Genomic DNA, 288,358 nt, shown 5'->3' on the forward strand with positions numbered 1-288,358 from the left:
GAGCCGAAGGCAGACACTTAACCGACTGAGCCACCCAGGCACCCCTAATTTTATGTATTTTATATTGAGAATAAAAATATGTATTAAAGCTTTTCATGAATTTTCTAGAAAACTCCAAATATTCAACTTGATTTTTCCATAGGGTCTGGAATTCTTCAATAGGAATTCTCTTAACTTAAAGGTTTTTGGGAACCCAGAATCTATGATTTGACTAATATTGCTGTATGTATTTAGTGCTGTTGAAGAATTAATATCATAAGCTTGAAAAAAAGTGTTTAAAATGAAAAAACAGAATTCGTATTTGGGAAGAGAGGATGTAGGTAAACAACTGCCCCTTCCCCCATTTTTCCATGTCAGGTTTTCTCACCTGCAGTACTATTGACATTTTGGCTGGGATCATTCTTTGCTGTTGGGGACTGTCCTATGCATCGTAGGATGTTTGACATCATGTCTGGCCAACAGCATCCCCCAGTTGTGATCATCAAAAATGTCTCCAGACTTTGCTGAATGGTCTCTGAGAGGCATCATCAGCCCCAGTTGAGAACCCCTGCTCTACATGAATACACTGCTTATAAAATGGCAGGCTCATGTATTTGTAAACCTGTCAAAACTGCCAGCCCTGGGGTGCCTGGGTGGCTCAGTCGTTGTGTCTGCCTTCAGCTTAGGTCATGATCCCAGGGTCCTGGGATCGAGCCCCACATCGGGCTCCCTGCTCAGCAGGGAGACTGCTTCTCCCTCTCCCACTCCCCCTGCTTGGGTTCCTGCTCTTGCTATCTCTCTCTCTGTCAAATAAATAAATAAAATCTATAAAAACAAAATGAAACAAAAAAACTGCCAGCCATGTGGATCAGACCCTGAGGGGGTGGCGTGCAAAAAAGCAAAGTCCTGAGACGAGTTCTACCTTTATTTTTTTTATTTTTATTATTTTTTAAAGATTTTATTTATTTATTTGACAGAGAGAGACATAGCGAGAGAGGGAACACAAGCAGGGGGAGTGGGAAAGGGAGAAGCAGGCTTCCCGCGGAGCAGGGAGCCCGATGCGGGGCTCGATCCCAGGACCCTGGGATCATGACCTGAGCCGAAGGCAGACGCTTAACGACTGAGCCACCCAGGTGCCCCTGGGTTCTACCTTTAATCTCAAGGAATATGAAGGAGATCCAAGGATGCAATCTGGAGCAGTTCTTACCAAAATCCCTTTCCTCTTCTCTAATACCCAACCATTCCATTCCTCACCTTTTTTCTACCGAATAGTGAACTCTCCCATCCGCCCATCCTCTCCCTCCATCTCCCTGTCCTACACGATGCCTCTGAACACATCCACGCTCCCTGCTCTCCATGGCCTCTTGCAAGAGGAGTTTGCTTTTTATTCTTTCTCCTTGTGATCTACCCGTGTGGCTTATACCATTTCTATTCCACCTTTCATCCCCCTGATTCTGCAGTGAAAGTCCCAAAGATCTGGTCTGGACCCTCCAAGCTCTTCTCCACAGTTGGGTGTGGGTGGATGGGAGGAACTGAGCAGCTAAGCAGCACCAAATTTAGCAACGGGAGGAGGCCGGGAAAAGCTGGCAACACTCATATGTGTGAAGGGTTGCAGATTTTTTTCACCCTCCTCACAAATGTGCAAAGAAGATGCAGCATTTTCATTTCTCTAAAATAGTTCTTGTCTTCCTTGTGAGCCTCCAACCACTGAAGAGAGAGAAAAATATTCTGGCACACAATTTAAATAGACATTTTAGGTAAATGGTCCTTCTCTTGAGGTAAAAACATGCTTAGTCTCTTAGGTATCTGCATCCTTCTTTTTTGTCTTTTCAAGATGGTGTCTGGATTTTTGGTGGAGCTGTGGCTAAAAGACCCTGCAGGGACAGAGAAAAGATAGGATCCTCAGGTCCATGAAGAATCTTCTACATCTTTGCTGATTTCTGCTGTGGGTGGGTGGTCTGGACACTCCCTGGGTTGTATCCAACCCATCCCTGGAAGTTCTGTGAGCACCACTGAGGTTGTAACTACAGTCCCTCCGGTCTGGTCTCTCCTGCCTTGGAAGGCCTGCTTGTGCTCCCTGATGACTCAGCCTCTGCTCTGGCTGCTGCTGCAGACCCCACAGCCTCCATCTGGCTCCTGCCTAGGGTGTCCACCCCCAGTCTTACTGCTGATTCACCTTTTCCTTGGCCTCTCTGTGGAGGCCCATTGGCTCTCAACTCAGCGACTTTCCAGGCCTGTTCGCTGGAGCAGATGGAAACTCGTTGGTCCAATTTCTTCCATACTGGTCCTGGAGACAGCCCAGGAAATTCTATTCTACTTCTCTACCAGCCGGATCATGCTATGCTGTTGAGTTAAAACTTGAGGTAGCCACTCCCAGGGTGGTGCCAGCCGACCTGCGAAGCCAGGCCCTCCCAGAGTTCCAAAGATGAAGTCTTCAGAAACCCTCCACCTTTCCTCCACCTACTTCACAAACCTTGCTTTGGGTGGAATCCAGAGAAGGGAGATTAGGCTCACCTCTGAGGCCTCCGCTACCTCTGTCTCCCTTTTTTTCCTAGATAGTCCACTAGAACTGATAGGGTGGGCGTTCCTCTTTCTCTTCCTGTTTACTCCAGGACTTCCCTATGTAAAACTCTACGATCAAATTGGCTTTTGATACGTTAACAAGAGAGAGAAAAGAATCTAGAACATCTTTTCTCTTTACAAAGTCTAGCTTTTAAGATCATGAAAATTTCAAAAATCTTATTTGGAAGCTGATACTTAACTTTCCCTTTCTTTTCCTTTCCATTCCTCCTGGAACAATCCTAAGCCTCCCTGAGGCAACTGGAAACCTCGGGAAGTATGGGGGCCGAGGGAGGTCTGCATAAGGAAATATAAGAGAAAGCGGCATATTTGGATACTTCAAAAATCTATTATCACCATTATATACATTGATAATTCTTCCTACCACGTCATGTTCTGATGTGGTCGTTCCACTGAGGCCTGCAAGGCTGAGACCGCAGCCCTGTGGGTAGACGGCATCTGTCCAGTGAATGGCCGGAAGAAGACGTAGGTCCTCAGACAGGAAACCAGAATTCTGAGGGCAAATCTTAACAGAGAGGAGAAAGGGCTCTTTGCTATCCTCGGTGTCTCTTGGCCTGAACTCACAGAGCCCTCAGGCCTCGGACAGTCCTCCCATTTTCTCTCAAATGGAGTCAGGCCAGGCCTTGCAAAGGGAGACTTCTTTGTAGGGTTGTGTTTCTCTGACTCTACAAGTCAAAAGATCCATGTAATAGAATGTTTTTAATGTGAGGACCAATGTAGGGTTATCGACTTTTTATTTTGCCAAGCAAAATGTTAGAAACAAGCCACTATTTATATCATCAATGTTTTGGTTTTTTTTTAAAAAAGGACTTTTAACACCTAAAAAGTTGGTGATTTTGTTTTAAGGAAGGCATCGTTTATTGACAAGAGAGAAAGCCACTTCAGTGGCCAGGAATGGCATGAGGGAAAGGCATGGAACAGAGGCAGGAAAGAGAGATAGGCAATGTCTATTCCAGGGGTGGTGGTTATACTTCTTTGCCCACTGGATTTGCACGGGGGCCAGTGGGGAGTGGGACTGAAAGGAATTTAGAGCACGTCATGGAGATCCTTGAGTAACAGGGTGAGAAACTAGAATGTCAGCTTTGAGAGAGTTAGAGTTTCTGGCTGCTTTATGAGAAGGGAACTGCCATGAAGAAAAACCATATTTGGGAAATTGAAGTTATAGGTTATGTGCAGTCTCTGATGAAATTACTGCACTTTGAGGGAGAGGGGCTAGAGGAAGGAAAGGGATTTTGGAGAGAAAGGATGGAGGCCATCCATACTTTTGCTTCACTGTAACATTTCATGGGAGCTGAATGGGGCACTTTTTCTCTGTTTGTTGGTTATTGCGTCTGTTGGTTACCATGGCAGGGGTGATTTTTAAGAGAGTCACAGATACTCCCAATAACGTAATAGATATGCACAGGGTAGGTTTTAACATTTTAGACAATTCCTGTCTTATTCTGTACAGAGCTTAGTTCCTATTGACGCACTCTTTCTGTCTTAATTCACCTTGTCCTAATGTCTGTATCTTTATATGGTTTGTATGTTTCCTTTGGTTCACTTACTATAGTAAGTAATTATTTCATTAATGTCAGCATTTCAGTAATGTTTGTTTCCTCCGCTAGACCGTAAGGTCCAAAAGAAAAGGGTCCTTCACTATTATATCTCCAGTACCAAGCCTGGGGCCCGATCTATGATAGGTACTCAGTAAATATTTACTGACGGAGTAAATGAGTGAATGCGTAAATGAATTTACCTCTAGGAAGAATGATTAGAATCATCCTCATCAAGTACACTTTGCTAAGTGTCTCTTTGTGTGGGCTCCTGGGTTATGTTTTGTGACAGAGTGAGGTTCTCGAAGGCCACAATCAAACACAGCCGAATACTGGATCCCGTGATCACTGCTCCAGGAAGTGGTCTCGGTGGTTGGGGCAGCCTTTCTCCCCAGCTCGCGTTCCTGAGGCAGGGTGCTAGCGCAGTGCCACCTGTTGGGTAAAACACAACATCTGGCTTTTTACCCAATGACATAGCTCTTTACAAGTAAACGTATGGTAGTCCTATCTAACTTTTGCTGATCCAGGATCTTTTCCGGCATTTTACAATGTTTTGCATTTTTAAATTTGGCTGCATTTCCGAGGCCAAACTTACTGTTTTCTTACCTTTTCTCTCTTAAATAGTAGCTGTGTTTAATGCCATTGTCTACACTTCAGATAAAGGAATCTTCTGTAATAAACTGTAGTCAGGGAATGGAACAATTAATAAAATTACCTTGTGTGCTACGCATGAGTCACTCGCAGACACAAATATTTGTGATAGAAAGTACATTCGACAGTGATGGTGTGGCAACACTTTCATTGATAGATTATTGGACAGAAACTTCAACAACATGCAGTTCCTCAGTCATTATTGTAAACATCTGTTATTATGCTGGAAAAGAATGAACATAATGGTTAACAGAATCTTGGCCAAAGATGTTACTAATTATGCTTCATAGGGACACATATTTTTAAACACTATATGTCAAATGTGTATGCACACCTTGGCCTATTTGTTCATTTTAGGAGAAAAGCTTATTGACTCGAATGATGTTGAGTACCCGTGGTCTCTTCTCAGTGGGTTATTATGCCAGTATTAAAGTGGAATTGTTGGCTTGTGTAGCTCTACTCGTGGACAGATTCCCAAACTCTTTTTTAAAGTTCTGTGTTTTGGTATTTGATATTTTGTCTTTTCTTTCCTTTTCTGTCTCCTGGTTCCATAACAGAAATGGAACCTCTATATGATCCTTTTATTTGGAGAGATGGGAAAGGGAGCATGTTTTCTTCTTGTGTCTATATATGATGTACTGATATTTCTACTTTGTATGTGTGTGTGTGTGGCCTTGTTTGTAGTATTTTCATCACATAGAAATTGTCAATATTTATGGATCCATCCTCAATCTTATCCTTTGTGATAATTGTTGTCATCATTTTTGGGCTGAAAATATCTTTTCTGTTTAAAGATCAGATACAGATGCACTTAGTTTTTATTTTGTTTGTCTAATTTTATTTTTTCCATTGTACTCTTTAATTCATTTGAAATTTACTTTAGCATATTGTTGGAACCAAACTTCACATTTCCCCCAGATAGGCAATAATCTCAACACCATTTGTTTTATAGACCATTTACTGTTCATTGGTTTGTGTTCCTTCTTTTGTTGTAAACTACATAATCTTATATGTAATTACCAATTTTATGACTTTCATTTCTGTTCCCTTTTTTATTTAAAAAATTTTTTTCTTTGAGAGAGAGAGAGAGCGCATGCGCACAAACAGTCGGGAGGGGCAGAGAGAGAGGGAGAGAGAATCTTAAGCAGGCTCCACATTCAGGGCAGAGCCCAATGCAGGGCTTGTTTTCACCATCCTGAGACCATGACCTGAGCGGAAACCAAGAGTGGGATGCTCAACCCACTGAGCCATCCAGGCACCCCACATTTCTGTTCCCTTAAGCAGCCTGTCAATTACTGTGCCAATACCACATATATTTGATCACAATAACTATTTAATAACTTAATATCTAAGTCTTCCTCATTACTATTCCCTTTGAAACTTTTCTTACCTATTCCTGTTTGTTTTTTCTTCCAGATGAACTGTTAGAATCATCTAGCCATTTCTCAAAATACAATGAATAGAATTTTGATTTACCTCCTTACATCTTTTTTTTTTTAAAGATTTTATTTATTTATTTGACAGAGAGAGACACAGCGAGAGAGGGAACACAAGCAGGGGGAGTGGGAGAGGGAGAAGCAGGCTCCCCACTGAGCAGGGAGCCCGATGCGGGGCTCGATCCCAGGACCCTGGGATCATGACCTGAGCCGAAGGCAGCTGCTTAACTACTGAGCCACCCAGGCTCCCCTACCTCCTTACATCTTATTCAAGTCAGTATTTATTAAGAATTGATATAGAGGAGGTAATCAACGTTGACCAAATAATAATGGCAGTAACATTTATAAGTCTCTATTTCCTTATATTGCAAAGCTTTTAAATGTTCTAAAGGGTATCTCCTATAATATTGTTCATCAAGAAGTTTCAAAATACTTGAAAACAAGACAATTAAGGCAGATACTAGAGAAGGGAAAAAAATCTCTTCACTGTAAACCAGGATTGTTTACCAACAGGTTGGCTGATTATAAATAGGATTCAGTATCTCTTTAATTCAAATCAGAAAATTGAAAGTTACATAAGAGATTAAGGTAAAAATTGGGGAAAGGAACACACGGGCTTAGACAGTCGCATACTCTAAAAGGAGACTCAGAATATTAACGGTGCTGAGTTAGCATCTCAGTGGAGGGCATCCTGGGTCCTGGGTTCATCTTCTCATTTGAGATTGCAGCTCTGCAACTGGTTTGGATAAACTACCTTTGCAGGAAGATAGAGAAAAAAGTTGGGGCATGATAAAGTAAATCATTCCCACCAACAGTTCATACTATTAGACACTAGAGTTAAATATAAGTGGTTATATGGGGCACCTGGGTGGCTCAGTTAGTTAAGTGTCTGCCTTCAGCTCAGGTCATGATCTCGGGATCCTGGGATCAAGTCCTGCATCGGGCTCCCTGCTCAGCAAGGAGTCTGCTTCTCCCTCTCCCTCTGTGCTTGCCCTCTCTCTCTCAAATAAATAAATAAAATCTTAAAGAAAATATAAGTTGTATAATCATTATAATCTGCTTGTTATTTATTCTATTGGATAATTAAGAGATTTTAATTAGAAACTAAGATAATATAATTAAGTTTGTAAACAGAATTTGAATGTTAAGTAAATTTAATTTACTACATCAATAAGTTTTATTTAATGTATTATTACTTTTTGGTGGATTTAGCAAGATTTTTTTCTAGCAAATATTTTTTATTTTTTAACTAATTTTTTATTTTTAACTAATTCTAATTAGTTAACATAGAGTGTTATATTAGTTTCAGGTGAACAATATAGTGATTCAACACTTCCATACCTCATTCGTTGATCACAAGTGCACTGTCTAATCCCTATCACCTGTTTCACTCCTCCCCCACCCGCCTCTCTCTGGTAACTATCAGTTTGTTCTCCATAATTAAGAGTCTGTTTCTTGATTTTTCTTTTTTCTCCCTTTGCTCATTTGTTTTGTTTCTTAAATTCCACGTGAATGAAGTCATATGGTATTCATCTTTCTCGGACTTATTTCGCTTAGCATAATACTCTCTAGCTCCACCCATGTCATCGCAAATGGCAAGATTTCATTCTTTTTATGGCTGAATAATATTCCACTGTATATACCTACAACATCATCTTTATCCAGTCATTAATTGATGGACACTTGGAATGCTTCCATATCTTGGCTATTGTCAACCATGCTGCTATAAACAGGGGTGCTTGCATCCCTTTGAATTAGTGTTTTTGTATTTTTTGGGTGAATACCCAATAGTGCAATTGCATAAGGTAGTTCTATTTCTAACTTTTTAAGGAACCTCCCTTCTGTTGTCCAGAGTGGCTGTACCAGTTTGCATTCCCACCAACAGTTCATGAGAGTTCCTTTTTCTCCACAACCTCACCAACACCCGTCGTTTCTTGTGTTGTTGATGTTAGCCATTCTGATAGGTGTGAGGTGGTACCTCATTGTAGTTTTGATTTGCATTTCCCTGATGGTAAGTGATGATGAACGTCTCTTCATGTATTTGTTGGCCATCTGTATGTCTTCTTCGGAGAAATATCTGTTCATGTCTTCTGCCCATTTTTTAATTGGATTATTTGTTTGGGGGTTATTGAGTTGTGTAAGTTCTCTGTATTTTTTGGATACTAATCCTTTGTCTGATATGTCATTTGCAAATATCTTTTCCCATTCTGTAGGTTGCCTTTTAGTTTTGATGATTGTTTGGATTTAGCAAGATTTTGGTTGTTGAATTTTTCAAAAAGATTTATTTATTTATTTGAGAGAGAGAGAAGGAGTGTGCAGAGGGGAGGGGAAGAGGGAGAGGGAGACAGAGAATCTTAAGCAGACGACGAGCTAGGCACAGAGCCTGATGTGGGGCTCCATCTCACAATCCTGAGATCAAGACCTGAGCCAAAACCAAGAGTCAGATTCTTAACCGACTGAGCCACCCAGGCGCCCCTTGTTTGTTAATTTATAACAGTTATATGGGATAACTGAAATGTCTGAGAGCATCTGACATGAAATTTGTAAATGTTTTAAATGTTTATGGGTATTTAGTTAGGTCAATTTATATAAATAGTTACTTGACAGAGGAACATAATCTTTTAAATTTATGTTAATGAACATTAGTTCAAAGATGGGAGAAAATTATTATTTTTATACTTTTGAACATATATATTTATGAATAAAACAACTGTGTTTATAGGTGACTTTATGCTTACATTTTTCTAACTTAAATGAACTGAATATTGATTTAGACACCTGTTAACATGTGTATTTCTTTCCGTGCTCCAAAATCTAGTTTGGACGTTAATATTCAATTGGTAGTGAGATACCCAACTCATCCAGGTTTTCTGGGGACTACGTTGGTTTCAAAACTGGGAAACTTGGCAAACTGGGGCAGTAAGTCACCGTTATTGGCAGACAATCCTCTGACCTTTGCAACAGCCCTGTGGTAACCTGGTGTGAAATCCGTGTGCAAGGTGATTATTCCCATTAACAGAGGCAGCAGCTGGGCTCAGAGAAGTTAACATGGCTTGGCCAAGGCCATAGTGTGGTTTCTAATTTCTTCACCTTTCTCACGTCCTTTTTCTACTTAATGTGATTGGTTGATTTATTTCTGAGGTCTTTCCTCCCTCCGAAGTAGAGAACTTGGTTTCTTCTTTCTAGAATAAATGAGTTTTATTTTCACCTGAAGGAGCTACAGTCTAGGATTAACTTCAGCAGTAATCCCTACAAATTCCTTTGTAGAGACATTCAGGGAGGTTGCCTTAGCCTTTGCAAGACGGGTAGAAATAAAGGTGACAAAGATTTTCAGGGTATGGGTTACTGTGCATTTTAAAAATAATTTTGCTGATTATTTAAAAATATATTACTACTTCTAATTAACTTCTTTATAACAGTTTTATTGAGATACAATTTGTACACCATACAATTCACTCACTTAATGTGTGTCATTCAATGCTTTTTAGTATCACAGTTCTACAACCACCATCACCATCAATTTTATAACATTTTCCTTACTCCAAAAGGAAACCCCATACCTCTTAGGAGTCACTCTCCATTTCCCCCCAAGCAGCCCTAACCAATCGTTAATTTACTTTCTATCATTAAAGATTTGCCTACTCTGGACCCTTTATATAAATGGCATCATGCATTATGTAATCTGTGTCTGGCTTCTTTCACCTGGCATGTTTTCAAGGTTCATCCATGTTGTAGCATGCATCATTACTTCATTCGTATGGCTGAATAATATTCTGCAGTGTGGTTACACCACATTTTATTTATCCTTTCATCAGTTGATGGTCATTTGGGTTGTTTATACTTTTTGGCCATTATGAATTATGCAGCCATGAACACTGGTGTACAAGTCTGTGTGCAAGCATATACTTTCATTTCTCTTGAGTATATACCTAAGAGTGGAATTGCTGGGTCCTATAGTAATTGTATGTTTAATATTTTTTTAAAAGATTTTTTATTTTTTATTTGACAGAGAGAGAGGACAAGCAGGGGGAGCGGCAGGCAGAGGGAGAGAGAGAAGCAGGCTCCCTGCAGGGAGCTGGATGTGGGGCTCGATCCCAGGACCCTGGGATCATGACCTGAGCTGAAGGCAGACGCTTAACTGTCTGAGCCACCCAGGCGTCCCTCTATGTTTAATATTTTGAGGAACTGCCCGATTTTTTCCAAAAAAGTTGCACCATTTTACATTCCCACCAGCGGTGCATATTTCTGCACTGCTGAAATTGACTCCAATTTCTCTACATGCTCCCTAACCTTGTTATTATCTGTTTTTTGGATTATAGCGATTCTAGTGGATGTGAAGCAGTATCTCATTGTGGTTTTGATTTGCATTTCCCTGATGACTAGTGGTGTTGAGCATGTTTTCATGGGCTTGTCAGCCATTTGTATCTTTTCTTTGGAAAAATGTCCGCATAGATCATTTGCCCATTTAAAAATTGGATTATATGTCTTTTTATTATTGAGTTGTAATTGCACTTTATATATTCTAGATATGTCGTATATCAGATGTATGATTTTTAAATATTTTGCACCATTCTGAGGGTTTTCATCTTCTTGGTAATGTCCTTTGAAGCACAGAAGTTTTTAATTTTGATGATGTCCAATCTATTTTTTGTTGTTGCTTTTGCTTTTGGTGTCATATTTAAGATATATTTCACTTAAAGTTATCATGGTATGAAAATATTATTCATTATGTGATAAAATGAATATGTTATTTGCATATATATTTATATATTATGTATTTTATATTATAAAAATATTTTATGATTTTATAGTTCATAAGACATATTTTATATAATACATATATTTTGTATATGTACACAATAATTGAAATATCTTGTTTATATGTACATACTTAGTGACTAGAAATCCAGAAACAAGGCATGACCTTAGACTCAAATGCCACTGAAGAAGAGAGACATTTTCTTTTCACTTAACTAGATTACTATTTATTTATTTTTTTTAAAGATTTTATTTATTTATTTGAGAGAGAGAGAATGAGAGAGAGGGGGGAGGGTCAGAGGGAGAAACAGACTCCCTGCCGAGCAGGGAGCCCGATGTAGGACTCGATCCAGGGACTCCAGGATCATGACCTGAGCCGAAGGCAGTCGCTTAACCAACTGAGCCACCCAGGCGCCCCTAGATTACTATTTATTATAAAAGGGTATAGTTAAGGAACAGCCAAATGGAAGAGATACTTAGCGCAAGGTTCAGAAAAAAGGGCATGAAGCTTGCATGTCCTCGTTGGGCACGCACCACTCTCCCTGCACGGCTATGTTTGCCAACCTGGAAGCCCTCCAAGTTCTGTGCTTTTGGGTGTTTGTTTGTTTGTTAAAGAGGCAATTTCTATCTGGGCCAACTGCTTTAAAAGTCGGAGGAGGAGGGATGGGATTCAAGGGATGGAGTTTATCCATGTGAATGGCAACACTGTTGTAACAAGAACATTCAATTTGGGAAACCTTTTGTGAGCATCTGTGATATGAAAATAATTTTCACCTGGAAGAGGGTTAAGCCCAGAAAGCACCATGAAGAAGTTTTCTGAAATTAAGGGGGGGGGGAGGGGGAGAAATTCATAGCTTTACTCACAATTACCATAAAACAGATTTGGTGAATTCTTTAAAATCACAATCAGTAGAAATTTGTTTTTCTTAGTACTGGACACTAGATGTCTCAGTTACATTGGGTCTGCAATGAGAAAAGAGGAATTTATAAAAAAGATTGGCACAGAAATGTGAGCTATGTAATCTTGTATATGATGGAGCTTTTTATTGGGGACATTGGAATTTAATTTCAATTCAACTTTCTTTGAAACCAGGCTACAGATAGCTATTACCTTTGAGATTCTTAACTAAGAACTCATTAAAATATCGGTAATGTCCTGTAATTTCCTGGATGAGGAAATTAAAAGAAAGATATTTAGAGATTTGTTAAGAGACTTAGACGAAAGTGGAATGAGAATTCAGGGAAGAACCAGAAATTACCAGCTCCCTACATCGTCCTTAAGAAAGCAGTTATTTCTACTGAGTAATTTACAAGAAGATTTTTGTTAATAGGAAAAAAGAAAGTGTTCTAGATGAGCCAGATACATTTAACGGAAATATAATATGGAGAGAGAAGCACTGGATTAGGAGACCAAAGATATGATTTTTTAAGAGTGAAATCACCGGATTTTAGGTTCCAAGATGCCATTTAAATTCCTTCCATCGGGGCCTTGTTTTCCTCTAGCCTCTAGGGGGAGTTCAACACTCTTTTCCTGGAGGAAGAACTCAAGAACCAATGGAATTCTCAGGGCCAATATACAACAATTGTTTTTTGTAATGACGAGTAAAATAACCGTATATCCATTAAACTATAAAAATGTGGGGCGCCTGGGTGGCTCAGTCGGTTAAGCGGCTGCCTTCAGCTCAGTTCATGATCCCAGGGTCCTGGGAGGGAACCCGGCATTGGGCTCCCTGCTCTGCCGGGAGTCTGCTTCTCCCTCTCCCTCTGCCTCCCTGCCGCTCCCCCTGCTTGTGCTCTCTCCCTCTATCTCTCTCTCTGTGTCAAATAAATAAATAAGATCTTTATAAAAAACCACTATGAAAATGTTTGTCTATGTGTCCCTGAAATGATCTTGAGTGCCTCTAGTAGAACACATATCATGTTCTCGGGGAAAGTACTGCAGGCAAACGTGGACAGAAGGAGAAAGGATGAGGGAGACAGCAGAACACCAAAGAAGGTAGAAAAGAGGCCAAGAGAGCCCATGACAGTGATAATGATCCAGCATACACCAGTGGGTCCCATGGGTTCCTCCCAAACCTGGGAGGGAGGGAAAAGAGTGGTACTGTGTGGACTCAGGGTGATCCCTGGGGGTGAATTAATCACAACAGGTACAACTCACTCTCTGGACCTCTGGCCCTGCCACTTCCCTCCTACTCATGCACACACACCAATCCTGATCTCACACACACACACACACACACACACACACACACACACACACACACAGTACGTCCCAGGGTAGCCTTGGTCCTACCCGCATAACTGCAGAGAAAGGGTGGGAATAAAAGGCTAATTGTTAGTACATGAGCCTCTTAGGTGACATTTTTGGTACTTCCTGGGAAATCACCCCTTGCCCTCAACCTCTGGCCCTCCCAGGGTCATTGCCCACCCCCACATGCCTCCCTCACAGGGCCATTTATCCAGGCTCATGTGGGTGTGCTCTTGAGGTGGAGCTGGCAAGGGAAGTTGAAGGGTACTCAGTTCTGGTCCCAGACTGCTGAGTTTTACTAAGAAAAAACAAGTGATGTCTGTTCTGCTAGGCCACACAATGAGCTGCTTTCTCTGAGAGTCGTGACCTTTACCCAGGAAGAGGCCGACACACTTATCAAGTCTCTACATTTGCTGGAGAGAATCTGTGGTAAACAGAGCAAGAAGGCCTTCATTGTCACCAACGGCCTCTAGAAGCCACTAGGGCTTTTTATGCAGAGCCCTTGGTTGCCTGGTCAATGGCTATCATCCAATTTTACTGTGGAAGTAGATTATTTAAAGTTAAAAAATAATTTATTTCCTTGAATTTGGATTGGCCTGGATGATCGCCAATGACGGCCAATGGGGCCATGCTATAGAGAACTCGCTGGTTGCTCACTCATAATTCATGTCTTCTCCTTCCATGATCAAAGAGCCCTGATTCTGGACAGTTAATTGGTGACCATGACTCAATCCCAGAGGATAACTGTTACTGCAACCATGCCTTTCCTGCTTGCCAGGGATTGGTCTGACTACCTGTGGATTTGGGCTGCTGAAAAGTAGGGAGAAAGTGCTACCCTGCTGCCCTTTCTTCTTGCTTTTGGACGTGTGAGGGCCTGGTGCTCTGGCCATCTTCTGTGAGCGTGGGTATTATAAACAGTTGACAGATGTGAATAAAGGCACAGGTCCTTGTTGATACAACTGAGCTTTGGAACTGCCTACTTTGGGACATCTTGTTAAGTTGCCTTAACAAGATGGATTGCTGTCCAAAGCATCTTAACTGATACACATGCTTTTTCCCCAGCCGATCTAACACTATCAGGCATAAAACAAACCCTTCGGCAAACAATTTATAAATGCTCTGGTTTCCTTACGGCTTAAAGCAAGATGCTGACTCCAGAGGATTTCCAAGCAGTCTGATTGCGCGGTTACACTGCAGTGAAACTGGAGATTGATTTGAACAATATGCATCAGGCTGGGTGGCCAGGGAATCCTCTTTCCTGTCAAGACAACAGCCTGATTACCTGAGAACCAGCTTTCTTCTTTGTTTAGTTCTTTTTGTCTCCCTGAAGGATTTGGAATTGAGATCCATCCACTTGTCCATCCATCCAGTAAATATCTACTAACCCTTCGTCATGTGCTCACTTACCGCTGTGGTGGGGATGGCTTCCGATTCGCCTGAGCCAGGCGCCGTGCTCACCATGATGACTGCGGCCGTGCTGTGGGCCGTGGGCTCTTTGGTCAACAGCCTCCTGCTCCCAAAGCTGGGCGCTTCTGGAGGTAGTGTCAGAGGCAGTCCTGGGAAACAGCCTAACAAAGATTTATCTGGGGCCAACCATGCAGAGCCACGGCATCAGGTGTGTGGAAAAAGACATGCCGCAACAGGGATAGAGGCGCTATTCCATGACAACATCCAGAACGGGGTCATTGGCTTGGAAGAAATCTCTGAGAATTGCTGCCTCACTAACAGTCACCTAACAGATGAGGACACAGACACAAAGAGAACAGATCACTTGTTTTCCATATGCTAAATCCATCAAGGTGTACACTTAAGATTTGTGCACTGTACTGTGGGTATGTTTAACTTCAGTTAAAAAAAAAAGATCCAAAAAGGAACAAAAGCAGAAATGACCCTGGATAATTCTTTCTAAAGTTTATTTATTTAAGTAATCTCTGCACCGAAAGTGGGGCTCAAACTCATGACCCAGAGCAGCAACCTCTTCGGACCGAGCCAGTCAGCACCCACACCCGCCCCGCCCCTAGATATTTTTACCACCACTTAAAGAAAGGAATAAAGGCAGAACTTTGAATAAAAGGAAAACCAGTGATACTTTACACATTTAAATTAGTAATTATGGGAACGATTCAATTAGTTTCTCATCTCTCTCCTACCAGAAGCTCTTCTAAATCTAGAGTTGAAGTTTTAACTTCAGTGTCAATGAGATCTTCTGAAAGTGTGTTGCTTTCTGTAGGTGATACACGATAGGAATGCTGGTATCTCTGTGTTGATCTTAGAGTTCAGATTCATGCCTTGAAGTTGTTGGCTCCCACTCTGGGGTCAGGAATGGTCACAAAGATTCAGAATGGTCTGGATGTTTGTAAAGGACAAGCTTCAGAGGACTTTCTAAAACATTTGTTATTTTAATTCAATTAATTAACATAATGTATTACTGGTTTCAGAGGTACAGGCCTGTGATTCATCAGTCTTATATAACACCCAATGCTCATTACATCACATGCCCTCCTTAATGTCCATCACCCAGTTACCCCATCCCCTCGCCCCTCTCCCCCCCAGCAACCCTCAGTTTGTTTCTTAGGATTAAGAGTCTCTTATGGTTTGCCTCCGTCTCTGGTTTCGTCTTGTTGTTTTTTTCCTCTCTTCCCCTATGGTCCTGTTTTGTTTCTTAAATTCCACCTATCAGTGAGATCATATGATAATTGTCTTTCTCTGATTGACTTATTTCGCTTAGCATAATACCCTCTAGTTCCATCCATGTCACTGCAAATGGCAAGATTTCTTTCTCTCTCTCTTTTTTTGATGGCTTCATAGTATTTTGGGGGGACTTTTTGAGCTGGAACAGCTTGCCTTGGCCAATTGGGTTTATCTCAACCTCAGTAGAAGGTCAAACTCAATACAAAGAATCCCAGAAGTATCAGATGTCAGCAGTGGCTCAGAGAACACTTACCTCATCTCTCCCACCCCAGGATGCACAGAAGCGCAGTTCCAATGAGCACAGGGGGAATTTGTTGGCTCCCGGAAAACCCAGGAGTAAAATTAACTTCAGGTATGGCTGGATTTGGGGCTCAAACAGTGCCATCAGCACTCAATTTCCCTCCACCTACCTCAAGGTTCTTCCACTGTATCAGTTATCAACTCAGGAGCTCCAAGATGGCTCCACAAAGCTCAGGTCTTCCCTCCTGCTAACAAGAAGGCAGTAGAGGGATGCCTCCGTGGCTCAGTCAGTTGAGTGTCTGCCTTTGGCCTGGGCCCTGGGATGGAGCTCTAGGTCAGGCTCCCTGCTTGGCAGAGAGTCCTCTTCTCTCTTCTTCTCCCTCTGCCCCTCCCCACCGCTCATTCTCTCTCTCTCTCAAATAAATAAATAAAATCTTTTTTTTTTTTTTTTTTAAGATTTTATTTATTTATTTGACAGAGAGACACACAGCGAGAGAGGGAACACAAGCAGGGGGAAGGTCAGAGGGAGAAGCAGGCTTCCCGCTGAGCAGGGAGCCCGATGCGGGGCTCGATCCCAGGACCCTGGGACCATGACCTGAGCCGAAGGCAGACGCTTAACGACTGAGCCACCCAGGGGCCCCAAAAATAAATAAAATCTTAAAAGAAAAAAAAAAAGGCAGCACTTCCACACTATCTTTTCAGCCCCAAGTCGAGCGGGCAGAACAAACCTCTCTTAGAGCATGCCCAGGAATCTTAAGTCTCATTGGCTCTGAGTGGGTCCCATGCACATTGCTGAGCCAATCACGGTGACTGCGGAAATGCAACTGATTGGCTTAGGCCTAGGTCACATGCTTCTTCCTCAGCGCTCTTCCCAGACCCGCGGGCAGCTTCCTTACCTTCGCGTGGGGTTCCCAGCTGCCACCGTGCCCCTGTACCTCCTTCCGGTTTTCCAGGACCGTCGCGTATCTGCTGCCCAGTGCTGTGAGGTGCAATCCCCTGGCTGCCTGGGTGGAGAACGGGCTACGCATCCCAGTGGCCTGAGAAGGTGGTATTCTCACTTGGCCTCTGAGTTTGGCAGCATCTTCGTATATGAGGTGGGCGCTGTCATATGGCAATTCGATGGTTTTTAGGTGCCCTACTACTCTCTCTCCCATCCCACAGATGCAGTTTCTTCCCCTCCACCCTTAGTGGACAGATGCGCCCTCGTAGCATCTCTTGCCACTGCAGAACGCTGGCAAGTCGGTCCGAGGTATGCAGCTGTGGTCCACGGCAAGCTCTGGGCCCATAGGTGGCTCCTAAATGCCTCTCGTTCTTTGCGGGCAGTCCACAGGCACCTTCTCCCCCCCCCCCCCCCCCACTGGCTTGCACTACTCCATGCCAGACCACAGCACCTGTCCCTACATTATAGGCGACTTTCCACGTGTGGTGGGGGTCACCTCCCAGTAATCCAGGCAAGAAGCAGATATAACTAGTTTATGGAATGGGCTACACCTGGTCAGGTACAATCCAGGGTTGAAGCAGCACCTGATGTTCTGTGTCTCAGATTATTGCCTGTCTTATCCCGAGAATTCCCTTAATGTCAAACTAAAGACTCACAGGTTGGGGATGTGAAAGGGTAGGTACTACTGAGAAAAACTGTTGCTAGCATGCACACATGCACACACTTTGTTACTGCAACACTGACGGTTATTTCCTTCAATAGGCTAAGCAGGGAGCAAGTTAATGGACGGGAGCAAGAAGCGGGGCGGGCACAACCTTATTGGGACAGCCTTCCTGCCTCGGCGGCTGCTAAATCCTAAGCTGGAGCGTCAGTGACCTCTGCTGGCAAGACTTTCCCTCCGGTCTGCACAAAGGTGGGAGTCCCTCCGTGGTGGGGGTGCGAGTCTGGTTCAGTGTTCTTGAGAGAGAAGCCGGGAGATTGATGCTTATCGAGCAGAGGGAAGACTGGGTTTTCATGCTAAAACTTCTACTAGGGGGTTGGAGGTTACAGCAGGCGGCAGTGTAGGCAGAGATCTTACCCTCGCCTCCAGCCGCGTGCTCTCAAAGGCTGACAGCTTGTTTACATTACTCGCCTTCCACATATAAACAGGTTTTCTTTTTTTTAACACATATTTTTTCAAAAAGAATGCATTCAAAAACAAGTTTTGCATAAACAAGTTTATAATGTTTCTGAAGAACATGTTTGCAAATTGGCAGGGTGAGGGGAAAACACTGTCAAAGCAAGTTTACTTTTTATTTTTATTTTTTTTTTTTTTAAAGATTTTATTTATTTATTTGACAGAGAGAGACAGTGAGAGAGGGAACACAAGCAGGGGGAGTGGGAGAGGGAGAAGCAGGCTTCCCGCAGAGCAGGGAGCCCGATGCGGGGCTCGATCCCAGGACCCTGGGATCATGACCTGAGCCGAAGGCAGACGCTTAACGACTGAGCCACCCAGGCGCCCCGCAAGTTTACTTTTTAATGTGTAGTGTGTGTGTGTGTGTGTGTGTGTGTGTGGAGGGGGGTGAGACATCCTTTACAAATACCTACCCAAATCACACCCTTTACACTGCTACATGCCATGTCACCCACAAATCCATGTGAAATGTTGGTGTGGGACAAGGCCTAAGTCCTCCTCAAAGCCAGGCAGACCTTTTTACAACTGCCCAGGTACATCTGTCATGGGAGATTTGGGACAGCAAGGTTGGAAGCCATCATAACAGGTCTCGAGGCTCCTGCTGGTGCAGTTACTGATGAAGCAGCTCTAGTCCCTGCAGGACCACATGGTGGGCACTTGACCTCTCCCAGCCCGCCCTGCCTCCTCTGAATGCCGGCTTTGCCCCCAGGGTGAAGCTTCTGCAGCCATCTCCTAACAGGGCTGGGTCCCTTTAATCAGAGCTAATTAAATCCAGACTAAACTGACCAAGGGAACCAATGTCTTCAATGGGGGGTGGGGGGTGGGGGGAAGGCAGGAATCAGATATCCTTTTCCAGAAATTGGCAATTAGCACCCAGGGATGGCAGGCAGTCAGCATCTGAGGGCCACTGCCCATGAGGTCCTGTTGGGCGGGCCAGCATCGTGCATGGCAGCCAGGGAGAGGCAGAGAAGGCTGGGAGCACAGAGAGAACGAATAAAGGAGCAAGAAGGAGCATGAAGGGGACCTAGAGATGAGGTGAGGGGCTTCCTGGTTCCAACTGTCATCCACCCATTTTAGGTTCTTGTTTCCTTCCCACATCCCATTTTTGTCTAAGCGACAAGAGACCCTGAAGACAGAAGCACTTCTGCTTAGTTTGCATTTAATACAGAGCACAATGATTCTCGTGACTTTTGGTTGAGAAAGCTCAGAATTTGAATTATGTTAGTCCAGACTACCAGGAACCTCAGAACGGAGCCCTGACATCCAGCTTTGCTTAAGGCCAACTGTTCTCTCCATGGCAGTCGAGAAGGTCCTGGCTCAGTTTCCTTGTTCTTGCGCTGAGATGTAGAAATACAGTAGACTAGCACCAGGTCCCATGTTTCCCACCCACCAGCCACCCCCAACCTGATCCGTCAGGTCTGAAGGTGGGGCTGAAGAAAGAGGGAGTGAGAGGAGATTTCTAAAAGAAATTCAAGTGCTTTCACCATCAAAATAGAAAAGGACTCAGCAGGAAAACCCAGAGCTGTCCATCACACTTAGCAGGACAGATGGGGGTTGGTGGGGAAGCCTGGGACAGACCATCACTTATTCTCAAAGTGGACTCTATGAACGCTTCCGAGGGGGGAAGCTGGAAGCTCCCCAGGAGGTTCTTCAGAGAAATGAGAGTAGAGGGAGTTTCTGTGAAATAATTAAAGCTTTTTAGTAGGACTCTGGAGATTGGGCCCCATGGTTGTCCCCTCCATTCTCTCAGCCCAGACTTGCACAGCCTGGCCAGCTTCCTGTGTGGCCTAGATGTTTCCTCACTTCTCAGGCAGAGGCGGTAGAAAGCTGACAATCCCATTAGTTGTTTCAAACTAAAACTAGCCACTTAGTTCTACTTCTATTGTGGCTGCTGATGCCCCTTCCCGTCCTGGAGAACCTCTTCCCCATTAGGGTGACCAGTCATCCCGGTTTCCCCAAGACTGACCTGGTTTAAGCACTGAAAGTCCCACATCTTGGGAAAACCCTCCTTCCCAGATGCACTGTGATGGTTTGTGACCCTGGAATGGAGAATCACTACTCTCAGAAGATGACTCATGTTTGGGACCGCAGTGCTGATGCTGGAAGTGTAGCTAAATAAGAGGAGGAGCTTGCTGTCCGAGAGCAGACGTGGGATTGGAAAAGGGTGTTGCCAGAGAGCTGTGGGGGCACTGAGGCAAAGGCAAGCTGACGTCTGAGGGTCTGTGTCACAAAACACCTCCGGGAAGAAGCTTTAGAAGAGGCTTTGGAACTGCGCATTGAGACCTGCTCATGACTGTGGATAGGGGTGGAGTTGGGGGCGGGGGGGAAGGGATGGACATTTCAATACTGCCAGGAACTGGAACTCAGACATAGTGTGATGAAAAGCCAGACACTCTAGGGAGTGGTGCTAGCCCCCCAAACTTTTACAGGGTTGAAGGCAAGTGTTCAGATGGAGGCCTATGCAGTTGACCCTTGAACAATGCAGGGATCGGGGTGCTGATTGCCCTGCAGGGTCAAAAATCTGTGTATAACTTTTGACTCCCCAGAAACTTAGCCCCTAATAGCCTACAGTTGACCAGAAGCCTGACTGACAACAGAAACAGTCAGTTAACACATATGGTGTGTACGTATTATATACTGTATTCTTATAATAAAGTAAATGAGAAAAATGTTAAAACCGTAAGAAAGAGAAAATATGTTCACAGTACTGTACTGTATTTATTTTAAAAAATCTGCATATAAGTGGATCCACACAGTTCAAACTTGTGCTGTTCAAGGGTCAACAGTAGTAGATCATATGTCTAAACATTTAAAAGTTAGAAATCAGGTGAATAGCTCTTAAATTGAATATGCTCTCTTCTCTTTCTTTGGTAAACACACCTTCATAACCATCCGGGAAGCCCGGTTTGGATTTAGAATTCCCAGGCTCAGGTGTTCCAGACTGGAGGGAGAAGCACAAGAAGAGCTGGGCCCAGGTCCTCCCCCTGTGCTTTCTTACTCTCCACCCTGCTCCCTCCCCTATGCTGGGGGCCTCAGGCTCAGCACACACGGATCCCAGACTCCGTCCCCATCGCCTGCAAACACCTGCCCCTTGCCCATCCCTGGGACCAAGGGGAGTGACACTGGCAGGGAAGAGGCCTGAGCAGACCCTGCAAGTGGGTAGAGAATTCTCTGGGTGGTCCTGAGTATTCAGAGTGGCACAGACTCTGGGTGGGCACCTTACTGTTGGCCCTGCAGACTCTGACCCCTGGGGCCGGAGGGGGGGATCCTCTGTAGGAGGGCCAGGGTGGGGCCTTCTTGCTTAGGTGTGGGGATGCTACTGGATGGTGAGGAGTTCCCAGTGGCTGGAATGTTGCCACAGTCAACATGAGCAATAGCGGAGGAGGCGGGTTCCCATCATGATGACGAAAATAGCGGCCCTGAATTTCTCTTTAGGAAGAGAAATGTCAGAAATGATGGGGTCTGACCTGGGAAATGGCCTGCTGCTCTTTCCACTAACCACATTTACCCACATAGTGAGCATGTTCCAGTCAATGGGTGGGACCTGGCCTTTTAGCCCAGTAAAACCAAGAAGCTAGAAATTAACAGTGCCTAAGCTTACAGTGTCTCTGGTCGTCAGATTTTGGGAGAGAAAAGGGCCACTCGGAGGTGAGTCAGCTTCTCTGTGGCAATACCCCATTGCTTCTGTAAAGTGAGTAAACTTTTTGAATTAGAGATGTCATTTCCTTTAGATGTCCTTCCTAATGGAAGATGTTCTTCCATTAGCGGGGCCATGACGTGTCAAAGTAAGCGATGACCCGGACTTTCAGGGCTATGACATGATGCAAGGGGCACAGAAGGATCCTGAAGACCCTGTCTGAGGCCAGTCTACACCTCAGATTCTAACTCCCTGGTCCCAGTCAGAGGCTCCCCCCCATATTTGACCGTTTGGAGCAGCTGACTAGAAGTTTCAGATTTTGATTACTTATAAGGAAAAAAACCAATACAACCCTTGCCTTGCCCTCCCTGCCACCCCCCCCCCCCAACGCTTACATTTCTATTCTTTCCTGATTGGGTAAAGGCAAGCAAAAGTATAAAGTCTTCCATTTGTCTCAGGCCACACAAGACCCTATTTTCACCCCCAACATAAAAAAAGCCTTGTTTAGATAGTTATTGAAATTTGACTCAATATTTACCCTCCCCATTTATTTTCATTTAAAATATTTTTATTGACTTGTTTTTAAAGATTTTATTTATTTATTTGAGAGAGAGAGAGAGAGAAACAGCATGAGAGGGGAGAGGGTCAGAGGGAGAAGCGGGCCCCCCCTGAGCCAGGAGCCCGATGCAGGACTAGATCCCAGGACTCCAGGATCATGACCTGAGCCAAAGGCAGTCACTTAACCGAGTGAGCCACCCAGGCGTCCTTCCATTTAAAATATTTTTAGAATTTCTTCCTCTCTCCCAGCTCCTTCACAGCTCGCTCCAGGAACGCTCTGGTTCTACCACGAATAATGCTGTGCTCCTAACCACCATGGCTTTGCAATGAGAGGGTGTGCTGTGCGACTGGGCTTCAGTCCCTTCTGCCTCTCTCAGCAGACTCTGGAACTCAGCTGCCTGGGACGAACTCTGCTTCTCCACATCCCAGCTGTCTGACCTTGGGTAAGTCATCTAGCTCCTCTGTGCCTGGGGTTTCTCATTGGGGATTATCTCTTGTAGAATAGCTTGTCCCTAAAGATGGCCACTATCTATCCCTTCCCTCCCCGGATGTGCCAGCTGCCCACCCCCCCCACCCCCCCATTGAGAAGTGTAGTCCATTCCTCCACCCCTGACTCTAAGCTGGGCTGAGGCTGCCTGGATGCCCCGTGTGGTCAAGGCTTTAGATGACGCCACCGGCTACCAACTGTCTACACCGGCATGAGAGGCACGCTCAGCTGATCCCAGTCAGACCCCAAAACCATGTGAGATAATAATACTGGTACCGGGCTGTTTTGAGCCGCCAAGTTTTGTGGCACTGCACAGCACAAGATAACCACATTAAATGTTGATGGGGTTGGTCATATCAATGTCTATCTCACGGCACTGATAGGAGGATTAAATGAGGTAATATTCATTGGATGCTTAGAACAGTGCCTGGTAATACAGGCACCCCTTGGAGATACCGTGGGTTTGGTTCCAGACCACCACAATAGAATGAATAACACAATAAAACAAGGCAAATGAGTTCTTTGGTTTTTCAGTACATGTAAAAGTATGTTTACACTAGACTGGAGTCTACAAAGTGTGCAATAGCATTATGTCTAAAAAACCAATGTACATACCTTCCTTAAAAAATACCTCATTGCCAAAAACATGCTAACCCTCATCTGAGCTTTCAGTGAGTTATAATCACTGATTACAGATTACTATAACAAATATAATAATGAGGAAGTTTAAAATATTGCAAGAATTACCAAAACGTGCCACAGAGATACCAATAGATTTGCTCAATGCAGGGTTGCCACAAACCTTCAATTTGTAAAAAAAAGAAAAAAATGCAGTATCTGCAAAGCACAATAAAGTGAAGCACAATAACGTGAGGTCTACCTATGCTAACTGCCACATAAGAACACACCGTCCAAAACAATGACCCAGGGCATTCTGAGGGTATTCGAGTCTCAAGCTAATAAACACACTCATTTTGAGGAAAGCCCAACAGTTGTCCTTGTCCCAGTACCCCATCTTCCAGAATATCCCTTAGTCAATGTGGAGTCAGCGGGTGGTGGTAAAAAGCGTGTCCTGAAAACTGACCGGTGTTGGTCCAGTCTCTGAGCCCCTTGGCTTCTCCATGCTCTGTGTCCACAGCTTTTATTTTTTTTATTTTTTATTTTATTTTTTTTTTATTTTTTATTTTTTTTATATTTGACAGAGAGAGACACAGCGAGAGAGGGAACACAAGCAGGGGGAGTGGGAGAGGGAGAAGCAGGCTTCCCGCGGAGCAAGGAGCCCGATGCGGGGCTCGATCCCAGGACCCTGGGATCATGACCTGAGCCGAAGGCAGACGCTTAACGACTGAGCCACCCAGGTGCCCCTGTGTCCACAGCTTTTAGATGAAGAAGACAGTAATCACGGCCACCACAACACGACGATGGTGAGAGACAAATAGGAAAGTAGTTGTGGAAGAGCTTTGAAGGCCTCCTCCATTTGTGTGTGTCTATCAGACACTGAAGTCCATATTTCCTTAAATTAAACCCAGGCTTTATAGTCCTTGGCTACAACCAAGTCTCTTGCTGATACCCTCAACTCCCTTGCCTCCTCGTCCTTTGTTCTACCCCATATGGTGGAATCCTGGTCTCCAAACCTTAGGTTCCACTTACTACCTTTCTCTTTCTTCTGTCCTTTTATAGCTAAGCAGCTGCTGCTTCTCCTCCTCCTCCTCCTTCTTCTTTTTAAATTTATTTGAGAGACAGAGAGAGCTCAAGCAGGGGAAGGGGCAGACCAGGAGGGAGAGGGAGAAGCAGGCCTCCCACTGAGCAAGGAGCCAGATGCAGGATTCAATCCCAGGACCCTGAGTGCAAGTCAGATGCTTAACTGACTGAGCCACCCAGGCGCCCCCTTCATAGCTAAGCTTCTTGAAACCAGAACCCTCGCTCACTGTCTCCCCCTCCACTCCTGCCTCTGACGCCCAGCTTCCACCAGCACCACCACACTGAAACTACTCCAAGATCCCCCAGGTGAGCCACCAGAGCAGGCTCATACTAGCTCTTGTGAGCCGACTGATGTCTCTCTTCCCAACTCCACGTTCAGTGACATCATGCTGGTAGCATAAAATCATCCGTGGCGGGAGTCTTTACACGACAGACATTGGCAAGCACTAGGAATCCGGCTTTCCCTCTCTCCAAGGTGATGGTCGTTAACCGTTTACCAGCACATCACTGCCGGTGACCTTCTAGTTGCTGGGTGCAAAAGGGCACTTTCCAGATTTTCTTTAGTCGGCTTTATCTTCACTTGACACCATTGATCATTCTCTCCTTTCTGAGAGGTTCTCCTTCTCTGGCCCCTAGCTGCCACGCCCCCAATTTTCCTCCTATTTCTCCATCTCTTCTCCATGCCAGCCGCTTACAGGCTTTTATTTAATTCATCTTTCCGATATCTGTGTTCTCCGGGATTCTGTCTTCTTTTGCTATACAAGCTTGATAGGAGACATCTTACATTCCCATAGTTTCAACAAATCTGAAACCAAAAGGTTATCCTTGGCCCCTCCCTAGCCTTCACTTCCCCATATCTATCCAACGTCAAGTGCTGCTGATTTTATCTCCTAACTAGCTCTCATTCTCTCCCCTCTTCTCTCATCTTCCCTGCCAATACATACTCCACTCCACTGTCCTCTCCAGTCTGGACCACTGCAGTAGCTTCCTACCTGCTCGATTTCTGGCCACTACTGTCCTCCACGTCGTTCTCTACATTTCAGCCCCAGTGACTTTTCACAGGTACAGAACTGATTAAAATACTTCTTCTGGTCTCAACAATTCAACAGCTCTCTGTTGCTCTTAGTAGAAGATCCCAATCCTTAGCAGGACCTGGGGACCCTGCAGGGTCTGGCTTCCGGCCTCCAGTCTCATCTCAGACCCATCCCATCCCTCTTGCACTCTGGCCACCACTGGCTTCCAGTGCACTGTGTTCCCTCTAGAAGCAGACTTTTGTACATGCTGTTCCCTCTACCTGGAAATTCACTCTTTCAATTCTTATTCCTCGTTCCGATCTCACTCAAAAGGTACTTCCTCAAGGAACTTCCTGACTAGCACCTCCTCTTTGTAGCACTTATGCAGATGTGTTTTGTGTGCCCCACTAGATCATAAGCTCCAGGGACAATCTGTTTTGCCTGCTCTTGTATTCCCAGCATCTAGCTCAAATAGGTTTTGAAGGAATGAAACATGCCTTTCAGCTTCATACCTGAAGTCAGTCCCCTCTTGCAAACTGCTGGTGACTCCATCCTTCCATTGCTCAGGCCCAAGACGTGGAGTCCTCTTTGATGCCTCTGTTTTTCTCACCTCCTGGGACCTAAACCACCCGCAAATCCCATCAGATCTACCTTCAAAGTATATCCAATATGTCAGCCAGACAGCATGTGCCTCCTGATGGAAGAACATAACTTAGGAAGCTGTCTTGCTAAATTCCCAGGCCATGAGAAACTCTTCAGGACAAACAACATAATGTCTTCAGAAATATATTGCAAGGGGGGAAACAAAGAGAGTCTCTTCACTGACCTGCAGTCTCCGCACTGCACTGCAGTGCGAGTCATCCTTTAAACACATTAGATCATGTCCTGTCTGTTGAAGCCCTCCCATGGCCTCTCATGTTGCTTCTAGGACCTAGCTCTGAACTTCCCTCCTAGCACTCAGCTGCTCCTCTGCTCCCCCATCATCTGTCAGTGTCAGAAGTACAAATTCTCTGGCAAGGCCCATGAGGCCCTGGTGATGTGGCCTCTATGTGCGTCTCCTGGCTCACCACCCAAACCCCAGGTTTGCATAGCAATCTGCCCTCACCCATGCTCCTTTGTTTTAGCCACTCCTACCTGGGCCTGCCCGCACTAGGAAGCTCCCAGGCTCCCTCAGCCCTAGCTCGGAGCCATCTCTCTCATAACCCAACACAATCCAATCTGCTTCCGAGCTCCCAGGAGCTCAGGGTTTTGTTTTGTCATCATGCCTTGCCTCATCAGTCTCCTTCCCCAGATCCAGCTCCTTGAAGGCTCAGGCTACCTCTTCTATCTCTATAGCCCTGGGCACAACACCCAAGACTCAAAATTAAACATATTTTGAATGAGTGAATGAAAATTCTACATAAATTAGCATTGTTACATCTTTTAAGTCTCTGTATACCAAAGTTTCCTGTAACAGGAATAACATCCTTACCCCTACCTATAATTACACAGAAGTCATAGCTTTTAAAATTGTTGGGGAAAAAAGTGCTCTTGACTTCTCAGCAAAACATTCTTTTTTTTTAAAAAAAGATTTTATTTGAGAGAGAGAGAGTGTGAGCATGAGCAGGGGGCGAGGCAGAGGCAGAGGGGGAAGGAGACTCCCCACTGAGCAGGGAGACCCTGATGACATGGGGCTCCATCCCAGGACCCTGAGATCATGACCTGAGCTGAAGTCAGATGCTTAACCAACTGAGCCACCCAGGCGCCCCTCAGCAAGATTCTAAATAAACAGAATTGAGGTCTTGGATGTCAAAAATGAAATAATAATTTAAAAAAATCTTTAAAAGTGTAATCATACTTCTGTTATAACCAGTTCTTCCATTAGTTGTCTAAATTTGGAGAGTTTCATTTTAAAAATTGCACACCAAGCCAACTTGCCTGTCCACTGAGCACCTTACTTGAAGAGTCAGCATCAAGGGGTGAATACTGGGGAGGGAGAGTGGGGACAAGGGGGGCTCCTCTCTCCAGGAGGGAGATCAATAGCCCACCAGGATTTGGGGAAGAGGAAGGTGAAGAGTTCTCACATATGGAGGAAACTGCCTCTGCAAAGAGCACCTGATGGAGACAGAGGGCGTGGAACCAAATCAGTTGATGGGAGCCAATGAGAAAAGAGGAAGGTGAGCAACAGGAATAAGAAGACCCAAAGTAATTCATACAATATGTACAAATAGGACTGCCTTGCATGATTTGTTTTGATGATTTTAATCCAGTTACTTTCTCAACTGTTACAAATTTTTTCAATATTGAATCTGTTGTTTTGCTCGATCAAGGACGTTAGTTTCAACAGCCAGCAGTTCTCAAAGTTTTGGTCTGGATCTGGTTTGGATTACCCTTCCAATACAAAATTGGTGCTACCGGCCAGCCACGAGGAGGACTGGAAGTCTGAGTTATTTTCCCTGTGTTGGTGTGGATTGTGCGGCGTGAGCCACTGGCACTCCCTTCCACGTGACCTACTGCATGCATCTGAAGGTCACAAGTCAAGGTTAGGGGTATGGTCTGTGATGATGGAACACAGTTTTTTCTTTGGGTGAGAAATTGCTAGCTTAGAACAGCATTAAATGATAATTTTACTCCATATTCTTGGGAAAAAGTGCACAGGTTTTTAAAAAATGGTTTTATAGGGCAATATCCCAACATCGAGGAGAAAGCCAAACGCCCCAAGGGTTGAGGCGTGAGGACAAAAAGCAGGGGTGTGCCAGGGAGAGCTGAGGCCAGTACAACCTCCTGAAAGTTGGCACGGGGGGCAGCCACCGTCCTAGAGCTGCCTGCCCTCCTTGCGCCCCTTTTCCTACTCTCCGCTCAGTTTCCAGGAAGCAGTTTCCTCTAAGGTGCTGAGAAGAAACGAAGACATGTGCTCTGAAGTCACGAAGCCCTGGGTTGGAATCCTGGCTCTGTCTGGCTGTGGGATCTTCTCAAAGTCGCTATAAAATGTGGATAGTGAGGTTGACTTCCCAGGCTTGTCGGGAAAGACCCGAATGAAACGGCCCAGGGGAAGAACAGTGCCAAACACCTGGTACCAAGTGGAATCTGTCTCCTGGGGCAGAGACACTTCCAGGGCTCTCGGATTCCTCACGCCAAGGTCAGGCCTATCCAAAGCACCGATTGATAAGAAGACTTCCAGCTCTCTTATTCTGCCTTTTTTTTTTTTTTTAAATGTATATTCCGTTTGGGTCCTAAGCATGTAAGTAGGTATCATGGAATGCAAACAAGTAAGGAAACAAATATATTAAGTGAATGATATGTGAAACAAGGCTGTGACTCACAAAGAGGAAACTGCTGCTTGGCTGCACAAAAGAATTAACATTAAAACATTTAAGAGACTTAACATAGGAATAAGCTATTTTAATCAAGCAAAACCAAATTTGTATTCATTATTTCTAAAAATAAAATTAGACTTTTCCAACCCTTAACATCTGCATTTAATAATATCTTCTAACCAAAATACAGATGCTAAAACGGCAAATTACAATATATCTTGTACAGCATACAGTATGTTCACTGTTTACACCTACTTTAATTCTAGTTGGTCGTTATGTACTCAATGCATACTTAAACATCACTCATGATAAAGTTTTCACAATTAACAAAAAAAATGTGACAAGGCTGTCTTAAAACGGCTCTGCTATAAATTGTATAGAATATACAGAATTACAAAGTCAAGTATTTTTTTATCAAAATATACACCCCTCCCTGAAACTAACACAAGCTATCAACATTTTAAACGAATAATACAATTATAGAAAATATTTGCAAAATTATTTTTTCATGTATAAATATTCTGCCATATTTACTTTGGTCTAGAATTATCAGCATACAAGTCCACTTAAAAAATTTCCACATGTAAGGGCTGGGAGACATCACTACATGTAATAATTTTATATTTAGAGTTACCCCAAATCAAAATGACTGAAATACACAGTAATTCTCTTTGATTAATAATCCTAATTGAGATAAATTAGTAGATCACAGAATTGCCTATTCATTATTCTAATTATCAATTCAGAAATGATTTTCATAAGCCCTTTGTGACTATCTCTTTGAACAAAACCCAAATGAATAATGCAGGTATACATATATACAATGTATTAAAATAAGGTTGAATTTGCTTGCATTTTCCCATTCTCCTCTATTACATAATACTGTATGTAAGTGAAAATAGATGAACAAAAGATAAATGCAGATGCAGTACTGGGGTTACTTAACAGCAAAATACTACTATATAAAAAGGTCAGCTCTGATCATGTCCTTCTCTGGGTGTTTAAACGTTTTCTTGCCCACCCAAATCCACATTAAGTCTTCTTCGTGGAGATATCACAATACTTGGAGAGAGGAACTGGAGTCCTTTGAACTACTTCTTCATAATGGTGACCTTGCAACCTTGGATAACCTTGGGCTTCCATCTATCAAATCCCATGAACATGAATGGCTGTAGGTCACCCTTAAACCAGGTTCCAGATTCTGTTCACACTGCTGATCAAAGGGTAGGAATGTTTTCTCTCTCCCTCCTATCCTGGCAGTTTAAATGTAAGAATGATGAGTTCCAGCTTCCCAGAACCTAGTCCACATGATGGACTATCCCTACAGGGCAACTGGACTTTGATGGCAATGCTGATGGTGTGGGTCAGCATAAAAGAACATGAAAAAACTTAAGTGGGTTTTTAGCAAGGGAGCTAGATGTCTGCAAACATGAAGACAAGGCATCTGGCTTTGGGGATAGGTTTCTGAGTCATGTACGTTAAGTGATGGAATCTTACCACTCCACATTCTATCTCCCCACCCCACCCCCAAAAAGCAAAGCTTCTGTTTGAGGCAAGGAAGGTCATTGCCTCCTCTTGCCCACTCAAGTCATTAATGGGTGAGGTGGGAGGTGTGTTTCTGATGTCCTTTTGTTTCATACTAGTGCACACTTGTGGGCTGCATAATCTCCAAGAAGGCTAACGATTATAGGGATTAGGCTTTCTGTCACTTTCAAGTGCCTGGGAATTCACCACCATACGCATTCTTTGCACTAAATCTCCTGGACACTCCTTCAGTGGAATGGGAGGGGTCAGGTTTTCCGTAAACCCTTGGGACTGATTAAGTCTGTCTGAAATAGACCCCCATATCCATGGCCTTGTGATGGATGGAAGACTGCAGGGAGTTGCAGAAGAATTTGACCCTTCTTTATTTTCTGAGGTGAGGCCACTGCAAAGTAATATACAGCACAGGTAATCACAGAAAAGTTCTGGGAGGGCTCTCCCCCACAGATAAGGCATGACCTATGTTTTCTGTGACTGGAGTAGACCAGTTCTAGTAATAGCTCAGCCATAACTTCAAGGGAACGGCATTCCATTTAAAAGCATACAATATGCTCTTAAATCAGATTCAAGATGCTTTCTACCGATTTTTCCATCAGTCCTCATTATTTGCAGATCTATTGCTCATCATTATAATTCTCTACAGGGGACATGGACAGTTAAAAGTCATAGTGATTTATATATGTATTTTACAAGGTTTGTGTTGCAGAAAAGTAGTTCTAGATAATGAATGTCCTACTTAGGTTACTCAATTTCACACATATTTTCAGCTATAATATTAAATATTTCATATATACCCACTAATTTAAACAATTTTTAATAGCACAGAAGCCAGATGGGAAAAATGACTGTCATAGCTCATTTACCTTCTAACATATTTATGAAGATGATGTTTTCATGATATCTGACCCTCGTTTTCTCCAGTGGACTAAAGACAGCTCAGCAGCCAGTTCCTATCAGCACTTACTAGAAAGTTTTAAATTAGGCTAACATTAGACTCCCCCCTCCCCCCCGCCACTGGCAGAAATACCACAGCTAAGAACTTCATAAACTTCCACAAGATACTTGGGATACTGGAGGATTCGGCTATTTTGTAATGAAGTTAATGCTAAAACCCAAAGTAGGTATTAGGATCCTTTTTTCTGGAATTTTCACAAATGAGATTTTCTTTTTTTACATTTCACTCCTTCATGACTGTTGTGTGAACAAAACTTAAAAAAAACAAAACAGAAGAAAACAGAAGAAAACAGCTAACTAAAAAAACAAAAACAAAAAAAACCCCAAAACAACAAACCCACCAACTTATATTTTTGAAGACTTTTCTAAGTATCGCCACTCAAAGGACATTTTCAACAACGGTTTGTACGTTATCCTTTTGGTCACTGTCTTCTGAGTCATTGACATGTGGGTTCTCCAGGGGGTTTGGGTTCTCCTGGCACATGTCACCTTCTACTTTCTCCCGCTGACTTGGACTTTTGAATAAGTGTTTCTTCTGGTGCATTCCAAGGGCAGCAGCTGTTTTGCAAATTTTGGGGCACTGGAAGCAGGCATAGCCCTTCCCGTCATGCTCCCAAATGTGCCTCTGCTCGTGATTCCTTTTTGTGGAAAGGTACAAAAAGCTCTGAAAGCAGAACTGACAGTGGTAACGCTTTTCGCCCGTGTGGATCCTTTCGTGGATCTTGAGGGTCTCGTTCAGCGTGAATGCCTTGTTGCAGTACTGACAGATGAACTCCTTCACGCCCAGGTGGATGCGTTCGTGTTTCTGCAAGTTTCCCTGCACCGAAAAGCACCGCCCACAGGTCTTGCACTGGTATGGCTTCTCTCCAGTGTGACACCTCATGTGCATCTTGAGGGTGGACGGGCTCTGGAACTGCTTGGCACAGAACTCGCAGGCGTACGGCCTCGCAGTGAGATGCCGGTGGGGCCTCCCTTGATTCCCTGCCCCCGAGGCTTTGTCTCCATCACAGAGTTCACACTGCAGCTTGGGCATCTCCTTATTTTCTTCTTCCTCGAAGGCCTTCTCCTGGGGAGCCTTCCCCACGGCACAGTCCAGTTCTGCTGGGTATCTGCACTTACTGCTTGGGCTCCTGTTTTCATGCTCTTTCTTCCAGTTGGCCTTCCTCATTTTTCTCAGCTGTCTGGATTTCTTTTTGGGTTTGTAGTTGTAGTAAGGACGCCAGGGCTTGTCGGTGGAATCCTGGTCACTGGCGTCGTCAAACATTTCGTTCATTTCCACACACTCGGACTGGCAGAGCCCGAGGGGGCTGGCTCTGTTGGTTTCCGGGTCACTCTCCTGGGGCAAAGCCTCCTCCTCCATCTGGTACTTGGGTCTTCTTCCTCTTTTATAGAACAGCTTAGATCCTAGGATGTGCCTTTTCACGATGGCTTCGTTTCCGATCTTCACCGTTATCTGGCACAGGGGCGCAACGTTGCTGTTTGTAGAGGTTCCAGGCAGAGCGGGCTTTGCAATGTAGGTTTCGATTTTACTGGTTTCTTTAACATTTGCGGTTTTGCTCAGCGACCCTCCAGGATCAGCCACGTACTTGGACTCGTCTGCTACCTCTGCCTTGTTACACAGCACGGTTTTCTTCTTCTCCTTGATGCTCTTGGGCCTGCTGACCACTCTGCTCACTTTATCGGGCTCAAGTCTGCTGTCGTCTTTCAGGGCCTGACTGACAGCTGGGTCTGAAGGGGCTCGGTGGTTGCTGCTGGCCACGGCGGCCACGGCCGTGCTGTGCATTATTACCGATGAGAACTGGCTACTGTGCACAATGACCGAGGGTGCTGAGCCACCGTAGCTGATCACCGAGGCTGCGTGCTCACTGCCGTTACTCAGAGATGAAACAGGTACATCCCCTCCCGGCAGGTCGGAGCTGCCGGCGTTCTCCGTGGAAGAAACAGACACCTCGGCGGAATAAAAGTGATTGTCGAGGTCCACTTTCAACGTTTCCTCTCCCCATTTGGTCCCCTCTGCGTTCTGTACGTTGGCAGAAGTGGGTACCTCCTGACGTGCAGACGTTTCCAAGGGGATGGCGGGACTGTTGGTCAAGGTGTTGACGCGGTCCTGGAAATTCAGTGTTGGTAACTCAGAGCTGTGTGGATTCTGAATAACATAGGGGCCAGCTGCAGACTCATTCACCTGACTGTTCTCTCGGGCATTTTCATAGGAAGAATTTCGGTAGCTTTTATAAGGAGCCCTCTTGCATTTCATAGGCAGTAGCCTGTAAAGTTTATATGGATAGACGCTAGGCTTCAGGCCTCCATTGGCTGTTTTTTTACTGATGGAAAGTCTATGATCTATGGCATGGAAAGACTTCTGATGGTTCTTGAGAATATAGTAGGTCATGAAAGTTTCAAGGCAGAAAATGCACTGATAGCGCCTTTCTCCTGTGTGCCAAATTTCATGTCTTGTCCTGTACTCGGCCAGTGCAAATACTTTGTTGCAGTAATGGCAAGGATAGGTTCTTCTCCACGAGTGAACATTTGCATGCCTTCGGAGGCTGGACAAAGTCACATAACTCCGTTTGCATACAACACAACTGTAGAGCATCTGCCCGTTCACAAATTTAACCATGTGGTCCGTTTCTGGCAAGGTGCTTCCGGTACTGGAAAAGTCACCGATCCTGTTTTCAGACAACAGAGGTTCTGGACCCGTGAATGAGCTACCATTCTGTCCAATGGTAGGATAGTTTTCTAAAAAGCGCTGGTTTCCTCCAGGAACAGGCATGTGGCTGGACCGCATACAAATCTGCTCGTGCCGGTCCAGCCTGTTCAGAGTGCTGAACTGCTTGTTGCAGTACTTGCACACCAACGGCTCCTGGGTCGGCTTGTGAAGCTGCATGTGGGCACTGAGCAGGGCGCTACTGTCAAAGGATTTGGAACAACAGCTACAGTTGTAAACGAGAGGCGGGACCTCTGCCGCCGGTGGCCCAGGGACGTCCGAGGATTTATTTGCATCTTCCTTGGAAAAACGGACATCTCCTTCGTTGTTGGGAGATTTTGAACGAGGCAGGACTGCAGCCGGCTGTGGGCTTCTTTCTTGATGGACCTCTAAGCTGGTTACCGGAGGGGGTGGTATATTGTCTGTAGCTGAGTCAGAATCCGGGGGTAGGGACACTGTCTTTGGCTTTCGGCATGTTTTCGGTTTTGCTGCAAGAGCGTCACAATTTTCTTTACCTGTCTTACCAGGGGAGCTGCTGTCATGTTCACGGGCAGGCTGATTTCTGTAGGCCTCGGCCACGGAAGAAACGGCATACGAGTGCTCCGCTAGGGTGCGGACGGGCTCCGCCTCGTGACACACGTCGGCCCTCTCCAGGCAGAGGCTAGCGGTTCTCATGGAGTCAGAGACCTTTTTGAAACTTGCCCTCAAGTCCAGTGGAGAAAACATGTTATTACTATTTTCTGTCTCAATGATGGAAAATGCATTGGTGATCCTTGGCCCATTGGTGATAGCAGGCTCTTCGTGCCTTTTTTCATTTTTTTCTTCTTTAACCACTCCCTTTTCGGTAATGCAGAATACATAGGGACCAGGGGAATTTGAGAAGTTGCGATCAGTAAGATCTTCCAAGAAGGATATTCCCAGCTTTTTTCCTGCAGCTGCAAGATCGGTGACTGTTTCCTGTCTCTTGACGACAACTGTGGAGCTGTAGATATAATTAAGGATTTCTGTAAACACTTCAGCTTTGAGATCATCCAGTTCCAGGACATGGCTGGAAATACAGATCGTATGGCTCCAAAAGATATTTTTGAAATAAAGGCTTGAAGCAGCTAGGACATTGCTGTGTGCTTTAAATTTGGTGTCTTCCACAATAATTGTGACATCACACAAAATGCCCCGAATGCGCTGCTCATTTAAGATGGAGAGCACTGTGTCACTGTGCAAGTCGTCCTTGAGGTCCCTGGAAAGGGACATGACTGTCATCTGAAACAAGAGGAGACAGATGATCAGAGACCCTCCCACAAGTAGTTTCTTTCTTTTTAAGTAAGCTCTACGCCCAATGTGGGGCTCAAACTCACGACCCCTCAAGAGCTGCATGCCCTACCGACTGAGCCAGCCAGGCACCCCAACAAGTAGTTTCTTTATTTCTAGACAATTTTCAACACTTTTGAAACACTTTTTTTTTTTTTTTTTTTGGTATGAAAATACAGGTTTTTATCTCATTCTGCTGTTACTTGCAAGACTTGGAGTCAACATTAGAAGCTAAATCTTGATCTCGCCCCAGCCTGTTTCTCATACCATCGCTAATAGTTGTTATAGTTGGAAATCCTCCCAGAACTCTTTCTCCAAAGCTGTAGCTATATATACACGTCCAAATTTGGGAGGAGGAGGGTTTCTCCCCACAAATGTTTAGGGTCTCTTCGTCACTCAAGACTGCTGCACTGAATTCCTAGAGCTGAGTAATGCTATGGTCCTGCTACAACCTCCTATTTTCACAGATAATCCTGATGATCTGATCCAAACATCATTTATGAAGCAGGAAGATGATTTTTTTTTAAGTTTTCCCTAAGTAAGCAGTACCTGTATATAAAGGTATTGCCTGCTCAGAGAAGAAGAACTGGAGAAGCCGTTCCTAATTTGTGGCTCTGAAAGGTCCCTGGATGGGAAGCCTCAGTCTGCATGACCAAGTCTGACCACCAGGGGTGCTCTGCCTCTCTGCGCTACTGGCCCTTACTCATTCTTTCTCTGATTTCCCTTTCAGGATAGCCAAGGTAGATTAAAGGTTTTCAAAAACAACTCTCTGAGGTACTGAAGGCACACAAAAAAGAAGCAACACACAAAACCAGGAAAGTACGCCTCTGAGTCTAGTGCTATCTCACTGTGGTTTTGATTTGCAGACATCTCTACAAGATCTTGATTTCAATTCCTTCGAATATATACCCAGAAGTGGGGTTGCTGGATCATACAGTAGTTCTATGGAGGAATCTCCATACTGTTTTCCATAGTGGGAATTTACATTTCCACCAACAGTGCACAAGGGCTCCCTTTTCTCCAACCCTTCATCAACACTTGTCATCTCTTACCTTTTTGATTTTAGCCATTCTAACAGGTGTGAGGTGGTATCTCGTTGTGGTTCTGATTTGCATTTCCCTGATGATGAGTGATGTTGAGCATCTTTTCATGTGTCTGTTGACCACCTGTATGTCTTCTTTGGAAAAATGTCTATTCAGGTCCTCTGCCCATTTGTTAATTGGATTATTTGTGGTTTTGGGGTGCTGAATTGTATAAATTCTTATATATTTTGGATATCAACCCCTTATTAGATATATCCTTTGCAAATATCTTCTCCCGTTTGGTAGGTTACCTTTTTGTTTTGCTGATGGTTTCCTTTGCTGTGTGAAAGCCTTTTATTTTGGTGAGTCCCAACAGTTGATTTTTGCTTTTGTTTCCCTTGCCTGAGACATATCTAGAAAAATGTTTCTATGGCTGATGGCAAAGAAATTACTGCTTGTGCTCTCTTCTAGGATTTTTATGGTGTCAGGTCTCACATTTAGGTCTTTAATCCATTTTGAGTTTATTTTTGTGTGTGGTGTAAAAAAGTGGTCCAGCTTCATTCTTTCACATGTAGCCAACCAGTTTTGCCAGCATCAGTAATTCCACTACCGGGTATTTACCCAAAGAAAATGAAAACACTAATTTGGAAAGATATATGCACCCCTATGTTTATGGCAGCATTATTTACAATAGCCAAGATATGGAAGCAGTCCACGTGTCCACTGATAGATGAATGGATAAAGTAGATGTGATACACATACACACTGAAACACACACACAGGAATATTACTCAGCCATAAAAAAGAATGTTGCCATTGACCGAAAGGGTATGATGCTAAGTGCAATAAGTCAGAGAAAACAAATGCCATATGATTTTTACTCACATGTGGAATTTAAGGAATAAAACAAGTGAACAAAGGAAAAAAAAAGAGAGACAAAAAAACCAGACTCTTAAGTACAGAGAGCAAACTGATGGTTACCAGGGGGAGGTGGGTGGGAGGAGGGGTGAACTAGATAAAGGGGATCAAGCATACATTTATCGTGATGAGCACTGAGCAATGTACAGAACTGCTGAATCAGGGCGCCTGGGTGGCTCAGTCGTTAAGCGTCTGCCTTCGGCTCAGGTCATGGTCCCAGGGTCCTGGGATCGAGCCCCGCATCGGGCTCCCTGCTGGGCGGGAAGCCTGCTTCCCCCTCTCCCACTCCCCCTGCTTGTGTTCCCTCTCTCGCTGTGTCTCTCTGTCAAATAAATAAATAAAATCTTTAAAAAAAAAAAAAAAGAACTGTTGAATCATTATATACCTGAAACTAATATAACACTATGTTAATTATATTTCAATAAAAAAATACTGAGTCTAGTCACAGGTTCCTAAATTAGCACAATTTAAAGGCACAGTGGCTCTTGTTCTGGTTCAAGGACCTTATCTCTGTTCTTCCCAGAGCCTAATTCTTGTTATTCTTTCTATATATTTTATACCATAAGCCTGGGATGGCCAGAACCTACCAATTAATATTTTAATGAGGGATAGAATATTATATAAAAAAATACATGGTCTGTAGGGATCTAAGACACAAAAATTAAAACTTAACCTTACTGCGTGCACTGCGTGCGATGTATTTTGTCCTCTTCCATTGTCTCTCATTTAAAAAATGTTAACAGCAACTCACTAAACTAATGTCACTGTACACTAACAGATCAGTCCTGTAGTTAAAACCAAAAACCTCCCTCTGGTCTAAAGGCCATACTGACTAGCTATTCATCCAGCCTCTCTCTCTCTTTAGATGTCCAGAAAGCAGCAGAGCTTGAAGATACTTCTTTAGCTCCCAGTGGCAAGGTCTTCCTAGCCCTGGAGTCCCACCTTTAACCCATGGCATTCATTCAGTTGTGGAGAGACCAGATGGCCACTTACGAATTTCTTTTTACCCTTTTCTAAAGCTATTATAAGTTGTGCCCATTACGTTATTTAGTGTCCTTTATACTTTAGGATCCATTTGATTAATTCTTTGATCTCTTCTAGCCATAGGAAAACTACATTACTACTAACAAATTCTTCTATTCCCAAGACAAGGAAGCTTAGAACTAACTCTCATCATCGCCTGTTGTAGCCATAGTTAGCCTGGGTTTCTGGTGCGACTATGGTTTCATTTCCTTTATTTAACCTTAGTTCTTCTACTCTGTTTACCCTTCCTTTAAATTGTAATTGTTCTTGAATCTTTCCTAGAAGTGTGAGGGATTAAGTCTATGAATAAAAATGGAATTAAATGAACTGGAATCTACGGCTTCCTCTATGCCCCTGAAGGAGACGGGGCCACCCTGAGCAGACAGCGGGACTCCATCCTTCACTGGTTATAGATCAATGACATATTTGGCTGATGCTTCTTTTGCCTCCCTTGGGGTCTCTGCCCTGGGCCCCTGTAGAATCTACTTTCTCTCCTGACTCATTTATTCTCATCCTGTTTGGCTTTTCTGAAGCCCATACATTATTCCAATTCTTTACCCAGGCTGACTGGGTAGTCTCAGATCTGGCAAAACATGTACTATGGTTTTAAACTGTGGTTTCCATCTTGGCTTAGTTCCATGCTGACACCTATTTTGTCCTTCCACCTCAAAACTACTGCTTCTTCCGAAACACCCCAGTTCACAGCACTCTGAAACTCCCACAAGGCCCCACCTCCACATGGGGCATGCGGTATTTCCCATCAAGCTAATACTCCGAGGTGTTTGATGATAGGCCCCACCCACTTCTGTAGGATGGCATGATTCTTCACTTAGATTGCTCAGGTAGGATGGTTAGTAAAAGGCTAACTGTTAAAATCTAAGAATATCTTAATCATACAGTTAGAATAACACATATAATAGGAAGTATCATTATATATGTCATTAACACATCCTCCTAACTTTGGAATATCCAAGTATGACACTGTTCAAAAGGGGGACTATCTACCATCGTGTGGCAGGAATCCTTTTAAAATCATAGTGACTGTGCAGCACTTCGATTTGCCTTCTTGGCACATACATAAAAACTTCATTCTTGTGTCAATTTTACCCAGCACATACGTTAATACCTAACATGGTCAGAACAGGGCTCAGGGCTGGAGATACTGAAGCATGTGAGGCAAGTCTCTGTCCTCAAGGAGCTCAGAGTCTAGGAGAAGAAAGACAACTGTCAACTAATAATTGGAATCCACGATGGTAGGCCTTATACTAAAGGTATGTACAAAGTGTTAAAGGATGAAATGCCAACTTATTATTTATAGGGGCCCTGGAAAGCTTGACATCAATCAACTGGGGGGACACCTGGGTGGCTCAGTCGTTAAGCATCTGCCTTCGGCTCAGGTCATGATCCCGGGGTCCTGGGATCGAGCCTCGCATTGGGCTCCCTGCTCAGCAGGAAGCCTGCTTCTCCCTCTCCCTCTCCCCCCACCCCGTTCATGTTCCCTCTCTCGCTATCTCTCTGTCAAATAAATAAATAAATAAAATCTTTAAAAAAAAAAAAGTAAAACTGGGATGTGGGAAAGGCATTCTAAGCAGAAGGAACACCGTGGGCAAAACAAACACAAAATGTTTTTTTTAAGCAGGCTCCACACCCAGTGTGGAGCCCAACACAGGGCTTAAACTCATGACCCTGAGATCAAGACCCGAGCTGAGATCAGGAGTCAGACACTTAAGCAACTGAGCCACTCAGGCGCCCCAAGTAGTTTTTATTAACCAGCTAGAACCAGGCCCGGGGCGGCTGACAATAAAACCCCATTGCCATAAAAGAAATAAAAATTCTGCCTTCAAAGTTTTGTGGTGTAGCAAGGGAAGTAAGATGTGTTTATGAAACGCTGCATAACAAAGACATGTGCAGGATCATGCAGGCAGGCAGGCAGGCAGGCTGGTCAGGAGAACACAGTGGGAGTTCTGGGGAGCAGCTGGGGAGTGGGAGCGAGGGAAGGCACAGGGAGTAGCTCAGCAAAGCTCTTTAGGAGGAAGCGCCGTTTACTGGATCTTGAGGGCAGAATTTAGCTCTGCAGATATAAACAAAGGGAGGAAAGAGAATTTCACTCACAAAGAGGCACAGAGTTTCATGCCCTCAAGAAGTTTAGAATCCAAGAGTCAATGTAAGAGTGTAAAACAACAAGCCCCAATCTGCACAAGCAGGCTAGAAAAGCAGTGAAAGTTGCTGAAGGTGCACCTTAACGTCTCTCAGACTCCAGCACCCACCTTTCGAGCTTACCAGTGCCTGCCACGTGGACTGCCTCCCGGCTGTAGTCACCTGATCACTTCAGAAGCTGCTATAACTATAAGCCACATCCTACATGTCCAAAGGGCAACAGAGAAATGAGTCTGAAGTCTGTAGACCAGAGGACCACAGGCAAATCTGGTTCCCGCAGGTTTTGTCTGGCCAACCTGGTCTTTGGAACCACGTTTCTGAAAAACTGGGCTGATGTCGAAAACAGTAAGATTTAACATAAAAATCAATATATCTTTTCTTGAACAATAAGAAGAGTGGGCAACAGTGGTTGCTGCCTGCCTGGCAAGAAGGACTGGGCGCCTAGTAGCTGTGCCCCCTCATCACGGTCACCTACAGTCACACGCTGCTGGCCCAGGCACTTACCACCAAGTGGCTTCTGTCACATGACCAGCCTGGCCCCTTCAGCTGGCTTCCTTTGTTGCGACTGATAAGAACATTACGTGAAATAACATTAGACCCACAGATCTTATCAGACATACTTAACTTTAAAGATATCTCCAAAATTAAAGTTAAGACTTATTAATAAATGAGCTTTTGTGTGTTGGCAGTCATCCTCAGCAAAAATAGTAGTCTTGACTTAAAAAAGTTAAAGTGACCTCCTCTACTCTATTTCTTTATAGAGAATAACTTAGTACTGAAGCTTTAGGAGTTCCTGCCAATGGAAAGCCCACGGAAGACCTCAGAAAAGTAAATATAAGACGGGAAGATGAGATTTAATTTATGTGTAACTTTCTAAAATGTTTTCTAAAAAGCAAGTTTCATGCAATAAATTCACTATTCTCAGTAATATTACCAAGATGGAATAGATAAACATGAAAAAGGCTAATAAAAATGTCACAGATGCAAAAATTTTGGTGGGCCTACATTTCGTTTAAAATAATTTGTAATTAGATAACGGTGATCATCTGACTTATGTTACTATTTTCCTGAGTTTGTATTTAAGCTATAAATAGCCTTTAACATATACCTTCTAAATACATAAATATACATATGCATGTATTCATATGTATGTACAAATAAAGGTGTGACTTTATTATAAATATATGAGCGTATGCTATATAAAAATGTTTACATAGTCATACACTTATTTATAAATATATATACATATATATATAAAAATATAGGGTGAACACATAATTCAGCATCTAAAACAGGACACTTGAGAGAGAAAACAGATGCAACTAATAACTATGCCAGAGAAACAGGTATATATTGGTTCAGTACCTGGGGAAATAGGATGAATGGTCATCCTCTATTTATTTATATATATACACATATACATAAATATATATACACACATATATAATTTTTTTTAAATTTTTATTTATTTATTTGACAGACAGAGAGACAGCGAGAGGGAACACAAGCAGGGGGAGTGGGAGAGGGAGAAGCAGGCTTCCCGCTGAGCAGGGAGCCCAACATGGGGCTCGATCCCAGGACCCTGGGATCACGACGTGAGCCGAAGGCAGACGCTTAATGACTGAGCCACCCAGGTGCCCCTATATATACAAATCTGTATATATACATATACATATACAAAATATAAACCTCTATATAAATATAAAATTCCATATTATAGTTATAAGTACATATGTGTATATTTACGTAAAATGTACTTAAAAGTATATAAAATGCTTTTAAGAATTTTATAACTATATGATAAACATACTTTATAATTACACTTTATAAATGCCATTGGGAAATTCTAGTTAATTCATATACTTAGGATCTTCTGCTGCTTTTGTCTCCTGCCATACCCCAACCTTCCCTAATAAATACACATATATTTAATGCAAAGGTGGGCACTTAAATAAAATACTTCTGATGATTAAATTACCTCTTCTTCAGCTTTTAGAATGAATTAGCTTTAAAAAAAATAAAATAGGGGTGCTTGGGTGGCGCAGTCGGTTAAGCGTCCAACTCTTGGTTCTGGCTCAGGTCCTGATCTCAGGGTTGTGAGATGAGCCCTGAGTCGGGCTCTGCGCTCAGTGAGGAGTCTGTTTGGGTTTCTCTCCCTCTTCGTCTGTCCCTCCACCCTGCGCTCTCTCTCTCTCTAAAATAAATAAATCTTTAAAAAATAAGTCTATGCTCATGGTAAAATATTCCAACAGTACAGAAGTGTATAAAGGTACAAAGCAGAAACCCCCTTCTCCATCCTAGCCTCCCTTCCCCCACACCAATGCGCCCATTAGCACGCACAGCTCGCATACTCCCTAGCCACGGATACCTTTTTCCTAACTTCGGAAGATTTATAAATGACATCTGTATAAAAGCTCTAGGAGAAAAATTATTTCCTCTTGAGTTTCTCCTACCCTAGATTCTATCTCCTCTGCTTGGCAATTCCTTAAACTTACTCATCTCAGGTGACTGCCCATCTGGGCAGTGTCCGTCCTCTAGAATTTCTAGATTTTGGCTCCTACCTTTATTATAATATGTGTTATAATATTATGCAGTGTTATGCATTTGTTCATGTTTATATCCTTCCCTACTTGCTCCTTGAGTGCAGGGTCAATCTAACTCATCTTTGTTCTCCTGATACGTATAGGGTATAGCACACTGTTGATGATGTTGACAGTGAGCGAGAGGAACTGCCTCTTCAGACCCTGAGCAGCAAATGGCTTAAATTACACATTGTGCTTAGAAAAGTTCCTGATTTAAAGCTTTAAAAATGAGAACCAGATGAACCCAAATTCTACTTTACAGAGAGCAAAATTAACTCTCTTATTAGAAAAATAAAAATTCCTGTCCATTTTTTCCCTAGTTTCCTTCTAATCTGGCAGTTCTCAAAGTGTTTCATGGACCTTGAGTCTCCCAAGACCCTTTCGTCAGGCTCGTGAGGGCAAAACTATTTTCATAGTAACACAAAGATGTCATTTGCCTTTCTTCCCCCACCATGTTAACATGTGCATGAACAGTACAAAAGCAATGATGGGTAAAAGAGCTGATGCTGTAGCAAACATCAAGCCAGTAACACCCAGATGAAAAAGTGAAAATTATTAATTTTATTAAATCTTTTGACTATTGAATATACACCTTTTCACCATTCTGTGTGATAAAATGGGAGGCAGACACAAAACACTTGCAGTGCATACTGAAAAAACCATGACTGCCTTAAGGAAAAGCGCTTGGGTGGTTCTTTGTGCTGTGAGTTGAATTAGCCAACTTTTTTTTCATGGAACACCGTTTTTACATGAAAAAACGACTGATAAATTATGGTTATTCAGATGTGGATATCTGGGCAAACATTTACTTTAAAATGAACTAAGTGTGCCTGTCATTTCTTTTTTTTTTTTTTAAGATTTATTTTAGAGAGAGAGAAAGAGAGAGAGTGGAGGGAAGGACAGAGGGAGAGGGAGAGAGAGAATCTCAAGCAGACTCCCTAATGAGCGCGATCCCATGACCCTGAGATCATGACCTGAGCTGAAATCAAGAGTCTGGATGCTTAACCGACTGAGCCACCCAGGTGCCCCTCAAGGAAGTAGCCATTTTATTGCCAGTAATAATATTTGTCTTTCAGGAAAATTACAATATTGGAAAACTTGGTATTTAACATAAACTTTGGTATCCACCACCATGAGCTCTATGCTTCTCAATACATAATGATTTTTCTAATGAGGTTAGTGGTAATGTTAATGAATGTGATTTTTGGATAGCATGCAATGAGTCTGGAAGACAGGCACAGTTCAGTGAACTAATATTTTCCAAATAACCAATGCATACTGTTACCAAAAAACCATGCACGGGCTAAAAGGTGAAAGAGACATCAGTAGATTTAAATGTGACAAAGTATGGAAAGTTCATTGTTATGGTTTCAAGTTCCATATTGCGACTAATCTTTAAAAAACCACCTACCTGTCAAGTTTTGGTGTATTATCAAAGAATATCCACAATTAACTGAAAAAGCTATTAGAAAACTTCTCCCCTTTCCAGCTACCTATTTGTATGAGGTGAGGTTTTCTTTACATACTTCAACTATAACAACATACTTGCCACTGAATTCAGAAGCTGAAATGAAAATCCAGCTGTCTTTCTATCAAGCTAAATGTTATATATTTGCCACTTTTCCCATTATATTTTTTGCCTTAGAAAACAGTTATTTTTAAAAATATGTTATTTTATCATGCAACTGGGTTTATTGTGGTCATTTTTCATGAGTTGTTTTTTAAGTTCTCCTTTTAAATTCTGAATATGGCAAATATTGATAGATCTATAACTCTGATAATCAGCAAAAGCTCTTTGGGTCCTCAACGATTTATAAGAGTGTAAGGGGGTCCTGGGAACAACAAGTCTGAGAAATGCTGTTCTAACCTATAAGAAAATGTTCAAAATGATTGTTAAAGATATAATTTAAAAATTATTTTACTCAAAATAAATCAGATATAGGCTTAAAAGAACTAGGGACACAGTGGATGAAAACGTGGTAAAATACAAAGCAGAAATCCCCGGGAGGAGAGGCCAAGGGATGGAGAAACACAGACACGCCCACCGTCACACAGATACACGTTCTCTAGCTGTCTTTAACTGCCCAAGCTTGAAGTGGTTACTAACCGTCCCTGCAGTCTGAGCATGGCTGAAAAGCCAGGGGGACCAACAGTCCCTCCACACTCTCCGTACTGTGGTGAAAACTGTTCCTTGATTTGCAGGACCTCCGCCTCTCTTCTGTTTGAACAATCTAGCACTGCTTGCATTCCCGCCTTCCAAATCTCAAAGGTTAGCTTGGTCACAGTATTCTGTGTGCCCATATGATTCTATCCTTTCATCTATCAAATTAGCTCCCTCCCCATTAGATCCTGGAGACCGCTTTTAGGCACTGGTCTACTCGTTCTCCAACTAAACTTGGAAAAAGGGGAACAATTCTTACCAATGATCTGAGCAACTAACTCCCTGTATTTCCAGCTTAATTAAATCTTCCCTCCCAATCAGTCAAGACAACTTTACTGAAATACACAGAAGTCAAAAAACTTAAAGTGAGAGTTTCCATATAAACTTTAACTCTCACAGTGCAAAAAAAAAAAATCTTGGAAAACCTCTTTAAGTTATTAATCAACAACATACCTATCATGTAGAACTTTATAGGGCTTGCTAATAAAACTTGGTGTACTTTTATTAGTAAATCTTTAAGAGTCGATGGAGAGCGAAGTAACGCTACCTTGAGTAAGGCCACTCTCGTGGGCCAGACTGAGGCTCATTTTTCTAAATCTTCTGATCAGAGGCAGAGGCCAAGCGCCCTCTTGCAGCACACTGGCTACTCAATTCCTAACGTACATAACAACAAAACTGAATCAACAGAGCAACTTTCGCTTCTCTCTACTGCACGTCTTCCTCTATAAAAAGAAACTTAGAAATAAAACCCAACTAAAAAAAGAACACACTATATTAGGATACTGACCTGGAATCCTGCAAAAGTCAAACGCACAGTCCATTTCGGGGCAGTGTGGGGCCCATATCGAGTGGAAGCTGCGAGTCCCCGCAGAAAGTGTGCTGACAAAGGACCCCGCTTCAGGGATCCCGCTCCCCCAGCCCGCACACATCTTTGCAGCACACTTTCTCGTAGTCACGTTGGGGGACTACGTCAGACCTCCTCATATGACAAGGTGTCAGAAATACACGCATCGGATCTCAAACACAGATTACAAAACAGAAGCCCTTTAGAGAATATGGCTGTGTCTAGGAAAAGGAAAATCCTCGATTCTCTTCTAAATGCAGTCCGAAAGGGGTAGAGAAGAGCTGCATTTATCAGACTCTAATGCAATTAAACTATCAGATTCAAGAAGGCATTGTAAGGCAAGGAAAGTTTGCTTTTTCAACTGGAATTAAAGCCGTTCAAAAGGCCGACATCAGAAAGCTGCTAGGGTGTATTTGACAGAGGGAGGTTGGCTTGAACAACCTTACCTGAATGTATTACTTTGAAAAGGTAAACATTTGGTCTCTAGACTTGTAGTTGCGTGCATATTGATTGTAAGAACAAGTATTATCAGATTCATGAGTGATGCAATGGGCTCGGTTAAATATTTCAGGCTGCTTGTTTGGAAAGATGAAAGGGGGAAAAGGTCCTTGGCTTCTCTTTTTCTTTTTCAAACACAACAGTATTTCAGGGTAGCCCATGTCCCTTGGGTTCATCTCAGGATTGAGCTTGCCCACATACCTACTTAAGAAACCCGGCCAACAGGCTTCAAGTGTTTCTCTCTGAAGCCCTCCAGGGCTGTGTTTGTTTCTCATCTCAGCCAAGCTCCATTGACACTCAGAGTCCCTGATGTGGAAGGCATTTTTTAATCTGAATGCTGGGGGGACTGAGTTACCAAAATGATCAGGGACAGGGTTCCTGTCCTCGGAAACGTCTCAGTTTGGGGTGAGCTTATCATCAAGAGCTGCTTTCAAAAACCAAATACCGTTTTCTTGTGAACCTAAAGGGCAGACTGATTTAATGGCCCTGTTCCTCTCAGTGGACTGCTTCCTCCTGGAAAGGGCAGAGGGAAGAACTGTCAGATATTCTGGCTACTGAACAAGAATGACCCTCCAGCACGTCACAAGGATGGGTCATCCTGAAACAGACCGAACACCAACTGCTGCTTGGGCATTATACTATCTAAACCCACCTCCCCATGGCACCTTCCCTCTCTAGCCCCTGATCCCTGTGCACCCCAGCTTTCTGGGGACTGCCGCACGACAAGGAATCACAGTTTACACTGGTTCTTTCTGGATGAGCCAGAAACTGGGCAGGGAGGAGTGAGTGCCACAACACACACAATGCAACACACACAATGCAAATGTGCCAAAATGCTTGGCACACAGTGGGGTTCAGTGAGTGCGGGCTGGAACCAGCTGGAGGACTGACCGTGTCCTGCTCAGCTGGTGGCTTTGGAGAGAACTGCATATGTAGTCCATGCTTCATGCGGTACATGGGACGATCTTTTAAAAAACACAAATGAGATCAAGCCAAGCCCTGCTTAAAACCCTTCAGTGGTTTTCCCCTGAAGTCAGCACAAAATCCAGACCCTTCACTGTGGCCTGTGAGGCCCGGTGTGGTCCACGGGTCCTGTCCACTCTCTCTCGACTTGCCTGCTGCCTTCCATCCCACTCTCTGTGCTCACCACATAGGCCTCCTTTTGCTTACTCCACCTGCCAAGTCTCTTCCGGCCCTGGGGTCTTTAAACATATTGAACCCAGAACTGCCCGTGGCTGGCTCACTCTCATGCTTCGGGCCCGCTCAGACATCATCCTGGAGGGACCACCCTCTGTCTATCTTTGATCCTGCTTTCACTCGCCCTCACCATGCCTGGTTTTCCTTCGTACACCTATCGCAACCTGCCATTATCACGTGTGTCGGCCTACCTGTTCACTGTCCACTCTGCCCAATAGGAGGTAAGCTCCAGGAGGGAAAGGACCTCGTCCACCCTGTTCACTGCTACGTCTACAGGACGCAGCACACGGTGGGCACTCGGGAAATAGACTAGTGAAGTGGCTGTGCACAAAATACACAAATGAGGCTCACCCTGATTAAAAAAGAGCAACCTGCCCCTCTCCCCCACGTTCCCTGTGCCCTGTACCCTGCTCTGCTCTTTTCTTTTCCACGGTACCCACAGCATTCCAATATACTACACAATTTACTCCTTTATTGCTTACGGTCCATCCGCCTACTAGAACTGAAGTCTCACAAGGGCAGTCATCTTTGATATTCTTCCCTGACGTATCTAAGGCACCCAGAACAGTGCCTGACGCATAGTAGGTCCTCAATATTCATTTACTAAATACACAATCCATCCTGTAAATAGATACATGTTTCTAAAGCAATGTTAGATATGGGTAGGCACCATACATATTGCCATTACAATTTGCATCTATCTGTTTGAATTTCCCCAATCAATTTAGAATAAAATTGCTTTTATCTGATGCATTTCTGGATTTCCGGTTGTGAAGCACTTCACATATTAACTCTTTTAATCCCCTTCACCATCCTGTGCGGCAGGCACGTAAAATGGGGATATTACTATATACTCACAGGGTTAAGGGAATGAACAGAGTCTGTGCTGGGTATACGGAAGCTGATATTATTGGGTCCACAATATCGAGTGGAAACTGCGCCCAGACAAGTAAGTGCTTGCTTGCAGGAGAGCTGTAATTGCTGAAGGCGGTGCAGCGCTCAGTCCCCCACACTCTGCTGCCTCACGGGCATGTACACACACAGCAGGAGTGAAGACAGAGCAGGTGACCTGATCTAGCCGCACAAAACTGCCCTGCACGGAGTGCAAACAGCAGGAACAGACCCAGGCTGAGATTCAAGAGCTAGAGCCACTGGGGGCAGCCAGCCTGGGTCACATGCCAAGAAGGAACTGAGAGATGCTGCCTGGCATGAAGCAGAATGTGTCAGAATGGTCCCCAGGAAGGGCCACTGAGGATGGGAGTTAAGGCAAGCAGACCCCTTGCCCCGGGCAGCTGTCCCCAGGGCAACCCGAGCATTGCTAGAGACTGAGCTCGGGCACCCTCTAGGTGCCACCTGAACACACTCCACAGTCAGCCACAGTGTCTGTCCCCTGGCCCAGAACTGGCTAAACACCCGACACCAAGCCTTTACAGCCACGTTGCCAACTTAAAATTTTAGTATTAAAAAAAAGTTGATTTTTAAAAGTCTATTACCAATTCGATTCAGTCCAAGCACTCAGAAGACAAAGACCAAGGATTTGCACAGCGAGGATCTGTTAATCTCAAGTGTATGTATCAGGAAAAAGAGTTTTCATTCCCCTCCCCTCCCCACCAGTATTTAGATTTACCCTCTCATCATTGGACTGGGGATGATGCAGTCTTCAGGGGTCAGGAAACTCGCTGGAGCCCTGTCCGTCGGGGTACAGCATGACAGCAATGAGTACGAAGCCCCGGGGGAGCACTACAGAAAGAGAATCTCCAGGGGAGGGCCAACTTTGGGTGTGAGCTCTCTCCATGACAGATGGCAGAGTCTCCCCACAAACACAGAATGGAGACATGGCCAGTGACGCTCGTTAAAACCCTAAATCCAAATTCCAGTATCTTCACCAAGGCTTATAAAGTCCTCTGTGACTTAACCCCATTTCCTGCCACTCTAACCTGCATCAGCCTTCTTTCTGTTCCTTGAATATGCCTAGGATCTTCCTATCTCTGGGCCTCTGTACATGTTGCTCCTGCATCCTAGAATGCCCTTCTAGCCCAGGAGGCAGCCACCTCCATCCAACAATCCTCCCCCCCTCAATTAGGTTCATCTGTCATATATTCTCAGCATACTTTTCTTTCATAGTACTCAATACAATTGTAATTACGTATTGACAAATGGGAGCCTTTACCACAAGAGTATAAATTCTATAAGGGCTAAGACTGTTCACCAGTATCCCTAGCTCCCAGCACTCTACTTGGCACACAACAGGTGCTAATAAACCTTTATCAAATGAATGCAAAAACAAAAAGCACCCAAACACGAAGCCTTCTAAAGCCCACCAGGCACTGTTACCAAGCTTTCTGGATCCAGCATTAGGTCAATGCAAACTGTCCTATTTGTCACCTATGGTAAAAGAGGGGAATGCCTTTGTTGAACATAAAGAAGTCAAGAAGCTGTTCTGCCATGGTATAAGGAAACACGCACGCACGCACACACACACACACACACACACACACACAACCAAATCAACACTGCCAGCCTAAAGCTGAGCTAACTAGGACAAGTGAGGGCCATCTACTGCCCACAAAGTTGTCACTGCTCAAACAAGTTAAAACATTGAAACACAGCTTCAAAACACTGAAAAATGGCTTACTATTACTGCTTTGGCTCAAAGGAAAGAAAAGAGCAATACTTTAAGCTCTACTGATATGCTTTGCTCTGTTTAAGACAATAGGCCCAGGGGTGCCTGGGTGGCTCAGTCAGTTAAGCGGCTGCCTTCGGCTCAGGTCATGATCCCAGGGATCGAGCCCTGCATCAGGCTCCCTGCTCAGCAGGGAGCCTGCTTCTCCCTCTCCCACTCCCCCTACTTGTGTTCCCTCTCTCGCTGTCTTTCTGTCAAATAAATAAATAAAATCTTAAAAAAAGACAACAGGCCCAAAATGGAGTCACTTATGCTAAGCCCCATGTCACCAAACTGAAACTTAATTTAGTTTGGCTCTTCCAGAAATTGAATCTTAAACCAGTCAATCAGGAATCAACTGATCAGCATTAAGTAAGTAATCTGCCCGATGATGCCCTGCTGTCCCATATAAGGAAAGTAACCTTGCAATAACCAATCTGCCTTTTTGCCCAGTATAACTTCCTTATTCTGCTCTGGTCTGCCTATAAAATCTCTTGCCTTGCATAGCTCTTTGGTGCTCCTTTTTATCTGCTACATTGGATGCTGCCCAATTCACAAATCACTGAATAAAGTCAATAAAATCTTTAAAATGTACTCAGATGAATTTTGTTCTTAAATATTTTAAACTCCAGGGATTTGGCCTTTGTCCCTTGAGTGCTTGGACTAAATTGGAAACAAACTTTTAAAATAACTTTTTAAAAAAATACTAAAACTTCAAAGTAATAAACATATGGGTGTAGTAGAAAAAAAATTGTGCGCACGCACTGGCCCATGACTTCTAACTACGCTACGAAGAAACAAATCACTGTTGTCTCCTGCTTGTGTCGGAGCCCCCCCCCCCGCCCCCGCCGCGCCCCATGGGCAGCCTTCCTGAGGGCTACTTTAGTGTGACACCGACATCCTACCACAAATGCATCAATGTCCCCAACAAGACTTGCTCATCAGACAGGAGGAGACTCACGTTATATGCCAGCCACATCCATGTGCCCAGTACTGTTCTACACACTCCGTATACACCATTCCGATTAAGCTCACAGCAACCTGATTTTGCAAATGAGAAAACCGAGATGTGGAGAGGCTATGTAATTTGACTGGGGTCATTTAACTAGTAGGCAGCACAGCTGGGATTCAGACCCAGGCAGTATGACTCAAACACCAGACTCTCCATTTCAGGTTGAGGAGCGCCAAGAAGAACTCAGCTTTTCCACCTCTTTCTTGGTATCAAAGGCTCATATGCTCCCCACCCCAGCCTACTTACCAGTGTGGGAACGCTTGGCAAATTGTCAGCTGGACCTGAGCAGAGCTGCCATTAGCAGGGGGACAGGTTATGCCCTGTGATGTGCTGTGATCACAGGAAGGGGAGACTGAGAGCCAGTTCATGCTCTGCTTGGCCAGGCGGGTGCACTGGTGAGGGCTGCATCCTCCCGCCAGATGGAGGGGGCCATTTCTTTAAAATGCACAAAGATGCCATATGGGCCACCAGGTGGCCCTGTGGTGAATACTTTAGGGAAATTCAGAATTCTCCATAACATTCTACTTTTGTTTTCCCAAGAAAAATGTAAACTTCAAAATAATATATGGTGCTCATAAATATTAATATTATTATTTTAAAGATTTTATTTTTAAGTCATGTCTACTACATCCAACATGGGGCTCAAACTTACAACCCCAAGATCAAGAGTTGCATAATCTACTGAATGAGCCAGCTAGGTGCCCCAATATTACTAGTTTTTGATCCATTTCTATTTCAAGGTAATACTTATCAAATGCCTACCACTCTCCAGTTACTGAGTGCAACACAGGGGCTACCATAAGACGTGGGGACTGAAAGGGCAAGCGAGTGGAGAGATTAAATAAAGCTCCTGAAGCAGGAGAACTGAGAGACCCCCAAAGCACTGTATTAGTCCATTCATGAAACAGAGCTCTACTAAAGGATCATTCAGGATAAGGCAGGCCACGTCCAGTCTGGGATAGTGGCTGAGAGCCTGAACTTTGGTGTCAGGTGGACCTGGCTTTGTCACGTTCTGGCTGTGACCTTGGGCATGTTTAAGCTCTTTGCACCTCAGCCTCTTCATCTGCAAAATGGAGCTAAAAATAGAATCTACCAGGCTTAACATGAGGATTAAATGATAATACCTATAAGGTGCTTGGCGTAGTATCTGGCACAAAGCTTACTAAAATTATTATTAATATTACTATCACCAATTAATAATTAGTTGTAAATGTCGGTAGGAACAAATATTGCCTTGGCCCCAGGCCCCAAATATAGGAAATGTGAAATTCCTCAATGGCAGGGACAAATGTTCTAGTTCACTGTGTGCCCAGAGGTCCCCCCACCCCTCTCAGTGCTTATTACCCCAGAGGGGCTCAGCAGTTATCATTCTTCCCTATGCAGATGGCAGTTACATCTGAGCCTTAGCTCCTATGTGGGCATTTAGTTCCAAGTATCGCCTAAATTCTTTTTTTTTTTAGTTGCATTGTTTGTTAGTAGTCTTCTTAGCAGGTGGAAAAAAGGAAAAAATTCAAATAAAAATCATTCAACTTGGGGCGCCTGGGTGGCTCAGTCGGTGAGTGTCTGCCTTCAGCTCAGGTCATGGTCCTGGGGTCCTGGGATCAAGTCCCGAATCGGGCTCCCTGCTCAGCAGGGACCCCGCTTCTCCTTCTCCCCACCCCCCACCCCCACGCTCGCGCTCGCTCTCAAATAAATAAAATCTTTAAAAAAAAAATCATTCAACTTAGGTGTTTGTTAGCAATTCTGGTAAAAGGCTTGGTAGGAAGGAGACCAAAATAATGTTTAAGACATACACTAAATCATCTATAAATTTCCATGATGTGTACTTGTCCTCTTAAGTCAGATCACTCAAATTATGCTATATAAGGCAAAGCTAAGGTACTGTCAGTTTATTGGGTTACATGTTTTAGATAGCAAATTATTTTACCTTCATAAAAAAGCCTCTACTAGGGTGCCTGGGTGGCTCAGTCGGTTAAGGGTCCGACTCTTGATTTAGGCTCACGTCATGATCTCAGGGTCATGAGATAGAGCCTCGCATCAGCTGGGCGTGCAGCCTGCTTAAGATTCTCTCTCTCCTTCTCCCTCTGTCCCACTCCCCCTTCTCTAAAATAAATAAATAAGTGAACAGTAAACAAAAAAAAGCCTCCGCTGTGCTCTGCTTCTTCACCTCTCCTGTAGACAGACTCCAGGCAGACCACGTTTGCTCCTTTCCCTGCATATCACGGGACTTTTAGAGGGCAACATCTTGGGACCTCCTCCTTCTTACTTTAAACTAGGAATCTAGTACCATGTCAGTTTGGTTATGGTTTATTTTAAAGAACACTTTGTTTTTTTTATTTTAGAATTTTTTTAGTTTATGTCTCAGTTTAATGGATTCATTAGATTGTGGTTTGTTCAGAAAAAAAAAAAGTAAAAATTTGGGTTAATTTGGGGTTTAAGATATTTATGTACTTTTTTGGGATTCCAGTTCAAGTTTCCACTGAAGTCCTTGAGGAAAATTTTTGACAACTGTCCGATGTGGTCAATAGTTCTAAGCCCTCCTTCTCTTGTACCATTGGGCTGTCCTTTTTCTGTCTGCACAGTTTTATCTTTAGACTCAGAGGGTAAAGCAGGGCCTCTGCTTACACACTCCTGGGTTTAAATTCCAGTTCTGCCACTTATTAGCTGTATGAACTTGGACGAGTTAATTAACACCTCCAGACCTGTTTTTTTTTTTTTTAAAGATTTATTTATCTAGCTGAGAGAGAGACTCCTCAAGCAGACCCCGCCAACTGAGCATGGAGCCCGACACAGAGCTCGATGGACCCCAAGATCATGACCTGAGCCAAAATCAAGAGTTGGACGCTTAACTGACTGTGCCACCCAGGCGCCCCCAAACCTGGATATAATAGTGCAACTTAGTTCTTAATAGGATTAGATGAGACAAATAGATAAAATGTAGTATCTCATTCTATTGCTCTTTTCACCCTAATTTTCCATGAAAATTCCAGAAAACAATACCTACAACTCTTTTCTTTAGCCCATCTCATTTTGATAACAGCAACCAAGTTACTGCTTGTCGGTTGAGAGGTTGTTGGAATCAGGGGCCATTTTGTACGTAGGGGTTTCTCTGAAGCTGAATGGAAAGACGGGTGGCCTGGAGAGTCTCAGGCTTCACGGGCTTCCAGGGAGCGTGAGCAAGACTAGTTCTGACAGGCTGGGCAGCTGGGAGTCAGGCTGACCCCAAAAGAAAAGAAGTTAACTAAAAAATACTCATGGAAGGTAAGTGCAAAAACAAATATTTAGCAAAATAAGGGACTGTGGGTAATATAGTAAGAGCTCCTACATTAAGGTCTTGGGAGAATATGTTGACCTAAGGACAGTAATGCAATTGAAAGAACATTTACTTTAAAAGAATAAGTACATGCATCGTGATGTTAATATTATGATACATAAAGCCAAATACAAAGTTAGTGACTGTTGTTTTGGGGGGAGGGGGGTCCTACAAGCCCACTAAAGATACCCTACCGCCCGCACACAACCCTACTGCGAAGAATAAGCAGAGAAGAGGTCAGTGGCTTCTTTGGGTTCACACGTTGCTCCTTCCACTCTGGGTAAAGGCGCTGAGCAAGACTGCCCTCGGACCGTCATCTGAGCCTAGATTAGATTATTACTCAGTTTCTTCACACACAGAAATGGCAAAAACGTCCAAGTGGCCAGCCTCATCAGTGTTTGTAGACAGAGTTAGGGAAGGCAAAGCATTTTACAACCTGAGTGCTCTGTTCTCTTCACAGCTTCATTCTGGTCCATCCTCACCTCACTGGGAAGGGGGCCTTGAAGCACAATAAAGAAGTCATGCCCTGAGTGGCAATCAGTAGCAGCAGGGAGGAGAGGACGCAGGCAGAGGGTATTCCACCCCAGAAGAGCTGGGGCTGGATGCAGGATACAGGGGAAGGGAGGCCGTGGAGGAAGGAGCTTGGGGCTCCCTCCCAAGCAGGCCTCTGCACGGATGCCCTTCCTAGTGAACACAGCTCCTGGGAAGGTCTGGCTACTGTGTCACTGAGCCTGCCCATGCTGCTCTTCCAGGTGTCATGGGCTTAACAACAGGGTTACGGTCATAAAAGCAAATTCCCTAAGGCAGTTCCTAGCTCCGAGATTAGGCAGTCCCTCTTAAAAAGAGCTTTGCCTTGGCCGCAGCTTTTTCAGGGTTGTTTTGAGGTTCTTTTATTTATTTATTTATTTTTTCAAGATATTTTTAAAAAGATTTTATTTATTTATTTGACAGAGAGAGACAGGGAGAGAGGGAACACAAGCAGAGGGAGTGGGAGAGGGAGAAGCAGGCCTCCCACAGAGCAGGGAGCCCGATGCGGGGCTCGATCCCAGGACCCTGGGACCATGACCCGAGCTGAAGGCAGACGCTTAACAACTGAGCCACCCAGGCGCCCCTTGAGGTTCTTTTATACATTTGATGACCACAGCCCATCCCCAGTCCAGAGAGCTGTGTCCACAAGATGGTGCTGAGTCCACACCGAGAAATGCTCGTGTCCTGGGTGGTTGGTAATCCAGTCCCCCAAATCTTTCTCAAAATGGGCAGATGAGTAGGCCTTGCTCCAAAATAAACAGACATCGAGTGTTCTAGGTAACAAAAAGCAGAGAGAGTCTGCTTCTTAGTGGACGCTGCACTCCAACTCATTCTGAATTCGCCCCAAATGGCTTGCGGAGAGTCCTCCGATCAGGGCTGGGGAGGGCTCCACCCAGTGCAGGCATTTCCTCCTCAGGGGAGCAGGCCTCACCGGCAGCAAAGAAGGGGCCCTCAGCTGTGACCTCTGCCTCACAGCAGCCCTTTGGAGCTTTACTCCGCGTGGCCCCCTCCCTGGGCTAAACATCTCAAGCCGCTTCTGCTATTTCACGGCAAAGAGGGTTTTATAGACAAAAGGAGCTTTAGTTTTGGTCCAAGGCTCTCGTTTTGGATGTGAGAAAACGGAGGCATGGAGAAGTCCAATGACTGGCCTAAGAGCTCATGGTTTGACCAAAACTGGTTTCTAAACTTCTGGTTCCACAGGCTTCACTATACCATGCTCAAAAGGCAGAGGCTGGGACCTGCTTACTAACAGCATGACCACAGAAAGGACTTGACCTCCCTGAGCCTCAGTCTCCTCATCTATAAAATGGAGTGAGTACTACACACCTCACAGGGTGTGGGAGGATTAAATGAGAGTGACTGAGCACTCGGCAAGTGCAAATAGTAAGCAAATAATAAGTGCTCGATAACTGATTTTATTTAGGAGATACAGGTGTTTCTGTTTTTGGCACGGAGTTCTCCTTTCTTCCCTTGTTTTCTTCTTCCTCCTTGGCTTCCAAACTTCCAAGCCTGAATTTTTTTAACTGAAGCTCAAAAATTCACTCATTTATTCTGACTAAATTTAATCACGTTCATTTTGTTCATCATCCCCAGTGTGCTGGGATATTTTTAGAACGTCAATTCTGTCTTATAATAGATCTACCGATTTTTTTTACATGTCACACAGATCTGCGCTCCGGAAACTTACAGGTTAAGTTCAAGATGGCGACGTCTGTGACAAAAAGGCCGGACTGTTTTCTGTGCCCACCTCCAGAGAGTGGCAGAATGTGGTTATTCTTCTCACACACACACCCCCACCCGCACAGATCATATTTCAAGATCAGGACTTGGAAAGTATTTTTCAATCTATCAGAATAAAAAAGATAAAGCCTTGGTTTCATTTTTGAGGAGGAAGGAGGCTGAATCTACACGATGAGGAAGTGACCCTGTGAAGAACAGCTCTGGCTGTCTTAATGCAGTAATATGTTCAGAATCATGACACCGAGACCTCAGGGTAAGCGAGCTCTTGCGCGGAGATCCAGAAAACTTCTGAGCTGCAGAAAAGAAAACTTCTACTTGAAAGAACAAGATGTCAGGCTCCGTGGAGTTGAACTGTGGTCCCCGGGCTGGCCTTTGGTTACAGGTGAACCAATGCAAAACCCTGACCAGTTATATTCTCTCGGCTCTCTTCTTTCAGTAAGCACAACAAGACTCTAATTTTCTAACCACTTCTCTCCATTCCCACATCCCCTCTAACTAGCTCGTGCCATTTGTTTTTTTGAGGCTGAGCATCTTCGTACTCTGCTCCACTGGGAAATCAGACAACCTGCAAGTGTTTCAGGGCCCATATTCACTGACCCAGCAGAACACCACCCTTCCGCATCCTGACACTTCCCAAAGGCCAACCTTCTGAACCCAAACACAGAACAAGGACAAGGACACACAGCCTTACTCCTGTTTAGTCCAGACCACTTACAAATCACTTTCAAACCTACCATTTCATTTTCTTTCTCAGAACACCCCTGTTGGCTGTAAGATACTATTTCCATTTCAAAGATGAAGACATTGAGGCTCAGAAAAATTACGCCAAAATCATACTACCACATAACCTGTAATCATGTAATTGGCAAGGTTGGGTTTTCAACCCTGGTCTTGTGACTCTGGGTCACAAACTCCTTCTAGCATACTTAAAAGAAAGACTGTATTTATGTGATTCCAAACGTTAGCAAATATAAACCACCATCTCATCTTTTGAGTGACATGTTTAGTGGCTGTGTTTGTTTGTTTGTTTTTTTAAAGATTTTATTTATTTATTTGACAGAGAGAGAGACAGTGAAAGAGGGAACACAAGCAGGGGGAGTGGGAGAGGGAGAAGCAGGCTTCCCGCTGAGCAAGGAGCCCGATGTGGGGCTCGATCCCAGGACCCTGAGATCATGACCTGAGCTGAAGGCAGCCGCTTAACAACTGAGCCACCCAGGCGCCCCGGCTGTGTTTGTTTTATGCCAAATTCAGTGCCAAATATGAATATGCCACTCAAAAGACTACTTATCAAGAGCTATTTTGACCAAAAGAACCAGTTTCTCCTGACCAGCCTGTACATCATTAACACTGCTGGCCAGGTGATCACCCATGCATTCCACTGTGTTCTCTGCCATCTTGCATTACCCGATTACGAAGCATTTTGTTTGATTCATTCTGTAAAATGGGAATGAAGTCTGAGATGATTATTGGGTCAGTTAAATGAAGCAATGACTATGGAGACTGTGGCTAGTTAAGTATTCAACTAGTGGCCCTACATACAACCACCACGACTATTACAACTTAATTACATTCATTACAACCAAGTAGAGTTCTGTTTTCTTAACAAGTGTCTAATGAGAGTATAAGGTAGCATGGGCCCAATAATTCAGAGAAGCAGAAACACTATTTCATCCCCTTGGCCTTGTTTAATCCTTCATTTCTTCCCTCACTGAGCAATCTCCTGGAGCCGACAGTCTAATGGAAGAGACAGACATGCAGACAAACAGCTCCTCTGTGATGATCAAAGTGCTCTAGCAAGTGTGTCCAGGACTCTGGAGGATGCAGCCTTAAACTGAGTTTGGGAAAGGAGAGTCAGGGAGAGAGAAGTGGAACCAAGTCTTGAAAGACAGGAAGCATTTCTTTGGAATCCGAGAGAGAAAACAGTCTATTCCAGGCAGAGGTCTAAACAAAGGCAAGGTGGTGTGAGATTGAATGACACCTTGAGGGAATGGCAAAGCGGGGGGGATGGGTGCTGCACAGGCTGTGGGGAGGGCCTCATGGAGAGAGAGAGATTAGCAGGGATCTAGTTGTCAAGAGTTTTGAATGTTACCAAGACTTTGGATTTTATCCTCTAGTCCAGAAGTTCTCAACCTTAAACTGCATACTGAAATCATCAATGGGAATTGGATAAAGAACCAACATTAGGCTCCAACCGGAGATTCTGATTTGTTTGGTCTTGGGTGAATACTGGGTATGGCAATTCAAAAAAAAAGATTTCCGGATGATTCTGAGGAGCCTGGACACCGGTGAGTCATTTAAAAGATTTTAAGCGGGAATCATTTGGCAAGTTTGCAGACAGATCATTCTGGGAACCATTTGGTGAGAAGGATGTCTGGAGGGAGTCTAGAAAGAAGGCAAGGAGAAGGTAGGGAATAACACGGGAGAAAGATTGGAAAGCTATTTGGGTGGAAGAATCAACTCACTGGAAATCAGAGGAGAGAGAGAGAGGGAAGAATGAAGGCTGACACCCCAGTTCCAGTACCTTGATGTGCCACTGGCAGGTAGGGAACCGGATCAAAGAGCTGGTTTATGAGGAGGATAATGAAGTCTGTGCTCCCCGAGGAGCCTGTGGGAAATGCAGGTGGTGCCCTCAATCAACAGGCATCCAAAATAGAAAGGAAACTGGGCTGAAGATTCAGATGTGCACTGCACTGACACACCGGGGGTGGTCGAGAACACGAGCAGGGAAATGGTCCAAGGAAGGCAGAGTGGACGAACAGAAGGAGCTGCGGGAATACCACTACCGAGGGGTAACAGATTATCAGAATCACCTGGCGGCCCTTATTAAAAACTTTAGTTTTGGGGCACCTGGGTGGCTCAGATGGTTAAGCATCTGCCTTCAACTCAGGTCATGATCCCAGGGTCCTGGGATCGAGCCCCGAATCGGGCTCTCTGCTCCACGGGGAGCCTGCTTCTCCCTCTCCCCCTTCCCCACCTGCTTGTGCTCTCTCACTCTCTGTCAAATAAATAAATAAAATCTTAAAATGAAACAACAACAACAGAAAACAACTTTAATTTCTGGATGCCACCCCACACCGACAGAATCAGAATGGTCAGGGGTCAAGCCCCAGAAATCGATTTTTAACAAGTTCCCAGGCATTTCTGAATCAAGACTAGGACTGGGCACTGTTATCAGCTTCCTAATAATGCTGTAACAAGTTAGCACAAACGTGGTGACTTAACAACAACAGAAATTTTTTTTTTTTTTTTAAAGATTTTATTTATTTGACAGAGCGAGATACACAGCGAGAGAGAGAACACAAGCAGGGGAAGTGGGAGAGGGAGAAGCAGGCCTCCTGCAGAGCAGGAAGCCCGATGCGGGGCTCGATCCCAGGACCCTGGGATCACGACCTGAGCCGAAGGCAGACGCTTAACGACTGAGCCACCCAGGCGCCACCTAACAACAACAGAAATTTATTCTCTCACATTTCTGGAGGCTGGAAGTTTGCAATCAAGGTGTCGCTGAAGACTCTGGAGGACAATCTTTCCTTGCTTTTTCCAGCTTCTGGTGGTTCCAGGCAGTCTTTGGTTTGTGGTTTTGTCACTCTAATCTCTGCCTACGTCTTCACATGGCCTTCTCCTCCTTCTGTGCTGCTCCTCTGTGTGTTTCTTAGAAGGCCACTTGTCTTTGGATTTAGGGCCCACCCCACAATCTAGGATGAGCTCATCTCAAGATCCTTAACTAACTTACATCTGCAAAGATTCCAAATAAGGTCATATTCACAGCCATAGGGATATGAACGTATCTTTTGGGGGCCACCATTCAACCTACCACAGACACCATGGCAACAACTCCTCTGGATAAATGGGAGAGGGAGCTGAGATCCAGAGTTCACAGCTAAGTTCCCTGACGGTGGCAGGAAGAGGAGGAAGAAAAGAGGAAGAGAGAGAGCTGTTGCGGGACTAAGATCTATAGCTGCACCTCCAAGTCTTATGCTGCCCAAGGGACCCCAGGCTACTCAGTGTGCAGGACACAGGGCCATCTGAAAGCACCATGCAGACTGGAAAAAATCACCCCAATCATAAATTAACAAAATGCTAGACCACGTTACACCCTCAAAACACAGGTGAAAGCTTTGAAAGGCTGAAAAGGCTTTCCATTAATTCACTTTCTAAACTAATTTGATAGGAAGTTAGGATTTCGTCTCTAAGATACTGTGGCCATTTTGTTCTCACCACCCTAGTAGCTTCCAGTCCAGACACGTCACTGAAGCGGCATTGGTTGTTGGGATTGGTTATTTCTATCTTTCAGAATATTTCCTTAGGAGCAGGCAAAACTCTCAGTCACCACCATTAAAGAAGGTTCAGTTATGCCTCCCTTCTCACGCCTACCAGAGTCCCCCAGTCCTTGCTGAGAGCCCATCACTCCCCATTGTCACACTGCTACGCGTTCCAGCACGGCAGTCCTACGTTATAAAGATGTGTGTTGCCTCTCTGACACACGAAGGTTTTCTGGCCTCTTACCACAGGAATCTCCCTTCTTGGCAACATGGTTTGCATGGCCAGAAGGGCCGTGGGGGGTGGGGAGGGTGGAAAGGAACCAGGTGCTATGTTCAGGTTAAAGTCACAGCCAGGGAACACTAGCCTTCAGAATCAGATTCCTAGTGTGGTCAAAACCACCCCATCATATATTCCAACGGTAGAATGTAAAAGGCACATCTCCCAGCCCCTACCCGCTAAGACTGTCCCAAAGTATCTCCTAGCTAGCAAACCCATAGGGACTGGTCTCTCTGCAAGTCTCTCCCTGTGCTTCACCACGCCATCTAGAGCAGTGTTCCCCACGCATTAATGTGCACGAGTCAGCTGGGCATCTCGTGAAGTGCACTTTCTGATGCAGTGGGCCACTTACATGTGGTCCATCTTCGTTTACATCAGGTGGAGACAGCTGAGGTACACAGCTGAGTTGAAGGTTTAAGAAAACCAAGTCCCCTTACCGGCTGGTGAAATGATAATTGTTATGACGGTGAGGATGATGAGGCCAATGACAATAAGAGCTAATATTTACTGGGCACTTTCTACATGCGAGGCCCTGTGCTAAAGCGCTTTATAGACATTATGACTCAGCTCCAAGAGAGCTAAGGAAAACAGGAGTGGTGAAAAGAGACTGAGAAAAAAGGCAAGGCATTATAAATTCCAGGACATGCAAAAGGTCAATCAAGTGTCAACAGAGACAGAGGCCAATTCTCACACTGTCCCCGTCTGGGAATAATTAGGAAGTGGCTAACTGCTTGGTATTTCAGAAAGCATCTTTGGGCCGAGCCAGTCAACACCAGAGACTAGGTATATGGCAAAACACCTGCTGTCTTCACTGTCACCCCATGGCCCAGTGCCAGCCAGGTTAGCCTCTGCAGTCTTGGCTCCGTTCCACTGCCTTGGGAGTAACATGCCTGAACAGGGAGCGGCTTCCTTTGGTGGGTTCTTCCTGTTCTATCCTGAGATGGGCACATGGTGCACTGAGCAGCTTAATCAAGGCTGCTGTGTCTGATGCCTCCCCAGATGTCCTCCAGATGTCCTTGGACATACATGCTGTGTTTTGCTGCTGATTCTACTGACAAATCGCTTGGCCTGTATGACACGGACACAGTTTATCTCCAAAGTGGCTCCCTTATTTGCTGTGACATGGAGAAGGTTCAATGGCCATGACTTTTCCTTGGGATGGGTCTTGGAGAACTTCAAGCCCAGTGCTCTGCAGGAAAAGACTGGGCAGGCTGCCACCGAGGAAATGCAGACTGGTGGGCTGAGTCAGATGGTGTGGCTCTCTAACTGGCATGCGGGTAGTCCAGAGGCTGGATTCAGCCTGCAGAGAGGTTTCATCTGGCTACAGTATTTCAAAAAAAATGTCATGCCACCATTTTGTCACCATTTTGCCATTCCATCTTCTTATACCCAGCCCACATTGAATGTTCATATTCTCTTCCTGCCCCTGTATGTATCTTTAGACCCTAATCTACAATAACGTAAGTATAAACCACTTCTAAGTTTTTTTCTGCCTACAAGGTTCCAGTCTCTGTACAGGGATTCACTGTCCTCCTAAAATTTATGTGGTGAGGTATTAGTATTCAAGCTTCCGAAACTACTGAAGTACTCCATCTTAAAGAAAGACAGGTGGTGAGAAGCCATGACACGGAATATATTTGGGTCACAGAATATTTCTTCAGGATTCCTCCAGTTTGTTCACGCCCATGTGGAAAATTTCTTAATATATGAATGCCAGGGGGCAGAGTGGCAGAGAACAAACTCTTCACTTTGCTCCAAAAGTCACTTTAACCCTAAGGTCAGCTTGAGCTCCACAAAATCAGATTTATACTCTTGGAGGCACCCAGCTTTCCTTTTCAAAAGAGGTTCCGTACTCATCGTTAGCAGATGATGTAGTGCGGGCAGCAATAATTGTTGAGAATGCACAGGCCTTTACCAGTGGCTCCTTACTGGGTCGGAGTATTCTGGACCACACCACGCTTCAGCACTGCGTCACACAAACAACAATTCGAAAAACTAGACCACAGCAATGCAGCCAGGACAACCTAGCAGTCTGGGCTTCACACAAAGGGATCAACACAATAAAGCATATCCCCCAAGAGCACAACTGTCTCCAGGGAATCTTTGCAAACTACTCAGTAGAACAATGGTGGTCAACCCGAGGAAGCAGATTCTGCTCTAGAGACCCTGGTGTGGGGGTGGGGATGCAGAGCTGATCGTTTTGGCCTGCGGCGCTGGTCCAGGGCCTCCAGGAGAAAAGCTGCTGATGCTCTTGCCCCGTTCTGCCCCCACTTCCTCCCCACTGTCCGTAAACAGCCCAGGGTTCGCAGTGTTTTCCCCGCACCCGGTAAGGTGCCCAGGCACAGAGAGCACGTTCACGGACCTGAGCTCTCATGTATTCGAGTCCACGGACGTACTTTCCTGGCACACACGTTTCCTCCTCCCGTGTTTTCCATCATTTCTCTTCCCCCTCCCATTTTTCCAGTTTGAAGGCCCCGCTGGCAACATTGCACTCTCTGGAGCGAGGCCAGGCATGGCAGCACAGCTCCCCGAGGCGGCACGGCATTGTGAAACGGTCACCTCCTCCCGGGGTCCAGGCCACAGGTGACTGGCAGAGCTGTCAGGCAAGGCCATCGGTAGGCCGGACGCACAGCGAGAGGCACAGGAGCTTCCGCGCTGTGGAAATGCTGCAAAAACTCTGGCTGGTCACACAAATGGACACGCGGCGGTTTAGACAAAAGAAATCGCCTGGGGAAAACTGATGGGTGGAAAAGGCAGGAGGAGGGAAGACTATGAAAGGAACGGAGTCCCGGGGAGCTTCTGCCAATTTCACTCCAAAAGACACTGCGTTGAAGCTGAAGGAAGGTTTCTGGCAGGAGTCAGGTATCCGAATAGTTCCCCTGCTCACCTGGTGGACCGAAAGTATCTTGGGGGGTGGGGTGGGGGGGACAGGGAGCAATCACAGCAATAGATAAGCTGTCTCCACCAAAAAAAATAGTGAAATCCCCCAAACAAACCCAAAGCCACTGCAGATAGAAACCCACAATAGGCTGTTTAAAACTTATGCTTTTAAATATACTGATCTAAAAAAAATCTGAAGAACAGGCTGTTCTGCAGAACAGCTCGAGTCTCTGCTTGTGCTTTCATTTTAGAAAACAAATGCTCAGAGACTCCACAGGGGGAGGAGCTTCTCACAGGGATTCAAACTCACAGAAAATGGCCACCGGGTTTAGAAGCCTGAACACAACAAACAGGACACTCCAGGGACCTTCTGGGAATACACAGCACTTACCTTTCATGACAGTAACTGTCTAGAGGCAGATACAACCTTTTATTCTGACCAGTAACATGAATCAAGGCCTCCAAAGGATTTGTTTGCTGAACGTCACAATGACTAATCACCCGACTTTTTTTATCCTCCCTAAGCAAGGGAACCTCATGGGGCGAAGAAATAGATCATTTTTAATGTAAGGTAGCGTCGAGGATTGGAGGGAAGACTCCCATCTAAACTTCATTAAAAAAAAAAAAAAAAGTCCTCAAAAAGTATTTCCTAAAATAGAGACGCACAAATCACCTTATCAGAAACTTGTAACAATAAATAGAAAAGAAAGTCTTAAAATAGATGATTCAAAAGTGGCAAAAAGCTCTTGAGTGATTTCCTGAAAATGTCAAAACCAAAACCAAATATGAAGAATGTTAAATATACAACAAAACAGGGTACAAGACTCACTCTGCAGTGCACATTCATTTAGGAAAACATGTGTTTCCCAGGTAATCGACAGTGCTTCTGTGCACAAAGTCAACTTAAGAGTGTGCAGTGGCTAAAGAAAGTTCAGATTTGCTAGACCTCGACAGGACAAATTTTAAAGGTCGGATTCTTTTTTTAACCCTATTGAGCACAGCACTCAGTGTAGGCCAGTTCTCTAACATCTGAGTAAAATCCTCTTCGGGGCTTCATGTCTCTGACACTCACGGCTTTTTCCATCTATCCTCGTGTCTTCTGCTTCCTCAAGGGGGTCCTCCCGTGAAAGCAAAGGCGGAACTCCCGTTAGTCCAAGGGGAGGGCGGAACACACCGCAAAAGGTATGGTTCCGCAGCAGGCACCAGGAGGCAGGCATGACTTTGGCTCCTGGGAGACTGTCAGCTGCTTCCACCCACCAGCACAGAGACAGCGCCGCGCCCTTGAGGAGCCTTTCTCTCTGAGCTCGTGTCAGGGCCTTCAAGACCAGAATAAGCCGGTATAAGCAGGGAGGGACCAGAATGCTGAGTAGATGGGTTTTGTTTTTTAAAAGATTTTTATTTATTTATTTATTTATTTAGAGCACGAGCAGGGGGAGGGGCAGAGGGAGAGAGAGCATCCCAAGCACATTCCCCACCCAGGGCTCGATCCCACGACCCCGAGACCATGACCTGAGCCGAAATCAAGAGTCGGATGCCCCAACCAACTGAGCCACCCAGGCACCCCGCTGAGCAGATTTTTTAAAAAGGAAATCCTCTCTTTGGTCTAGAAGCGAATCAACCTTCTAACAGAGCTAATCAGAAATCTCTGTGCCTACATGAACATGAACACAAGTTTGGGGAGACTGCGATTCCAAATGTGGTGGGTCTCTCTTGCCTGGCGAGATAATAAATTCAGCTTTGTTTTTACTGAATTGGTGGTCTTATTATCTAATTGTAATCAACTCTACAAATAATCAGAAGTTGTTCTAACACATGAACAGGAATAACACAAACAAAATGGGGCCTAGAAACAATATCCAACTCACAAAGCAGGAAGGAAGTGACAGCTCATATCTACCTCACCTTGCACAAAGCCTGCCTTCACGGACTGCTGAAATAACCCCAGGATGTTCCTCCAGGATTTAAACGGCCACTGGATTTCTCATGAAAATGCAGCATGGGATGAACACATGGCATAAAAGTGGCCAGCAGAACACACGCAGACCAGTGCGAGTTGGGTCTTCCTCTTCATATTCTTCAGAAAATATTTGATTCCTCTCAAAACTAAATTATTTTATAGCTCAGCAATTTGCATTTAAATTAGAGAGAAAAAAGTGCTTTAAAAAATAGGAAACCGCCTTCTGCCTCTCCCAGTTTAAAAAGACATTTTATTGACTGCTTAATTTTTTTAATATATTTTTTAAGATTTTATTTATTTATTTGACAGAGAGAGAGAGAGCGCACAAGCAGGGGGAGTGGCAGAGGGTGAAGGAGAAGCAGGCTCCCTGCTGGGCAGAGAGCCTGATGTGGGGCTCGATCCCAGAACCCTGGGGTCATGACCTGAGCCGAAGGTTGATGCTTAACAGTCTGAGCCACCCAGGTGCCCCTCTTGACTACTTTAATTGACAAGAATCCAAGTGGTGAACAGGATGGAAGTTTTGCATCATGGTGCCCAACTGCGAACTAGAAGCCCAACTGGCATTATGGTCCCCTCTCTCCAACAGAACAGCTTCAGCCCCTCTTTAAGCTCTGCCTGCTGACTGCCATCTTTTGTTCTCCTGATCACCTGCCTTAAGACAGGGCCCACCTGCTTCTGCAGACAGGGTACTGGACTGGGCACTGGACACCGGGTTCTCTTCCCAGTTTGCTACTACCTGTGTGATCTTGAGTAAATCCTTCTGATGTCTCCTTATCTAGAATGTGAGGAGGTTGGACTAGTTTATTCCTAAGGTTCTTTCTAGCCACAAAATTTGAAAACCATGATTCCCTCCCTCCCATTTTATCATTTTTTGATTGATTCCCAGCCAGTCTCCGTCTTTTGGTAAGAATCCTAATTTTCTCCAAAACAAACCATCTCCCACCCTTAAATTCACACACTTTCCTCAAAAGTATATAAGGTAAAAGCAGAACCCAAAGCCTGGCTGGTACTAGTCTATCTATGAGAAGAGTCGGAGGGAACTCTGAAATCAGGACCCCTGGCAGACCTCAAACGTAGAGTTAACTCTCACCCCACCTTTCCACCTGCTTGTCCCAGCACCTCTGCTTCTCTGCTGGAGAGGGAACAGAATTACTGCATCTCAAGAGCTAGAAGAAACCTTGGTCATCACTGAGCCAAACCTTCTTTGGTTACAGATGAGGAAACCAAGCCAGCAAAGTTACAGGACTCTCCTTCCCAAGGTCGCACAGTGGGTCACTGGGACAAGTCCCAGGCCTCCTGGCTGGTCTGGTCTCTCACACCATGGTGTGTTTTATCTCCCCCAACCTCCCTCTGCAGGGCTCTGGGCTCTTTCCCTCTCCCCCACCGTAGCCTTCCTGAGGGCCTTAGAGGGTCATCAACAAACACTTGCTGAGCACCTCTGGGCAATCCCCCAAGGAACTATTCTAAACTTTCAACTGGCACAGTGATTCTGGGAACACTGAGCCCTCCATAGGGACAGTAAGAGCCATAACAAGACACAAATCCATGGGTCTCATCAGTGTAGAAATCCACTGGTGTCTTCACTTTAAAAGGAAAGCCTGAAGTAGCACATGGACAATAGATAAGGACAGCTGGGGGAGATGAGGAGGCCCCACAAGTTGAGGGTCCTGATCTGGTACCTGGCACATAGCTAATATTTGTTGAATAATTTCAAGTTAGCTTCACCTGCTTCTTGTCAAAAATTCTGAGGTTACAGTAATATCAGGGACAAGGGTCTCTGAGTCTCTAAGCTAAAATCAGGAACAGTGATCTATTTCATATTCTCTCTCTGTAGCTGGGCAAACAACATGGGGTATGGAGAGAAGAGGCTGGACTTTGGAGTCAGACCCCAGGGTGTGAAAATCTCATCAGCTGCATTACTGAGCCTCTTCGCCTCAATTTCCACCACACCAGGTTATTCTGACATTCTCGTAAGATGGCTGAAATAATGCACATAAGGTATAGAACTCACTTCATGAAAATTGCTCCGTCTTCTCCCCTTGGGCTCTATGGGAACAGACAGAAATTCGTATTTCTAGGAAGGCTCCAGGCTACTGGCATCCTCCAAAAGAAGCAAACCATCAACAGAATGCCAACAACATTATAAAAGGACTCGGTCTAATTTTAAAAAATTTATTCCTGTTATCTGATTTTTAAATTATGTGCAGGGAGTATAAAGCACAATTCAGTAAGAACAAGTCAAATATGTTTTATATTTTCCTTACATAGCTTAAATATCAAGAATATACATATGTCTCAATCCTTTCTTGTGAATAAGCAAGGAAGAGAGCTAGCACTAGGAGGAAAAATAGGATCAATTATTTTCTCATCTATAATATGAGGTTGGGACAGATGAGCAATGTGAACTGGCCTAAAAATTCTACGACTCCAAGATGCAGACAGGCACAGAAATGTAATCACGTAGCAGAGATGTTTACCAACCAGAGGACACTGAGTCATATAGAAAAATGTGTCAAAATATATTTTAATGGCATCACTGGGCAATGCTGCCGCCATTAAATATATTATTTGTCACAACAATTAAAGTTACATTGCTTTTGCAAACTCGGCACAGGGACAGGGTGTCACCATTTATCCTACAGGAAGAGAAGCTGATTTGGGGGCTGCACGTCACCCAGTACTGCTGTGGATGTGCTGCAGCCGGAGACGGTGAGGGGTGAGAATCCTGGCATGCCTTGACTATCTGGGGCTGGGCTGTTTTTATCTTATTACAGATAAAATCCACAAACGTTAATGATACAAATATAAAACACTGGGGCATAGACCTATGTCTGATAGAAACTGGATTTGCAGGGACACCTGGGTGGCTTCATCGGTTAAGTGTCTGCCTTCAGCTCAGGTCGTGATCCCAGGGTTCTGGGATCGAGTCCCGCATCCGGCTCCTTGCTCAGCGGGGAGCCTGCTTCTCCCTCTGCCTACAGCTCCCCCACTTGTGTGTGCTTTCTTGCTCGCTCTCTCACAAATAAATAAAATCTTTAAAAAAAAAAAAAGAAGAAACTGGATTTGCAATCAGCATATCGAGGCTCAGGTCTTCCCCATCCTCTGCTTCCCAGAAACTGGCACTTGTTAATCCTCATCTTGCACTGCCTGTTTAAAATGAAGATTCCCAGGCCCTCCCCCAAATCCACATCCTCAGAATCTCTGGATTGTGGGCCTGGGAACCCATGTTTTAATATATTCCCCAGGTGGATTCTTATCCGTATTAGTTGCCAATCAGTTGAATTATCACGGGATAGATTAGCTACAGCGGGAGGAGTGCTCTTTCCATGATAAAATCAACACATTAAAATAAGTCATAAAGATAAGGCATATTACACAGAAATTTACATACCTATACAAGGTTGTAAGGGGAAGGGAATCAACATTTATTAACTTCCTACTATGGTACAGATCCTGACCAAATTACACATTTCTCAATCTTCAAAATAATCTTATTTGAGTTATAGATGGAAAAAGTTACACTTACAGAGAGAGTAACGTTTCTGAAGTCACAAGCCTGGAAAATGGCCCGGTGAGGTTGTGAAACTAGATTTATCTGACCCCAGTCTTCTCATTCCATTGTATTAAGCTCATATGCCCATGAAAACACACACACACATATACACACACTCTTTCTCTCTCACACATACATACATCATACATTAGCCATTTAGTAAAAGGCAAAGGAATTAAATTACTTTTAGCAAACCTCTTGCATCAACAGAAATGTAGTTCTTAAAGAACTTATCCTATCAACAGATATTCTCTGGTCTGTCTGCTCACAACAGAATAAAGTGTACAAATGACTACTATCGAAACCGCATTTAAGAGCTGTATTTTTAGTAATCAGAAGTGTTTTGGGGGGCGTCTGGGTGGCTCAGTCATTAAGTGTCTGCCTTCGGCTCAGGTCATGATCCCAGGGTCCTGGGATCGAGCCCCGCATTGGGCTTCCTGCTCTGCAGGGAGTCTGCTTCTCCCTCTCCCACTCTCCCTGCTTGTGTTCGCTGTCAAATAAATAAATAAAATCTTAAAAAAAAAAAAAAAAGTGTTTTGAGGGGCTAGCTAGGATCAAATTTAACAGTGATTCTTGATTTGTGCAAACTACAAATTCTTGGAAATGAACCCATTTAATATTCATTCTGCAAGTCATATTACCTCAAAAATAAAAGTGCCAACAAACATGATCTAGCCCTTGTTGATCCAATGGCATCCTGAGCTCAGCACCCACCCCCCCGACCCCCCGCCATCGTCTGGCACTTCCGGCTCCCTCCACTGGGAAACCCCTTCTGCTGGCTGGCTGCTGGAGTCCTGTTCTCTTGCAGTTCTTCCTTTCTCCCTTGCCAGACTTCTCTCTGGGTCCTCCCTAGGTCCTTCATTCTTTTCTCATAAGGCTCCATCCTCACCCTTTGCCTCCCTATATTCTCTCTCTAGAAAATCTTTTCTCCCACCTCTTGACTTTTTCTTATATGTAATGACTCCCAAGCTAGCTCTAGCTTTCCTCTGCGGCACAAAGCCCCCAGGGGGCTGTCACCACCTCCAACTCAGCACCTCTTAAATGCAGCTCCTTACCCACCTTTGAAGTTTCCCTCACAGGCAGCACTCTGGGCAAAACCTCAGTGGCAGCTTTAGTTACTCCTTCTTCACTGAGATGTCAGATGGTGTTCTTTCCTTTGCATCTGTTCCTTTCCCATTTCACGTCTTCCCCTCCCACACTCCCCCCTTTCCCTGATGGACTGTGGGAGCCTTCTAACTGGTCTCCCTGTCTCTGGTTTCTGCCCTGCCTTTCCTCCCTATCGCTCTCCCCATGAGCTAGTCACAACAGCTTGCCCCTGATGCATAGCTGTGACACTCCCCTGTTCAAATATACTCAATAGACTCCTATTGGTTTAATACATTCATATTTCCCAGCTGGACATACAAGACCATTATTGTTTGCCACTGAACGTTCTCACTTTTATTTCCCACTTGATGCCTGTATAGGCCAGTTCTAACTCAGTTGGACTCACTACCTTTCCCTGAATATGGTCCATGCTCTCTTGTTCTCCTGCTATTCTTCCCATCTCAAATGCCTTCTCCTCATCTCTCTCTTTTAAAAGATTTATCTTTTTAAAAGATATTTTATTTATTTGAGACAGAGCGCGAGTGCGTGCATGAGCAGGGATGGGGGGTTGGAGAGGAGGGGCAGAGGAAGAGGGAGAAGCAGACTCCCTGCTCACCAGGGAGCCAGATGCAGGGCTCGATCCCAGGACCCTGAGATCATGACCTGAGCAGAAGGCAGATGCTTAATCAACTGAGCCACCCAGGAGCCCCTATTTATTTACTTTAAAGGCAGGGGGCAGAGGGAGAGGGAGAGAGAGAATCTCAAGCACACTCCCTGCTGAGCACAGAGCCCTATATGGGGCTTGATCTCATGACCCTGAGATCATGACCTGAGGAAAAATCAAGAGTTGGATGCTTAACTGATTGAGCCACCCAAGTGCCCCTTCTCCACATCTCTTTTATGGAAACTCTACATCCTTCAAGGACTTGCTTAAATGCCTTTTCTCAAGAAAGAGTCCCTTGACTCCTAGAGGTAAAAGAGACCTCTTCCTTTTCGAATTACCAAACTATCTTTTTAGGCATTTACCACATGGTGTTCTGCATATGCTATTTCCTCATCTACATAACAGGGTCTGAGAGGGAAGGACCCAGATCTTTTTGCTACTGAATCCTCTGTTTTCTCTAGCACAGTGACGTACTCATGTAGGCACTCAATAAATATTTGTTGTATAACATTTATAGAACTCCTAGAAGTTTACAAAGCACATTCACATTCAACATCTCATTTGTTCTATTTGGAGTTAAGTTTATTACAAGCAGCATTCAAGACTTACAAACTGATTTCTGTTGCTTAATGCAATTATTGGAGCTCTCTAACTTTGTACTCTGTAAATTAAAGTATCTCTTAAATTGCTTTACCTTTGAACACTTCTAGTCCTGGGTAGCCTACAAAGCTAGAAGAGGAGAGCATTTCAAGTTAAAGAAAGCCCCCTTGCCAAACTGCTTTCCTCTGTGTCTATTGGTTAAGTGTACAGACAAAAGACCTCTATAAGCAGGTGACAGTAATGGCAAAATCAAAATTTAAAAGAGAAGAAATTCCTTTCTTTTTTGGGGGGAAGGAGGGCTGAGGGAGAGAGAGAATCAAGCAGGCTCCACACCCAGTATGGAGCCCAACGGGGGGCTTGATCTCACAACCCTGAGATCAGGACCTAAGTGAAAATTAAGAGTTGGATGCTTAACCGACTGAGCCACCCAGGCGCCCCGAGAAGAAATTCCTTTCTTAAGATTTCAAGATTTTTAAAGATCTATATATCCTTTATGGGTCAATCTCGAACTTCCTTGGAGCTGATATTCTAGTATGTTAACAACAGCAAATCTCTAACAGTTGGACAAATAATTCCTTGCTAAGAGATCGAACACGATTAATACCATGATTGTAAAAATACGGTATGCTTGGTCTTGAATACCCAAGTGCCTTGTAGGAGTTTAATATACATTTGTTGAGTGAAGAAATCAATGAATTAATTCAGAGAAGACCTTACTATTGTTTATAAGTTGAAAGTATCAGTTTTAGTAATCAGATGGAAGTATAGGTTAAATTTGAAAAAAATGAAAAAACTGCATCAAAAGGCAAGAACTGTGACATGTCAGCTACTCAGGTCTCTTCCTGTTAACAGATCCCACGCTGACTGCTGGAGAGGCAGGTGAAGGAGGGGTGAACGTCAGGCACTGCCCAACTGACTGCCTCTTCGGAGTTTAGGCTGCAGACTCCTCAAGGGCCAGCACTTTGCCTTGAACTTTGTGGTCCTAGCATTGTGCTTTGCATACGGAATGTGCACCACACATATAGTATGAGATATAAAGCCCTCCATGACCTGCATTTTCACACTTTATTCCTTCACATCTGTTCTTCTTTACCTTGTAGGGGTATTGTGAGGAGTTAAAAAAAAACAAAAACAAAAAAACCCCCAGCATTTTGCTGGGCTGTCAGTTCTTGTCTACATAAACTGCAAGCATCCTGGGGGTGAGCTCTTCACATGTATACTCTCAGGGCCTAGCATGGTGCTCTCCCTCTGGCAGCCCCTGAGCTGGCTATATGACTGAGCAATGGAGATCCGAGTGTCATCCTGCCTTGGCCCCAGCCCACTGGGTTACCCCGAAGAGCCATTTAAACTCTCTGGGCCTCAATGATGTCTGTGGTCCCTTCCAGTCTGGACAAGCTAGAGATCTATGAAGAGATTTAAAGAAGGTCCCACGACAGTCACTGGCAGAACTGGAATGAGAGGCCAGCTGTCCTGAAGCCCTGTTTCACTTAGTCCCCCCTTCATCACAGGGGCCTCCTGTCTCCTTAATAACAGTTTACTTAAATGTCATTGTCACTCTGTAATCCCCCAATCTGGTGGATCGCTGGCACAAATCATATGACCCTTGGGAGTCCTTCAGTCCCTCAGAAAAACCCTTTTTTATTTCATACAGACTAAGGAGAAACACAAATTCAGTTACCTCAGTTAGAACACACCAGCACTAACAGTTAGTTTCTTGTGCTTTGGAAGGAATCACTCGGAAATTCTTGGTTCTGAGTCCTCCATCTCCTCCACATCAAGACCTAAAAAAGAAAGAAAGAAGGGAAGAAATAGCACAGTGTCCCATGACTGGCTGCCAGGATTTGATGTTTCAGCAACAATAGTAATTACAATTACCATGTGTCTTGAACACCTACTCTAAGTCAAGCACTGAGCAAAATACTGACATATGTGACCTCATATAGTCTTCATAATACCCCTCCCTCCGATGTAGGAGACATTCCCCACTTTATAGCTACAGAAAAAGAGGCTCTGAAAGGTCACGGAATCTATTCAAGGTCACACAGGTAGTTTATGTAAGATCTGAGACTTAAACCCAGGTTCAGTTGACTCCAAAGCTTGGGTTATTAACCTGTAAACAAGTGTTTTAAAAACTTTGTGGCAATGACCTACCGTTTTTAAAAAATTACATTATATAAACCCCAAAGTCTCAAAACAACATATAATTACATTATATAAACCCCAAAGTCTCAAAACAACAACAATGCACTCTGATATTTTCTATTCTCTTCTTTTCTATATTGGATTACGTATTTTATATCTTTTTAAAAAATTCCCGTAGTAACCCACTAAACTGATTCCACAATCTTCTAATGGGTCCCTACTCTTGTTGGAAAAACACTACACTTACATACAGTACCTCACCAGAAGTTTCTCTGAAACCACGGACTAAATTCTCCTATGCTTTTTAGCCATGCGAACCTAACGGAAGTAGCTGAGCTTCGTAATTGGGAGAAAAGTCTTTTAACCTTTAAAATATGTATAAGGCACCATAACATATATCATCTATAATGGATCCTTAAAAGGAATATTCAATTAGGGCCACAGTCCAGAATGGAATTAGTCACTTACCTACAGCAGAGCAGGACTTAATAAGTGGAATCGCGGACACACTAAAATCTCGGGTGATTTATTATACACCCTGCAAAGCAGCAGCTTACAGCGGGCGGTTGTGTTGTACCAACAGAACAGACCTAACTACTTGCAGAAGTAAGAGGCTGAGATTGCAAACCCCTGGGGGCAGGGCCCTGCCTTTGCACGTCCCATTCAATTCCAGGGGCTTGGTGTTGAACCAAGAAAATCATCAGGTTCCCACTGGGTCGGGACTGGGGTCCCAGTCGCAGGCCGGAGCCAGGGGAGTTGTGACTGTCAGCGCAGTTCCTGAGCCTGCTGGACCTGAGCCCTAAGGTCCCCAGCCCTTGGGTGCGCATTTCTCCCCCCGCCCCCCGCCCTCTTGCACAGTCGCGCAGTTGGGCCACGAGATGCGGCGCCACCTGCCCGGGTCAGCAGTTGGCCCCCTTCTCCCCCCTGAGGCGCAGGCCCCCGGCTCCTGGCACCTGCGGCCGCTGGGTCCCTGCAGCAGCTCGGCTTTCCAGCGTTCGCGGAGCTCACAGCCCTGCGCCAGCCTTTGCCAGCCAGGTTTCGGGGCTCCTTCCTGGGAAGAGGAGGGGTCAGGCTGGTCGCGCCCGGGGCCCCGCGCCCGCAGGCCGCACCTCGCCCACCCAGCCCCGCACACAGACCCTGCGAATGGCACTTACAGGGCTCGACTGCTCCAGCGCCAGCGCGTTCCCCCGGGGGTCCATGGCTCTTCCGGACCCGCGAGTCCGGCCGCTGCGCCACACAGCACCGCCCAGAAAATGGACGCCGGCGGCTCGGCTCTGCCGGCCCGGCCCGCCCCCGGCGCGGGGTAGAGGACGCGGCGGGTCTGGGAAGAGGTCGGCCCGACCCTCAGCCCGCGGGCCCGGGCGCCCGGGGAACCGCCGCGCGAAGGACGAGGCCTCGGGAGGGCGGCGGCGGGACCGGGGGCGGGGGACGCACGACGGCCGCGCGAGGCCCAGACCGTACCTGGTGCGACGGCGGGGTGGGGGCTGGGGTAGGGACCTACGACGGCCCCGCGGGGGCCCCAGACTCCACCAGAGGGGCAGGGGCCTGCGCCTCCTTCCCGAGGGAGAACACGGCTAGGAACCTGGCCCAAGGACAACCCAGTTTGGGGGGCCAGCGGCCACTGTCACCATCAGAACAAGGCCTGGGGCGGCAGAAGGGCCCCTGGGTTCCAGATCCAGATCTCAAGAGGGCATCCAAGCCCTGCACATTTCAGAGGGGCAGGATTCGGAGACAGTCAAGTGCAGTTTTAATGTAATCAAATTCTCAGGAATAGTGTGTCACCTGTGCTTTCCCATGGCTGTCAGGGGAGGCCTAGATCGATTTTCCCAACGTGGTATAAAAAAGCATTTCACGCAAAAGACCCAGTCCTCTTCCTCAAATAAAGGGCGCTGACTGCCCGCTAGGATCTTTCTTCCAAGATTCAGGGACTGCTCATTGAAAAAGTATTCACTTACTCCACAAGCTTGCCTTGTGGAGCTATCAGCCTCCTGCACTAACGTGCAGGTTTTGTTTGCTTGTTTTTTTCGTTTTGTTTTTTTTTAAACAAAACCACCCATGTTCCCTGCATTTTGGTAGTATGAGTCTGATGTAAAATTTTCTTGAGCAAAGATTTACTCCCAGGTTACAACTTAAAAGGATAAAAAGCCTGTTATCCTGCTTTTAGTTTGGAATACAATGTTTCCAATTCTGCATCTCCGTTCCCGACCATATTTTAAGAACCCTATCATCTTGAAACTAAAGTAGATTACAATATTAAATACACAGCTAGCAAAACATTTTAAATAATCAAGGAAAAATATATTGACTTAAAGTCAAATTAAAGAATTATGTAATTTAAAAATAAAGGCAGGGTTTTAAAGGCTGGCAGTTTGGGCAGCATGCACACACATGTACACTAGCAGTTCCCAACCTTCTCGAAGCCAAGCACCCTCTAGTCTTTCTCAGTAGGCCACATGTTTAGAAAGCTCTATTCCACTAAATTGTGTTTATTAACTGATGATTCATCTTCCCACTTAAAAAACAACCCTGCAATGTTTTTGTGTAAATAACCGCCAATCAGAGCTTCTACAAAACCTGAGCCAATTCATTGTCAATCGTAGATTCCAACCTAAAGAAACTTGTGGTCTGATTGCAAGTTTATGTGTTTTCATTGAGGCTTTTGGAAACTGTGAAAACCATTTGGAGACCTCCAAGAAAACTGAGGCACACAAATTAGGAACCACGGGTTGGAAAGTGCCAGTATGAGGCATGACTCTCTGTGCTTCCCTAAGATTGGAAGGCGGGAAGTGGTCAAGCAAGGGAGTTTGGCGTTTGGATTCTGCCTGGCTGGGTTTAAAGCCCAGCTTTGTCACTTACAGAGTCACTTGCTGTGTAATTTTAGGCAAGTTACTTAACCTCCCTGAGCCTCAGCTTCCTCATCCATAAAATGAGGCTTATTTTAATATTACACTTACCTTGTAGGGCTTCTTAATAACTTAATGGGATAATACACGCGAAGTATCTACAAAAGTGCCTGGCCCATGGTAAGCGTTCTATAAGTGTAAACTGTTGTGGCTGCTAGTGGAAGGCAATTTATTCAGAGCTCTAAGGTCCTACCATCCAAGCAGTAAGAATCATAGCTATGAACGTAAAGCAACCTTTATACCCTAGAAATTTTCCATGCGTAAGCTGCCAGGGTCACATGGTGAGTGACATAAAGGGATTTAAACACGGGTCTGTCTCCACAGTCCACTTTCTGTGCTGCTAACATGTTCCAGGTGGTACCTTGATCAGACGCTGTCAACAGCTTGTTAAGGGTGAAATCGGCTCTGGCTTCCCTAAGAGGCTTAGCAAGTGAATGGCTCCTTACATCCACTTGGGAATTCACAAACAGTGGCATTTCTTTCCCATTAGAGCCAAATGTTTCTCCAGAAGCGTGTAGATTTCCCCAAATTGTTATTAATAACTGAAATATCATGGCAACAGTTTTAAACACCACAGATGAAAACTTACATAATCAGCCTGTCCTTCAAAATTTTCCACCCTTCCTCATAACCAGTCTCAGATTCTCTCTTAATCATGCTTCTGAGTATGGGAAACTATCTGGAAATTTCCAGGAACATCCCAATGTGTCATAATTTTATGCTTTTATGTAAAGATTTATTCTTTCCAAAACATTGTTTTTCTATATTTTTATACTTTTCAGTTCAATACATTTGCAAATCGGAAAAAAAAAAAATGCTACAACTTTCGAGATCCTTTCTTCTGAAATATCTTCCAGTTCTTCCACATCTCCACAGTGTGGCTCCTGGTCCTTTCCTAGTGGCCTTTCCCAAGAGGTTTTCCTCGTTTTCTACCCTCATTTCCTTTAATCCCCACTTGATTTCTGCTAGGCTACAGCTACATGCTTGCACTTTCTGATTTAGGACTGTTGGTCAATGTAACATTTCCTGTCAGCCCCCCCTTTTTAAGGTTTCAATATTATCATAATGTATAAAAAGACTAAAGTCTGTCTCTTTTTAAAACCCATTTCCTTCCTTAGTTTCCCACCATGGGTTAGGAATCCAGATCTTGTTCGGTCTCCCATGTTTGCAGCACTCTTGTTAATTTGTTGCTTTACTTCTCTCTATCCCTCATCCTAGGGACTCACCAAATTTGTATCCCTTGGCCTCCCTTTATGTGGCTGCTTATCTCTTTCCCTTCTAGCATTTAAGAAAGTCTGTCTGAATTGTAGTCGTCTCTACTCTCCACCACATTCCTGAAAAGTCCTCTTGTGACGGTGCATTGAGAGGTCTACCAAAGCCCCTGAAGAGGCAGGGTTTCCAACAGGGGCTCTAAGGCTCCTGGGAGCCAGGCAGGAAGTAGTGTGAACTGGGGTCTGCAGGATAATTCGTGTCCCACATAAGTGAGGAACAGGCGTGGTCACTACCCAGCCCCAGAGCAACCCGTGCCGGGTCAGGGTGGGGGGTGGGGGGCAGATCTACAGAATTTTCAAATGAAGCCAAAATCGGCATTTTTATGTAAAGTCTATGAAATGTTGACTACTTACACAAACGAAACAAAGGCATCTGAATCTGATCAAGTCTCTAGCTGTAACTACTGATTTACAGGAAATTTCTGAGACAGAAGAACATGTAAAACAGTACCAAGGAGTATAATCAATCAGACTTCAGATTGTAGGAAACTCTACAGGTCAAACAGTTTCTTCAACAAATTTTTTATAGCAACAGCAAGGATGAAAGAAAGAGGGAAGGAAGCCAATAAATTAAATGACATTTAAGGGAATATCAATTGTACTGTAAGGACCTTATTCGGAATCGTGCTTTGAACAAGTAAATTGGTTTTTATTTAAATGACATAATTGGACAGATTAGGCCAAATTAGGAGAAATGCTGACTATGATATTTGATGTTATTAAAGAATTATTATTTGTTGGTAATGATAATGATACTGTGGTTATTCTTCTTAGAAAATCACATTTTTTAAAGATTTTATTTATTTATTTGACAGAGAGAGACACAGCGAGAGAGGAAACACAAGCAGGGGGAGTGGGAGAGGGAGAAGCAGGCTTCCCGCTGAGCAGGGAGCCCCACGCGGGGCTCCATCCCAGGACCCTGGGGTCATGACCTGAGCTGAAGGCAGACGCTTAACGACTGAGCCACCCAGGTGCCCGAAAATCACATTTTTTAAATGTATTTTTTTAGTAACTCACATTTTAAAAACGTTTTCTTTAGAAATATTTCAAACTTATAGAAGAATTTCAAGAATAGTACCAAAAAACGCCTACATATATTCTACTCATATCTACCTACCTACCTACCTACTTATTTTTTCCTGAACTATTTGCAAGTTGCAGACATCATTCTCTTTTACCCCTAAATACTTCAGCATTTATTTGCTAAGTAAAAGGGCTTTCTCTTCATATCCTTGTCTTTTAGAGAATCACACTAAAATACTTAGAGATAAAATGATATGATATCTGGGATTTACTTCAAAATAATACAGGAGAGGATTTACATAAACAAGGTTGGCCGGCCATTGAGAATTAGAGAAGTTGGGTGATGGCTACATGGGGGTTCATTAAACTAGCCTTTCCATATTTTGTACAGGTTCAAGATTTTCATAATAAAGTTTTAAAAGATTATGTAATGAAAGGCTTTAAAATGATATGCTATTAAGTGAATAAGAGGAAGATACAAAATTGTCTACAAAATATCTCAAGGGGCGCCTGGGTGGCTCAGTCGTTAAGCGTCTTGCCTTCAGCTCAGCTCATGATCCCAGGGTCCTGGGATCCAGCCCCACATTGGGCTCCATGCTCAGTGGGGAACCTGCTTCTCCTTCTCTCTCTGCCCCTCCCCCCTGCTTGTGTTCACTCTTTCTCTCTCTCTCTCTCTGTCAAGTAAATAAATACAATCTTTAAAAAAAAATACATTATCTCAAGTATTTAAAAAATCACCATGATAGATAAAAGATTGAAAGAATACATGCCCAAATAGTAACATTCCAAATTATTTCACAGTAGCTATATCTTACTTTTATAATTAGAGTTATAAGTATAATGAAAAGAATTAGAATAATTAGAAGCACTTAGAAAATTAGAAATATTTCAAACTTATAGAAGTTTTGAAATTGGGACTGGTGCCATGATCTGTCTGCAACAGATTCAATTAAAATTATCGTTAACAAGTAAAACACATATGTGGTCTGGACTGACCAATGGGCCCCGGTTTACTGATTTTGGCCTAGAAAATGGGTCCACAGACTATGGCCTGTGGATCAAATTTGGCCCACCACCTATTTTTGTATAGCCTGCAAGCTGAGAATGGTTCTTACAATTTTAAATGATCAGAAAAAAAAAAAAAAAAATTGAAAGGAGAGTAATATTTCATGATGTGAAAATTACATGAAACTCAACTTTCAGTGTCCACAAATAAGTTTGTATTAGGACATAGCCACCATCATTCATTTCTGTATCTATGATAGTGCAGTGCATACATTATTGTTATACTGAATATTACATATTAAATTTTAAATTTTGTCAATAAAAAGCTTATGGAAATTTGTTTTCTCAGTTATTATATAAATATCTATATAGTATCCCCAATTGTGCCTCAATCCACAAAACCTAAAATATTTACTATCTGACTCTTTACAGAAAAAGTATGCAAACTCCTGGTGGAGGACCGGGCGTCCCCTGTGACCTAAAAGCAGCTTATTGTAGAAACTGCACTGGACTAGGATGGCCTCTTAATGCTCCTAGTGACCTGGAGAAGTTATAACTTCTTTGTGCCACAGTTCCCTTAATGACAAAATAAAGTATGTCTAAGGTCCACATGGCAAATGAAGTCTGTGATTCACATTTCTGTGAGAGCTCAACAAGCAGTACAGGGGTGATGACAACACTAAGGGCTGGCGTGGTCCTCCTGAAGATCAAGGAATTCTTTTTTTTTTTAAAGATTTTATTTATTTATTTGTGAGAGAGAGAGAACACAAGCAGGGGGAGCGGCAGGCAGAGGCAGAGGGAGAAGCAGACTCCCCACTGAGCAGGGAGCCCGATGCAGGACTCGATCCCAGGACCCTGGGATCATGACCTGAGTCGAAGGCAGACACTTAACCGACTGAGTCCCCCAGGTGCCCAATCAAGGAATTCAATGAGAATAACCTTTGGCACTCTGAGCGGAGTCTGGATAGGCTGGTGAAGAGCAAGGAAGAGGCCTCGGGAGCTCCAAAAGCAGAGTAGCATGCCTGCTGTGGACAACATGACTTTGGGAGAGAATTCCTTAAATCTGCAGCTTAAATCAGGTATTTTTGGGCTTATTTCTAGTCTTTGCTGTGTAGAAGACCACAGCACATGTAAAAAGTCTGCTCATTTAATTGAAAGTTTAATGCAGATCTAGCAGAGCGATGGGTGGGGGGATGAGGGGCTCTCTGGCATCCTCAGATATAGAATAGGAGCCTTGGGATGGGGACTTCATAAGATTCTGGGATAAATTACCCTCAAAGATGTCAATCTGTAGGCTCTTTGTAACAGCCAACATGGGACAATTAAGCAGCAAGACCAACATCACCACCGAAGCCAGACAGAACATCATGGCACCAGTCCCTATGCAGCAGGCCTGCAGTCTGCATTTTAGGGGCTTTCCCAAGACTTCTTTTCCTAGTTGCACCCCCTCCCCACCCTTTCTCCCTTGTACCCTGTACCCCCTTCCCTTCAGGGTATGCACAGCAGCATCTCCTTTTGTTCACCAGCGGCCTCCTGACTGCTCCCTTTGTTTCCTCTTATTTTCTGTGCCCCCCCCCCGCCCCCCACCTCCACAGCCCTCTCCGTCTGCAGTCACCTCCGTCTCCCCATTTCGCCTCCTAGATGACCAACCCTTCTCTTCCACATCATTTCCTCAATAGCCTGCAGTTTCTAGAAAATCCTTCAGTGATGTAGCCCCTCTCTTTCCCTACTAAAGGTTCCCCTCTTCCCTTCCACAGCTCAAGAAACGAGGGAGGGGGGAGAATTACAAGGGCACTGCCCTCCTGGGATTTAACCACATTCTCAGCTGGTGGCTTTTGTTTTCTCGGCTCACTGGCTTGTAAGGCCCTCAGGGCAGGCACTCCGCGTCACGCTCAGCGCTGGGGAAGATGGGCAGGACTGCTGGGCCTTAATTAGAGCAAGGCCTCAGACAGGGTAGAAGATTTTAGCAGGCAAAATGAAAAAGGAATTTCAAAATGTCCATTTGGCAGCAATGACCACAGGGGAAGGAAGAGGTTTATTGTATTATATAAAGAAAATCACGAAAGCTCTCACAGCTTTTCACGAACACAGAAATAATATTTACACTGGCTTTTTAAAAACAAAACAGAACCGGAAAACAAACTCCCTCTGCAGGCCAAATGTAGTGAGTGTAGACCCAAGTGCTAGTCTTGAACCCTGAGCAGGGATAGCTGCAGAAGCAAGGAAAGAATTAAGGGAAAAGATGCAAAATGAGTTACCAGATCAAAAGAACAATTTTCTGGTCAACGAGACTTTGAGGCCACAGCAGAGCCACACTGGGATCACCTAACAGAGACATGAGCTTTGGCAACTAGTCTTTGATATACCCGCTACCCACCAAGCCTTCTGCAGGACAGCCAGCAGGGAGACCCCCACTGTCAGCCAGGGAAGGTAAAAAGGCAGAAGCATCTTGCCTGCATCACAAATTCAAATTTTTATATTCAAGGGCTTCTCAACTTAACATCTGCTCATGAATGCAAAAGGGTGTCAGCCGTTAGTGAAGTCACCTGGCAAATGTAGGCAGACCAGCTTGGAGTAGGACAGCCAGACATACGGTGGCTTATTAGGAGCCAAGACATCTTGGGAAGGTGATGAGGATGAGACATGGAGTCCCAGGAAGAACCACCCTTGCCATCAAGTGAAATGGCCCCAAACTGAAGGCTGGCCTCCAAGGGAACAGTATAAAAGGCCCCTAAGAGAACAGCATGCCATTCATTTCTGTCTGGAACAGAGAGGACACACAACTGTGCCTGTCCATACAATGTCTAGCCTTGTGTAGGAACCTGGATGGAAGTTTCATGGGGTGTTTCATGTCATATTCCATTTCGCCTGGGTTGGAGTGCTACCTGCTATCTACTCAACAAGCAATGGTCAAAGAAGTGAACTGAATTATTGACGCCCACTCCTCCACTGGTGGGCAAGACTGCTACAAAGGGCGAGAACATGCTTCATGCAGGGGAATGGTTCATAAGTCAGTCAAAACCAAAGTGTGAGGAGTCAGCCAGGCCACCTCTAACTTGTGATAAGCAAAACCCACTAAATTACGAATTTTATTTATTTATTTATTTATTTATTTATTTATTTATTTATTTATTTATGAGAGAGCACAAGATGGGGGAGAGGGAGAAACAGACTCCCCACTGAGCAGGGAGCCCGATGTGGGACTCGATCCCGGGACCCTGGGATCATGACCTGAGCCGAAGGCAGACGCTTAACCGACTGAGCCACCCAGGTGCCCCTAAATTATGAATTGGTTTTAGAAGATGCTTCTGACACATTCTGAAGCCTTCATAGGGTCTTATCGTTTCTTTCTTTTTTTAAAAAAAGATTTATTTATTTATCTGAGAGAGAGTGAGTGAGTGAGTGAACGGGGAAAGGTAGAGGGACAGAGAGTCTTAAGCAGACTACGCACTGAGGGGCCCGTCTCAGGACCCTGAGATCACGACCTGAGCGGAATCTAAGTTGGACATTTAACCGACTACACCACCCAGGCGCCTCAAGGGTCTTATAGTCTCTAACTTATATAGCAAACCTATCATATCCCTTTGTTCTCAGAGCTTTATCAGCAGACTAACCTAAAAAGCATAAAAGCGATCTGGTTCTTAAAAAGAATTTCTTTGGTATTATTTGCTCCAATAGAGAAATACCACTCCAAGTAGTAAGGTCTTTAGAAAGCCACTGTCAGGCAAAGAGATCTGTAAAACTGAAGAGTTTTAGGTGTTAGAGGACACAGACAATTCATTGGCAAGGTGGGACAGACCCTTCCACCATTTGCTTTTGAAAAAAAATAAAGGAAATGGTCATGTCAATGTGTTGTCATGAATTTACTTTCTGGAGTTCTTACGAAAAAGAACTCTCTGAGAATCCTTTCTTCTGTGGATTTCTGGGGTTAGCGCTAAATCTATGCCAGCATTTCATCAGCACCACTGCACCTTCTTAGGTGGTTTCAGGGTGGGACTGGGTCAAAGGCAGTAACATCACTGGCACTGCGTCCTGGCAATTTGACCAAAACCAGCCATGGGCCTGGCCCACCCTTCTCACTGCAGGGGAAACTGACCTAGGAAAGGCTTAACCTGCCAAGTCATCAGACCTGGCTCTGTTAGAGTGGCAGCTACACAAAGAAAGGTGTTTGCAGTCTGAGCACGCGCACTCCTCTGCCTCATGATGATCCCCTCAGAACTCCACCTGGCTGGGTCCATCTTACCATGCAGGTCTCTGCTTTTAAATGCTACCTCCTCAGGAAGGCCAATCATTCTACAGTGGCTTTCCTCCTCCCAACATATCGTTCTTGCCTTTTAAATTTTTATTTTAATTTTCTTCTTTGCACTTGTCTCCCTTAATTGTTTACACATTTATTTTTGAGTTCCCCCATCCCCGCCACTCCGCTACACTAGAGACAGGTCTCTAAGAAGCAGGCCCTGATCTCTCTTGCTCATTACTCTATTTCCAGCCTTTGGAATATGCCTGGCATATAGTAGGTGCGCAATAAATGTGTCAAATATTTAATTACCAACAAAGCTGTTAAGAACAGCATTTCCCCTGGAAGGGAGCTGTTAGAATGAACCACATGGTTCCAGGAACTCAAAGGCTTAGCAGGATTTGGTATTAAAGATAAAGGAGCTAGATCTTTTTTTTTTTAATTTTATTTTATTATGTTATGTTAATCACCATACGTTACATCATTAGTTTTTGATGTAGTGTTCCATGATTCATTGTTTGCATATAACACCCAGTGAGGAGCTAGATCTTTTTATTGATCCTTCTTCCCCTACCAACCAGCTCTAAAACAGGGTCTGGCTGCCAGTCTCTCTATGGGGGATCCACGGAAATGAATGAAGTAGATCAATGTAACTCTAGTGGCAAGAGATGCTATATTGGTATTCTTACTGAGTTAAGGCTCAGAAAAACATTTCCTATTCTCCAAAGAAAAAGAGTTGAGAATTGTAGACTATAAATCATTCAGGTAGGAAACCAGAGATTTGCTCATTTTGTTTTGGTGAGAACAAAGCAGTTGTTTGCACATTCTTTCTGTCGCACCTGCTCTGGCCTGCCCAGTATAAGCACCTTAGCCAAAAAGTGTAAATGGGTTAAGCACAGCCTTTTAAACAATGAGAAGGGGTAGGTGCCATCTCTGCGATCATCAGGAAGTGTTTTTGGCTAGACTAGGACATCCAATAATAATTGCAAATGGGTACGTTTAGAAAAGCCTTGTGCCTTGTAAATATTTCTGTGAAATATGAAGGCAAAGCATTAAGGCGAAACACAGCAAAGTAATAAATAATAATTATTCTTCCATTCTGTGGTCTATTTATTAGAATGACAACGGTACAATATACTTCCCAACGGTCTAATTTGGCTTTCAACCTCCTTGAATTGTGTTTAAAATTCTTTTAGGCAAGACCAAGAGCACCATAAATGAATAATGCCACAAAAAAAAAAATCATTAGGTATGAAAATCTACGAGATGACGCAACCATGCTTGAGTTAACAATAAAAGGATCAACATTTTATAAAGAAGAAATACACTGTTGAATCTATCGGGCGTTCATTTTTGTGGTAAAACAATCGCATTGCATCCATCTAATCTTGTGATTAAGATTCAAATAGGTTCAAAATGATTGATTTGTACCGGCCTATCAAAACAGAAGACATTGTAGTTGTAATCTTTCTGAATAGCAATAGTGTCTTAATCACAAATGCCTGGCTCATTATTTGCTCAAGAGTGAATGACAATTAGCTTGATCCTCCTGCAACTGTTAATGCTACTGTTACTGAAATAAACAGGCAAGACTGAATCAGGTTTCCGACATTCCCCTTCAGTTTACGATCTTCTGACTGATGTTACATTCAAAATGTACTTAGTCATTTTTAGTCACAAACAAGAAGGAAAATGGCCCCCCGAACAGCCCAAAAAAAAAAAAAAAAGAAGAAAAGAAAAGGTGTTGCAGGAGGGATATTTCATGGCAAGCCCAAAGAACGAAATCACTATGGGATGAATCATGTTCTAATATCATTGAGCCAGAGAAAGACTCCAAGCAAAATATTCAAGTTGGCCTCAAAACAACACAACAACAACAGCAGCAACAAACCTTTAGCCCATAAGAGGTTTGACTTTACACACGGTACTTTGGAACATTAGACCAACTGCTAGAATAAAGCAGCTATTTACACAGATGGTTCTGAGTCTCGATGTTCTTCACATCGGAGCAAACCTCATAGAGGTTTCAGGTTTGCCAGTATCTTCCTCCGAGCACATCTACAAAGACGTTCCCACAAAGGCTCCATGTGCACTTCTCATTGGGGGGGTGGGCTTGGGTTTGGGTCCTTCTCTACCGAGAGCTCTGAGGTTACCAATGGAGGGATCAGGAAAAACAAGAGCACAAGCATTTTCTGATTCTCAGAATTTCTGAGATGCCTTTTGTTTCAGGGGCGCTGGTGAACCAGTGATAATGAAACTACACCTCTGTACACAAACCTTGACCAGCATTCTGGGGCATGTTACAAAGAAAACCTTAATTTTGAAAGTACTGAGCACAAAGGAGGAAGAAAAAAGCTCTCCCTGTGCAAGCTTTCTCTATAAGTGTAGAAATATGGCTTAATTTTTAAGGCTTGAAGACCGCATTTAAAAACGTCTAAAACCAGTCCAGACTCTATATGAGAGGAAAAAGAACTGTACAATTTTCATTAACCATTTGTTTCTTTTTTTAAGACAATCTTTTGCATATCTGTTATTGCATTTTTAAACAAGATTCGGTTACCAAGGAAACAGGTTCTGGCCCAGTGTTAATTTGAAACTAAAATATATTTCGGAAGTTAAGCTCAAAGGAAAGAGCCCATGAAATTATTTTGAAAAGTGCCAGAATTTGGTACTTACAGAACCACAGCTGTATGATCTGCAATGAACCATTCTAGGGACTCTTTTTCATTCAGTGAAGCTCTTTTTCTTCTAACAGGGCCATCTACATTTAATACTCCCCCCTTCAAAAATTGTAACTCCTCATCTCTCCGGATAATAGATATACAAATAGCATATTTATTCTTCTATATTATCTAAAATTGATTTTGGAAGCATGTAAGTTTTTATTTCAATCTTTCATATAACACGTTTAAAGACCGCTTCTTAAAATTTAAATATTTTAAATGTTTCTTATTAAGCTTGTTTGCGCTCTTTGAAATTATCTCAAGAAACCCATTTATTTTTAGTTTCAAGCTAAAATGGAGCTGAATCAACAGACTTTTCAAAAAATTCTTTTGTTGTCTAATGGCGCCACACCTATCATATATATGATTTTTTAAAAAGGAATCATCTCACTATTATAGCAGAATCATTTTGTGAGTTTATCAAAGCTATATATTTATATAGTATCTGAATAGGAAAGCCTATCCAATTTAATGCCCTCCCTCCAAAAAATTACAGCTGTCTTATTTAATGTTTGTTCCAAAAGTCATATTTTAATCCATCTAAAATTCTTGCTGCATGGCTCAAAAAAATCTATAAAACATGCAAATTTCGACCTACCTGTATGTATCACTTAATGCAGTGCTAGCATGACAAGACACTCAGCCATTTTTATGTAAAGCGATGGAGACCAACTGATTTCTCCGTCTTCTTGCTCACAAGTTTTAGATGCAATTGTCACACACACACAAAATCATACGCAGAACAGCTTGAATGTACTGTGATCACGAGAACTGAATTTATCAACAGGAAAACAGGATTGAAAAAAAGAAGTTTCTCATCCAAGGTTTCTCTGAGGCTGCAACCAAGGAGGTGGTGTGTTGAATTTTTTTTCCCTTCCTCCTCTGAGAGTTCAAAGCCCGGAGCTGACCACTGCAAAGGCCACTGTCACATTTGCTGAAAATCAAACCACTGATACCAGCACTGAAAATACAAATTTGAGAACCAAGTTGTTTGCACACCATGGAGTGCATAAGAGTTAAAAATAGATTCCACCTTGCCTCCTACCTGCATAATAAATATGTAAGTTTCAAGTGTTTAATTTGATATTCACATTAATTAACAATACAACATACATTATTTAAAAGACAGCAAATGCAAGAAGAAAGGAGAGACACCATCTGGTAGCAGAGTTTTGTTGTTGTTTTTGTTTTTAGGGTTTTTTTTTTTTTTTTTGGCTTTGTTAAAAAAAAAAAAAAAGGTAAAATCCTATTTTGAACGTGATGAAAAGCAAACATCCAGAGGCAAATGAATCGGAACTGAAAGGTGATGTTGAAATATCTAAGGCTGTAATGAGGCAAAAACAAGTCTTCGCTACCAGATGATATGGCATACCGAGCATTTACATACTCACATCTGAAATACTAGGCAACGTGTAATGAATTCTATACACAGCATGCACACACAGCAAAAGCACGGCTAATCCTGCCTGCCATCTTAGGCTCGCAGAAGCAAGATACGCACTGCATGCAGCACACGAGCACTGGGGAAGGAGGAGGCAAGGGACAGCTCACCTTAAATGCAGTATCTGATTAATGTTGTAAGTGACATTGCATATCAGCCTCAGAGTCTTGGTTCAACTGGGTAGGAGGGAACAAAGAAAAATGTCATCAACTGGTGATGCAAGATGAGCCCAATCACTAAACACTGTTTAGCAAACTCCAAATTCTGCAACCAGACAGTAGAAGGCATTTCATACACTTAAGCAGAGCTGCTGCACAATGAATGTGTCCTTTTGCTTCTGAGAATCAAACAATCCTTTTGCTAATGAAGAAAATAAGCTGGAATGAATACGGTCATATCTTCTTGAAGAAAGCTTTCAATACAGTATGTATCTGGTTTGGGATGCATTTTGTAGACGATTAATTTCATAGAATTGCTAACAACAACAACAAAAAAACAAAAAACAGTTAGCTATTGTAAAGTAAAAAATAGTATTATATAGGGTATAGCTTTTCTAGATTATTTTTCAGATCCTAAATGATGCCGGCAGGCTTGTAGAAGAATGCATGATCGGGCTGTCTGTATCCGTGCTATCACCTCTAACCACAAGCCGTGTAAATGTATCCTGCTAAATGTATCTGCAGTACAGAATGGCAGATACCTTCTCAGTTGCAATTGTATTAAAATGTGAATGAATTTGCTTAAACTTAGAAGCAAATAAAATCAGTACAGAAAAATAAATTTATGCTGAATTCCTTTGGATGTATAGCTGACCATCGTGAACGATAAAAGCTATCCTTAGGATACTGACCTAAATAATGTTAAGACTTGCAGCAGCATACTTACCGCGCTTGCTCAGAACATAGAACATGCAAAATGATTTTTCTCCTCCCTCCCTCTCCAAAAGCTATATTGTAAAGTAACAAGGCATTAACAGGAATATCAAAAGGCTGTATGTATATACATAGTACATACTGTAAGAGAAGAAATGGTGTTGTGCTGAAATGCAATGTTTCTTTGTTTTACTTTGAGGCTTATCTTAGCTATGCTTGCACGATGACATTGACATCATGGAGGTCAGGGCTGACACTGGGGTGCCATCCGTTTTATGAGTGAAATGTTTTCCGAAAATTAAATCTCATCTACTCAAACACCAAATTTCATGTCTTCTTCAATACCACCTCCCTACCCCCGCTGCTTAAGATTGATGAGATCTAGTTTGGCTCTGTGTAATAAATTGGAATTGCCTTCTGTAGAGAGTCCAATACATAATTGTAGGAATTAATTTTTTTAAACAAAAAACCTTCAAGAATTCTTATGCATCCCCTTTCAATCCTTCCTATCAATACACACACACACACAATTGAAGCTCAAATTGCAATGAAATGTTTAACATGTGGAACAAAAAATGTGGAAAGAGCTGCTTATTCAGGATTTTGAAGAAATGCCTAATAAGCAAATACTGTTTTGCTACAAAACCAGTGTCACCATGTCCCCGAAGAGAGGAAAACAGCATAGCTTGCTAGAAAAATTTCCTCCAGAAACTGCCGGCAGGTAAAAAACAGAAAAGCATTTCATTTACCATGCTGTATAAAACAAGAAGTCTTTTATTTTTAAGGAAATAGAGCAGATTCTTTTCCACTTTCTTCAGCTACAAAGAAACCATACCCACCCCCACCCTTAGATCCTGGATGTAAGCCAACATTTTTATAAAATGCTATGAGCCTGATTTTGAATATATATTTACATTTTTCTTCTTATCTCTCCAAAGTCTTTAATTGCCTTGTTGTATCACTGAATATACGAATGTTAATTAATTTTAACACGTGCAAAAATGAATTAATATTTTCTGGGGTTGCTAGTTTCCCAGCGCCTCCATCTTCCATAAGGACTGGCTAAAAATAGTCAGGTTAGCAAAAATATTCAATTTCCCCAGAATTTTTTTAAAGGAGAAAATGTATTCGAACATCTTAACTTAGGTACTAGGTTTCACAACCAGATCTTTTGTTTCTAGCTTTCATTCTATCTCCTTCCCCAAAATCCAAGTGATTTTCAGCTCAATGTGTGGAAAGCACAGCCCACCTCTATCCCATATACTTAGTCTCTGGGTTGGGTTGTCCAGATGGTCAGTCATACCTGAACCACACCGAATCCTCTTCTCTCTTTGGAGCACATCTCTCCCCCACAACTACTTCAGAAATAAACGTGGCTCTAACGGGAACAGTAGCTCCTGGTCTAACACCAATGGTGGAACCATCTTCCCCACCCCCACAACATTGCTCTACGAGCTCTGGTTAGCACTGACAGCGACAGAAAATTAGAATGGAGTGTCCTTAGGCTAATTCCTCCTTTTTACCATGGGGGTCAAAAATTAGAGAGACTATCAGGCTGAGTTACAAGGTACCAATTTAATACACGGCCATCTATAGAGAAGGGTCCTTAGGGTGGGGTCAGAGGAGGTTGAAGTGAACACCCAGGCATTTGAGGCTATTAGTGTCTGTTCAGATATTCCCCACTAACAACATCTGACAATCATGTGAAGATACTCACAAATTATTATCATGTAGGCTAAATATACACGATGTGGAATCAACACTGACCACATAGAACTAAGTCGCTGCCTCCTCTGCCTGGGATAATAAATGACAGTGACAAGGACAGTAATCCATATCAGATACTCATGAGATGAGTGAATAGTGTTATGTCCTCACAGGGACAGGGTGGTGAATGTGGTCAGGTCCCCTACTGATATTCTTAAACCTGGTGCCAAGGCAAGCGGTTTCCAAACCTCACAGTGGGTTCTCTGTCCACCCTCTGTCAAAATGAGCCTAAAAGCCATGTATTGGTTTATTTTGTGATGTTCTAAAAATGCTCAATGAGCAAACTTGGCCCGTTTACCAAACCTGCTTGTGTTAAATTTAAACGGCAGTTGAAAGCATTCAGATAGATGACTTGTTTAGGCAGACATTCTCGACTAGTAAATCCTGTTTTGCCCTTAAAAAAAACAAAACAAAAACAAAAAACCATGCTCATGCCTGAATTACTTAGGCTTTGTCATGATTACAAGTGGCAAGGGTATGCATTCGCTTATGATTTTTAAAAATTGCATGCTACTCATCAACCTCCTCAGGGCATATACACAAACATTAATTTAAAAGACAAATCCCTTTTTCATGATAAAAATTGTAACCTGTTTCTGCCACTTTGAGGAGTCAAGTATAAGGAACCCTAAATAATCTGACAGGAGCAGGCTAGAGAAGGACAGAGGCAGCAATGAGGGGTATGTCTTTCACTTTGATTAACACTCTTCCTTGCTCACAGTCTTGTTGCTCTGCAGTCTGAGCTCATTTTATTTTCAGTCCTGTGGGTTAAAGTTAAATTGCATGGCTTATACAAGGTACATAATTCAAGTATGAACAAAGCTTGACTCTGTATGTTTAAAAAAAGAGTAAAGTCAGGGCACTGAGTCCCAGAGGAATCGTTGGTTTATAAACATTTGGACTGGTTTGCACATTTCTTTACTCCATTCACTGCATTAAAAATTACAGCTGGTTTCCATTTACACCTAATATGGACATTCAACAGTTGTGGGTAAATTTGTTGTCAGGTTAGGCCATTCTAATCTAAATTTTTACAAATGAAATGTTCGGCAAATATAACATTTTTGTTTAAATTCTTAGAATTGAGATGTTTGGAAAATTCTACGTGGTTATTACATCTGTCTATAATGAATGTATTTAGCCCTGGAAATGACGTGGTGACTTAATTTATCAATGACTGAAAATGGCTTTGGATGATATTTTAACTTAAATTTTTTGGAAAGTCCAATGCTATTTTGAACATCTACATCTTGCCTAGAGAGCTAGGCAGGAACTTCTGCTTTCTACCTTGGTCAGAGCTAAGGCTATAATAGTAACCATTTATTGAGACCCTACTACATACTCAATATTTTGGCTATGTTATATTATTTAATTCTAACCCAATAATCCTTCAAGGTGAGCATTAGTTATCGTCAACTTTGGGTGAGGAACTAATTGGTATTTCTCATCACATAGTATATAGCAGAGTTAGGATTCAAACCTAAGTCTGACCAATGCCAAAGTCTAGATCTTTCCACCAATCCTCAGAGGATAAAACCTCCTCCATCCACATTCTGCCCTGATGTAGGAATCTTCTTCTTGTGCAGAAGCCCTGGTAGAAGGGATTCCCCACTCCCCAAGTTAGCTAGGACTAACTTGGTTCACATGAACCAGCCTTAACCTCCCAGGCCCTCGGCATTGTGGGTACCTAGGATGCCACCAACTGGAGACAGGCTGGACCAGCAGGTGGAAAAGATAAAAGAGGAGGAATCCATTAGACCACGTTGAAAAGTTAAGAGTAGAAAGTAGATTAATAACTTGGATCAGAGATTTGTTGTAATTTGGAAATGTTTTATGAGGCGAAAGAAGTGGAAAAGCTTACATTTCCATCTGAGCAAAATGGAAAAGCTTACATTCCACCAGGTGTCTTTTCCTGTTACAGGTGAGGAAGCTGAGGCTGAGAGGGATCTGGTCATTTGCCCAAGATCACACATTTAATAAGTGAGTTTGCCCATTTGCTGTATTAAAATGTATATCTTGTTCCCTTTTATACCTAACATACTCAGAATTTGTGAGTAAATTTTATCAGGTTGTTAGACTATTCTAATCTAAATTATCAGTTAAAGAAAAATCAGTGTAACAATCAAGACTGACCTGGTTTCCATTCACAAATAACATTTTTGTCCTGAACACATAAACTAAGTTGGTATTATGAGTTCCTTCCCCAACATATATTAAAAACCAACTTTTTAAAAGCCTAACTTCTGAGTAAGACATTTTTCCTCACCCGTGGTTAATTTTTCAAATGTACCATTTTAGTGATTAACTCTTTCTGTTAGCATCTTACATTTTGCCCCCAAGATCCCTTCCAGCTCTGAACAGTTTGTGATTCTAAAAAATCCAGCCTAGCTTGCTTTTTAGGTCGGTTAGGCCAAGAGCTGGACTCCAAGTCTCCTGCCTCCTGGTTATGTGGCCAGCTGACTATCTTGCTCATTGGCAGTAATTTTATATGCCAACCAGATGGCTCTCAAACAGGGCTTTCTAATCAGCTCCACTCTGCCTGGGAATACGAGAGGAGGATTATGTTCCTCGGTGCTCAGGAGGCAGTAGAGTGAATGGTTGATGGATGGACAGGACTGAGGAATCTGAACTCCGGGAAGCCTCTAATTCTTAGACACGAGCTGTCTCACTCCTATCCATTAGCATCTGTGTAAGAAAGGGAAAGGACTATATATTTGATGGCAAGGACGAGGCAGCAAACCTTGGGGACCACACTGAGGTTACCCTCCAGGAAAGAGCTGGAGGGAGAAGGGAAATGTGCACCATGTGGTTTTCAACAGAGAAAAGATGGTAAGTGACTTAGGGCTGCCAGGGAGACTCTGGTGGACCACGTCTGCTCCACTGTAACCCAACTCAGACTCTCCTGTGAGAATATCCTCAACAGGTCTCACCACCATTTCGATATCACTACTTCGACTTTAGCAACAGAATCGTTCCTGCTTTTATTTCTCAGTGCATTTGTAATATGGCACTAATAAAGCCCTCGTGAGCACATGGAGATCAAGAGCATTCCTGCATCCCTAGTCACACATTCATTTGTGGCCACAACTGCTTGCCGCTTCCCAAGTGGAGAGCAAGTAGAACAAGGTTTTACTAGATCCTGCATTTGCAAAACACATATTCAGCAAGATGGTGGAGTTTCTTCTTTCTAGAGAGATTGGCAAGTAGGGTGAAGGGGTGGGGTGGGGATGTAAATCAAAGTGGAGGAGAAAGAACTCTTACAGATTGGTAAAAGCTACCCTATGTGAGAGAACATAATCCTCTCCTGATAGTCTTTCATCCTGGGCAACAAATACTCCAAGACTCAACCTGGGAACAAAGTCATTGGCTTTCTCTTCTCTCAGATAAATGACACAGCTCTAGAGAGGCCATAACAGCGCACCTCATCTCACCAGAGCAGCTTAACAAACCTCAGTGAATCTTCACTTCCTTTGGACTGAAGATAAAAGCAGAATAAGTTTTTGTTGTATTGTATTATCTACCTTTATTCATGTCTCTGGCTTGCTTCCTGCAAGATCTGTGTATCTCCCCCAGAACCTAGAGCATCATCTGGTGCCATGGAGAGGGCTCATGTGGGTCTGCTCTTCACTGACCAACACCAAACTGGGAGTCCATTCTCTGCTCTCCCCACTACCAGTGGAATCTTTAGCTTTGTCTCATGAAGCCACTTCCTAAAATAGGAGAACTTGCTCCATGAACTAAGGAGTGGAACTGGGGACTGAAAATACCTATGGAAGTCTTTCAAGTACTTAATCATTTGTTTACCAAGGGCGGCCACAAGTTCTCTGGCAAGTGGATCACAGGCTTTATTTAAATCTGTCCCTCCTACAACAGGGAAAGGGGAGCCAGAAATACGAGTGGTCTGACAGCAACACCACTGCCTCCAGAATGGGCCTCAACATTGCCTTGGCCCTTGGTGTCAGCATACGTTTCATAGAACTATAGGATGGGGAGGCACTTTGTAGGATGCCATCTCAACCCTTTCTTGAAGGTGAAGAAAATCAGGTTCAAAGACAGTATTATATCTGAAGACGTCAAGCAACCAGGATAAAAGCCCTATTAATTTCTAGTATTCTGCTCTTCGTAATGCAATAGACTGGCTCAATTAATAAAAAAAATTCCAAGCTTTCATGTAAGTAGGTATTTAATAAATGGTTATAGAATAAGCGAATTAATGAATAGATTCCAGTAACAGGGCTCATAACTTGCTTCTCAATTCCTCTCAGAAGAAAATGTTATAGTATACTTGTTTAAATTTTTTAAGCTCAAGTAAGTATAATTTTAAGCAAAATAGTAAATATTGGCCAAAATATCACCCGAGACCAAGTGTCAGTTGAGAAGTATCAGAGAAGGAGGCTTGATTGCTATTTAAGTCAATTAGATTAAGTTTAGCTAGCTGAAGTCGCTAGCTTTATCCTATTTGGTTTGCAAAAAGAAATCTCATGAGTTAGCATGAACAGCTAAAAATAAGTTGCAGGTTTCATTTTCCATTGTTCAGTATGGTTTTGAAACCAAAAGGTGCAAAGCTAGGAGATTCATCAACGCCTACTGAAAATCAACAATTCAAACTGTCACCTTTCTAGCACACTGTCCTGATCTATAGTCCCCCCACCAGGCCCAAGAACGGTGCACTTATGTCCTTTCTCACTGCGGGCCCTTGAGACGAATCCCTGCAATACCACATGGCAGGAAATTGGGGGCTGAGGCCAGTCCTGAGGGACAGTGGTTTATGTGTGAGTGTCTTGTCATATCTGGACAGGATGCCACGTAATCGGCCCCATACGCTCAGCTTCCCTCTTCGGTGATGCTGGGGACCCCTGCGTAAAGCAAGGGAGTAAATAATGCTAGAATTTCATGAAGACGGGGCCCTCAAGGTAGTGAGCACAGCGAGGACCCCTTGACGTAGCACATGGCCTTGTGCAATTCCATACTGCAAACCCAGGCGGCTCACCATAAGTTTAATTTCAAAACTGTCCTTTCCAATGACCAAATTGGCAAAAAGGTGTTCGACAGAGGCGTAAATGCTTCAGAGGGAAGGCAGCAGTCTCCCGCTGTAGTATTCAGCTGTGGTACAAGGCTCGGGAGAGCAGTGCGGCTGTAAGCAAGCCCTCAGCTGAATGAGATTGAAAGGGGGCAAGGAAGGGTTAATCTCCTTCCATTAGAGGAGGGGCCATTTGGCGAAGGTGAAGAGAATAATCTGTATGAAGAGCAGAGAAGACAAAGAGCCATTCCAGAAAAGGAATCACTGTGCAGGGGCGAGAAGGATGATTTGTCCTAGATTTTCACCGTGAGACCATTTCTTAGATCTCTGAGTCTTTACCTTGCTTTGAAGTTACAAGTCTCAGGGAGGGGAAAGGGGGCATATTCACACTCAGTGCTGGAATACTTGAGCTTTGATTCCATCTGAGATGGGCTGTCTCTGAAAAGCAGAGGTCGAGGTCGTAGAAGCCTACTCATAAATTAGAAAGTGGCAAAATAAACAATAGGAGTTCCTCATAAAAGAGAGGCCAGCCGCTGAATCCCCCTTTCTTGAGGTAGAGAACACCCCCCTCTTTTTTTAAACTTGAAGTTTTTAGAAGTTGCTTTTAATGACATTTTTGGAAATAGTTTAGGAGTCACAAAAAGTTGCAAAAATAGGACAGTAACTATATAACTTCATCCAGCTTCCCCCAATGAGAGTATCTTACACCAGTGCAGCACCTTGTCTAAAGCAAGAAACTGACATTGGTGCAATATTATTAACTCAGGTGTGGCCCTTATTTGGGTTTCACCAGTTTTTACCTGCTGTGTGTGTGTGTGTGTGTGTGTGTGTGTGTGTGGTTCTATGAAATCTTATCACATGTATAGACTGGAGTAGCCATCATCACAACCAAGATAGAGAACTATTCCATCACCACAAAGAAATCCAATGCTAACCCTCTTAGAGTCACACCTCCCTCCAGCACTAACCTCTGGTACTGATCTATTCTCAATCACTATAATTTTGTCTCTTTGAGAATATTATAAATGGAATCATACAGTATGTAAGCCTTTGAGATTGGCTTTCTTTCACCCAGCATAATACCTTTAGATCCATTCAAGGTATATGTAAAGAGTGTGTGGCTTTCTATTGCTGAATAGAATTTCATGGTATGGATGTACCACGGTTTTGTTATCCATTCTCCCCTTGAGAGATGTCTCGCTGGTTTCCTGGTTTAAGCTATTAGAAATAAAACTGCTATGAATATTGATATATGGCCTTTTGTGTGAGCCTAAGTTTTCATTTCTCTTGTGTAAACACCCAAGAGTAGGTCTGTATGGTAAATGTATGTTTAACTTCATATGAAACTGTCAAACTCTTTTCCAGAGTGGCTGCACCATTTATGTTCCCACCAGCAGTGCATAAGCAATCCAATTGTTCCATATCTTTGCCAGCATATGGGAACATCAGTATTTGTCATTTGAGCCATTCTGATAGATGTGTAGGGATTCCTTTTGCTGGTCCAGTCAAGATGGCAGTCAAGTAGGGGGGCGCGGCTTCAGAGCTTGGGTGGGGTGGCTTCAGATGTCTCTCACTGTTCCAGCTTTCCTAATACTTGTCTACACAGCAGTTTGAGCTGTCTGGCATTTCAATGGTGGAAAATGGGGCTCTTCATACTAGGTGAGTTTTTAGGTTTGTCCAGTTGCTCCTGACTGCAATAGTGGGACATCACTATCTGGGGACGCTGGGCTTCTTTGAGGCAGTACCTCTTGGCCCGACAGGCAGACTTGGTACCAGTGTCACTCTCTCAGGAGGTGATATGAAAGCCATGATAAGACTGCAATGGAGCAGAGACAGAATTTGCCTGGGCCAGGGTTGTTCAGCAGCTTTGGACAGAGACTGTGTGAATGCTTTTTATTCCTAAAGTTATTCCTTGCTCATTAGCAAGGTGTGTGGGGAGTACACATGGAGTCAGCATAGAGGGGGAAGAATGGGATCACCAGTGGCACTTGTCAGATCACAGGCCCCACTGACCACTTTCTGCCCTTGGACTCCCTACTCTGTTTATCATCTAGGATTCACCAGCAGCATGTGGACACCTTGTCTGGGTGTCACAGAACTCCAACATTTACCTCCTGGGGGTTAGATCTGGAGGCACTGCTGTCACCACCACATTGACCCTCTTGGCCTAGGGATCCAGGTCTTGTCAGTAATTAGAACTCTATTTAAGTATCAGGAGGTGCCTCAGCCAAGGAAATTGTAAAGGATCCCAGGGAGATGGGCTTTGCATAGAGTCAACATCATAGCAATGACTTGAACTGCCCCAGCCATGTCTGGGAAGCCACCCTCCATCTGTTATACCCCTGATTGAAGGGACGTTGTGGACCTTCCCAGAATCCATACTCATCCTGACCCTGGCTCTATGAGTTTGGACCAGAAGGCCAAAAATCAGGAGAGCAGTGATCCTATGTGGGGACAGCCAAGAGATAATGAAGACTCTGCACAGAAGCAGTGAAGCTTGAGGATCATAGGCAAATTTCCTGGCACCTAAGCATGTATAATGGGTGCAGCAGACGTGTTCCTTCAGGTTCTGACTCTTGCCCTTCACCTGGTGCAGTCACAGGAGAAAGATGTGGGCTTGGGCAGGGAGGAACCTAAATGGTGACTTATAGAACCTGAACAAGAACTAGGGATCATCAGGAGCTGAGAAGTTTGTGAAGGTTGAACTTGAAAGCAAATGATATGAGAGAGGCCCTCTAGAAGCTGGGATGATAGAATGAGGAAGGGCAGCCATATGCCATCCGGTGACCAATAGGTATAGTCTGATTGGCTTGAGCAGAGTAATGCAGACAAGATGGAAGGTTATACTTCCTCTTAGGTTATACTTAAAAGAAAATTATATTTGGTTGCTGTTTGTTTACTATGTTCTCTGTTATAACAGAATTTTCCCAATTTCCCAATTTCAGGGGCCTCTTCTCTGATCCATTGCCTCTCCTTCAGCCAGGTGCTCCTACTTACCTGCTGTCAGAAGGCAGCCCAGTGCACAGCACCTCTCAGATTTAAAGAGGCAGGTGCAGCTAGGGGCAGGTACCTCCCCAGACTATGAAGTTATGTAGAATCCATCCTAGCGGCTGAATCATTCAGCTCCCCGCTAGCTCTGATTTTGTCTTTTTTTCAGCTCATGCCTAAATCTGATCACAATATGAGTCTCTGCTCTCTTGCCTTCTGACTCAGGACCTCACCTCCTACTCTGCTCTTGCGCATGGACCTGCCTGGCTGCCCCATGTCCTCCTCAGTCCAGCTTCAGTGTTACCACCTCAGGGCTTAGGGCACACAGTGATCTGGCTTCATTAGGTGACCAAGGTGGACACGTGGGCCCCTCCTGGGGTCTGGGCTGCCCACACGTGTCCTGAGATATGGCCCTGCTTATGAGAAGGCAGATAAAAGTTTCCTGGCTGAGGCAGAGTCTCACCTGAGGAGTCTGTCTTCTCGTTGGTGCCTTGTCTCTGCTACTGAAAGGTTGGGTGGATCTGGGTCCTCTGTCTACTGAAGTTCTAGTTTTACTTCTGCCACTAAATCTCTGGGTAACCACATGGAAGTAAATGAACCATTCTGGGTCTCAGTTATCTCATATTTACAGTAAGGTTTCCTGATTCCTTAGCTGACAATCTTTCAACTATACCATACCACGATTAAGGAAAAATCTAAAATTCAGAGACCAAAAAAGAGCCTTTAAGTTAAATTCTAGTTTAGATATACTATCTCAGGGTTCCCTGTTTGCTGAAATGAATGTTTATTGAATTGAATGCAGCATATCAACAGTTCTCAGGCTTTAATGTGCATAAGGATTAGGAGGGTGTATTAAAAAGCATATTCTTAGGCTCCCTCCTCAGAGCTTCTGATGCCACTGGGGCCTAGGAGCATGCGTTTTAACATGAGAAACTGAAGGGGATTTAGGTTTTGAAGTAGACACTGGTGTCTTTCTGGAGGCTAATTTACCAATGTGCATTAGGAACTTTAAAAACAGGTCATTTGACCTACTGATTCAAGTCTAGAAATCTTCCCTAAGATGTCCACAAAGATTTATCTATAAGAATGTTTACAGATTGGTAACAGCAGAGCACTGCAATCAAAATGCCCATCAAAAAAAGAAAAAAAAAAAAGATTGGATAAATTAAGACATATCAGTGCAATGGAAACACAACACAATCTAATTTTCAGGGGTGCCTGGGTGGCTCAGTGGGTTAAGTGTCTGCCTTCGGCTCAGGTCATGATCCCAGGGTCCTGGGATCGAGCCCGCATCAGGCTCCCTGCTCAGCGGGAAGCCTGCTTCTCCCTCTCCCACTTCCTCTGCTTGTGTTCCCTCTCTCGCTGTCTCTCTCTCTGTCAAATAAATAAATAAATAAAATCTTTAAAAAAACAAAAACAAAATCAAATTTTCATAGGCCATTTAGTGACTTGGAAAAATGTTTACAACATCATTGTAAGTGGGATGAGAAAAAGCATATAAAATACCATGTCAAATAATTTGTGTGTATATATATATATATATATATATATGAAAAATTGGAAAGAAATGCATCAAAATGTTAATAGAGAATTGTCACTTGGTTGTTGGATTATTGGAGACTGTTGTTTTCTCCTTGATATTTTTCTGTATTTTCCAGATTTTGTACAGTAGCTAGTTATGACTCTTTACATTTGAAAAACAATGATAAATATTTTAAAAGAAACAAAAAGGAATTTGCCTCACGTAGAGTGAAAATGGAGGGAAGAGAGGTGTCTTAGGAGGCCAGGCCAGCTGTGGCCTGGCTGCTCTAGTATGATTCAGACTCACCCTGGTGTCTGGGGTGAATTTCAAGCTATATTCTCTTTTGTGAAATACCTTGGTATAGTTGATGCCAAGGAATTTGGGTCAATGAGAAAGTCCTTTCACTAGATACTACTTTCCCACTACATTCAAAGATAACAGAGTACAGGATCTGGGACACGGAGGGGAGCTCACAGTTTAAATGATGCCTTCTTTACTGCTCTTGGGTCATTGACTCTGTGTATAATCCCCCGCCCCATAACACCAAGCAGACAGCTGCACTCAGTATTAGAGTTTTTTGGACAGGCGATGGACTCCACTCTCATCTGGGAGACACTGCCCGAGCACAGTGCTTCTGTGGAGTGGTTTCAAAGCCTCCTTTGGCCAATGCACTGGGAGCCCCCTAGAATGCCAGGAAACACTGTTTTTGCTTTTGGTTTTTTTGTTTTGTTTTGTTTTGTTTTGTTCTGGCAGAGAGATGGCTCAAATTCATCCTCTCTCACAGATTTCAGTGACACCCCCCCCACCCCCAGGTCAAACCTCTCTCAGAATAAGATTAGAAGCCTCTCAGTTAGACCTCTGGCCTATAGTCAAACCTTTCCAAATGACCTTGAAAATTTTACACCACATGCTGTGGCTAGTTAGGGAGTGGTACTAAGGATCTCAGGTGAAAGTCAATTTAGAAAGACAAAAAATAATTGGGGCACCCGGGGTGGCTCAGTAGGTTAAGCGGCTGCCTTCAGCTCAGGTCATGATCCCAGGGTCTTGGGATCGAGCCCCAAGTTAGGTTCCCCGGAGTCAGGCTCCCTGCTTGGCAGGGCACCTGCTTCTCCCTCTCTCCTGCTGTGCTCTCCCCCACTTGTGTTCTCTCTCTCTCTCAAATAAATAAATAAAATCTTTAAAAAAAAAGAGACAAAAAATCTAAAATGATGAGACTTACAATATTAATACCACTATCAAAAGCTAAAACACCGATGCTGACCCTAATTATAATTATTTTCATCAACACCTTGACTTGCCAAACATTGTCCTAAGTTGCCTAAACCATTTCACATTTATTACTTTATTTATCCTGACAGAATCTTAGTTTTACATCCTTTAAAAATACCATTTTGGAGGCAGGAGGAAGCTCTGATGAAAAGCAGAGGCTTCTTGAGTTAAAACAAAACTGTGAAGTCTTCAAGTGTGGTGTTTTCCAACTTCGTTCTTGACAAGAAATCGGGGGATTTCAGCACGAGAAATTACAAAGCCCTATTACCATGAATTCTTCGCTTTGGTGAATATGACGTGGCCTTATTGCAAAACCCTCTAAAGGGAGTGCAAGAACATTCATAAATGCTGACCCAGAGTAAGAAGGGGGCTTGTACTTCTGTGCTGTGAAAACAATAAAACCCCTGGGATTAAAAATAAGCAATGGGTCTAGGCATTGCCTATGTCAGCCTACTGTGCTCAGTTCACGTCTGCACATCACACAACCATAGGCCCAGGCTAAATTCTTTAGGTGACCTAAGCTCCAAAAAAACTATGGTGCCCCACATTTTAACTATACCCCTCACATGGAATTAAAATTTTTTTAAATAATAAAATATAAGACTAAAGTTAAGGAAGCTCAAGAAAAGTCAAATTGTTCCCATGATGTCTACTTTGACACTTGATTGAAAATGTTGAAGATCAAAATATTTACAAAGTGTATACTTGTTACCCCTGCCTTATTGGTGCGTCTGGGAGGTCACCCAGCATGCTGTACCAAGGCTGTGGAGGAATCTTGCTGACAGTATTGAAATTCTGATTTGGCGATTCCACAACGTAGCTAGACATCAGAAATCAGGAGGTTGACCCCAGCCTACTGCCTCCACACACATACTCGTATGTCAATTCCTACATGCTTAGTGCTTCGAGGAGTCATTATCACATGGCAGTTTAAATTAACAAACTGTGACTACCAAGTCTCCCAAGTGAATGGACCCCGACACCTTTCCTCCTCGACTGTGGCCTTTGGCTTTGCCCTTCCTGGCAGACGCTGTTAGACTGGGACTTTGGGCAACAGATCGTCCCCACTTGGCTCTAGCTTTTGAAAACTAGCACTTGTTGTCAACTTACTCCTTTGGCTGCACCATCCTAAGCAGGCTCTGCATTCCCCCCCGTTCAACTTGGTCCTCTCTTTAGCTTCCTCTATGAGCTCTCGGTTCTCTAGACACTTCCAGGACCAACCAAGGCACAGCCAATGAACTGTTCGAGATTAAAGCATTTTTGCAATCAATCAACTTATTCTATTCCACTGCTCCTTAGACCACTCCTGATGTGAGGGCCCTGGGCAGAGGCAAGGCAGCAGTAATAGGAGACTAGGCCAGGCACCAGGCTCCATGAGAGTCCGAGAGGCTGTGTCAAATTGGCCAGTAGCTGGTCTTTCCACACAATGGACAATGTGTGTTCTCCAGGGTGTGGGTGCCAGAAATGTCAAGTCCAGGGGCAAAATTCAGTTAGAAACCAGAGCGTCTAGCCAGATATTGACAACAAGACTAGAGAACTAGCTCAAAGACTGTAGTCCATTTTTAGTATACGTGCTGCTGAAGCAAGCACATGTAGTCCATTTTTGTTGGAGGTCTTTATGATGCTTTAGGGGCATCATAAGGCACCCACCATATGGTTTCTGATATTTACCAGCAGGGGAATTCTGCACTAAGACCAACAATGGCGAAAAGGCTATATAAAATATAAAATTGGTTCAGAGTTCTCCAAACAGGGATTATGGCCTTACCACTCATTATTTCAGTGTATGTTTTGAAACTTTTCCTGAAAAGAAAAACCTAGAATTATGTATCAAATCCTTAGGGTTGCACTAATCTCTCCAGCCTGAGCCTTTTTAATCTACTTTTAAATGTTTCTCTAATAACTTGGTTTGAAGATCCCATCTTAGTTAGGGATTTCACCCCCGTTCCAACACACACAAGATTAAAAAGTGGGCAAGATCTGGAGTAGATCAGGCAGGGTAGCTTCCGAAAGCTCCCAGGAGCAGACAAAACCATGAGCTAAAGAAACCATGAGCTTTCCAATAGGCTCAGGGCTCAAAGTTGGCGGGGGGACAGAATTCTGTTGGACAATTCCCATTAGCTTAACTAGACCTAACACCAGGAAACAAAGCCAAAATGGTCCTAGACCAAGAGGACCCTAGAGGGGAAAATAAGGGGAAGAATGTTCTTCCTCGTGTACTGGTCACTGGCAGCATGGTAGTGCTCATATAAGGGTTAGAAAGAACAGAAGCATCTTGAAAAATCTCACCCTCTGCTCCTTGCCGATATGGCCAGATGTTACTTAAGAGAGTGGGTCAGAGAATACTAAATACCCCAGGGAATACTAACTTTTTGCTTCTCCCACGGATTCATTCCGCCCTCTTATCCTTGAGCATCTCTAAGTTCTTTATTATGCTGTGCCAGAGAGGACTACCTCATACCCAGAAACTCTCCAGAGCCATCACTGGGAAGTGGCTGCCTCCCCAGGGACTACATTTCCCAGACCCCTTTGCAGTTAGACATGGTAATGTGACTGAGTTTTAGTCAAGCGACTGTGAATAGAAGTGTTGTACATCCCTTCCAGGCATGGCCTGCGAAAACCTTCCATGTGCACTTTTTCACACTCTTTTTCTCTTCCACTGGGGAGTGGAGACAGTCCAGGTGACCTTGAAAACCACATGCTGCAGGTGGAGACTCTGTCAATCTGTAGCTCTGAATGAATGTGGGAGAGTTGCCCCACTACACCCTGTTACATGAGCAAGAAATACACTTCTATTGTGTTTGAGCCATTATACATTTTTCAGTCCATTACAGCAATTAGCTTATCCTAACTCTTACACATCCTTTTGGATACAGCTGTTTTTCTTGTGTGCGGAAGTTCCCATGCCTTCTCCCCTCCTTAAATTTTACTATAAACCAAGAGAATAGAATTAGTAAACTCAAATTTAAGCAGCCATTAGGGGCAAATGACACTCACCAAATTAGTGGTCACAGCATTCAGATCTTAAATCCAGAAGAGCAGAAACTTAGCAGAGTCTCACTTCAAGACAACCTGGTATATTAAAATAGAACAAAAAATAAATGTAAGATGTACAAAGCAAATACATTAGAATTACAAAACAAATATATGGTTACTTTCTAAAGGGTGTTGTCAGATCACGATGGAATTTGCCACTGTTTTCCAGCAAATGACAAACTTCCCTATTGCTTTTAAAATAAGATTTATTTTTTTAATACATCCCCCTCCAATCATTATAAAATAGAATTTATAAAGAACAATTCTACTCTGCTAAGTAAGCTATACAAAGACTAGGTGCTGACTCAGGGGATGACATTGGAGGCTAGGAACACTGGGTATGAGTTCTCTGCCGATGGACTCTGCAGTTCTTATGTACACATTTAAACTTTTCTCTCAGGAACTTAACTTTCTTGGTTAGGAACTTTCAGAGCTTGTAAAATTCTAGGCTATGCAAAGACTTAAGTTTTTTAGGTGATGTTAAAACAGACATCAGAGATACATTATATCCGTCTTTGTGTTTAATATCATTCCAGATGCAATGGCACGAGTAGGAATTAAAATAAGCTCTCTATAAACACGGTGGTGAAACAATGGAGGTGCGCGCACCAGAACAATCAGAGGCAACCAGAAACACGCTCTGTAAAGGGCGGCAGGTTGTGAATGTTTTCTTACCAGAGCTGCCATCTTTTACCAGGTTAAGTGCAAAAATGCTATTTGATGGCATAGGACACGTATTTGCCTAGAACAGGGTTTCTTTTTGTGTCTGATTACTCAGTTTAAGATCCAGGAAGCAAACAGTTCAGAACTCTGAACAAACATTCTGGCAGTCCAAACAGAGCACTAGGGCGGGAGGAGGAAGAGGAGACAAAACAAGAGGGTTGACCGGGGAAGGCATGACTTGGGCCATTTTCCCCAGGGTTTCAGCCTATACATATGTGTATACACACACACACACACACACACACACACACACATAGATTTTTTTTTTTTGAGAGGAAATGCACTCTTTTCTGGTCCTGCGAGAAGAGAGAGATCAGATAAAATCCCTTTGGTGCTGTCTTTGGAAGGTCCCCCAAATGCATCCCCACTCCCGCCCGCTCGGCTGGGGCCTGCCAAGCCACAGGTGTCAGGAAACAAGATGGCGCCCCACAGTGTAGGGCGCTGAGTGAGGGGGGCCAGGGGTGGGCCTTCACTTACTCGGAGACGCTGGCTCCTCTGAAACCCAGACGCTGCCAACTCCCTGGGCTCAGGAGTTATAACCGCTTTCTTGCTCTGGGTTCTTCACTTCTTGTTGAGATCAGCTCCACATATTTTTCTGATGATGTCATCCATTCTGACTTCCTACATTTTCAAAGTTGATCTACAAGCAAAACCTTCTATGAGGCTTAAAAAAAAAATGAAGAAGAAAAGAAAGGTGTGCTGTGAGGAGATGGAGAGGAGGAGGAGAGAGGCAGTTGCCTCCTTATTTTGAGATTTGCTGCAGCTGCGAGTGCCACTCCCCAGCCAGTTTCCTGGCTGCAGGGGGAGGCCAGTGGCCGGGCGTGGGTGACGTCAGGGCCAGGCCTGAGTCATCGCCAGCGGCCTGGCTGCCCTGCCACTCGGAAGGGGACAAAAGGAACCTTTGATGTCCAGAGGCCCTCCTCTCAGCACACTCGCCTGTACGGAGCAGCAAGCCAGGAGAACATTCCTGCTGTCTCCCCACCCCCAGCCGCCCTTCCTACTTCCGGAACAGTCCCAGGCAGATTCAGCTAGGCCTCCCCAAGGGACGTCACCCTCCTGCATGGCAGAGGCCTGGCCACTCTCTGTCAAAGGGAGAAGCAGAAGAGGGTGTTTCTCTGGGGATTTCTCACCTCTCCCTCTGGCATCCCCCTTTTTCCTTGTGGTGCTGCCTTAACCAGGGAGTAGAGGTGGTATTAAAAGTCATGTGGAAAGGTGGAAGGTGCTCTCGTCACATTCCCGGGTCAGTGCCCAGCGGTCAGTGCCTTTGTGCGATGGCCCTGGGCCTCAGCTCCTTGCTCTCTGGGTGCCCGTGTGAGCCTGCACCACCTGGATTTAAGAGGGCACTCTTCTTTAAGAGGGGTATTTATATCCCCATGCTGGCATGGGACTCAGTAAATGCGTGATGAATGAATGTATTTCGATATGTTTAGATGATAATTCTAAAATAAAATAGTAGAAAACATATACTGAATACTTGCAGTGAATGTTTGAGCCTCTGTGCTAAGTGCTTTGTAAAGATTATTTCATTTATCGTTATTATCATGACAAAGCTATGAGGTTAGGTACTATTATTATTCCCAATTCTATAGATGAGAAAATGTATGCTCAGAGAGATGAAGACACTTCTCTAAAGTCTCACCCCTGGTTAATGGCAGAGCCTGGATCGTTTGATCTCAAATCCTGTGTTCTGAACCACCATGGTGAGTGGCTGAGGTGAATGTGTGAATAATGACCAAGGGCAGCCTGGTTCAGGTGAGCAGAGATACGGGTAATGATGGGGCTTGAAACCAATTGCGCAAGGAAGGAATGGAGCAATTAGGAATGATCTGCCTAGAGTAGGGGGCCTCATGTCCTCCTCATGGGTCAACACAAGGTCTGAGTCTTGGTGGGACACCCAGAGTGGTCAGGAGGGCATGTTCATTGTCAGGTCCAAGTGGGGATGAGAAGCTGGGATGGGAAGACAAAGCCAGGGGGGTCTGGTGGTGTGTGGTGGATGCAGGGTGTGAGAGAACAGTGGACAGAGTACCTCAGAGGGGGCGAGGCCCAGACTTGTCTTTGTTGCCCCCTAGACTCATGGGCATACATGGAGGGGGGGTGGTCAGTGCAGCTAAAGGCCCAAGTCTGGGACAGGCAAGAAGACTACAGAGAAGAAAGACTAGATAGCTCTCAAAGACTCCAAGAGCTAACTCCAAGAAGGAGTTAGAACAATGGTGTATTTCAAGTACGAGGAGGACCTGGAGGTGACAGGAACAGCGCCTGGACCTGCCCACGGCAGTCACTGCCCTGAGCACTGCCCTATCAGGCATCAGCAGCCTTTCCGGGACAGAGTGAGAGTCTTGTCAGTGGCTGTGTTCAAGCTAAGATGAGGAGGGCTGGCAAGAGCAGAACATCTGCTTCTGGGGGTATCTGGGCCCGGGATAGAGATGACCTTGGAGGTATCTTCTCCTTCTGGGGTTTATGATTTCGTGGTTTGTACTTTTCCATGATTCTCCTAGAATAAATGTCTCATTCTGAGAGGAAGACAAACGCCAGGAATTTCCAGTCCCTTTGCGGAAGTAGGGAGGGAGTCGTCGCTGGCCTCCTCAATAATGCCACTCCACAGCTTTCCTTCCACTGTGGTCATGAGACCCCTCTCCTGGGCTCAGGAGATCAATGCCTCTGATAGCTAGGGACATGGTGTAGTTACCTTGTTCCTGGGAGCTCTGCCAGTTGCCACTCTGAGGAATTACACTTGTGCGGTGGGGGTCTGACTCCCCAGGCAGGTGGAATTAGCAAAGGTGAATTTCAGAAGAGAGAGAGCCACATGCTTTTAATTAAGGGAGCAGCAACAACTGATCAGGGTCACTGTCAACGTCCACACACAGCCTGACCTTGAGCTGAGGAAAGTGCTCTAAGTTCCAGGCATTTTTGGCAGAAGGCTTGTTTATTCTTTCCTTGTCTCTCTGCAGAAAATGCCTCTGGGCACCTCCCCACTCTGTGTCCCAAAGGCTTGGTGGCCTTGCTTGCTTCACGTACACAGGTAGTTATTTCTCTAATAAGATGAAGACAGGCTGATTATTTTTTCAGTCTACATTATGGGGCCAGAATAAGGTGAAGAGGAAAGGAAAGAAGGAGAAATGATGAGTAAGCTTAAGAGAGATGCAGAGCCTTGTACTGTGTGTTCTGAGGTTGCTTCTAATAGGATAAAATCAGAATTGGGCTAAACAATCTACGGGGGGACACAGAAAAGTAAATACAGTGACACCCCCTAAACTTTACCCCATCTGGAGAATCCTTTGTTACAACAAATGCAGTTATATACTCGTAATTAAAAAATAAATTAATTAAACCTTTATGGGTTCAAGGAATTCCTTGGAAGACTGGTCTATACTTGCTGCCTCCAATTTCTCTCATCTCATTCACTTTTTAGAAACAATTTATTAACGGGGCACCTGGGTGGCTCAGTCAGTTAAGCGTCTGCCTTCGGCTCAGGTCGTGATCCCAGGGTCCTGGGATTGAGTCCTGCTTCAGGATCCCTGCTCAGCGGGAAGCCTGCTTCTCCCTCTCCCTCTGCTCCTCTCCCTGCTTGTGCTCTCTCTCTCTCTCTCTGTCAAATGAATAAATAAAATCTTAAAAAAAAAGAAAGAAACACAATTTATTAAGGTATCATTTACATACCATAAGTTTAACGCACTTAAAGTGTACAAGTCAATGGATTTTAGTATATTTACAGAATTGTGTGACCTGTAACCCAATTTTATTTTATTTTTTTAAAGATTGATTGATTGATTGATTTTAAGATTTTATTTATTTATTTGACAGAGAGAGACACAGCAAGAGAGGGAACACAAGCAGGGAGAGTGGGAGAGGAGAAGCAGGCTTCCTGCGGAGCAGGGAGCCCAATGCGGGGCTCAATCCCAGGACCCTGGGATCATGACCTGAGCCGAAGGCAGACGCTTAATGACTGAGCCACCCAGGCGCCCCTGTAGTCCAATTTTAGAAGCTTTCTATCACCCCAAAAAGAAACTATGTGCCCATTCGTAGTCACTCCTCACTTGTGCACCGCCCCTCCCCCCAGTGCTAGGCAAACATTACTCTTCTGGCCATTTCATATAAATGGGATCACATGATACATGGCCTTCGTGTCTGACTTCTTTCACTTAGCGCAATATTTTCAAAGTTTATCCATGTTGTAGAATCAATCCGTACTTCATTCTTTTTAAGTTTATTTATTTTATTATTTTTAATTTTTTTTTAGTAAGCTCTATGTCCAGCATGAGGCTTGAGCCCACAATCCTGAGATCAAGAGTCACATGCTCTACCAACTGAGCCAGCCAGATGCCCCTGTACTTCATTCCTTTTTATGCCCAAATAATATTCCATTGTGTGGTTGTACCACATTTTGTTTATCCATACATCAGTTGATGAACATTTGAGCTGTCTCCATTTTTGACTGTTTAAGTTATGTTGCCATGAACATTCAAGTACATGTTTTTGTGTGGACATATGTTTTCGTGTCTCTTGGGTAGCTACCAAGGAGTGGAACTGCTGGAACATTTTAATGTATGTGCTGCCGAAGCAAGCACTCTATGTTTACCATTTTGAGGAGCTGTCAAACTATTTTCCAAAGTGCACCATTTTACATTCCCACCAGCGACGTGTGAGAGTTCTGATTTCTCCACATCCTTACAACACTCTTCTTGTCTATCTTTTTGATTCTAGCCATCCAAGTGGGTGCGATGTGGTATCTTGTTTTGCTTTTGATTTTCATCCCCCCTAGTGACTAATGATGTTGAGCATCTTTTCATGAGTTACTGGTCATTTGTATATCTTCTTTGGAGAACTCTTTGTTCAAATCCTTTGTCCATTTTTAAATTGGATTATTTGTCTTTTTATTGTTGAGTATAGATCTGCATACAAATCCCTTATCAGATATATGTTTTACAAATATTATTGCCTTGTCTGTGGGTTGTCATTTCATTTTCTTTATGATATTCTTTGAAGGAGAAAGGTTTTTAATGTTGATGAAGTCCAAGTTATCAATCTTCTCTTACCTCACTGTGCTTTTGGTATCATATCTGAGAAACTATTGTCTAACCCAAGGACATGAAGATTTATACCTGAGTTTTCTTCTAATAGATTTATAGTTCCAGTTCTTACATTTAAGTCTATGATCCACTTTAATTTTTTTTTTATAAGATTTTTATTTATTTATTTGAGAGAGAGAGAGAGAACAGAGGGAGAGTAGGAGGGAGAAGCAGACTCCTGCTGAGCAGGAAGCCCGATGCGGGGCTCAAGCCCAGGGCCCTGAGATCACGACCCGAGCCGAAGGCAGCCTCTCAACAGACTGAGCCACCCAGGTGCCCCCACTTTAATTTTTATGGTGTAAGGTAGGGATCCACAGTCACTCTTTGATGTGGATACCCAGGATCATTTGTTGAAAAGACTATTCTCACAAGGACTCTGAATATCTAAAACTATTCTAAAATAAAAAGCTTACTTTTAAAAATAGTCCATTATTTCCCCCATTGAATTGTCTTGGCCCCTTTGTCAAAAATCAACTGACTATAAATATTAGTTTATTTCTGGACTTTTAGTTCTATTCCATGGATCTAGATGGCTGTTCTTATGCCAGCACCACACTGTTGTGATTACTACAGCTTTAACCTCATGCTTTTTCAAGATTGTTTTGGCCATTCTGGATCCCTTGCATTCTTTTTTTTTTTTTTTTTAAAGATTTTATTTATTTGAGGGGCGCCTGGTTGGCTCAGTTGGTTAGGCATCTGCCTTTGGCTCAGGTCATGATCTCAGGGTCCTGGGATCGAGCCCTGCATTGGGCTCCCTGCTCAGCAGGGAGTCTGCTTCTCCCCCTCCCTCTGCCCCTTCCCCCATCTCCCTCTGCCCCTTCCCCACTGCCCTCTTCACCCCACTCATGCTCTCTCTCTCTCTCCCTCAAATAAATAAATAAACTCTTTAAAAAAATTAAGATTTTATTTATTTGAGAGAGAGAGAGAGAGTGAGAGAGAGAGAGCACGAGCCAGGGGGCAGAGGCAGAGGGAGAAGCAGGTTCCCCACCGAGCAGGGAGTCCGACTTGGGGTTTGATCCCAGGACCCTGGGATCATGACCTGAGCCACCTAAGCACCCCTGGATCCCTTGCATTTCTATTTGATTTCTAGGGTTATCTTCTCAATTATGCAAAAAATTCCAGCTTGGATTTTGACAGAGATTGTATTCTACCTCTAGACCAGTTTGGGGAGTATCCCCATTTTAACAATATTAAATCTTCTGATCCATGAACCTGGGAAGCCTTTCCATATATTTACATCTTTAATTTCTTTCAACAATGTTTTATCACTTTTGGTATATAAGTCTTACATTCCTTTTGTTAAATCTTATCCTAAATATTTTATTCTTAATTGATATTACTTATATTGGAAATAATCTTTACTCATGGACTTGTTAAGAGCTTATACTTTGGAGGCTGAAAGACCTAAGTTTCAGTCCTGGCTCCGCTATTTATTAGCTGTATGACTTTAAGATTACTTAGCCTGTATCAGCCTCTTTTTTTTTTTTTTTTAATTTGAAAAAAAGTTAGTAATACCACTGGCTGGGTTTGTTATGCAGATTAAATAAGATAATGCTTATGTAACCCTATTGAGACCATGACCTGTATGGGCCAGTCTCAGGGTGATGTTACAATCTAAGAAACCCAGTCCAGTCACCAAAAAGTAATTTCAAATTAACTCATATTCAATACTTGCATTTCTCAAGCACCATATAGAGCTCCTGGCAATCCTTCTTTTCTTTTCTTTTCTTTTCTTTATTTACTTTTGATGTAGTGTTCCATGATTCATTGTTTGCGTATAACACCCAGTGCTCCATTCAATACGTGCCCTCTTTAATACCCATCATCAGGCTAACCCATCCCCCCACCTCCCCTCCCCTCTAGAACCCTCAGTTTGTTTCTCAGAGTCCATAGTCTCTCATGGTTCGTCTCCCCCTCCGATTCCCCCCCTTCATTTTTCCCTTCCTACTATCTTCTTCTTTTTTTTTTTTTTTTTAACATATAATGTATTATTTGTTTCAGAGGTACAGGTCTGTGATTCATCAGTCTTACACAATTCACAGCGTTCACCATAGCACATACCCTCCCCAATGTCTATCACCCAGCCACCCCATCCCTCCCACCCCCCACCACTCCAGCAACCCTCAGTTTGTTTCCTGAGATTAAGAATTCCTCATATCAGTGAGATCATATGATACATGTCTTTCTCTGATTGACTTATTTCGCTTGGCATAATACCCTCCAGTTCCATCCACGTCGTTGCAAATGGCAAGACTTCGTGTTTTTTTTATGGCTGCATAATATTCCATTGTATATATATATACCACATCTTCTTTATCCATTCATCTGTTGAAGAACATCTTGGCTCTTTCCATAGTTTGGCTATTGTGGACATTGCTGCTATAAACACTGGGGTGCATGTACCCCTTCGGATCACTACATTTGTATCTTTGGGGTAAATACCCAGTAGGGTAGCTCTATTTTCAACTTTTTGAGGAACCTCCATACTGTTTTCCAGAGTGGCTGCAACAGCTTGCATTCCCACCAACAGTGTAGGAGGGTTCCCCTTTCTCTGCATCCTCGCCAACATCTGTTGTTTCCTGACTCTTAATTTTAGCCATTGTGACTGGTGTGAGGTGGTATCTCATTGAGGTTTTGATTTGGATTTCCCTGATGCCAAGCGATGTTGAGCACTTTTTCATGTGTCTGTTGGCCATTTGGATGTCTTCTTTGGAAAAATGTCTGTTCATGTCTTCCTGGCAATCCTTCTTAACATCCTTTTTCCTGACCTATCCAAACCCCTTATCCCCCATAGATTTCTCCTCCCCTTCTTTCTCCCAAGCTCCCCAGAAAGCTTTTTCTCCCATCCTAACCAATCTGATTCTTCTACTTCTGTCCCGTTCTTCTGATAGGTGAGGGGAAGAAACTGGACAGGCAAAGCCAGAATTCTTTTTAGTGTACAGGAAGAAAAGAAAACCAGGGAGTTGTCAAACTTCATTTATACCACCACTCACATAAAATGCTTAGTACAATGTCTGATATATAATAAGGGCTCAATAAACACTAGGATTTTATTTTTAATTGTTTTTAAGGATTTTATTTATTTATTTGAGAGAGAGAGTGAACGAGCGAGAGAGAACACAAGTTGGGGGGAGGAGCAGAGGGAGAGGGAGAAGCAGACTCCTCACTGAACAGGGAGCCTGACACGGGCCTCAATCCTAGGACCCCAGGATCAGGACCAGAGCCAAAGGTAGACGCTTACCACCTGAGCCACCCAGGAGCCCCTGGGTTTTTATTTTTGTTATGGTGGTGGCTACATTATGCCCATGTATACTTTATGTTAATGGAGTAAGGTTTAGATCATGACCTCTGAGAATCCAGCTGGGAGGCTACTGCTCAGTGGTCCATCCTCACTCATTTAGATGAATTTGGGATTACTGCTTTTCTTTCTTCTTCCTGAATCATTCCTCAAAGAATCAGCCCTGAGAAAACTGTAAAAAATTTATCATTGAGGCTCCCTGCATAATGTTTGGAGGTCATATCTCCTGTTTCCTCAGCCCAGCACTAGGACTCTATCCTCCCATACAAACCTCTAGAACAGTGTTTTTAAAACTGCAGGTCAGTACCCACCATTATTGGGTCAGAAGTAGCATTAGTTTCAAGTGACAAAATAAAACAGAACAGAAAAATTCAAGTACAAGACTTCTGTTTCAGTTTTATGTGTGTGAGCTGGGTCTCTCTGTGAAACATACTGTGGTTCAGAGTTTAAAAAAAAGTTTAAAAAATAGTGTTGGAGTAGATCTTTCACTTTCATTAAGGTGTTTAAGCAACTCATAAGAGCATAAAGTAACACCCCTCCAAGTGGTCTCTCCATTTTGATGGGGATCAAAACCTTAAGATGAACTTCCACCTATAATGAAGGATTTGGGGGCATTGAGGCCTTTTTCTATAATTGATAACACTTGGTGGAGGATTATTTCTGTTACCTCCATGGAGCTACCTCTGCCCCATTCCCCCATGCACTGCCCCCCATGCTACCTCTTAGTCATCACCTCCTCTCGCTCTTCTAATACTTGCAAATCCACACCCTTAACTTGTACAGGGTTTTCTCTTTTTCAAAACTCTTTCTCATATGCCATCTCCTTTGATTCTCACAGCTATCCCATGAAGTTGACAGGTCAGATCCAAACCTTTGCTTGACCATTTAACTCCACGTGTGACCTTAACCTCTCAGCTTCTCTCCTCAGCTGCTATATGTAACCAGAAAGATTAAGAGACTTGGCCAACAACACACAGCCTGGAAGTGGCAGGACCAGGAAGAGAACTAAATCTTTCCCCTCCTAGCCTGGTTGTCCCATGGGCTCTCCTCGTGGAGATACATAACTTCTTTTTAGTAATATTATTCACCTGACTGCCTTATGAAGAATGTTTGAAAAGCAAAGAACACACTGCTCTCTTCCACCATATCTAAAAACACTGATTTTTATGGCACAAAGCACAAGATAAACAGCTCTACGTGCCTCGTGGATAAGGGCTATCACTCTCAACATCAAAGACTATTAAAGACTGGGCCCTCTGAATCAGAGACAACAAAGTCCACTAGGAGAGGAAAACAAAGTTCCCCAAGTGCTCTGTTTTGGCCTTAGTGTTGGACAGTGTCCCCTCTAGTGGCTCTGGAGGAAAACAGCTTCTGGAAAACATTGGTAGATTCAAAGTTGATGAAATCAGACAATGTTAGAGCTTCAACGGAGCTTAGGGAACATTTGGTTCAAGGCGTGTCCCATCGCTAATGAGAAATTGAGAGCTAGGGCAGTGGTTCTCAACCAGGGGTGATTCTGCCCCCAGGCAACCTTTGACAACTGTGGACATTTCTGGCTATCATTTGACTGGGGGTGGGGGATGCTACTATCATCAGTAGGTAAAAACCACGGATGCTGCTAAACATCCTACAATACACAGGACAATCCCTCACAATTGAGGACAAGGCCTCAAATGGACAGACCAGCTGGAGGGCTGTTACTGTTATGCTCTTATGAATTATTTAAACACCTTAATTATGCAGCCCCAAATGTCAATAGTGCTAAGGTGGATTGGAGAAATGGTGCGTGATCTACCCAAGAACTTGCAGCTTTCCTCCTCCCCCCCCAGCTTTATTGAGATGTAACTGACATACAACCAAGGACTTGCAGCTTATTCATAGCTTTTGATGGCTCGGGCTATGTGATCTCTTTCTTTTCATTTCTTTTGGAATGCTTTTATTAGAATTGTGAAAAAGTCAAAAGTAATACATACTCATAATTAAAAGCAATATAATAAAAGACTTAAAAGACTTTCCATCACTCCTTCCCATAATCAATGTTAACAGCCTTGGTAGTTTATTAGGTAGGACTGTATTAAAATCCAAATTTGGATCATTTTTGACTTATCATTTCCTATGGTTAGTTACACTTAAGATGTTCATCCACTTCTCCACGCACACACTAAGACAAGCAACAATCAACAGAGGTTTCTTTTGACTTTGCTTATTATACAAAAGTTGGACTAACACATATTACTTTATAACTCGCTTTTTTATTTAATAAATTGTGAATATCTCTTCAGATCCAATAAAGAATCTCCTATATGTTTATAAAAGATTGGAACGATCAGTACTGTGGGCTCCAAGGAGCTAATATGGCCTTTGAAGGACATTAAATGACACTGAATCATGTAGTATGTGTCTTTAATGTCTATCTGACACTTGATATCTCACTCTTTTGTAGAGAGCTGGGCTCAAGATTAGAATCTTTGGTAGGCCATGCTATCCAACTAGGAATGAATGACATCCTTTTGTTGTCCTTGTATTTATTCTTACAGATACTTTCTAGGCATAGCAAATAATACTGGTTTTCTGTTGACTGTGGTGCTACGAAACTTCATTTTAGAACAAATATACATGTACTAATTGATTTTATGTGTCAACTTGACTAGATCATGGGGTACCTGGATTTTTGGCTAAACATTATTTCTGGGTGTATCTGTGAGAATGTTTCTGGATGAGACTAGCATTTGAATCTGTAGACTGAGTAAAGCAGATGGCCCTCCCCAGTGTGGGTGAGCCTCATACAATCTGTTGAGGGCTTAGATAGAACAAAAAGGTGGAGGCAGGGGTCATTTGGCTTCACTCTGCCTGACTGATGAGCTGGGTCACTAGCATTCTCCTGCCCTGAGACTGAGACTTACACCGTGGTCTCTCCTGGTTCTCAGGACTACACCACAGGCTCTCCTGGGTCTACAGCTTGCAGATGACAGAGCAGGTGACTGCACAGCCTCCACAGTCATGTACGCCAATTCCTCATAATAAATATTCTCTCTCTCTGTATATATCCTATTAATTTATGTATATATATGTATCCTATTAATGTATATATAATGTAAATATGTATCCTAGTAATTCTGTTTTCTTGTAGAACCCTGGAGCCAACTCAAATAAAAATGTTTAATGGTATAAGATTGGTAGAAGTTTGGGTAAGAGTGATCTAACTCCTTCTTGGTACAGCCAATCATATGTTGTTCAATCATTCCCTTTCATTCCCTTCTGATGGACAAAGTTTTTTCCAGATGTGTGTTTGTTCTGTCATTAGAGCATGTTCTAATAAATACCCTTATTCTTATCCTTTCATACTTTTATTTCTATGAAATAAATTGTCCAAGGTGAAATTATCATTTCAATTTTTATTTTAAATTTTAATACATATTTTCAAATCTTTTTCAAAAAAACTGAAGCAAGTCATATTCCAACCATTGATATCTGAGATTAAACATTCTCCCACATCTTTGTCATCAGTGGATATTTTCACTTTTTTTTTTATTTTTTACATTTTACTAATCTGATGGGTAAAAATTATTATTTCACTTTTGCTTTTTTTTTGGAAGAGCAGTATATTATATGTCATATCATTTATTTTTTGCTTAGTTTTTATTTAAATTCCAGTAAGTTAACATACAGTGTAATATTGGTTTCAGGTGTACAATTTAGTGATTCAACACATATACAACACCCAGGGCTCAACACATCACTTTTGCTTTAATTTGCATTTCCCTGACTTTAAGAATAGTGGTTAAGAGCATAAATGAATGAATTGTATGGTGTGTGAATTATATCCCAATAAAACTGTTATTAAGTATTTAATTATAAGTAGTAACATATTTTAAATAATCAGCAAAATGATTTTAAAAATGCACAGTAAACCCATGCTCTGAACATCTTCATAACCTTTATTTCTACCCATCTTGCAAAGGCTAAGGCAACCTCCCTGAATGTCTCTACAAAGGAATTTGTAGGAATTACTGCTGAAGTTAATCCTAGACTGTGGCTCCTGCAGGTGAAAATAAAACTCATTTATTCTAGAAAGAAGAAACCAAGTTCTCTACTTCAGAGGGAGGAAAGACCTCAGAAATAAATCAACCAATCACATTAAGTAGAAAAAGGACGTGAGAAAGGTGAAGAAATTAGAAACCACACTATGGCCTTGGTCAAGCCATGTTAACTTCTCTGAGCCCAGCTGCTGCCTCTGTTAATGGGAATGATCACTCTGCACACGGATTTCACACCAGGTTACCACAGGGCTGTTGCAAAGGTCAGAGGATTGTCTGCCAATAACGGTGACTTACTGCCCCAGTTTGCCAAGTTTCCCAGTTTTGAAACCAACGTAGTCCCCAGAAAACCTAGATGAGTTGGGTATCTCACTACCAATTGAATATTAACGTCCAAACTAGATTTTGGAGCATGGAAAGAAATACACATGTTAACATGTATCTGAATCAATATTCAGTTCATTTAAGTTTAAGTTAGAAAAATGTAAGCTTAAAGTCACCTATAGACACAGTTTTTCTATTCATAAATACATATGTTCAAAAGTATAAAAATAAGAATTATTTTCTCTCATCCTTGAACTAATGTTCCATTAACTTATAAATTTAAAAGATTATATTCCTCTAACAATTAACTATCTATATAAATAGAACTAAGTAAGTACCCTTAAACATTTAAAACAACACTTACAAAATTTAATGTCAAATCCTCTCAGGCATTTCAGTTACCTCATAAAACAGTTATAAATTTAATAAACAAAATCTTGCTAAATCCAAAAAACCAACAAAATAAAAGGCAAAGGGCAAATATCCAAAATATATAAAGTACTTATACAACTCAACACCCCAAAAACAAATAATTCAATTTAAAAATGGGTAGAAGACCTGAACAGACATTTCTCTAAAGACATACAGATGGCCAAAAGACACATGAAAAGATATTCATCATCACTTAACCATCAAGGAAATGCAAATCAAAACTACAATGAGATATTGTATTGAGATTCACACCTGTCAGAATGGCTAAAATCAACAACACAAAAAACAAGTGTTGGCAGGGATATGGAGGAAAAGGAACCTCGAGCACTGTTGGTGGGAATGCAAACTGGTGCATTCAGTATGGAGTCTCCTCCAAAAGTTAAAGATAGAACTACCTATGAACCAGCAATGGCACTACTGGATATTTACTGAAAGTATACAAAAACACTAATTCAATGGGATATATGCACCCCTATGTTTATAGTAGCATTATTTACAATAGCGAAGACATGGAAGCATTCCAAGTGCCCATCAATTGATGACTGGATAAAGATGATGTGGTAGATATATACAATGGAATATTATTCAGCATACAAAAGAATGAAATCTTGCCATTTGCAACAACATGGATGGAGCTAGAGAGTATAATGCCAAGCGAAATAAGTCTGCCAGAGAAAGACAAACACCATATGATTTCACTCAAATGTGGAATTTAAGAAACAAAATAAATAAGCAAAGGGGAAAAGAGAGGGAGAGAGAGAGAGAGACAAACCAAAAAGCACTCTTACTTATAGAAAACAAAGTGATGGTTACCAGAAGATAGGGAGGTAGGGGGTGGGTGAAATAGGTGATGGGGATTAAGGAGCACCCTTGTTGTGATGAGCACTGGGTGATGTATGGAATTGTTGAATCACTATATTGTACACCTGAAACTAATATTACTTTAACTGGAATTAAAATAAAAACTTTAATTTTTTTTTTAAAAATAACACAGACACACACACAAAGATACTATGTCCCTATTATTTAGGATTTATGGTTCAGTGTTTTCTTACTTGCAGCCAAAATCTTGCTTATTGAGCATTCATATGACCCCGTAACAGCTACTTACAGTTATGGTCTCCTAATAGCTCTCCCAGCCTCCTTCCACCACCCTGTATCCAGAACATTCTTCCTAAAGAGCCACTTTGATTAGAGAATTCTGTCACTCAAGCCATTAGTGGTAACATTACACCAAACTAAAGAAGCTAGTCACAAAAGACCACATATTACATGACTCCATTTATATGAAATGTCCAGAACAGGGAAATCTATAAGAACAAGAAAAGAGATTAGTGGCTTTAGGCTTGGGACAAAGATGGGTGAGGGGGTGACAGATAAAGGTTTCTTCTTGAAGAGCCCAGATGTCCACTGACAGATGAATAGGTAAAGAAGATGTGGTATATATATACATGGAATATTACCCAGCCATCAAAAAAAAAAAAAAAAAAAAAAAAAGAAATCTTACCATTTGCAATGACATGGATGGAACTAGAGGGGATTATACGAAGCGAAATAAGTCAGTCAGAGAAAGACAAATACCATATGATTTCATTCATATGTGGAATTTAAGAAACAAAACAGATGAATATAGGGGAAGGGAGGGAAAAAATAAAATAAGACAAAAGCGGAGGGGAATACAAACCATAAGAGACTCTTAACTATAGGAAGCAAACTGAGGATTGCTAGAGGGGAGGTGGGGGGGTATGGGGTAACTGGATGATGGGCATTAAGGAGGGCATGTGATGTAATGAGCACTGGGTGTTATATGCAACTGATGAATCACTAAACTCTACCTCTGAAACTAATAATACACTATATGTTAATTAACTGAATTTAAATAAAATTTTAAAAAAAGGTTTCTTTTCGAGGTGATGATCATGTTCTAAAATTGACTGTAGTGATGGTTGCACCTATCTGTGAAATTACTAAAAACCATTGAATTGTGCACTTTAAATAGGTGAATTGTGTGGTATATGAATTATACCTCAATAAAGTTGCTAAAAGAATACAGCCTTCAGGGGCGCCTGGGTGGTTCAGTTGGTTAAGCTCCCACCTCTTGGTTTTGGCTCAGATCATGATCTCATGGGTCATGAGATGGAGCCCTACATAGGGCTCCCAGCCCAGGAGGGAGTCTGCTTGAAAGATTCTCTCCCTCTGCCCCTCCCCCAGGCATTTGTGCACAAGTCCCCCTGCCCCTTCCCAAATAAATAAATAAATCTTTAAAAAAAATATAGCCTTCAGTGGTGATTCCATTACCTAGAAAATAAAGCACAGAGCACCTGGGTGGCTTAGTCAGTTAAGCATCTGACTTTGGCCCAGGTCATGAACTCAGGGTCCTGGGATCAAGCCCTACATAGGCTCCCTGCTTGGTGGGGATTCTGCTTGTCTCTCTCTCTCTGCCCTCTGCCCCCTCCCCCTGTCAAGCTCTCTCTCGCAAATAAATAAATAAAATCTAAAAAAGAAGAAGAAAAGAAAGCAAAAATTCATTACCTTGGCATTCAAGACTTTCTATCCTCCAGCCTCAAACTACCATCTAATTTAACCCCTGGCTACTTCTCTATATAGGAGCCAATCAGACAGCTCATGAGTGGTTCCAGAAACACAACCTGTGCTTCCCTGTTTCTCTACCCTTGCTCCTGTGTTCCCTTGGCCTAGAATGACTTCTTCTACCATCTTGGTCTCTCAAAATTTAACCTGCCTTCAAGGCCCAATTCAAATGTTCTCCCCAGTCTTCCCAAGCAGAAACATATCTTGCTCCTCTGAATTCATAGAATTCAATATATCTCCTGTGGTATTTGCCTTGTCCTCTTTTACAGGCTTGTGTTCACACCACCTCATTGGCTATATTAGCTGCAGTTTCCAAATCAAAAGTTGGATGGTAACTATGTGTCAGTAAGCAAGAATTTTGCAAATATGGACCACTTTAGAAATTACGGATTATATGGTTGCCATAACAGTTTTCCCACTAAAATGGATGGTCTTTTCCTCCTTCACAGAGTTTTTATCACTGTCTCTCAGGTGGATCAAAGAACTTAGCCTCCCTCTCTCTCCCGGATGCACAGAAAATACAGTTAGGCGGTTTTAATGAATGGTCTTATCCCTGCATTATATGCAAAATAAGTAAAAGCTAGACTGATGATATATAAACATTTTTAAAGGCTATAAAAGTACCAGAAGAAAATACAAGAGAATATTTTTATAATCTTGTGATAGAGCAGACTTTCCTCAATACCAAAACGCCATTGAGAAAATCAATAATGAAATTCCCTACATAAAAATCCAAGCCTTTCGTATGGCAAAAGATACCATAAACAAAGTTAAAGGACAAATAACAGACTTTGAGAAAATATTTTTAAGAGATGTAATAATTAAAGGATGAGTATCAGCACTAACTGAACAAACAATACATTAGAAAACGGCCAAAGCATATGAACAAGTGATATGTAGAGAAAAGGCTGAAACGACAGCACATGAAAGATGTTCAACATCACTAGCATCAGGGAAATGTAGAATAATATACAACGAGGGTCATTTGCCTCTCAGATGGGCAAACATGGAAAAGATTGAGACAATCCATAATTGTCAATTGAAAAGATCAAACATGAATAGCAGTGTTGCACACATACCATAATGTACATGATTTTGAAAGAGCAATTTGGTAGGCTCTAATTATTTTCTGCAACAAACAGGTATTACATTCATAATTCTCAAGTGAACTTGTAAAAATCCATTCTTGATGAGTAATGACGGAAATCTCAAATTCTTGCTTTCCCAGTTTCCCCATTCTAGGAGGCTTATACAGAACACACTTTTAAAGATAATTTTTGGGTTGACTTCAGTACTAAATAAGGAAGCCTGGCAGTGCTGACCATCTTTAAAAACCCTACTTTCTTTAAATTCCCCATATTTGCCTGCACTGATATTAGCCCTGTTACCTGGCTACTTAACATGGTGCATGACCGACTGGCTGACTCTGGGTGGAGTGGTGGGGGGCTACTTTGTCCTGATTTCCCCTCCCTGGCTTCCCTTGATCAACACTCAGTTGTATACATGCTTTTTGCTTTCCTGCTGTTTGGTTAAGCTTTAATAAAAGGTTGGGTCTTGGTATAAAGTTTTATCAATCTTTATAGTCATCCAAATACCCAGACTTCTCCGGAGCCTGGCATATTCCCTCATCTCACTGTCCTTCCTAAACAGGGCCATAACAGTCCTATGATGCCTTTGTATGAGTTAGGAAAATGTGTCCCCTCAGGTGCAGCTCCACGCCAGGCTGCATGGCTCTATGAGGGGAGCGCACGCAGGTGTCCTTTGGGCCCGCCAGTCTCCTGGGCCACTGTACTAGCCATCTTGCTCCTCACACCAGTCCTCGTCCAATTGCTGCACAGGAAATCTTTACAAACTGCCATTTCCTCATTTCAAATGGTCAGAGGACACGAGGCACCTGCTACAGTTAATGCTGCAGACACCCGGCTCAGGTTTCTTTCTCTGGCTTCTCCTCCTAAGCTGCCCTTTGAGATTTCATCAGGTGTCCAAATCTCCTTTGTTAATGCTTTTAGCCACCCCCCTCCCCACTACCACACACACCCTACAGGCTCCCTGTTCACCCAGGAAACAGAGAATGATGGAGAAGTTAATTGCTGTCTTATCCTTTTTACTGCTGTGGCCTTATCAGCAAAAAAGAATGATAAGGTGATTTTCTTCTTGGCCTTGAGTTTTAAGTTCTGAGCTTCCCTTCCTCAGAGGAAAAGAAACAGCCCTTTGTGTTTCACAGTCTAAAACAGAGACGTTTCTAGGCCCCAGGATAAAGCCTTTTCACTCAGATCTTTGTTTGGAAGCCAGACTTAAGAATTATTCAGGATCAAAGGAGGGAAGTGTGGCCCAGCTCCACTCAGGGTGGCTCCCCAGGAAGGCGAAGTGTGTGCACGCATGTGTGGGTGTGTCTGTGTAGGGGTGGTGAGTACAGGTTTCCAGGGTGGCAGGGGTCTGTGTCCCACCACCCCTGCAGGAACTCAGATGGGAGGCTACTTGAAAGCCTATGGAGGTTGGGCACTACCCACTCCTGCTTTGAGAGCCTGGGTGGGGGCCTCCATGGGTAACTTGTAGCCATTGGAGAAAGACACAGCACCAAGAAGCCTCTCCATGGTCTTCCAGGCATCCTCCCAGACTAGCACACGGGGTAGCAGAAGGAACAGTGGAAACCAAGGCACCGACCATGGTCTACAAATCAGGATACCCCCACTTCCCTGGGCCTATGAAAGCCTGGGGGACAGAAACAGAGATCCAGTGATTATGATATGGGACTCTTCCCCAACTGTAGAGAGTGAGGAACTTCAAGCCAAGTTTAATTTGATTTTAGAGAAATATAGAAATGTGGCATTCCTTGCAGCTGAGTATTATGCAGCAATTCTTACTATTGCCAACATTTTCTTCTATACTGTAATCTATGGAATTCCCCCTTGGTAAGAGAAGGGCTCCTGCATTTTGAGCAGAGTTTCCTTAACTCTTTCCTTTCACCATAATCTTTACCTATTAGAAATTCTCTCTTGTCTAAACAAAATGTATAGTTTAATTCATAACATTCATTTATTAATTTAGTGGAAACATGAGTTCTTAGGATCTTCTCAAGTGCTCTACTCCCCACTTAAAAAAAGATAGAAACAGGATCTTCAAGGAGAATCATGAAAATGAGGCCTGGAATTGGGGCCCACCAGCCTAGACCTGGATCTTGATTACTCTAAAATTCTGGTGCCCAAGAGGAATCCATGGAACAACTGGGTGAACAGCAAGGAGACAAATGGATTTAGTTCCTCTGACTCAGAGTTTTAAAGTAACACCCGCTGTGCAAAAAGGCAATGTGTGTTTGGCACTCTGGAAATACAGAGAAGTAAGAGATATAGGTCCTTCCAAGAGGATGGCACCAGCTCACTGGAGAGATAAGACTATGGGCCATGAAATATACAATGAGCTGGGTAGATAGGACATGCGGAGCCCAGAGAGACAGAAGGACTGATGAGTCAGGGAAGTCTCCCTGGAGGAGGGACACTGGGAGGACACCTTGCCCATCCAATTCCCTGATTTTAGCTGTCTGGAAGAGGAAGGTGGAAGGGAAGGAGAAGAAGGTTCCAGAGCCTTGACAAAGGGACAGAGGTAGGAATGGTCAATGCCTGGTTGTGAGGTCAGTGAAGTATGCTGGGGGTATTGGGGAATACATGGAGCTATAGCTGGGGAGTGGGACCAGCTTGTGGATGGTTTTCAGTGCTGGGGAGAAGAGTTCAGACATGAGGCAGCTGGGTTTCCAGCCCAGAAATTACACGATGAGAACAGGGCTTACAGAGGATGAGCAGGCAGCTCCCATGGGAGATACCAAGAATTAGAGACTCTTTGGGTTAGTAATGATTTCTTTGTAATAATGCTTATAGTATTAAAAAAAAGTTGACTTTGAGATGCAAGCATTGTGTGTTGTGCATAATGCTTCCGAAGGGTTTACACTTTGATACAACTTAATCTGCACTATTAGTAAGGGAGTGAAGGGATTATTGACTTATGAAATCAACAATCAGGAGGGTCTCAGTTGAAGAAATTTGGGATCTAGCATAAGACTAGATGCTCAAGTGTTGACTTCATAAGGTGGTTATGAGAAACTGCAGAAGTTGGCTGAGGACCATGTTCTGCAAGAGCACACTTGCAGGAGGAATGACTGGAGTATCCCTAGAGACAAATGCTGGAGTGCAGGATAGCTGGCAGGAAACTGTCCCAGATGATGGTGAGTCACATGACACCTGGGAGCAACCTCACTGCACTCACTGCCTGATTTTGTCATATTCATTCATTCCTTCACTTATTCACTCAAATTCTTTCATTCATTCAGGTATTTATATCTGCTACGGCACTATGGATGGTGCAGACTTCAACAATGCATGACATGATCTCTATAATCCATTGGGAGAGAAAAACATGCACATGAATGATGGCAGTTCAGAGCTGTTGTTCTCTCCCTCCCCCCACCTTTTTTCCTCTCCAACATCCCCTCCCTCTGGAAAACTAAAGTATCTGTTGTATTGGTAGCTGACTGGCTCTCAATTTTCCTCCATGAGTTTCAATGTTAACTTTTGCTTTTTGTTTAATAGCAAGAGTGAAGACATTCATCAAGAAGTTTCTAGAATTCTTTAATTTCCCCTTCTTGCTAAGGGGTGTGAATTGGAGGAAGTCTCTTTGATTTGTCTGAGCTGAGGTAACGGATACAAATGGAACAGGCTGGAGAAAAGGAGTCACCCTTAGGGGAAAGGAACAGGCTTCCTGAAAGGAGGGAGGATTAGAGTTGGGTTGAGAGGTGAGAGATTGCTTTAGAGAAAATGAGAAGGGGAGGGAGGCTGGAGGAACAGAGATAGTGAAGACAGAGATTGGTAGGGACAGAAGAGAGAGAGGGTCTGTCTGAGCCTCCATGTGCGCAGAGGGATATGGGAGAAAGGGACTGTTGCCCATCTGGAGGAAGTTTTGCTGTGTGTTATGCAGTGAAACGCCTTGACCATGGCCTGCACTAGGCTACTTTTCAAGGCTTTTGGGTGGGGTGGAGATATTAGTAGTGCAAACTGGAGGTAGGACTGAAGGCAGCTTACTCTTATTTGGGGGTGTTCCTGCTACCTTCAATTTTGCAGTCAGGTTTCCTCAGACTTCTCTGTCTTTGCATATTTGATAGCTAAGTTCATTGGCCTGTGAGCCTATAATGGCTATAGATAGGATTTTTATGGCTGCTGCATGGCCTTACAATCTTCTCTAATCTCCCTCACGCACGTATACTATCGATTCCACCATTTTCTTGGCTGCTCCTTTGGCCCCGTCTAGCTAGCCCTCCCTTGATGGAATGCTTCTTCCATTCTTGCCTTCTTCCACATCTCTCTTTAAACTTAAACTCTTCCATTGACCGTCTCCTCATCTATATATCTTCACTTTAAATATATTCTGAATTGTAGGATTCTATGAAATTTTGATTCTGAGAGTTCAAATTATCACCTGGTTCATTCATAGTCTATACACACCTTAAGGACAGAAATATATATATATTTGTATCCCCCCAAAAGAGGCACGGTGCTGGGATTATATTTCCTCAAGATAACCACACAGCTCTCTCCCTCATTTCATTCAGGTCTTGCATAGAATAGCAACACTCCTGCTCACTCCCTAGCTCCCTTTCCTGCTTTATTTTTCTTTATCACCTGATGTATTATATATTTATTTATTAAATTGCTGAATATCTGTCTGCTCTCCTAGAATGTAAGCTCTATGAAAGCAAGGACCTTGCCTGCATTTCCAGGCCTGAAACTGTGCCTTGCATAAATACTCGTTTGGTAAATGGATTCCAGATAGATATCAGGTACTCAGGCAATGTGGAGCTGAATTACAGAATCAGAAGTGCATATCTAAATATAACCTCATAAAACAAGGGTTGGGCGCCTGGGTGGCTCAGTTGGTTAAGCGACTGCCTTTGGCTCAGGTCATGATCCTGGAGTCCCAGGATCGAGTCCCACATCGGGCTCCCTGCTCGGCGGGGAGTCTGCTTCTCCCTCTGACCCTCCCCCCTCTCATGTGCTCTCTCTCTCTCTCTCATTCTCTCTGTCTCAAATAAATAAATAAAATCTTTAAAAAAAAAAATAAATAAAATAAAACAAGGGTTTAACTTTGTTTGGATTCAAATTTTGAGCAACCGGAGGTTCAAAAAGTATCTTTATTTTCTCTTCCATGGGAATTTAAAAAAAAAAAAACCTCAAAAAACATAAGCTTAACTCATATAAGTAATAAATCATTAGATGGAGAAGATTATATTTAATATTTTCAATTTATAATATTGAATCTAAGAGAAGCAAAAAGGAAAAAATTGATAATATACATTTTGATATACTAAGGAGAAGTAATATAATTTTTTTGTAAGGCAATTTTTGTTATGTGATGCTGGACTTGGGCTACATATTTAAATTGGCATTTGAAAGGAATGTATGTCATATGCCTTTTTAAAAATATTGTGAATTGTATATTAGAAGAATTCATGAAACATGTAAGCAAAGGCTTTCCACTTATAAAGTATAAAGCAAGCAACTGGTTAATTGACTCCTAAGTCAAATAATGGTAAGGCTACCTCTCCAGGAGCCCTCAGTATCCCCTCTCTGAGTCCTAAGCACAGCTTCCCCCACTTGGAGGTAACACAACCCTGACTTGTATGATCATCTTTCACCTGCTTTTAAAAATAATTTTGCAACCCATGTTTATAATTTTTAAAGCTTTGTCAAAATAATCATGCACATTTTTAAGAAAAAATAAATAAAAGTGATGGTTTCCTGTCTTCCCCAGTACCACTCTGCAGAAGCAACCATTCTCATCTTTCATGACATTTCTTCTGGTAGGTATCTTCAAATCTTTGAACAATATGCTCATATTGTGATTGCATGATGTATTCATCTTTTAAAAAAGATTTATGTGTGTGTGTATATATATATATATATATAGAGAGAGAGAGAGAGAGAGAGAGAAAGAGAGAGAGCATGTGAGTGAGGGGAGGGGCAGAGGGAAGGAATCTTAAGCAGACTTCCCGCTGAGCGGGGAGTCCAACACCGGGCTTGACCTCAGGACCCTGGGATCATGACCTGAGCTGAAGTCAATAGTCAGATGCTCAACCAACTGAGCCACCCAGGCACTCCATGATGTATCCATTCTAAGAGGGTGGGAGAAGAGGAGAGAAATGAGTTTACCAACAGAACAAAAATTTGAATTAATATCTGACTTGTCATTAGCAACACTGGAGGCTAAAAAGCATTGCAGTAATTTTTCAACATTCCAAGAAAAAAATGATGTTTAATGTAAAAATCTACTGCTAGTCAAGGTATCAATTAAATGTGAAAATTAAAGACAAGGACAAAGAAAATTTATCACCCACACATCCTTTTTAAAAAAGTTACCTGAGGATGTACCTCAGTAAACTAAGGGAGTAAGGCCATAAAAGAAGGAAATGTGGGGTCCAGGCAGCAATCTAAGCCAGTGAAGAGACTGAGTGATTCCTGTGCAAGAGCTGTGGAGGTCTCAGGGATCTCAGGGACAAAGAAGGGGATATGATAGAATCCCTGATTAGATAAGGAGATTAGACAGACTTGAGGATAAAATAATGGCAAAGATTCTCAGAAAGGCAAATACAAACTTGAGGGGGAAAAAACCAAAAAGCTATACAAGAAAAGAAATGCAATCAGAGTGATTAACAGCCCTTACAGCAAACAATATTTTCATGGACACAATAATGTAAACCCTGTTGCTCATTTTCAACGTCTTAGCCTAAGACTATTGAGAGAGCATGAAAGACTTAGTTTGGTCAAAGAACAGATTAAAAATGTCATAGAGAACCTTTTCTGTGTCCTCAATGTATAAATTTAATGATTATATGTCTAGGAGACTCATGTCCTTCATCTCTGGGAAATGTCTTAGAGCTCCCATTATCTATTTTTTCTTTTGGTAACTTAAATTAATCAGATGTGAGATATCTAGATTAGCCCTCTGTGATTATTTCTTTTTCTCTTATGATTTCTCTCTCTTTGTCCTTTCTCTGGGATATATCTTTGAATTTATACTGCAATGCTTCTATTGAATTTTTTATTTTTTACAGATGTATTTTTTTTAAAAGATTTAAAAAATTTATTTATTTGAGAGAGAGAGGGAGAGAGCACAAGCATGAGGGGGAGAGGGGAGGGGTAGTGGGACAGGAGAAGCAGACTCCCCGCTGAGCAGGGAGCTCGAGGACGACTATGACGCAGGCCAATCCCAGGACCCCGGGATCATGACCTGAGCCAAAGGCAGATACTTAATTGACTGAGCCACCCAAGTGCCCCTTACAAATGTATTTTTAATTTCCAGAGGCTATTCATACTTCTCTGATCATTCCTCTTTCATTGCATCCTGTTCTCTTATGATGCAGTATCTTCTCAAATACCTCTGAGAATACTAATTGGGGGTTTCTTTCTTCCCTTCTGTTTCCTATTTTTATTCTTCCCTCTGGTCATTTTTTTTTTTTTTTTTAAGATTTTACTTATCTATTTGACAGAGAGAGAGCACAAGCAGGGGGAGCAGCAGAGGGAGAGGGAGAAGCAGGCTCCCCACCGAGCAGAGAGCCTAATGTGGGGCTTGACCCCAGGACCCTGGGATCACGACCTGAGCCAAGGCTGCCGCTCAACTGACTGAACATCCAGGCGCTCCTCTGGTCATTCTTGTGTTTATTTGTATCTATCTTTCATGTTGTGACCTTTCTTCAAATATCTGAATCCTCAGTTGTCTTTACTTCAGAATGAGGCAATAAGATATTTCTCGATACTTTTTGTTTTTTTCACCTAGATGGGGCCTATTAATCGAGTCTTCACTTGTGGTGATCTAGCTTTGCCAGCTACTTGCTGTGTGATCTTAGGCAAGTTATCTCACCACTCTGTGCTTCAGTTTCTTCCTAGAGTTGTTGTGTGCATTAAATAAATTAACATATGATATAGTCATTATAGTGTTATATAACTATTTGTTACTTGTATAACTTTTACTATGATTACTTGGCAGAAACCCAGCTATTTGGCTAGGGAACTCCTAAATACCAACATGTCAGGGAACTTATCTGTGGGGCCATTACATTTTGTAGAGAAGAGAATATCGTTGTTGTTTTTTATTAGGAGTGGGGGGCAATGCAGGGGGGGGAGAAACTATCTGGCTAGAGGGGTGAGAGGCCAACTGCTCCTTCATATTATTTTATCCATCACCACAATTTCAGCCCATCACTCACTCATTTGAGTTGCTTAGTGCCCCAAGTTCTTCTCTGCAAAAGATTTCCTTCTTGGTTCTATCCTTCTCCAACCTCCCACCCATGCAGTATGCGTTTAGCTTCCTCTGTTCTCTTTCTTTTTTTCTTATTTATTTATTTGAGATAGCGAGCGAGAGAGAGGGAGAGAGCACACATGAGCGGGGGAGAGGGGCAGAGGCAGAGGGAGAAGCATGCTCTCCGCTGAGCAGGGAGCCCATGTTGGACTCTATCCCAGGACCCTGGGATCATGACCCGAGCCGAAGGCAGACACTTAACTGACTGAGCCACCCAGGCGCCCCACTCTGTTCTCTTTCTTCTGCCACCACTCTTCCATCCACTGTTTACACTCCAGAAAAATCTTTGAAATCTGTTATCTGCTGAGAGTCCCTCTGCCATTACTGGGTATTTATCACTTTTTAAATACCTTTATTTTCATTTTGGTGGGATCTTGGTGACCATAAAATCAAGCGTGCCTAATCTGCCATCTTTAAATCAGACATTCATAAATTCTCTTGACAGATACAGTGCCAGGTTCCATGTTTAAATCCTGGCTCTTTTATGCACTTTTCTTGCACTTGTAGGGTCATTTAAGTTTCGGTGAGATGAGGAAGGAAGGGAAGAAAGGAAGTGGTAGCGTAGCCAAAGTGACTTGATTTAGTTGAGTCCCTTAGAAGATAGTCTTCTAATGCATTCCTCTCCTGGAATGATCCAGTTGATCTGAATTTGCAGTCAGCAGGAGAGAGGGTTTTAGGCAAAGTTTCAGGAAAGATATATGAGTAATAATAAAAATAAATCACTTAAAGAGTGAGATATAAATTGCTTCTAAGTTCCAAAGTTATTATGAGCATTTCTTTTACTGTAACTACTACCAGATCATTCCTTCATGATGCTATTGCTGGAAATCAGTATGTATATTAGCTTAAGAAGATTTGGGGCTATTTCTGCAAAATGCAGTAGTAATTCTATTATGAATAACATAATAATGGCATATGATTCACTATTTTCATTACATTTATGTAGATATTGAGTAAACTTAGGCCACCGCTTTGAAGCTCAAGTTGGTGGAATTCACAATCATTTGTGAAATCTAAGCATCTTAAAATTCTACTTTTAAGCAATAATAACTTCAATAGGTTATGAACTACCCTTCAAACAAATAATTAAAGAAATAATAGATTGGTAACCACAACCCTAATTAAGGAATTTACTAATAGCTAATCCATGTTAAAGGAAAATGTGTTTTAACCATGACATATGTTATTAGTTAGGGTCTAACCAGAACAACAGAAACCACTATACAGATTTATAACAGAGGAAGCTTAATGCAGAGAACTCGTTATACAGGTTAATGGATGACCCTGAGAAGTTTAAGTTAGTGACGGTGGGAAGTCCCTCACAACCCTGAGCTGGAGGGATAATCAGAGGGTTGGTATTACCAGAGCCCAGGGGTTGGGATCACCAACAGCAGCTGGAACCACAGCAGGCCCTTCTGGCAGGGGCTGGAGCCTTGCTACAGCTACTGTCAGAGATACCATCCAAAGGCAGGAGGCTTAGGGAAAAACACCCTGGTCTTTCCCTTCTTTCCGCCCCAGTGCTTCTCATTGGCTGAGCCCAGCTGGAACCCAAGTGACCAGGCAGTCTGGGAAACCTGCCTACAATGGGGTCAGTTCCCTGAGGCATGGAGCAGAGCAGATGAAGGTGAGGCATGGGTCTGAAAGCAAACAGATGCATGACCTATACAACATATACATAGTATTATAGACCATATAGACATTCCTTAGTTTAAATATATGACAAGTACTAGTGTACACTATATGTATGTATAACTCTGTAGTTACATCTGTGCTCAGATTAAATTGGAACCATAGTCTTGGCCAGTTGAGCTAGGAATATCTTAATGGGATTAAAATCAGGTTCCAATGAGCCACAAACAATTACAGACATAGCTATCAATTAAATGAGGCTTCTTGGGGCACCTGGCTCGCTCAGTTAGTAGAGCATGTGATTCTTGATCTTGGGGTTGTGAGTTCGAGCCCCATCTTGGGTGGCGAGATTTCTTAAAAAAAAAAAAAAGAAAGAGTAAATGATGCTTTTTATTTTTTAAATTTGGAAACATATCAACCACCCACCTTTGGACATGCAAACCATTTCCCTCCTTTCATTTTACATCTAATACTAACGCTAGGACCATATAGTCTGAGATGCACTGCAGTTCCCACGATGGCACGAATGATGTGCGACCTGCCCATGCAGAACTCACAGGATGTGTGGGGTTTTTTTTAAACCAAGGACACACCTACGTTTAAGATTCTTTGGTAAATTTCACGAGACTATCAAAGAATAATATTCTGAAACGTAGGCTTCACAAATAGTGAAGAGCAGTTCTTTGATTCTTTCTTCATAAAAGCTAGTCGTGGAAGGGCTGCGCTGGCTGTTTTCCCACACCAATTTCCTCCTGGCAGATGGCAGAATACAACATTCACAGGAGACAGTGCCTTCTTTGAGAGACTCAAATCCACAGGGTACGTGGAGAAGGCGGCTTGGGTCTTGGTCTCCTTCCGATGTGAGCATTAAGCTATAAAGAAAACTCGGAGGCTTTGAGAGATGCCTTGGGCCTGTACGGATGCCTGGCTCCATGGACTGGGCTGGGCTGAGCCCGGCTGGGCACTGACTCACTTGCCATTTACCCTGAGTGTCAGTGTCTCTCCCTAACCCTCCTCTGCTCCCTCCGCCAGAATGTAAGCCAAGAGGAAATGAAAACATTAAGAAGCTACAGACTGTGCTGCCTTTTCCATTCTTACCTTTTGTGGCCACAGAAGAATGGCTTGGACGAACAAAAGGGAACTGCACAATGAGTTCTAAATAATTATAATAAAAATGGGTAGAAGGGAGAAGCGGAGAAAAAGCAGAATAAAGGGGGAGGAGCGAATGAAGGCCCTTCCCCAGTCAATGGAAGCATTTATTCAATGCTGATCCCCTCACCCCCACGGTAGCCTCAAGGTTATTCACAAAGTCTCCTGGTAACTGGTTATCAGCCCTGGCTAATTACTGGGGGCATTAAAAGAGTTGGATCCCCAGGCCAGCTAAATCAGATTCTCTGGGGTGAGACCCAGGTGTAAGGATTTTTAAGATCTCTGTGATTCCAGTGTGCAGCCAGGATGGAGAACCTCAGAGGTGTGCCCCACCTCAGGCATAACATGGCCGAAGGTGAACAGCGGGAGTTTTGGAGGTGACTGCAGTCACCATTTAGAGCCGTGGCTCCCAGCTGGGGGCTGTTCAGGGACTCTCCTCACTGAGCAGCTCAGTAATCCAGAAGCTGCCGCTCCCAGCCCCCCCTGAGGACTGACATTGCCTTCTGCTCACATGCTCTGAGCAGGAGTTCCCAGTGGGGGTGACCTTGTCTCCTGGGTGGCCTTTGGGAACTCCATGGGGGTGTTTTCAGATGCCACACTGATGAATAGGTTAGGGCCTGGGCGGAAAGGGAGCTGTCAGAATGGGTGAGGGAGGCATGGGGAAGGAAACTAACATTGGAAGCCTCCTGTGTGGGAGGCACTCTGATGGGCCCTTGTGAGAGATGCGAGCCTCCTCCCCCCACTGCCTTCCTACTTCTCCACCCCCAACACATGCACGTGCACACACTCACCCACGCACTATAGCCTTTTGCAGCTTTTCTGAGTTTAGGGAGAAGAAATGTGCCAATGCAAGGAAGCTAAGAGATGGAACCCAGGGATGACATGGGAGAATACTCTCCTTGCCTAATAAGGCCTGGATAATGAGCTCACACAAAATAGGGTCAAAGTTGAGTTAACAGAAGCACTATGAATCTTGAATGCGGACAGATGGGGTTGGGAAAAGAAAAACCTATCCTCACAGAGCGAGGTCTGCTTGCCTTTAGATATTTTAGGACAGAAAGTGCGACAGCCTGAGCAGAACCCCACCATTTAACACTCATATCCCTGTGCCCCGTGTGGGGCAGAGTTCACCTTTCCCAGCACAACGAGCCCAATACCAGCTGTCCAGGCCCATGAGTTCATCTGCAAGCGCTGTGGCCATTCCACACCTTGTCCCGAGGACTGACCCTGGTCAACCCTGACCATCCCTTCCAAAGCCTTTTTTTTTCTTAAATGTTGTATCATCCCAGGAACACTGCATCTTTTTTTCCCACAGAAACTACCAGAACTTCTTCCCAGGCCAGACCTCTATCCAGAATGGGTGCCTCATCTTTTCAACCCACCTGAACACAGTCTTACCCAGCTTCCTTCTTTTGCCCACCCCCCAGCCTCACCTCCTACAATCTGGATATTGTGCCCACTTCTCACAGCTATTTTTCCAGGGGTCACCAGGGCTCTCCTAACTGCCTATTCCGGCGGCCTCTTTTCAGGTTTTTGTTTGTTTGGTGAATAAGTGTTAGATTTTCTGAAGTTTTCAAGCAGACAGAGAAGTAGGATTATATAATGAATACATACACCCATTTCTTTGATTTAGCCATTATCAACATTTTGCCATAACTGTTTCCTTTTGTTTAATTATTATATAATAAATTACAGATATTCTGACATTTCACCCTAAAATGATTCAGTATGCATTTCTAAAACATAAGAACATTTTCCCACATGCCCATAGGATCCTATCACACCTAATAAAATAAAGAATAGTTCTGTAATATGCATTTTCCACATTCCAATTTCCTCACCTGTTCTAGAAATGTCTTAACAGCTAGTGCGTTCAGACCAAGTTGCAATCATGAACGTCCACTGTGTATGGCAGTTGTGTCTTGGTTTTCACCAGTGACCTACCTCACTGTAGCATTTGCTTCCACTAAGCAGTTCCTTCTTGGAGGTCCTCCTTGGGTTTTAATAACGTCAACTCTCTCTTCATTGCCTACTCTTGACCGTCTGTTTTTATCACAGACCCCTCCTTTGCCACTTTTCTTTTCAGTATTGGTGCTTCACAGAACTCTGTCCTTGGCTGTCCATTCTCACCTTAAACTTACTTCCCAGGCAATTCTTCTGAACCATGTTCCACTGTATGGCTACACCACATTTTGTTTATTCATTTACCAATTTATGGACATTTGGGTTGTTTCTATTTTTTGGCTATTATGAATAATGCTGCTGTGAATAGCATTTGTATATGATCATTTGTATTTGTATACAAGTTTTTGTGTGGACAAATGTTTTAATTTCTCTTGGGAATATACCTGGGTGTGAGATTACTGGGTCATATGGTAATCTTATGTTTAACAGTTTGAGAAGCTGCCAAATGTTTTCCAAAGTGCCTTTACTGTTTTACAATCCTGCTAGCAACATACACGGGTTCCAATTTCTCTACATCCTTGTCAACACTTGTTATTGTCTGTCTTTTTTTAAAGATTTTATTTATTTATTTATTTATTTATTTGAGAGCGAGCGAGCAAGAGAGAGAGAGAGCACGAGTGGTGGGGAGGGGTAAAGGGAGAGGGAGAAGCAGACTCCCCGCTGAGCAGAGAGCCCGAAGCGGGGCTCCATCCTATGGCTCGATCCCAGGACCCTGAGATCATGAGCTGAAGGCAGACGCTCAACCCACTGAGCAACCCAGACACCCCTATTGTCTGTCTTTTTGATTATAGTCATCCTAGAAGATGTGAAGTGATAGCTCATTGTGGCTTCAATTTGCATTTCCCTAATGATTAGCAATTTGAGCATCTTTTAATGGGCTTATCAGCCACTTGTACTTTTTTTTTTTTTTTTTTGAGAAATGTCTATTGAGATTTTTTGGCAATTTTTAAATTGGGTTATTTGTGTTTTTATTATTGAGTTGTAGGAGTTTTTATATATTCTAGAAACAAGTCCCTTAGCAGAGATATGATTTGCAAACATTCTACGGGTTGTCCTAGGATGCTTTTTATAAAAATCTCATAGGAGTGGAGTATGCATGTATGTATGTATGTGTGTGTGTGTTTCTTGAGGTTTAGGACAGTACTTAGTCTCCAGCACAGTACGGATTCAATAAATACTTATTGAATTCAGTTGAATTCTTCATAGGTTTTTCTGGCAAAGTCTTTGACCATCTGTTTTACTCTCCACTCAACTTCAACTTTCTTTCTTAGAGTGTAAGAAAACGCAAATAAAAATGAAGAATATGCACAATTTGGACTGGATATATGCATTTTTAAAAAAATCTAAAATGTAGGTGGTTTTTAAACAACAGATTTTAACAAATCACTTAATCTCTCTGTTTCCTCAGCTGCAAATTGGATGATTACATGATCATCGTGATGCTTGCTTCTACTCTAACATTGAATATGTTTAATAATAATAAGCCAAGACCATTCCTGGTGGCATGCTGGGCTCAGAGCAAGTCACTTGGAATAATCACCGTGTCTATCTTGCTCTCTGCTTTATTACAAGCACAGAGCACTGTGATCTACACATAGCAGGTAATAAATTGAGTGAATAATCCCCAGTAAGCCCATACCTCTCCAAATACATTGGTGACTCTAGCCTGGACTCTTTTCCTGATGGATCCCTTTGCTGATTCAATACTTCCATCTGCAGGGCTAACAGGTATCACAATTGTAATGTGTCAGAAATAGAACTTGTGATTCTCCACACCTCCTTAACTTGCTCTCTGACTCTCCACCCAACAGGCTTTTTTTTTTGTCTTTTAAGTAGGCTACACGCCCAGCATGAAGTGCGGGGCTTGAACTCAAGACCCTGAGATCAAGACCTGAGTTGAGATTAAGAGTTGGATGCTTAACAGACTGACCCAGGCGCCCCACTGGGCTTTCTAATTTCAGTAAATGGCAACAAAGAGATGCTCAGGCAAAACTATTAGTAGTCATTCTTAACTGCTCATCTTCTTCCTTAAAAGTTATTCAAGGGGCACCTGGGTGGCTCAGATGGTTAAGCGTCTGCGTTCGGCTCAGGTCATGATCCCAGGGTCCTGAGATCTGGGATTGAGCCCGGCATTGAGCCCCAAATCAGGCTCCCTGCTCAGCAGGGAGCCTGCTTTTTCCTCTCCCTCTGCTGCTCCCCCTGTTTGTGCTCTCTCGCTCTGTCAAATAAATAAATAAATAAAATCTTTTTTTTAATAAAAGTTATTCAATTTGTTAAAAAGCCTTATCAGTTCTACCTTCAAAACATATTCCAAATCCAATAGCTTTTTACCCTCTCCACAGCTTACCACTCTGACCCGAACCACTATCTTCTCTCCCCTGGATTCCTACAGCAGCCTCCTAATTGATGTCCCTGAATCTACTCTACCCAGCCTACACTGTTTTCTTCACACAAGGGGGCCAGGATGATTCTCTAAAAACTGAAGCCAGATCATACCACTCTCCTGTTCAAAACTCTCCAAAGAATCTCCAACCATACTCAGAATCAATCCGAAGTCCGACCAATGGCCTAGAAAGCTCAGGCGATCAGGGCTTGGCTTCCTCTCTGATCTTACCTTCTCTTTCTCTCTCTGTCTTGCTAACTCCAGTCTGACCTTATGTTCCTTGAACATGGCTAGCATGCTCTACCTCAGGGCCTTCGCACGTACTGCTCTTTGCCTGTAGCACTGGTTCACCTGAGGTTTCAGCATGGCTTACTCTATTGCTTCATTCAGGTCTCTGCTTGAATGTCACCACCTCAGAGAGGCCTTACCCAACCGTCTTTCTAAAGAAGCCCCCTTTGAACGTACTGTCCCTTTATTCTGCTTTATGTTCATTCATGGTGTTTAACAGTTCCTAAATTATAGTCTGTATTTGTTTACTTCTTCTTTCCCCCACTAGAATGCAAGCTTTATGAGGGCAGACAGCTCATCTTTATTGCTTTGTTCACTGCTGCATCCCTAGTGCTGGGTACCATTTCCAGTGCATTATAAACATTCAATAGATACTGTGGAATGAATAAATAAGCTGATGATATCATAATTTGTCATCGGAGAGTAAGCCCTGGGTTTGTGCTTTGGCTTTGCCGCTTTACTAACCGAAGAGCCTTGGGCCAATCATCGAATCTCTTTAGGTCTCGGTTTCCTCATTTATAAAAACGAGCTATTAATACTCACTGTGAAGGAGGCTTAGAGATAAGGGATGAAAGTGCCTGATATCAGGTGCTCCCTTCATAGACCTGTAATTACCCATAAAAACAAACATCCTTCTTCATGCATGACTTGGGGAGACATGGAGGGACAAAGGAGATCATCAAACCTGCTCTCCTAGAACCTGAGCTTATCGATGGAAAATGGCACACTAGAGGCTGAGGAAAGGAAATGAATCCATTTCAGTGCAGAAGACTCAGAGAGCTGGATTTATACACCAGCCAGAATAGCTGGGCTTAGGGATATGGCTTCCAAACTTAAGTCAAGGCACTGCTTTGTTCTTTGGACAGCAGCAGGGCTGCAGGCGATGATTCAAAATGACCTCAGCTTTTGTCTAATCTGGTCCTGTGACCAGACCGCAGGCAACGCCTCATTCAGGGTAGCAATTTCCCTTGTGGGTCTCTGCTAAGAGGCCCTTCCACATTGTAAAATGCCGTGTAGCCGCTGCAAAGGACGAGGCACTGCTCCTTGTTCTGACATGCAAAGGTCTTTAACACATATTGCCGAGTGCAAATCTCCAGTTGCAGATGAAATATCCCGCACCAACACGCGCCCAGCAACACTCCACTATACGTGTATACAGGTTTCTACAGAAGGACGTAAACATATAGAAAGGGGTCTGGAAGGATGGAAACCCTATCGGTTGTGTTCATTTCTTCCGGGAGGTGCGGCGCTGACTGAAACTGGAAGTGGGCATCAAAGCAGACCAGCTTTATCTAGAATCTATTTTTACAAAGAGAATGTATTACTTCTGTTATTGAAAATTATTTTTTAAAGCTGCCCAGGCAAGATGATGCTAAAACACCCATTTAAGTAAAATGAAGCAGTTTACTTTGCCCTAACTAGCAGTTCTCCAAGGGGGCAGTCACTCCCAGCGGGTGCTTGGTGGCATTTTTTTTGGTTGTCAAAAGACTTCAGCGCTATTGGCATTTAGTTCCCCAGGAACGAGGGATTTAACTGCCCGCGTGTGTGAGAGAGCTCCAGGGCACAACGTAGTATCCCAACCCAGATACCAACAGGGGTCCTAGTGAGAAACACTACCCAAAAGCTGGGGTTCACTGTACTTATGAATTCATCTGTGACCCCCCATTAAGAATTTTCTGTCTTTGGGGGCACCTGGGTGGCTCAGTCAATTAAGCGGCTGCCTTCGGCTCAGGTCATGATTCCAGGAGCCTGGGTTTGAGCCCTTCATCGGGCTCCCTGCTTAGTGGGGAGCCTGCTTCTCCCTCTCCCTCTCCCTCTGCTCATGCTCACTCATTCTCTCTCTCTCAAATAAAGAAATAAAATCTTTAAAAAAAAAAAAAGAGTTTTGTCTTTTGATTTGAGCTACTGAAATGCCCAGCCCATGTTCCATCTGATATATAAGACAGTAAATTTTATAATCAATGGTCAAGAGAAGTAAGTTGAAAAGCATGCCAGTTGCTGGGTCTGGGAAGCACAAGTGGCTTGGATTTTATGCCTCTCACCTAGAATATTTCTGAGAATAACGCTTGTCCAGGCACCAGCCACCTTGTACTTTGTACTAAGGCTTTAAGACAAATGTCTCATTGGCCAGCAGTCAGGCAAGGGCTGAGAGCCCTTAAGGGCAAGTTGGGAAGGCCCCATGATTCCCACACAGGACAGTCTGCCTTTGGGAAGCAGCTTCCAGCCTACAGAACAGTAATGGACAGTGATGATAGGCCAAACAGAAAGAAAGTGTTATCGTTTGCCCCATCAATTCCACACTCTTGAACACTATCGTGGTGCATGCATTCAGCAAATATTTATGGAGCGATCGTTATGTGTCAAGCACTGTGCTTGGTGCTGGGGTGTACAGAGAATGAGACTGGTACATTTACATTCTAGTGTGGGAGGACATAATAAAGAAACAGATCCACATCCATCAGATCATTTTAAATAGTGATTAACTGTTGGGATGGAACATGAGTAATGTGGTCAATAGTGACTAGGAGTGGGGTCAACATACGACGGAGCTCAGCAGAGGCCTGTCTCAGGTGGCAGGCTGGGCCTGGGGGAGGAGGATGGTGATGGTCCTGGGGGCCACCATGGAAGGCTTACGCCTGTGCAGCTGTTCCTGTCTCTTCCAGCCCAGCCAGGGCAACGTGCCCTTGGGGACAGCAGATGTGGTCCATGTCTGTGGGTTGTCAGTGCTCCCAAGCAGGTAAAATTATCACGAGTAACATTCATGCTGTTCTGATTTTGTTTTCCAGCTGTCTTCACCCAAGATTTCATCCGCATCTGAGGAATTTGATTTCATGTGTTTCAGAGGTGTAGGAGTATACGGGCGGATAACTGGCATGTGCTTTCAAAGATATTGTTACTTAAAAACACTTGCATGGCACTCACTTTGTGTCAGGCACTGCTCTAAACACTTTGCAAATGTTAAGTCATTTTGTCCTTACAAGAAACCTACACACCAAGTGCTAAGGAGTATTACTATCCTCTGTTCATTCACAAAGACGCGGGACTGTTCCTCTAATCACAGCCCTTCCCCATGATGTGCAGTGTCTTACCCGCTAGAAACATCAGCATCGGGTGGGGATGAGCCAGCAGCAGCCACAGGGTCAGAAATGCAGATTCTTGACCTGCCCACCAGCTACTGAATCAGAATCTGTTCTCTCCAGGTGATTCTTATGGAGGGCCAAGTTCAAAACCCCTGATCCAGTCCAGTTTTTCATTTTTAGGGAGATGATCTGAAGGATGAGCCTTCCCGATTAGCTGATCCTTCAAAATCAGGTAAGTGTTTTGTTTTTATGCACCCTTTTCCCTCCTTAGTTAAGGTTCATTTCTCAGGTAGGGGAACCAAGCATAGGAGGGTTAGAATCAACCAGTAAACAACATGAAAGCAGGACACAGTATGTGCAAAGGGCTGGGTTGGCGGTGCTGGGAATTGGGGAAGGTATAGTGGAGAAGCTGTAAACTACAAGACATTGTCCCTGCCTGGAAGAGTGCCTTATCCCCATGAGGAGAAAAGATACATAAATGTCAAATGGGCAGACAGACAGAGGTGATGTATTTTTACAGTGACATCTTATCCCACAAACAACTAAAGAGTCATCAATTCAACTATACATCTCTGAAAGTAAAGAAAGCAAGAGAGAGGGAGGGAGGGAAAGGGAGGAAGGGAGAGGAAGAGAGAGAGAGAGAGAGAAGGAAAGAAGGAAGGAAGGAAGGAAGGAAGGTAGGCATGAAAGGAGGGAGGAAAGAAGGGGAGGGGAATAAAGGAGCAGGACAGGGAGAAGATTTAATGTTATGGGGTATTCCCCCCATATTCCTCTGATGAGATGTCTCAGAGGGAGCCTGCATTTCCCTGGGGGTCCTCAGCTACCATGGGCTTCTCTAGCTGAGAATGGATCTAATATTTAAAGATTTTTCATAAAGCATAGCCCCTGAATGCCAGCCAACCACATCGCCCGCTTGTCAGCCAAAACACATGGTCCGCTCTGGCACTAGAGGAAAAACTGGCTGTGTAAGGCTTACTGAGAGACGTATGTGTCCCATACTTTATTGGGTGATTTAAAGGATTTTCAAGAGACATTTTGATTAAATATGTTTTCATTTTCATGCTGACTTCAAACACTACCCTTTACTTAAGATGTAACTGGACTGTGTGTGAAGGCCTCATATTTTCTGATTTTCTCTGTTGCCAAAACTGAGAAAGAAACTGGCTAACCAGACCCCATCCTAGGCTGCAAAGTCCACACTAAGGGGAGGAGATGAGGTTGCTGCCTCCAGAGGAAGCAAGAGCATTATGATCGCTGATGGCATCTGTCAGTGAGAATACCTGCCTGCATCATCACCAGGCTTGAACAGTAGACACGTGCGCTCACACCCAGGCAAAGTACAGTGCCGGGTGTTTCTGTGTCCATGAGAGGGTGCTAGGCATGGTGTCACTGAGACCCCAGTTACTCTTTCCCCACCCACACTTTTCTTGTCCTGGAAAGCCAAGGCTCCCATACTTGGCCTCCTGCAGCCAGCCTCTAACTGTTGGTGCTGCTTGGCCCCGTTGTGACCTCTCCACCGATTAGGCAGGGAGTGGACCCCTCAGCATGGGCTGGACCCAGTCAACTCCAGGGTCTCCCTCTTCTAAACATGATCCAAGGGGTGGCCAGTCTGTGGCTAGATGGTAGCAGTCGCTGGCACCAGAAGGACCTGTAGATTTGGGGCTGGTTGCCATCTCGAGCACACAGGGACAGGCAAGAGAAAAAGGGACGAGGTAGCCTGAAGTGAACAACCAACCAGGTGAGCAATCTTCCCCTTCAGGTTTCCTGTGCCTGGCCACACCTGACACACTGTCCTAGGGGTCCTCTGCCTATGCCTTTATGCCACCCCACCCCCCTTTTATTGAGCTGATCGGCCTTGGTTCTGTCTTTTGCATACAAACAAAGCTTTACTGGCCTGTGCTTTATACTGTCCTCTTGGGGCTCTGAAGGCCTGCCCAGAGCAGACAGGTCTTCTAACCGCTTAGACACCTCACTGGAGAGCTTCAATCACTTGTGACGTTTTGTGACCCCAAAATGAAAACTTCCAGAATTTAGATGGTCTTGGCAAGTTCATTTGTCTAATTAAATCCCTTTCTGTAGGACAGACATTTTTTTCTTGGTACTATGTAAAATGCCCATTCTTTGGGCCAAATTCCCCCTTTTCTGATGGTTTCCTCAGTGCTACTGGCGCTCCTTTCAATGGTGAGCATGAATTTCCCCTACTGTTTACCGCGGCAGGCATGGACATAACAGTGAGCCCAATGGCTTTCCAACTTTTTAGCACTGAATTTTTTTCTTTTTCAAATTAATGTTATTCGAAGCAATAGAGAAGAGTTATATCCCCAGCCGCCTCTGGGTTTCTTCTCCTGCACCCTTCCTCCGACTCTTAGCTGCAGGCTCCTGTAGAACCCAAGGGCTCTGGGAACAAACATTCGGTGCACTGCTCAGGGTGGCAGATTGTTTCATCCTTATCTTGGGCAAACATCGAGGAGCACCCATTACATAGTATAGACATACTAGGGCCCGTCCCAAGCTCTGGAAATGCTCCAGAAATACAGTGGCGTGAAAGACACATCCCCAACATAAAGGAGAAACCGGGCAGATAAGATGCTAACAGCCATCAAACAGAGCGTGTGCCAAGTACAAGGGTGTCACCAATACAGTTAGGACTATGGGCTCAGAGATTGGAGAAGTGGCCAGGGCTAGAACAGCGGGGGGGGGGGGGGGGCGGCGGGGGGGGACCACAGAGCAGCAGGAGGGGCTTCAGCAGGATTTTAACAGATTACATAAGAAGAGAAAGTAATATCTGAGGGGAGGGGGTGGTGGCAGGGTACATCCAGACTAGAGGAGAAGCACAAACAAGGGTGGAAGTGTCTGTGATAGGAAATGGTTAGCTGATGAATTCAGTTGGATGACAGGGCATTCAGAATGGGAAGATGGGAAGGGGCCAGAATTTGAATAACAGGCTAGGAAAATTCAACTCATTTTGGAGACCATCAAGAGCTCTGAGTGATTCAATTTAGAATTTAAAAAAACATTAGGAAAAAGAAAAACAAGATAAGAGCAGAAATCAGACGTCAAGCTGCTCAGAGGTGGTGTCTGACATGGGTTTGCAGGAAAGACAAAGGGTCAGCAAAGGGAAACGGAGATGACACATTTCCCTACCACTGACCACCCCCCAAAAGGGTCAGAAGTCTTTGAGACTGGGGAAGGCAAGCTGCATTATCTTCCACTTATTCATCAGGCATCAAGAAGCACTTGACTCATTTGAAGTCATCCAGCTGAGAACTCTGGGGGTCCTGACTCACAGGCCTTCCCAGAAGAATCCTCTCCAGCAAGAACACATGATCATGAGACACTTGCTCAGTGGCTGGTGAGAGCGATCTGCAATTAGCTCAGGGCTTCTCAGGCCTTTCTCCTGCCTGAATCCAAGGAAGGGAAAAACCCCAAGTCACTCCCAGCCTCAGCTTACCACACCATATTTACCAAAGGAATGTGGAGAAGCATGGCCTGAGAGCGAAACCTCTCCAAAATCATTACAGGGCAACACACACGCACACACACACACGCATAGGCACAGGCACACACGGTCACTCTTGGAGAAGATGTGAACATCAAAGAAGGTGTGAACACAGTCACTCTTGGGGAAGGTGGGTAAAGGTGAGGGCTGCACTTGGTCTGCCCTGAAGGAAGGCCCAATGCTACAGACTTCCATGGGGAAGGCGGTATAAAGACAGTCCTTCACCAGACATTGACTGATGGTGACACATCTGGGCTATCCAGGTGTCTCTGTCTGCTACATAATAAAGAATCCAGAGACACGGGAAGGGCATGTTATGGGAGGGACATAGGGCATAAAGAATCTGAGTGTCCTGCACACAGGCCCTGGACAAGGCAGTGTGTGGCCACCCTCTCATCCTGGTCCTCCAGTACCAGAGGCTGTGTTCTGTCCAACAGTTCCATGGGGTGGATGAGAATGACATCATCAGAAAAGGGGACAGAGAGAAAGGAGGACAGCCACATTCCCTGTGAGGGGAGGAAGGCTTTCCGGGAGGTTGTGCTGAATCCCCGGGGGGTATGTTCCTGAGGCCCTGGGGGCTGAGCCGAGGGGGCACCTGTGGTGGCCTTAGAGTCAGGAGAGCGTGTCAGCCACAGTTCAGCCAGTGACTCGCCACTGATGGCAAGGCCAGGCCTCCCTGAGGTCACCCACTGCCGCCAACGCTGGACACGTCCACCTCCCGGCGCATCCCCACACATGTGGAGGGGACTCAAACTAACTTCCCAGTGACTGTCCCTTTTCCATGCTAAACAGGCCATCTCCCCTTTATTGATTGTCTAATCCAACTAGTTTTCTAAAATTTATAAATAGAATAACGTGTATCTGGTTTTTAAAAAATTCAAACAGTAGGAAAGGCTGTCCAGTAAAAAGAAAAGCAGCAGAGGTTTAAGTATAATTTTCTAGTACTTGACCCGTCAGTGTAAAGCAGCTTCATGTGGCTTCTATTTCTGTAGGCAAGGAAATTAGCCCACTTTGTGTGTCCTTCCACTTCCGTTCCCCTCTGTCCCATCCCTAGTACCTGGCCCCCTTCCTGTCACTGTTACATGGCACCAAGGTTCATAACGTTTATGTTTTGTTCCAGAAACAGAATTGTTTGTGCTTCATCTAGGGCTTGGTTCTTAAAATTAAAAACAAACAACCAGCATTTATCATATTCTAGTTGTGTGATTACTGTTCTCTCCGGAGGCAAGTGGAGACCCAAAGAGAAGAACACGCGGACATGTCCCTAAACTCGTGCTGCTCAAAGTGAAATGAAATGAACTAAGGTGGGAGGAGGACTTGGAGAAGGGAAGGAGTGAGGTATTAAAGTTATTACTCTTCAGCATGTTGAAGGAATTTCTCTGACTCCTATTGTTGGGTTGGCATGAAGGAGGGGAGGGACAAAATCAGGGGCCTTCATTCATGTATTCATCTGTAGTTTTTGAGTACCAATTATGTGTTAGATACTATGCTAAGCACTTAAGCTGCATATAAAAGCATTTCCCGCCTTCAAAGAGCTCCAAGGGAGAGGCAGGAAAATCAAAGACAGACAGCCTAAAAGCTCCAAGGCAGGGTTTTTGAAATTCTGTTTTGTTCACTGCTGTAGTTTTAGTATTTAGTCAAGCCAATTACTGAATGAATGACTGGGTGCAATGCCTGAGTTCTGCACATGGAGGCAGTGTGGGTTGGGGAAGGGGATAGGGACCGGGAGGGGCACCTATAGGAATGCGGAATGAGAGGAAGGAGCCCTGGAGGAACGCGTCGTGCTTGAAGGCTCAGAGGACTTTCCCAAAGAGATCTTGGGTTGAATAGTTAAGTAGGGGGAGGACGTGGGAAGAAACCAGGGAGAGGGGATCCCCAGTAGTACGGCAGAAGCAGGAGGTGAGTTTGGGAAGTGGCAGATGAGGTGAAATGACAGGAGGAGGCAATCTATGAGACTTGTGTGCTGGGCTGACTGCCTGGCCTTTATTCCAGGGTGCTAGGGAATCTGGGAGGCCTGTCAGCAGGGCAGTAGCATGGTCAGCTCTGTGCTTTAGAGACATCCCTGTGTGGGCAGGGGCAGGGGCAGATGCGGCTGCAAATGGGAGGTCAGCCAGGGGACAGGCTGTCTCTGGGATGAAGCATGCTGAGAAGCTGGACTGAGGCTCTAAGGGTGGAGAAAAGGACTCAGCTCTGAGAAACATTTAGGAGCTAGAATCTGGTCAATTTGGTAATTGAGGGGCTTTGTGGGAGAGCTCACACAGGGTGAGCTCCTGATTCGAATGGCTGATGGGGTGGTGGCATCATTCACAAAAAGAAGGATTAAAAGAAGATCAATGGACTCAGCAAGTTTCCAGGGGCGCTACATACCGCTGCGTGTTGTGTGTGTGGGACATCTAACTGGGGATGTCCTTAGACAGGTGGATCTAATTATACATCAGAGAATTATTGGCAAGTAAGTGGTATATAAAGCCAAGGATAGAGAAATGTAAGATAATAGGTACATGAGAGTATATGAGAAACACCACCTTTAAGGATGGACAGACCCAGAGAAGTCCATGAAGGAGACTGGGAGGAGCTGAATCCAGGGAGAGGGTATCAGTCTTCCAGTGTAGGGGTGTGTGAATGAATGAATGAGTGAATGAATGTCTATATTAAATTATTTATCCCTGCCTTTCCTTCTGGCTTTCCTCCTTGAAGTAACTTCAAACACTAGACTGTACTGTAAGAATCTGTCCCCATAAATCTTAGGGCAAGAACCACCAGAAGCACAACTAACTCTGGATGTGGTTAGAAAGTTTCCCTAGGATTTTCAGGAAATACTGGAAGTCACAAAGAGTCTCAGTAGTTTTCCAAAGAGTGGTTTCTCTGGAAGTTAGCTTTTTTTTTTTTTTTAATTTAAATTCAATTAGCCAACATATAGTTCATTAGTTTCAGATGTAGAATTCAGTAATTCATCAGTTGCATATAACACTTTTTTTTAATATAGACTTTTCATTTTAGTTTTAGGTTTGGAGGAAAGTTGAGAAGATAGTAGAGAGAATTCTCATATACCCAACCCTCAGCTTTCCCCTACTGGTAATGCCTTACTTTAGTGTGATTTGCTTGCCTTAACTAGTGAATCAATACTGATACACCAATTTTTTTTTTAAGATTTTGTTTATTTATTTGACAGAGAGAGAGAGAGAGAGAGCACAAGCAGGGGAGTGGCAGGCAGAGGCAGAGGGAGAAGCAGACTCCCCGCAGAGCAGGGGGGGCCCGATGTGGGACTCGATCCCAGGACCCTGGGATCATGACCTGAGCCGAAGGCAGTCGCTTAACCAACTGAGCCACCCAGGCGCCCGTGATACACCATTTTTAACTGAAATCCATACTCAGATTTCCTTGGTTTTTAAGTAATGTCCCTTTGTTGTTGCTGTTCTAGGAAAGCATCCAGGATTAGCACATTACACTTAGTTGTCATGTCTCCTTAGGCTCTCCTGGGCTGTGATAGCTTCTTACACTTTCCTTGTTTTTGAGGACTTTGATAGTTTTGAGGAATATTGGTCAATTATTTATAGAATTTCCTTCAATTTCGGTTTGTCTGATGTTTTTCTCACGATTAAACTGGGGTTATGTGTTTTGGGGAGGAAGACAAGAGAGGTAAAGTACCATTTTCATCACATCATATCAAGGTACATACTCGACGTAAGCTATCACTGTTGACGCTGACTTGTTCCCCTGGTCAAGGTTGTGTTTGTCAGGTTCCGCCTCTGTAAAGTTATCCTTGCCTCCCTAACAAACTGTACTCTTTGAAAAGAAGTCAATATGTACATCCTACACTTAAGGGGTGGAAAATTATGCTCCCCTTCCTTGAAAGGAGCAGGCAGTTAACTTTTTAAATTCTTATCCTGCCTTTTCATTTGAAGATTTCTCTCCAGCTTCCTTTTCTGCCTTTCAGATGCTCTCTCTTTTTTTTTTAAGATTTTATTTGCTTACTTGAGAGAGAGAGAGAGCGCACAAGCGGGGTGAAGGGCAGAGGGAGAAGCAGACTCCCCGCCGAACAGGGAGCCCAATGCGGGACTCGATCCTGGGACTCTGGGATCATGACCTAAGCTGAAGGCAGATGCTTAACCCCTGGACTGAGCCACCCAGGTGCCCTCAGATACTCTTTTAAGAACCCACAGACGTGTCAAACTATGGAGCCTGACTTTAAGTGGACCTTTTATGGGACTGAATATTTCTAAATGTATCTAAACACATGCAATCTCAAAATACCATGTGGCCAGATTTTTTATTTTTATTTTTTTAAGATTTATTTATTTACTTTGGGGGGGTAGGGAGGAGCAGAGGGTGAGGGAGAGAGAGAATCTCAAGCAGTCTCCCCACTGGATGCGGAACTCAGAGAGGCGTGACTCGGGGCTCCAACCCACAACCCTGAGATCATAACCTGAGCCAAATCCAGAGTCAGACACTCAACCAACTGAGCCACCCAGGCGCCCCCAAATGAACAGATTTTAAAATGCAAGTAGTGACTCCTCTCCAGGTAGGCACTGGTTTACTACTGCCTCAGGCATGATGATTCCCTTTGAAGCAAGCCCAGAATGATGTCTTATAAAGGGCCCATCCCTTGTCCACTCTGCTGGTGTTATGTAGGAGGCTGCCCTAACTTAAAAGTCAGGAATGAGTGAAAACCCCTCAACAAAAGGGAAGAATTGGAAAGGAAGTACTTGAGAAGACTGATGATGTTCATTGTATTGTACAGATAAATAATGTCCTACTTTGTTACAATAACAGCATCTCTTCTATAAACCAACAATATCATGGTAAAGACACACAACATGATCAGAGATTGCATCCCTACAAAAAAGGCAAAGAATTTCACACCAAGGAAAGATTATTATTTAAAGACATAATGAAACTCCACCAAGAATAATATAACATGAGTTAGGAAACACAGCACATGTATCTCAGCATAATAAATTTTTATAACTTAATTAAAAGTTATTGAACTCTGGTAAGATAAGACCCAACCCCGCTGCTTTGATTTTCTCCAGTGGCTGTGTCCTGCTGCCCCCTTGGGGCCTCACCACAGGGTAAGGAAGAGCAAGGAAGTGACACAAACTGTTTTTCTCACACTCCTTTTTCCCTCCTTATTGCCTGGACTTTGAAGTCCAATGTCATGTAAATATTAACTCACTTCTTAAATAAAGCCTCAAAGAACAAACTGTAATCTGAGCATATGCTATATGCCAACATTCTCCCATGAGCTCTAAGGATTCTGATTCCTTCCCTACCGATATGTCTCTATTTCACAGAATTAGTTTGGAAATAGTCTTAACTTATCATCACTATAATTATTATTATGATTATGTGATTGAAGTATTTTCCAAAAAATGCCTGAGGTGATTTTAGGTGGGAACATCCACTAAGTTTCCTTTTAAATATATGTAAGTTAATAAACTAGTTTGACTTGGGGCACCCGGCTCAGTCGGTGGAGCATGCGACTGATTCTTGGTCTCAGGATTGTGGGTTCAAGCCCCACGTTGGGTGTAAAGATTACTTAAAAATAAAATCTTAAAAAACAAACCTAATTTGACTTGAAGAAAAAAACACATCTGTAGCAGTACACCTGGTAAAATGTACGGGACTTACTGAACTCCTGTACTCATCAGTTACACAGGGGAAATTTATTGCACATGTAAAGCCTGGATCATATTATTATAACCTTGGGAACAACCCCACAGCAACTAAGATGGTGGGTTTGGTTTCTGTTTTTTGTGTCTTGTTTTCGCTAGTCACCTAACCCACAGTTTTCTTTGATAATGCAATTGTGTTGATCATGATGGTCTAAATTACTCCAGCAAACCCTTCAAACCAAATTAGACACCTCATTGACAATCTTTGCAGAGGGGGTCAAGAGAAAGTTTCTCTGAATTTGTCTTAGAGATGTTTTTAGATGTTCTCCTAGGTTATATTTTATTTTCTCCAAATTAAAATAATACAAAATTATAGTGGTTTTTCCTAACATTGAGAACTTTAATGTACGTTGCTATTTGAATTGCTGAAGAAACAATCCCTTAGTTATGAGATCTTGATTTTATAAAACTTGTATGTCTCGGGGTGCCTGGGTGGCTTAGTCATTAAGTGTCTGCCTTCGGCTCAGGTCACGATCCCAGGGTCCTGGGATCAAACCCTGCATCGGGCTCCCTGCTCAGCGGGAAGCCTGCTTCTCCCTCTCCCACTCCCCCTGCTTGTGTTCCCTCTCTCGCTGTCTCTCTCTCTCTCTGTGAAATAAATAAATAAAATCTTTTTAAAAAAATTATATGTCTTAATTATTCCCCTCTACCCCCGCCACGGTGGTGTGTTCTTGTGCAAGGTACGTGTCATGTAGAGTTGGCTTGCTGGACCTAAACTGTGTAGCCGGTATGAGCTCAAACAAATAAAGACTGATACTTAAAAAAATGCTAATTTCCTTAATCTTTTTTTCTCCTGCACTGGAGATGTTTTTCCTCGACACATAATTAAATGCTTTTGAGCGTTTGCTGAATTACTGCTTGGTTAAGCCCCCTCAACGGCAGGAAGCTTAGATATTTGTAAATTTCCTCAGCACACCATTTCTAATTAGTTAACCTTTTCTAAATACTAAGCCAACCAGTTGCAGTCAATTCTATCGCTCCACGATCAGCCTGCATGTATCCCTTGCATGTATCCATACATAAATTCTTGGTTGTTTTTATTTGTTTTGAGAATTGGGTAGACAGAACAAATGGCTGTTAACATTACAGAGTTTTGAATTTATCTTAAACTATGATACTGCTGTTACCTTTATGCTTAAGCACCAAAGAGTGTATTTGTTGTTTTTCTGGCTGTTACTATTACTTTATCTTTATAAATACATCCTTCATTTTGCAATATGACTTAATTTGTTTTATTGATTCTAGGCATCAGAGGTAGTGCACTTAATTAGCTTTGAAAACACAACTATATTATCATCACATTATTTCTGAATAATACATTAACATTCTTTCAATTCGTGCCCATTCTCCAATCCCTTCTTCTCTCTCTTTTTCCCACCTTCCCTCCTACTGTCCTTTCCTTCCTGCAACAAATATTTATTGAACATTTACATATCAGGCACTATGCTAGATGTTGGGGAGTCAATGATGGATGAACTTTTGGTTCCCCATGAAGCTTATTCTATCAATTTAAAGTCTTTCTTTCCTGTTATTCCAAAGATCATGTGAGAAAAATACACTTACGAAATTCATGGGAAAGCAAGCAGACATGGACTGCTTTCACTGAACTGGAGAAAAAGCATGTCACCCACCTTTAGCTGCTGCAGAGTGATCTTTCTTTCTTGTGGGCTCTGGCTAGATCAACAATCCTTTTTCCCAAGAACTGGCTCCGGGGAGGGCAGTCTTCCTCCTCTAGCAAAAATAACCCTGGGTGGGAATGTTGGGATGGACACCAGTTGGATGAGGCCCAGAGCAGTCGGAGAGTCCTCCTAGAAAACGCAGCTGCCCACGCTCGTTTGGTATGGCTCCTTGAGGCCCCTGGTAGAGAGCTCCTGTAGGAAACCACAAATGCACAGGAAATTGAGGAAAATCAGATAAAGGCAAACCATTAAATGATATATGTACAGAAAGGAAACAGTTAAGAATTAACCCAAATTAATTTAAGGCTATAAGAACAAGTGGTGCAACGGTTTAGTTAATCAGTAGCTAGTTTCCAAAGCTAGGGCATTTGAGCCAAATGACTAAGGACCTTCAGAACTATAAGGGGGCAAGTGGTTGGAGAAATGGACCTATCACAGAGAGTCACAGATCACTGTGGGAAGTAGAAGTAGGCACTGCATAGTGGGCCAATATAGATTCGTACATACATCCATCTATCCGAACCATACTTCTATTGATCCATTCAGCAAACGCTTGTTGAGTGCCACTGTCCTAGAGATGGTGTTGAGGATACAGCAGTGAGCATGCCCTCATGGACCCTAACATTCAGCAGCATGCACGAGGCACACTGAACAATAAACTGGAATTTAGGTAAGGAATATACAAAGAAAAGACAATGTTAAAACTTGGAGTCTGCTGAGTTTGGCTAGTTTCCTTGAACTATCAGGGCCCAAAGAACCTTCCAGTAGAGAAAGCTGTCACCTACTACCTCACCCTTTCCCTAATCTGAGGTTGTCTCCCTGTCTTTTCATTCTCTTAGCTTACTTAGCAAGACCACGTCACCATCCACATCTTTATGCTCAGGCCCATCTATACTCAGACCTCTGGTCCTGCCCTAGTAGGAAACATAAGACCCTTGGCTGTTCTGCACTTGGTCAAGAATCAGTTTCTTGAATTTCTGATTTCTTCCCTGTTTTTGACCTCTAAAAATTGGATTCAGTTCCTGGACTTCCCAGACTCAATATTTATCTAACGTCCTCTGTTTAACTGATACCTATTAATCTACATGGCCCTACTCAAATCTCCAACCCAACTATGAAGAATTGGAGGAGTGTGACAGCTTCGTCAGAGTGCTAGGGAGTATAGTCCGTGGACAAAGGTGAGCAAACCCAAAAGGGAGATGGATTAAATGTCTGGAGACCAAGTCAGGAGATGTAGTCCACAAGGATCATAGTCTATAGGGGACATGTTGCTTCTAGAAGACTCTCCCAGAGGTAATTCAACCTATGTTGTGGTTTGGAGATAGTTTAGTGGTGAGAATAAGGGGCCTCATAGTAAATAAAATCAGGAAAAAGACCATTTGTAAATTCAAACGAGACAGAAGGGTATAGAAGGGTGACTATCCTTTTTTTTTTTTTTTTTAAGTAGGCTCCACACTGGGCATGGAACCCAACACGGAGCTTGAAGCACTAAGCATAGAACCACCAGCTTCACACAGCAAAAAGTGCAATCCTTTCTGCCCACAGGTCCTGTCCCCATGCTACTTAAATAAACTTACTAAGGCCTCAAAAATTCTTTCTTGACCATTGTGCTCAACAACCTGTAACATTTTTAGTGGCCTGTGTGGGAATTACAGAGTGAATCCAAGAGCTTTTGTGCAACTTGGGAAGTCTCCTTTTATTTCTCCAGCCTCTACTTCTTACTTATTCTTTTCCAGAGATGTCCCGAATAGTATGACCCTTTGGAAAGTGTCTTGCCTGCGTGCTCAGGAGAGAACCTCTTGCTGGTGGCTATACCATGGGAAGGGATGGACTCCTGCTGCTCCACTAGATACAATTACTTTGGCTGTAACAGCATTGGGCTCAGAAATCAGACTCTCCTTATTTTTCCTGTTCTTTTAATGCATATATTCTTGTCAGGCACAGGACGACCACATAAGTTGTTTGGACAGCCATCAATCTCAAGACTCCCGTGTAAGGTTTCTTCCTAAATAACCCAGTGTGATCCCTCGATTAGTATAAAAACCAAGATACATCTGATCACGTGTGCTTCCTGAAAGGGACTAGTCAGAACTATTATCCAGTTGGGGCACTCATCCAACAGGGGACTGCTCCCTTGGGGCTGAATCATGGATAAAGCTCCCAAGAAAGTTGTCCAGATTAGGTAGGAGTTTGTTTTTTTCATGTCTCTCATTTATCCTTACTCAAGGGCTGATTGGCGTTCTCAGTCCTGCTCTCAGATTGAAAGTACTTCCAGCTTAGATACATAATGCTTAATACAATATAAAATAGCTGCCCCTTCTTAACAAAGGCCAGGACCTCTACCCCATCCATTCATACTAGACCTAGGCTTACAAAGGGCATTATTATTGGTTGCCAAATACATTGACTCCCTCAAAATGGAAAGAGACAGCCCCAATCTCTGTGGTGTTTCAGTCCATTCACTAGCACCCACCATAGTCTAGGATGCAATGGGGAAGTGAAGGGAGGTCAACATCCCTTCTCAGGTACTACAAAGGTGACAGAGGGCTGAGAATGAGGGACGCCTCCCACCACTCTGTACCCCAGGAACCTTTGGCAATATTCCTGATGGTACTCCATTCAGAAGTGGAGGGAGATTTTGTCAATGGACTCTTAGTTAATGTACTCTCCTCATTTTGTAGGGATTAACTATGAAATCAACTTCCTTAGTCCCAAAGGATTGTCCTCTGGGCTGTCTCCTAGCACACTGGAATCAATTTGGACAACAGGATTTAAAGAAGAAGTGCCTCATCTTTTTCTATAATAATGCTTGGCCTCAATATTCTCTGGAGGATGATGAAAAATGGCCTATTAATGGGTCCTTAAGCTTCAATGCTATTTATCAATTAGACCCTTTTTGCAGGTGTCAGGGAAAATGGACTGAAGTGCCCTGCATCTAGGCCTTTATGGCACTGAGTCAGGATCTTAAGCTAAGAGAGACTTGTAGATGTGTCTGGCAAGATTCCAGACCACCGCACCTTTAGATTTTTCTTACAATGATTGTGTAGGACACCCCAATCAAAGAAACCAACTGAATCAAACAAGAAAATCAATCAGCAGCAGAAAAAGTCAAAATGAGCCCACAAGTGAGTCCAGGTCCCTTAGTAACTCCCCCTCCATATAAACCTTTGGAGCCTTCTGCTCCTAGCCCAGTGGGACATACTAGAAGCAGAACATCATACCTACCCAACACTCAGACTAAGGCAGGATTGTATCCACTTTGGGAAGTAGCAAATGGGGAAATGGGCACAATTAAGGTACATGTCCCATTTTCCATGTCAGATCTGGCTCAAATAAAATAACAATTAGCATGATACTCAGTGGATCCATCCAATTTTATAGATGGATTTCACCAGGTGTCTCTAATGTTTGATTTAACCTGGCAGGATATATATATTATTCTAACACATTGTTGTACCCCAGAAGAAAAGGCCTGATTTGGACTGGGGCACAAGAATTTGCAGAGGAGCTGGCAACTAGGGATAGAAATCATTATTCAGTAGGAGGAGATGCTGTTCCTAATGCCGAGCCTCACTGGAACTCCCAACAGGACAGACCTGGCAGGGAAAGATGAGACCATATGGTCACCTGTTTATTGGAGGGAATGAAAAGAGGATTTTCTAAACCTGTCAATTTTGATAAAATTAAGGAAGTGATCCAGGAAAATGTTGAAAATCTAGCTTTATTTCAGGGGCATTTAATAGAAGCAATTTGTAAATATACAAATTTAGACCCAACCACATCAGAAGGGATGCTATCCTAAAAATGCATTTTATGAACCAGTCAGCACCAGGCATCCACCAGAAACTGGAAAATATGGCCCTAGGCCCTCAAACTCCAACCCAATGGCTGCTGCAAGGGGCCACTGGAGTCTTCAATAACAGATACGGCTCTAATACAGGAGAAGGACTGCAGGGCTAAAATACAGGCAGAAAGCAAGCTCAAATATTGGTTGCTGCTACTGCGGATCCCCCACAATGCCAGGTTAACCAGGGGCAGCTGAAGAAGCTGGTATCAGACGGCAGTTCAGGTAAGACCCCAAGTTATAGGTGTGGCCAAACTGGACATTGGAGGAAAGAATGTCCTAATAAATGCTCTCAACCAGGGTCATTTCCGGCCTTCAAGGCAGAGAGACATTGGAAAAGAGACAGTCCTGGTCGAGAGAGAGAGAGAGAGAGAGAGAGAGAGAGAGAGAGAGAGGAAGACAGGAACTCATTTCCCAACCCAAGAGCAACAACCTGAAGAGATGGCATGATGGGGCTGAGGATGGTTTGGCTCCGCTGAACATCAAGATGGCCAACCCCCAGATTAGCCTGGATGTGGGAGGTGAGTTCATTGTTTTTTTTTATTGATACGGGAGCCACTTACTCTGTCCTTGTTCAGCACTCCAGCCTGACCTGTCTTTCTAAAATTACTGGTATTGAAGCAGAACCTAAATTGTGTTTACAAACTTCTCCTTTAACCTGTAAATATGAAAACCAATTCGTTAGCCACTCTTTTCTGGTTCTCTGTTCCTGTCCCTCTCCCCTACTGGGAAGGGACTCCGTGTTTAAGTTGGAAAGCCAGTTCAAACTAATTGGACAGGAGGATGGTCTCTTCTCCCTGAGGGTCGAAGAAAAACCAGGCATTCATCCTTGAATTCTCCCTAACGTTTAGGAACAAGTAGATGCATAAGCTTGGAACTGTGATATCCCAGGGAAGGCAATATGGGTCCATCCCATCAAAATAGGCCTAAAGGATCTTGCTACTGTTCCACACAAAAAAACCAATATCCTCTTAAGACAAAAGCCAGGACTGGACTCCTACCACTTACAGATAAATTTCTTAAATATAGAATTCTTAAACCTTGCCAATCCCCTTATAATACTCCCATTTTCCCTGTTAAGGAGCCGAATGGAGAGTACAGAATGGTACAAGACCTTAGAGCAATAAATGAAGCTGTAGTCCCTATCCACCCTATAGTGCCAAATCCTTATACTATACTGACTCCAATTCTGGGCAATACAGAATGGTTTACAGTGTTTGGAACAGGACACCTTCTTTTGTATTCCCTTAAGCAAAGAGGCCCAGCCCTTATTCGCCTTGGAATGGACTCTGTTAGGAGAACATCAAGCATGCCAGCTTACATGGACAGTCCTAATACAGGGATTTAGAGAAAATCCCCATTTGTTTGGCAATGCACTCAGTAGAGAACTTAGAGATCTTACATTGCCTCAGGGAAGAATAGCACAATATGTCGATGATATTTTATATGTAGCCCCATGAAACAGGCCTCAGACTATAATTCTATTGTACTAAACTTTCTTGGAGGATACTGAGTATCATCTAAAAAGGTTTGAATTTCTAGGGCGCCTGGGTGGCTCAGTTGGTTAAGCGACTGCCTTCGGCTCAGGTCATGATCCTGGAATCCCTGGATCGAGTCCCGCATTGGGCTCCCTGCTTGGCGGGGAGTCTGCTTCTCCCTCTGACCCTCCCCCCTCTCATATGCTCTCTCTCATTCTGTCTCTCTCAAATAAATAAATAAAATCTTTAAAAAATAATAATAAAATAAAAAGGTTTGAATTTCTAAACAGAAGGTACAATACTTAGGATATGAATTAACTCCTGGACATCATTCCCTGTCAATAGAGAGAAAAAGAGCAATAATAGAATGGGACCTCCTGTCATAAAAAACCACCCCTGAACTTCTTTATGAATGGCTGCATTTTGCTGCCTATGGATTCCAGGATTGAGTCTTAGCCAGTAGGGGCCAAATGAAGAGCCTTTAAAATGGGACAAAGAACAAGAGGACTTTCTTTTTTTTTTTTTTAAGATTTTATTTATTTAATTGACAGAGAGAGAGAGAGAGCGTGAGAGGGAACACAACCAGGGGGAGTGGGAGAGGGAGAAGCAGGCTTCCCGCTGAGCAGGGAGCCCGATGCGGGGCTGGATTCCAGGACCCTGGGATCATGACCTGAGCTGAAGGCAGACGCTTAACGACTGAGCCACCCAGGTGCCCCAACAAGAGGCCTTTCAACAACTAAAAATTAAACTATCCTTGGCCAGGCTCTGGCTCTACCAAACTTAGAAAAGCCATTTACCCTATTTGAGGCTGAAAAACAGGACCAAGCCCCAGGATTACTAACACAAAAACCAGGGCATAAATCAAGACCCCCTAGGATATTTTTCCAAAGCCATTGACAATGTAGCCCAAAGATGGCCAGCATGCCTCTGAGCAGTAGCAGCTACTGCACTACTAAGAGAAGCATCTAAACTTTCAGTGGAACAGCCATTGACAGTGAGGACTCTTTATCGGGTTCAAGGAGTTTTAGAAACTCAAGGACATCATGGATGACAGGGGACGACTGACTAAATATCAAGCTACACTTTTAGACTCCCGTGATACAGTGCTCAAAACCTGTCAAGCCCTAAACCTGGCATACCTCATGCCTGGACCAGACCATGCTGCTATTGTGTCTGAACATGACTGTAAAGAGGTAATAGAATTAGTCTATTCCAGCTATCTGGATCTAAGAGATCAAGCCCATAGATAATGCCGCCAATAGTGGGTTTACAGATTGTAGCAGTCTGACAGAAGGAAGACAAGGAACGGCTGGCTACGCAACTGTTAGTTTAATGAAAACTACTGAGGCCAACCCATTACCGATCAATGCTTCAGCTCCAAAGGCAGAACTGATAGCTCTCACTCAAGGTCTTCAGTTAGCTAAAGACCTAAGAGTCAGTATATATACAGATACAAAATACGCCTTCCTTGTGCCTCATGCACATGGTGCCACCTGGAAGGAGAAGGGATTATTAACCAGTCATAATTCCCCTATTAAATATGGACCTGAAATTGTAACTCTATTACAGGCAGTTCATCTCCCTAAAGAAGTTGCTCTAATGCATCGTAGAGGACATCAAAAGGGAAAAAAATTAGAATCTAAAGGAACTAATTTAGATGATTGGGCAGCAAAAATGGCAGCTCAAACTAAACTAGCTATGAGTCTTATACCAGTCTCAAATTCCTTAAGCACTGTTGTTCCCACTTTTACTATGGAGGAGAACAATGGAACACTTGGGGAAGGATATACTAAAACTGCCAAGGGATGGTATAAGAATGATAAAGGAGAAATCTTTGTCTCTAAGGAAAAACAAAAGAAATTAGCAATAGGCCTGCACGGGCAACTCATATGGGAAGAGAAACTTGATGGAATTTCACCAAACCCTTGTTTGAGGGAATAGGATTAAGAGCCATCTTACAAAAGGCACATAAATCTTGTGCAATACGTGTCCAGGTTAACCCTGAAGATGCACTATGACCCCCTCTTTTAACACCTGTCCAAAGATGTGGAACATATCCTGGGGAAGACTGGCAAATTGATTTCACACAAATGCCACCTTATAAGGATATAAATATTTATTTGTCTATATAGTTACCTCTACTGGATGGGTGGAAGCCTTCCCATGTAAGACAGAAAAGGCTACTGAAGTAACAAAGACTTTATTAAGGGAAATCATCCCCGGGTTTGGGCTCCTTCAATCTCTTCAAAGTGATAATGGCTCATCCTTTACAGCACAAATAACTCAACAGGCAGCCCAAACCCTTAAAATTAAATATTTTTTACATACAGCCTGACATCCTCAATCATCAGGCAAAGTTGAAATGGCGAACCATAATTTATTTCTTTAAAGGTTTATTTATTTATGTATTTTAGAGAGAGAGTGAGCAGGAGCAGGGCAGAGGGAGAGGAAGGAGAGAAGCAGACTCCCTGCTGAGCGTGGAGCCCGAAGCAGGGCTCCATCTCATGACCCTAAGATCATGACCTGAGTCAAAATCAAGAGTCAGAGGCTTAACTGACTGCCACCCAGGTGTCCCAAGCCTCCCGATAATTTAAAAAGACATCTCACTAAGGTGGGCATAGAAACACAAGAAAACTGAGTAACTCTTTTACCAATAGGTCTCTTAAGAATAAGAACCACCCCACAGGAAAGATTAGGGGTAAAACCTTTTGAATTAATATATGGTAGGCCCTTCCTTACCATTGACTTATCCTAGGACCCAGATTATAATAATCTGTTACACTTTTCATTAGAAGCTGGATTAATCCATAAAACTCTTAACAAATATGCTAATACGGTACTGCCAAAACCGGACCCAAAGGAAATTCAAAATTCTTTGCAAGTAAACCCCAGAGAACTAGTCTATTTAAAATACTGGCAGGCAAAGAATTCAGGGGAACTAATTCCTAAATGGAAAGGACCTTACAGGGTCAGTTTAAGCACTCCACTATGGTAAATCCAGAAGGTCACTTGACATGGACTCTTATTTCTAGAATTAAATTTATATCCCCTTCAACACAGAATGACAACAAACTGGACAATGTGTCCTCATAGTCCTGTGACCAACAAAAGATCTCAAATTCCTCTACGAACAAGGAAATAAGAAAAAATGACTTACTTGCCATGTCCACACCATACCCAAATGGTAACTATTTTCAACAATAGGCACAACATTATGCTGAGCTACGAAACCAATCTTCATGCTGGATCTGTGGCTTATGGTCCATATCAAACACTTCAGGCCTCCCTTGGTGGGTTTCTCCATTACAAGGTACAGATTGGCATTATTTACATCAATACGTAGCCAATATGATACATCACCCCCCAATACCAGCACATATGGGGATATTTCTATTACTAAAAAGGATGTTTCTTCCTGACCTATGGTAATTGTTACATGTGACTCTCCAGGCCATAAGAGGCCTTTCTCTTATCCTCAAACTACCAAAATTTTAACTGAATATGTCAACCCACAGATAGGCTCACAACAACAAATTCCCTGACTACATAGTCCTTCCTATCGATACACCCGGGAAGGATTATATCAAATATGGAATGAATATATGTGGCTTATTCCCACAGTAAGACAACTAAGCCAAAAAGTCCTTCCATGCTGGGAACAGAAAAAACCATACCCTTGATTCATGCCCAGTGGTACTCACCAAATCGGATGGCTCCCCCCAAAAGCCTGTGACCATACCATTACTTTATAGGCAACTGATTGGTTTGCTACTGACTGGAAAAGGCGACTAGGCATCATATGGTTAGCGCCTAATGAAACACAATGATTATGTGGGCCAAATTTGTGGCCATGGCTTCCACCAGGGTGGACTGGAAGATGTACCATAGGTTGTGCTTGGATGCGTGACCATTGCATTACAACTAGCACAAGTCCAGCTAATCTTCCATAACAAAAGCAATGATGGACAAGATCTGTGTTCCATTGGCATGACCATTTGATGTCTATTTTTCTTCCATCAGTAGGTTTAGAAGATGTCATATGGCACATGGAGGCCCCTGATAAATACACAATTAAGGCCTTAAGTGACTCTTGAAATAGCATTATATTATTAAACACTGAAATAACTCAAGTGTGTAAAGCAGTTCTATAAAACAGAACGGCATTAGATGTCGTAACAGCAGCAAAAGGAGGAACATGTGCCATTTTTAAAGTGGAATGTAGCGTCTGCATTCAAGATTATGACAACAATATAACAGGATTACTTACTGATATGAATAATCAAATTGGTGCTCTTGAAGACCCTACATTGTCACTTAATGACTGGCCACATTCCTCGCTCACGCTAAAGGGTCTTCTCATTTGCTCTTCTTATTTTCATTATAATAATAATCTTAATGTGTTTTGTCTCTTTCGCTTTGTTCTCTATTGTTGAAATATATGCAAGCAGTTCCTGACTCCTTCGCCCAGCTGACAGATGATCCATACTACTCGGAACAAATTTATGCCAATGTCCACTCTGGACTCTACAGCAATGGCCTTCCATAATAGTTACTTGTAGGGACAGATAGTGACCAATTTTGGTCCATCGGTAGGGACATCTCTACAACCTGTGTGAGCTTGAAGAAGTCACAGAAGATGAGGCCTTCACCCTTCAACAACCTTAAAGATTTAAGGACTGAAAATTGGTTAGGGGGGAAATGAAGAGGGATAAAAGCAGAAACACGTTCACTTTTAGCTCAAAAGGCTGGCCTATAGCCTGCATACTTCCAATAAGGATCAAATATGTGCTGGTTGCTACATTCTTAAAAGGTCTCATGAATGCCTGTATATCTCACTGACAGTTGATATCAAACTGAATCATAACTATCAGAGAAATCCTGCAAAAGTAGTTTTACGAGTAGAAATTTGAAGAAAACATTTATGATCTAATACTCCCTGCACCCCCACCCCCAGCACTAAGCATATAAACACCAGCTTCATACAGCAAAAAGTGCAGTCCTTTCTGCCCATGGGTCCTGTCCCTATGTTACTTAAATAAACTTACTAAGTTGCATCATACAAAGTTCCAAGAATTCTTTCTTGACCCTTGCTTGAAGACCCCATAACACACCTGGGAACTTTTAAGGCCCTGTAAGAGCAAGTTCCACGTTTCCTGAACATAAAGTAAATATGTGTGTGGGAGTGCAGCTGGGGCTTCTTCCATACTCAAAGGAAGCACTTCCAAATAGTTCCCAGTAATAGTTAACTGGAGGACTTGAATTAATTTTTATTTTCCGAGACCAGTGAAGGCCCCTGTATTAGTTTTCTAGGGATGGCATGACAAAACACCACAGACTAGGCTGTCTAAACAACAAAAATTAATTTTATCACAGTTCTGGAGGATGTTAACCCAGGATCAAGATGTTAGCAAGGGTTGGTGTCCTCTGAGGCCTGTCTCCTTGGTTTGCAGATGGCTGCCCTCCTGCCATGCTCTCACATGGCCTTTTCTCTGTGTGCGCAAATCCCTGGTGGGGTTTTTTTGTGTCCAAATTTACTATTCAAATAAGGAGACCAGTCAGATTGGATTAAGGCCCACCTAAAATGGTCTCATTTTGATTTAAACACCTCTTTAAGGGTCTTATCTCCAAATATAGTCACATGAATTTTTAGGGAGACAAATCAGCCTTTGACAGCCCTCTCCCTTTGTTGATTCTTGCTGTCTGGGTTCCCTGTGATTCACTGTGTGGAAAACAGCATGAACCACAGAGAAAGCCAGTGACCACAGGGTCCTCTACTTCCTCAAAGAATGCTTGCCTCAAACCAAGAGAAGTGGAAGAGTCTTGGGATCTGCACCCCTTTATGCATACTTGCACTCCATTAGAGAGAGACCCATTGTTCACGCACTCCCAGGATTTAGGGCATTTCCCTGAGTTTTAGGAATGACAAAGTAAGTTTCTACTTGAAGCAGCTTTAATGCCTATTTTATACCTGAGGATCACATGAGAAAGATACAAGCCATTCAACCATCAGAGATTTCAGACTCAGGGGTCTTTAAAGATCTCAGGTTGCTTTTAGAAACAAACTACAATGTGCTAACAGACTCAAGACAAGAGGAAGTAAAAGAACTCTGCAAGGCACAGTTAGTAGCACTCTGAAAGTCAGTGTTTCCTGTTTGCTAACAAACCTCATTCTTCCACAGGGGCCTTGTTCCATGTTGGCAAGTGTTGTAATGCAGTGGCTCTAGGTCAACTCCCTGAAAGGCAGGTGTTTCCATTTTACTTTCCTAATCCCTGCCTGTCCGTCTCATTAAGTTTCTTCCTTTCTAATCCCTCTTAATCCTCCTACTGCCATTTGTTCTCACTTCCTCCCCCAGCCTTTCAAGCTCTTAGTTCCTCCAAACCTTAGTCCCTTTGCCAATCAATCCCAGTCCTTTTAAATCACTTCCAGTTCTACAGATCCCTCCCTTCACAACCCCGTCTTTTATCCCCCCGCCCCCCACCGCTTTTACGCCCATTAGGCCAGCCCCATCCATTACGCCTAGTCCTCTAGCTCCTCCCACTCTGTCTATCCCCTCCCCCGACCCCACCCACTCTTCCTCAGCTGCTCCCCACCTCAAAGGGAATGCAGACATTTTAATAGTGATAAGCACAGCCCAATTGCCTACGAAAAACAGTGTACCAGTTGAATTCTATGAACGGGCTTTATGTCAGAAACCCTATCACTCTTTTTAACTATTTGATAGGTTTTTTGTGTGTGAAAATAAACATCTTACTGCTGTTTTATCTTGTATTTTCTTGATTATTAGTAAATCTTAGTGTTTTGTTTTTTTTTTGTTAACTGTATTTCTGATTCTGTGAATTGCCTGTTCTTACTCTTTGTCCATTTTTCAATTGAGTTGCCTTTGTCTCATTGATTTATATTTGGATTATTAGTCTTTTATATATCTCACGAATATTTTCTCTTCGATGTCCCTTGTCTTCTAACTAACTGGGCTGAGAAGGGACTGCATATTCCTTAAGATGCTGTTATGCAGATATAACGGAATACTGACCAACTAAGATTTTGTAGAAATGTTCAAAGTTGTTAAAAGAATTCCATCCAGTATGAATTCCCAGCGGAAGACAGGCAATGCAGGGAACAAGGGGTATCCGGGACTGCATAGCTGCAGGCCTCTATCTTCAGAAACGCCGGGAGGTGGGCAGAATCTGGAGCAGCCAGGCAAAGCCAGAGTAAGCAGCGGGAGCGGACCGCGGAGATGGGCGGGCAGAGGGACCGGAACACTGACGGGAGAAGCGCGGAAGGGCTGCGTGCGGCCAGGTCCTTTTCCTCCAAAGTCCCGGTTTCTCTGACTCACGAACGACCTCTGGAGGCAAATACTCTACGAAACTTCGTTCCATTCTACCCATTCTGAAACCATCTCCACTGCCAGGCTCGTCCCCCCTTTCGCTTTCGAAAAGAAGCGCAGTTCCGGGGTGGGGACCTCAGGGGCCTTTCTGGGAAATGAAGTCTCTTTCAGAAGGATTCTGGGAGTCGTAGTTCCTAGTTACTTGGCGCACGCGCGTTTCTGTTTTCACGTTGCGGCTCCTGTTCCCCTGCGCGGGGAAGAGAAGGTACGCCTGGGTCGCGCTGGCCTTGGAACTGCGTCCTCTCTTGGCTGCTCTTTCCATGGAGAGGGGTCCTGGGTTAGAATGGACTTGGGTCTTCTGTCAGTTTTAATTGCAAACTGCATTTGGGCAATTACAGCGGTTTGTGAGAATCTCCAAGATGCCAGATGTAGGGGCAGCGCATTAGGGCCTGGAGGAAGAGGCATCAGAGCCAAAACCTTGAGGTGTGACTTAGGACCAGGCTGAGGCCATGCGTCCAAATTCTGGGGCCTCGAGAGCCCAGAGACCCCAATGATCACGGCAACGGCCTTGAAAGGACCTTTGAGTTACTGAGGAGATGGCGTCGTCCTCTGACAGTCTAAAGGTGGTCTCCCTTTCAGGCAGGGGTGCGCTGCGCCCCTAATTTCATTTTATTTAGGTCACTGTGGCTGTGGTCGGGAAGGGTCGCCAAGGGAGGGCATTGAGGACCCAGCTGTAGTCCAGGGAGATGTGATAAGAGCTCATGGTGGAGGATGCCTGGGTGACTCAGTTAGTTAAGCATCTGCCTTCTCAGGTCATGATCCCAGAGTCCTGGGATCGAGTCCCACATCGGGCTCCCTGCTCAGCGGGGAGCCTGCTTCTCCCTCTGCCTGCCGCTCCCCCTGCTTGTGCTCTCTCTCTCTCTCGTGACAAATAATCTTTGTATATATATAGAGAGAGAGCGCTCATGGTGGCAGTGGCAGTGTAGACTGAAGTGGATGACGAGGGCTCAGGGTGAGGGAGGAGTTGAGGATTCCCAGATTTCTGGTGTGGGCTGCTGTCATGGCTGCAGATGATTTCGCTTTGTGAAATTCTTACTCCTAATCTGTCTCAACTCCAAAAAACACTCAAGGGGTCCTCGAGTGAGCACATGTGCGAATTTATTCTCACAACTTCAGATGCATGCTTTGACCCAAAGGACATTCATTCACCTAGCCATACATCTCTGATATACCCACCCTTGTGAGCACATTTGGTGTGTAAATACAGCCATATAGCTACCCATGATCAAATACTCACATATACTACATGCCCCAGACAAGGGCCCTGATAAATGCCCAGAACTGAAGATGCCCTGCCATCTTGGGCTGAGTGTGGCCTCCAGGCCAAAAGGACACATATTGACTCTTTGGGCTTCTCTGTGGAAACTTCACACACTGCTCAGTCTTTATCCTTTCTACTACATCCATGTCCATTATGACTCTGACTTTTCCTAGTCATCTTCCTGCCACCCTGGCCTGATGGGAGGGATAAATGGGGTTTGAATTCAGGTAAGGGTTTTGCTTATGTGAATGTTTGCTGAGGGTTTTCCCAGAGCAGTAGTTCTGAACCTGTATGTGTGTGCTGGATCCAATAAAAGCTGTGAACTCTCTTCTCAGATAAACACGGCTATATATCCATACTATTTTGAAAACAAAATTGAGACCCATCTATTGGTCCCTGGTTAAGAACCTCACTAGAGGTAGATCAGAAGGTCTGTTTCCCTCTCTGCAGTTTTCAAGTGGCACTAGAGGGGAGAAAAGTAGGGCCCCAAGCCCCTAGAGGAGTCAGGACATGAGGAAGGGGCAGCCTCTCCTTCCATCCTTCTGTTACCTTAGTTCTGGAGTCAGGATGTCAGTCTGCAAGTCCTCTGCTGGGCAGTCATTCAGCTGGTTAGTGGAATACTCAGCAGGCAGGTAGTTCAAGCTTATCAGATGTTTAGTTATTTAGTGTTAGTAGGTCATTTAGAAAGCCAGTAGGTCAATCAAATGATTTGTGGTTTAGAAACTTAATCAGCCAACCGGCCAGTCATTTAGGGTTAATTTTTCAGATGGACAGTAGTCCATCAGGATCCATCAGCTGAAGGTCGATTTAATGATCAGTCCATCCATCAGGGAGCCAATTGTTGAGAATGCTGAACAGCTGGGTCACCAGTGGGACAAAAGGGCAGCTGGGGTGAAACCATCTGGATACAGAGTGTGTTTCTATTTGCTACATCCTGAAGACAATACAATAACACACACACCCCTGTATTTGCCATTTTGCTTTCCAAGGTTTCAGCTACCAGCAGTTGTGGTCCGTGGTTGGGAAGCATATGATCCTCCTTCCGGGTTATAGTCAGAAGGTCCATAGTAGCCTAACGCTATCACAGTGCCTACATGGTTCACCTCACTTCGTCTCATCATATAGGCATTTTATCATCTCACATCATCATAAGAAGGAGGGTGAGTGCAGCACAATAAGATACTTTGATGGAGGGAGAGGTGAGGGAGAGAGACCTCATTCACAGAAATTTTATTACAGTATATTGTTATAATGGTTCTATTTCATTATTAGTTAATATTGTTAATGTCTTACTGTGCCTAATTTATAAATTAAACTTTATCATAGGTCCGTATGTATAGGAAAAATCATTGTATATATAGGATTCAGTACTATCCGCGGTTTGAGGCATCCACTGGGTGTCTGGGAATGTATCCCTCAAGGATAAGCGTGGACTACTATATAGGCAAGCGGAGGGAAGAGTTGACTCCTAGGCCACCAGAGGGAGCTTCAGTTTGCTGGGAAAGAGGCCTCCTCTGGTGTGGGGAATCAGGATAGGAAAAACTGTAGAACAAGGGCCAGGCCAAGTTGCCAGTAGAGGGCAGTGTGGATCCCCATTCATAACCACACCGGCCCACTCCAAAGCTAAACTTCAGGCTTGTGGGAGCCCAATCTCTGGCCAGCTTGAGGAAAGGCTCCTGAAAGGATTTCTCACTCAGGAAGTGCTTAACCAAGACATGCTTGACTCCCAAGCTAAGAGGAAGCCAGACAGCTGCCAACCAGGAGGACTTGCCATTCCCGGTCACTGCTGCAAGGAGCCCACCAGCCATGGGGGAGGAGGGAGAATGGAGGAGGAACATCTTACCCTTCTCTCCCAGGACATGGAGGGGAGCAACTCCCTAAAGCTGAGGCACTGAGGGCAGGATCTGTCTTCTATCCAGGTGCATGTCACTTCCTGGGCTGCTGCTTCAGCTTCTCTAGGGGCCAAGGAGGGGCTAGACCAATGGACCTAAGCCAATGACTCCCATTCCTTTGCTGGACCCTGTGGTCGACTGCTTCTTCTGCAATGGGCAGTAACTCTAAGGCACAAAGATGGAGGTTAGATACAGACAACGAAGGAAATGTGGGGGAAAGGATGAGCTATGAGCTTAATTTCCCTTTGGGAATGGCTGAGATGTTTATATAAGGTGTCAAATATGGCATTGGGCACCAAGGCAGGACTCAGAAGATTCGAGTTCTTTTCTCCCCCAAAGGGAAGCGCATGAGCCCAGGTAGTTGTGTCTCCCAGTTATGCCTGGAGCATGATGTTATGCCTCCAGATGGGCTTCCTGGCTTAACGGGCAGGGACATATTCTGGCTCCAGCTGGTTTGGTTCTCAGAGCAGTTCAAAGAAAGAGTAACTTGGGGGCAGTAGTGATCGTAGAGGTGTCCCATGTGCCTGGTGCTTTATGTACACTCTCACAGGAGGTCTCATCCGCAGTTTACAGATGGGGCATCTGAGGTCTCACAGCTGGGAAGTGACATGGAACTGGTTTTTAAACTCAGTCTGTGTGGTTCCAAAGCTCTTCCCCTTTCTGTGAAACCCGACTCCAGACACAAATGGGGAAGGAGAAGAAAGTGAAAGACTGGGAGGTTGCTAGGTCCTGAGGAAGATTTGTGGGGGGGGGGGGGGGGGGGGATGGGCTGTGGACAGGACAGGACTGTCCCCTTCAGAGATTCTGCAAACTTGGCATCCCACATAATGACATTAACCCGTTTCCTCTCCCCCGGGTACGCAAAAATGCATCAACAATGGCAGTCTGTGCACAACCCCTTCGGCCTTGCAAGTAACAAAGCTGGAGAGGTAAGTGGGAGTCAGACCATGAAGGGCCTCGTGAGTCACTTTCGGGAGCTTGGATTTAATCTAGAAGGGAGAGGAGGACGAAGGGGTTTTAACAAGGAGGGCATGGTTTGATTTGTGCTGCTGCAAGTGTGCAGTCCACATGTCAGAGGGGAATACTGACTATGGATTTAGCATGTGAGTAAGCCCTCACACATACTTTACGTGGGGCCTCGGAGGAATGTTTACTATGATGGGGTTGTGATTATGAGCAAGGGCTCGGGAGTCCACGGCTTTGACTCCCAGTTCTGCCACTTCCCTGCTGTGAGGCCTTGGCAGGGGACCTCTCCTCTCGGTTTCCTTCTCCATCTTAAAAATGGGAGACAATAAGGATGATTTCCAAGCCACCGAACGGCTATGAGGCTGAAACAAAGTTTTGCTTCTAAAGCACAGCACAGTGCCCGAGACACTGAAGCACTCAGTGAATGCTGGCTCGTCCTCCCAACAAACACACTCCTGCTCTGTTCCCGATCCTCTTGGCCTCATGTCTTTGTGGGCCACTGTTGTGGTGACTGGGCCCAGGACCTGACAGCATCTCATTCTTTTGCTTTCTGCCCCAGGGCTTCTCGGATGCCAGAGTTCCCAGACAAACCCTCTGCCCTGATGCATGTCCAACCCAGAAGTGCGGGGCAGACAGCGGAGGATGGGAGCCAGGGATAAATGTCCCCCCTACCCCAGTCTTCCTCCAGGTGAACCGTTCGGATGTGTCTCAGGTTTCTCAGGCGGGTCTGGCTACAGCAACCAGTCACCGTATCCGTATGCACCTTCCCTGTAGCTTTCCCTCTCCCCTTTCTCCTCTTCCCTGTCCTTCGCTTCTGCTCCTTGGGACCACATTCCCTAATAAACATCTACACTAAAGGTTTTTTTCTCAGGCTGCTTTTAGAACCCAGGCTAAAACAACCCTGTAAGGTGATCCTACTTTCTTGGAAATGCTGCATTAGAAAAAAGTGGGAAGAGGAGCACCTGGGTGGCTCAGTCATTAAGCGTCTGCCTTCGGCTCAGGTCATGATCCCAGGGTCCTGGGATGGAGCCCTGCATCGGGCTCCCTGCTCAGTGGGGAGTCTGCTTCTCCCTCTTCCTCTCCCTCTGCCCCTCCCCCTGCTCATGCTTTCTCTCTCTAATAAATAAATTAATAAAATCTTTTAAAAAAAGGGGAAGAGAAAGGAAAGGAGCTAGAAACATGAATGTCTGTAGCAGAGATCATTCCCTGGACTAGGGTCCACTCAGCTATACCCCCGGTTTCAGGTTCTACTAATTCACTTGTATGAGGGTAGTGGAATAAGGGGGCAGAGGACAAGGTGAGCCAAGGGACCTGGAAGAGCTTTGTTGTCTAGGATGACCCATGTTCCAGCCCTGGATCTGCCACTTCCTACTGACTGTGGGATCCTGGGCAGATGTCTACCTCTGAGCCTCAGTCTCCTTACCTATACAATGAAGATAAAAAATGCTTACACGTCTTGTGAGACATAAAGGCTATGTCAGTTGAGTGCTTAGCCCAGTGCCCAGCCCCTGGTGTGTGTTCAGTAAATGGGAAATCTTGGTATAACAGCTGTCTGTAATCAGCTTTGGGCTGTTCAGGATCAAGTTTCTCCTATTGCTTGTGTGCTTACTTAACTTCCACAATAAAATAAGCCCCTCAAAGGCAGTTATAGAAGAAATTTGTGATCAATAGATACATTATCCCTTTCAAGTAAATGACTCTAGTTTTTCTGCCCAGACTCACAGAGGCCTCAGGCCTAGGATTTGCTTGCCCTCTGCTGCAAGTCGGTTCCCAGGAGCAGACTCAGACAGGGATGTATGCGGGAAGCGTGCCGGGGAATGTTCTTGGGGCCAATGCTGTGGAGGAAGGGAAGGCAGCAGGAGAGGCAGAAGTGGGCTGTGATGTAGTCAGGAGGCCTCAGCTGACCCCGTGTGGAGCACTGACGCTGGGATGGCCCTTCAGGGTTCTCCCCGGGGTTTTCAGTCCCTGCCCTTGCCTTGACATTGGAGTGGCCATCCTGGGAAGGAGGCACTACCACCTTGCGCATACACCCAGCCCCTGGGGAGAGAGTCCTGAAGCAGGGGCTTGGGTGGGGCAGCACCCACCACTTCAGTCCCAGTGGTGGCTTTGGGGGATGTGGTAGCTGCTGCGAGTCCTCTACCCAGGATCCACTCCCCCTTCTTCCTTGTTAAGAGGCGCGTGATTGGAGACAGCAAGGTGCCCAACAAAAATACTCACTTTTCTAGATTCCTTTGCAATGGAGGTGGCCCAAGGGACCCTGTCTGGCCAGTAAGATGTAAACAGCAGTCTGGGTTCCTGATGACATGGTAGGGCCACTGGAGAAAATGAAAGGCTTTGTTTGCTTAACCACTGTACTCAGGTTTCTGTTGCATGTAACCCAATAGTCCTAAATAGTTATGAGAGGCACCATCACATCCTGCTTAAGAACATGGTCCTTCAAGTTAAATGGACAGTAGCTTGGAGTCCCACCTCCACTGCACACTAGCTAGCTACGGGAAACCTCCGATGAGTCACTCCATCAGACTTAGCTGTCTCTTGAAAGTGGGAATGATGGTACTACCTAAGACGTGTCTCACGTCACACTGGGGTAACCAGCTTGTCCCAGCGTGCCTGGAACTTGCTCAGTTTTAGCAAGGGGAGTCCCGCATACTGGGAAACTCGTCAGTCCCAGGCAAACCGGGACAGCTGTCCTCCCTATTAAAACACATCCCCAAACTACCCTATCTCCTTTACAGATACAAGCCTGTAGGCTGAAGGCTAAAATGAAGGCTAAAAATGTTTGCCGCTATCCCCTAATGGCTGAGTATAATATAGCATCACAGCCAAGATTAGTTTTACATTATATAATAGTTTTTTCTTACCAAAAACAGCAACCACAGATGGTCAGAGGCACAGTTGGAATAGTCTCCTGTTCATTTAGATTTAAATTTATAACAGTTGTAACCCCACTATGTTTTAGTACTCATTGATATTCACCAGCAAATATGGTATATTGTTGGGCTATTGGGAGGATTAGTCTAGGAAAAGCCTTTTCCATGGTGTGTTACATAGCACACACACTGTAAAGTTCACATACGCTTGGGTTAGACTCTAGGCTTTGACTCTTCCTTTGGAAAAGTCACTTCATCCCCTGCCCCCAACCCCCAATCCAGCCTTTTTCCTCATTTGTATTAGGGGTAATAGGAACTTCTTGAGAGGGTTGTTTGATTGATAAAGAAATGCTTGTGGGGCACCTCAAGGGAAGCATGAGCCCACAAAGGCCTCAGGCCACCCCCTGCTGAGGGGCTCTGCAGCTCTGGGAGGAGCCCAGCAGACCCTTCAGGAACACCGGCTCCTCGTCAAGGCCAGGCTAAGCTGGCAGATGGGCTTCAGGGGCCAGGAAAACCTGACCAGACCCTCGGAATTCAGCTGCTTCCTCTTAAGCAGAAGCTATTATTATTCATGAGATGGCCACGGGGTAGGCACTATATAGGGGTACAAGCCCAACATTTAGTTCAGTGGCCTTGAGCAATGGGAGCTAACTGGTGCCCAGGCTGAAACTCTGGCCAGCATCCAAGCCAGAACTGCAATGTAAACCCTGGCTGTTCTCTGCTTTCGACTTGCAGCTGGGCTACACCCACACTAGCTGGGTTGCTAAATCTTTTCAGAAGGCTTCCTGAAGATTCACAGAAATGGAAGCATGCATCCCTGCCTCTCCAGTATCAGTCTAGGGGTCCTAGAGAAAGGAATCACTTTCTTTTTCTTTCCAAAGCCTAATTCTCTTTTTTTTTTTTGAAAGATTTTATTTATTTGACAGCGAGAGAGGGAACACAAGCAGGGGGAGTGGGAGAGGGAGAAGCAGGCTTCCCGCCAAGCAGGGAGCCCGATGCAGGGCTTGATCCCAGGACCCTGGGATCATGACCTGAGCCGAGGGCAGACGCTTAAAGACTGAGCCACCCAGGTGCCCCCCAAAGCCTAATTCTGCTATAGCTTTGAAGACCCTCCAACAGGCTTAATAGCAGTATTAAGTTCTTCAATTCTGTTTGTAAGTGAAAGTGGAGAATACTCTGGTATATTAATATCTGTAGCTATATTGAAAAAAGGGTTAACTATTCAGTTGGGCTACAAAATTAACACATGCAATTGCTGGCTTCTGCTTTTTCTGTGTACCTCAAAAGCCTGTGGCCCCATTTTAGTACCTTGGTTTTAAGTTTCAATCTTGTTCATTTTTTGTTTTTTTTAAAGCTTTATTTATTTGAAAGACAGTCTTAAGCAGACTCCACCCTAAGCTCAGAGCCTGACGCCAGGCTGGATCTCAAGATCCTAAGATCATGCATGACCTGAGCCAAAACCAAGAGCCGGATGCTTAACCGACTGCACCACCTAGGTGCCATTGTTTGTTTGTTTGTTTGTTTTTTTAATTTGACAGAGAGAGAGAGCGCCAGAGCACAAGCAGGGGGAGCGGCAGGCAGAGGGATAGGGAGAAGCAGGCTCCCCGCTGAGCAGAGAGCCCAACACAGGGCTCAGTCCCAGGATCAGGACCTGAGCCAAAGGCAGACGCTTAGCCGACTGAGCCACCCAGGCGCCCCCAGGTACCATTTTAATGATATTTTAAAATCTTGTGTTATGTATATCGTTAAATATTATGCACTGGCTATAAAAAGAGCTACCTATCTACCTACCTACCTATCATCTATCTCAATGTGGAAATATCTCCAAGACATACTGTTAGGGGAAGCAAGTTAATGAGAAATATGTTTAAGACATACTGTTAAAGGAGACAAAATAATAAAATATATTTTAAGGGAAGCAAGTCACAGAACAATATATATAAAAAGTGATCTTATTGCTATTTAAAAATTACATATAGTTCTACATCTGCATGGAAAATTTCTGGAAGAATATCTGTCAAACAGCTCAGTGTTCTCTCTGGAGGTGGGACTAGAGGAGAACTTCACTTTTGAAGTTTTCAGTATAGTTTGATTGTTTTCCAGTGTGCATGTATTAATTTTAATCATAAAAACAAGACAGCTGAATTTACACATGTATACACCCACACCTGCCATGAACTGTCATTAAGACCATTGTCCAGAAACCAAGAACTAAATGCATTAATCTCGGCTCAGTGCTCAGTGTTTGTTTATGGAGCGAGATGTCTCAGAACTTGATACTGAGGAAGATATATTAATGATGTGCATACCTTATGTCTTGGGAGGCAAAAGCTTTATCTATGCTTTTAATGTTGGCTCTTATCCAAAATATTTACCTTTACCAACAGATGTTTCAAACTGATTCTTTTTAAAGATTTATTTGAGAGAGAGAGCCAGAGAGAGTGCCCCACCCCAGAACAGGGTGGAGGGGCAGAGGGAGAGGGTGGAGGAGAGACTCTCAAGCAGACTCCCTGCTGACCCCAGAGCCTGAGCCTGAGCCTGACGTGGCGAGGCTCGATCTCACAACCCTGAGATCATGACCTGAGCCAAAATCAAGAGTCAGACGCTTAACCGACTGAGCCACCCAGGTGCCCCTGAAACTGATTTTTAAAATATCTTCTGATCCACTTTTAGTTTTAAGTCTTCAAGCTGTGTTTAGCAGTTCTAATTCAGATATACTGTGAGTGGGAGCAAAAAACAACTGATTAGGCTTTAAATACGCAAGAGACAACACGTGATTTTCAGCAATCAAAGAAGCAATTAAGATAGATTTGAAACCAGTCCAAGGCCACTGGCTGTGCACGTCCCCCCGGCCCCCGGAGCCCGGATGCTGCTGTCAGAGCGGCAAGCCCTGGCCCCTCCAGGCCCAGCACTGCCTGGCCTCCCTTTTCCACGCGTACCTGGGAGTTTTCTAATTTAAACGTTTTTACTTACACCAAAAAAAAAAAAAAAAAACCAACATAAATTTCTAAAATATTGGAACCTACTTGAAAAGAACTAGAGTGACTTGTAGGTACAAACCATGACTTGTATGTATGAGTATTCTTCAAAAATTTATTTATAGAAACAGACGTATCCAAAGGCAACATTAGACAAAAACAAAGAGAAAAGTTTGGAATGCCAACAACACTGGAGATTCTCACTTGCACTTTACGTTTCTTCACGTGGAACTAGCACCATTGTAGTTCAGAAACCACAGATTTAATTACAATTGCTTCTAATATATAAAATATCTTATAAAGATTTTTCAACTATCTAGTAACAAAGTTCTTCCAAAAACTTATTTAAAAATCAATTAGAATTTACCATTTGAAATTGATGAAAACGGTTTAAAAATTGATCCAATTCTACAGCTTGTCAAAGGGAATGAGCCATAATTAGTTTTATTGGAAGAAAGTGCCTGAATTCAGCTTCTGGCTTCCTTCTAACCACCAAGCAGGTACGGTAAATTGAATATTACCTACGAATAAGAGCACATCTAAAACCAGTCTTAGAAAATACTTTCCTAGACTATAAAAATACTAAATGGAATACAAAAATTTCAGCAAATAGACTACAGCAGACAAATATTTAAAACATACTTAAAACTATCTTCTACCATAATCATCATGAACATCAAGTATTATCCTAATGATTTTTCTATGATTCATTCTGATTTGATGTTTATTTCCCCTCAAGTTTTGTTGTAACACCAGCGACAGACCAAATTTGGTGTTTCTCGCAGAAGTTCCTGGAGGCACCACTGAATAATTCTTTGTATTCAACTGGTTCTCAAAGTGCTGAAAGTGCAAATGTGGTAGAGCCTGTGTTTTTGAGATCGGGGGTCAGCAACCCCGGGCCGTGAACACAGCCACACGTTCATTTGTTCACATGTTGTCTATGGTTGCTTTCGTGCCACATGACTGTATGTGGCCTCTGGGTCCCCCGAGTCTAAAACCTTTACTATCTGGCCCCGTACAGAAAAAATGTGCCAACCCCTATTTTAGATAAATCACTGCAGGAAATGTTTTGCTGAACAGGGACAAGGCAAAATGGTCCCATTTGAAGAAAATTTTGGCTGAGGTTTGCTGGTTCCATCATATATAGTCAGATCGAAATAATACACATGTGGATTGGCAACTCTGGGTATTGAAATATTCTTCTGGCATCGTAAGCAAAGTCGGGCTATGATGAAAGTACCTTCCTCTCTCTGTGAATTGGCCGTGACGTACCAAGTAACTCACGTACCTGATTCTAACAGTGTACTTCCTGTTCAACCCAACCATCTATGTGGCTCCAACATGATTTCTAGCCTTTATAAATCAAAAATCTTATACCCTTGGCAATGGATAGAACTAGAAGTGCACCCTTCCCATCCGTCTGTATTCGCATAGATTCTATCGGCACCGCACTGCCTTCCTTTTAGAATCCTTCCCTGTGACATGCATCATAATAATTGGTACTACCGCTACTCCCCAGGGCCATAAACATGTCCCTTTTGACAAATCGGACTAAGTTTTCGAGGGGGCACATAGGCTTGGAAGAATGCTTGTGGTGGTCCTGGCAAAAAGAGGTGTGGAATGTGACATCGACGCCATTATAAAGAATCCGGACAGAATGCTCACTGGGCTTTTCTCTGTCCTGCCAGAGCTCCAAGATCAACCTGGCTGCAAACCTTGGGAATCTGGCTTCCATAAGGCCCAAGGCACTGAGAACTGGTGACAGAGTGACATCGTGAGCAGAGTAGAGGGCAAAGACCTCCTCTCTCCTGCCCTTCGCGGCACGCTGCATCCGGCTGACGGTCTGGTTGAGGATGGGGTGGGCGCCCAGGAGCGCATAGCCCAGATAAAGCTTCTTCTCCCGCCTCTCTCTCTCGTCTTCTATCTGATGTGTCCTGATCACCTTGAAGTGCTCCATGTCAATACAGCCATTCCTAGTGCACGGGAAGCTGACGTTGTGGCAGAAGCAGCAGAGCATGGAGTCTATGGGGTTGGCAGCTCGAAGCTGCTTGGTGGGGACATCCACGATCCTGGCCATGTCCTCGTAGGTCCTCTCCAGCTGGCTGTTTTTCAAACGTAAGAGGTACTGCCGACGCTGCTCCTTTTCCAGATACTGGTTTCTCACGGGGCAATAGCAGTTTCCAGAGCAGAAGAGAGCACTCGGCTGGTGCCTAAAATGAATCTTCTTCCAGTCAAAATCGGGGAGAAAGCCATAAAGCAAGGCCAGCCCACTTTGTAGGGTCCGGCTTTTCCCAGTGGTCTCCAAGTAAAGCTGGTCTGTGGACCAGTCACTCGGTAGGAGTTTGTGTTTCTTTAGATAGATGTCCCTCAGCAGCTGGCCATTCTGCAAATGCTGCACGACTCCTGAAACACAGGGACACAAACCGTCCTCACTACCAGCTCAGCAAAAGGAGGAGCAAAGGGAGGCCGAGTCAGTGGCCAACTCTGCAGTGCTTTCATCAGTGCATGAGAATATAATCAAAACCATTCCCCAGCGTGTGGAAGCTACAAGAATGGGTTTGCAGGAACTCATGAGGGTAGCCCCTTGGGGTTATCCATGAAGGGATGAGCAGAGGAGGGGAGCACCAGGACCATCTGCTCAATCCCTCCCTTCCCTGGGAGGGGGCATTGTGACTGGGGGGTCTGGGAGGGCAGCAGTCAAGCTTCCTGGCAGATATCAAGGCTGTAATTGGCATGGGCTTAAGGAAAACTTTGTCCCTCCTGCCCAGGGACACAGCATTCTTTAGTGTGCAGGGAGGGACCATGGAAATCAGTCAGGTAAAGAGAAAAAGGTGCTGCTGGCTGCTTAGTCCCCTCACTGTTAGGAGGTTCTCTCCTTCGCCTCATTCTCCCTACTCTCCCAAGTGAAGGCTTGCTGCCAAACTTCTAGGTACATTCCGCCTAATCCTCCTGGACATTACTGGCTCATCAAGGACATTCTGTCTGCAGAGATATGGAATCATCTCTCAGACACCCACATAGAATATTTGAAAAAAAAAAAGCAAAGTGCAGAACAGTACATTTATTATACTCCTTTTAAATAAAAATGAGGGAAAAATAAGAATGTGTATTTGCAGTTGTTTGTGTTTTGCATAAAGAAACTTTGGAAAGATGCATAAGAAACCAATAGCAATGGTTACCTGAGGAGATGGGGGCACAGAAATGGGGCAAAAGGAACATGGATAGGAACAAGAATTTTAAATTTACCTGTCAAGTAAAAGCTTAAAAAATTTTAGTTTTGAACTACCACAGTACGGTAACAAACTATCTTTAAAAAAAAAAAAAGAAAGAAAGAAAAGCAAAGCCTTATCTTCAAGCAGGAGAAGACAATCCAAGATGAAAGCAAGCTCACCCACCAGGCAACAGGATGGAGGGGCATGGAATCTCAGTAACAGATCTGAATTCTCTGAGGGTCAACCACACTCAGGCCCCCCGACCAGTTCATGACCAATGTTGCTTACTCAGGTGCACAAATGGTGTGAAAACCTGAGACAACTCGAGGCTGCGATGCATGAGACAGAGGGCACTGCACTGGCCCAGGAAGGGGGAACAGCTCAGGAAAACATCACAAAGGACGCCTGCGTCCCCTTGTGAAGGAAAAATATCGAGCGCAGAACTCCCTGAGAGATCTGGGCTGACACAGGTCTTAGGCATTTCCAGAATGGTTTGCAAAAAGAGGCAAACCATAATGACAAACATTAAGAATCTGTGTCTGGCCCCAGTTCACCTCTGGGCCTGCCTTATATTCCTAGGCTGCATATATTAGGGTTGAGGGCTTCTCGTGTGCCAGACCTTTCTCCTTTCATCCTCACAAAACCCCGATAAGGTAGGCATGTTATTATTATTCCCTCTTTTCTTTATTTTATAGCTGAGGAAACCGAGGCCCCGAGCCAATCACTGTGAAGAGTGGCAGAGGTGGCTGGCACTCCAGCCCCTATCTAGGCCCAACCTTGCCCTCCTAGTCCCTGCTCGTAGCACTTCCTCCCGGTCTTTTCAGGCAGAAATACTAAGTTCTAGCCAGTTAGGGCCTCTTAGCCTCTCCAAACACCGCCCATATCTTCATAACCTTGGTCATGCCCTTCCCCTTTCCCAGCCTAGAGAAATCCTCATCCGGTGCCTGGCTCCAATACTGCGGGCTCTGTAGTCTTCCTTTTTCCTCCTCCAGGGCAGACCAAGAATTCCTTCCTGTTCCCGTTCCACTGGATCTCCAGGACTTGAGCTGTGATCGCGGAGCGTCCCGCGGCAGCTGCATGCTCCTTTAGGACAAGGTGCGGAGCATCTATTCATCCAGCCACTCCCCGCCCCCCTACACTCAGCAGCTGCCAAAGCATCTTGAATAGAGTAGGCACTAATGATCGGTCTTATATAGTTACTGTGGGGTGCCAAAAGTGTTTCAGCTATAAATGGTTATTCTAACAGCTATGCATTTTTAATGAAATTTAAAATAGAAGATAAAAGTGAACATTAAAAGAAAATTAGGGAACAGGAGCAAACAGCACCGTGAAAATGATTTCTCGAGTAACGCTGATTTAGAAAACGATGTAGATAATAGAACAACTGAGAAGAAAGGTAGGCATGAATGAGTGTCTCTAAGTGTGTGAGGGACAGCTCCCCCAACCTCTTCTCGGGGAACAGCCCATGGATCCAGAGGCTGGGCAGGCCCCCACTGCTCAGTGCACAGTCGCCCTCACCTCCGAGCCGGCTGATGGACACTGACCCTGAAGGACCCCGTCAGATTTTCTCTTTCTTACTCTCTCAAGAATTTGGACTTGCAGTTCATCTCTAGGTGTGGCCAGGACTGTCCCTCTGTGGACAGACACGGAGCAAAACCACAGAGGCTGGGATAGACAGATTTCTTATTCCTGGTTCCAGTTTCTGGAGGCCTGGTCATATTCTTGCCCTCAGAGTCTGGAGTCACCCTGAATCCGTACAATAAATGTCCCCCTTCTGCTGGAGTTGGTTTCTGTTACTTGCAACCAGAGGGTCTACTAACCAATGGTTCTCAGCAAGCCTGGCTCTGCTCTCAGGGAGGGTTTGGGGGGTTGAGTTGTCACAATAATATGGGGAGGAACATTCTGGACACCTACTGGGTGGGGGCCACGGAGCCAGACAGTCTCCCCAAGGAACTGTTCTCTGACCCACATAACTTTTGAATGTACCACAAGATATTACCATGTGTGAAAAACCTATTTAAATACTTTAGCCTAGAGCCTGTTTCTTTGTATCATAATACAAAACCATTTTTGCATACCATTAACATGCACTGATTTTTCCAGAAATGCAACAGAAATTAAGGGACATCTGTATTTTATTTTGGTCAGAACTTGTTAAAAAAATCATGTCCCAACATATGACCTCACTGATATGAGGAATTCTTAATCTCAGGAAACAAACTGAGGGTTGCTGGAGTGGGGGGTGGGGTGGGAGGGATGGGGTGACTGGGTGAATGGACACTGGGGAGGGTATGTGCTATGGTGAGTGCTGTGAATTGTGCAAGACTGTTGAATCTCAGATCTGTACCTCTGAAACAAATAATGCAATACATGTTAAGAAAGAAAAAAAAAAGAAGAATGTAGCAGGAGGGGAAGAATGAAGGGGGGGGAAATCGGAGGGGTAGACGAACCATGAGAGATGATGGACTCTGAAAAACAAACTGAGGGTTCTAGAGGGGAGGGGGGTGGGAGGATGGGTTAGCCTGGTGATGGATATTGAGGAGGGCACGTTCTGCATGGAGCACTGGGTGTTATGCACAAACAATGAATCATGGAACACTATATCTAAAACTAATGATGTAATGTATGGGGATTAACATAACAATAAAAAAAAAAAAATCATGTCCCAAAATGTGGTGTTAGAGTTCCCCATATAATAACCCTCGGTCTGCCAATCTACATTTAAGCATTTAAGTGTAAACAACGAACTATGTCATTCTGTTTCCTAGTGAGGGTGTGCTCAGGCTTTTATACTGAGACACACAGCATTATATAATAAATTCATTTCCTTTCGTTTCTCCTTTATATTATAGTTACGGTGCCTGATATAACTGCTCTTCTTTACAATTTTGTATCTAGAAAGGTTATAATTTTATTTGAATTTCACTTCAGGAGAGTGAAGGGAGCACCACAAAATATTTGTTACAAAAAGGGGGTGCTTGGTCTGGTCGGAGGCAAACTCCTGTTTTAACCAAATTTTTTTTTTTTTTTTTTTTTTTTTAAGATTTTATTTATTTATTTGAGAGAGAGAATGAGAGAGCGAGAGAGAGCACATGAGAGGGGGGAGGGTCAGAGGGAGAAGCAGACTCCCTGCTGAGCAGGGAGCCCGATGCGGGACTCGATCCGGAGACTCCAGGATCATGACCTGAACCGAAGGCAGTCGCTTAACCAACTGAGCCACCCAGGCGCCCCAAACTCCTGTTTTAAACCACGGCAAACCTTGAGCACACAGAACTAATTATCAAAAGCTTTTGACAAAACTCCTTATTCAAGGCTAGTCTTCCAGAGCCTTCAGCTTTGCCCACTCTGTCACTATTATTCTCCCCAATAATAATGGCTTCAAAAACATGGCGAAACTCCGCAGGGCCAACCACAGGACAGAGACCTTCCTTCCATCAGAGTTGAGGTCCCACGGTACTTGTGGGATGAGGAAACAACATGGCCGATAGGTCCTCTTGATTCTTCCAAAAAGGCTGGTGACCATGCAAGGTCCTTTGAGGTCCCAGACTGAAGTAGGAAGAAGCTAGAACCTACTGGGGGGCTCCCAGTTCCTTCTCTTCCTAACAGAGGTAGCTCCCCAGTTAACTCGCCAACCTGCCCTGACATCTGGAACTGGCTGTGTAATGGTACGAACAGGGCTGCAGAGGGAAAGGTGGGCTTCTGTGAGGGACACACTCAGCCAAACAAACTCTGTGCTCACTGGGGATCTGCCATATGTGTTTGCTCCTGAGATCTCGCACATGAGAACTGATCAGGTCATTTTCTTTGAAGTTGCTAAGAACATGGGATTGGTTACATAAATTATGGCCCAGTAATAGTGGGATGATATGGAGACACCAGAAATGATGCTGTTCATGAATATTTATCGATAGGGAAAGATTATCACAATGTACTGTTAAATGAAAAAGTAGGTTATGAAAGAGCATGTTTAGTGTGTGCACGCACACTGACACATGAAAAAAGATGACTAATGTCTTTTTTTTTTTTTAAGATGACTAATTTCTTTGGTGGATTGGGATTATAGGTATGTTAAACTTTTCTTCCTTTTGCTTGACTGTCTTTCCTAATTTCTCTTCCATTGACATATACTGCTCTTGCACTAAGAAAAAGGGTTATTTTTAATTTTTTAGAAATCAGATGTTCATTTAGATACCTTGGTGGACTCAGAGCTCCCCGAGGCGCCCGTCCTTAGTCATCCCTGTGAGCCCACAGCACCTTGCCCAGGAGCGTTTGCTCCAACGTATGCCTCACGGAAGAGGGCGCAGGAGAAGGAGTGAGCCGATGGATGTCACACATACCTGTCTGCGTGAGCTCTCCCATCTCACACAGTGGGTGATTGGGGTAAAGAGGCAGGGAGTGTAAGGGGTTTTCGAAAGAGGCTCCAGATCCTTTCGACATGTGACTAACGAAAGCTTCCAGTTTAGGGTGATATGGTTTCCTAAAGAGACGACACAGAGAATTAGTGGTCACTATGCTCCAAAACAGTCCACAAGGGTTTCAACTTCAGCCAGCAAAATCCCAGCTGTGTCACGCCCTGCTCACCCATAGTAACAGGTCCTGGCTCAATCATTTTGATTTTTTTTTTTTTTTAAAGATTTTATATATTTATTTTGAGAGAGCGAGCGCGCAGGAGCAAGGGGAGGGACAGAGGGAGAGGAAGAAGGAGAGAAGCAGATCCCCGCTGAGCGCAGAGCCGGACACCGGCCTGGATCTCAGGACCCTGAGGTCATGACCTGAGCCAAAATCAAGAGTTGGATGCTTAATTGACTGAGCCACCCAGGCGCTCTTGGCTCAATCACTTTTTTTTTTTTTAAAAATAAAGATTTTATTTATTTATTTGTCAGAGAGGGAGAGAGAGACAGGGAGCGCACAAGCAGGGGGACCGGCAGGCAGAGGGAGAAGCAGGCTCCCCGCAGAGCAGGGAGCCCGATGCGGGACTCGATCCCAGGACCCTGAGATCATGACCTGAGTGGAAGGCAGATGCTTAAATGACTGAGCCACCCAGGCGTCCCGGCTCAATTACTTTGAAATTCCAGTATCATTACTGCTCGACCCCTGACGTTCCATGAGGTCAGCCTGGGCCCCCAACCTCTGCTGAAGCATCCATCATTCCGGGCACTGTGGGAGTCAGCTTTGCCCTCCCCCTCCCAGATCCCCAACCCGTGCCCCTCCTGTTTCCCTCCTCAGGAGTCTACCAGCTGCCACCAGACAGGCCCAGGCTGGGAGTCCTCCCTGATTTCTCCCTCCCCTGCTCCCATGCATGCCATCTGCTACCCAATCCTGCAGATGTGCCAGTCCTCCTGGGGCTTCTCTGCCCCTCTCTCCTGCATCCCTGCGGCCACTGCCTGGGTTCTGGCTCAGGCAGCTTTTGTCAGTAAGGCATGGGCTCCTCTTTGGCCTACCTGTGGCCTAATCTTGCCTTCTGAACAGCCCGAGATCGACTTAAAAGCAAGGCCGGTTGTTCCTCTCCTGTACACTGCCACCTTCCCCCAGGACCCGTGCCCGTGGCCTCGCAGTCTGTCCCGGCCCCACCTCACTTTGAGGCTCAGGGCTCCCCACCCTCTCCAGTCTAATGCTGGGCGCTGGTCCCACATAACCCAGCGCCTTCTGTCCCCCCAACCACCTTGTTCTTTCATGCGTCCAAGACTTTCCACGCACCGCCCCTTCCTCCTAGCAAACCTACCTCAGCCTTCACCTCAGTAATCCTTAACTGACCTCTGGGAAATCTCCTTTGAAGGAAACTAACTGATTAAGATAACCAAGATCTCTATAGCTCTCTACAATTCACTATGCATTTTGTACATACAAGTATCTCATTTTATGTGGGGTGGTAACGAAGAGCTAAAAAACGTCTCTTTTTTTAGAATACCTGACATTATTTATATTTCTGCCATAAAGTACATGGGGGTAAATCAAGATTTAATTTATCTTTCTGGTTGCTAGTATACAATTTCCCTGAACTATGAAATGACCTACAAATATATACACATTTTCTCCAAATAATGAGATGACCTATGAATATACACACCTTTTCTTTGAAATAATGAAATGGCCTATGAATGTATATACATTCTCCAGCTGAATGGAAGTGAACAGGTAAGACGAGTTCCCAGCTAAGCTAAATCAGCATGAAAGGAAGCAAGGATTAATTGTTCTAATGGCAGACCTCTCCTGTCTGAAAGCCCAGTTAACTTTGGCTGCTAAAATGCTTTTATTATCTTTCAAAAACGTAAAACTAAAAAAGAGCCCATCTTTAAAAAAATGTTCTAAATTTAGAAAATGCTAATCCTGACACAGTATCGTCTAATCACCCTGGATTGCTGCAGGGCACTCTTTCCATAAAAACAGAGGGTATGTTATTATTCCCGAGGCTAAAACACAGAAATATTTGCAAACTGGGGAATAAGAGTTCCAGACTGACAATGAGGCTGCCCATATGAATCCACATACACAAAGGCCATCCATCAACAGGAGTCAAATGTTCTGCTCCAGGCCATTATTTTGGGTTGGTGATTTTTGAGGATCTGAGAAGGTTTTGCTGCCAATTTCAGGAATGAAATTTCACTACTGGAAGTGTTTGCTGAGCTATCCCAGCTTTTCAGGACATCTGACTGCTTAATGATATGCTAATATCTAACTGTATACATGAGAACTTGTTTTTTGGTCTGGAAAGATGGTGATTCATGGAAGAAAAACTTCACTTACAGAAGAGACAGCAAATGGCTGGATCTTTTTAACAAGACGAGGACCAGGTAACCCGAGTCCCTGGGCATGTCCTGGATCTAAATGACCAGATCCTGCCTGCGGAGTCCATGGCCCCACCCCTGTCGCCAAGAGGGTACTGGGCATGTGGCAGATACTCCAAAACATGTGCGAATGAATTTGACTGGGAAGTACCCCATCCTTAGATGCTTTATGGAAAGTCCAGGCTTCCCATAATCTGTAGCAATGAATATGGCAAGTTCCTATACTGGTTTATTAAAATATTCAGATTTTAATGGAAACATGAATGAAACTGCTAACTATGATAAAGACTCTCTTTGAGTAAACTATAGTTAGGCTCCTCTGAACCCTCTTTCCAACTAGGCCTCAACTTTAGGACTTCCATATTCTTTGGACTTATGTCCATCTTTGTATCGCTCGGTTTTAGCAAAAATCCTGCTAAGTTGAGTTAGCCAGAATCTCCCGCTCTTGATATCTGATCAAATTCCTCATCTTAAAAAAAAAAAACTTCCTCATCCCCCAGATGGTATCTGCTCACCCTGGCCTGCCTTCAGCAATCTCCTCACCCCTGAGGTCTCCTCTTAGTCAGTTTCCATCCACTGACCTCCACCCTGCTCCTTGGCTATAAATTCCCATTGCCCATGTTGTATTTGGAATTGAGCCCAGTTCTACACGGAGATCTCTTTTCCCCTCCCGCATTAGTTCCTGAATACAATCTGTTTTTACTACTACTAACTACTGTCTGGCTCTGGTTTTTCTTTTAACAGTTGTACACTAAAATCTGTTCTCCTCTGGGGCGCCTGGGTGGCTTATTTGGTTAAGCATCTGACCCTTGATTTTGGCTCAGGTCATGATCTCAGGGTCATGAGACTGAGCCCCATGTTGGGTTGCATGCTCAGTGGGGAATCTGCTGGAGATTCTCTCTCTCTCCCTCTGCCCCTCCCCCAACTTGCGTGTACTTTCTCGCTCTCTCTCAAATAAATAAATAAATCTTAAAAAAAAAAACAAAAAAACAACTAGGGCGCCTGGGTGGCTCAGTTGGTTAAACGACTGCCTTCGGCTCAGGTCATGATCCCGGAGTCCTGGTATTGAGTCCCACATTGGGCTCCCTGCTCAGCAGGGAATCTGCTTCTCCCTCTGACCCTACCCCCTCTTGTGCTCTCTCTCTCTCTCACTCTCTCTCTTAAATAAATAAAATAAAATCTTTAAAAAAAAATCTATTCTCCTCCTCTTGGGAAGTTGGTTAGATCCAGTTTCTGAGGTCCCAGTGGCTAGGCAGAGTCACATGGTATTCACTAATGGAATAGAAGGATGTATCCCACTACTGGGTTTAGGTTTTCAGACCATGGGGTGCCCCTTCGCATTCTTTTCCTTCCCACTGGCCACTAGGTAGACATGGCAGCAATCCAGGTTCAATCACGTAGACATCCCTAGGGCATGATGGGAGCCATGACCTGGAAGGGGACCTGGGGCCCTAAATGACCAAGTGGTTCCATGTCATATGACCTGGATCACTCATCTCAGACCTTCACACAAGGCAAAAATCAACTTTGTTATTTGAGGCAATGTATTCTTCAGTCTCTTTGTTATAAAAGGCTAGCCTTACTCTGACTAGCACAGAAATGATTATATTTGTCCTGATGAATTTTTCTTCAGGAAAAGCTCATGTTATTGCAGCCTCATTGGAAATCTGTTTTCCTACTAAAAATTGAAAGAATTAAAGGTGCTACTATCCTAAGGCTTCAAACTATTCACTTCCAGAGTTCGTATTTACATTTTTGTATGCATTGTTTATATCTCTCTGTGCCACAAAGCTTGACACAGAACCCCGAGGCTAATCTACACACCCATGAGAAAATTTATTGTGTTTTAGCTATAATCGGAGCAATTACTGAGTCTTACACAGAACATTAAAACAGAGAAGAGGTATAATACCAGTGATATTGTTATCAGGAAACACAATTCAAAAAAGCTTACATGGCTGGAAACTGGAAAGAGGTCATACCATAGGTTTTTACAATTTATGCAACCGAATTTACTTTATATTATGAATGAAGTAAAATTCTAAAAAGATCAGCTCAATATACTTTTCTTGGTCTTTGGCTTTCTGGACCTCTGCGCACTACCTGAGGTGATTAATTGCCCCTCATCCTTTCTTAAAACTTTCTCCATTCTTAGCTCTCCTAACACCGCCTCCGGTTTGCAAAGTCACGGTCTCCTCCTTTCTCTCCGTGCTACGTTCTAGGTCGGTGTTTGCTAGGACTCTGTTTTTAGCCTTCCCTCGCTCCACAGGCTCTGTGATACCAGTCACACCCACGGCGTCAGCTCCCATCAACACGTGAACTCTCAAACGAACCTCCAACCCCCAGCAGGACAATGTGCCAGAGCCCCACACTACACGCCTATACTACCTTCTAGAAATTATCACTGGAATGTCTGATGACAGCTCACGCTTAGCACCGAGACCTGTCCTCAAAACTTCTTTCCCCTTCCTCCCTTCTTCTGCGCTTTCTATTCCGGGCAGGGGAACCACCACCAGCCAGACACCCAATCAGAAATCAGGGCATCATCCTCTCTGTCTCTGTCTCACCCCCATCCTACCTGTCAGCAGGTCCTAAAAACCCTAAAAACCTTGTGACCTCTCAGATCCAAGCCTTCTCTCCAAATCCACTGCCACTCCCTGAGTTTTGGCTCTATCATTTATTCATTCAACAAATATTTAATCGTGCTGCTCCCACGGGCCAGGTACCGTCTTAGGCACTTGGGGTACAGCAGCGATGAACACTGCCCTCAGGGAGCTTACATTCTAGCCTGGGGAAACAGACAACATACAATGAACACTAGAAAGTGTGTGTGTGTGTGTGCACGTGCGCGAGCATGCACACATCCGTATGTGTGCTTGTTTGCACATTAGAAGATAACATGCTATGAAGCATGGACTGGTTTCTAAAGAAGGGCAGGGAAAGGGGGACCTGGGAGACTCGGGTGGACGAAGTGCATGGTAATTTTAAGTGAAGCGTTCTGAGCAGTCTTACTGAGAAGGTGACATTTAAGCAAAGGCTTGAAGGAGGTGGGAGAGCCCGTGGGCCATAAAGCTGCTGGGGAAAAGCTGTCTGCAGAGAGGACACAGTGGGAAGGAGAGCTAAGGGCAGTGTGGCTGAGGCGGAGTAAGTGAGGGAGAGGAGAGCAGAGCCCCAGGGGAGGGCAAGGGCAGCACATGGGGAGGACGGAGAGCACTGGAGGCCTTGTAGGTCAAGGACTTGGGCTGGGAGTCTGCAGGAAATCTTTCTTCTGGATCACTATCCCCACAGGAACGTAAACATTGCCTCCAGCCTCTAATCTATCCCCCCCGGATCATGGCAGCCAGAGATCTTCATAATTTCATCCCTCCACTTCCCAGCTCCTTCGCCACCTCCATGCCTGGCGTCCACACTCCTTAGCTGGACATTCGAAGCATCCGATGACCTAGTCCCTCCCTGCCTCTACACTCATGCTCCAGCCTGTGGTTGAGCTGTCCACCTCCCCGCACCTTTGCACAGGTAGGTTTCACCGCCCCAGGTGCCATTTATCATCAGCTGCCACCTGACATGTTCCTGCACACCCTTTAGGTCCCTCTGCCCCGGTGGCCTTCCCTGCCCTGCCATCCCACCTCTTCCTCTGCCCCAGGCTGAGTCAGGCTGCCCTCTTGTGGTTCATGCCCCCAAATATGGTTCCCAAACTACTTGCACTTCCACTTTTTCTAATTCTTCCACTTCTTCTCTAATGCTGCTGCCGCCGCCATCAGTGCTGACCACCAGATCTGTCTCTCAGAGGGCAGTGGGCCCCCTGGGGGCAGGAACAGCCTTTCTTCTACAAATCTTTAGTAGCCGGCTCTCCCCTTTCCTCCTTCCATCCAGCTACATACTGATCTTACTGTTCTCATACCTGCGCAGATCTTCCGGCCCCAGGACCTTTGAACTTGCTGTTCCCTCTATCTGGAACACTTTTCCCCCAGATGTGCACAGGGCAGACTCCATTTTATTTAGGGGCCTGCCCACATGCCACCTCCTGGTATGTGGGCCAGTCACATGTCACAATACCTGACACATAACAGGTGTTTAAAAATAAAATGTATTGAATAAATACTAATTGAAGCAAATACTCTTTTCTTCCTTGGATGTAGAAAAGAGTATCTGATTCATATTCATGAATGCAAAAAAAAAAAAACATTCAATAAACATTGCGTATCTACGGCTAATAACCTCATTGCTGGCTGAACACTGTCCTAGGAGAGTGAAAATCGCACCTTTGTCATGAGGCACAGGACATTCATGAAGAGGCAGCTTCCACTACAAAGACTTGGGAGAGCCACGGACCGTGTCCCGTGAAGGGAAACATTGGGGCCGCCAACATGCACAGACATCAGCTCCTACGTTCTCAGCTCACTGCAACCCTGCCTGCTGGCCCAGATCTGCCCTCTCACTAGACTAGAGGAGCGGGCACATTCTAGGACCCACTGCCTTTAAGGGGCCATAAAAATTAATGATTCCTGAAGCTGAGCTAGTACCTGGGAAGGCAGCAGGCACAGCTGGTGACCCAGACCCCACAGTCCCAGGGGACTCAGAAGCCCAAAGTGGGGCCACGTTGCTGGGAGTCCTGCTCACTCTAAGTGTGCATTTATAATGACAAGTCAACTTCATGTTTTTAAAGATGGATTAAATGACAGTAATTAATTAAACATGCATACTCCTCCCTCTTTCCACCAAGGACTTCAAGCAGCTCCTAAAGATACAGAATGTGCAATAAAATAGAAGTAGGTCAAAAGATCAAGGCCAGAGAAAATGAGGGCAGAGACAGCCAGAGCAGCTGGTCCCCCCTAGGAACTGCGCCTCTCAAATGGGAGCTCCAGAAATGGCCCTGTCAGGGGATCCTGCTGTGGCTGTGATGGAATGAGGGGCCCTGGGACCTGGCCTGGCCTCATGACCATGACCTCGCAGAGTGGGAAGGAGGCCGGGCCCAGCAAGCCTGCAGGCCACTGCAGTAAATGAAACGCCATCGCGGGTCCACCTCTCAGTATGACCAGCTCAGTGCTTCAGTCCATCCCCTTAGACTTCACAAGTCTGTGATCAGGGATGGACTACTGTCCCCACATTCCAGGACAGAGCACTGAGGCTCACAAAGGTGAAGGGTTTTGCCCTCTATCAAAAAGGTTACAAAGTCCTCAGAGGATTCCATGGCAGAGGATGTAATCTATCATGAGGCGCTGGATGGGCAATTATGACTCATGATTCTAAGGTCCTGAATTCACTCTGCAACCAACTAGTCCAACAACTATTTTATGCCAGGCTCGGGCTGGGCACCAGTGATAAAGGAGCAAGACCCAATGCCCTTGAGGAGCCAGCCAGTGGCGTGGGAAGGGCAGAGACCATCATGCTGGAAGACACGCTGCGAAGCATGAAGGCGCGCAGGGGAGGCCCTGCATGCTGGCAGGCAGCCGTGCCCAATGGGCACCTTCTGCAGGAGCAGCTAGGGTAACCTCCAGAGCCTCGAGGTGCTCAGGGACCCGACTGGTCTGGACACAGACCCCTGGTCTGAGCCAAGCCACTGAAATTCTCACATCTGGGAGCAGAAGCCACGAGGCACCAGGGCTGAAGCACGGTATTGTCCACAGAGTCCTGGAGGCTGCCCCGAGTCTGGCCAACTGAGAGGCCTGTTGGCCCATCCACTCCTGGGCAGTTCAAAGGGCAGATACCCACAGTCTATGCCGGTGGTGCGAAGCCACTTCTCTGAGCTGCCCTGCCTGCGCCCTCTCCAGGTCCTCCTGCCATCCCAGACACTCCAGACCATCCCCCGATCCAGACGCCACACGGTTAATACCCAGCCCGGCAAGTGGCCTCCAGCCCTGCCCCAATCCTAAGGCCAGTTCAGGACTGGTCATTACTCTGTTCTGAGGCCCTTCCCGTAAGCCCCCTTTTCAGTGGCAGTACTCGGGACAAGCAGAGAAGCCATGCTCACACAGCAGCAGGGGTTGCCCAGACAAGGCAGCATCTCAGGGGAGCCTGTGAGGAGCTGTAGGAGTGGGTCACGCGGGGACGGGGCGAGCAAGCTAAACAGCAGGGGCAAAGGCCTGATGGGCTAGGGGGCCGGCGAGAGGGGGCAGAGCAGGTAGAAGGTCCCAGCAGGAAGGCTGGCACAGGCTAGAGACCAGAGGAAGAAAGCCAGTGTCTGCATGGCCCTCAATCCAGGGGCTCTTCCAACCCACGGGACGGACACTGCGACATGCACCCAGGCTTGTTAACAGAAGGGACATAAGTACCCAGGCTGCGAGCTCCGTGACCTCTAGTAGGGAAGGAAAGAGTGCATGAAAGCCTACAGCCAGGCACTATTTCAGGATGTGTTTATATCCAAGGGCTCACTTTCTCTTCTCCATATAATCCTGGACGGTGAGAAGCCTGGAGACGCAAAGAGTCACCCTGAATCCCCCTCCCTGGGGTTCACACCACCATCCACTAGAAGGAACAGGCCTGGCTGCAGGGAGGCAACCCATGGTTCCCCCAGACCGGCCCTGCCCGGGGCAGGCTGGCATCCAGAAGCATTCCATCCGCATGACGTCTTCCTCACTGAGCACTTCCCTCCGTCTCCTCTGCTCATTCGGTCAACCCTGCGAGGGATGTTATGTGCCCCCTGACAGGGCGCTGAGGCCCGGCCCGTCGTTTCAGCGCTAACCCGGCCTCTCATTTTAGAGCCGTATGCAATCTGTTGAATTATTTTTCATCCTAAGGGCATTCAACCAGGAACATGCTATCCCTACTCCCGTGAAAAATGAAAAGGTGCAAGTCAGGTCTCACATGTGTATGGCTCTGCAGCTGGGGGTGCACGTTCTCCTCTGTCATGTCACTTCCTCCTGACCCAATGGTCAGCAGCAGCATCCCCACTGCACAGATGGGAGGGGGAGGCTCAGAGACTAAGGGGCTTTCCTGCTACCTCGAACAGCACAGCTGCCCCAGGGTCTGAGGACATCTGGCCCTGCGCTCACTGCACTGTGTCCCAGCTCTTTCTCAAACTGCAGAACACGGGAGGGGAGAGTGGGCCTCACACTGGCCTGAACCCAAATCTCAGTTCATCTGCTGTGTGGCCTTACACAGCTGTCCTTGCCTCTCTGGGCCTGCTCCTTCTCCACTGGGAAATGGCAATTAACACACAGGATTGTTTTTGAAGATCAGGCTCCTGGCAAACAGGACGTGCTCAACAAACGTAGCTTATTCCCCTTTTCTGCCATTCTCCAGCCAGCATTTTGATCGGGACAGAGAACAGATTCTTGAAAATGACTAGCAGAAAAAGTGCAATTTACCTGTTAGCCACCAGAGTGCAGTCAATTTCTGGTCGCTTCGTTTTGGGAATGACATACAGTGGGTACCTGTCCCCGTGTCGAATGAACACATGCACTGAGACCAGCTTAAAATGATGCGGGGCGTGACCTGTGGGAGAGGAGCATATCACCTGGTTAGCACTCAGGAGGTGTGGATCCTGTCCACTTCGCACACGTGGAGGGATGAGCATGGCAGGAGGGTGCCGGTGTAGGGGGTGGTGCTCACAAGGCGGATGGAGGAACGGAGACAGGGCTGGTTATATCTCAGACCCCCCAGAAGTAACAGGCTCTGGGGGTGTGGGCTGGGGGCTGGAGGCCAGTGAAATGGGGGCACGATGATTCAGGTGGCCTCACTCACATCCACAGCCTAGAGGGAGGCCTACAGAAGTGCTAGAAACAATGACTTCTGCTTTGAAGCTCCATGAAACAGGGGCTCCTAGCTGGCTCAGTCGTTAGAGCACGCGACTCTTAATCTCAGGGTTGTGAGTTCAAGCCCCACTTGGATGTGGAGCCTACTTAAAAAAATAAAATAAATAAAGCTCCATGAAACAAAATCAGGGCACAAATTGATAAAAATATTCAATATCATTGATTGATACACTTTCAAAAAAGCAAAACTCAACATAGAAATCCTATTTTCCTACACTTTTACCGCAAGATACCAACAGAGCATCCCACATCCTGTGGATGTCCTAAGCCCCGAGAGAGTTTACTGGAAAGGGGGGGTAGATGGGGGTGACACACCCTAGAGTCCGTCAAGCCTACCTTTCCATCTCTGGTATCTCACTGAAAACCATGATGGAGAATATGTACAGAGGGCTTCTCGTGAGCTGTCCAGAGCAGTTACGGAAGCCTCCGGGCAGCCCTGTGAGTAGGGACTGCTAGTTACGCCCATTTCACGATGAGGAAGCTAAGACTTGGGAACTCATTCAGGGGCACGGCCTAGTGGCGGCTGCAGGATTTGAGCCCAGGCTGTCTGGCTCCTTCCTACCACGCTGTGCCACTTGAAGAACTACTAGTCCCCAGAGGGGTGCGGGTCCAGGTGCCACGCTGGGCAGCGCAGGCAGGCCTACCTTCCATGCTGCGCTCAGCCACGCTGGGAATGTTGCAGTACAAGAGAGCTTCGTAAATGGGGTCCGTCACGGGGGGCTCTGTCACTGGCTCAGGCATGACTCTCTTTCGACTCTTGCTACTCACTCCATTCTTAGCTGTGGACACGGGGGTCAGGTGGACTGCAAGGGAAGCAAAGCAGGCCATGACATGTGCAGTCACAGGAGGCACCAGGCCAGCCGCAGGGGCCCAGAGCGCGGCTGGACTTTCACCGAGTAACTCCTCTCCCTTGGCACTAGGGTGGGCTTCAGTCCAGCAAGCGGTCAGCTTCTCATCAAGAACTTTCTTGAGCCCTCAGTGTGCCCTGCCTCTTTCTCAATGCCATTACCTTCTCCTGACCAATAATTAGTTGTGCAAAAGGCAGGTGGGCCACCCCGGAGAAAGGGGACTCGCTCCGGTGGTAAAGGAAGAACTTCGTGCAGCCTGGTTACCTCACTCCTAACGCCCTTTGAATTCTGGTAAATACCAGAGAGGAAAACCATCACCTTTTGAGTGCCTATGAAGTGCTAGATGTGCTGACAGATCTCATTTGATATCATCTGCTTTGCACTTTGGGGTCCCCAAGAGCCCAATGGCAGGCGTCACTCATTAACCTTCCCAAGACCACTTTACAGAGGAGAGAGCCTAGTGCCAAGAGGGAGACTGAGGCAGCCACCCAAGCCGGATGTGGTGGATGGAGCCCCATGTCAAGCTCATTCCTCTGCCTCCCGGCCAGGTTCTCCCCACCAGTCTTCTGGATGTCATGCGTTCATCCTGCAGTCTGTCTGTCCATCTAGCACCCCTCTTTCTGTGGGTGAACTGCTCCTTCCCAGTGTCCCTGCCCCAGGCTAGGGGGTGGGGGGACATGTGACTGAGTCAATGAGGATAGTGATGGGGCAACTAGTCTCCTTTTCCTTGACAGAGGTGCTGTGCACACACTAGCAAAGGGTCTCTTGTATGCTGATCTCTAAGAATGGAAACCCGGGGCTGCTCCAGCTACCCGTCCCTCCTCGGACAATCTCTGTCTGCAGTGGGAGAAAATGATGCTGAATAGAGACAAGGCCCACCAACAAATGCAGAGACCTAATCAGAGAGAGAGAGAGAAAGACCTGAGGACATCATTCTTGGAGACTCTGGGTTCAGATGTGGCTGAAGCCAGAACCTCTCTTAGATGTCCCAGTAATATACATCATACATAACCCTTCTTGCTTAAGCTAGTTTGAGTTGGGCTTTAGTTACTTTCAACCAAATGAGTCCTGACTAATAGACTTTATCAATTACTTATAAGCAGATGTAAGTCCATCTTTTGGGTCAATGGTCCCCAACTTTTCCATGTATGCGAGACCTCTTTGCAGCATCACAGATTTTCTGGAACTCTCTACACAATGATAGTTGTATTTTTAGCATCCACCAACTGAGGAAATGCACAGAAATAGCTATGCCCAAGTATCATTTAATTTCTAAAAGGTTTATTAATCACCAGAATATATATACATACATTTGAACAATAGCTAAAACAGGGCCCAACCACCAGCCTAAATCTATTTAAATTCCCTAATTCCTTCTACAGATTTTTCTAAATAAATACTTAAGACTTCCCTTTGGCAAACAGATGTTATAAATAAAGGTAAAAGACAAACAATCCACTGAAAGGAAAATATTTGCAACGTACGTAACAAATTATTAATATCCAAAATGCATATGAGCTCCTACAACTAAAAAATCAGTAAGGGATATGTGCAGGCCAATTACAGAAAAATAAATACCAACCAAACAGCATCTTTTCATATGTTCAATGTTATTCATACTTAAATGCAAAATAAAACAACAGCCTCTGATCCCGCCTATCAGACTAGAATATCCTGTTTTTATAATAATACCAGTGCTGGCAAGGGTGTAAAAACTCACTTCCACACCGCAGGTGAGAGTGAAAATAGAAACCTTTTGGAAGGATTTGGCAGTATCCGCTAAATGTTATATGTGCCTTATCCCTGATCCCTTGACTCTACGTCTTGGAATCTACTCGTCAGACATCAATTCCAGTCATAAAGATGTATGGCCAAGGAGATTTGTTGCAGTGCTGTTTGTAATAACAAAAAAGGGAAATCGACTAGGTATCCATCATTAACAGAACAGAACGTTACACCCATATTGGGGAATATTCTGCTACAGCTAAAAAGACTGGAAAAGAATCAAAGATAAATGAAGTGAGGTGAATAAATCAAGCTACTGGATAAGAAAAAACAAACTATAAATGTATGAATATACAAGCATTTGTTTATTATGTAAATGCATAGATGTCTATAAGGACACCCATTATAATGCAGCAGTGGTTTCCTCTGGGGAATGGATGGAATAAGGGGTGAAGAAGTATTTTTACTTGTTTTTCTATAAATGTCTATATTGTTTTACAGTCTACACACATATATATTTACAGTAAGCATGTGTTACATACTTCTTCTATATACAAACATATATGTATCTTTCTATAACGTCTACTCATACTTCTTTTATTAGCAGATTTTCATTCATTACTTGTATTACAACAACCATCACAGAGCTATAGAATTGGTCCTTCAGCAATTCAAAATTAGTCCTTTGGTTGGCCCTATATTCACTTTCTTCCCAGCAGCTGGAAACGGCCAGATCTGGTAACATACAAGCTCAGGTGTCTAGAGGTAATTTACCATTGGGGGATTTGTGCCAGAGTAAGGGAAGGAGAAAAGTATATGTCTGAAGGCAGCATCTTAATGACCCAGCAATTCTGGCTGTGTGGCAACCCTGAGTCCTTAACTCTGCTCTTTTATGAAATGGTGCCAGATTCTGGTGCCTTGGCCATGCCTGTGAAGCTAAGGACACATGAACATATGAGTGACACAGGGACATAGGGGCATAGGTTTGCTAGTTTACCTGTAAGCACATGGGGTAAGGCCTATGGGAACCACCACCACTTGGGAACTGCTCTAGACTGAATGTGTCCCCTTAAAGTCCACATGTTGAAACCCTAACCCCCAATGTGATGGTATTTGGAGGTGCGGCCTTTGGAAGATGATTAGGTCAAATGGGATTAGCCTCCTTATAAATGAGACCCCAAAGAGTAACTCCCTCCAATTTTAATCTCAGGAAACAAACTGAGGGTTGCTGGAGTAGTGGGGGGTGGGAGGGATGGGGTGGCTGGGTGATAGACATTGGGGAGGGTATGTGCTATGGTGAGTGCTGTGAATTGTGTAAGACTGTTGAATCACAGATCTGTACCTCTGAAACAAATAATACATTATATGTTAAAAAAAGAAAAAAAAGAAAAGATAGTAGGAAGGGAAAAATGAAGAGGGGGAAATCGGAGGGGGAGATGAACCATGAGAGACTATGGACTCTGAAAAACAAACTGAGGGTTCTAGAGGGGAGGGGGGTGGGGGGATGGGTTAGCCCAGTGATGGGTATTAAAGAGGGCATGTTCTGCATGGAGCACTGGGTGTTATATGCAAACAATGAATCACGGAACACTACATCAAAAACTAATGATGTAATGTATGGTGATTAACATAATAAAAATTAAAAAAAAGAGTAACCCCCTCCTTGCCCCTCCACTATCTGAGTTCACAGAGAAAAGATGCCTTCTCAGAAGCGGGCCTTCACAGACACTGAATCTGATGGTGCTTTGATCCCGGACTTTCAGTCCCAGAACTGAAAAAAATAAATTTCTGTTGTTTTATAAGCTAGCCCTTTTATGGTATTTTTATTAAGAGACCCAATGGAATAAGAAGGAATCATGATAGTTGGGCCCAAAGGACCCATTCACAACCCAAGGAAGCAGTGGTTTGAAAGTCACAGATAAAGACTGGGTTGATAGAGGCCTTCAGTCCAGAAAGATTTTATCTGCTGCTTCCTGGCATCTGGGCCTGTCGGCCTCACCCACTAGTTGTTGAGATCACCCCGTGCTGTTTGCACCCTCCTGAGTCACCAGAACGCAGGGCCAGCCCACACAGAGCCCTTCGATGGGTCCTCCAGATGCTAGACATTTGGGGGAGGTTCTGATGCACAGAAGCCAGGGGGTGAGATGTCTCCCCCAGATCCACCCTCCTACCTCCTCGCCCCCAACTTATGTCTCACAGTCCTGAACTGCTTGGAGCTGCCCCCACGGCCACAGGGTGTTTCTCCCCCACACCCCTCCTTTTGTGTCTAACCACCCTCATCCCACCCCGACATTCCTCTTCCATTGGCCCCCACCCCCGGTTCTTGCTGCCATCTTGGCTCACAACACAGTACCCATCAACAGGGGTGTCCACAGTTGGTCAACCAGCCACCCCAAACATCCGGAGGGTCAGGGCTATGTCTTTTTCTTCTTTATATTCCCCGTCCGACCAGCACAGGGCAGGCCCCCATACCGCTTGTTGAACTGGAAGCCTACTCTGAGCGGCGCTGTGCTCCACGCTTTCGATGAAGTGTTTCACTGGACAGAGGAAAGATGGGCAAGGGCCCAGGGTCAGGATCAGATCATTACTTATCAGCAAAGGCCCCTAGGCCATAAGCCCCTGTGTGGCCTTGGGCCTTAGGCCACCTCAGTTACCTGGACAAACTCAGTGATCCACAGGATCACCAGGTGATCCTACAGCCAGGTGTCTGTTGCCAGCTCATTACCAGGGAGTCACTTTGACTCACACACAGACAAGCTTAGAGCCCCTCCTCCAGGGCACCAAGCCAATGTCCATGAGCCCAAGCTCACCTCCCCATATCAGGGCCCTGGTATAGGACAGAGAACAAACATCTACCTGCACACCTGGCCTTCCTCCACTAGCTCTAGCCTTAAGAACCTCCTACTAGTATGCAAGCCCTTCACAGACGCCTCAAATCTGACTTGACCGAGCATCGTGGGGGCTCCCATCCCGGGGTCAGATCACCACCCCTCCCCGCCTTCTCTGGAGTGGCGCTTCCCCCCAGGCCAACCCCGTGGCTGGGTGGGGGACTGTCATGCTGCTCCTCTAGGATCCCGTCCTTGCCATACTGACTGGTCTAGGGACAGGGACTCGAGTCTAGCCAACTGTGCCAAAAAGGGCCCTTTCCAGGAAAGAACAGCTTCCCCATGTAGAAGAAGCAATTTTATAAGAACAGGGATGCCCGGGTGTCCCCGTGAAGGCAAACACGACGGGGCAAAAGTGCTGGCTCACCTCTCCATCACTGGCTCAGCTGCCTGAGTCACACCACTGACCACACCAGCAAAGACCCTCATGGGGCCAAAGGCGTGGCCCCGCCATCTGCCTTTTACCTTCCTCGCTCCAGGGCGTGCCTCCCCGCCTAGCCCTGGGCTGCTCATCTCCCCAGCGGACGGGAGTCACCTCTTGGGACTTGTCATTTCCAGGGCCGCTAAGGTCTGTCCTCATTCACCCCTGCTGCCATGGCTGTCCATGGTTCTGAATACAGGGAGGTGATATGGGGCTGCGGACTACTGAGTCACAAACGTGGGTTCGAGTCCTGACCTTGTTATTTCCCGGCTGCATGACCTTGGGCAAATCCTCCTGCCTCACTATGCCTCATTACCTTCCCCTACCAGAGTAGTGGCGTGGATGGCCTGAGACGTCCCCTGTGGAGCACCGCACGGGGCCTGCTGTGTGGTAAGGGATAAAGAAGTGCTATTTGCTCGTCAGTCCCCTTGAGGGGATTATTCTGGCTCCTTCCAGGCTCTTAGAAGGTGCTCCCTTCAACTGGGGATCTGGAAGGGATGCTGACCCTCTGTGTCCACACCTTTCACAGAAGCACAATGAACCAGTCCCCCTTCCCCTCTCAACCACCCAATTTTAGCAGCTTTTCTGGCTCCTTTAAATACATCCAGCTGATCCAAGATGGCACCTTCTTTTTTTTTTTTTAAAGTAAGCTCCACACCCAGTGTGGGGCTTGAACTCACGACCCTGAGATCAAGAGTCACTTGCTCTACTGACTGAGCCAGCCAGACGCCCCCAAGATGTCACCTTCTTATAAGCTAAAATACCCCTAGTTCTAGTATCCCCCAATAATCCAAAGGCTCTCGAGTTCTGTCTCCTGCGCTGGCCTGCCAAAGAATAATGATTTGCTCTACTGGCAGTTCCCACAATTCCCTCAGTGCTTCTCAATCCACCGAGTTGTCTTAAAGGTCCGTTGTGCCTCTACCCTGCACTGAATATAAAAATGTCTGTGTGTAATTCTCAAATATAAGCCAGAACCACAACTGGAGACCCATTCTGTTATTTGCCTTTGGCCATTTGCTTTTAAAGGCAGGAGTAGAAATCATGCTTAGGGATGCAAGGTGGAAATCAAGTCCACATTTGCATACTTTGAGAAACTTGGTTTTACATGGACAAGATTTTTTTTTTTTTTTAAGATTTTATTTATTTATTTGACACACTGAGAGAGAGAGTGAGCACAAGCAGGGGGAGCAGCAGGCAGAGGGAGAGGGAGAAGCAGGCTCCCCGCCAAGTGGGGAGCCTAATGAGGGCCTCGATCCCAGGACCCTGGGATCATGACCTGAGCTGAAGGCAGATGCTTAACTGACTGAGCCACCAGGGCGCCCCTACGTGGACAAGATTGATCAAGCAGCTGAATCTATCCTTTCTGACCTATCTACTTTGGGCCACAATACAATACCAACTTTTCCTGTTCTCCTTATTCTTAACTATTCTTCATCCCTCATTCTTGTTGCCTCATGGTGAACCACTGTTCGGTAAGAATCTAGTAAGTGCTTTTGGTGCCAGTGATAAATAAGCCTGGTCCCATTTAGGGAGCCAGCAAACCACAGGAGGTATGGCTCTCGGGGTTGGGACTCAGCAGGCTAGAGGTTTTGCCCTAGGCTGTTCCCAAGCTCTTATCTCTTCCTTGCCTGACCCTCCCTCTGACGTCAGCCACTGAGCCCTAAGTCCATTGACTGCCAGAGCACAGGGACAGGGTTCCCACGGTGGCCTGAGCTTGAGCCCAGCTGTGGCCTCCCAGAGGGGACAGGAAATCTCACTGTTCTCTGGGGCAACTGATAACTGGCCTGGCCCAAACAGGGTCCTTTGGGTTAGATGACAGAAGCACCAACGACTCCAAATCATGACAGAAACTAGAAATCAGAAAGCCATCCAAGGACAGGCCCCCAGAAAGAACTGTGAAAAGAACCTCAGTCATTCTTAACCATCTCATAGCCTGAATCCCCCTGCCTCCACTTTGAGAATCTGATAAAAGTTACTGCTTCTCAACCCTGAAAAAGGACTACATACACAAGCTTCTGAATTTGCCTTCTGAGGGTTCACAGGAAACTCCAAAACCACACGAGACGATGCTGACATCTGTGGACTCAGGCTAACAACCCAATGTGCCTGGAAATAGTTTTCTGATTTCGACACCCTTGATAGATTTTTCTTTTTTCAAAATGAAAAGGGAGCTTTACAACTCACATAAACATTTGTTCATCCTAAAATAGCTGTTCAACACTAAGGTATAAAAAGAAGTGAAAATCATCCATAATCTTATCACCCAGAACAACCCACAGTCTACATTTTAGTGCATATGTGTGGCTGGATGTCCTGCCAGAGGTTATATCTATGCTTCCGTCCCTGCTCTGAGGAGGGTCACTGAGGCCCAAGGACATTGTTTCCCCTCCCCTCAAGAGGAACAAGTAAGGGGCGCCTGGGTGGCTCAGTCACTTAAGCCTCTACCCTCGGCTCAGGTCATGATCCCAGGGTCCTGCGATCGAGTCCCGCATCGGGCTCCCTGCTCTGCGGGAAGCCTGCTTCTCCCTCTGCTTGCCGGTCCCCCTGCTTGTGCCCTCCCTCTCTCTCTCTTTCTGACAAATAACTAACTAGCTAACCAACCAACTAACTAACTAACTAACTAACAAGTAAGTTTTTGGTGTCTCAAAGGCCCACCTTTTGAGAGCACTAAACCCCACTGAGGCCACCAAACCAACTGCCCAGGAAGGCAGCTGGTCATCTGCCTTCTGTGGAAAGGGTCACAAGGAAGAGATGGCCAGGGGTGGGGGCGGGCTTCAGGGAAGCCCCCTCACTGAGAGACAGTGCTGAGGGAGGGGCCTGCACCCTCAGGTACCTGGACTGACCAGCCAGCCCACCCTCTGCCGGATACCTGGGGCTGGGGAGAGGCAGAGCTCTGGCTGGGTTCCAGGTTCCCCAAGAGGCACACCCCCGGGCAGAGGGGTCCAGCCCCTTCGATGACACAGGAAATCAAGGGAGGGGCATGAGGTGATGCTGCAGCCCAAGCCCCACAGGTCAGAGACGGGCCATGCATCATGGTCGACTCCCTGTCCCTCGTACCCAGGGGGGCAGCCTGGCTCTGCTGGGCGTGTGAGGCGCTGGGTGCCGACATCGAGACAGTCGCACAGCTCTCTCTGGGTGCAGCCTGACTTCATCCTCATATTCCGGATTCAGATTCTGCCCTCAAGACCTCATTCCTGGTCGTTTCCCCCCCGAACCACCCGGCCACCCTTCCCTCGGGGCCGAGCTGCTATCAAGATCACAGGGCTCCACCTCCGATTACCACTGACCTCAAGTCAAGGTGGACTTTCTCGGTTTTTTTGGTTTTTTTAAATGTCATCCAGCTTGGAGCAGGTGCCCTGTTGCCAAGACAACAGGGACTGGGGCCCAAGTTCATCGGTGCAGTTGGCGCAAACTCCTTCCCACTGTGTCCTCAGCTCCCCTCCATCCTACAGTTACTCCAATGCAAACATCCCCCAGCTTTCTCTATTTTGTCCCTCTCCCCACACAGTCTTGGCATAGGGAGGTACCCTCCCTGAGTTTACTGGCTACTTTTACTAACATTCTCTTGTTTTACTAACTAGCCCTGATAGTCTCTTCTCTAAAACGGGAGATCACCTTCTTGCCAATACTGTTGAGTTGACACACACACACACGTATTCCCATATAAAACACTGTATGTACTTTCGGTTACTATATTATGGACAACCTTGCACGTGAATACAGACGGATCTGTGTAATCACAGCATAATGGCTGCAAGAGTATTTACTGTTGGACTCTTTGGCTGCCTTCCCCGCCTTTGCCTCCTATAAGCAATGCTGCAATAAACATCTTTAAATATACATTTCTATTCTCTTATCTAATTATTCTTAGTAGAAATTCTCTAAGATCAGAAACTGGGAAGGAAGGAAAGAAGGAGGGAGGGAGAGAGAGAGGAAGGGGAAAGAGAGAGAGGAGAGAAACAATGTCCTCCCCACCCCCAGAAGAATACTAGAAATGACCCCCACACATAAATGTGTCATTTTTAGCTCATGGAAGGGCATGTCCCCGTTATGTAACTACAACATAAACTTAAGACATATGATGAAAGCTGATTTGTCACACTTAATTTTGACACCTACAGAATTTTTTCACCCACAGATATTTATTTAACTCTATGGGGTAGTTGGACAGGAAGCATTCAGAGAAAAAGCAAAATTAAAACTCTCAGAAATCAAACAGAAAATAAACCTCCAAGAAAAGAATTGAAATAAAAAAAATACTAAATGTAAAACCTAAGTGATAATGATGAACTTCTTAGGTTAAAAATGCAAGCCCTCATATTTAATTCCTCATTTTTTCTGACTCCAATTCACCAAAATAAAATCCCAGGAGGAATCTTACTGTGGCTTTTAAAATAGAGTAAATAGGGGCGTCTGGGTGGCTCAGTTGGTTGGGCATCTGACTCTTGGTTTCGGCTCAGGTCATGATCTCAGGGTCCTGAGATGGGGCCCCCCTCATTGTGTTGGGCTCTGCGCTCAGCAGGGAGTCTGCTTGAGATTCTCTCTCCCTCTGCCCCTCCCCCTGCTTGTGCACTGTTTCTCTCTCTAAAAGAAATAAATCTTTTCAAAAAAATAAATAAATAAAATAGAGTACATAGTACATAAGACCCTTGGCATTCTAAGGGTTGCAGCCCCAAACCTTTGCCATGAAAACATTAAAATCTTCTTGAATCCCCAGTTCACACACACCCCTGGGGCACATGCTTTTCTCCATAAAACAGACACAGGATGAAGAGCAGGAGTGAGGCCTGCTCAGCAGCCAGGAGCTCACTCCCAGCTATTATTATTCAAATCTGTGCCTCAGCAAAATCCCTGCCACCATCTACCATGGAGCTCAGGGTGCCTGCAAAGAGTGGGAGCCGTGAATGCCAACAGCCAACTACGAAGAGCAGGCTGAAGCCAGGGTCTGAACAACCAAGGCGAATGTGACAAAACCCAGGCACCTTACAGGGGTTCCTCACTCTCCTTCTCAGAGGCAATTTTCTTTTAATTTACACACTGCTCTAGCAAAGCTTGGTTATTCTCCTTCCCGGAGGGCAATGGATCCTCTGGGGAAAGGTGAGGGGTGTGGGGGTTGGAGGCTGCGGGAAAATGATGGCTCTGTGGGAAGAGAGGTACCAGAGAAACCACTGAAGACTCACACGTACTGTTCACACACACCGCTCACACACTCACACGCCACATACACACCACTCACATGCACCACATGCATACCACTCACACATGCCACTCACATGCCCCATTCACATGCACCACACACACCACATACACACATCACATGCACACACTAGCACTCACAGACACCACACAAACACACCGCGCACACACACACACACACACTACTCACACACCACATATATACAACTCACACAAAGCTGGTCCAGCTGGGGTGCCCACTGAACACACACAGAGCTGATTAAGCGGAGGCTCCTCAGCTGCCTACCTGCTTCCCTCGGCTTTGGGGCCCCACCTCTCGGCTGCCACTCTGTCACCTTCATGGCCTCCCTTCCTCTGTCTGCCCAGATCTCATCTTTGCCCTGTCCTCTCTTCCTCCTACCTGTACCACAGGGTGCAAACTCCCAAGGTGCCAGGGTTCTGCAAGTGGAGACCATGGACAAAGGAAGAGCTTGCACTCCCCACAACGGGGGTGGCCAGAACCCAGCTGTGGGCTCCAGCCACTGTCCCTGCAAGAGACCATGGGTCTCAGCTTGCTGGACAGTTTTTTTTTTTTTTTTTTTTAAAGAGGGGCTAGAAGTTTATGTGAAATTGCCTAAGTTCTAAAACATTGGTAAATAAATGTAAAAATGTGAAAACACTGGTTGAGCCGAACAAAACTGTCAGTCTGGAGTGGCTTCCGCATGCTCCTGGTCTCCCCAGGTCAGGGCTTCAGGAACAGTGAACACAAAGTCCCCCAGCAGGGTCTCTCTAAGGCTCAGATCCTGAAACCACTTTCCGACAAGACATGGTACCCAGTTGGCCCTCAGGTACCTCATCAACACCTCCAACTCCTCGTCCTGCTCCACACCCAGCTTGTCCACTTGCCTGGGCCTTATCTAGACCCGGGGAGCCATCAGCCCCACATGGTTCCCTCCCAGTCCACATTCTGGGCATTTTCTTTAGACTTCGGCATATTTAACCCAGGTGGAGATGAGACATTCATGTGAATGAACACACAAATGCCTGACTGAATGAGGCATCTACTGAACTACCTGAGCCAGACTCCTGTGTGTCATCGTGCCGTCTTCCCCTTCTCCCCTCACCCTGGCCCACTCCACCACCCAATTAGCTCGACGTCCCACAGCCTCGCCTGCCGCTTTGGCTTTGCTTCTTCTTCCAGGGCCAATACTTCAAGGTGCCCCCTCAGTCTTTCACGGAGGCAAAACCGTCTGAGTTGCCACCAGGCTTCACCCTCCCATCAGCCCCCGAACAGGGAGTGCCCAGGATTTGTGCTTATTAGACTCACCCAGGGAGCTTGTTAAAAGTGCAGATTTCTGGGTCCCACGCCTGCCAAAATTCTGATTCTGTAGGGAGGGGCGCAAAATGTGCTCATTTTCGGTTGTGGAACATGCATTCTTTACAAGTTTCCAGAGCCACTCTGCTCAAGGTGCTCAGGAGACCACACCTGGGCAAACACTATCCTGGACTGTGGTCTTTCCAAGCCATCAATCTCCTGGTGTGTTCCCTACTTCCAGTGGCTGGCTCCCCACAGCCTTCAGGATATAATGTAGGGATGGAGGTGGCCCCAGCGTTTGTCCAACTTAATAGCTACACATAGGTGACTAACTGGGTCCTACTCTCTTTCACTCTGTCTTTGCACACCCACCTCCATCTGCAGGAATGCCCCTCCCACCTTCCTCCATGGCCAACTCCTACTTACCCCTCAAGGATGAAGCTCAGATGTCACCTCTGCTGGGGAGTCTTCCTGACTGGATTAGCTTCTTGTCCTCTATCCTCCCCTATCACCCTGCCATAAAGGATCTCTAATTCATTTTATTTAACAAACACACATACAGTGATCACTATGTGTCAGGCACTGTTATAGGTGTCTTAAAATATGAGCTCACTAAATCCTTTACTAACCCTGTGAAATAGGGACTATCGTTATCCCCATGCTACAGATGAGGAAACTGAGGCAGGGAGAGGGTAAATAACATGGCCGAGGTCACCTAGCTGGTAAGTGGCAGGACAGGGATTCAATCTGGGCAGTCTGGCTTTTTCTTAGAGCTGTGTTCTCCACCACTGTCCCCCCTTCCCCCGCCATCACCTTACATGTTAGTTATCACCTCTTACCCGTCCTAGCACATCACACACTGTATTCCAAGTGTCTGCTCGTGATTTTCCCCCAGTAGGACAGACAGCTGCTGTGGTCCTTGAGGGATTAAGCTCCCAGCCCAGGACCTAACCTAGGGTGGAAACTCAAGGAACATTTGCTGAAGGACAAAGCTGTACACACGCATGGCGCTGGATCAACAAGAAAAGATAAAATTCCTAAAACCTCAGAGTCTGAAGAGACTTTAAATGGAATCAGGCCTGATGACCTGCCTAATATCCTCCTCTTCACAGAGCAATGCTCCAGAGTTTGCACCCCATGCATTCTACCTCTGCATGCCACCGACTTTTAGGACGCTCCACTGGAATGTGGCCCCATGGTCACCTGGGCCACACGGAACAAGTCTGACCCCTGCAGAAAGGGCTCTTGAGATACTGAAGACAACCCTGGCTTTCACTGCTGCGGGGTAACCTTCCCTCTTCCGCCTGGGGATCTGAACCTCCAGTCCATCTTCGGTATTTTCCTCAGAAGCTGCTCTGGTCAACTGGGGCGCTGCCCAGGAAAATCACCCCCAGATATAGTGCCACGTGCTCAGTGTAGACTGGCCACTATCATGCCAATGAACTCTGATCAAAAACAAAAAGAAGTATGATATATTTCAGAAGCCTCCTCTCTGACAAGCAGCTAAAGGAACACAAGCCTTGGCAGCCTTTGGGACCCCGAGAGCCCTGGTTTCTGAAGATGGTACCTGGCGATGGGATTCAGTGCTGTTGCTTAAAAGGTTTACATTGACTACGCTTCCACAAGCCAAGGGGTTTCCCACAAGGTCTCTGTTCTCACACCGATGCTGCAGCTGCCACAACTCATTCCATTTTACAGAAGAAGAAACAGAGGCTCTGAGAGGTCCGACTTGCCCAGGGCACACGGCTGCCACGTGGCAGAGCAGCATCCAAACCCAAGGCTGTCATTCCAGAGCCTGCGCGTTGCCGCTGCGCTGCCATTTTGGGAATGGCTGTTGGAACACGGTGAAATGAGCATAAAATAAGAATTAAGTACAGGTTGGGCTGAAGGAGGAAAAATGGACGATTACAAAAAAGAGCAGAAAAAGCAGAAATACAACTAATCAAGTCTTTACATGCTGGCGGTCTTTGCCCTGTTGCAATGAAGGAGTCCCTTAATCTGAGAAGTAATTTTTACACTGGTACACATTTTAACTAGAATAACTAAAGACAGGTATGTCTTACTTGTTCCCTTCTGCAATTTGGGTATCAGGAATTTCAGAGTTTCCCTATTTCCAAACTCAAAAATATCCAGGACTTGAAAAGACAAAATGAATGATTTTCATTAAAGGCTGTTAGCCTATAGCAAGTCATTACTACCATTTAAAGTAAACATATTTTGAGAAACTATGAACTGTATCTTAACCTTTTTTATATCCTTTCCATCCACCTCCACCCCGACACTGTAGAAAAACGCCTGACACACATAAGCACTTAATAAATATATCTGGGGTCACAGACCCTACTTTCTGTACCAAGAGGAAGAAATGCTTATTTAAACAACCTGATTTTTAAATTGTAACCCGGGTCATAACTTTCTCATATTCAAAACATCAGAAAAAGCCAACAGGACAAAATAAAATACATGATCATTGCAGAAAGCAAACTATACTGGTTCACTTAAAGCCTGAGAAAAACCAAGTTATATTTGATCGCCTCACATATATTACCTAAAATAATTATATGTGCTAATCTGGTATTTATTCAAAAATTAGTCAAAAGAAATGATGAAAAAAAAGTCCACGTATTTTAGGGTAAGAATGAAACTAACAAATGTTAGTTAAAGGTATGCTTTTGTATTACCAAGTAGTGCAGTTCCTTACACCGTAATAACCAGCAAGCCACAACACAATTAAATAAATAAAGCAATTAAACTCCGTATCTACAGAAATGGGTAAGTTTCAAAGTTACAGTTTACCTAGAAGTAGAAGAGCAGTAAGAACATCCATATCTTAATATCTTTCTGAACTCCAACGTATCCAAGAATAAAGAGCTCCAACCCGGGCAGGCTAATCTACCCTGCAAAATTTCCCTTAAAAAAAACTATGACTGAAAATTGGCTCTCCTAAAACAGAAGGTACTTTCAGAAGAGTTATATAAGCAAAACACACTGGCCAATTCAGTGACGTGGAAACCACCTCATGCAAGAGAAACGCAGCAAACACAAGTAACCCACATTCACGTCTCAGATCCTGTCAGCTTCGTAGAATAAAAAGTCAAGGTTGATTGTAACCTCCTACCTCCCTGGCCAAAGGATGGAAAATTTTTAATGAAAAGTTATGAACAATTAAACTACTGAGAGTCCTAACACACTTTTTGGAAAGGATTCGTATTTTATGGTTCATTAACCATCTGGAGTATCTTTAAACTTCCTATGCCCACCTACTCTTGACCTCGTTTCCCATTCTGGAAGGATAAAATGAGTATTTTTAATTGTCTTTAGTATTATAAACAGCCTGTCGTGGGTACCAGACGTGTGCATGGAGTATGTCACAAATTGGAGGTGTATCGGGGGAAACTTGCTCAAAGCCTCCTCTCTTCAAACCACTTATTCCAAATGCCAAGTCTTTCCCACATTCTTCAGCGCTCTCAGAACATCTCACTTGCCGAGCCACCTGCTCTTCTTCCCATCACTCAAACTGCGACAGAAATGCCACCTCCTCACAGAGCCATCCTAGGCAGTGATGGGCGCCGACCACGTATCTCCCAGCCATCAGGGTGCGGTGGTAAGATGGAGGGAAGGCAGGTGACAGCAAAAACGCAATTCCAAGCGTCGGACAGACATTCTCAGCTTTGAGTATACGGCACCAGAAGGAGAGGGAATTCGGGTCAGCCTGCTTTTCAGAGCAGGTGTAGATTCATTCATTCGTTTAACAGTCATGAAACACCTACTGTGTGGTTGGCAGTGCAGTTCCTGGGGTATAGAGGGAAACAGGACATGGTCCCTGCTCTCAGAGAACAGTCTTGTAAGAGGAAGAGTCACAAGAACTGAACATTAGAATACCACATGGCTAGTGTGAGGAGGGGAACAGGTTTAGGGCATCCTGGAAGTACACCAAAGAAGCATCAGACCTGGTTGAGGGGGTGGGGGGAAGTCCTGGGAGGTTCCTAGAGGAGAAAAAGACTGAGTGAACCATGTGGGGAAAGGATGGGAGGGGCGTGAGGAGGATGGTGCTCCAGGCAGAGGGGCTGGCGGGATCTGGGCACAGAGAACAGGGTAAATGCATAGAGAACGCCAAGCAATTCGGCATGAGAGAGAGGCCACTGGAGTACAGAGAGCCTCCCGGACAGCATGGGCCACCCCTGCAGGGTTACAACCAAGGAGGTGCCGGGGCCAGATCTGTGTTTGAGGATGGCCTCTCTTGGCGGGAGCAGTGGGGTATGCAGCTTTGGGGTCGAACCTGAACATAGGCGCCCAGTGAAGGACAAAGTGCTGGGCGGTGAGATCCGTGGACTGGCTTCATCGGCCCTGCCCTTGCCTCACCACACGAGATGCCCCGTGTGTGGTCTCTGCTGCCCAGGAAACTGAGTTTGGTACCTAATCCCCCTCCCCTCCCCAACAACTGCAGCCTCACAGCCCACTGAACAGAAAACAGATGCCCAACCCTCAAAGAACCAACCAGCAGGCTAAACACCCCGGCTCACGCTGGGCCGCTTGGTGTCTCCCCCTTGGGGATCTAAGAGTCCGGGAATAACTGGGCAGTTTAGGAATCTATGCAGAAGCCAAAAACGTTTCATGAGGCCTGGTGAGCACTCTAGTTCCTTATGGCCGAAAACGACACTCAGGACAAAGCTCAGCGGTTTAGGATTTGGACTCACAACCATCCACCATCAGTACCGATAATAAAAAGACTCGGTTGTTTTAAACTGCATTGTTCGTTTGAAAAACAAAGGCTTTGGGGCCTGCTTGTTTCCTCCCCACAAGGGCCCTCTATCTCGGAACGAAGCCCCCTCCGCTCCCACGAGCCGGCGGCACCAGGCGATACTCACAGAACTGCAGGCTGAGGCTCACAAAGGCCAGCAGCCCCGCCAGGGCCAGCCCCAGCAAGAAGCGACTGCGGAAAAGCATTATTGTCTGTTCTATTTTCTCCTCATGGCTTCACCTCCAATCGGGAACACGTCCTGTGAACAAAACAGAGGCAATAAACATGTGCTCCGAGGTGGAAAACCAAGTTTGTCAACTGAAAATAATCCAATTAGCCCAGTCCTCCAGCAGGGAAGCGTGAATCCTAGTCGCAGAACAAGAGCGGGTTATGTCTTTGCCCCCAAATGAGCCCAGCCGAGAATGTGCCCTTCAAATTAATAAGAGGAAACCAGTTTGTGAATGCTTCGTTTATCTGACATCAACACAGAATGAGACACTTCCCAGCAGGACCTTTCCAAAGAAAAATGTAAGGAGCTTTTATCGAGCACTTACCGTGTGCCAGACACTGAAGTCTTGACGGACCAGCTCGTGCTCAGCCCATTCGGACAAACAACTTCTAAATCTTCAACCTTTTTTGGTGAATAGTTTGCTGATATGATTCTGGTCTTTTAAAAACTGTAATCACTAACCTGAACGCCAATCACTGCCACACGTCCCACAGTCACACCTTTAGGGATGGCTGGAGTATGCCAGGGGATTTGTCGCTACACTCAGTGGCCCCATCTGCTAACTGAAGACCTTCTCCCATCTGGACGTGTGACCCTATTTCTGCTGTGTCCACCGGCCTTCTGCAGCCCCACTCTACCCATTCTCATTTCCCCTCATCACGTTAGAGCTGCGCAAAACGACTTTCAAAAATGCTGAATGAGGCCCTTCTGTGAGAAAAGTGAATGGCTGCTCGAGGGTGTAACCCATTAGTCAAGTTTCTCTCCTTGTTCTCTCTGGCATTTGAAACAAAACTTGAAAATCACACTCTCTTCAGAAAAGGTCCAACCTGTTATAGTAAGAGGACAACAATAATTTCAAACCTGATTTTAGTGGCAGCACCTTTTCCTCCTTCAAATACAATCTCCTTCAGAGCCCCAATAGACACAATCAGACAAAAGCTCATTTGCTCACATGGTGAGGGCTGGGGTTGCACAACTTTGTGAATACACATACCAAAAGCTATTGAGGGGCACCTAGGTGGCTCAGTCGGCGCTTGACTCCTGATTTTGCCTCAGGTCATGATCTCAGGGTCATGAGATCGAGTTCTTCTTTAGGCTCCAAGCTCAGCATGGTGTCCACTTGGGAGTCTCTCTCCCTTTCCCTCTGCCCCTTCTCCCCTCATGTGTGTGTGTGCGCATGCGTCCATGCGTGCACACATGCTCTCTCTCTCTCAAATAAATAAATAAATCTTTAAAAGCTATTGAATTGTGCACTTTGGGTGAATTGGATGGTTTGTGAATTCTATCTTATATCATCTTTTTTTTTTTAAAAAGCATATCTGTAGGGAATGAAGCAGGATCCAGAGCCCTGGAGTCCCTTGTTTCCCAGCCCCTAACCCCAGGAAGGACCCTGCAAGGGAGTTTGAGAACCACTCCTTTAAAGGGATTTGTCAGACTGTCTATAAAAAGAGAACATTTGCTAAAAGACTAACAAAAATATACCTGTACCTCACAATGGAGCCTGTACTTTGGCAACCAACATCTCTGTTGACAAACAGATCCCAATTTTACACCTTCAAATAATCACTGCTTCTGTCCCTTTAGTCACCACCCCTAAGCAAGGACCAGTGCCTAGTGTCCCAAGATGGCCTGGAACTCCTCCTGCGGACACCCCCTCCTTGACCTGGAGGGCACTCACTAGCCTCGCAAGCTCTCTAGCATCCTGGCTAAGACAGCATACTACCCTGGCTGATCCTACCCAGGACTTAATGTATTTGGGACCCCAAATAAATGTTTCCAAAATTCAAATTCCTCATAAACTCCAGTTGAGAGTGTTTAAAAAGACACACACAGATCTGTTAAAAAGAGACACACAGTGTCTCTTAAAAAGACACAAGCAGCTCAGCAGAATCCGTGCTTGGTGAGAAACACTGGCTTCCACATTGAACCCCCAAGGAGGCTGAGGTCACAGTATGAGACAGAGCGCGGGTCTCCCTGACTGTGGCACTGCAGGTCGTCCCTTCTGTGCTAACAACGAAGGTGAACCCTTGATGTTGACAAACCCAATCCCAGATACAAAGTGTTAGCCTGGGTGGCTCTGGGCCACCTTGACCTTGGGGGTGTCCTTGGTAATGCTCATCTGAGCAGGTTCAACAGTAAACCTCCCCATAGGGACCAAACAACCTAAGTAAAGTCCGGGTCACAGTTTCTTTCTTTCCTTTTCCCTTTCCCTTCCCCTTCCCTTTCCTTTCTTTCTTTCTTTCAAGATTTTATTCATTTATTTGAGAGAGAGAGAGAGAGAAAGAAAACAGGAGCGGGGAGGAGAAGGAGAAGCAGACTCCCCGCTGAGCAAGGAGCCCAATGTGGGGCTGGATCCCAGGACCCTGGGATCACAACCTGAGCTGAAGGCAGACGCTTAACCAATTGAGGCCACCCAGGACAGTTTCTGTCCTCCACCCTAGACAACCTCTACTGCCTGGCCCAGCTCCCAGGGGATGTTCGTGGAAGGCAACAACATTCACCTGTGAACGCTGGCCACAGTGTTTTCAAAACATACCCCACTTGGGCAGAATAACAATGCTCGGCTACCCTTGCACCTCCCCTTAGAAGCCTTCTACCTTTGCTCTGCTTCTCCAGGGACCAGGAACTTCTAACTGCTCAAAATCGGCGTTCCCTGGGTTTCCATTCACAGAGCACAATGTGAACCAGCCACCATGTGGGGCCCTTGACACAACCTCTTTCACACTCTGCAGGGCAGACACATGCGTTTCTAATATGCAGGCAGAAAACCCAAACTCAAGAGTACAGGTTATTAAGTCTCAGTGACAAGATACAAAACAAGATCTCTGTGCCTTTACAGTTCGTTTTACATGTTGTGGTGTCTCCCCAACAGGTGTGCACGCTGACTCTAGCTGCAAGCTGTGGGTCAACACAGAACCAGTTAGCTCTTGGCACGTGCCAGCTTCTTAGGTACTTGAAGACGGCTGACAGCTCCTCGCTAAATAGCCTGAGGGTTTCAGAACCCTCTCTTTGTCTTGGTCATTCCTGATTGAATTTATTCTGCTTTATCAATGACCTTCTTATAAGGTGACCCTTTTTTTTTTTTTTTAAAGATTTTATTTATTTATTTGACAGAGAGAGACACAGCGAGAGAGGGAACACAAGCAGGGGGAGTGGGAGAGGGAGAAGCAGGCTCCCCACAGAGCAGGGAGCCCGATGCGGGACTCGATCCCAGGACCCTGGGATCATGACCTGAGCCGAAGGCAGTCGCTTAACCGACTGAGCCACCCAGGCGCCCTAAGGTGACCCTTTTAATTTGGGGAGGGTGAGTGGGGTATGCGGGTGGAGACTGGATCACAGAATGGGGAGGAGGTTCTAGAGGATATGCCTCCTTTGGGGTATCTCTGAACTCCCGACCATAAATATGCTGGGGTTTCTCTTGATGCCTTCCTCACTCTTCTGTCACCATGCCACTTTCTGAGGCCGCCATATTTTCCTTTACATGAGCATCTTCCAGCGTTCCTGCCTAGGAGATGGCCTTTCGGGTCTTTGAGAACTCTCCCGGTAGGAGGGCTCTGCAGCCCTTGCTGCTTGAAGAGGCTCTTTCTTGTGGACCACATCAGCAGCGCGGTGGGGAAAGACAGGAGCAGCCCTATGGAGCCAGACAGGCCTGGGCCAGAACACTGAGCTCAGTGACCCAGGCCAAGTTCCTTAACCTCTCTGAGACTCAGTTTCCTCATCTGTGAATTGGGGCTAATCACCTCAGGACGTTGCAAGGATTAACGTCTACGTACAATCCCCAGCATATGACAGACATTCAAAAGACAATGGTTGTTACTAGTATTATTCCCTCCTCATCTTCTCTCAGTTCACTTTGCTATTTCTTCCCTCCTCCTGGGAGACAGGAAGTTTCTTCACCTGTTTGTTGGTTTCTCCAGGTATGTGAGTACTGAAGGTTCACACATTATTGCTCACCTCTCCCTCTGTAGCTCCAGCTCAAATGCTGTCTTCAGTCTCTCTCCCTCTGGGCGTGGGAAACAGTCTTGCTGGCCCTGGGAAATCACCCACCTCTGACTTCTAAGCCCAGTGGTTTCTTTTGCTCCAGTACCTCAGAGACCAGACCTGCCACTTGATTGCTCTGCGTTTGGGTGTGGGAGGTGAGGGTCTTTCTTCCCATGCTGGGCCAGGTCTGGCTCTTCAACTACTCCTTGCCTACAGCCTCTTGGGGGATTTTCCACCACACTTACTGGCAGGTGAGGCCACCAGAACGATGACTAAGTACTCTGCCTATGGTTTTACCTGACACTGCCTTTTTACACAAGGATGAACCACAAGACTGTTCAGAGTTGTCTTCTGGTGGCATTAGGTGGAAATAACCACTACTTACTGAGTTAGACCTTAGGCTTACAGCATGGTGGATTTGTAGCCTTTCTGTACCCATGGCCTGTGTAGTTTCCTCCCACCTGGACTCTAAGATTGGACAAGGTATTGACTTTGGCCAATGGGGACAATATTAACTGAGCTATAAGCAGAGGCTTGAAAGGTACTTAATGCATTGGGGCCTGTCCTCCTTTGCTGCTTTCAGAACACTGAGACCACCATGGGAAGACACCCGGGCAAGCTGGTGGAGGATGAGAGACCACATGGAGCCAAAGCAAGCAGCCCCAGCTGAGGCTCTCTTCAACCAGTCTGCCCAACACCACACATGGGAGCAAGGCCATCCCAGACCATTCCAGCCCAGCCACGCCACCAGCGGATGGGGACCAGGAAAGTCAGCCCAGACTTAAAAGAACTGCGCAGCCAATCCACAGATCACAAGCAAGTATAATGGTTGCTGTTTTAAGCCACTAAGTTTAGGGAGCTTGATACAAAACGAAAGCTAACTGATAACAACAAAGAGGAAATGGCTTGCATCTTTACTAGGAATTCCTAAGCCAGGGTCTAGAGCTCTGTACCATCATCTGCAGAAAGCACATGCAAAGCTCTACTTTTCTACATTCCTTAATAAGCTGAGTGCTTTTTCGGAAAGGAGCTATATTTAGTTCCAGATTTAAAATACTGGGGATGTGCTGGGTTAACCAGATGGCGGGGATTGCGTGCCTGCCTGACTGCTTCTAGTTTTTAGGCTACTGACATCTCTACATGTCTGCAGCTTTTCATTTGACACAGGCTTCAGTCTGGGAACACCCACCCTTTCCCCCTTAATACTCTCAGGATTTCTGTACCCTCGCCCTTCTGACCCTCCTTTGGCACCACCAAACACCAAATACCAGGTATGTGGTCATAGTCTCGTTATTTCCACTTATGCTGGTGTGATCACGGCCCCAGGAGTGAGCACACAGCCTGGAGGGGGTGGCGACCTCGACCCCCAGGGAAAACACACACCTTCTTCTGGAAGCCTATTTTCCTAGAAAACTTGGAAAGGAAGGTCATGCTTTGTTCTTAACTTCTTTTTAATGGCTAAATAAACATGGTAGCTAAAATTCACATGGATTTGAATACATTTGTGTTTGCCAGCTGGAGCTAGGACCCCAATGTGTGTGTGTAAGCACCCAAGTGCCGGTCCCATGGTGGGACCTGGGGTGCACGGGTCAGAGAAAAGACGCCTTTGGCAGAGACACTTCCTCAGCACGAGAGACGGAGAGGAGCCCTGACATGGTGGCAAACAGGTGGCTCCAGAGACTGGCAGATCTGGGCCAATTCCCCGCTCTGCTGCTTAGTTTCTGTGTGCCCCTCTGACAACTAACTAACTTCATTTCTCTGAGTCCTGGGTCTCGATCTTTAAATGAGACTGGGAATAAGAGAATGAGAGAGCAGGATGGCAGGGAGGTGCACAGCAGTGGCAGCAGGCATATGCTGTGTTTGCCCAGCTCTGGAGGAATCATACAGATCCCTGCACCATCATCTAGACACAAAGACTTGCCCTTTCCCCTGAGCTCCTGCTTCTTCCCCATGCTGTGGTTCCTCTTCCAAATCCTGGCCACTGGCCACGTCTCTACTCGCCAGCCCCAGCTGTCGGGGCAGGCAGCCACGTTTGCAGCCTCATTCCTGACTCCCCCAGCATGACGAGTCTTCCCTTGGCTGACTCATCTGCGGTGTGCCCCGGCACCACCACAGGTTTTCCAGCCTGGAACATCTGTGTCAGCTTCTTTTGGGATCCTAAGAAGATGAGGATTACCAGCCAATGGGCTCTGTCTCTGTGGCCCGAGCTCTGGCCCATTCTCCAGAGCCCATTCTCGTTTCCATCCGTAGGGAGGAGGCTCGTGCAGCCACTCAAGAAGTCATGCAATCCGTGGGTTCCCTCCAGGCATCTTCCTGCATATTCCTTCCATGGGGGCTCTATGCATACGCTCCTGGGGTCTCCGCCGGACACGCCATCACATTTGTTCAAGTCATGCCAAGTGACAGCCAGGCCTCTGGGTCCACAGTTGAAACCCCAGAGCCTGCTCACTCACAGCCCAGAAAATAAAGTGCATGGGAAGAGTCACTGCTACAGCAGCAGGGTGAGATGCTGGGATTATGACCTACTTCAGCACAGTCCTCACATCTCCTTGTCCTCTGACCTCTCTCAAGTCCCACCACCTTCCAAGGAAAAGACGCTCTAGACTCAATATGGCATCATGACCCAATCCAACTCCTATAAATACTTCTGTAGAGACAACTGTTTTATGTTCCAGGCTGAACATGTAACAGTGACTAGTAGTCATCAGATGTCTACTGGGCACTGCCTTAGTGCCTGTGCTAAACCCACACAGTAAAAATACCTTAAATCCAGAAATAGAATTATTACTCTGAATTCCTGATGAAACAGCAAAAAACAAAACAAACAGAAAACCCAGACAGCTTTAATCTTACAGCAGATTTGAATGGTGAAAGGAAATATTTTAGAATATAATTTTGAAAAAAGGACTAGTTGATAGGTACTTCCCTTTATATATGGTAAGTACTGTTTCTGAATTAAGAGGAAAAAGGAACATGTCAAAGGCATTTTTACAAACTACCATTCTACCCCCAGAAATTTCCAAAGCCCAAGCCCTGGTCTGATTTTTACCTCGTAAGAGTGGGAAATGCCACGTCTAATGACTCTGGTCTCAGGGTCCCCTTCAAAGTATACAGAATTTAGGGTTTTAAACATGACCACAACTGCTTGAAAGAAAAATGTGTATTTAATTATCTCTTATTTGTGTAGTTACAATACCAGTACCAGGAATAGAAAGATGTTATTAAAGAAAATGCTTTAGATGTATTCTATACTTTGATTTTTTGGGTCTTAATCACTTTGGCCTAAGTAAATACGATATTATAATTAAAAAAAAAAAAACCAAGGCTAAAATTGTGAAGATATTCCATCTAAATATGAACCAAGCAAAGGTAAAAGCTACATCTTAATAGTCCTCTCTATCCAATGTCACCTCAACGTAGAGTTTAATTGCAAAACCAAAGATGCCTGGCTAAAAATAAACCCACCTTAAAGTCTGAGGAATGATGGGCAGAATTCAGAACCTCCTAGAAACCCCCAGGCCGCAGGGCAGACACCAAGGAAGCTGTGGGTTCCTAGCAGTTATTCACATTCCAGTTACTCAAATTCCAGCTAGTGTGCATGCTCAGTTCCAAAGGTTGAAACCAAGTCGCTCATCTGGTCAATCAGTCGATTCAAAACCACCTTATTTCTGAAGACCCAGTATGTGTCGGCTATCATCCACAGTGCTGTGGACACAGAACACGGGACTCGGGATACAGTTCCGCCGTCTTGAAGCTCACAGCTGAAATGTACAAAAGTGTATATGGCAGAATGATACAAGATCTTGGAATTGCTTTAAAATATTGGGGGGGGCAGGTTGAAGAGGAATTAATAAATCAAGAGTGGCAAAATGCTGACAACTCCTGGCAAAACTAACAACTGGTTGATGGATTCTTGAGGATGTATTATATGATCCTCTCTGCTTTTGTGTATGTTTGAAATTAAAAGTTAAAAAAAAGAGAAAGGAAGCTCACAGTCTGGTCAGTGGAACAATGAGTAAAAAGACCATTACACCATATGGAACCAGTGCCGTGAGGCACAAGCGGGAGTAGGAGGAGACGACCCACCTAGGCCCAGAGAGGGAGGATAGCTTTCCTGCAAGAGGCTCAGCTAGAGCTCAGTCTTGAAGAGCAGACTGGAGCTGGTGCATTGATAATTGCATTTTAAGACAACAGAAGGAACCAAAGAGACAGCGCCAAGTGAGACTGTATTGACTGTTGGGGGGCAAAGGGGTGGGGGGTGTGGCACTGTTTGTGAGTGTCAGGAGCCACAGAAGGGAGGTGGGTTAGTCCAGGCACCCCACACCAGCTGCACATGCAGTGAGGCTGCTGTGCCCGGGGAAAGCTGGCCCCAGGGCCAGGTGAGCTGCAATGGTCTCACTCCCCTTGCCCAGGCCAGCCTGCCTGATGACCCCAGGAGTCCTATCACCAAGGGCACCACACAGTACATGCACTGATGCCCACTCCCTCCCTAGAGCCCCCTCTTGGCACAAAGCCCCTGACTTCCAGGTCAGAGCAGGGGGAGTGTGATCCCAGGATCCATGCCACCAATTAGTGCCTGCTTAAAGGACAGGCCGACTTCCTGGACTGACCCTCATTTTCTGGGGCCAGGGTCCGGTGTCTTCCCAGCCCCAGCCTCCTTTGGGAATACAGGACAGGAGCAGGCCAGAGGTTTCCGTGTTCCTCTCAGAGGGGCGACAGCTTAAAGGATGCCTATAGGGTGCGTGGTGGTTCTCCCCTTGAGCGTTCTGTACTTTGCCCCACGGCTGACCCTCCCAGGGCTCCTCTCTCACCAGGGTACTCTCCTCCTAAAGAACAGCCGGTCTTCTCCCCTGGAGTAGTGAAAGGTGACGTAACCCACGGCTACGTCACGCACAGATGTGACAGAAGTGACAGGAGCCATCTCCTGGCTCTGAGGTAATGGGGCGGTGGGCCATTCAACGCTGCAGATCGACCCCCAAACTGGCCCTGGATAAAGGGGAGCATCCGGCCCCAGGCCCTTTAGCCCTCCTTGCACGGTTCGCTACGATCTGGCCACACCCCACAAATCCCACCTCATGTCCCAGCCCTTCCCACAACACGGAGTTAAGCGTGTGGGCTCAGGGATCAGCTGGCTAGGGCTGGAGCCTTTCTTAAACCCTTACGGAGCCACAGTTTCCCCACCTATGAAATGGGAACAACCACAGGCTCCACCTCACACGCGGTGTTACGGATAGTGAAGTTAACAGATGTAAGGGACCCAGCACAGTACCTGGCTCCTAATTAAGTGCCAAGTAAGTTAGCAGTGACTTCTCCTACGGTTTTAATACCTACGACCCACGTATGAGGTACTCACCCTGATTCCCCTTCATCTCTGCCCCCACTCTAGAAATAGAAGGTCTGCGGGACCCTGCCAGAGAAGGTCAGAGTTGGGAGAGGGTTTAAACATCACCTGATTCAAGTCCTTTGGTTGACCAGAAGAGAGGCCAGGACAGGTCAGAACTGGCAAAGGCTCCAGGCTGCTCGGGGAGACTGGCTCTAGTAACTCGAATCCTTGCTCCACAATCTGAGCGGCACCTGGCACGCTCTCCTTGTTACGTGCTGCCTCCCCCTGTAGAGGACATACTATGTGTGGCAGATGCTTCTGTCTCCCAGTGTCTGTCTGCTCTTTTTCCTTCCTAAGGGAATCCTCTAGGTTTTAGCTGGATACACGGCCACCCAGCTAGAGACGATATTTTCCTGAGTCCCTTGCAACTAGTTGTTGCCATATGATCAAGTTTGGGCCAATGAGTTGCGATTGGAAGTATTATATGCCATTCTGGGTCAAAAGGAGGCTGTCTGCCCTATCTCATTCTGAACTTCCTTCTTCACCATTTCCCAGGCTCTGAAACACCGGCGTGGTGGGAAGCCAGCTTTCTTGATGCCCATGGAGACAACATCCTAGTGGATAACAGAGGAGAACCCGGGATGACCTCATGGGCCAGACTACCCATTTCCTTGACCGTCTACCAGCCCAAACTGTTTTGGGAGAGAAGAAACAATCTCACAACCTTTTAAAATCATTGTTATTTCACTTTTGTCGAAGCAGTCAAACCAATATCCTAACTAGAACCTGCCACTAGCACTAAATGACACCGGTCCTCTTCATGGGGGCTCCCTCCGTAGGCAGTGATGAATAAACACACAGTCATGACAAATTGCATCTAGCAGAAAAATCTCATCACACATTTTAAAATGTCACTCTTAGATATGATATACATGAGTCATGGTTGTAATAACCTTTGTTCTTTTTGAGTTTTTTTAATTTTATCTTAAATTATTTATTCCTCTACAAAGATGGCTTGGATGCAGGTAGCAGGAAAGCCTCACTAACGCAAAGGGACTCATCCATATTCTCCACATTATGAGTCATAGTGTGAGGAACGGCGGCTCCAAGGCTAGTTAATTCAGCACCCCAAAAGCATCATCGGGAAGCCAGGATCTTTCCATCCCTGGTCTCTCTGCCATCCTGTCTTTGTCCTCTCCCTAGGATGACTTCCCCCCAGGGTTTAAAGATGGTGGCCACACTGGCTGGCATCACGGTCACACTGGGCAATCTGTAGAGGGAGAAGGGACAATCCTGCACATTTCTCCTGGAAGCAAGGAAGGCTTTCCCAGAAACCCTCCAGCGGGCTTCCCCTAATGTCCAACTGCCAGAACAGTGTCATGAGCCCACGCGCAAACTCATCACTGGCACGGGGAATGGACCACAGCAATTGAGTGAAACCAGCTGGGATTCACCTCCTTCCTGGCAGAGGCCCATGGAGGAAGGGAGAGGGTGGAGGCCTGCACAGAATCAGAGTTCTGTTAGGAACAAGGGAGCAAGGGGATGTCTGCAATAACCCACAACTGGAGAAGATTGGACAACACACACAATTATCCTAAAAAATAATGACAGGACCAGCACTTGTCAGATCTAGCAATCAAAGCACATACAGTCCTAATTATATGTTTAAGGGACATCAGTGCTGGTTTGCTCAGGTATAGTTCCGCGGTGACAAACGGGAGGGCAGCATCCCTCACATAGCATGTCCTACCAACAAGACCGTTTATTCTATATTTTACATGTGTTTAAATATGCAACATGAATTATTTACCTACCATTTCTTTCCAGAAAGGATGTGAGGCAGATAATCTACAGATTTAGTATTTTTAATCCCTGAAATATTAGAAGGTTTTTTTCCCCCCATTTCTGAACTATACCTTCCTGCCCCTCTCTCCTTTGAGGTTTTTCCCCCCAGCTCTACAAAGGATAAACCTGGCAAGGTGTCTGATCACTTTTCAGGACCGGAACAGATTGAAATAACTAATTCGTCAAGCCAGGATTTCCAATCTTACGTACTCCTCAGAGATCTCTTTCGGATCCTATAGGAGAAGCCTGCGTTCCGTCCAACGTCACCGCTTTGCTCCTTAAAGTTGCACCAGCAGCAACATCTGAAATTGGCATATTCTGACTTTAGAATGTCAAGGGCAACTGTAAGTACCTCAACAAAAAATGGGAGAACATGCAGTTGGCATGATTTACTCACCACAAAGCCGCTTAAAAAATAGAGCTGATTCTTTTTTATTTTGCAAGCAAACTGTGTCAACTAAAAGTTTGTTTGATGTCAAGGAAAGCACAAAACATTCAATAGGCAGGGTTGTAAAACGAGAAATACAAATGTACAACGAAGGTTTGCGGGGTAAAAGCCAAATTTTACGGGGAAAAAAATAAAAAGAGCTTCGGAGGGCCTGAGAATCCCAGCAGTGCATTGTGAATCAGGCCCGTCTGGAAGTGCAGCTTGCCACAGCCCCTTTCTGAAAGCTGTGTTTTTCAGCTTAACAAAACTACACAGAAATGGGATTTTGTTCTAGATGGACGCATGATTGGGGGCACTGATGCATGCTACAGATCAAGGTGTTTTGACCAATGAGGGCTTTTTCAGGCTGGAAGCACACTTACCTACAGAGCTTTGACTAAACCTGGTGCTCAATGCCAGCTCATTCCATGACTCGATCATGATGAGGCATGGAGTACCAGGTCCCCTGTGGACCATCACTGCCTGTGCCCAGGGCAGGAACTCCATGCCCTTAAAATATGTTTTAGAAAACTTCTGGATGGTTCAGTGGGAAGCTGGCAGCCTCAGTGTCAGTACAGAATGAGTCCTCCTGCTCAAGGAGGTGGTCAAGTGCGGGTAGTCACCTGCTGGCGATGCTGCGGGGGACTGACACGTGGGTGACCTCTAGGAGCCCTCCATGTACCTGAGATCCAAGGATTCTCTGGTTCAGATCCCAAAATAAGCTCTCAAAACTTTTTTTTTGGGCGGGGGGCGCCTTTGCACTTATAAACTCTACAAAAACAGAGCTAAGGGCATTGTCACACAGAATCACCGACATTTAGCTTGGGAAGGAATCTGAATTGCTATCTAGTCCAAACTTCCTTCCAGTAAAGTAGGGACTAGCACTGTTATAAGCTCTAAAACTTTGATTTGGCTTAGATTAAAGCTGTAATTAAACATAAGCCTCAAAGTCAATGGTACTCATCATACACAATGGTGAAAAGCTGAGAGCTTTTCCTCTTAGATCAGGAACAAGACAAGGATGCCCACTCTCACTTTTACTCAACACAGTACTAGAAACCCTACCCAGAGCAATTAAGTAAGATAATGAAATAAAAGACATCCAAATCTGAATGCAAGAAGTAACACTGTCTCTATTTGCCTCTATTTGCAGGGATGGATATATATATGTATGATAAATATATATAAACAACCTAACCACCAAAAAGCTGTCAGAGCTAATAAATGAATTCAGTAAAGCTGCAGGATACAAAATCAGTGTACGAAAATCAGTTGCACTTCTATACACTAACAACAAATTCTCAGAAAGAGAAATTAAGAAATAATCCCACTTACAATCACATCAAAAAGAATAAAATATCCAAAATATATAAAGAACTCATACAACTTGATAGCAAAAAAACCCCCAAAAACCACAATCCCCCCCCAATTTGATTAAAAAAATGTGGAGAGGAACTACATAAACATTTTTCCAATGAAGATGTACAAATGGCCAACAGGTACATAAAGAGATGCTCAACATTCCTGATCTACAGAGAGATACAAAATACAATTCAAAACCACCATGAGATATCACTTCACATCTATTAGAATGGCTATTATCAAAACAATGGCTATATTACAAGAGATAGTAAGTGTTGGGGAGAACATGGAGAAAAGGAACCCTTGTGCACTACTGGTGGGAATGCAAACGGGGGCAGTCACTGTGGAAAACTGTACAGAGGTCCCTCAAAAAATTACAAATAGAACTACCCTATGATCCCACGATCCCACTTCTGGGTATACACCCGAAGGAAACAAAGTCAGTATTTTGAACAGATATCTGTAGCCCACATTTATAATAGCTAAGGCATGGAAACAACTTAAGTGTCCACTGACAGATAAACAGGTAAAGAAAATGTGGAATATATATATATATATAAAATGGCATATTATTCAGTTATTAAAAAAAGAAGGAAATCCTATCATTTGCAACAACATGGATGGACCTTGAAGGCATTACGCTAAGTGAAATGTCCATTACACTAAGTGAAATAAGTTAGACAGGGAAACACAAATAATGTATGGTCTCACTTATATGTGGCATCTAAAAAAGCCAAATTCCTAGAAACAGGGAAGAGTTTGATGGCTGTCAGAGGCAGGGGTGCAGGTTAGGGGAAATGGGTGAAGGTGGTCAAAAGTACGAACTTCTGGTCATAAGATAAGTAAGTCCTGGGGATATAATGGATAGTACAGTGGCTACAGTTAACAATATTCTATTGCATACTTGAAAGTTGCTGAAAGAGTAAATCTTCAGGGGCGCCTGGGTGGCTCAGTCAGTTAGGTGTCTGCCTTCAGCTCAGGTCATGATCCCAGGGTCCTGGGATCAAGCCCCGCATTGGGCTCCCTGTTCAGGGGGAGTCTGCTTCTCCTTCTCCCTCTGCTGCTCCCCCTGCTTGTGCGCGCTCTCTCTCTCTCTCTCTCTCTCTCTCTGTCAAATAAATAAATAAAATCTTAAAAAAAAAAAAAAAAGTAAATCTTAGAAGTTTTCATCACAAGAAAAAATATTGTAAGTGTGTGAGGAGATGGATGTTAACCAAACTTGTGATAATTTCACAATACATACACATATACCCATATCAAATCTTTATGTTGTACACCTTAATACAATGTTTTATGTCAATTATATCTCAATAAAGCTGGAAAGGAAAGAAAATAGGATATAACTTGATGTTGAATAAATAGAAATGTACAGTGTTAATAAAATAATCCAAAGGAAAAAAGCACACTTGAGAGCAGCATATTATAGAAGGCAGAGCTTCCACTAGCCTGGGTCCCCAAATCTCTGTATGGAGCTCATGAACTCCCATCCTTGATACCACTGTCTTGGAACCAAACTGGACTGCTTTTATATGGGAAAAATAATCTATGTTAAGCCACTGAAATTTAGGAATTTGTTACAGCAGCTTAACACAAATCCTCATACTTGTCTATATATATAAGCTTTTGATAAAGATTAAACAAAATAAGGGGCACCTGGGTGGCTCAGTCATTAAGTGTCTGCCTTCGGCTCAGGTCGTGATCCCAGGGTCCTGGGATCGAGCCCCGCATCGGGCTCCCTGCTCCGCGGGAAGCCTGCTTCTCCCTCTCCCACTCCCCCTGCTTGTGTTCCCTCTCTCGCTCTGTCTCTCTCTGTCAAATAAATAAATAAAATCTTAAAAAAAAAAAAAGAAAAAAGGTTAAACAAAATAATATATATAAAACACCTGAGTCATGGTTAATTTCTTTTCATTTTTGGTCTGCTACCCACCTGAAAATATACCAATACACCAATAAAATCAATTTTTTTGCTTTGGAGCAAGGGGAGTTTTCTAGGAATATTCAAATGCACAGATTGGGGCAAGCCCCATAAACTTATTATCAAGCAACATTTTCAGGAGAGTTTTGGTCATTTACATCTTTAAAACACTCTGTCATCTGGAATATGGTACTTACCTTGAAACCTAACTTGAAGCTGAGGGAGGTAGAGGCCTTGAAACAAAGATGTCACTTGGTAGATGGTAGGCCCTTTCAAGTCTTCCAGAGGGGGCCATGCCTACCTGTAAATCACTAGGTGTTCTAAAAAAAAAAAAAAAAAAAAAAAAAGGTCAGTGGTACTTAATTAATGAGAAATGGGGAAGAAGCTGTTCACACAAGTGCTTCTGAGGATGCCAAGCACCGGGGTGGTCATGATCTTTGTTTACACATCAGTTTCACAAACTTAAGCTAAATGAAAAAATACTTATTCTGTATTATCATCATAAAATTGAGTTTCTAAATTGAGTTTCTCAGTATGTCTACTAAAAGAGCAAAGAGCTATCCTGTAATATTTAGTCATCTTCCAAGGTTTCCTGGTTATTACTTGGGCACTATTCACTGTTAACTGTTGCACTATTAGTTGGGTGTTACAGGACGGCATGATGGTAGGAATGTTTGCTGCAGGCCATGTTCAGCTAGCAGTGTTGTGAGCCCTGTCAGCTACGGAAGATTGCTCTGCCCACCAACTCTGTCATAACTAACCACGACTGCCGAATCGCTGACGTTATTATAATGTGTTTAATCAGGATAGAGATCTATGCTTCCTCTTCTGCAATTAGGAACACACCTGAAAAGTCGTCTTCTGTAAGCAAAAGAAATCATTCTAACAGGTTAATTTAAAAACATAATGCAAAATCTTGTTCTTCCCAGAGGTCTGTCATCTTCTTTTCAGTGAGGTATAATTTACATATAACACTGTATTAGTTTCAGATGCACGACATGATTCAATATTTGTACATATTGCAAAACGATCACCACAATAAGTCTAGTTAACATTCCTCACCATAGTTAACATTCATCACCACACAGTTATAATTTTTTTCTTATATGAGAACTTTTAAGATCCACTCTTAGCAACTTGCAAATACACAATACAGTATCACTAACCATAGTCACCATGCTATACATTAAATCTCCATAATTTAATTATTTTAGAACCGGAAATTTGTACCTTTTGACTCCCTTCACCCATTTTGCCCATCCCCACCTGGCAACCATTAATCTGTTCTCTGTGTCTCTGACCTCATTTATTTTTTTTTTCAGATTCCACATATTAAATGAGATCGTAGGACTGTCTTCTATAATATCCCTGGCAGGTGGTCATCAAAACTTTGGGCTTTTAGCAGTTTCCTACATTACTCCTGGGATCCTGATCAAACCCTGCCCATGGCCTACAAGGCCCCAGTGTCAGTCCAGGCTCATCTCAGCCCCACACTATAGCCCTCCAGTCATTCTAGCAATCTCTTAGCCCCACAAAAGAGCCTTGCTCTTTGGGGACTTGGTGTCTGTGATCATGTATGTCCTCTGATGACCCAATTAGGAGGTGAGTCAGCTGGGCAGATGCTTGGAGTACCAGTGTGCAAGAGGCATCATCTCCCCTCCCTGCAAGAAAGAGCCAGAGATGAAGAAAACTATGACTGTCTGGAGCCATTTGAGGCAGGGGAAGAAGGTGGGACCCCCAAGGGGCATGCTGGAGCCAGGACGCAGGCCATAAGACTGTCTCCTCTGGAGAACTCTGGTGAGCAGAGCCAGGCAGGTAGGTTTTTTTTTTTTTAAAGATTTTATTTATTTGACAGAGAGAGACACAGCGAGAGAGGGAACACAAGCAGGGAGAGTGGGAGGGGGAGAAGCAGGCTTCCCGCAGAGCAGGGAGCCAGAAGCGGGGCTCGATTCCAGGACCCTGGGATCATGACCTGAGTCGAAGGCAGACGCTTAACAACTGAGCTACCCAGGCGCCCCGGCAGGTAGGTTTAAAGCCAAGGATGAGGGCCACCTGGGTGACTCCGTTGGTTAAGTGTCTGACTCTTGGTCTCAGCTCAGGTCATGATCTCAGGGTTGTGAGATCGAGCCCAGTGTCGGGCTCCCCATTCAGCAGGGAGTCTGCTTGAAGATTCTCTCCCTCTGCCCCTCCCCCCACTCATGTGGGTACTTTCTCTCTCTCTCTCTCTCTCAAATAAATAAATAAATCTTAAAAAAAAAAAAAAAAAAGCCAAGGATGAAAAGCTAGGGAGAGCAGGGCATGAGTGTGGTGGTTCTAGAGCACATCTACAAATTTTCTGTCACATCTCCCATCAAGAGGGGGTTCTAGGTCCCCTGAGCAGGCCTCAGGACTACCTTAATAGAATGGGACAGAAATGATGCTGTGTGACCTCTGACACCAGGTCAGAAGAGTCCATGAGATTCTACCTGGCTTGGTCTCTCTCAGGTCACTTGCTTTGGAGCCCTGAAGCTATCATACTGGAAATACCACATGAGAGGTCACCCAGAGACAGGGACGCCCAACTGTTTGAGGCTTCCCAGCCCAGGCTTCAGACATGTGAGTAAGGGAACGTTCGGGTGATTCCAGACCGGCTGGTGCCTGAATAATTGTGCGAGACCCGAGTGATAAACACAAGCTGGCCCAGTCCACCTCCAGACCATGAGGATAACAGTAAAATGACAGAGGTTTTAAGTCACCAAGTTCTGGGATGATTTGTTCACAGCGGGGTAGTGATGAAGCGAGAGACTCTGTCCGTCTTGCTCCTTACTCTTCTGTCCTCAGTACCAAGAACAGTACTGGCCCAGACCAGGTGATCAATCAAGGTTTGTTGGATGACTGAATGAGTGGACAGATGAATGCATGAATGAACAGGGGTGAGGTTCATCACAGCCACCAGCAAGCCATCCCTTCTGCCCTCCCCCCGTCGGCACCCTGCCATCTCTCCTCTATCCCAGTGATGTGGGAAACAAAGGCAGAAGGAAAATGATTAAAATCCCTTACTCGCTACAGCCCACTCACAAGTCCTTGAAACTGGCAGAGTGACAGTCCTCTGAGGACTCAACTGCCCCCATGTTAATGCTTTGCTAAGGCAACAGGCAATCCTAGCCCAACACCTCCCCCTCCACAGGATCTTGTAAATCTACTTCAACATATAAAAATTCTTTTGGAAACTTCATATCTACCCCCCAAGATACATGTTGGCAATCGCCTGCCAAGCATATGGCCTACCTCCTCAAGGTCCTGGAAACCTTCCTTCCAAAATTTTAGACTTACGCTATCTCTAACCCCCTCCCAACTTGAGAGTATATAATGGGCCACTCCTCCTGACCCCATTGCAGCCCTTTCTGCCCACAGGTCCTGTCCCCGTGCTTTAATAAAATCATGTTTTTGCACCAAAGACATCTCAAGAATTCTTTCTTGGCAGTCAAGGCTTCGAACCCTAGCGTTCTTTCCTACATCACCTCCACCTTTCCCACCTAGCTAACTCATGATTGGCCCTCAGCTCCCAGCTCCAAGATTATTTTCTCAGGGAGCTGCCCTTGAACTCCCCTGTCTAGATCAGATCCTGTCTGACACTCTCAAGTCACCCTGTCTTTCTCCTTCATGACACATCTCAGGACTATCATTACATAATCAATATAGCCACGCTGAAATGCTGGCTGTCCCCTGTGATTGACTATAAGCCACCAGACGGCAGCAGTGGGGTCTGTTCACAAGCATGTCTCTAGTGTGGGACAAAGCCTGGCCCAGAGCTGGCTGTGTGTCAGAACATTTCTGGAGACTGGTAACATACAGCTCAGCTGTTTTTCCTCACAAGGCTTCTGACACCAAATGTGTAGTGTTTTGTCCTCGTGTCAACCACTTTTCCAACTCTGTGGACACCAGCTGGGAGTCCTACAATTCAATTCAATTCTGACACTGACTACCCCGAGTTAGTGTCAGACTCCACGGGTGTAAGGGCTAAGTCCCAAAGACTGCCCCCACTTGAGTTGCCAGTTACAAGTACTGGGTCCCCAAATTGCCTACTTTTGTCAGACCTGGCTACAAAGTCAGACGGGGGGTCTCGCACAACCCCTTTTCCCTTTTCAGGTTTGATAATTTGCTCCAACAGCTCACAAAACTGGGAAACACTTTACTTGCTCTTACTGTAGATTTATTATAAAGGATACAACTCAGGAACAGCCAAATGGAAGAAATGCATAGGGCAAGGCATGGGGCAAGGGCACAGGGTTTCCATACTCTCTCTAGGCATGTTGCCTTCCTAGCACCCTGATGTGCTGCCAACCTGAAAGCTCTCTGAACCCCTGCTGCTTAGAGGGTTTTGTTTGTTTTGTTTTGTTTTTGAGGTTTCTAGATGTAGTCACAATTGATTAAATTGTTGGCCATTGGTGACTGATCTCAACCTCTGGCCTCTCTCCCCTCCCTGGAGGTCAGAAAGTCCAACCCTCCAATGGTGCTTTGGCCTTTCAGACAACCAGCTCCCATCCAGAAGCTACCTACCCCCCACCCCTTGCTAGCAGATATTAGCATATAAAAGACATTCTTAGCACTCTGGAGATTCCCAGGGTTTTAGGAGCTGTATGCCAGGAACTGGGGGAAAATTACCAAATATTTATTTTTATGATACCATCCTGTTTTTAGACGGTGCTCGTTTTTACTGTTCTCATCAATATTGAGCTAGAATTGGCCTCTAACTGCTAGCCTACCCTCGACCAGGCTGTCCAAACCCACTCACACCCTGGTCATTCTCACTACACAGACCCCAGGGAACCAAGAAGTTTAGTGTCTTCTTCAGGTTTACCCAGCAGTCAGAGGAACAGCTGGGGTCTGAAGCCAACTCTTCAGACTTGCCAGTTCCACCCGGTGTCCATCACACCACACCGCCTCCTGGATGTTCTCACTGCTGTGAAAAGATCTGGGAGAATCATAATCCCTCCCTTCAAACAACAACCAGCAAACCTGCGCACTTTCCACAAGGGAACACAGGAACCCGGCGAAGCTTCTTCATATTTAGCATACACTCTTCAACGTCTCTATAGAACAAAAGCTCAAGCTGATGTTTACTTTAGGCACCTCCCCGCCAAATACCTAAGGGATGAGCCCCTGGGCAAACATCTAATTCCGATTTTAATTTGACTCTTTTACTGGACAGAGCCCTGCAGAAGGTGTTCATTCTGCTTTCCTTTCTTTTCTATTACTTGTCATTCCCCAGGTCTTGGAGATTAAGGATTTAAATAAACGAAGATAAAGAATATTCCAGGTGGGGGTGCCTGGGTGGCTCAGTTGGTTTATGCGTCTGCCTTAGGCTCAGGTTGTGATCCCAGATTCCCCGGATGGAACCCTGCGGCCAGCTCCCCTGCTCAGTGGGGAGTCTGCTTCTCTCTCTGCCCCTCACCCCACCCGTGCTCTCTCACTCTCTCTCAAATAAATAAATAAAATCTTAAAAAAAAAAAAAGAATATTCCAGATGATCTGCAATAGTGCAGTGAGATAGCACTCCTGAAACTGAGCTTTTGAAGACAGTGCAATGACCCAGAAAAGAAAATGTGAACATTTTAATGTGACTTAATGTGAAAAACTAAAAAAAGATACAGAGCCATGCATTGCACGACTCTAAATTTTTATTTAAATGTGTGTGTGTATATATATATGCTTGGAAAAGCTGGATGGAAAAAAATATAAATTTAAAAATGACATGGCACGTCTCACCCTTTAGATTGGCAAAAAAAAAGAAAAAGAAAATTAAAAGATCACCCATCTCTAGTGGATGTTCGTCCCAATGGGGACAAATTCTTTCACACACTCTTGGCAGGAGGGTTAAACTGGAACAGTATTTGTTAAGAATTGGTGGTCTAATTAAAACAGTAAACACACATACCCTTTGCCCCTAGAATTTGTATTCTGGGTATCTATTCTCCAAAAATGCTTGTTCACATGTACAAAGCAGCAATAGGAATAAATATAAATGTCTGAAAACTTAAATGTTCACCCATAGGGCAATGGTTGGAAAATTACAGTTTGTTCATGATTCTGCCTTAAAAAAGGAAGAGGGGGGGACACCTGGTAGAGCATGTGACTTTTGATCTCAGGGTTGTGAGTTTGAGCCCCACATTGGGTATAGAGATTGCTTAAAAATAAAATCTTAAAAAAAAAAAAAGGAAGGAAGGAGAGAAGGAAGGAAGGAGTAGGCTTGGGTGTGGATGTGGACAAACCTCCAGATTCTACAAGTTACAAATGAATGAGAGAGGGTATGCAAGGGGCAGCGTCATAGATACGGAGCGTACTACTGTGTAGGTAACTCGCGTAGGTAAGACATTTGCACATCTCAACATATACAAGGAAATTTGAAGAAAACATGTAAACTTACAGAATAAGGTCTGGAAAGAGACAGCCTCTGTAGAGAGCAAAATGGAGTCTCTCATGTCAAGAGGGAGCCCGGGTCAAGCAATGACACAAGCGGTTAAGAAGACATGGCCGGGACCAACGTCAGCTGACGCCCCAGTACCGATAAGTGGCAGAACCAGAGGAGGTCTGCAGAGACCCAAAACTGATGAAATCCCTTTAAAAAGGGAAGGATTTTGGCAGCAAACTGCCAGACTCTTCAGACCTGACCCCTCTATGTCTGACCACTTAAAAAAGGCAACTGTCGCCGAAGGTTCTGCCCGATGGATTCCCAAACAGAACCGAGATCCTTCCCTGCTGGAACATCAGAAGCAGTCAGCGCCGAGCTGACCTGGACCAGACCCAGGCCTTATCTCAACTGTGCGCCCCAAGACCGACGTCCCGTTTGGTTTGTTAACGTCCTGCACCCTCTGTTATCTTGTTTGTTGTGTGGCTTGTCTTCTGCCCTGCTCCGTATGCTGTGTAAGAAGCCAGGTTTAATCACATGGTGAACTGCCATTGAGTTTGGAATCCTGAACCTGCTTTAGAATTGTGATTTAACTTTGCTTTGTGATTGAATAAAGCTGACATCGTGGAAAGACACAATCATGTGTGTGCCTTCATAGCGTGCTTATGACGACCACCAAATTGATAGTGGTCATCTCTATTGTGGACTTTTCAAAATTTACTCATATATTTTAATGCTTTGTTTTTACAATGCATTATGTACAAATAACAAGATTAGTAATGACAGCAGAAAATGTGATGTTCTTAAGTCAAAAAAGCAAGCTATGACACAGCATATACAGTTTGAGCTCAATTATGTTATAAAGAAGATATATTACAAAACTGGACCGAGGGGTTTGAAACAGGGCTGGGAGTGGGACTTTTTACTGTTATACTCTTTAGAATTTTGAACCTATTGCTATTTTTTTAAATCATTAAAAGACAATTTTTAAAGGAATGCTGAAAAAATAAAATGGACCCTTGATGTTATGAGTGGTTATGACTGGGATTTACAAGTAATCCTACTTTTCTTTGAAACAAATTGCAAGGGTCAAAGACTGGTTTACAACTCTTTAAGTAGGTGGTGAGGTCCTGGAAGACTTCTCTCATTTATAGTTTTCTGTATTTTCCAAACTTTCTTAAACAAACATTCATTACTTTCAAAATTAGAAAAAAAGAAAGTTGCAGAACTTCCTTAAATTATTTTTTAAACAATGCAGTCCATGGTGCGCCTGGGTGGCTCAGTTGGTTAAGTGTCTGCCATTGGCTCAGGTCATGATCCCGGGGTCCTGGGATCTGGGCCCCTATGGTTGGGCTCCCTGCTCAGTGGGGAGCCTGTTTCTCCCTCTCCCTCTGCCCCTCCCCCACTTCGTGCTCTCCATCTCCCATGGATATGCTCTCTCTCTCTCATAAATAAATAAAATCTTTAAAATAACAAAAAACAACAACAATGCAGTTAAGCAAGAAGTCACAAGACTTCTTGGGTACATGATAAGTTCTAAAGAGACCAGTGGTTTTGAAAGAGCACCTCCTTTCAAAACTAATGCAACATGAAACCTGATGTGTAAGAAAGATAAAATCAGAGTTTACTGGGAGGAGTAGGGTCCCCCACTCAGCAGAAGTCCCATCACAGGCGCCAAAACCAGGACTCTGGGAACACCATTAGGAAATGCACTGTACAGACAGACGGAGGCTGCAGGGGCTCGGGGAGGGGCCAGAGTGCTAGCTGGTGGGGGGGGGGGGCTTCAAGGAAGAGGCAGAAATTGCTAAAGCTACAAGGGCACAGTTCTAGAAGCTGGGGATCGGTAGTGACCAAGTCTGTCCAAAACTCTTCCCTCATGGAATTTATATTCTCATGGAATGTAAAATTACCCATTTCATGGGGTTGTGGAAGGAATTAGGTAGTCCCTGGAAAGCATTTAGGGTATTAAAGATCCTGTACCTAATTCCAATGTGTGTATGGGTTTTCCCCCTACACCACCCAGCAGTTCTCGGACACGGGCTGGGTGTCTCACAATTCAACTCAATCCCACCCCACCTACCTGGACACAACCTCAGATTCCACAGGTTAAGGGCTCAGTCCCACAAGACTGCCCCTCCAGCCCCCACCACTTCAGAGGCCAATTGCAAATCCAGCTTGTCGCCCCTGCTTCTGACCAACTGGCAGACTGGAGGTTCCAACGACCCCTTCTTGGGTTCAACTGAGTTGCGAGGGTGGCCCACAGAACTCAGAGAAACATTTTACTTACTAGATCAGTGGTTTATTATAAAAGGATGGAATTCAGGAACAGCCAGATGGAAGAGGTGCACAGGGCAAGACACGCATGTGGGAAAGGTCACCCAGCTTTCACGTCCTCTCCCAGGGTGCCAGTCTCCCACATCACCATTGGTTCGCCCTGGAAACTCTTTGAACCCATCCTTTTGTGTTTTCATGGAGGCTTCATTACATACGCATGACTGATTAAATCGTCGGCCATTGACAACTGATTTGACCTCCAACCCCTCTCCCCTCCCTGGAGGTCTGGGGATGGGACTGAGAGTCCCAACCTTCTAAAGGCCTGGCTGGTTCTCCTGTCAACCAGACCCCTCCTCAGGTTACCTGGGGGCTTTCAAGAACATCGTCTCATTAACATAACAAAAGACATCTCCATTGGTCCCATCACAGGAAATTCCAAAGATTTTAGGGGGGTCTGTGCCAGAAACAGGGACGAACACATCTCTATTTCTTATTATAAATCACAGTAGAGGTTCTAAGGATCCTCCTTGTCCCATTTTGTTATTATGCACATTCCCTACAGCCCTTAGCACTAAGAAGGCACCCGGTAAACACCAGGGGACTGGTCCGAGTTCCCGTCTATGGACTGAAATTTCCTTACCTGGAAACAAAGCCCTATCCATTCAGCCCTGGGCTTAGACGAGTAGGAAGGTTCCTCTCTGCACCCCACCCCCCAGCACTGTCAATTCCACCTTAACAAACAGGGCTGGGGACGGAGAAAGAAGGGAACCACCTTGGGGCCATTCATCACCGGAAGGCAGCTGACAGCTCTGCTACACCCAGGCAAAGTCCTCATTTCCTCGGGAGCTGAGCAAATCTGCGGGCTGGTGAGAGCAGGTCCCTTCCCAGGCAGTGCTCACATCTTCCTCGCCTGGACGGAACTCCTCACGGACTGGGGGGCAGCACCTCATGGTGAGACCACAGAGATGACCCGGCCTCTCCCAACAGGCCAGCCCAGGGCAAGGCCAAACCTCACATGGTGGATTTCAATGTGCTCACGGGATGCGTAATAGGCACAACCAGGCCAGGTTCTGAGCCAAGTGGCCAGAAGTATTGGTAGGAGTTGAAAGGAGAGGGAAAAAATTGTAAACCAACTTCAGAACCTCATCCTCAGGGCTCCAGGAAAGTGTTTCATCAAAAATCTAGCTGGCACGTATCTTGATATGTAATGACAGTTTCAACTTTCCTCACCAACTACATGCCGGTGACCTGGTGCCAGCCTCTATTTTTACAGCCTGAGTAATGCCCGGGCAAAGGACCAGACAAGAATCGGAAACAGAGGGGCGGGGCAGGAGAGGTGACCGCGCAAGTAATGGGCCCATATCCTACTCACCGTCAGCAGCCAAGCCCTCCTCAGATTCCTGCCCACCCTCCCCAAGAGCCTCATTCCCTCTTCGGGCCCAGACCCTGTGCTCAGACCCTGCGTTCCCCTGGGGCTAGGACCTTATCTGCTTTGTTCACCGCTGTATTAAATGAGCGAATGACCACACTGCCCTACCGCAAGTCTGGCACATTGGACCTACTCACCGTTCCCCCTGAAGCCCCACATGCCCCTTCTCAGAACTCAGTGGCTGCACCCCTTTCACTCTTGGCCCATGTGCCTTCTTGACCTGCTTAACTCCTGCTCAACCTTTTTCTTTTTAAAGATTTTATTTATCTGTCAGAGAAAGAGAGAGCACAAGCACGGGGAGAAGCATGTTCCCCGTTGAGCAAGGAGCCTGATGCAGGGCTCGATCCCAGGACCCTGGGATCATGACCTGGGCAGAAAGCAGATGCTTAACGACTGAGCCACTCAGGCGCCCCATCTCCTGCTCGTCCTTAAATTCAGCTCAAAAGCCGGTCCTTCTGGAAGCTCCCCCTGATCCCAACGCTAGGTGAGCCTCCCCCCAATATTGGGCAACCACAGCCTTCCCATAATACTCATCAACACACAGGCTCACTTCAGCTTCCTTGCCTGTCTACCCCCAGGGCTAGGTGGACAGAGAGCTGAGTAACTGCAGGTGCTCAGTAGGTGTGTGTGGGAAGAAAGGAAGGGAGGGAGGGAGGGAAGAAGGGCACCAAGAAAGACGCTGCGGATGGAGAGGCACTTGTCACAGAAACCTACAACAAACTGAACAAGAACACTAACACCCAGTAGATCAATGGATCATTCATCAGACTGAGAAAAAATAGCAGGAAGTGGTTGGGAAAAATATTTCTCAAATCATTGGAGTGGGAAGCAGAGGTCACTCTTTCCCACATCTTCTCCCTTCCGGATGTGGGCTGGGGTGGGGGCTGAAGAGGAAGAAAAACTTTGGAAGGCTAGGTGAGTGGGGGCACTTGAAAGGCTCACAGGCTCAGAGCTCCTCTGGCCCAGGGGTGCTGAGGGCCATTTCTTCTGGGGGTAATCTTCAACTGCTGAGTGGGATCAATTATGACTCATTCTCATAAAGCTGTTAAGAACATGCCCTGGGTCAAGAAAGACGGATAATGAGGACCTGCTATTGTCCTGCTAGCCCAGTTCCCAAAGGTAGGGACAGAAGCAGGGATTTAAGACAGATGATCCAGAAATAAAAGACTATTTTTGGCTGGAGCCTTCTTAGCACAGTATTTCCTTGTAAGACAGACACCCCCAGCTGTCCCACAATATTCATTCCTTCTTCCTTGCTAAGAGAATTCTGATTTTGGCGGGGGGGTGGTCGGGGGGGGAAACAGTGTGGTAGAGATTGCCAGCTAATCATGAAACCCAACTCCTCTTCCTCCTAGGCACTGGACCATGTTCCCCAGCCTCTCTTGCAGGAGGTGTGGCCATGTGTCTGAGCAACTCCCCCTCCCACCCCACCGCCAGAATTAATTCGCCACCTCCAAGCTTGGCCCATAAAATTCTCCCACACACCATCCTCCCTGCTCCTTTTTCTTCTGATTGATATAAACAAGCATGGCAGTCTTAAGAGCCTGAGTCCCTTAATCACCTCTTGAAGGAGAACTCCCCACGAATTAGGAACAGCCATTTTGGGATTTCTGTGAACAAAAAGTAAATGTCTACCATATTTGGGTCATTAAGCCTATTTGGGTTGTTTGTTTAGCAGTAAGCCCACCTAACTATTCTTGGCAGCAATGTGCCCTGCCAGATACTCACACGGCCCTTTAAACTGGGAGTGGTCTGCTAGGTGTTTTGGGGGAAATGTCTGCTTTCCTGGGGCGCCTGGGTGGCTCAGTCGGTTAAGCGTCTGCCTTCGGCTGAGGTCATGATCCCAGGGTCCTGGGATTGAGCCCCGCATGGGGCTCCCTGCTCAGTGGGAAGCCTGCTTCTCTCTCTCCCTCTGCCCCTGCTCCTGCTCTCTCTCACTCTCTTAAATAAATGAAGTCTTTAAAAAAATTTAAAAAAGAAAAGAAAATATCTGCTTTCCTGATAAAAAGTACGGATGTTGCTGGCGCCTCCTTCCTGCCCCAGTCATCTTGCCATCATGAAGGACAGGCCAAGAAAAGAAGAGAAGGCTCAGTCCAGACGGACATCAGCTGCTGAAACTAATGCTAGCAACCACCTACCTTCAGACATCTTGCTACAGGAGAAAAATAAACCATTATTTGCTTAAGCCACTAAAGTAGGGCTTTCTGTTACTTGCAGTCAAAAGCCAACCTGACTGCTTTGCAACCGCCCATGCATTCATTCATGCAGCCTTTACTGAGGCGTATTTCTTGCCAGTCCTTGTGCTAAGGGGTGAAGAGTCAGAGACAAGCTGGATGTGGCCCCCTGGCCTCCAGGAGCCCCCCGGCAAGCCGGGGAGACGGGCCCATGAGCAGACAGCCCGCACGCAGCAGGAATAGATGCTATGATGGTACACGGTGTCCCAGGGGAGTGTGAGCATGGAGTGGCGGGCGGGCACTGGGGCAAGGAGTTCCCAACTCCCTTTCTGGCATTCAGCACACCGAGAAAACACTCCTCAAGCTCAAAAGCAAGTAAAAAGAATGAGCTATGCTCAGCCAAGCCAACTGCAATTACTTACTGTATGTTGAGTTGTTAAACACCATCAATTAATGCAGCTGTTCCAAGATAATCAGCAGTCATGAAAGCAAGATGCACAAGAGGAGAAAATAAAAGTATCATATGTCACTAACTTAGAGATGCTGTAAATGAGAGGAACCAAGAACGAGGCAGCCTTGCCGACATCTTCCCGCCTGCTGATGTTAGTCATCTCCTGAAATACACCTTCTCTTTCTCAAAAAAGACTCAGTGATTTTTCACCTTGAAGACAGAGCCAAAACAGAATCAACTGTCTGCGCCATGACCTTCAACCAGAAATGTCCAAGCTTTGATTTCCAGGTCTGTGTTTCCATTAGGAACTGTGATGGAGACAGACAAATTGGCGACAAAAGATGACCCCATCTGGGAAATCGAGAGGCACCCGAGGCCAGAAAACTTAGAGCACTCTGTTTAACTCAGTTCTGCCTACATACAAATAAATGGTTTTTAAAAAAATGAATGACATTATTTGCCATGTCTTTATCTTCCAAGCGTGGGGCAAGTATTAAAAAAACCCAACAATACAACAAAACCTCATTTACTTCAAATTCCAGTAGTTTAAAAATGAATAAAAATAAGCAGCCTCCTCATTAAGAGATCTATCAGGTTTCCAGCCTGCCTGCCAACTTATTAACGTAAGTGCTCCAGCGAAGAGCCAAGGGCGTACCAATCACACTCACACAAGCCAGAGAGGCGCTCATGTTCCTGAGGCAGCGATCCCAGGCTCCCTGGTCCACGGCCCAGGGCTAGGGCCCCTCTCCAGGCCCTGATGGCAGGGGCTAGTCAGCAGGCTTCCAGTGCGAGTTTCTTTGTAAGTCACACAGAGCAAGTGAGGACCTCCCTTCCCCAAGAACGAGTTATTAACCCAAGCCTATCAACAGTTTCCCAGAGATCTTCCACGTCCAGAAGGTTCTGGCTATGGCAGACTCGGGAAGCATGGGAGTCTGGCCTTCTGCCTCTGGCAAGTCCCCTACCCACCCTTGGGAGCAGCTGTGCCAGTCCTCACTCAGAACTGGGTCCCTCCTGGTATTGCAGGCTTCTAGGGCTGCTAAAAGACCAGTGCAAAGCAGTGGCCAGGGCAGTATGCTGTCCACCAGGACCAGGAGCAGTGCTGGCAAACCAGGTGAGTAAATACTGAGTTTACGGTCTCTTATCACACTTCCCACTAACAACCTGAGGCCAAGAGTTATAGTGAAAACATTAACAACCAGCACCTGTCGGACGCAGACCAATCAATTGAGTGCCTACCTTAAACAGCCGGCAAGGCCAAATCACACCAGTGTGCACCTGCTGAAGATCACCAGCTCCCCCTCCTGCCATGGTCAACCCTTTATAGGCCCACCCTAGGCTCTCATGACCGCAATAGGTGGCCGAGAGCCAGGTGAATGCCTGGGCAACGTCTGTACTACCCTTCGTGTCCTTCGCCGTGAACTTAAGTATAAGTGTCCTCTGTGCCAGAGGGACAGAGACTACGTGTGTCTTAGCCACTCTCCTATATCTATCAACTCAGTGCAGCTGGCTGGCACCAAAAATGTATTTTTAAGGAATGAATGAATAGCAATAACAGCTAACATTTTTATTTTTTTAAAGATTTTATTTATTTATTTGACAGAGAGAGACACAGCGAGAGAGGGAACACAAGCAGGGGGAGTGGGAGAGGGAGAAACGGGCTTCCCGCGGAGCAGGGAGCCCGATGCGGGGCTCGATCCCAGGATCCTGGGATCATGACCTGAGCCGAAGGCAGACGCTTAGCGACTGCGCCACCCAGGCGCCCCAACAGCTATTATTTTTAAAGCATACCATGTGCTAGGCACCGTTCTAAGTCCTCATCATGATATCTCACTTCAGCCTTACAATAATAGATCTCATTTTTATTATCATCATCATCATCTCAATTTTACAGGTGAAGAAACCGAGGCACAGAGAGGTTAAGTCACTTGCCCAAGTGTACAAGACCAGTAACGGCAGATCCAGGATTCAAAGCTAGCCTGGCTTCAGAGTCTACACTCTTCACTACTGTACTATGCTGAATATACAAACTCAGGTACTCTAGTATTAGGAAGTCATCAGCAGAGAACCTCTGAAATCCACAAACCCTTAGAAATCCTTCCAGGTGGTTTCTGGTGGTGCTAATCATACAGTTTTTGTCTGTTTGACCTGCAGAACATTTTAAAGAAAGCCTACTTCTACTCCTAAGCAGGAGACTACCTATAATTTTCAAATAACTATGTAGCCACATTTGGTTATCAAGCAATTGTAGCAGGAATATCTAGGTTTACACAGTATTTCCCTGCTCAAGAGTTCTGAGCTCTAGAAGCCTCTGAAACCCCCAGGGGTCCCATCTCCATCTCTAAGATCCCAGACTTGCTGGAAGGATTGAACGAGATCATGGACTCAGTTGCCCATTTATAATGGTAAGGTATTGCATAAGCATAATGTATGATCATATTAATATATTTCACCAAAATGACCTATTAAAATTTCTATACTCACCAGTCTATACTCACCAAAATTCTATACCTGCCTACACTTCTATGGAAGTTCCTATTTATATCTCTGCACATTTTAATAACAATGTTTAAACCTTAATAACTGTGTCCCTCCATTATTATTTTTGACCTTCCAGACATTTCTACCATAATAATGTTCTTCCACCTTAATCTACCTGCTTCTTTCATTTGAGAAGCATAAAGAGTTAACAAGGCAGTAAATGTTTTATTCTAACTTCAGATTCTTCTATATTAGTTGACAAAATTAGCAAGCAAGAGCTTCATTTTATTTTATAATTTCAAAGCTCACGATGATATGGCTGTATCTCTGAAGGCCTAATGTTGGGTATTGCATCCAAGAATGAGGTGGGTCTAGGAAAATAAGCTGTGGTTTTGTTAGTTGGAAAGACACATGTCTCCCTCTAATTGAGGGGTAGGACAGATAGTATTCAAACTATTTGTAAATTTGGTGTAAATTATGACTCCAACCACAAATGAGCATAGAGAAAGGGAGGGGTGTGTCAAAACCAGGTGCAATAATTTTCACCTTAGTTTGTTTTTTAAAGCTCGGGTTTCCATGCTATTGATTACAGCCCTCTCTAAGGAAGTCGGTTATACGCAGAGGCACACAGTGGTAAGCACATGACAAAAGGATACCCCATAATATGGAAACATGAATGTGTATGTTGCGGAAGTGACTGGGCAAATAGCAACAGAATTTTCAAGTTCCTACAGATGTTTGAGTTCCCCAAATTCTCTTCCACCCCAGGGTACCAGCACACGAGGCAGCTCCACTGCTGTGTGCAGTGCGGAAGGAGAGACTGGGGACTAGGGACGGGACAGAGGAGGGAGGGGCAAAGGAAGGGAGGGAGGGGACCTGGATGACCCAGCCAAGAACACGCAGTGAAGGCTGCCTCCTGGTGCAGGAACTCCTCCACGAGGCCCCTCTAAGTTCCTTTTTCAATCATTTTATCTTTTTAATCATTTATCTTCCTCCATGTTCCTGGGACTGCTCCCCTCTTCATTACTGATTGAGCGGTTCCTTTCCAAAAACCAGGGGTTTCCCCAACGGAGGCCCAAAACGTTCAGAACAGCCTACTGGTTCTGGAGGTGGAAGCTAGCAGGCCAGAGTCTGTGGCTCGGTTGGATAACCCTGACCCTCCTGCCTTTTGAACTCAGGGCAGACGCTGCGATTCATTCACAGGTGCCTCCTCGCGGCTGCCCTGCAGGATCTGCAAGGTTGAGGGGCTTCAGCGGGCCCTAATCCATCTGCCAGGCTGCCCAGCAGGTTCCAGAAGGGTCCCCGGAAGACTGCTTCTGTCCAAAGGCCCACCATCCTACCAACAAGCAGCTGTTGCCTCTTCTTCCCCCCTAGTGGGGGTGCACAGACTCTGCCAGTTGCTTCATCTTTTCCACTCCCCTTTGTGCTCTCCCCTCAGCATCTCAGGTGTGAGGTGACTCCCCAGGGCCACATCCCAGACCAACATCACTCAAGCCATTTCCAAAGGAGCACAACCCTCCCTCAAAAACTTAAAAGAGCTCTGGACTCTCCCACTTTGCTAAGGCCAGCTCTCGGTTGTTCTTCAAGGCCTTCTAGAAACCAGAACAGTGAGCCCAGCAAGCCATATTTCAGGTCACCATGGGGCTATTCTTCCTATCTCAGTGACTCTGCCCCTCATGGTAACCCCCGGACCAGAATGTGGGCGCATGTCCTCATCCACCAACCAAAAGCCTTGACCCAGGGCAAATCCTGGGGCTGAAGTCTACCCCTTCTGTTTTTCCAGAACCCTGGAGAGTCTCCCACCTTTTCCCTACCCACCTTGAGACAGCAGGCACCAGCACCCCTCCCAGTCTCTCCCTCTCGGTCTCACTCACAGACTGCAGGCAATAATTAAACTTCTAGAAAACAGATTTTCACCAGCTGCAGGAATTCTGAGTAAGAGCCAGACCCGACGACAGAGACAGTCTGTGTAAGAAAGATAAGCCCATGACAACCCTGGACCTGTGGGCAGTGCCGGGAATTCCCACATCCAGGTAACATTCTGAATACCAGCCCTTCCCGGATTCCTGGAAAAAGGTGGTGTGAGGCATGCCCACTCCCTCAGCCTCTGGCTGTTCTTCAGGGCTGGCCTTTGACAGAGGTAGAAAAGCTGGCCTTTGCTCAGTCTGTCAGTGGGTCATAGCCACCTCCAACAGACAGAAACGTCCTCATAAAACACCAGCCTCCCTCCCCCACTCCAGAGCTGCAAACCATATTGCCAGAAATGTCTAAGAGGCGGTACTCCCCACTCTCCATGGGCAAGTGATCTGGAGTGGACAGCAACCACCGGACCGAAGATGGTGCCCCCTGAAGCAGCCGGCAGGGCTCCGCCAATGGCACTCAGTCTCCCTGGGGAGGGCTTCATCCCGTCACACACAGGGATGAGGGATGCCTGAGGTGGGGGGCTGCAGCCACAGCTCAGGGCCCTATAGGATAAGCTGTGCAGGACTCGTTCCCTCAGCCAACAGCCTTAGCTCCCCAGAGTGCCCAGCATTTCCTCACTCCAATTCCAGGATGAGGACAACTGATTTCCTTCGTGGAAATTCTGGAGTCCCCACGGAGGTCAGAGACACAGCTATCAGAGCCTGACCCACAAACTGAGCTCTCTGCCCCAAATAAACATGAAAATGAGTTTCTCTCTCTTAAAAAAAAAAAAAAAAGTTTGTCTCCAGTGACATTACGTACTTTAAAAAAATTGATGAATTTAAGGATAATATTTTGAAAACAGTGAAGCACAATGGAAAACATAAGTTATGGACTCGGACTAGATTGAAGAGGGGGATCCATTTCTTTCCTAGATAAACACTGAGTACCTATCACTTAGAGGGTGCCAGGCTGGGTGCTGAGGCCCTCTAGCTAGTGGGGCATCTGACAGCCAACAACTCAGCACCCAGCAGTATGGTGAGGACTGAGCAGATGCCCGCAGCAATCTATGGGCACTCAGAGGGAGCCCACTGAGCCCCCGTGTGCCCTTGGGCTAATTACTTATTAATTCACTCTTCAATGCTGAAAGAATATTGAGCTAATTACTATTCGGGCCAATCAATAGAAAAAAAAAAAGTTACTGATCCTGCAGTTTCACAAATGCTCAGAGTGTTGTGCTTCAGAGGCCAAGTGGCCCATCCTGTCCCTGGTGCCCCAAAGCAGCCTCCCAAGCATGAGTGAGGGTGGGCTGGCCAGGAACTAATCCCTGAAAGAGAAGTATCCCCTACATGTCCTTCCTCTGAAATAGGCAATTAATTTAAGTGAAGAGTTAATGAAGGCCAGGAGAAGGGATGGGGCAGATTCAAGCACTGGCTTCCAGGCCGTAACCAATACATCTCCACCTCTCTCTAGGGACCACGAGGCTTTTCAAACCATCTGCTTTAAACTCTCTTCCCACAGATGTCCAGAACTGAACACCAACACCTTTAAGGAGAAGGAGTTGTTGCCAAGCCCCGTTTGCAGGCACGTCACGTTTGTAAGGCTGGGCTGGGCACGGTCTGCTTCACACTCGGGTTCACCCGGGGGCCCTCGGCAAACAGCAACAAATGCCCCCAAGTTGGGAAGCCCTCTTGGCGGCCCCGTGGCCATCCACCCCACGCTTCCCCATTCGCACGGATCTAATTCCGCATCCCTCCTGATTTTTACTTTTTGAAAGCCTACAAAGCATCCCAGCCTTCCCAGGAAGGCACTGGCCACCCAGGCGGTGAGAGGCTCGCTGAACGCCCAGCGGAGCGGGAAAATATGGCTCCACATCCTCCTGCACCGCTAATCCTTTCACCATCCACAGGTACAACTTGAAAGACCGCTGCTGCCACAAAGAAAGCAACCGGCTCTAAGCCAATTCCATTTTTGTGTGTGACAAAGCCGGCTTCTTCAGAAGATCGCGACAGACGAGCAAAAGCAATGCCGTGGGGTCTGAACCACGCAGCCCTAACCTGAGCACCCAGGCATGACAGCCCGCGCGCGCAGCGGCCCCTCGGCGGGGTCCCCGGAGGCCCGCAGGCGCGCGGCGCAGGCAGCTGCGGGGGAAGCCAGCCCCACCCCCGGGAAAGGCCGCGAAGTTGCCGCCGCCTTCTCACCTGGAGACCAGCAGGTTCTTAAGTGCCGCGGGATCCCGGGAGCTCGAGAGCCGGCTGGAATTAGGCGCAGAAACGCGGGGGCCCGGCGGGAGCGGGTTGGAGGGGCGGGGAGGCGGTGGAGGCAGGCGGGGCAGGAGAGGCGCGGGGCTGGAGGTGGAGAAGCCAGAGGCAGCGGGATTGGGGGAGGCGCCCGCCGGGAGGTGGGGGCGAGGGCGCGGGAGAGGGCGCCGGAATCGTCGGCAGAGTTGGAGGGTGCTGAGGCTTGGAGATAGGGGAGGGAGGGGCGGAGGGCGGGGTGGCTTGGGGAGAAAGCGCGAGTCGGGGGCTGGGGTTTGGGGGGCTGGGGAGGGAGCGAGAAGGGAGGAGGGAACTCAGGCGCGGGTTTCAGACCCGGTGTTCGGAAGCCCGCCCCAGACCCCAGCACTACTCTCCCACTGGAGACTCTGCCCCATCGTCCCGGCCTCGGAGCTTCCCGAGGACCCCCTCGGGCTTTCAACCCCGGACCCCGGGACGCCTGTCCGCCTCGGGCCTCCACACCGCTCAGCCGCAACGGCAACCAGCCCGACCCCGGCCCGCTCCCACTCACCGTCCATGGTCCCGGCCCGGCTCCGGCCCCGGCTCCGCTGCTGCGCGCCCGATTCGGCGCTGGCCGCCTGCTCAGCCCGGTGCAGGGGGGGGGGGGGGGGGGAGGGAAGGCGAGGGCGGCGCGCACCGACCGCCTGGCCGCACGGCATGCCGCAGCGCCCCCTGCTGGCCCCGCCCCGCGCCGGGCTCCCTCGAGCTCCGCCCCGGAGGCGGCGATGCGGGGCGGTCCGGCCAGGGAGAAGGGCGCGGAAGGGTTAGCGGAGAGGACGTTGACCCGGGGAGGCCAAACAGTCCCCAGAGACCGGTCAGCCCGCGGAGTTCCCGGCGTGCCTAAGCCACGGTCACGGGCATCCTGAGTGCACTGGGACCGCGGCCACAGGCGCGCACGGTCGCCGCGCGCCTCACAAAGCCGGACTTGGGATGGATCAGGGACTACGCAGACGCACGCCTTGGCCAGGGTACACGGACCCGGCCCGGGCCCCGGGTCCCAGTGAGGGTGCCTTTGGGCCGTGTGCCCGGCCAGGCGCCGCCCCGATCCCGGTGCTGGGAGGGGCACGCGTGTTTGGGGTCCTCCACCGCCGGGGACTGCTGCCGCGTGGACCCAAACTGTCATGATTCTTGCCACCGTGCCTCCGCCCTCGTTCAGCCTTCCTCACGTTTCTCTTCCGGCACCGACCACATCCGGCCGTGTGTGCCAACTGTAGACCTGCTGCTGCGGGGTCTCGGGATGGCCTGCAGGCGCCCTGGGCAGGTCGCGGGCCCCAAGGCCTCTCCTTCACCCCTTCCCAGCCGCGGCTTCCTAGGAGCAGGCCACTGAGGATTCACCCAGTGCTTGAAACGGATTTGTGTTATGTGCTGTTAGCCGTGAGGCTTGCGGTTGAACTTGATACATTTGTGGGTCATTTCTTTCCAATGTTGGGTTCCAGCGAATTCCTACATGATTTCTCTGTGGGAGATGATCTCACCAACTGTGACTGTCGGGCTTTTGGTGTCAGTGACCCCTATGTGCCCTAGCACAACTGGCCTCGAACAAAATAGACACTGCTAAGTGTTTACGATTTACTTTCGAGAAGCACGTTCTGGAGGAGCTCATCACTTGGCCCCTTCTTTCACTCGTGTGTTAATGGCTCCTAAACTACACTACACCCAGATATTTTACCCATGTTTCTGCCTGCTCTCTGGTTTTCTGCTTAGAACTGCTTAGAACTTCCCTCACCAAAGTCTTCTGTTCCCAGCTCCCAACCCCATCTACTCATGTAGTCTCATCTTTCCCCCAGCCACCTCGGATGCCTTCCTCCCCTGAAGGTTCAAGGTTCCTCAAACCCTGCTAGCCTGCCCTTCTCGCCTCATTCCTGTGATGGCCTGCCCTCCTGAGCTCCTTCCTGCCCTGACGGACACACAACCCCTTCCAGTCATGAAGCCGGGAACCGTGTATCTCTCCCTGTGCCTGTAGCATCACCCCTGACTCTCTCACCTGGTTCTCAGTCTACCCATCCCACCCAGCACTCCTCCTTCTGACTGTCCTCCCACTGATTCCCGGTTCCAGAGCCCTTGGCGGGTGCTGCCTGCCTCTAACTTACATGCGTTAGAGCACTTTCTGCTGTAAATGATAGACAATGCAATTCCCACTTCCTTAAACAAACAAACAAACAAAAAATTTGTTGACTGACGCAAATGAAAAGCCAGGGCACATCTGCCTCTGGTCTGGATTTGGTTCCAGAGACTGAAGAATCCAGAGATTCTCCATCTCTCAGCTTTGCTTCCTTCCGCGTGACGCCCCAGCAGATTCAGGCTCACAACCTCACAGCAACAAGTCCAGGAGAGAAATAGCTTCTCTTTGTCAGCCATTCTACCCGGCCTTGGGCCTGACTCTCCTCAGCAGGAGTGGGTCACCTGTCCATCCTGTTCTCTCAGCCACTGCGACCTCAGGGTAGATTAGTTTCTTCTCTCCCTCAGAGCTGCCTTCTCATCCCCTGCAGGGAACATGTGGGTGCTCCTGGATCCCTTCCTTGTCACAGGGCAACTAAAGGTGACTCTGGGGCCCCATCGGGAGCCATTTCCCATTAAATATGCCACATCACCACTTCATTTTACCACAGCCCTCCTGTGTTGGCACATGGCATTCTGGGGCAGAATTCCAAACAGGAAGTGGGCACAGGCTCTCTCTGCTCTCAGCTTTCTCCTCAACCTGCTGGGATTTCTCTTGTTGTACTATACCCCTTCCTAGGTCAAGACTTGGCAGAGATGTGGCCTCAGGCCCCTCAGGGAACTTGGGCATCATACTCTCCCTAGACTCATCCTCTTCCATCTCTTTCCTCACATTGCCTATTTCCTGAGAGCTTCTGTGCCACCTTCCATTCTGGTGGAAGTATCCCCTTCCTCCTCCCTGTGGATTTTAGTTCTGACCGGTACCCGTGCTGCCCAGCTTCCAGGACAATAACACCTCATGGCTGAGCTATAAGGAAGAAGCAGCTCTAAGGAAAGAAAAAGAAAAGGTTCCTATGGGAAAAAACATACAGGGAAGTATCTCGAGACCATGATCCCCATTCAACCTCTTTCCTTGGCGGTTGTTGAGGAGGCAGGATGTCATCGGCCCGAAGCAGCCAGTGGTCATCTGGCCAGAACCTGGGACAGCTGTACCAGAGATTGTAGCTGACAAAGAGGGAAGCAGAATCGAGAGGTAGGCAGCTTTCCGGCATGCCTGAAACCAGGACCTGGATTTTTTTCAAGTACACTGTCTAGTAAATCCCCTGCATCCCCCAAACAAGTTAGAATTGGTTTTTCTGTCACTTGCAAGCAAGAGAGTCCTGAGTAGTACCAGCCCACAGCACAGTGCCTGGTACCTTGCTTCCCACAAAGTAGGAACTGTCATCAACGTGCAGTGTCATCAGATAGAGGAGCAACTGATGCCCATCGAAGACGGGAAAACAAATGAAAGCGTGCAGTGTCATCGGCTCACAATCTTGGTCTCCCCTTCTTTTCCCAGCCTGTTCCTTTGTCCTTTCCACTCACATCTTGGCCCCCCCAGGGAAACTATCAAAATTCAGTGAAAGCTGAACCCATCCATCTTATGAAAACAGTCCCAGGCTCACCCAAGTTATGAATATTCTGCTAGGCAGCTGCCATTTGCTGAATGAATATTCTGCTGAGCTTTGCTGCCATTTCACACAAGCAGTCCCTGCCTAGACCAAGAGCAGCTAGGAGCAGGTGCCCATCTTCAATTCAGTTTCAATTCATTAAGCAAAAACTGAACAAATATTTGTACAGCCTCCTTTGTCTTGCACTGTAGACTCAGAGAAACAATGGGCTACTGCCTCACCCTTAAGGGAACTTCACTGCAGGGGAAGACAAGCAGTCTAGGACAGAAACTGACAGTGACCTAACGATACTGGGGAGTCCTCTAGAGGAGGGGGTGGGGTGGTTTATTTGCACCAGATTCTAAGTTCCAAAGGTCTGCTGCCTGCAATCCTGCCTTACGACAGAAGTATACATCCACACAAAATATTTCTTTTGTGCCCACCACAATATCTAGGTTACAAATATTATTTTTTAAATTCCATTTACCGTGGGTTTTGTTTCTCTGATTATTAATGGAGTGCACATTCACTGTAGAAACTTGGAAGAATACACAGTACACAAAAATAAACAGGAAAATAAAAATTCTCCACCATAAATTTCTGTCGATTAATATAGTACAGAATATCAAACTAAACCATCAAGAGAGAAGATCGTCCCATGCAATCTTCCACCTTACTGCTGACAACACCGGGCCTCAGGAGATAAATATCTTACAAAAGGCAAAAGGTCATTTCAGAGGTTCTTGCAAAAATGTTGTACTCTCCCTAACACTTGCATATTTAAAAAAAATGCAATGAGAGCCTCTCAGCTTCGGGGTGGTCTGTTCTCTATTATTTATGTATGCATGATTAATTTTACCAGCTGCAATCTTTTCTCGCTGCCGCAGGCTTATTATATAAGCCCCTTCCCCTCCTGAGAGCAACTAGAGAGGGCAAATTCATTTTACCATCTATCAGGGTGAAATTTAATTAGAAAGGCAAATCTGGAAGAACAGAACACAAAATAACCACGTTAAATAAAAATAAAAGATGGCTCTGAACCTGACCTAGAGCCAAAAAAGATCACAAAGAACTGAAGTAATTTGCTGAATCAGAGATCTAAATATTCATTTTGGTCCTCTAAACTCTGAGCTCAACTGAAAGATGTTTCTAAGAAAAAAGAAACAAATAAGCACTAGATGAACTCGCACGAATCTCATTTAGAAATCATAAAGGGACAACAAAGATTCTGGCAATCTATTTCATCTGCCACAGTACTTGGCACATACTTTATAAAAATTGGATGAATGGATGAATGGATGAAGAGTCCCTCCCTCTCAGTTAGAAGCCAATCAGAAAGGGGACAAGAGAAAGTGGGAACATGGTGGAGCTTTCTGCAGTCTCACGGGGTTCATGTTCATGAACGTAACACCCCAGACTTCCAGTTAGGACCCAAAACACGAAAGATGGAAGCTAGAAAACAGCTTTAAAATGCCAAAGGAGGGGCACCTGGGTGGCTCAGTTGGTTGACTGAGGCTTGGTTTTGGCTCAGGGTTGTGATCTCGGGGTTGTGGGATCAAGCCCCATGTCAGGCTTTGTGCTCTGATGGAGATTCTCTCCCTCTCCCTCCTCTTCTTCTTACCGCCAGCCCCCACTGCCACTCTCTCTCACTCAAATTTTAAAAAATGCCAAAAGAAAGTCATTGCCAATGCAGAATTCTGTGCCAGAGAAAACCGGGGACACAGAACAGTCAGCTTGTCCAAAATCAATCAGAGAAAAGGAGAGATCTGGGGCACCCTGAACATTTCAGAATGAAATGTTGATTTCATTGGATGGTATTGATGTACCATCCTGAAACATTTCACTGAACCAAGGCGTTTTCTTTACTTCATATATATGTTTTAAGCCACTGAACGAAAAGAAAATGAAACATCTCAGTACTATCCAGAGAGGAGCTGAACAAATTTATCTTCTAGTCAGCTTGAAATTTTTTTGGAAATTGCATTCCAAAGCCAGCTGGGGTCACCCATACTCTCAGTGTACTCAGGTTACTTATATTTTTTAACACTGGCTGAGTTGACTTGGGTTCTGAGATCCTTTGCCTCCAGCCCAGGTCTCTCTGTTGAGCAACAGACAAGAACATCCAATTACTTGCTCAGTGATGCCCCCTGAACCTCCATGAACTCCACCATGTTAAAACTGAACGCTCTATCTGATGTCCTACCTGGTGTTTCCTACCTTAGGGAATAACACAGCAACCAGCTTCCCTAACCTGGAAACTAGAGACTGGGAGGTCTTCCTCTCTCCCTCATCCCCTGCACCTACCTTTCCCAGCTCTTGTTAATCATACCCTGTTTAAATATTTCCCCAATTTGCCCACTTTGGTTCTCCCCATCACTGCCATAGTCCAAACCACAGATCTGCCTTCTATCGCTAGAGAGTACTTTGCATTTTCTAGAATTTTATATAAGTGAAATCACACAGAATGCATGCTTTTTGTTTTGTTGCTGGCTTTTTTCACTTACTTAGCATAATTATTTTGACATTCATCCATGCGAATGTGTGTATTAAATATTTGTTCTTTTTCTTGTTGAATATTATTCCATTTTAAAGATATACCATAATTTGTTTATCAGTTCACTGTTGATGGACATTTGGGTTGTTCCCAGTTTGGGCTGTTACAAATAAACCTGCTATGAACACTTGTGTACAAGTATTGGTACTTGTATTAGTGGGCTCATGTTTTCATTGCTTTTAGGTAACTATTTAGATATGGCATGGCTGGGTCATATGGTAGGCATATGTTTAACTTTTTTTTTTTAAAGTAATCTCTGCACCCAACATGGGACTCGAACTTACAACCCCGAGATCAAGAGCCCCATCCTCTGCTGACTGAACCAGCCAGGCATCCCTATGTTTAACCTTTAAGAAGCTGCCAAATTGTTTTCTAGGGTGCTTATATCATTTTACATTCTCTCCAGCAGTGTATGATAATTCCTGTTGCTCCATATCCTTACCAACACTTGATACATATGGTCAGCACTTTAAATTTTAGCCATTTTGGTGGGTGTGTCGTAGTATCTCACTGCAGTTTAAATTTGCATTTCAGCACTGTTTAATGATGTTGAGCATCTTTTCATGTGCTTATCTGCCATCTGTATACCTTCCTTGGTGAAGTGTCTGTTCAAACCTTTTAACTATTTAATTGGGGTTTTTTTTTTTTTGTCTTATTATTGAGTCATGAGTGTTCTTTATATATTTTAGACACAAGTCTTTGTCAGACATACATTTTATAAATAATTTCTCCCAGCCTATTGTTTGCATTTTTATTTTCATAACAATGTTTTTGAAGAGCAAAAATTTTTAATTTTGGTGAAGCTTAATTTGTTGATTTTTTACTTCTACAGTTCCTGATTTTTGTGTTTTCTTTAAGAAATCTTTGCCAAACCCCATGCCAGTAGGATTTTCTCCCAACTTCTTCAGAAGTTTTAGCTCTTACATTTAGGTCTATGATCCATTTCAAGTTAATTTTAGAGAGAGTGTGAGGTTAGGGTGGAGGTTCAAGTTTTTGCATATGATTTCCAATTGTTTTGTCATCATGTGTAAATATTATCCTTTCCCTATTGATTTGCCTGAACACCTTTGTTGAAAATCAATTGCTTTATTCACGTTTGTCTATTTGTGACCTCTCTATTCTGTTCCATTAAAATCTATGTATCTATCTTTATGGCAATGCCACATGGTCTTGAATATAGTAGCTTTATAATAAGTTGTAATAACAGGTAGCACAATCCTCTGATTTTGTTCTTCTTTTTCAGAATTGTTTTGTTTTAGGTCTTTTCCATTTCCACATAAATTTTAGAATCAGCTTGTGATTTCTACAAATTTCTACAAAACACTTGCTGGACATTTGATTGGGATTGCATCAAATCTATAGATCACTTTGAGGAGGTTAGCAAACTTAACAATAGTAAGTCTTCTGAAATATGTACACCATATGGTGTACATATGTCTATCTGTTTAGGTCTTCCTTACTTTCTGTTACAATGTTTTATTGTTTTCATTGTACAGGTGTTACACACTTTTTGTTGAATTTACCCTCAATAGTTCCATATTTTTGATGCTGTTATAAATGATGCTGTTTTCAAAATGTGCAATTGTTCATTGATACTAGGTATAAATACAGTTGATTTTTGTATATTGCTCTTGTATCCTGCAAACTTGCTAGCCTCATTTATTAGTTCTAGTAGCTTTTGGTAGATCCCTTTAAGACTTTCTATGGAGATGATTATGTCATGTGTGATAAAGAGTTCTTCCTTTCCAACTGGATGCTTTTTATCTCTTGTTCTTACTGTACTGGTTTAAACTTCTAGTAAAATGCTAAACAAGAGAGGTGAGAATGTTTATGATTTTAAAGGGGCTTTGAGTCTTTCAACATTTAAGTATGGTGTTAGCTGTAGGCTTTTCATTGGTCCCTTTTATCAGGGTGAAGATGTTCTTTTCTATTTCTAATTTGCTGAGAGTTTTTAGCAATAGTGGTGTTGGATTCTGTCAGATGCTTTTTATCCATCTATTGAGATGACGAAACAATTTTTTCTCTTATCTCTGTTAATATGGTATATTATACTCATTATTTTTAAATGTTAAGCCAACCTTGGATTCCTGAGATAAATTCCACTTGGTCATGATACATTATCTTTTTAATACATTGCTGCATTTGATTTGCTAAAATTTTGTTTAAAATGTTTGCATCTATATTCACGAGTGATATTAATCTATAGTTTTCTTGTAAAGTAATTTTCTGTTTCTGGTGTCAGGGCAATACTGGTTTCATAGAATGAAACCATTTCTATTTTAGTTTCTGGGAAATTTTGTGTAGAACAGGTGTTATTCCTTCTTTCAATATTTGGTAGATATCACAATGGAAGCCATCTAGACCTGGAGTTTCCTTTAGGGGAATTTTTAAACCACGAATTTGATTACACAAATGGATGTGACTGTCCAAAATATCTATTTCTTTTCCAGTGAGATTTGGTAGTTTGTGTCTTTGAAGTAATTTGTCAACTTCACGTAAGTTTTCGAACATATTAGCATAAAGTTGTTCACAATATTCCCTTATCTTTTTAATATCTGTAGAATCTGTAGTGATTTCTCCTCTCTCATTGCTGTTATTGGTAGTCTGTGTGTTTTATCTGTCTCTTCTCTCTGCTAGAGTTTATAAATTTTATTGAGCATTTCAAAAATTTTGATTTCATTGGTTTTCTCTGTTGGTTTTTTATTTCCTATTTCATTCATGTCTGCTCTTATACTTATTATTTACTTTCTTCTATTTACTTTCCCCCTTTCCCCCCCTGATTTCTTAAGGTAAAATTTTAGGTCATTGATTTCAGGCCTTCCTTATTTTCTAATACAGGCTTTTCGTGCTATATAAATTTCCTTTTTAATTATTGCTTTAACTTCATCTCACAAATTATGATATGTTGTTTTCATTTACATTCAGTTCAAAATTCTTTCTGATTGCTCTTTGAGCCATGAGTTATTTAATTGTCTGTTTAGCTTATGAATATGTGGGGATTATCCAGCTATATTTCTGTTACTGATTTTTAATTTTACTCCATTGTTCAGAGAACATGCTTTGTATGATTTGATTCTTTTAAAATTTATTGAGACTTATTTATGGCCCACAATATAGTTTAATTTGATAATGTTCTGAAAAAGAATGTACATTCTGCTGTTGTTGTGTAGAGTGTCATATAAATATGAATTAAATCAAGCTGGTTGATAGTATTTTTCAACTTTTCCAATTCTCACTGATTTTCTATTTGTTCTATCAATTATTGAATGAGAGGTTGACATCTACCATAATTACATATTTATTTTTCCTTTCAGTTCTATTAATTTTTGCTTCATGTATTTTTAAGCTGTTACTAGATGCACACATGTTTTGGATTGTTATGTGTAACTGATAGGTTGTCCCTTTATCATTGTGAAAAGACCTTTTCTATCCCTTCAAATATTCTTTGATCTGAAATATACTTCATATGATATTAACACAGCCACTTCAGTTTTCTTTTGGTTAGTATGGTACATCCTTTTCTATCCCTTTTCCTTTAATCTATTGATGTCTTTATATTTAAAGTAGTTTTTTGGTTAAGCATCGTAAAGTTGTATGTTGCTTTTTTTAAAGGTGTAATTTTATTTATTTGAGAGAGAGTGTGTGTGTAAAAGAGAGCACAAGCGGGGAGGAGGGGCAGAGGGAGAGGGAGAAGCAGACTCCCCTGCTGAGCAGGGAGCCCCACTCGAGGCTCCATCCCTGGACCCCGAGATCGTGATCTGAGCTGAAGGCAGACACTTAACTGACTGAGCCACCCAGGGACCCCTGTGTATTGCTTTTTTATTCAATCTGACAATCTGCCTTTTATTTGAAGTATTTAAACTATTTTCATTTAATAAGATTAATAATTTGGTTGGGTTTGACGCTACCATTTTACTATTTGCTTTTTATTTGTCCCATTCTGTTTTTTGTTTGTTCATTTTGCTAATTGAGTATAGCGCTGCTCCCTCACTGCACAGAGCACCCAACATATTCTCACACATTTTATAGGGAGCAAGAAGCTAAACAACCCTGACTTGTACCTCCTCTGCTCCCTTCTCCCTCTCCATCAGACCTGGCTTCAACATCCTATCCCATTCCTTTGGACCCTTCCTGGGTTGCAAAATGATCCAAAGTAGAAAAGTTGAGTTGAGCCATAGGTTGGGGTGGGGTGGGGTGGGAAGCAGGCCTGGGACAACTGAGGTGCTCTCTGTTGTCCTGGAGAACCAAAGGTGTACCAACCCAAGTCCCTTTGAAAAGGTGACAGGCCAGCATAATGGCAGCATGGAGGGGCGGGCAAAGAATGGAGTGGTTACAAGAAGTCTCCAATTCTCATTCATTCATTTTTTGAGTGCTAGGATATGCCCTGTGCCCAGTGCCTAGCACTGTGTTGGGCATCACTGAAGCAAGACAACACTGAATCATCACTGCCTGAGCAGTTTCAAAGGCCTGTCTGGGGAGATAGTATGGTCAAACAAGCAACAGAGCACAATGTGATCACTTTGGGTTCAGTAGGAAGAAACATAATCCTATTTCATGTAAGGGACAAAAGGAATGGCTAGAGAGGTCCAGTGACATGCCCAAAGTGACCCAGCAATTTGGTGTTTGAGTTTGTATAAAATTAAGGCCCACGGTGGGTTTTCACCCACTATCTCAGGCCTCTCATGCATGCAACCCTACCCCACAGACCAAGAACGCCCTCACAGGTCAGAACTGTCCAGTGTTCAAAACATGATATCACGATTCTTCACCAGGGTCCTTTGTGCAGGTCCCAAGTCCTTGAGCAGGGTCTGTACCACCCAGAGCTCACCCCACATGGCTCCTGCTACCTCGAGGGGCTGCAACTTGTCACGCGGTAGACATGTCAGTTCGTAAGACAGCAATGTCTCTGGATCCTCCCAAGTGCCTTGCACATGCCTGGTGATCGATAAATGTCTGCTGATCAAATCTCTGTTAATGAATGGCGACGACGTCATCAGTGAATATTGATGGATTTGAGACTCCTGTTCACTCTGGACAATAAGCCAGGGCTTTTGCCAAAGGAGACAGAAAAGAATTCTCAATAAGCTGGATGTCTTCCAGTCCCCTACATGGACAAATCTGTAATCAATTCAGGGGAAGTGGGGCTCTCTCTGTTGTCATGGTGACTCTTAAAAAAAACTTCTTTAACAGCATCCCAGACATCAAGACTCTGAAGTAATGGCCCTTTTAAAATGGAATCATATTAATAATATCTACCTGACTGAACAATGTATTTCTTTCTTTCTTTTTATTTGATGCATTATTAACTTGGCTAGGCAAGACCTCGTAAATGCAAAGTGCCCATTCAAGAACACCACTTCTAGTTTGTAAGATATAAAGATGCAACCCACCTATTCCAGGGATCCTCATGGAGGAGAAATAAGCTCTATGAATGGTGATCTTCAGATTGTAGATTCTTGAAGAGTCTGGGTTGTGTGTGGTTCTCTTCTCTTAGGTGAACCCTCAAAACCTGGGGTAGCTCATGCAGACAGGCAGACCAGGCTGGTCACAGAACATCAGAGGGAAGTTGGGAAAAGAATAAGTAAATTTCACAGAAGTTCTACATTGTACAAGAAATAAATTACAAGAATCTTGACTCTTACTGCTTTCCTTCCCATGTCAACTTTGGACATTGGATTAAAAATATTCAGTGTTTATTGAGCAAGTGATAATCGCTTCTCAGCCTTTTGGCTAAGATCAAGTGTATTGAGCAAGTAATGTGGCAGATAAACTCTAAAATAGCCTCCAGTGATCTCCACCTCCTGGTATTCACATCCTGTGTAACTCCCTCACTTTGAATGTGAGCAGGACCTGTGAATTGCTTTTAACCAATATGGCTAAGGTGATAAGATGATACTTCTGTGATTATATTACATAAGATGTAATTTGTTTTGTTAACTGACTCTCTCCCTTGCTGGTTTTGATGAAGCAAGGTACCATATTGTGAGCTAAGCTATGGAGAGGCCCGCTGGCAAGCACCTGAGGGCAGACTATAGCCAATAGCCAGAAAGGAACTGAGACCCTAAGTCCAACAACCCCAAGGAACTGAGTCCTCCCAACAACCATATGAGCTTGGAGGTAGATTCTTTCCCAATCAGATCTTCAGGTAAGACTCTAGCCCTAGCTAACTCCTTAATTGCAGCCTCATGAGAAATCCTGAAGCAGAGGACTCAGCTAAGCCATATCTGGATTTTTGATTCATACAAACTCTGAGATAACAAATGTGTGTGGTTTTAAGCCACTACCTTTGTGTATACAGCAATAGATAACTAATACAAACACCTGCTAATGTTCTTTTTCTTCTTTTTTCTTTTGATTTCTTTTTTTAAAATTTAAATTCAATTAATTAACATATAATGTATTATTAGTGTCAGAGGTAGAGTTCAGTGATTCAGGAGTTGCATATAACACGCAGTGCTCATTACATCACCTGTCCTCCTTAATGCCCATCACCCAGTTACCCCACTCCCTATCCACCTCCCCTCCAGCAACCCTCAGTTTGTTTTCTATAGTTAAGAATCTCTTATGGTTTGTTTCCCTCTCTGATTTCATCTTATTTTATTTTTTCCTCCATTACCCTATGATCCTGTGTTTTGTTTCTTAAATTCCACATATGAGTGAAATCATATGATAATTGTCTTTCTCTAATTGACTTATTTCATTTAGCATAATACCCTCCAGTTCCATCCACATCGTTGCAAATGGTAAGATTTCATTTTTTGATGGCTGAGTAATATTCCATTGTATATATATACACCACATCTTCTTTATCCATTCATCTGTCGATGGACATCTGGGCTCTTTCCATAGTTTGGCTATTATGGACATTGCTGCTATAAACATTGGGGTGCACGTGCCCCTTCGGATCACTATGTTTGTATCCTTTGGGTAAATACCCAGTAGTGCAATTGCTGGGTCATGGGGTAGCTCTATTTTCAACTTTTGAGGAACCTCCATACTGTTTTCCAGAGTGGCTGCACCAGCTTGCATTCCCACCAACAGTGTAGGAGGGTTCCCCTTTCTCCACATCCCCACCAACATCTGTCGTTCCATGACTTGTTAATTTTAGCCATTCTGACTGAACACCTGCTAATGTTCTAAGTGCCTTGCAGACACATGGCAGACAATTCCCTGCCTTTGTGTATATTCCCTCCTAGTTGAGGAGACAGAAAACAAATAGATAAAATAAATTAATTATTGCCATGAAGAAGAAATCAGGGCAAGGAAATAGAACAGGAGGTGGATGGTATTTTAAAAGATTTTTTAAAAGTAATCTCTATCCCCAGTGTGAGGCTCAAACTCACAACTTCGAGATCAAGAGCCACACACTCTACCAACTGAGCCTCCATGGATGGTATTTTAGATACGGTTGGTGAGGAAACTTCTCTGTGCAGAGGAAACATTTGAACAGAGAACTGAGGAAGTGGGAATATCAGAAGCAAGAGCAGTCCAGGCAGAGGGAATGGCAAATCCAAAGGTCCTGGGGTGGGATCAAATTTGGCAAGTCAAATCCCTTGGTAGGGGTAGTTTTGTAAGAGCTGAGCTCAGAGAGTTGGTGGGGTTGGATCACAGATGGCCCTGCAGGCTGTGGGTAGGGCTTGCTTATTATGTGCCATGTAAGAGGAGGTACCAGGGCCTTCTGAGCAGGTGAGTGACATGATCTGACCTATGAGAGTCTCCCTGGAAGGATGATCCTCTTCTAATACATTCAACATGAATTGCATGAAGCTACACAGAGCCTGAAAAGTTGCAAAGAGCCTCTCATCTATTTTTTTTCAGGGATTCTCCCAGAAATCCTGTGAAGTAGATGGGGCAGGTACAGGAATTCCTCCCCAGCTCTGCCTCTAGTTTTTTCCCCCCTCTAGTTGAAAATACTGGTGTATGTGGTTGGACTGCTGGGTCCTTTTTTCACACTCAGGATCCATTATAATGGAGGTAGGATGAATGGTGAATCACTCCAGTCATGACTTAGAAACCCAGATCATAATGTCAGAAAGGCTTTGAATATTTGCATGGAGATAAAAAACAGTGCTTCTTAGATGCACAGCATTTACAGCAAGGAAAGTGGACATATGGGAATCCCCCCACCCCCACTTTTTATATTTATTTTTTTTGAAATTTTAGAGAAGGAAGATCCTGAAAATATTTTTTGTGAATTAATTATTTAGGGCACATTATTGCTAATCTAAAATGTTTTAAATGCCAGTAAGATGGTAGTTTTTTTTGAATGGTACTCTATGTATTGTGTTTTTGTAGAGGTCACTTAAATATAATAGAAGTTTTATATATTCACATTATTAATTCCTCAACCTTATTTTCTGGTAAGATTTGAGTCCACATTTACAACATTTTTGTTAAACAAACATAAACCTCAGGGTTGAAAGAGAAATCTGTATTACTATTGCTGAAGTTGGAGAGATTAAGTAAAAGACCTCTGTGTTTTCTTAGAGGGGTCCTGCTGGCTTGGGCCATGGGAGAGGGGGAGGGCAGCAGCCCTAACAATATTGGGAAAGAGGTGACTGAAACCTCACCCTACTCTCCATTCATCCACCATCCATCCATTCCCTCATCCATTCATCTACTCATCCACCCACCCATTCATTTATCTATCCACCCATACATCCATTCAACAAATACTTATGGAGTACCTGACAAAAGCCAAACATTGCAATAGAAAAGTGGAGACAAGGCAGTCATGGCCACTGTCCTCATGTAGTCTAATCTTCGTTCTCCACACAAAGTTGGGTACCATCCCTAAATTACCATCTCCTCCATTACCCTGAGCTCTCATTTCTGCAGTCACACATCTCACACTGGCTGGGGGATGTCCAGGTAAATGTTGCTCCCCAGTTTTGCAGAAACAGAATCCAAAAGATTCCCTCAAAGCACTCTCTGAGATGGATGTGGTCAGAGTAGACAATAAGAGATCTCAGAATCCAGTCCAAAGTCCTCTGGTACCTAATTCATGGGAAGCTCTTCTAAGTAGCAATACTAATAGCACAAAGCCTCCTGACATAAATATTCAAATCTGTTGAATAGTATTACATGCTGGAAGGATTGAAGAGTATGTTCTTATTTTCAAAAAGTACGTGTTTCTTTTTCTTTTTTTAAATTTTATTTATTTATTTGAGAAAGAGTGAATGACAGAGAGAGAGCATGAGCAGGGGGGAGGGGCAGAAGGAGAGGGAGAAACAGATTCCCCATTGAGCAGGGAGCCAGATGGGGGACTTGATCCCAGGACTCTGGGATCATGACCTGAGCCAAAGGTGGACGCTTAACCAACTGAGCCATCCAGGTACCCCCAAAAGTATGTGTTTCTTTCTAGATCCTGCTACTCTGTTCCCTCTGCCCTAAAATTTTGATGTGTTCCCCAAGGTTAACTTCTTTGCCGTCTGCTCTATGTATCCTGAGTTCAAACACTTCTTTTTACCAAATCTGAATCCTGGTCCAACAAGATCTCTTAAGTTCGCGACTTATATGTCTATTTTCCTTCTGGACTCACATATCCCAAAGGGCATAGAAATTCAGCCTGTCCTAAATCAAAGTTTAAGACAAGTACAATAGCAAGGCCTCCAGACTTTAAGATCTGATGAACGAAAATCTCAGGGGATGTCTCCTGGGCTAAGCAGAGTAGTCCAGAGAGACTACCCCTAATTAAGGGACATGAACCCACCTCAAGAAGCACGCAGCAGAGAAATCCTGGGGTTCAGAGAGAAAACTATGTTACTGTCCAAGGAGGAGAGTCCCTGGATAGAGGGGTTCCAGTAGCAGTCCTGCTACTGGAGAGGTACCTTAGTCCGGGAGTAGGAGACTGTTTTAGGATGTTCTGGTTCAGGGTCCATGGCTCCTAAACAGCTGAATGATTAAGACCTTCCCATCTTAGCATATTGACACATTCAGAACTTTCCTGACTCCAGATCAGGATCCCAGTGCTGTGAATATATGAACATACCCCCTTTTGGGAGAGGAGGTACATCAGCCTCCTATAAGTATGGTTAGTGTGAGCCGAACACTAAAAGACATCATTCTGAGTGGCCTGTGAGCCCCAGCTCAGGCCTGGATTCCCCAGGTTCTGATGGCCCAGAGAGGCACTGTCCATTTTGTGTGGCATTAATGACATCCAGTTGATCCATATTTGCACCAATTGTGCATGACCACTTTTGTGCTGTGATTTCTAGGACTTTTGGGTCTGGCATTTCCCTTATTTACTCACTGACACCAGAAAGTTCACTTTTAGGAGCCATCACTCCAATAGCTAAGTCTTTCTTGCTATTTAAATGCAGTCTGTAGATCAGTATACACTGATTCAGTTTTGGAAAACTGTCTGGGAATATTCACTAAAGATGAACACCTACTCCATGATCCAGAAATTCCATTCCTAGGCATATACTCAAGAGAAATGAATGCATACATCTGGCAAAAGACATATATGAATGTTCATCACAACCTTTTCCATTATAGCCCCAAACTGAAAAAAAAGACAACTGTGCATCAATAGAAGAATGGATTTAAAAAACTGGAGAGAATGGCTAAAATTAACAATAGGGGAAACAACAGGTGTTGTGAGGATGCGGAGAAAGGGGAACCCTCTTACACTGTTGGTGGGAATGCAAGCTGGTGCAGCCACTCTGGAGAACAGTATGGAGGTTCCTCAGAAAGTTGAAAATAGAGCTACTGTACAACCCAGCAATTGTACTACTAGGAATTTACCCAAAGGATACAAAAATACAGATTCAAAGGGGCACCTGCACTTCAATGTTTATAGCAGCATTATCAACAATAGCCAAATTATGGAAAGAGCCTGTGTCCCTCAACTGATGAATGGATAAGGAAGATGTGGTGTGCATGTGTACACACACACACACACACACACACACACACACACACACACTGGAATATTACTCAGCCATCAAAAAGAATGAATTCTTGCCTTTTGCAGCAATGTGCATGGTGCTAGAGGGTATTATACTAAGCAAAATAAGTCAATCAGAGAAAGACAAATACCATATGATTTCAGTCATTTGTGCAATTTAAGAAAGAAAACAGATGAACATATGGGAAGGGGGGAAAGGAAAAAAAGGAGAGAGAAACAAGCCATAAGAGACTCTTAACTGTAGAGAACAAACTGAGGGTTGACAGAGGGAGGCGAGTGGGGGATGGGCTAGATGGGTGATGGGGATTAAAGAGGGCACTTGTGGTGATGAGCATCGTGTGTTGTGTGTAAGTGATGAATCACTGAACTCTACTCTGAAACCAGTATACATTATATGTTAACTAACTAGAATTTAAATAGAAATTTGGAAGAAAAAATTCCATAGGTAAAAAAAAGGGAAAAAAAAAAGACCAAAAAGAACAAAGAGCTTCCCAAAAACCTGTGGCTAGCCATACGATGGAATATTACACAGCAGTAAAGAGGAATAAAGTGGTGATGCAGGCAGCAACGTGGATGCATCTCAGAGACACGCACTGAATTAAAGAAGGCACAAAAGGCTACATGCTGTATCATTCCGTTCATATGAAGTTTAAGAACAGGCAAAACTAACAGCGATAGGCGTCACAGGAGAGGTGACCTCAGCGTAGAGATATCGACTGAGAAGGGGCACAAAGGAACCTTCTGGGGGCCAGATATAAACTTTATCATGATCTGGGTGGTGGCTACATGAGTATTAGTGTGTAAAAATTCATTGGCTTGTACACTGAAAAGTAGTGCACTTTTTGCAATTTATTACAAGTCTCAATTTTTCAACATTGAAAAAGAAAAAAAATAGGAAAAAATATAAAGAATGTAGTTAGTCTTGAGCAGGGAGAGCAAGATGCAGAGAGAGCAAGTGTATTTAATATCTCACCTAGACTCTAACTGAGCTACATTTTTTTGTATGGGGCCCGATAGTAAATATTTTGGGCTTTCTGGGCTGTACCATCTGTCGCAACTACGTCACTCTGCCCTTGTAGCATGAAAGCAGTCACAGACAATAAATAAATGAATGGGGTGGTTGTGTTCTAATAAAACCTCATTTACAAAAGCAGGCAGTGGATCAGATTTGGCCTGGTGGCCTGTAGTGTGTCCACCCCCTGATCTAATCCATTGGTGGCAACTTCCCGGAGAAACTGTTGAGCAGTTGGAGGCCCCTTCGGAGGTCCCCGGGAAGACTGTGGCGATCCCTAGCTATGTCTGTCCTAAGAGAGGGACAGAGCAGTTACACAGCAGGGAGGACGAGCCAGTCCCTCCGAATGAGCCCTTGCAAGGCCTCGTTTCATCGGGAAAAGAAACCCTTTTTCCTTCACCCTCTTACCAAAGGCCTCCTCCACCATCTGCCTTCATGGTCTGGCCCCCAAGGCACTGCTCAATGCCGCTGTTGCTTCCCCCTTCGTGCCTTATAGCCCAGGTCTCCCTCTTCCCCATGCCACTCCCAAACCGCCTGTCATGAAATCCTCCTCTCCCTTGGGGGTTCTGCCATATAACCATGTCACCCTCTTCCCCTGCTCAGAGCTGACTTGTGTTACCCTCCCAGGCACCTCCCTCTCACAGCCTTCCTCCTCATCCCAGGGGCTCCGGTGCCTACAGGGCTGGCCCGTCCATGCCCTAACCTCTAGGACCCTAGACAGCCATGTTTCCAGAATCTTCACCCGCCTTCTCCCTGAGCTGCTGGTTCCCACAGCAGCAGTGCAGACCTCTCCATCACAGAGCCACGGGGCCCTGGCCATTTGCATCTTAAATCCACACGCGGCCCACTCTAGACACAGTCCTTGCCTGTCTTGGCTCTCCCTCCCTCATTCTCACTGCGCCTCCTCATGAGATCTGGAAGCCTTTGTGTGACTTGGCCTTCTCCCTGTTAACCCCTCCAGGCTCCACTGCTCTTCATGCCAAGCTTTCCACCCTCTTGCAGTCATTTCAACCTCCTCGCCCCTCTGTCAAGCTCTCTTATCCAGCCCCCAAGAGCCCCAGTTCCTAAGGAATCCTGTTGTCTGCCCCTCTATGCCCCCCTCTGCATGGCCTAGAGCTGTTGGAGAACATCTTACAGTCTCAGCCTGGGCAGAATATAACCTTGTGGACTTCAACTCAGCTGGGTCCTCAATGCCACCGGGCTTTCTTTCCCCAAAGTGCTTCAGCAGCTCTTTGCAAACCTCTCCACGGGCTCCGGTCCTGTACCCCTCACTCCGCGGGTGACTTTGCCCCCACTGCTCAGAGGGGGCTCTTTCATTTCTCAAGTGTCCAAGGGAGATCCAGGTTCAGCTTAACCCCCTCCCCACATTCTCCCTAACAGTCAGTGCACATTCTTGGGGGTTCATATCCTCAGATCACTCTGGTCCTGAGTGCCTGCCTCAGGGGGCCTCCTCCCTGCTGTTGGCTCCACGCCTGCCCATATAAAACCACCCTTGGGAGGAAAACCCTTCCTCTCCTGTTTGTGTCCAGTGCTTGGGGGCCTGCAAATTAACAGGAGAAAAGACAAGGTTCATTTTCACACACGAAAGTGGTGTTCCCAATAATGGGAAAAACACAGAATAGCCTGAAGCAAAGGTTTATATATATCAACTTAACAAAAGAGGGGTTTTAGGGCTTCGATGGGAGAGTTTGGGAGGTTATTGATGATATTGGGAATGGGCAGTCTGTCTTTTTGGCAGCTGAATTTGCAGTAGACTCCCTCATAGGAAGATTAAGGACACCTGTATTTTGGGAGGCCCTGCTTTAGTCAGATAAGATTTCTTCCTGCATCTTCTGTAACTCAAATGTTTTTACCATATGTATGTATATATGTATGTATGTATGTATGTATGTATGTATGTAGGCTCCATGCCCAGCCTGGAGCCCATGACGCAGGGCTTGAACTCACGACCATGAGATCGAGACCTGAGCTGAGATCAAGAGTCGAACGCTTAACCAACTGAGCCGCCCAGGCACCCCTCAAATGTTTTTACTTTAAAATAATCTTTATACCAACTCTGGGAACCCCAGAGGGTCGCCACACCACTCGAACAAAGCATTTGCAGGTATGGCAGATTTTACCAATCATTTTGAGGACCAGTGGAATTTACAGCATAGAAAAGCAAACAGCCTAAAATTGAACATTGGAATTTCCTGTTGGGAAAAAGTCCCTCAGCGGCTTTCGCCAATTAGAGCCCCGCTCCCACGTGCAGCTCTTCCTGGCCCTGTTTTGCCTTTATTCGCAGCCCAGCAACGATAACCTCTCCCTCACCTTCTCATTCAGAGCAAGGTAGCCCTCTCCTGCCCCTACACCTAGATTGCCCCAGGCCTCTCTTTACGTTGCTGAAGACTTGATCTATTCAGCTGAACAATGGGCACATCCCCTGAGCCCCTCAAGGCTCAATCACCCTCTTACCCACCAGTCTCTGCCAGGAGAAGGGGAAGTAGCGAGATTACTTTCCCCTCTGATCTGAGAGTGTGGTGGTGGGGAAGGAACCACCGTCTGCTTTTATTTAGAAAACATTCTTTGCCCTGTCACATCTGTGTCCCGTGTCCCCCTGCTCCCCCAGTACCCCGTGGAGAGGGGCCCTCCTTCCTAACAGCAAACCACTGAGTCTGGAATTCTCCCCTCCCGCCTTCTCCGGGCCTCACTCTTCTACTTTTCTCCTCTTTCTCGAGGTTTTAACTGCTTTCTCCACTGGCTTCTTCCCATCTGCATTTAAATACTCTCAATTCTCTCTCAATCCTTCGGGGGAGGAGAAAAAACTCCCCAAATCCTCTTTAAGTCTTTTCTTCCATCTGCAACTGCTGCCCTGCCTTTTTCCTCTCATTCACCCCCATGATCTGGAAAAGTCATCCCTGCTCACAGTTCCAGCTCTTCCTGCCGGCTGACTCCGGTGTCACCTCACTGAAACCTGCTCCGGAGCCATGTTGGGTCACCGCTTTGTAGGGAAATCCAGCTTCCGCTCCGAAGCCGCTGCGTCTCTAGGTCTGCGTTGCATTTCACGCTGTGAGCCTGCCCTTCCCCTCCGGACCCTGCTCCTCCTCGGGCCCCTCTAGCTCTGCTGACGTCCCTCCGGCCTCTTCAGCTGCTCCTCCTCAGGCTCTTCCTCGTGCTCTGCCGCCCATCCCTGAACCGGTCCTTCTGCAGGACTCTGTCTGCAGGCGCCTTCCCACTCTGTGTGCTGGGCCTGAGCAAGGTTGCAGTCAGTGACCGTCGTTTCTTAAGCGGCACCTCTCCCTGGAAACTTCTGGGCATCTTTGCGGTGATGATTATAGCAGGGACTGCCAATTTGCCTCCTTGAATCTGTTCTCCCCTTTTTACATGGTAGCAGATCCCTGATATTTATTTATTTATTTATTTAAGATTTTATTTATTTATTTGACAGAGACACAGCGAGAGAGGGAACACAAGCAGGGGGAGTGGGAGAGGGAGAAGCAGGCTTCCCGCTGAGCAGGGAGCCCGATGTGGGGCTTGATCCCAGGACCCTGGGATCCTGACCTGAGCCGAAGGCAGACGCTTAACGCCTGAGCCACCCAGGTGCTCACAGATCCCTGATATTTATCTGGGTAGGTGGCCGGGTATCTCCCCGCCTCCGTTGCAGGTGGGTGTGGCCATGTGACTTGGTTCTGGCCAGTAGGTGTGAACATGTCATGGAGAACTTCTGAGAAGACTATTTAGAAGAAGCTCACTGAACTCGGGGTCATATCCCGTGTTCTTTTTCCCCCTTCCTCCTGTCCACTGACTGGAAGGAGCTGTAATGGCTGACTCCACTGCCATCTTGGATCATGAGGCAAGTTTAAGGATGGCAGTCCCATGTAGTGGGGCAAAAAGATGGGAGCAGTCTGGGTCCTGGAGAGCTTGGTAGAGCCTCAACGCCTGCCCTCGATGCCCCCCTGGACTTCTTCTGGGGGAAGAAAAACATGAAAACATAAAACATACAAAACAGAGCACTGCTGTGTGTCTAAGCCACTGTTGAGTCTTTTGAGTCTGGGAGCTGAAATGAGTCCCAATACATCTCTTGACCTCCCAACTGATGTAGGAAATGTTGCGGTTTGGAGCCGACGGCCAAAAAAGAATTCTTGAGACGACTTCGGTGCCAAAAGGTGGTTTTTATTAAAGCCCAGGGACAGGACCCGTGGGCAGAAACAGCTGCACTGGGGTGGTGTTGGGTGACTGATTATATACTTTCAAGTTGGGAGAGGTCTAGGGATAGCATGAGTCTCTAAGGAATTTTGGAAGCAAGGTTTCCAGGACCCTGAGGGGGCTAGCCATTGTTAGGAAAAGGTCATTTTTAAAAAAGATTTTATTTATTTATTTGACAGAGAGAGACACAGCGAGAGAGAGAACACAAGCAGGGGGAGTGGGAGAGGGAGAAGCAGGCCCCCCGCTGAGCAGGGAGCCCGATGTGGGGCTCGATCCCAGGACCCTGGGATCATGACCTGAGCCAAAGGCAGACGCTTAACTGACTGAGCCACCCAGGCACCCTAGGGAAAGGTCATTTATTACTGTCTAGTAAAACCCTAGTCACGAGACTCTTCAGCTGTGTATCAGTGGGCCATATGCTTGGGGGATGATTGCCAACATGTATCTGGGGGGGTAGAGATAAAGGAAGTTTCCAAAGGAACTTTTATATGTTAAAGAAGACTTAGAGGATCCTAAAGGTCAGGATAATGTTGAGCTGAGATTGCCTTTTGCCCTCAGCAAAGTATTAACATCGAGGCCGCTGAGTCCCTAGAGGAATGTCACTCTGCCTGTTTCCAGGACTTGTCAACGGGCTGTAAGTAGAAAGGAAATTAAATTTTTTTCTTTTGCCTCTGTATCCCACATCACTGACCATTAAGAAGTTGGTGATCTTCTGCCCACCTGCTCCTCCCCCTGGGTGTCCTACCACAGGTAAAGATGCACTCCTCCCTCCTGGTTTCTCCAGACCGGAAACCAGGGAGTCACTTTTGACTGCCGAGGATCTCCTTGCACACACCCAGTGATGGAATCCTGTCATCCCTATCTCCTCACTGCATCTCAGGATCCATGCTCTGCCTCTAGGCCAGCATAAACCATCACCTCACAACCACCCGCAGACCTGGGAGTCCCAGGGGGCTGGGAAGCCGCCGAATGCCCGCAGTGAGGATCCTGGGGGCTAGGCCCGGTTTGCCTGAGACAAAGGGCAAACGGGGAGGTGAGGGTGCCTGGGGGCTGGATGAGGGAGAAAGAGCCTTGAAGGGACTCGAGGCCCCAGGGACAAGCCCTGGATGCCCCACTGTTTCCTCCAGGGCCAGCCAACTGGGATGGTGTCATGGGCGAGGGAAGATCTGGGCCAAATCTCAACATCTGCTTTTTGGAACTGCCGCAGCAGTGCCTTCCTGGGGACTTCCCTGTCCCCCCAAAGCCATTTCCAGCCACTTCCTGGGGAGGCTTAGTTATCAACTCACAGTCTGCGTGTGTGGAGCTCAGGTAAGTACAACCAGGGCCCCCAGGCATCCCTGGGCTTAGTCTTCCTTCTACTAAGCACCTGCTGTGTGTTGGCATTGTGCTAGGAGCCTCCACCATCCTTTGGGGAGAGTTTTTCATGCCTATTTTTTAGGCCGGACACTGGAACTCATAGAGGTAAAGTGATTGGCCCAGGGCAGCACAGCGGAAAAGGAACGGGCCTGGGATTTGCCCTGGGTCTGACTCTGAATCCCTGCTCTTTCCTGCTCACCAGTACCCTTAAGCCTGGATAAGTATCTCCATCACCTGCAGAGCTATTAAAAAGTCTGATTCTAGGGGCACCTGGGTGGCTCAGTTGGTTAGTGTCCGACCCTCGATTTCCACCCCGGTCATGGTCTCAGGGTCATGGGATCAAGCCCCGAGTTGGGCTCTGAGCTCAGCACGGAGTCTGCTTGTCCCTCTCCCTCTGCTCCTCCTCCCTCCCACTCGGGTTCTTGCTCTCTCTAAAATAAATAAATAAAAAAAATCTTAAAAAAAAATAAAATTCTGATTCTAGGGTCAAACCGCAAAGATTCTCCCTCAGCTGTTCTGGGCTAGAGCTGGGGAGTTTGTTTTTCACAGGTGCCCCGGACTCCCAGGTAATTCTGATGCTCAAGCAGGTCTAAGACTGGAGCTGCATCAAGTCCTGCTGCCTCTGGGAGACAGGAGCGGCCGCTCCCCGCCCCCACCCCTGCCCCTGCTCCTGCCCGTACAGCCGGGAGGAGGGGCCGCTAGATGAGGCAGCTGCAGCCCTGCACAGGGGTCTGGCTGAACATGAAAGAATTGCACCTGCAATAGGCCCAGCAGAGCCTGCTGAGAAGTGCTGGTGCCAGGAGACAGCTGTTCCCACCTAATAATACCAGTTTCAGGGACTGTTGCTTTGACTTCTTTGTACATTTGACCAATCTAATCGTTCTTGCCCTTCACCTTGCACAGAGATGCCAAGTTTGGGCACAGCATCTGCCTATGTCAGTCTGTGTTTGAATATCTTCATGGGCTCCTCCCATTCCATGGGGTCCAGGTGAAGCTCCTGGCCCCAGGGTGGTCTAGCCTGACTTCTTGTTCCGGCTTCTCTCTGGCTGGTCTCCTTCACAGAGCCCCTGGACCCTTTGCTCGTGCTTCTCCTTTCTCCCCTTCCCTGATCTAGAACCAGCACCCCCATCCCCAAACTCTTCCTCACTCTCCAGATCCTACTCTAACTAAATATCCTTTCCTCCAGGGAGCCCCCCTTGATAGGCTTGGTCCATAGTCCTTCCTGGCCCCACTAGAACATTCCCTGTTGCTCATGTCTTCTGCTCTGCTGTGTCCTGTGACCTCCACATATCTGTGTCCTAAGGACACAGCACAGGCTGCTTCTCAAGGTCACCGGCTGGGTCTTGAATGTCTTCTTGACTCCACATCTGCACTCCTGAGCCATGGCCCAAGCCCGACGTTGTCCTAACAAGTCCCTTTGCCCTTTCCTCCCTGCCCTCAGAACTGACCTGCCTTATGACCCTTTACTCTGCTAAGAAACCAATGACCCAGTCTGTAATAATCTAATCATGCGACTTAATTTTTCATTTTGTTAGGAGTGGAGCTAAATGGTATGCAGCATTGTCCCTGTCTAGGTGTTTTACCCCAGTTATCTCATTTATTACAAAAACACCTTGAGGTAGATGCATTAGTCATTTTACCAATGCGGAAACTAACATTCAGGGAAGTTAAGCGATATGCTCAAGTTTGCGCGGTGGGTGGGTGATGGAGCAGGAGAGTGAGGTCCAGCCGGGGCGTTTTCAATCATTCTCTCAGCTCCTGGTATCCCTTTCTTACTCTGCAGTGTTAACAATAGTCACTAGATGGTGTCTCGAGGCAGCTGCAAGCTGGGCTCCCCTGGATGCACCCTTGACGGGAGGCCGAGACTGTGGTGCCCACCTTCACCACCAGGGGGCAGGCGGGGGAAAGAAATGGCACCTGGGGCCACACAAGAGGCGGCATAGCTCTAAATGGCTAGGGCACCCCGTTACCTTAGGGCTGGGGAAGGCCACCGCAGTGCACTGATTATTTTAGTTACACTAAACATTACAGGTTCCAAAATGTGTTATTGAAATCTTCCTTACATATATCAAAGCACCCTAGCCAAAGCAGAACTTCAATCTTTTTTGTTCACTTGAAGTCATCAGCATGATTGATAGAATGAGCAGCATCCCCTCTGCAACCTCCAGGCTTGAGCAACAAAGAGAATCACCACCAAGTACCTCGTGTGTGCAGATGCTTTACATGCTTTATCATGTTTTATCTTTACGACTTTGAGAGGTTCTGAGAAGGGAAGTGATTTGCCCAAGTTTACAAGACTGCAATCCCAATCAAACCGACCTCAAAGTTTCTTAGCCTCTCTGAGCCTCAGTAGCCTCATCTGCTAAATGGACATAATGATAACAATACTTATGCCAGTGCCGAAAAGGATCATGCCCATGGAGTGGCACAGGTGGGAGCACTCAAGTGTGTGAAGTACTAGATGCTAGGTACCTGCGGTCTGTCACAGGGTGAAATCTAAAACTCATCCCCGAGGGCAGTCTCCCTGTGCAGCACCAACAGCATTATACATTCTGGTGGTGGGTATTTTCATATTTGACTTACATGGAAAGACTGAGGCCCCCAAGGGGAAAAAGTCTTAGCTGAGCTTTCTGAACTGGCTGGTGTTCATTGATTTTCATTGATTCACATACTTGACAAACATTTATCGAATGCCTACTGTGTATCAGGCCTCTGCCAGGCACAGGAAAACAGGGATGACTCAGATATCTTCCCCTTATTTCAGGTGTTCACAGTCGAGGGAAAGGATGAGTGCCCTGATCAGGACTGAGTTGTCATTCCCCACTGCCTTCTGTGATGTCACCTCACCCATATATCCACTCACAGACCCACCTACCAACTCCCCCATTCATCTGCTCATCCATCCAACCATCCACCCACCTATCTACCCACATATTCATCCCCTCATCCATCTGGCCCCTGTCTACTCATCCATCCATCATCCACCCATCCATCCTCCCACTTATCAGTACATCCATCTAAACAGTTGTTTAACCATCTTTCCTCTGGGTGAAATCCCTTCCCCGTGTCCCCACAGTCATTCACGTTCCCTCTATCACATCGCCTATCAGTCTGGTTGTAATGGTCTCTTCTCTTACCTGTATTCCCTTCTCAACAATGAGCTCCCTGAGAACCGGAGACTGGAGTGTAAGAGACACTCAGCAAATGCTTGTTCAATAAAGCAGTGGTGCCCAAAGTGGGAGCTGGGCACCTCAGGGTTTGTGCAAGATGATCCACTGGAATGCAGGAGGACAATTTTAGAACTTCCATTTGCATTTATTTTTAAATTAAATAGGACCGTAGTTAATTATCTCTACATTGATCCTGATGCAGCTGATGTATTGGACAATCCTGCGTTGCTCCTAGCACATGAGGCATCCTGAGAGGAGAACAGGAGTCCCACGTTGTGAATGGACTCCAGAGACCCCCTCCCTCGTTTGCTGGCTTTCAAGCAATTGCAGATGTAATACTTCAACTGTAGTGTATCCCCTGATGCTAATTTTACAAAAGTGAGATTTTCAAATATCTTTGGTCTTTGGTGTGACTTTGTAACAAGATGTCAAGTGACTAAAATTTTTGAATTATTTGGTGGTTAAATATGGTTAATACCATCCCCTGAATTTAAGATCAAATGGCAAAACTGGGTATTATATTTAGCAAAACAAGGGGATAAAGCAAGAAAGAACACATGGGCTCTGAGACCCAGGGGACCCCACAGCACAGCAGGGTGGAGGAGGTCCGGAACAGTTGATGGGCAGCAGGTCCAGAGAGCAGGCAGCTCAGACGAAGCTGATGGCTGACTGACTCAGAGGAAAACGACTTGTTAGCAGGCCTGATGTTCAGCCAAGATGTACCAGTTGTAGTACTTCTGAACTGCTTGTTAAATAGCAGCTAACATGGGCCACCCTTCTTCCACTGCCCCGTCGGGTCCGGAGGTGATGCTTGGCACAGCCGGGGGCTTCCAGTACCTGCCCTGTCCTTGGATGGCTAGTGCTTTGTCCATTTTGATTGCTCTCCGCTATGAATCATCCCTACATATTGAATTAAATTAGGTTGGTTTTTGATTAAATATTTTTAGTATAATTCTCTGCTTATTAGAGTATCTGATATGATGGAAAGTTTGGAAGAAAACTAGGATATGATATAGGCAAAGGGGACAAAGAAAAGAAAGACAAATAGAAACTGCTGAACAAACAAGACTTCCAAGGAAGACAGCGTGCTTATAGTATGTTACCGTAATTGGCTGAGCCACCATCAATATTTGCCTAGTCATAATCGTGTAAACACTGTTGCCTGATTTTCAATTTTTAGATTCAGCCTGTAAACAAAGAACAGAAACCTTACTTGTAGCTGCGAAATAGAACACCAGTTCTGAAAACATAAAGTAAAGCTGACCAGCATTAGGAGGAAGGAATAGGGAGAGAAAATAATATCTTCATCCGACTAACGGAGAGTCAGAATACACTGTGGAGGGCTGGTAGACATGTAAAGGTAGTATTTACGCTTACAAAGACATCCAAATGAAGAATGCATATGATAATCTAAATTCAGGTTAACTAGGAAGGTAACAGATAATGCCTAAAATCTGTAAGTCTAGAAAGCATGTTAAAGTCATACTGTCTTGAAGAGGTTTGGGAAGATGGCAGAGTAAGCTCACATCTTCCCATGTTTACAACTAGATATCGCTCACATCTGAGTAAATAAACTGGAGAGCAATCTGAAGACTGGTGGACAAACTCCACAACTAAATGTAGAGAAGAGAATCATACTTTCTGGAGATATGGAATGAATGCCCAGCAAAAGTACCTGACAGAGATCAGACTGGCCCCACTGGGAACAGGTGGGAAGGGTGGCTGGGCTTCCCTTCCAAGCTCTTCTGTGCTCCTTGACATTTTATCAACCATGTGCATCTGCTAAAAACTTAAAACCAGCAAAAGGAGCTTTTTTGTGATTAAAGTGGATGAAGTGGGAACTACTTGAAAGCAGTCCCTTAAGTGGTGGTTCTTGAAATTTAAAATTTGTTGACAGGCATGCTTTTCTTAGAAATCTGTGGTGATTCAGACTCTCTAAAAAACCTCCCTCTCCCCCGTGTTGGATCTCATCAGGTGAGGTCTGAGAAAGGTGACCAGGTGGGGTCCCAAAGCCGGAAGGCTGCTGCTGAGCTCAGAAGGGGATCGAGGCTCCTTCTCTGGATGGGGCATGTGTGCTGACTGTGGGCGGCAGGGCAGGAACCAGACCACATCCCAGACAGGAGCTCAGCAATCCAGGGGCCCCACAGCTCCTGCACAGCCCTGGCTGGGATGTAGGCCTGGGGAGCCCCGGGGCAGGGTCATTCTTGCTCCGTGAACAGGAACCCAGGGCTACCTGCGTGCTAGATGAGCTGCCCCCAGCCCCTGGGCCATTCCGAAGTCCTAGCATCCCTCCCTGAGGACAGATGGAGACAGCAGTTGGCCGGCAGACATGCATACAGGTGGGACAAAGACTGTCCATCTGTTGTGGGGAGGGCAGGGCCCAGGAAGGGAAGCCCGACCCTTTTCTCCTCCCTTCTGCCCCAATCTGAAGAGCTGAGGATACCAGTCTGCAGGGTCCCCTCCTGCCCCTCCTCCTACTCCCCTTTCTGCCCACTGCAGACCCCACACAGATCCCCAGATTCCTCCCACTTTGAGCAGGGCCCCTAATTCCAAAATAATACATCACTACTCCTCAGTCAAACCCAAACTCTCAAGGTCTTGCTCCTCCCTGACCTGGAGCCTTGCTGCTCAAAGGGTGGTTCTTGGGCCAGCAGTAACACGCATCACCAGGGAGCTTACTGGAAATGCAGAATCTTGGGTTCCACGCCAGACTCCCTGCATCAGAACCTGCATTTTTAAGAAAACCCTGAAGAGGGGGCAAATGGGTGGCTCAGTCAGTTGAGGGTCCAACTCTTGGGTTTCAGCTCAGGTCATGAACTCATGGGCGGCAAGATCAAGCCCCACATCAGGCTCTGTGTTCAGCGGGGAGTCTGCTTGAGGAATCTCTCCCTCTGCCCCTCCCCCCAACTCACACACGCTTGCTTTCTTTCTCTCTCTAAAATAAATATATCTTAAAAGAAAAGAAAGAGAGAAAGAAAACCCCCAAGTGATCCACATGCACATTAACATTGAGAAGCCGAGAGTTAGAATACACTATCTGATAAATCAACTGACCCTATTACTACTAGCTGACATTTTTAAAATCCTTCCTGTGATGCAGGCTGCGTGCTAAGACTTCACATGTCTTGTCTTATTTAACTTTCACACAACTTGACAAGGTAGGGACTCTATTGAGCCCATTTTACAGATGAAGAAGCTAAAGTTCAGAGAGATCAATCGACTTGCCCAAGATTACTGGGACTGACCTGGGATTTGAAGCCAGGCAATCCGACTCCAGAAAACTCTTAGGTCTCAAGACTGAGGTTAATAATGATGTTATCCATCTGGGGAGGGTTTGTGTTTATTCTAAAAGGTCTTAGAAAAACATTCAAGCAGGAGAAGCTGTCCAGGAGCTGGGCAGAGCTGAGGACAGGGTGGGAGGGGATGTGGATTCAAGAACCACTGTTTCAGAGGGTGACTTGAAGCAAGTCACTTAGCCTCATCTGTGGAATGAGAATGAGAATGATGGTTTCTGCCACGCGGGGTTAGTCGATTATTCAATGAGAAGGTATGCACATCCTTTTACTAACAGTGAGCATTGGACATTAGTTGCTCCTTGAGTTCGAGGCCAGTACGAGATGCTGGGATGTAGAAATCGGGAGATGACACTCCGCCCTCTGAGAGTTCAGAGCCCAGGGGGAAACTGATTTACAACAATACAGCATGTCTGTTACTCCAGGGAAGCATGGGGCTTATGGAAGCCACAGGAGAGATGTACAATCCCCTCTGTGCAAAAGGAAATGCTTCCCTAGAGGAGGCGACCCCTGGATTGAGTTCTGAAGAAGTTAGGCCGGTGGAGGAGTGTGATCTAGATGAAGGGAGAGGCATACTGCCAAGGCTGGAATGGCAGTTGGCACACAACACCATCCAGCAGCCAGAGGGCAAGGGGCATGGGGAAGGCAGTCCCCAGCCCACAGCGCAGGGCAGGCGAAGGCCAGGGCATAGGTCAGAGAGCAAAGGTGCCGTTTACCTGCCCCTCCCAGACGGATTGCTCCAGGCCTTCCCCTACCACCTGCTTCCTCTGACTTCTCATTGTCTCTCTTGGCTTCCAGGCTCTTTCTAAGGCTTTACTGTCTTCACTGACACACAATTGCTCTCTCCTCTCCCTGCTGCTGGGGTTGGAGACCCAGTTTTTGGGCTAACACCTCAGACCCCCACAATTCTGCTTCCCAGCTTCCTCCTCAGACCTGACCCAGGTCTTGGGAATATGGTACCCCTCCTGGTTGCCACTAGTGCACATCCTGGTTTTGTGCCTCTGCCTCTGGGCAGACACAGCCCTGTGCTGGGGGTCACAGATAAGCAAGGGGAGTGTTGACAAGCTTCAGCCTCTCACCCCTCAGGTGCCTTTGTGCAGTGCTCAACCTGCACAACCATACATGATGATCCTGATGCTTAAGAACTTGCCCTGTTCTCTGCTCAGGCTGGGGGTGCCTTGGGAGCAAAGACACTATCATACTCATCTCTGATACCCAGTGTCCAGGAACAGGGCTTGCCACTCAGTGAGATGAATGGATGGCCTCACACTCATATCCTCCAGCTCAACTGCCAGGGTTAGGGAAAAGAGATGCACTGCATAGCCTGCCTGGTGGGGCAAGGCTAAACTTGTTTCAGCCTCTAGCTCCCTCCTGCTTGGGCTCAGAGCAACTTGACTACGCCATTTCTGTCGTCCAGTGGGACCCAGTCTCGGCAAAGTACCTGAAGGCAGAGGTAGGAGTGGGGCTTTCTAGGCCCTTCTACCCTATGGAAGATCTGCTCCCCACAGCCAAGGAGGGATAAGGGACAGGCATGGCCATCGGGGAGTGATAGCCAGGGTGGGGAGATATTAGATCCATCATGAGAACATATAATGAATAATTCAAACCTGCTGATCATTTCAAGCTATGTTCAAGCTTCCCAGACTCTACCAGTGAGCATGTCCACTGAGCTCCCGCCTGGGGCCCCTGGGAGTCTGGGGTGAGACTGAGCCGCCTGCTACAAGCTCGAAGGCTCTTTGAAATTACCTGTTTCATCTTAAAAATTCATGAGAATTTTGCACTCTAGTTCTGGGCCTGTTTTAATGTAACATCGTGTGTGAAATTACTTTCTGTGGGGAAAATAGAAGCTGCAGAGAGATGCCTGAGTTTCCCTGTGACTTTGCATTCTGTTGGCGCCGTCTTGGTCTTGGTGAGGAGACAGCTCTTCTGTTGTTTTTCCTGCCCTGCCTCCAGTGGCTCAGTTTCCCTTTGGGGGAACCATCCCCCTCATCCTCCCTCTACAGTCAGACTCTGCCCTCTGTCACGGGTGGGCCCATAACTTAGGTTACATTCTTCTGAGCACAGTGAGTGCTTTGGGAGTGGATGTGTGGCCCAGGGTGAACCAATGAGCATCACCCTGGGGGCTTCGGCTGCTGCTGTCGGGACAGAGAAGGCCTATTTCAGCTGGGATGGCTAAATTGCTGGGAGACAGCCTGGAAGCTTCGAGCCACCTAGTAGAGAAAAGCTGCCTGGGAATGAACCAACCCAAAGGAAAGCAGAACTGAAACATGGAAAGAGGCCAAATCTCAGTGGGCCGTGTAAGTCCCTGGGTCTAGCTATACCTGAAGCCATGTAATTTTTTGGTGAAACTGGTTTGCATTAGCGTTCTTTCATTTGTAAATAAAAGAGTTCTGACTAATTCAACCAGTGGGAACATGCTTCAGTTTAGAGGCCAGACCTATTGGAAAGAATCTCAGAGCTTTGGCATGGGAGCCAGAAGACTGGATTTGGGTCCTAGCTTTCCCACAAACTTGCTATGTGATTTTAAGGGTTGAATTAGATCATCTCCAGGGGTTCTTCCAACTCTAAGATCCTCTGCCTAAAAAATCTTGTAGAGATTTAATGAAAGGCAAATTTACCAGAGACTTGGGGTGGGATTCGTGGGCTGTGTATCTGGAGATTCTGACTCTGTCTGGGTGGGGCTTACAAGTCTGTATTTTTAATGCTATGTCCAGGTGGTTTTGATACACAGCCAGTTTTGGAAACCACTCAGATTCTTGAATTCTTTTTCCTGAGGCGGCCATTTAAAGATTTGTCCAACAAGGATTTATCGAGCACCTAGTATGCACCAGTGACACCGTCTTCTGACAATGGCCTTCTTGTTGGGCAGGGAGGGTGACCTCGGTCCTCATGCTGACTTTCTGTAAAATCCCAGAGCTGGCTCTGAGAAGGAACATACATTACTGGCAACACACTTCCTCCAGTCATTCAATTGCTTCATAAATAGCATTTAAAACTTTTATTGATGAATAAGCTATTCACTGTCCAGTTGGTTCATTTATAAACAGCAAGTAGGTGAACGTGTGCATTTATGTAGCTGTTGCTGTTGACGTCTCATTTAAAAACTTAACAAGACCATGCCATGGCAACCGTAACTCCCACATTACTAGAATTCAAATGGCTTATTATCAGGATAAACATTTATTATATTAAGGTATGCAATATTAGTGTCATATTTTATACATGGTTACTTGTAGCATAGTTCAGCTTGGGGCCAACACCATATTGAATTATTTAAAGCCATTTCTCCCTGGGTTATTAAAAAGTTCAGTAAAATATATATTAGTGTATAAAATTTTAATGCATCGTTCCCATTGCAGTGTTTGCAAGCTCTTGGCCTTTAGAAGAGGAAAGCCAGGGACACCGAGCTCTAAACAGACTGTGTCTTTGAGAAGGTGCCCACCATGCAAACAAACACAGCTTGCACTTTGTCTCAACAATGACTTCCAACCGCGCCAGACTCTCTTATGCAAGCTACAGGTGGGGAGGCCAGGATAAGATGACAGCTACCAATCACGGCCTTTGGGTCCTTAACTGCAGTGATTTTGACCCTATTGACTTAAATAGAGAGAGGGTGGCCACCAATTCTCTCTGCTCTGTGTGACCCCTAGTAACCCCTGGGTCGCTCAGGTGGGCAATGAACCAGGTGTTCCCCACACTGTTGTTCACCCATTTCCTGAGTGTTCATTCTATCTTCCCTGCACCACGCCTTCCCTCCTGGCTGGAGTAGGTGGGGCTGGAGTACATGGTTTTAAAAAAGCTTGGTCAAGGCAGAAAAGCCCTATCAAAGGCAGGGCCTACTATTGCCAATGTCCCCTCCTACTGGCCCAGATCCCCTGTATCGGGGCAGGAGGCTCTGCTGGCCAATGTCTCATCACACCAAGGTTGGACCACGTGACCTTCAGCTTGAGCAAATTACTTCATTCCTCTGAACCCCAATTTCCCCAATAAATACCTGTGTCTGTGAGCATGAGATACATGACACAAACTAGGTACATTCCCACTCCTTGAATGTTGATTTTCTGCTCCTGAGATCTGGGTCATCAGCACCTTCTCATTTTTCTTCTTTCTCTACCCCAAGTCCATGGCCATGGATCAGGCTGGGCGTGTGGTAGATGTTCAGTGTGTGATTGTTCTGTGGCAGGAAAATGTATTGCAGTGTTCATTTCTCATATTCTCTTTGTGGTAGGAGACTCTCCCAAGGAAGAAGAGGTAATTTTTCTCTCTTATCTTGCCTCTCTTAACAGATAAGGGCAGACTGGGCCTGGGCTCCTTTACCTCTGGAGGTATTGGGAGCTTTTGGGTTTTAGAGCCCAGAACAGAAGCTACCAGGAGCCTTAGGCTGGGGTCCCCAGAAGCAATCCCCAAGACAAGGATTTGCAAGCACTCTGGGAGGTGATTCCAGGAGTCACAAATAAGGGAGTGGAGGGAAAGGGAGCGAAAGTTGGTGTGCTAACAAGCACTGGGGCTCCATTCTACTTGGACATCTGGGAGATTGTGGGAAACACGGACGTGCACTGTCCCACCCTAGGGACCCAGAGCTGGCGTATTTATCCACCAAGTGCTATTCATCACCGGTTGAAGTTGCTCCCAGGACATTAGCTTCTGGGTACTTCTGACCTTCACCCTGGGCCAAGCATAGTCCTGCAGCTGGAGAAGTCCTCAAGCAGAGTGTCAAGGGCCTGCAGGAAGATGCTCTTGGCTTCCCCAGAAAGGTGAGCTCGGGGTTAGGGGCAATGTACCTACCGTGGCAGCGACATCTAACACCTAGAACACAGCTCTTCCACACTGAGGGGGTTAAGCTTGGTTCTCCCCGAGGGGAAGGAATGGAGGCTAGAGCTTGGGGCTTTGGGTGACTTCTGGGGACAGAGGGGAAGAAGGTGAGTCCATGCAAGGTGAGAATGACACCTCACTTTCATAACAGGGCCTCCGAGGGATGGCATACAGACGTCTGGTACTTGATCCTAAGGGGTCTGACTCCAGGGACCAGCAGCGAACAAACACTGTGCTCAAGCTGGAGAGGCAGTAACACCACCCATTTTAAATGGGCAACATGGGGGGAGCCTGGGTGGCTCAGTTGGTTGAGCATCTGACTTTTGGTTTTGGCTCAGGTCCTGATCTCGTGGCTTCTGAGATCGAGCCCTGCCTCCGGGTTCGTGCTCAGGGGGAGTCTGCTTGGATATTCTCTCCCTCTGACCCTTCCCCTGCTCACTCACTCTCTCTCTCAAATAAATAAATAAATAAATAAATAAATAAATAAATAAATCTATCTTTAAAAACAAACAAACAAACAAATAAATGGGCAACATAGGTGATGAGAATCTCATTGGTGTCTGTGATGGCCTGAAGACCAGAGATGCTTCCTCAAGTTTTCAGGAGTCTGCAAGTTCCACCGGCATCTTGGATGACCCTTGGGAAAAGAGAGAATATCCCCAATAATGGGTTGTATTGAGCATCTTCCTGCCCTGGTAAGTGGAGGCTGAGATTCTGATGGAAATTGAATTAGGAAAAGAGAAGTACTATGATGCTTCTTGCTCTTGAGTGTTGTGGAGCAAATGCAAACCTATTTCAGCAGTTGCAGTGAATAAAGTTTTGAAATCAGGTGGGAGAGAAGCCTGAATTGTGGGGCCATAACCCCAATGGCGAGCAATTGTAGTTAAATGCTGTGTGTCCAGCACAGGCACACAAAAAGAAGTGTCCCCTCTGCAGCAAGTGAAATAGCATCCCGAGGCTAGAACACACAGCAGAGTGATTTTTAAGTGACAGAGACCAAAAAAAAAAAAAAAAAAGTGCCTCTTCCTCCTTAAAGACTCACGAGGTGTGTGAAGTCATGGAGAAGATGAAGAATAGGACTTGAATCTTATGACAAAGTCTAGACACTCAGAGGAACTTTAAAACACAGAACAGGACATCCTGTTTCCCTAAGGGCAGCCTGTCACTTTGAGAGATGGCCCAGGCTGGAAATGGAGACAGGTTCCAGAAAGCCTAGAGGAATTCACAAAATTGACAAAGGCAGGCATGTTCCTTGAGGAATTCAAAGCTTAGGGTAACTGGGCCTGATTGAAGGACGTTCCTGACCTTCACAAACCCACGGCAGCCAGCAGAGCCATAGGGAAGTGTAGGCCAGTGGGCCCTGGGTACCAGTCTGTAGAGATATCACTCCAGAGCCATGCTAAGATGTCAGTGGAATAATTGCAAACATGATACCAGTAACTCAGATGTCCCCGCTTGACCAAATGTACCGTGGTCCTGCTTTTGCTGAGGCCCACAGCACACGGGAGGGGAAATTAAAAATACCCATAGAGTGTATCCACCTACTATATGTGAAACAAATACTGTGAAAATATCAAAGCAGTCCCTATTTATCAGCCTATCTGAGACACACATGTCTCAGGCCAGCCCTGAGATAGTAATTCTAACTCCTGGATGATGGAGGAGTCTCTATGGAAGCAGGAGCTGAAAGGCACCCAGGCTTCCAGCAGAGGCGCAGGGGAGCAGGGCAGACCTCTAGGAGCAGGTGGGGCCTGCTAGGGGAGCCTGGGGGAACACAAGCAGTTCTATGTGGCTGGAAGGACAAGTTGGAAGTTTCAGGATATGAAGTTGGAGACATAAAACAAAGGTCAGATCACAGTGGGCCCTGCAGTATGATAACCATATACTATTCTTTCAATTGGGATGCTTTTTAAAAATTAAGTTTTTACTGTTGAGGTAATTATAGATTTGTATGGCAGTTGTAAGAGATACTACAGGGAGGTTCTGTGTACCCTTTATCCAGTTTCCCCCAATGGTAATGTTTTGCAAAACTATAGTACAACATCACAAACAGGATATAGACACTGAGGCAGTGAAGCTCAGAGCGTTCCCAGCCCCACAAGGATCCCCAATATTGCCTTTTTTAGCTACATCTGGTTCCCTTCCAGGTACTGTCTCTTTCACTTCTGACAACCATTAGTCTGTTCTCTATTTATATAATTTTGTCATTTTAAGAATGTTACATAAATGGAGTCGTATGGTGTGTAACTTTTGGAATTGGCTCTTTGCGCTCAGTATCATTCTCTGGCGATTCATCCAGGATGTCACACGTATCAGCTGTTCATCCTTATTTATTGCTGCATAGTATTCCATCGGGTGGAAGTGCCAGATTGTTTACCCATTCACCTGTCGAAGAACGTCTGGATTGTTTCCAAGTTTTGACTGTTTTGACCACAGCTGCCATAAATACTCGTGTACTCGTAAATCCTATGTGAACATGAGTCTTTATTTCTCTGGAATATACCCAGGAGTGCAACTACCAAATCTTATGGATGTTGCATGTCTAGTGTTTGGAGAAACTGCCTAAACTGTTTTCCAGAGTTCAAGGAACTCTGTACTATTTTACATTCCCGATAGCATGTGAGTGATCTAGTCCTTCTGCATCCTCACCAGTATTTGGTGTTGTCCTTATTTTTTTTTTATTGAGAAATAATTGACATATAACACTGTGTAAGTCTAAGGTGTGAAACACATTGATTTGATACATTAATATTGTAATATGATTGCCATCACAGTGTTAGCTAACACCTCTATGAGGTCACATAATTATAATTTCTTCTAGTGGTGATAATTAAGTGAACAATTAAGATGAGATTTAGATAAATGGATGGGCAGGGTCGAACCCAGAGGAGTCACCTCTTTAAGTGGAGAGCGGGGGGCTTCTAAAACTCAAAGAACCACAGGATATCAGGGTGGGAAGAAGCCTCAGAAATCATGGAGTCCAACCTTCTTGATATATGGGTGAGTATACTGGGGCACAGAGATGTGCCCCATCAGCAGATTAAAAAAAAAAAAAAGATTATTTACTTATTTATTTGAGAGAGAGAGAAAGAGAGAGAGAGAGAGAGAGAGAGCATGAGTGGGGGGGAGGGGCAGAGGGAGAGGGAGAAGCAGACTCCCCGCTGAGCAGGGAGCCTGATGTGGGGCTCAATCCCAGGACCCCGGGATCATGACCTGAGTGGAAGGTAGATGCTTAACTAACTGAGCCACCCAGGTGCCCCTCACCAGAAGATTCGTATCGCAAATGATGGAAAATTTCTATGGATAGTTGAGAAATCTGTTAGTGCTTCATAACTTTCATCCAAATTCAGGCCACTGGAGATATTGTCAAAATACACATTCTGTCTCAGTAGGTCAGGGGTAGGGCCCAAGAGTCTGCATTTTTAATAAGTTCCCAGGTGATGCCTGTTCTGCTGGTCTGTGGATCACACAGAGAGGAGCAAAGCTTAGAAAACATTAAATAGCTCACAGAATTTCCAGGTGAGCAGAAAACCAGGCAAGGTGGCTTCGTGGTCAGGTGGAATCACACTGAGGAGTAGGCACAGGAGCTATGGGGACCCTGCTAGGAACACTGGCACTGAGTGGATTCCATGGGGGTCTGTTTCTTCACATCATGAACTTCAGTTTCACAATCTGACATGGAGCTTCTGACTGGCAGAGTGGGGGTCAGGCTGGTCCGTTGTTTCAAGGGAACCTGGGAATGAGAGCTCCCCTAGCTCTCCTAGTCAGGAAGCCCTGACCCACGCAGTGGAAGATCTCCTAAAATCAACTCAAAGGGGCTGGATGGCCAGAAAGAATGACATCCCTTATTGGGTACAAAGTATACATTCCCCTAACAACCAATAAGATTAAAAACGCTGAAACTTCTAGGAGGAGGAACACATTAACTCATATTTGTGAGGGCCAATGGTAATTTTTTATTCCTCCATTAAAGAAGCATGTGGATATTTACTGAATATCTACTATAAGCAAATCACTGAGGTGGGTAGTATCCTGTGTTCATCTTACCATCTGGTCAGGCACTAGGCTCCAAATATCTCTCTATAATTTTCTCCAGGCTTATGATTTTTCCCTGACCTCAGAAATCATGGGAATGGTCTCTCTTTAGGAAATCCCTGGCATCCATGATCCCTTTGAACTTCTTTCAGATGTCAATTCATTGGCACCAAATTGTTAAACTCCATTTATTCATTTTATCAGCAGCAGGCTCCTGGCACATTCTCCTTCATACAGAGGGTAGAATGGGCTATCTTTCTAAAACATTCCAAAACATACTTGAATAAAATGGTGTTCTTATAGAAATCAGAGAGGGACATGACACCCCACAGATGGAAGGAGCCTCAAGATGTTCAATGCTTGCAAAGTAACAAACAATAGAAAGGGTGAAAGATGGAAATGGGATTTGCTAACAGATGGTCAGTATGAAAATATGCAATCCTAATTCAGATATGCAGATCTGTACCTTTATGAAGAAAACTGGAAATGGTAACTAAAAGGGTAAATACATAAGATTTTTTCTTCTTATTTAAATCTCATTGAAAAGGTAATTATCTAAACAACAATAACCACAAAATACAATGGTTTGTGGGCTTTATAATATGTGTATAAGTAAAATATATGACAACAAAAGCATCAAGGTTAGGATGGGTGAAATGAGAGCATATGATTGCAAGGTTCTCATACAATATAAGTAGTGGTAAAATATCCCTTGGAGGTACAGCATAAGTTAAAAATGTATAAACCTGGGGCACTCGGGTGGCTCAGTCGGTTGAGTGACTGCCTTTGGCTCGGGTCATGATCCCGGGGTCCTGGGATCGAGCCCCACATTGGGCTCCCTGCTCCGCGGGAAGTCTGCTTCTCCCTCTCCCACTCCCCCTGCTTGTATTCCCTCTCTTGCTGTCTCTCTCCCTGTCAAATAAATAAATAAAAAGTCTTTTAAAAAAATGTATAAACCTTAGAGCAACCACTAACATAACAAAACAAAAAGCTATAGTTTATAAGCCAAAAAAATGAGATAAAATGAAGCATAAACAATGCTCAAGTCATCCAAAAGAAGGCAGATAAAAGAAGAAAAAGAGAATAAAGAACAGATGGAACATGAACTCCCTTTAAAAAAAAAAGCAACACATATTTCTTGTAGGCAGTATAATGTTTAAAGTTGGATTTGCTTTTTTACCCACAAAGAAGAATCCAGGCACAGACAAATTCACTGATAAATTTTATGAAACATTTAAGGAAGAAATAATATCAATTCTACACAAATTTTTCAAGAAAAGTGAAAAGGAGAGAATCTTTTCCAACTCAGTATTATCCTGAGACCAAAACAAGAGAAAAGACATTACAAGGAAAAAAAAAAAAAGGGCACAGACTATACCCCTCACAAAACGAATGCAAAAATTTAAAGCAAAAATGTTAGTAAATCAAATTCAAAAATAATTAAAGGGATAATATATTACTGGTGAGTTTATCCCAGGAATGCATGTGTCAACTGATCAATGCAATTAACCTTATTAATAAACTAAAAAAGAAAAACCATATAATCATCTCACTACATGTGGAAAAACATTTGACAAAATCTAACATTCACTCCACATAAAAACTCATAGCAAATAGCAATTCTTTCCGAGGGAACTTTTTCTTCTTTTCTTTTTTTTTAAATTTAAATTTAAATTTTAGATTTTATTTTATTTATCTATTTATTTATTTTTATTTATTTTTTTAAAAGATTTTATTTATTTATTTGACAGAGAGAGACAGCAAGAGAGGGAACAGAAACAGGAGGAGTGGGAGAGGGAGAAACAGGCTTCCTGCTGAGCAGGGAGCCCCATGCGGGGATAGATCCCAGGACTCTGGGATCACAACCCAAGCTGAAGGCAGACGCTTAACGACTGAGCCACCCAAGCACCCCCTATTTATTTATTTTTTTATGTTATGTTAGTCACCATACATTATATCATTAGTTTTGATGTAGTGTTCCATGATTCCTTGTTTGCGTATAACACAGAGTGCTCCATTCAGTACGTGCCCTCTTTAATACCCATCACCAGGCTAACACATCCCCCCACCCCCTCCCCTCTAGAACCCTCAGTTTGTTTCTCAGAGTCCATAGTCTCTCATGGTTCGTCTCCCCCTCCAATGTCCCCCCCTTCATTTTTCCCTTCCTACTATCTTCTTCTTCTTCTTTTTTTTTTTTTTAACACATAATGTATTATTTGTTTCAGAGGCACAGGTCTGTGATTCAACAGTCTTACACAATCCACAGCGCTCACCATAGCACATACCCTCCCCAGTGTCCATCACCCAGTCACCCCATCCCTCCCACCCCACCCCCCACTCCAGCAACCCTCAGTTTGAATTCTTAATCTCAGGAAACAAACTGAGGGTTGCTGGAGTGGTGGGGGGTGGGAGGGATGGGGTGGCTGGGTGATGGACATTGGGGAGGGTATGTGTTCTGGTAAGCGCTGTGAATTGTGCAGGACTGTTGAATCTCAGATCTGTACCTCTGAAACAAATAATGCAATATATGTTAAGAAAGAAAAAAAGAAGAAGAAGAATGTAGCAGGAGGGGAAGAATGAAGGGGGGGAAATCGGAGGGGGAGAAGAACCATGAGAGACGATGGACTCTGAAAAACAAACTGGGGGTTCTAGAGGGGAGGGGGTTGGGAGGATGGGTTAGCCTGGTGATGGGTATTGAGGAGGGCACGTTCTGCATGGAGCACTGGGTGTTATGCACAAACAATGAATCATGGAACACTATATCTAAAACTAATGATGTAATGTATGGGGATTAACATAACAATAAAAAAAATTAAAAAAAAAAAAAAAAGAATTCCTCATATCAGTGAGATCATATGATACTTGTCTTTCTCTGATTGACTTATTTCGCTTAGCATAATACAGAGGGAACTTTTCAACATGTTAAAGAACATTTATGAAAAACTTATAGCTAACATCTTGATTAAAGGTGAAAAACTGAATACTTATGCCCTTAAGATCAGGAACAAAACAAAAATTTCTATTCTCACTGCTTCTATTCAACCTTGTATTGGAGGGTCTAGCCAGTACAATAAGGCAAGAAATAAAAATAAAAGACATCCAGATTAGTAATTAAGAAGTAGAGCTCTCTTTATTTGCAGACAGCATGATCCATTATGTAGAAAATCCAATGAAATTTACAGAAGATACTGGAACCAATATGTGAGTGTAGCAATGTTGCAGGATACAAGATCTATATACAAAAATAAATTATATTTCTTTTTTTTTAAGATTTTATTTATTTATTTGACAGAGAGAGAAACAGTGAGAGTGGGAACACAAGCAGGGGGAGTGGGAAAGGGAGAAGCAGGCTTCCCGCTGAGCATGGAGCCTGATGTGGGGGCTCAATCCCAGGAACCCCGGGATCATGACCCGAACTGAAGGCAGACGCTTAACGACTGAGCCACCCAGGCGCCCCAATAAATTGTATTTCTATAACTAGGTACCAATGATCTGAAGCAGAAATGTTTTTAAACATTACAACACATCAACAAATATTAAATACTGAGGGGGTGAATCTCACAAAAGGTGTGCAAGACTTATCCACTAAAAGTATCAAACACTTCTGAGAGAAATTAAAGAGGACCTAAACAAATGGACAGATAGATGTTTTTCATGAGTTGGAAGACAACATTGTTAAGATGTCATTTATTCCCAAAATGGTCTATAGATTCAATGCAATCCCTATTGAAACCAAGCAAATTTTCTTTTTGGGAGAAATTAACAAGGCGATTCTAAAATTTATATGGAAATACAAAAAAACTTAGGATAGCCAAAATGAATTTCATAAAGAACGAAGTTGGGGGACTAATACTAACTGATTGCAAGACTTATTATAAAGCTATAGTAGTCAAGACAGTGTAGTATTGGCATCAAGACAAACAGATCAATGGAACAGAATACAGAGTCCAGAAAAATACCACACATATATGAACAACTACACTTCTACAAAGATGCAAAGGCAATTGGGTGGAGAAAGGATAATGTTTTCAACAAATGGTGCTAAAACATTTGGATATCTATATGCAATAGCATGACTTTGGCCAATGACTTACCCAATATACAAAAATAAATAAAAGTGGATCAAAACCTAAATGTAAAATCTAAAGCTATAAAACTTTTAGGCTCTTCTAGAAGAAAACATAGGAGAAAATCTTTGTGAGTGTGGTAAAGCAAAGATTTTTTTTTTATTATGTTATGTTAATCCCCATACATTACATCATTAGTTTTAGATGTAGTGTTCCATGATTCATTGTTTGCGTATAACACCCAGTGCTCCATGCAGAACATGCCCTCCTCAATACCCATCACCAGGCTAACCCATCCCCCCACCCGCCTCCCCTCTAGAACCCTCAGTTTGTTTTTCAGAGTCCATCGTCTCTCATGGTTCGTCTCCCCCTCCGATTTCCCCCCCTTTCATTCTTCCCCTCTTGCTATCTTCTTCTTCTTTTTTTTTTTTTTTTAACATGTAATGTATTATTTGTTTCAGAGGTACAGGTTTGTGATTCAACAGTCTTACACAATTCACAGCGCTCACCATAGCACATACCCTCCCTAATGTCTATCACCCAGCCACCCCATCCCTCCCACCGCCCCCTCCAGCAACCCTCAGTTTGTTTCCTGAGATTAAGAATTCCTCATATCAGTGAGATCATATGATACATGTCTTTCTCTGA

General features: G+C 44.9%; 2 protein-coding genes and 2 long non-coding RNA genes across 21 annotated transcripts; 2 read left to right on the forward strand and 2 right to left on the reverse strand.

Moving 5' to 3' along the window:
- Positions 1 to 846: 846 nt before the first annotated feature.
- ZBTB38 (zinc finger and BTB domain containing 38) lies at positions 847 to 165,399 on the reverse strand. Of its 14 annotated transcripts, XM_078071109.1 has the most exons (7): positions 165,093 to 165,399; positions 152,692 to 152,931; positions 106,785 to 106,971; positions 105,546 to 105,620; positions 89,221 to 89,286; positions 74,044 to 74,146; positions 28,995 to 35,384 (listed from the first exon to the last, which is right to left on the reverse strand). In XM_078071109.1, the coding sequence occupies exon 7, from the start codon at positions 35,382 to 35,384 to the stop codon at positions 31,800 to 31,802; it is 3,585 nt and encodes a 1,194-aa protein (XP_077927235.1). In that variant the 5' UTR covers positions 74,044 to 74,146; positions 89,221 to 89,286; positions 105,546 to 105,620; positions 106,785 to 106,971; positions 152,692 to 152,931; positions 165,093 to 165,399; the 3' UTR covers positions 28,995 to 31,799. The 14 variants fall into 14 exon arrangements, 10 of the variants coding, with proteins under 10 accessions (XP_077927235.1, XP_077927238.1, XP_077927262.1 ...); XM_078071112.1 differs by lacking the exons at positions 152,692 to 152,931; positions 165,093 to 165,399 and adding an exon at positions 88,268 to 88,630 and having other exon boundaries at positions 106,785 to 107,113; XR_013447311.1 differs by lacking the exons at positions 28,995 to 35,384; positions 152,692 to 152,931; positions 165,093 to 165,399 and adding exons at positions 40,752 to 40,882; positions 88,268 to 88,630 and having other exon boundaries at positions 106,785 to 107,267.
- LOC118542535 (uncharacterized) lies at positions 16,843 to 22,894 on the forward strand. Its single transcript, XR_004920650.2, has 3 exons — positions 16,843 to 17,212; positions 17,821 to 17,971; positions 22,677 to 22,894. It is a non-coding gene; the product is annotated as an uncharacterized LOC118542535 (long non-coding RNA).
- LOC118542537 (uncharacterized) lies at positions 89,402 to 117,859 on the forward strand. Its single transcript, XR_013447314.1, has 3 exons — positions 89,402 to 89,533; positions 93,671 to 93,729; positions 117,802 to 117,859. It is a non-coding gene; the product is annotated as an uncharacterized LOC118542537 (long non-coding RNA).
- A 10,109-nt stretch (positions 165,400 to 175,508) lies between the features above and the next one.
- PXYLP1 (2-phosphoxylose phosphatase 1) lies at positions 175,509 to 245,321 on the reverse strand. Of its 5 annotated transcripts, XM_036102710.2 has the most exons (8): positions 245,239 to 245,321; positions 225,554 to 225,676; positions 217,950 to 218,189; positions 210,402 to 210,533; positions 193,809 to 193,967; positions 192,718 to 192,844; positions 182,963 to 183,102; positions 175,509 to 177,816 (listed from the first exon to the last, which is right to left on the reverse strand). In XM_036102710.2, the coding sequence occupies exons 4-8, from the start codon at positions 210,478 to 210,480 to the stop codon at positions 176,876 to 176,878; spliced, it is 1,446 nt and encodes a 481-aa protein (XP_035958603.1). In that variant the 5' UTR covers positions 210,481 to 210,533; positions 217,950 to 218,189; positions 225,554 to 225,676; positions 245,239 to 245,321; the 3' UTR covers positions 175,509 to 176,875. The 5 variants fall into 5 exon arrangements, with proteins under 5 accessions (XP_035958603.1, XP_035958595.1, XP_035958632.1 ...); XM_036102702.2 differs by lacking the exon at positions 217,950 to 218,189; XM_036102739.2 differs by lacking the exons at positions 217,950 to 218,189; positions 245,239 to 245,321 and adding an exon at positions 244,653 to 244,758.
- Between the last annotated feature and the right edge of the window lie 43,037 nt (positions 245,322 to 288,358).

The sequence above is a fragment of the Halichoerus grypus genome, chromosome 1 (genome assembly GCF_964656455.1).
Source record: "Halichoerus grypus chromosome 1, mHalGry1.hap1.1, whole genome shotgun sequence".
NCBI lineage: Eukaryota > Metazoa > Chordata > Mammalia > Carnivora > Phocidae > Halichoerus > Halichoerus grypus.

Coding starts and splice junctions, on each gene's coding strand:
- ZBTB38 (XM_078071109.1), bottom strand. CDS start 35,384: ATGACAGTCATGTCCCTTTCCAGGGACCTCAAGGACGACTTGCACAGT.
- PXYLP1 (XM_036102702.2), bottom strand. CDS start 210,480: ATGCTTTTCCGCAGTCGCTTCTTGCTGGGGCTGGCCCTGGCGGGGCTG. Junction 192,845..193,808: donor GGCTGAGCGCAGCATGGAAG/GTAGGCCTGCCT, acceptor CCTCTCCCACAG/GTCACGCCCCGCATCATTTT. Junction 183,103..192,717: donor TGCACTCTGGTGGCTAACAG/GTAAATTGCACT, acceptor TCGTCTCTTTAG/GAAACCATATCACCCTAAAC.